Consider the following 269355-nt stretch of genomic DNA (forward strand, 5'->3'; position numbering starts at 1 on the left):
CTGAGGACGTGGCTGCCCCTCAGCGCATCTCAGGGGCCGCCTGTTCACCCAGGCCTTTCCCTTTTTTGAGAACTGGGAGCTTGCTGGCTGGGTCTGTTCCCACCAACAGTGTTCCCGTCCAGGGAGCTTAAAATAGTGCCTCTTGGCTGGGGCTCTGGAGTGAGCAGTGAGGCAGGCATTTGTGCAAATATGGGCCTGGGAGAAAGACTCCTACCCAGGAGGGTGGCGGGTGGGGTGGGCCGCATGGCAGGAGAGCCAAGACCTCCTGTGGAGGATGCATCCTGGCCACAGCCCCCCTCCATCTTGGAGCGGAGGCGCCTCTTAGTCTCCCGCCTCCCCAGACCTTACTGAGCCTACTCGGGCAAGTCTTTAACTGCATCCCCCAGGTCCTCCTGGCTCCAGGGTGGGCCCACTGGAAATGGGGCCATTGCGTTCTTCTGCACATTCTATCCTTGTTCCCACCTCACAACGTCCTCCCCACCTAAGAACATTCCAGAAGCATCCTTAAAGGCCCAAATCAAAATGTGTTTTCACAAGAACGGTGACAACTGCAGCCCCTTTAATCGAACATTTACTTTTGTCAGGCGCTCTGCTAACTGCTTTCACATGCATTATCTCTTTGGAGCCTCACAACGTGCTAGCCAGGCCAAGTTATTTTCTCCACTGTGCTGAAGAAACTAGGGCTCAGAGAAGTCAAGTGACTGTCCCAAGGTCACAGAGCTGTGGCATGGGAGAGGTGATACTCAAAAACTCAGGTCTGTCAATCTCTAGAGTCTGAACCCTTAGTCCTGGACAATCCCTTGTCCTCCAGGTCCCTGCTGCTCTGGCCTTCCATTCTCCATTCCAGCAGTAACACTCCATAGTACAGACAGTGGTTTGCGTCAAGGTGTCTAATATCTTGTGAATGCCTACTAGGCATTCACTAGTTGCCAGGAACATTGCTAGGTGCTGTGCTCACAGCCTGGGAGTTCTCAGATCCCTAGAGGACTCTGGTTTGGGCCTGGGCTCAGTGACCTCCCCAGCACTCACGGTCCGGGTCGTTTGAGGATGTCAGTGTGAGGCTTAGGCAAGCATAGCCCTTTCTCGGTGACAGGTGAGGCATCGCCCCTCCTCTCCTTCCCCCACAGCAGGGGACAGCATGGACAGAAATCAGACAGACTTGCTTTGACTCCGTGACTTTGGGTTCCCTGAGCCTCAGTTTCCCCATTCATAGATGAAGAATAAAATTAGGACCTCACTCCAGGGTGCCTGGGAGAGTTTAATGAGACAGTGCATGTGAAGGACTTAGCACAGTGCCGGCAGTCAACGAGTAGATATTAAGCAGTAGCTGTTATTATTACTCATTGTTCTTTTCTCAAAATTACGATATCTAGCTGACGGTGCCTAGGGCCTAGTACCTGGGAGACGCTCCATGTGCAAGGAATCACTCAGGAAGCAGACAGAGGCGCCCGGCCCCCATCACACCCTCTCACTCTTGGTGGCTGTGCCGTTCCTGCTCTGATGTGAGAGCTGTCCCTGGAGCTGGACCCTAACAGTAGGGTCACTCAGGTGGTCAAGAGCAGGCACGGGACCCATGCCTCACCACCTGGTCCCCTCATTTGCAGCTCCAGGGCCCATTCCAGGGAAAGGGGGGAAGGGCAGCTCAAAGTTCCCTCGGGCTTGCTGCGCTCTGCAGGGCTGTCTGGCTTTCTGGTGGCGCCCCCTGGTGGCGAGAACGGCACTGCTCATGGTGGGCCTGCCAGCGAGGGCTCTGGTGGCTCTGAGTTAGCCAGCCCACTGCCTCTGCCTCTCCAGTGCATCTGCCCCTTCCCTCATTTATGAGTGCTGACGACCCCAGCTTTGCTGTGGGGCAGAAGGCCCTGAAGCCCAAGTTCTTACGCCTCCCCCTCAGGCCTGGGTTGAGTCCTGCAGCGGTCAGCCAGCATGGTGGGCCAGGATTCACACTTAGGACATCCCTGACCACAGATGACCTTCAGTGGTTTCTAGAAACCTAGGCTGTAGGAAAGGACTGCCTTCCAGGCCCGAGATGGCCCAGGAATGGGACACCCAGTCATGGTCACTGGGCCCATCCATGACTCCCCAAGCACCTGTCTGGGTACCCCACAGATCCACCTCCCCACTGGGAGGAGTCTCCCCCCCCCTCCTCTCTGGAGTCCCAGCCTGGCCCGGAGCTGTAGGTGTAAACTTGGGGAAGAACAGTAAGAGTTAGGAGACTAAGGTGTGCTCTACCCAGCCTCTCCCGGCTCTGGCACCAACAGGCCTGTGGGCCTGCATGAGGTCTACCCCTCCTGGGCCTCTGTCTCCTGTGCTAAAGTGGTGGTGGGGTGGGGGAACCAGAAGAGGACGGGTAAGGACTCCTCTAGCTCCCAGACTGGCCCCTTGTTAGGTGTGGATTCCCCGGGGCCTGCATCGTCAGAGCTCTGAGGCTGGGAGCCTAGAATCTGTATGGACAAGCCCTGAAGCTGGAAGCCGGGAAGCTAAGTCCTGACTTGGGGCTACAGAGGCGAGGGTGTGTGTGGGCCAGCAGGTAGGAGAGTGTGGTGGTTTCAGGGGTCCTGGGAAACAGAGGAACCCCCAGGCAGCCAGGTCCCTGCCTTTTAATTTCACATTTTGTGGGTGCCCAAGTGGGGGTGGGGTCCCCCCAGCTGTGTGCCGGTTGGACCCCCCCTTCCAGCAGCAGCAGAGGGGGATCAAGGAGGCTGCCCCATCCCTGGCCTCTCACGCTTGTTCCGAGGACAGTGGTGGTGGGGCTGGGGCTGCCAGGGATGGGAGTGGGGGCCCTTGCTGCCTGAGGAGGTATTTTCAGAGTCCCCCTCCCTCCAGAGTTTCCAGTGATAGAATAGAGGCCTGTCTAGTATTTGACCAAATATGGTGGTATCTCTCGAAGAGCTCCAGCCCCAGCCGGTTTCTCAGTTATGCTGTGGAAACCTGCCCCGGACAGATTAATCTTGTGACATTCGGGAGCTCGTCGCACTCTGTGTTCTCCTCCTCAGCCGATTCCTGTAAATGGCCAGGAGTGGCCCTCAGCAGGACGGTGCCGTCCTAGATGTTTGCTCACAGTGTCCTTCCCTGTCCTCTGTGTGCTCCCTCCCACCCCCCGTCTGCCTCCCTGGGTGGACTGGCTCGCTCCTGTCGTAGGGCTGGGCTGTTCGCTTGAAGTGAGAGACCTCGACCCGCAGGGCTGGTCAGTTCAGCGTGGGATTCCAGGCCTCGTAGACCTTGGGGTCACCCGAGCTCACCACACTGTGGCCAGAGCCAGGAAGCCCAGAGCTCTCTTAGGAGGGTAGGCCCGAGGGGTAAGGAAGGAGAGTTGGCTGAGCAGTGAGAACCGATGCTAATTAGAACAGCTAAGGTTTATAGTAACAATTTTATGATTATTTCATCATAATCGTTTTCATCATTAATAGCTAAGTATTTACTGAGCACTTACTACATGCCAGGTAGCGTGGCAGCTGTTCAACATGGCGTATTTCCTTTACCCCTTTTAACAGCCCCGAGCAGTGGCCACTACGATGACCCTACCATTCTAGAGAGGTAGAAAGGGAGACTCGGAGACATTTCAGGAAGAAAGGGGCCAGGCCACTGTTGATTCCTGGGCATGACTCCCATTTTCCAGAGAAGGAAACCGAGAAGAGTCAAAAGTCACAGACAGCCACACAGGCACAGGCCCCTGGGGTGAAGACCCTCTCCACGGGGTGGGGAGCACTACGTTGGGAAGGCCCGAACAATCAGCCAGAAGTCCCCACGATCTGCAACTCGGCCTGCGTGAGAGCACCCATTCAGAAACATGTCCGCGGCAGGCCGTGAGAGCACCCATTCAGAAACATGTCCGCGGCAGGCCGGAACCCTGCAGAAAATATCCCAAGACAAACAGCATGGGGTGGGGGATAGAACCCTGCACCGGGACCAGGTATGAATCCCAGTTCTGTCATCTCTAACCCATTGCATCATCCCAGACAGGTTCCTTCCTTGCTCTGGCCTCAGTTTCCTTGCCCGAGAACTAAGTGGGTGGGACTCCAACCCCCAAGGTGGGGGGTGCCACGAAACTCACCTGAGGCTGGCTGAGCCCGGGGTGCCTGAGGCTATTTTCCTGGGAGATGGGGCTTATGTCCCGCTCCTGGCCGGCACACTCGAGAACATTTGCTCTCCTGATCAACGGACAGCCCGTCCCTCCTCCGCCCTCACCCCCTCTCCATCCCCAAAGCAAACGAAGCTGATTGTCTTAGCTGGCCCTGTGGGTGCTGGCCGGGTGGCTAGCCGCAGGCCACAGGCGGAGGTGCCACCCGCCAGAGCCCCGCCAGACACACAGGGCATTGTCCCCTCAGTCAACAGCCCCTGGGCACCTCGGCCCGGCTCCTGGCCCGCCCCCATGCCCCTTGCCGCCGCCTGCCCCTGCGCCAGGCCCAGCCAGCTGGGGGCCCGAGGCTCCCAGCTGATGACGAGCCCACCCAGCCACCCCCAGCAGCCCCCTGACGAGCTATAATTGCTTCACTCCATCCTGCTGCTGCCATTCTCTTGGCGGAGGCACCTGGGGTTCCAGGCCGGCGGCAGCTGCAGACCAGCCTCGCGGGGATGGACTGGCCGCACAGCCTGGTACGTGGCGCTTCCCCACCCCACCCCACCCCCACCCCACTTTAGGGCCTGACTGTTTCGTTAACTTCTTTCCTATTGATTAATGGCTGTCTCTGTTTGGCTTGGAATCTGCGGAGGCAACTTCTCTCTCTGCCGTCTCCCCCAGGGTGAGAAAGAAACAGAGACTGGTCTCAGAGCCCGCAGCCATGGCCAACAGCTCGGGCTCCTGACCTGGGCTCAGCTCGTTCACAGTGAGGCCCTTTCAGGCCAAAGCCGTCAGGGGAGACCCTGGCCAGCTCTGTTATCGGGGGTTTTTCCAAAGGGTGTCTGTGTCCTGCCCCCCCACCCCCGCTGGGGTCCTGAGATCCCCTGCTGTGTGACCTTGGGCAAGTCCTTTTTGTTTCTGGCTCCCAGGAAGGTGGACTTTGATTTTGTTCGGTGGGGGGGGGGGGGGCGGTTTCTCTGAGTGGAGAGCCAGAGTTTCAGAACGCCACGTGAGACGCTCAGATGAGAAAATCAGCGGTTAAGGAGACAATTTTCTGCACTGGAATCCAGGACCAAAAGGGAAGAATTTAGCGCCCTGAGTCTCTGGCACCAGGCAACGTGCTGCCAGAAGGGGCTCTGCTGAAACTTGTTTCCCAGGGTCCAGACTTGCTGGGGAGCCTGGGTAGTTCAGGTGTGGGCCCTGCAGGTGGTGACGTGAGTGACTCAGGGCAGGTAGGAGCCTGCTTAGATTCAGAGACCAGATGAAACCCTCTGGAAAGTTCCTCCTTTCTGGTGAGCACCGAGCCCCATTCAAGTTCTGGTCCTTGTCTCCCGGGCCTGCTGAGGAGTCTGGCTTCTGTCAGGCCCCCCGGGGCTTCTGTCGAGCAAGCCAGAGCCTTTCCTGACAATCCCAGTTCTGTGGGAAGAGGGGGACGATGGTCGGTGATGTTGGATGCAGGTGGGTGAGGTGTGGATGGTGGGCTGCAGGCAGAGGGTTGGGCACAAAGGAGGGGAGCATAGGGGTCATGGCGCCCCACAAGGAGCCTCAGCCGGGACCCGCCTGTCTCCCCACCTTCGTCCCCTTCCTTCCTCTGCACCCTCTATTTCAGCCTCATGGTGTCCCGAGCACAGCTCTTCACTGACTCAAACCTCCTTTTACACGGCCCCGCCCCGAGATATTTAGACTCCCTCTGCCCACATCTGCCTCACTCTCATGCTTCAAACCTCACCTACGTGCCTGCTCCCCAGAAAGGCCTTGCAGGGCCAATCCATTGCCACCAGATGAAGCAGGTGGCCCTGACCTCTAGCCACAAGCAGCCCACCTCCTTGTCATCAAAAACAAACCCCAAGAGATTAGGGGATTGTTCCTTGTCCACTGTGTGCTCCCGGTCCCAGACTGGGAGCTACAGACGGGCTGGGGTGAGGATAGCCGTTCACTGACCCAGTCATGGTGGTGAGCCACTATGTGGAAACTGCTGCAATATCTGCCCACACGAAGTCTGTGCTTAGTCGGGATGGACGTATGAAAGAGCCATACCCACACAAACTGTAAATCTACAGTCACACAAGGTGCGTGTGGTGTTGGGAGCCCAAGAAAGTTTACTGAGGCATCCCTAAGGGCATGACACTGGGCTGAAACACAAGGGGTAGGAATATTTAGAAGGTGAGGGGAGGCAGGACTCTGCAGGTAGAAGCTGGTGCAAAGTCCCTGTGGCAGGAAGGAGCATGGTGGGAAAAAGGGTTTCAGAGAAGGCCAGAGAAGACCAGAGCACAGGTGTGAGAAGAGGTCGGGGGCAATCTGAGGAGGCAGAGCTCAGCAGCAGTCAGACCATGTGGCAGAGTCAGGGTGTCGTTACCCTGAGGGTGAACGGTTAAGCTGGAGGGTGACATGATCACATTTGCCTTTCAAACATCTATCCTTGGCCATGGTATGGAGACTGGATTGAAGGAGCCAGGGAGGATGTGGGGAGCCCAGGCAGGAGGCTTTTGAGGGAAGTGAGGATAGTTGCCCAGACAGAGAAGTGGGAGTGTGGGGAGATGTTTAAGAGGTACTACAGGGGGCGCCTGGGTGGCTCAGTGGGTTAAAGCCTCTGCTTTCAGCTCAGGTCATGATCCTAGGGTCCTGGGATCGAGCCCCGCGTCGGGCTCTCGCTCTCTGCTCGGTGGGGAGCCTGCTTCCTCCTCTCTCTCTGCCTGCCTCTCTGCCTACTTGTGATCTCTCTCTGTCGAATAAATAAAATCTTAAAAAAAAAAAAAAGAGGTACTATAGGCAGGAGTTACTGATGACTGTGGTACATACACACGTGTGTGGTACACGTGTCATGGCCTGGCGGGACCAGGCCAGGCATGGCAGGAGAGGGTGGTCCCCACAGAGCCTCTCTTCGCTCTTTCCTTCCTGGGCCTTGAGTCTTGGCCCAGAGTGACACCTGGATCTCCCACCTTTGACATGTGGCCTTCTTCCCCAGCTGCTCCTTCTCACCCTCTCCATCTTCCTGGGGCTGGTCCAGCCCAGGAACCCCAAAGGCAAGAGGAAGGGGCCAGGGCGGCCTGGAACCCTGGCTCCAGGGCCTCACCAGGTGCCACTGGACCTGGTGTCCCAGGCGAAGCCGTATGCCCGCATGGAGGAATACGAGAGGAACCTCAGGGAGATGGTGGCCCAGCTCAGGAACAGCTCTGAGCCGGCCAGAAGGAAGTGTGAGGTCAACCTGCAGCTGTGGCTGTCCAACAAGAGGAGCCTGTCACCCTGGGGCTACAGGTAGGCCGGGCTGGGCAACTGGGGGCGAACTGTACACCCCACTGTCCCCATCACTGTCACACGCAGACCTTGGATTCAGTGACCTGAATGCCTGGTTTGAATCCCAGCTCTGCTTCTCACTGGCTGCGTGGCTTAGGGCAAGCTTAGCCTCTCTGAGCTCCAGGTTCCTCAGTGCAAGTGGTGGTGATACGGGTTTATAGTCATAGGTATTGGGTTTTTTTTTCCATTTTAAAAAATCGAAATACAATTAGCCAACATATAGTTCATCATTCATTTCAGAGGTAGCGCTCAGTGATTCATAGGCTGCACGTAACACCCAGGGCTCGAGACATCACGGGCTGTCCTTAATGCCTGTCACCTGGCTACCCCATCCCCCACCAACTCCCATCCATTGACCCTCAGTTTCTTTCCCATAGTGAAGAGTCGCACCTCATAGGTTTTATAGACTTGTTATTAAATGAGCTATGGAGGCAGAGCCCAGGGATCATGGTTCATGTCTCTGCTAAGGCACCGGCCAGGCTCTCACTTCCTCCCAGTTACAGGTCTTGCGGGCGGCACTGAGTTGCTGTGTCTGCCTGGGTGTCATGTCCGCCTGGCATCTTCCCAGGGCCTCCATCAGAGTCATGTAAGGATGCTCGTGGCCCACTCAACAAGGAAGAGGCCCAGAAAACAATATTTTATATATCTTCTCGTGATTAGGGTGTGTGGTTAGGTTTGTGAGTTAAGACCTGCTATCCCTGCATGATGGGGCCGGTATCTCACCTTAGCTGTAGCTCTCCTTCTAAGCCCAGACCCTGGCATGTAGAAGGGGCCAAATGTAGGTGTGTTGAGTGAATAATGAAGAAATAGACTAATAGACTAACCTGTAAGGGTCCTCACTCACAAATCAGGCCAAATATATATATATTTTTTAAAGATTTATTTGAGACAGAGAGTGTGTGTGCATGAGCAAGGAGAGGGACTGAGGGAGAGGGAAGAGACACTCAAGCAGACTCTGCTGTGGAGCCTAACGTGGGGCTCGATCTCACAACCCTGAGATCATGACCTGAGCCAAAACCAAGAGTCTGATGCTTAACCAACTGAGCCATCCAGGTGCCCCCAGGCCAAATATTTTTTAACTGCACACCTTAGGTCCCGAGACCCAAGAAGGGCATGTTCAATAGAACTTTCTGTGATGGTGGACAATCTAATATGGTAGGCACTAGCTTCATGTAACTGTGGAGCACTTGAGATGTAGCTACTGCAACTGAGGAACTCATTTTGCTTATTTCATTTATTTTATTTAAATATAGTTGACTAATTTTGATTGAGTTAAATTTAAGTAGCCACATGTGGCTAGTGGCTACCGTATCTGGAATATGGCAATCGGGAAGGTCCATTAAAATCCTGCAAAGCTGGGCTTCAAACTTTACTGTGCCCTTGATTTTTTTGCGGGGTGGAGGGAGCTTATAAGAATGCAGGTTCTGACTCAGGAGATCTGTGATAGAGATGAGATTTTGTATTTTTTTTCAAGATTTTATTTATTTATTTGGCACAGAGAGAGCACAAGCAGGAAGAGCGGCAGGCAGAGGGAGAGGGAGAAGCAGACTCTCTGCTGAGCAGGAGCCCAACGTGAGGCTTGATCCCAGGACTCTGGGATCATGACCTGAGCCGATCAACCACTGAGCCACCCAGGCGCCCTGAGATTTTGCATTTCTTTTTTTATTTATTGGACAGAGAGAGAGAGAGAGAGAGATCGCAAGTAGGCAGAGAGGCAGACAGAAGGAGGGGGAAGCAGTTTCCCCACCAAGCAGAGAGCCCGATATGGGGCTCGATCCCAGGACCCTGAGATCACGACCTGGGCCGAAGGCAGAGGGTCAACCCACTGAACCACCCAGATGCCCCGAGATTTTGCATTTCTAATAAGCTCCTGGGTGCTACAGATGTTCCAGGTCCACAGACTCCCTCCCACCCATTTAGCAGATGAGAAAGCTGAGGCACAAGGAAGGCGTGGTCACAAAGCAAGCCCCCATACTGTCAGCTCTACGAGGGAAGCGGTGTGTTGTCCATCAGTGAACACCTCATGTCTAGGACAGAGTCACTCACGTGGTGGGTGTGTGAAAGTAGGTCTTGAATGAAGAGAAATGCAGTCAGCATAGAACCCGGGCCTCCTGACTCCTCTTCTGGTGAGGATTAGATCAATGTTCCTATATCATTTCCTGTGGATGAAATTTCCCAAGAATATAAACACATGATGGGGAGGAGGCATGAGACACAGAAAGCTTTAGCTTCCTTGTGATCCCACAGTACAATCTAGTGCAGAGATGGGCAACTTGGGGATGAGAGAAGGGAACTGGGTGACTGACTGGTGCCCTTGAGTCTGGATAACCTTGGGGCTGGCTTGCCTTCCAAGATCTTCAGTTTTCTCACCCGGAACCCAGAGTTAATCACTGCCCATCCTCCAGCAGAGCACAGTCTTGCTGCAGGGATCAACACCCGGGTTAGGAAAGGTAGGGGTGTCGGGGATGGGTGCCCTGTCCTGAACACCTGCCACTCGGGGCTCTCTCCTGCCTTCCTGCAGCATCAACCATGACCCGAGCCGCATTCCCGCAGACCTGCCGGAGGCGCAATGCCTGTGCCTGGGCTGCGTGAACCCCTTCACCATGCAGGAGGACCGCAGCATGGTGAGCGTGCCCGTGTTCAGCCAGGTGCCCGTGCGCCGCCGCCTCTGCCCGCTGCCGCCCCGCACTGGGCCGTGCCGCCAGCGTGCGGTCATGGAGACCATCGCCGTGGGCTGCACCTGCATCTTCTGAACCGGAGGCTGCGGGGAGCCAGAGACCGCCCTCCTGGTGCTTCCACTCCAAGTGAGGCCCGTGAGCAGTAAACACTGTCTTTCATTAAGCAAGATCTTGGATTTGCTCCTTATGGCTCCGAAGTCGAAACCAGGGTGGGGATGGGAGGCTGCGGGGTGGTAGACTTTAGACCAATGTGAAGGAGGATATCCCATCATCCAGAGTTCTATAGCACTGAGATGGGTTATTTTTAAATTATCACATTCATTTCTACATTGGTCTAAACCTATATAGGAGTGAGTAAGCCCTAGCTTTCCCCAAGTCAGTCAAGGACAATTGCAAACAAGCTCTTAGGAAGCAGTGGGCTCCCAGTTTCTGGTAGGGCCCAGCTAATGCTGAGGCTCTGTGGATACTGTGCAGCAAATTTCAGGTCTGGTTGGACTAAGTGACCTCTAAGGTCTCTTTCAGCTCCAAGATTCTCTGCAGGACAGCCTTAGACCCAGAAAAGAGCAGAGCCTCTGGGTTGCTGAAGAGTGGGGGTTTTTCACCTGGGCCAGCCACCCCCTGAAACTTCCACGTGGACATGGCATTTTTCCCAGCTGGGCTCACTCGCTTTGAGCAAAGGGAGAATCGAGAAGCACCAGTGTAGATCATTCTTTCCTCCAGGAAGAAAGGAGATCTGGCTAGATGGTTTGCTGATCTCAGTGCTTCTCAAACCTTAGCTAGCACCAGAATCATTTGAAGGGCTCCTTAAAACACAGAGTGCTAGGCCCCACATGCTGTGGCCCTCAGTATTTTCCAGGTGGGAGCTGAAACTTGGCTCTTTCTTTCTTTCGTTTTTTTAAAAGATTTTATTTATTTATTTGAGAGAGAGAGAGCACGAGTGGCCTGGAAGGGCAGTGGGAGAAGGAGAAGCAGACTCCCTGCTGAGAAGGAACCACTCCCCACCCCAACTTGGTGAGGTTTGTTCCTAGGACTCCAAGATCATGACCTGGGCAGAAGGCAGATGCTTCACCGACGGAGCCACCAGGCGCCCCAGAAATTTGGCATTTCCAATGCAGTGATTCCCAGATGACACTGATATTGTTTGTCACACTTTGAGAACCACTGATTTTTTTTTCTTTTTTTAAAATTTAAATTCTAGTTAACATACAGTGCAATATTGGCGTCAGGAGTAGAATTTTGTGATTCATCACTTTCATACACACCCAGTGCCCATCATAACAAGTGCTTTCCTTAATGCCCACCACCCTCTTGCCCATCCCCTCCCCTCCATCAACTCTCAGGTGAGAATCATTGGCTTAGATCAAGACACTCTGCTGATCAAAAAGGCACTGGACTGACTTGTTGTAAAGCCCCTGTTTGTTCCTGCCCCCTGGATAACTCCCTGCTCCCCCCATTAGCTCCTTGCAATTCAATCCTCCCCCGACCTCTTAGTCCCCACAGCGAGCCTAAATCAGCTGTTCTAGGGTCTAAAAATACCTTCCCTACCCCCAAGACAGCTGAGGGGCTGAGGCTATTTTCTGAGGGTAAGAATAGCAGGCACTTCAGGGGTAATTTCAATAAGAGGGCCAACAGCCAACATGAGGATACTTTGCTTGGCTCCTCTACCTGCAGTTTTCGCTCTGAATGCTTTCAGAGTCGAATTCATGAAAGGGCAATGATTAGGTATGCGCCTGCCTGGGGTGGTAAGCAACTTACCTTTTTTGGTATTGTTCTAGAGTGGATACTGGTTAAAATTACCCCAGGAAGCTTTGGCCTGGTTCCAGACACATGGAAAATAGACTTCATGTGCCAACCCCCGGCTGATGCCCTCAGCAGCCGTTCCTCCTCCCTGGGTTGGTTCATCGCTGAGGCCCCCACAGCCTGCTCTCTGGGCCTTAGGACATAGCTTTCAAGCCTGGCTGTGGGGAGAGGGCGTGGGAAGAGCTAAGCTGCAGGAAAGTGGCTCTAGTCCTGGGATACCCTGGGTTCCCTGGGGCATAGGGATTGGGCCGGGAAACTCCTCATCTTGGCGGGACAGACTGTCCTACTCCTACCAGGCCATCAGACACACAGACATCCTCAATAAATGCTGGTTAGTTTTATACGGATGCTGCCTTTTCCTCTCTCTGGGCTTCACTATTCTCGTCTATGAAATGAGCAGATGGGATTTAGGATCTTTGGGGTCTTTTCCAATGTTACCATTCTGCAGCTTAGGAACTTGGCCTCGTGAGCCTGGACTAACAGCTGGTCCTTCTCAGCCCCCCTGGTCTAAAGGGTTGCAGCAAATTGCTCAGGACCTTTGGAGGTCCAGGGAAAGCACTGGGTCTATATTGTGCCCAGGAACCTCCTTTGGTTTGAGTCTATGTGTGTTTTATGTTTTGCACTGCCTGGCGAGAAGCCACCCCTTCCATGAGAATAGGAGTCGTATCTGCGTCCTTCAGCGAGGCATCTCCAGCGCTAGCTCTGGGTCCAGTGCTAAACCGGCTGCAGGGCTTGGTGAATGAATGCATGCGTGCACTCACGCATGGAGGCCTCTAGGGGGAGCTCAAGATCTGCCCCAGCTTCTGTTGCTCCTTCAAAGGTGGATCAAGAGCTAAAGGCATTCCTCTCTGCCCCTGCCAATCCTTAGTCGTCCCCAACTCTACCCTCCGCAACCTCCCCTACCTCCAAGTGTTGAAGTTTCACTCAGGTCACCTGCTCTGAGAGTGGAGTCCCTGCGAAGAGTTTTAAATGTCCACCACACCACTCCATGACTATTGCAGACGAGGGTGGCCTCCTTCCTTCCTTGTTTGGCAGATTATAGGGCTCTCTATGTCCCAGCAACTTCTTTCTCTTCTCCCGGAGGGCAGTGGGTCCTTGGGGCTTCCTGTCCTGGTCTGAGAAGGCTAGGCTGGGCCCTGGGGCCAAGGTTTCCTGCTCGTCCCCATGCTCCCTTCTGCTGTCTTCAGGAATCTCTGGATTTTCCTTGCAGGCACAGAGGGGGTGAGATCCAGCTCCCAGGTCGGGGCTTGGGGAAGCGGTCCAGCAAGAAGTGTGGGCATTTTGGCCCGCGTTGGTTCTGAGCTGTTTAGGCCTGTCTACCCAGACAAAGGAAATTCCTGAAGGACGAGACTGCTCTACGGCATTGAGGCCGGGGCGTGGAGCCAAACAAAGCCCCCGCTGAGGCCTGGGGATCAGGTGGAACTGTCCTCATTTGCCTCTTCTGTACGCACAGCCTTAGGAATGCAAGGGAGGGATGGTTATCAGGGACCAGTTTGAAATTGGCCTTGGCTCTCTCTGACCCAATACCAACGCTCATCAAAGACAACATGACAGCCCGCGGCATCTTCATTTTAAACACAAACCATGAACGGATGTCGTTACATATTGATTCCACTGGCCTTGAGGAGAGGCGAGGGCACAGCCCCATCCTGCATGTGGTTGGTCTCTCTAACACCCTTTCCACTTCTCCAGATTGGTAGTTTGGATGAGACCCCACTCTGCTCCGGGAGAGGGACTTGACTGTTCTAAGCCAATTGACTTCATTTCTTCCCCTGTGTCCTGCCGAGCTGACGAGCCGTGTAGCAGAGCAGTAAGCCAATCAGCACGCGGGGTGTTTACTTGGTCACCTCGAATTCTAATTCGGTCAGCCAGGACCACCCCCCCCCCCCCCCCCCCGCTGGCGCAGAGCAGGTCTGAGAGACCTCTTGCCCTGGGCGCTGTTGGCAGCCATCCTTGACCACGAGAGAAGAAATGGGTCTGGCACGGCACAGAGCTGACGCTTGCCCTGTGCCTGGACTCTCATTACCAGTAAGACCTTTCTATTGCTTAGGTCAGCGTAAGGCTGTTTTTTTTTTACTACTACAAGCCAAAGCATTCTCACCGATGTGCCGGCTTTGTAAATCCTATAATAACCGACGGGTAAGTGCTGGGTGCGCTTCAAAGGCATTCTTCACTTCCACCACTATCATCCCAGAGCAGCAAAAACAACTTCGAGGCCAGTTTGGGGGTGCAGGGTATTTTGGTCCACGCTGAATTAAAAAAAATATATTTTTTAAAGATTTTATTTATAATTTATTTATTTATTTATTTTCAAAAGAGTGAGAGAGTATGTGCAGGAACCAGCACACCAGCAAGGGCGGGGGGGGGGCAGAAGGGGAGGGAGAGGGAGGAGGAAAGAATCTCAACAGAGCACATAGAGCACAGAGTCCCGGGCAGGGTGAGATCCCATGACGCTGAGAGCAAGACCTGAGCTGAAACCAAGAGTCAGAGGCTTAACTGACTGAGCCACCCAGGCATTCCTGAATTTAATTATTATTTTTAAAAAATATTTTATTTATTTATTTGACAGAGAGATCACAAGCAGGCAGAGGCAGGCAGAGAGAGAGGAAGGAAAGCAGGCTCCCTGGCGAGCAGAGAGCCCAATGCGGGGCTTGATTCCAGGACCCTGGGATCATGACCTGAGCTGAAGGCAGAGGCTTTAACCCACTGAGCCACCCAGGTGGGTGACCGTGAATTTAATTATTTTTAGGGAGACGCTCCAGATTTAAGCTCCCTGAACTCACCAAGAGACCTTGGGTGAGTAATTTCCTCATGCTGTGCTGTTGTCACCATCTTTACAGAAAGAGGGAAGTTTGCAGGATGACCTTGGGAGCCATTCCTGTTAGGAAAGCACAGTATCAGTGCTGTTTGGCTGTGTCGTGTCCTCACGGTTTCTGGGCCCTCCCCCAGAGCCAGATTAGCAGGTCTGGGTGGGAGCTGGGCATCAGACTCAGCTTCATCTCAGAACTCCTTCTGACACCTTTTCATTCTTTCTTCTGCTGGGGTGAATGTTTGTGGGTAAGGTAGGGCTGCCCTCCCCCATCTGGGAACTTGTATTTTTTTTTTTTTTAAAGAATTTATTTATTTGACAGAGAAAAATCACAAGTAGGCAGAGAGGCAGGCAGAGAGAGAGAGAGGAGGAAGCAGGCTCTCCGCCGAGCAGAGTCTGATGTGGGACTCGATCCCAGGACCCCGAGATCATGACCTGAGCCGAAGGCAGTGGCTTAATCCACCGAGCCACCCAGGAGCCCCGGGAACTTATATTCTTGCAAGAAAGATCCACTGTGTTACTCTTCAACCCTTGCATAACAGACAGAATGGTCAACTCTTCCAGGTGCCAAGGAAAAGCTTTTATCCCCCCATGGCCTGGTGTACTCCCCTTTTCCCCCTTGTTGCCAGGAAGCTCAGAGGTATACTAACAGTTTCACTGAGGTGAATATCTCAGTAACCATCTCTTCCTTGGGTCCTACCACAGTCATCTCTCCTAATACTCAGTGTTGTTAAGAGGCTTGTTGAGAGGTGGTGTCTAGGTACCTAGTACCCTAGTATTTAACTAGGTACCTCATATCTAGCAAGCACACAGGAAATAGGAGCTATTACCATGTCTTATGTTTTCTGGTCTTCTACTTTATTTGTAACCATCTGGTACATGTCTTGGTTTTTATTAAAGATTTAGTTATTCGAGAGAGACGAGGCAAGAGAAAGAAAGAGAGAACAAGCAGGGAGAGGGGCAAGAGAGAATCTTACGCAGACTCCCTGCTGAACACAGAGCCCAGAGCCTGTGTGCTTCCTCCTCTCTCTCTCTGCCTGCCTCTCTGCCTACTTGTGATTTTTCTCTGTCAAATAAATAAATTCTTTAAAAAAAAAAAAATACAAGTTCCCAGATGGGGGAGGGCAGCCCTACCTTACCCACAAACATTCACCCCAGCAGAAGAAAGAATGAAAAGGTGTCAGAAGGAGTTCTGAGATGAAGCAGGGCTTTGATCCCAGGACCCTGAATCATGACCTGAGCCGAAAACAAGAGCCAGCCGCTCAACCAACTGAGCCATCCAGGCACCCCGGTTTCATTGTAGGTGCTGCCTCACATACATTTTGAGAGTAGGCAATGAGAAGCAATAAAGAAATGTGACTCGGCATTCTCTGCCCCTTATTTCCTCCCCAGTCACTCCCATCTTCCCCTTAGGCAACCAAATTAGAAGCAGCTGGAGAGATGGATTTTTATTTCTTCTTAAAAAAAATAAATAAATAAAATGAATACACAGGCTTGAATTTCCTTCCCTCTCTTAGTCTCCCCTTAACAAGAAGCAAATACTGTGAAAGTCCTTAAGAGAGAAAGGCAGAGAGTGGGCTGCAGGGACCAGGCCGGCAGGGGCAGCGGCTTGCCACACGAGGTCTGGTGGCCAGCACAGCCTGCCAGCCTGGGCTGCTGTGGAGGTGAACCATCTTCCGCGGGGGTCGGGCGCTCCCCGGCTCTCCCCGGACCCCTCACAGCTCGGTTTTCACCTTGTGCATCAGGTCCTTTTGGTCGATCTTGTCCAGGTCCTGGTACCAGCGGTTGTAGGCCAGCAGGGCCACGTTCTTGGCAGCCACCGCCATCACCTCCACCGAGCTGGCCGCCCACTCCAGGGCATTGAGGTGGAAGAGCTGGTCGTGGAGGGCGAAGCGTGGGAGGGTGCCGGGGGAGCCATACACGGGGTGGGCCCGCCACTCGGCGGTCTGCACCGAGTAGTAGGAGCGGAAGAGGGTCTTCAGCTGGGACCGGAGGAGGGGCTTGGGGGACTGGACACGCCAGACGGCAGCCTCCTGGGGCTGCTTCCGCCGGAAGTTGGCCGAGATGTTGACCGGACAGATGTTGTCCAGGGCACAGAAGAAGTTGGGGAAGTCTGTGGTGAGGATGCTGGCGAAGGGGAAGAGCTTGGGGTCGGGGAAACCGAAGTAGGAAGAGTTGAGGTAGCCGTGGACCAAGGAGACCACGGTGGGCTGGAAAGAGCCCTGGGCAGCATCGATGGGTGGGTCGAAGCCCTCAAAGGTGATGGAGCTGCTGCTGTTATCCAGGTGCAGGGGCGTGGCGATGACCACTATGTCATAGAAGTCAGACCCGTTGCCCACCTCGTTCTCGTACTCCACATAGTACAAGGGTTTCCCTTCTGGAAGGAGAGATAATAGAGCACAAAAGTCAATTTACTTCTCGCCACTACCCATTGCTGTCCACCTGGGGCCCAGAGTTGAGGGTACGAGGCTTTGGGTGTAGCAGGACCCTCCGGATGCTGGGTCCTGGGCTTTCCACACTGGTGTGGCTGCAGAGGAAGCATTGGACTGGGAGTCAGGAGTCTGGAGCTTTTGCGGCTCAGTCGCTGGAGGGACTGGGGCAAGGCTGAGGCTCAAAGTCAAATGAATGGGGCTGGCTGGAGGGGAGTCTCAGCCTTCTGAGACCCTGACATTAGAATCGGGACGACAGTGCCCTCTGGTGTCACTTGGCAGTGCTGGAGCTTCCCACCGGTTTTTTGGAACCAGTCGGTGGCCTTTCCCAGAGCAGGGTTTAGGGACAGGCTGGTGGAAGCACCCCTGGTCTAGGAAACAGAGTGGCCATGCACGCTGCTCTGCTCACTCACCCGTATTTTGCAGGGTCACAGAGGTCACTGTGGCGTGGATCACGTTGGCCTTGGTGAGCTTCAGCAGGCCGGAGCAAACCAGCTTGTTGCCTCCCTCCACAGACCACAGGCTGCCCTGGGCCCCAGCTAGTGACATGGCTCCTGGGAGGGGGGAGAGTGGCCAGTGGGTTCTCAGAATCACTGGGCTGTGAGGCTGCAGAGTCCAGCACCATCCTACCTGCTGGGCCTCCCCCCGTCAGGCCAAGAATCCCCCAACGCGGGCATGGAGAGACAACATATGCACAAATACAGCAAAATTCACAAGGCTATCAACTGAAAACACGCTCAGTGCCAGGACCATGTATAAAAGATCACAGATGGTAAGATTCTGTTTGTACAGACTGCCCAGAAGTGGCAAATCCCTAGAAGCAGAGTGGATTTATGGTTGCCCAGGGCTAGAAGGCGGCGGGCTGTCCAGGAGGTGATGGCTACAGGTATGTGGGATTCTGGAGGCATTGAGAATACTCTAAAATTGATTGTGATAATGGATGCACAACTCAAATTCACTTTACACCGGTGAATTGGGGGCACCTGGCTGACTCAGTCAGTGGAAGGTGCGACTTGTGGTCTCAGGGTTGTGAGTTCGAGCTCTGCACTGGGTTGTTGGGTATAGGGATTACTTAAAGATAAAATCTTTAAAAATACCAATGGGTCAATTGTGTGGTATATGAATTGTATCTTCAAGGATACACACAAGCTACTGGAAGAGTGAGCAGGAGAGCCTCGCTGAGGGGACACATGGCGGGACCTCATGGCTGGAAGGGAGCCAGCCACGCCAGCAGCAAGAGGGATAGCATCCTGGACACTAGGAAGATGCTTGTCAAATATACACCTTTTCATTCATTTATTCAACAAAAATGGGCTGAGTGCCTCCACGGGTCCAGGCCCTTTTCTAAGGGTTGGGGGTACGTCGGTGAGCAAAGGAGACAGAGCTTCTTGCCCTTGGGAAGCTGACATTCTAGGGGGAAGAGACGAAAGAAGTAAATGATGCCGCCGGGTAGGGGACTGGCACTGCAGGGGGTGGGAGGAGGTGTCCATGGGACTGAAAGCTGGGTGATGGGACAGCGGCAATGAAAAGGAACATTTGCATAAAGACATTTTAGGGAATAAGAGTTTACCATGACTGTGTCTCAGGGAAGAATGTTCCGGGTGGAGGAATGGCTGCCCAGAAGCTCCAAGGTAGGAGTGCATCTGGAATGCAGGAGACATGCAAAGGGGTCCAGAGTGGCTGGGCTGGGGGGAGGGAGCAGGGAGGTGGTGGGACCTGGACCATGGTGGCCTTGCAGGCCACTGGAACGACTCTTGGCTTTTATCTGAAGGCAAGTGGGAGCCCTTATAGACCTTACAACGTAGGTCAACCTAGGTCTGATCTGATGTCTTTGTTTTAAAAGGCTCAACCAGCTGATGTGTTAAGAATAGCCTGCAGGGGATGGGGCTCTCTGCTCAGCAGGGAGCCTGCTTCTCCTCATCTCTCTCTCTGTCTGTCTCTCTGCCTATTTGTGATCTCTCTGTCAAATAAATAAATAAAATCTTAAAAAAAAAAAAAAAAAAGAATAGCCTGCAGGGGGAAGGGGACGAGGGGTGGGGCAGGGGGGCCTGGCAGGAGGCCTGCAGTAATCTGGGTGAGGGGTGCTGAGCTTGGACCATGGAGGAAGCAGTGCTGGGAAGCGGTCAGATTCTGGCTCTAAGTGGAAGGCAAAGCAGATTCCTTTGCTTCCCTTTTTTGTTTCCTTTCCTTCCTCTCCTCTTTCTTTCCCTCCCTCCCTCCCTTTCCTCCTTCCTTCCTTTGCAGATGAGATATGGTAAGTGATGGATATCGTATGTGATGGATATCAGAGAAGGCGCCAGTCCGGGTTTTGGCTGGGGCAATGGAAGGAGCTGTGGAAGACTCTCAGAGAGGCGGGCTTGAGGGGTAGGTCAAGAGCTCAGGTTTGGCCACCTTGGCAAACCCACCAGGCCCACCAGTGGAGACGTAAGGGTAGCACTGGCCACGTGAGTCTGCAGTCCTGAAGGGAGGTCTGGGCTGGAAGGCGTGCTTGGGAGTTGGTGGGTGGAAGTGTGAGTGGTTGAGACGCGGATCAAGGACTGAGCTTGCACCTTCCACGTTAGGAGGCGGGGAGGAGAGAAGGGCCCTGGCCTGAGCTGGAGGGCGGCAGGTTATGTACACGCCCGCTGGCCCCAGCAGGCCAGGTCCTGAAACCAGCCCCAGCAGGAGCGGTGGAAACACACTGGAACTAAGAGCTGAGCTTTGCTTCCACCATCTAGAAATGGGGTGAACATCATTTCCTGGCAGCCTGGAGGGCCCATGCCAGAATCAAAGAGGGTTGAGGCAGGAATGTTGAGGGTTTAGACAGCTGTACTGAGCCTGGTGGGTGTGGGGTTGACACTGGCGGGGGGTGGGGGTGGGGGTGGCAACCCATCCTGGGTGCTGTGGGCCAGGGAAGGGCAGGAGGCAGGCCGAGGGCAGAGGCTCACCAGCGAAGGCAGGCATTGCTGCAGACTGGCCATAGCTGGCCCGCAGGACAGCGGAGACGACATCGTCGATAAAGCGCTGAGTGACGCCCACTTGGAGCAGGGACTCGGCCACGGAGCGCTGGGTCATGTTGACGAAGGCAGACTCCCCCAGCGAGTACAGCAGCTCCTCCACGCCCGAGAAAGCGTAACCATGGGCCTGGTACTTATAGATCCTGGAAGACACGCAGAGCTGGAGCCCGTGTGCCAGCTGACCAGCCAGTCCTGGCTCCCACCACCTGGTTGGCCCAGCAGGGCCACCCTGCCTTTCCACGAGGAGGGTGAGAGAGGAGGCTGGTTTCTTGGCCTGTCTGCTGACGCTGGGCCTCCCCCAACTATAGGGACAGTGCAGGGGGGCAGGGCAAACTGTCTGGAGCCCCACTAGACCTGGTTTCCCCACGGTGCTGCTAAAGGACAATTATGGTGTCTGAACTATCCTGCCTGAGGGTACAGTCCTCTTCTCACCCGCAGGGGACTGCCAGGCAGGGGGCCACAGTCCACCCCCACTGTCACACTGCTCGCTTCAGCAGCATGTGCTCTGCGCTGGCTTCTAGGGCCATGGTGGACCCGGTGGGACTGGCCTCATACACCAGTGTTGTCATGTTTGGTGCTAGCCCAGCCTGGCCTCCCTCCCAGCCTCATCCGACAGGGCTCCCCTGCACCCCAGCGGGCTCCCGTCTCGCCCCTCCACAGCAGCCCCAGTCTCAGGGACTGACTAGCTGATGGAGTTCTGGAGGCATTGGTCTTTGAAATGCTGCCTCTACCTGGGCTGCTTTGTCAACATGCTGAGTCTGGTCATAATGGGACATCCAGATGGAGTTCCTCTCCATGAAAGAAAATCAGCATTGTAGGTTTGAGTAAAATGGACAAGGGGGAAAGACGTCAGAAGGGTAAGGACATTATGTCTGGGGGATTCCTGGTAAGTAACAGGTAGGGATGCCATGAAGGGCATAGGTGTGGAGGTGAGAAGGGGGGCAAAGCACCAGGACCCAGCAAGGAGGCCGGGAGGCCATCCTGAATGTCTGCCTCTGGACCAGGAAGCAAGGAGGCCCCTCAGGGGAGAGCTGGCGTGCCAGGTGGCGAGTGGGTGAACGGTGAGAAGCAGACACAGTGACATCGGACCACTTGTCCTCATCATATGAAGGAGTCGGGGAGGAGGCTAGGGCCCAAGGAGGAGGGAAGTGGTGAAAAAGGAGTTTGTTCTACATGGGAAAACCGGGGGTCAGTTGGGCTTAGAAGGGCACAGCCTGCCGCTGTAAAAGGCCTCTAGATGTGCTTCATTTGGCTTATTTCTAAGATGAATTGGTTACATATACTGAAAAACCAGGAGATTTCACACATCACTCTGGATTTCTGGCATCTTCTAGAAAACCGAAAGACCTAGCCACAGGAGATCGGCATTCCCACAGGGCAGAGTGCTAGCCACCCCCTTCAGACAGGGCCCTGCTCTTCGGGGCAGCCCACTGCCCGCTCTCCTCTCCCACCAGCTGCCTCCACTTCCGCACACGCTGGGGGTGTCCTTGTAGGTGGTGGCGTTTGCAAGCCCCGCCTGGCGTACCTCATGAACTTCTCCATGACCTCCTCCACCCACATCTGCAGCCGCAAAAAGCTGATGCCGTAGTGCCACCAGAGGCGGAAGAGGTTCAGCAGGTACCAGTCTGTCTCCTCCAGCACGAAGTGCTCCCCGCTGAAGATGGCGCTCCTGCCCACCACCTCTCGCCGGTGTCTCAGGCCTGAGGGGACAGGCAGGAGCCCCTCAGGTCCCTCTCAGAGCGCCCCTCACCCCCAGGAGATCTAGCAGTGCCTGAGCGACATTTAGGGTCCTCCTGAAGGATGCAAATGGACTGGCTCTGTTAAAGGGAAGAGCCAGCCACTACGGTCTGCTCCTCTGTGCTGCTTGTTTGGAACAGTCAACACATGCCCAGAGAAGGCTAGTTGATAAAGACGTGAGATTTAAAGTAATGTACCAGTTTACAGTGGTTTTTTTGAACAGGGATGCACTCAGTCACGAGTGCGGGGAATTCAGCTGTCATCCTGGAATGGCCAGGGACTGACTGCTGGCTCTTGGATGGCAAGCCCCAGCTCCAAGACCATCTGGGCAGAGTCCCGGCTCTTTTCAACCATCCACACGCAACAGCCTACAGAGCACCGGGACTTCAGCATCTCGCTTCATCCTTTCTCAGTCTGGGAAGAGGCAGAACAGGTGATAGCAGCCCCCAGTTAAAGATGTAGAAACCGAGGCTTAGCTTCTAGGACCTGCCCCAAGTCACAGGCTTCTGTTTCTTCCCCCCCATTCCTGTCCCTGAGCCACCAAGTTCCCCATTGCGGAGGCCACATTCCTTCGGCATCCTTCCAGAGATTTTCTGCCAACACTCCTAAGGATGGGTATAGCCAGGAGTCACTCCTCCTCCGCCCCCACATACTATCTGCAGCTCTGCATCCTACTGACACGCTGTGTCTCTGCAAGTGCTCTACACTAGGCCTGAAGGACTTCCCCAGTCTGGCTGCTGTGCACTTCAACAGTATTTACTCTCAGATCCCAGTGGGGGGCGGGGGCAGGTGGGATGTTTTCAACCTTCTGCTACCTCCAGCAACGCTGCGATGAGTAACTGTGTGTGTTTGCCACTTAGCTCTCTTTAGTACACCTGGTCCCTTCTGAGAAGCAGAGCTTGTGTTTCAAACAGGACTGTTGCCTGTGGTTTCACTAGTTGCTGCTGGGGTTGAATTCGGCTCTTACTCCTTGTGGGGCCGCAGCAAAGGTGTGGAAACCCTCTGAGCCTTCCTTTCCTCAGGAGACCTAACACCTGCCTTACAGGAGGGTGGCTGGGTAGGGAGGACGGAATGCCTACATCCCACCTGGAAGGATGCCAGGTACCTGGCAAGCACACAGCACATGGAAGACATTATAATTATGGCTACCGAGAGGCAGCAAGTCAAAAGGGAAAGAAACTGGCTTGGGTTCTAATCCCCGCTCTGCAACTAACTCACTGTGTAACCTCAGGCAAGTTCCTTCCCCTCTCTGGTCTCAGATGCTCCATCTGTAAAACGAGGAGATGGGGCTACATGACCCTCTGGCCCTGACCTCCAGGGCCATCTGGGAAAAGCCCAGTGGTTGCCACCAGCCCTGGCAAGACACACGGGGGGTGGGGTGGGGGGAGAGGACTTTGGTGCAACGCACTCACCCAGCTGCTTGACAAAGTCCTGCATGTGCAGGCTCAGGGAGTGGAAGGAGGCGGCCCCGCTCTCGTAGTGCTGCTTGTTGACGGAGATGGTGGCCAGGCGGCCACCCACAGTCCCCTTCTCAAATACGTCGATCTGTACCCGGGGCCCGAAGTGTTGCTGGAGGAAATGGGCTACGGCGGAGCCCCCGATTCCGGCCCCAACCACGGCTGTCAGCAGGCCAGGGCGGCAGAGAGGGGAGAGACAGTGCAGGGGGTGGTAAGGCCGCAGGTCCCACGCTGACACCCCCTGGGAGGTGGTTCCCAGGCCCCTGCATTTCATCTACTTATCACCTCTCAAAAAGGAAATCTGCAGGCTGGTGTTTTAGTAAAGCTATTTGCAGAGAGCAAAGGACAACCTGAAAATTGTCACCTACTGTAACGCTCATTTTATAATGAAAAAGACACGTTAGCAGGAAAGAATCTCAACATTCTGGATGATCATGTAAAGAGAATACAGTTAATTTTATACAAACTCACTACATTGTCCCTATTTTTATTTCATTCTGAATTGGTGAAAACCTGGTCACTGCAGGTACTGTTAGGCAAGATCAGTGTTTGGAAATGACTCCTTAATCCAGGGCTCAGCAAACTATAGCCTGCGGGCCAATTCTAGGCCACAACTGTTTTTGCAAACAGAGTTCTACTGGGACACCCTCCTTCTGGAGCCTACTTATGGCTGCTTTCACACTACGGTGGCAGAGAAGAGTACTTGCCGCAGAGACCCTATGGCCTGCAAAGCCTCAGGTGTTTACTCCCTGGCCCTTTACTGAAGAAGTCCGCCAACCCTTGGTCTAGGGCAACCTACCACCTGACACTTTAATCACTTCTACATTTGCTGTTTGCCAAGACTGGAATGTACCCTGGGACGGGCCTCTCACTACTATGCAGGGCACCCTATGCCGGTTTGGACTCTTGTTCTAAAGTTTCAGCTTTGATGTCTTTGGGGATCTCATCATCTACTGTCTTCACTGTGCCTCCTGCTTTTCTGCTGTTTGTAAACTTGGTTCATAAGCCGTGGGTGCTCTCATCCAAGTCACTGGTAAAATGTTTCACTGGCAATGTGGGCTCTGTGGGTTACCAGGCACCACTGTCCAGACAGCCTAATCTAGACACTCAGACAGTCTGTTTAAATAGAAAAGGAGGTAAATTTGGCGTTGATTTTTCCTTCCCAGACCCCTGTTGGACCCATGACAGACCGCCTAGGTCCTGTCAAGAAGGCAAAGGTCTTTTTGATCTGGCCTCCATTTACTTGGGCACTCCCTGCCCCACCTCCACCTCTCCCCCTTATTTGCCTCGACTTCTTTGGCTGTGGAGCCCATGACTTTGCTCTCTCACACTTGTGTTGTGGCCTATGTTGCTTCCTTTTTTGGGAACGCTGTCGCCTTTTGCCTTGCTGCTTCTAGGGCCACCGCGTGCAATTAAAGTTTTGCTTGCCTCACTCACCTAAGACAAGTCAGGTGTCACTCCCACATATTCCTCCAGCACATGCTCCTTCCCCAGAGCCTTATTCTTGCACACTATCCTTCACTGGTCCATTTAAGGACTGAGAGCAGCTCCCTAGACCCCCCAGACCCTGGCAGGCAGTAAAGCTAAGTATTTGTTGCATCTTGGAAAACAAAACAAAACAAAACAAAAACCAAACACTTCCTCCTTTTCAGTGTTTACAAAGCCATTTCTAAGAGTGCCCTTAACCTTTTTCAACCAGTGTGCTCCCTTCCTGTCTGTGACAGAGCCCCAAGATATCCATTTTTCAGAGGAACTAATATCATGAGGCCTCGAAGCTGCCCACAGGACTCTGGGGAAGCAGAAGAGCTCACCTCATTGAGAAGCAGCGCATTCAATGCCCACAAACCGACACCCACTCCCTGGTCCATGATAAGACACGGTAGGGCCCAAGAGATTCAAGCACGGCTTTTGTCCTCCTGAGCTCAGGCAGGGAGTGGGCAGACAGACTCGAGCACTGCAAGCTATGACAACGTGTGACCCGTGCGACAACAGGGTTCCTGGGAATCCTGAGGAGGAAGCAACGTATTGTGCATGAGCACATGGAGACACAGGCCTCGCAGGGGAAGTAACGTCTGACCAGGGCCCTGGAGGACGATTGGCTTTGCCTGGCAGCAGAAGCACATTCTCCCTGGAGAGAACAGCACGAACAGGGTGGTGTGTGGAACTGTGGGGGTGGGGGTAAAGAGTCCAATGTCACACAGAGGTATTCAGATTTGACCCTGCAGCAGTCTGGGGGTGAAGCCATCCTCACAGGAAAGCTCCACAATCTCATGTGTAGAATCCAAACCACCAAGATGAGGACAATCAGAAAAGCTACCAAGCATCTTGGCATTGCCAAGTGTCCTGCCCCGGGTGACCACTGGGCCAGGTAGGCAGGGACCTGGCAGGCAACCAGCCATGTACTGCTGGAAACAGGAGTGCTGGGAGGAGGCCCTGCCCCTTCCCAGGGGCCAGTGTGAAATGTCTTGCCTGGTTCCCCATTTTTTGGGAGATGAAAGGAGTGCCCTGCCCTTCCAGACAGAGGGTGCCTAACTTCCCCATCCTTCGGAGCCAAAATCCACCTTCTCCCTGAGGTCTTCTCTGTCTGCTCTAGCTCTCAGGATTCTCTCTCCCCTGAAAACCCTAGACTCTCAGTCCCAAACTGATTTCTGGCAGGCTCATCTGTCTTAACCCTTTATGGCCTGAGCTGCAGTTTTGTAATCCAAAGAAGCCTTAGCACTGTACTAGCCCAATAAGTCTGTGGTGCTTTCAAGGGACAGGTTTCCCTGCCAATAAGGGGGCAGAGAGGGCAACTTAGTGGAGTGGGGACTCTGTCCCCCGACAGATGCTAGAAGACTAGCATCTCTGCCTCTGGGAATTTTATATGTGAGGGACTGGAATATCTTTAAGAGCCCTGTCGAGTTAAAATTGACAATTGTCAATAGAAAGAGCAAACAAATATGGAGCTCTCGTCAATGAGATGCAGGAAGAAGTATTTAGCAAATGTCCTGATGCCTGCAGTTTATTTTGAAATGCATTAAGATGTAAGTTGAATTCATGGAGGGAGGGGAAGATAGTTATGTAATAATGCAAGTACAGGAGCAGTTTGCTAAGGGCAGAATCTAGGTGGTGAGTACACAGTTGACCACTGTGTATCCAGTTCTTTCAACTCTGCTGTACATCTGAAAATTTTCTAAATAAAATATTTTAATAAAACCCAAGATGACTGCTGTTAAAAGTTCTCCACTGTCATTCAGCAAATTGATCTCCAGCAGACCTTCCTGCTTTCTCTCTCCTATTCTCTCTGAGGTTTTGGCTTAGATGTTCCTTCTAGGAAGCCCTCCAGAGCCCTCCCGGAGCCTGGAAGATGGACGAAGTGCTCTTCCCATCGGGGTACCTTCTCAGCCTTACCACTGACTTCCCTGTATTGTGCAGTCTCGCCTCCAGACAGGAACTATGGAGCACTGTGCCTGCTTCACAGACGGCCCTCAATAAACCTTTATGAATGACATCACCCAGTCGCGGGCCTCTCTGTCAGCCATCGGGGCACCTGGCAAAGAGCCAGGTCCACCGCAGATGCTCAATGCTCCTGGCCCTTCTGGTGAGATCAGTGGCCAGTTCGGTCCCAAGCCTCTTTTCCGCCCCAGGCAGCCGTCGCCACAAGCCCATGCCGTCCGGCATCAGCACCTTGCCTCCCACCGGTCCCCTTCCTCGCCCAGTCTCAGTCCCTCGCCTCTTCTCCAGCCCGTTCCTCTCCCGAAGACCCCTCCCTCGCCCAGCTTCCTTCCCCTTCCCCCACCCGGTAGCTGCCGGCTACGATCCCTTTTCCCTCACAGCCCTCCCCCGCGCAGCCCCCCACCCCGTCCTTCCCGCACCGATTTTGCTGGGCCGGGCGTCTCCGCCTGTGGCGGCGGCGGCCAGGAGCGCTGCCAGCGCGGCGAGGAGCCGGGCAGCGCGGGCCATGGCGGGCGGCGATCCGGACAGCACGCCGGCGCTCGGCGCTGGCGGGTTGGCGCTGGTCTCGCCGCCCCGCCCCGGCGCCCCACTGGCTGTTCCACCTTCAGCCCGGCGGGCCTCCGCCTCTCATTGGTCGAGCCGCCGTCTCTCTCCAGCACGAGGCGCTCATTAGCTGCATCCCTCTCGGGCAGGCTGGGTCGGTCGAGGCTTCCCCGTCCCGCCTCCTGGACGCGAGTTCTCCATTGGCTGGCTCGTCCTGCCCCCGCGCAGGTGTGCGCGCTCCGGGTGCTCAGCATCAGGACCAGGGCCGCGCCGAGGGGAGATCGACGGGAGAGGCGGGCGTCCTCGGTCCCAGTCCACCCCCTGCGGTTTCCTAGCTCTCTAACGGGTCGTCTCCGTGTCTGCTTCGGTTTCCCTTCTCTCCCGCTCCCTTTCTGGGTGGTTTTGACAGTCACGTGAGATCAGAGACTTGATACCGTCCGGCAGGATCTGCAAGCGCAGCAGATTGCTGACCAAGCGTGTGCAGGCGTGGGGGCGAGGCTCTCCCCTGCGCGCGCGTGGAAGCAAGGCCAGCTGCTTTCGAGACTGTTGTCACCGACGTGTACTTGCAGATTCTACATGCACTTTGTGTCTCTGCCTTCTACTTAACCAAAAGAGAAGGGTTTCATCCAGTCTCTTCTCAGGGAGGAGAGGTAGGAAGGGAAGAGTAAGCTCCCATTTTCACCCTCAGAAAAGAAGAGCAGCTCAGTGCGGTTAGTTCATTACACGGCGAAGGACAGATTCCTCTGGCAGAAAATAAAGCTGGGCATGAGCTTCAGGATAAATAAGGAACACCCATATTTAATTTGGTCAGATGATGGCTAAGAGAAGAAACTGAAAGGATTCAGACGCTAGTAAAAGAGCATGTAGCTGAGATTCCAAGTCAGCTCTGAGTCACAGAAGGGCCAAGCTGGTTGCTAGTAAAGTAGTAGACAAACCATGCATTTCTTATGATCTTAAAAAATAATCTTTTTGGTAATGTTTATGTCAGAATGTAAAACTCCTTAAGTTCATTCCCTTGACTCAAGATAATTCCTTAAATTTTTTTGTTATATAAGCATTCATCAATTACTTTGTGCCAAGTTCTCTTATGCGCTGACTTAATCTGATTCTTGTAGCTTTTTGAAGGGTAAATTGTATTAACTCTAAAATTCCTCCTTTTCTCCCCCCAAACAAAAGGCCTCACATATTTATTACTGAACCAACCCACTAGTGCAGAAGCATAGGAACAGAGAAAAATCATTTTCCCAATAAAACATGTCTATCATTCAGGTAGTGGTAATGTTGACAGTGAAGCTGGGTGACTCTATTAGTTACCTATTGCTGCATAACAAACTACCTCAAAACTTAGTGGCTACAAGTAACAATCATTTACTTTGCCCATAAATCTGGGCTTTGGGCACGGCTCTGTGAGATCAACTCATTTCTGTTCCATATGGTGTTGGATGGGGGCTGTTCCACTAGGGGCTGGAGGATCCAATTTCTAAATGACTCGAGAGGCTGGCAAGATGGTGTTGGCTATCAGTTGAAATCTCAGCTAGGGCCTAGTTCCACTCCACAGGCTGTTTCAGTTTGCTGTCAATTGAAGGCTGAGTTGTTGTAAGGGTGAGCATCCAGAGATAGGATAGTTTGGGTCTGGAAACCAGCAGTCACTTCTACTACATTCTATTGGTCAACCACAAAGTCCAGATTCAAGGAGATTTGGAGCAATGTTTGAAACCTCCACAGCAAACTTGACCATGTGGATGGTCTGAGCGGATAGAAGTAAGAATATACTTCCTAGCACTGGGAATATGGGAAGCAATGGATTGGGGAGCCAGGATATTGAGACAAGATTAGAAGCGTAATGAAATCCAAGGCAGAACTGCTGAAAAGGCTGGCTCCAAAGAGGGAGGCTCCAGGAGGCTGGGTATTTGGCAGCCAGTTAAGCAGATGTATAGACAAAGCCAGGCAGAGCTTGACACGGACTCCCGGAAGCTGAAGATCTGTGTAAGGCCTCATGTCAGTGATCTGGCTGAGAGGATCAGAAGTCCAGGAGTTCAAGTGACGTGACTGAAGCAGACAAGACAACTAGAACGAAGAAACAAGTGTAAGAAAATAAGGCAATGCCAGAGAGGAAGGCAAAAATATAAGTCCAGATCTAAGAAATACGTAAGAATCAGAATGAAGCAAGGCCAAGGAGGTAGGAGAACAGACAAGACTTCAACCCCAAGGCAGGGTGTAGAATGAACATCCATTTGGCTGGGCTGCTGTGAGATCTCAAGCTGAGTGTTGACAAGATGGGTCAGGAGTCAATGAAGTGACAATAATGTCAATATACAGGCAGACAAAAACACTAAACACAGGAACTAGTTATGTCAATTCAGGTTTTATTGAAGTTGATTCTGAATATTCTATTTCATCCTTAGTCTTCCCTATTTGATTTGCTTTAGTGTACAAGAACCTTTCTTCACTTATCAGATCCTTTGCCATGAAAGAGCACCAATTAACTGATCAGTATCAAACTAATTCCCTTATGACAGTGAAGAAAATCTGTGAAAGGTTTGTAGAATCCATGTATTAAAACACCAGGATCCCTTCATCAAGTGAGCCAAAGCTTCCTTACATATCTGCAGGCCTACAACATTTCACTTTACCAACAAGATTAAAGTAATGAAGAGCAGACACAATTTTCTTGCTCCTCCAGTCTGAAAGTGTGGATTTCTTGCATTACAGTTGAAACAACAACAACAACACACACACACAGAAAAAAACCAGAAGCTGGAAGGAAAATAAGTCACTGATAGATTAAATTACAATTTTTTCTTTTTTTTTTTTTAATAGAAGCACCACTTAAACAGTTTTCCCCTATGCCTAGACTTTAGACAGCTATTAAAAACATAGGCAAAATAACATGTATAATAGAAAGTAATAAAAATAAATATTTGAGGGCCTACTGTAGTAGACAATTTACACATTTCATTTAATCCTCACAATATTGTGAGGGAATTATAATCATTGTACAAACAAGGAAGTAGGCTCAGAAGGGTGAAATGACTGGGGCCCCAGATCACACAGGTGACTGGGCTGGGATTTATGTTCAAGTCTATGCCTCCACAGCCTAAGATCTGTTATGCTGCTCTGGCTCTCAAAAGCCTAACTTTTGAGATTCTTATCATTATAGCTCCATCTTCTAAATTTACACTTTTAAGTCTGCATAACTACTAAATAATAAAAACATAAAATTATTCTTAATCTACTTGCTAAAACAGGAGGTTGCAAGGAATATTAGAAGACTCTTCAAGTACTCGAACATTTCATACCTAAAACTATGGTTGTTCTAATTCACTGATGACGACAGTTAGTAATTCAAGTAACACATAGGTAATTGGCTCCTTTTCTTGTTGTCACCATCTGTCAATCTCAAAGGAATGAAGGCAAAAAAAAGACAAATTCCTATTGTGAAATCTGACTGCACATTAAATTTACAGTATGCACTTACTGGAAAGCCCAAAGAGGTTTTGGTTTTAAAATCTTACCACCAGTGTTTCGTTTGCTTCTTAAAAGCACTTTTTTTTTTTTTTTTTTGAGTATCTAATTCTGGTGGAGATGGCAGGGCCCACTGGGGGATGGTTTTATTGATACATATGTGGAGTGTGCTGGAACTATCTATGATGTCTAAGAGGGTAACTTGTAACACTCCACAGAATGGGGTCATAAAATTCCAGTAGAAACGGATCTACTTTATGGATAACTAATTTAAAAAGCCTGAACCTACCTATGCAAGCTGGATGTCTAATAATCTTTGTCCGCTGGGGACACATTTGTATGTTCATTACAGAACTGCTGGATCTTAAATGATTAAAGATAATATCTAGTTGTTCCTTATTCAAGTTCTCACTGAAATGTAGTTTACTAGTTTCAGACATTTTGAGTCCGGTCCTAAAAAAACGTCTTCATGCTTAAGAAGCTGAAAGGGGGGAGATGAGCTCATCACTAAGGCCTCTTCTAACATTAAAATCTCCGTAACTGACCTCCTTTCTAAAGTTCGATTGATAGGTCATTCACTTGCTCCTTTATTGAACAAATCTTTACAGAACACCAGCCATAAGCAAGACTGAAAAAAATAAAAAATAAACATATAAACAAATAAACAGCTAGATGTTAATATATGTAACATAAGGCAGATACAAAAACTGGAAAATAAAGCTTATCAGCATGAGAGGTAGTGATTTGTGAGTACCAAATTAAAAAAAAAAATTCAGCATTAACTAAATGAAATGAGAAATCGTAGGAACCTAACATTTTTGCCCTGAACCCCTGCATAATCTAATAAAGGATGATGGCAAATTTGACAAAGTGGAAGATTTAGGGGCTAGTGGAGAGAAAAGCTGTAGGTAAATTACCTACACAGACTGATTTGGGTCACTAGCTATTGGTGCTGCCTTGGTTTCCCTGAAATGATTATATACCTAGGGAGGCTGAAAATAATTGTAAGGTAACCCAGGAAAGCACAAGGTTTCTTGGTCATATTTGCTTGAAAGGAACCTGGTATCTTGAATTTCTTGATATTCCCTGCCTTCCAAGTCTTGCCTGGGCCTTAATTAGCCCTTGTCAATGAGTGTGAATATACCTGGCGGGGGCTACAAGGACAAAAGATGGCTAAAAGGAAAATAGTAAAAAGGGGAAGTCCTAAAAATCTATGTGTATAAAAACCAACCCAAATGATCTAAATTCATGTAACCTAAAGCTTTATCATCTAAGTACCCAGATGTTGAACCAATCCCTACCATCTCCTTTCCCCATGAAATACAAGATTCCTGTTGTAGGGACCATTAGAAAGAAACATTCAGTTGAAAATACATAAACATATACTCATTTCCACTTTTAAAAAGATTTTCAATTGACAGTCATCAGAGTACCAATTTTAAAATAATTTTCTTAAACATATTTGGACAAAGGCCATAGGATCACTTGTCACATTGTTCAAATGCCCAATGGCAAGACTTCTGATGAGACCAAATAGGTCACATTCATCAGTAGAGTATCTTAGAAATAAAGCCAATATGACTAAATCCAAAACAGATTACATGAAGTACCTCATGTACAATACGAACCTAGTTTAATAAATAAAGGAAACACAGGTGGCTGTACTCTGGGAGAACATTCAGTTCTTCATGGCCCATTCATAGTCTTCTCTGAGACTCCACTGCTACTTCCACCCTGGCAAGTCTAATGGTTCGGCCGTGAAGCTTGTAGCCATCTTGCCTTACTAACGCCACGGTGCCAGGCTGTACCCCAACACCTGCTGGCACATGACAGATGAGTTCATGCTCATGAGGGTCATATTTGTCACCAATGGGTGTCATCTTCTCTAGGCCATGTTTGGCAAATACACTTTTCAGCTTTGCTTCTAAAAGTGATAACCCTCGGAAGATCTTCTCCAAAGTGAGCTTCTGGTCCCCAGACTCTGTTTCTTCAGAAATGTACTTTGTAGTCTTCTCCAAAATGTCTGCCACTTCTACCAAGTCCTTACAGAAACTCTGAATTCCTAGAGAAACCAGACACTTTTATTGTTTGTGAAGAAAAATCACTTTGCTCCTAGGGGAGGAGTATGGGGAATGCCTAGGGGAGTGGCGAGTATACTGGATACCCCAGGAAGTGGGAAGACTGACGCACAGGACCCAGGAATCGTCATCAATGATTACCACCTTAATCCAACTGACAAATCAGGGTTTCTCTTGGAAGGCATATGACTGGGAAGCCTATTAGGAAAAGGGGAAGACGGTTAGAACCTAAGGACTAGGTAAGACTGAATGCAGGATGTCAGAAACCCGTGCTTTAAAAACTGGATCATCAGGTGCCTGGGTGGTTCAGCTGGTTGAGCAACTGCCATCAGCTTAGGTCATGATCCTAAGCTGGGTCCAGGATTGGGTCCCACATTGGGCTCCCTGCTCAGCTGGGGGTCTGCTTCTCCCTCTGACCTTCCCCCTTCTCATGCTTGCTCTCATTCTCCCTCTCTAATAAATACATAAAATCTTAAAAAAAAAAAAAAACGGGATCATTGTTTCTTGTATTTTTATGGCTATTCACTTTTAGTACTGACTTATGTACAGTTTTGAAAATTCTTGTATGTCTTAATTTTGCTAAGACATGCACTCTCAATAGGGATAAGATATTGGTATTTCATGGGGTAGGGGGCAATAATACAGAAGTTAGTTGAGAACACCATGCTAAAGGAGATTCAGGAAGGTTTATTCTTGAGGACTGGTTCAACCGGGGTAGGGAAGTAATATGCTCCATAGAGGAGGTGAGTCTCCAACTGCCTGCTCCAAAGTTACACATATATGTACATACATATACTTGCTGGAGATGGGCCACAAAACTTCTAAAATCTTTTTAGTTTTATGAACTGTTCTAAAAGTAAACTCAATTGTTGAGTAATCTCATTACTCCCAATGTAGCATCTTGATTTTTCTTACAGAAATGTTAAGAATGTCATCATTATAGATATCGATGGTAACAGCAAAGCCCTGGTGGGAACTAGTGAACGATGAAGGACTTTGTTCATCTGATTTTAATCCAGGGACAGTTTTTAAAAAAAAGATTTTATTTATTCATGGGGGGGGGGAGTGCACCCATGAGTGGGATGAGGGACAGAGGGAGAAGGAGAAGCAGACTCCCTGCTAAGCAGGAAGCCTGATGTGGGGTCTGATCCCAGGACCACGGGATCATGACCTGAGCCGAAGTCAGTCACTTAACTGATTCTGGGCACCCCAATCCAAGGACAGTTTTAAGGCTATGCATCAAAATAGGGAGCCACCTTAACTGTATTCAGAGGTAAAAAGGAAGATCATCCACAGGGAGGCAATAAAAGAGATGACAGAGAAGAAATTTCCTAGACTGGCTGCCTAGATTCTGGAAGGAACAACTGACAGAGGTAGGAATTCTATCTTTAACTTCTGGGTGACAGAGTCCATTTATAGCATCTTGAGCAAACAAGTGTAATAGGATTCAAATTAGTCTAATAATAATGTACATAATGGATTTGGGGTGCCAGGGCATGACAGATGGGCAGGAAGAGAAGATATCAGAAGAAACAGAAGAACCAAGTGAAGGAATGCTGGTATAATGTGGGAGAGATCTGGTGTGGGAGAGGAGGTAAAGGAGAAGAAAGAGCAAAACCAGCAGGCATCTCCAGGGAACCAGACCTGGTGTGAACGAAGTTCCACGAGATACCTTGCCCACCTCTACTGGGGATGGTGGCCATAAATATTAATGGCTATTAATGAAATCAGCTGAAAAAGTAGAAAAGATTTGCCTCAGGCTTGAGAAGTATGCTGATTAGATCAAAACTCCACCCAAGAGACAAGAATGTCTCATAAAGATCAACCAGGAGTACTAAAGGCAGATTTTCCTGGCTACTAAAAGAAGACATATACTCCAACAGAATTTTGAAAGCGGCAGGCTTCTGGGCAGACTTGTACATTGCCATGGTACAAAGAACCCTGACTTCTGTCCAGTCAAGTTGTATGAATTTGGGTAAAAAGAAGCTCAGGTTCTCTTGTTTGTATAGTGAGTGGTTCAGTCTCTGATTCTATTCTAATTACTGTTACTTCAATAGGAAGTAGGTGTCTGAGCCATTTCTTGGGAGTGAGGGTGGGGGAGAATCTTTATGACCTGTTTAAGAGTAGATGAGTTACTGAGATAAAACCTTCCCTGGAAGGAGAGTCATCATGCTATATTACATATTAATTAAATAATAAAAGCTTTCTGTTTTTTTTTCTAACCCCATGCTCCCTGACCAATCTTCAATTTTTCAAAGTATTACTGGCCACTAAAAAGAAATGACTCAAGCAAATGACTTAAGTGGCATACTGCTAGACACATTTTGCTTTCTAAATGAATAAATTAAATTATCAAATTATTTTTGAGCTTAGCTAGTATTCTGTTCCTGGGAACCTTATCAATTCTTGAGGGAACTGATATAAGTGATATAACCCATCAAAGTCTGACTTCTAATAAGCCAATTTACCCTGCTCCCCTCAAGCAGGAAAGTCTTTCCCAGGTACCAAGTTGGTTTACTTGCTACACAATTCCTTGTAGCTCAAAGGTTAGCAAACTTTTCCTATTAAGGGCCATATAGTAAATATTTTAGGTTTTGTGAGATGAGGCAAAAATCAAGGATCTTATGCAGGTGATTATTTCTACAAATTTTTATTTTTACTTACTTAATTAATTTAAAGATTTATTTATTTATTTACTTGACAGAGAACACAAGTAGGCAGAGAGGCAGGCAGAGAGAGAGGATGAAGCAGGCTTCCCGTGCTGAGCAGAGTGCCCGATTTGGGGCTCGATCCCAGGACCCTGGGATCATGACCGGGCCAAAGGCAGAGGCTTTAACCCAGTGAGCCATCCAGGCACTCCAATTTCTACAAATTTTTAATAATAAAATTCAGAGCTGTTTATGGACTTACACATAGGCTGTAGTTTGCAAAGCTCTGTCCTGACGGTTGGAAATAAGACATTAAAACTTGGATGAAACATCAGTAATACAATTTGGGGGTCAGTACTTAGCTGATATTGTAGCCCTGAAACATGGTATCTCTAGCACTGAATGCAAAGCAGAAGGCTATGCCAAAGCACTGGGGCTGCACAGGACAGGAATGAAGTGAATTCTATGCACAAAAAGCAGATAAAATCCAGAGAACAGGGACTAGTGTGACATGGGGGAAAGAATAATAGACTGGGGGTCAGGAGCTAACGGATTTACGTCTCTATCTGTCACCAATTAACTTTTTCCAGCTCATTTGTAAAAGAAGACTGGACTACATACAATCCAAGGGCTACTGAAGCCCCTTCATTCTATGTGCAATGAAAGTATAATCCTCTTAACGAAACTGTGAGTAAGGCGAGTAATCACAGATCTGCCTTCTACCCTTCAATCTATTACTAACATTTACATGAAGACATTTGGAACGAGTTGTTGTGTGTTCAGAGAAATATCTGTTAAAGACTTTATTTTTTATTATTTTTTTTAAATGTGTGGACTTCAAATGTATATATATATTTAAGATTTTATTTTTAAGTAATCTCTACACCCAACGTGTGGCTCAAACACTTAACTAGAGATCAAGTTTCATGGTCCACTGACTAAGCCAGCCAGGTGCCCCTGAAAGACTTCAAAGATTGAAAGACCAAGAAGATTATTCAGTCATCAGTGAAAAAACAGATATGATCTAGTACTACTTCCAGAATTACCTGTTCCCATATGGTCCGGGGCTTTGTCTTTGAGTTATTTGCTAACTTATTAAGTTGTAAACACTGTTGGTAATGCAAGTGATTTTTGTCCACAGTAGTGAAAACTGTCTGGTGGAGACACAGTTGATTACTGCACTATGGTTACATACTAGTTTGCTCTACAAAGCAAATTTTAGTATTCCTGATTGCCCATGCGTCTCGCTCTTTGGATTTTCCTCTGAACATCTTAATGATTCACTTGTTTTTTAATGAGTTAAACAGAATTGGCTCCGTAAGCACTAGAATGTTAAGTGTACGTGCTTGAAAAATTAAGTAACAAAAGTTTTGGTCAAAACAAAGGCAAGTATTATTTTAGTAAATAGTTCACTTGGCAACATTCCCAATAAAAATCTCACAAGACATATGGCAAGAGTGCAAGGGCAGAGTAGGATTGGTTTAGGACCTAGATGTGTTTTTTACTATGTTCAGTTTGTAAGGATACTGTCAGTATCCTTAAACTAAAAGGTATTTTTTTTTTTTTTTGAGAGAAAGAGAAAGAGAGAACACACCTGTACAAAAGGAGGGGAGGGGCAGAGGGAAAGAGAGAATCCCAAGCAGGCACCATGCCCAGTGCAGATCCCAACATGGGGCTCAACCTCCCAATGAAGATCATGACCAGATGACCAGAGCCAAAATCAAGAGTCTCATGCTTAACCAAATGAGCCACCCAGATGCCCCAAACTAAAAGGTAGTTTAATTTTTATCATGAATAAATCTCTCACCAAATATCTTGGCATCTTCTACACATCTCTGGGTTCGCCGCCTTATGTTTTCACCATCGGCTACCGCTCTCTGGTATCTCATCTGACACCAAAAGCAAAGTCAAAATGATCAGAAAATACATGCTTGCTAGTGGAAAAGAATTTTTTCTAAAAAGATTTTATTTATTTATTTGAGAAAGAATGAGAGAGAGAGAGAGAGAAAACACTCATGAGAGGGGGAAGGGTCAGAGGGAGAAGGAGACTCCCCGCTGAGCAGGGAGCCCGATGAGACACTGGATGCTGGAACTCCAGGATCATGACCTGAGCTGAAGGCAGTTGCTTAACCAACTGAGCCACCCACATTCCCAAGAAACGTTTTTCCTTACTTTACAAACTTCAACCTTGTGATAGGTGTTTATAAAAAAAAAAAAAAAAAATGAGGAGCTGCAGGAATCTTAGATCAGCTACTAGAAATCCCACATCAAAGCAGGAACCTACTTTGTAGAGCAACCCCGATAGGCTGTCATTTAGCTTCCTACTCTGAAGACTTAACAAGGTGTTTTCAAGCTCATTATCTTGAGAGAAAGCTTCCTTTTTCACAGGCAGCCAATAATGCCACCCTCTTTCTTCCATTGAACTGAACTCCAGGACAACAAACAATAAGTTTTAAAAGTGTGTCTTCTATTCGAAGGCAGTTAGTTTAGCTCCTTTAATCTTTTCCTCTTTCATTCTTATAATCCTTGATTCCTTTAATTGCCTTCACAAGACATGCTTTCCTACCTCCTTACCATTCTGGGTAATCTTGCTTTGGAACTAACTAATTACCGCCCTCAACACGTGTCTGTCAACCCTGGTAGGCAGAGTATGCCAGATGTAGTCTGACTAGCAGAGAACAGTGATAAGAGACACACTCATTCAACAAATATCTACAGAGCTTTTACTACATGCCAGGCCCTGGGCCTCCTCTGAAGCTACCACAACATTAGGTATGTAAGTACTGTGATACCATGTTTTTAACGATGATAGACTACTTTGTCTAATAATACCTAGCAGGAGAGTAGAGATGGGGTGAGAGGTAAAGAGCCCACGAGAGGAAATTTAATTAAAAACAAAACAAAACAAAAAAAAAAAACAGACACAAAAACTGTGTGGATATATCAACCAGAGAGGGGATGTGAGGAACAGACAAAATCTACTCACTGTTAAGTCCTGGACTTCCTTCTCCAGTTTCACAGCTTTAAGCTTTAAGGCTCGTTCTGCAAGAGAGGGCCCAAGCTCATCGGGAGGGTCCTCAGAACTGCAGGCCTCACCAGCAGTTCTCTGAGTGGCAGTGCTGAAAGGACGTGGCCATCCCCTAAGGCGAGAGGGAGGGGGCACATGAAGAAATGCCATCACACAGAGCCAAACTGCTCGCGGTCACAGTAACACCACCAACATTGATAAAATATAAAGTTACTAAGTGTCAGACACCACTGTCAGGTTTTATGTAAATGATCTTTTCATCTCACAGTGTGTGAGAGAAATTATATTATCAATTTTTCTTTTAAAGATTTTATTGATTTATTTGAGACAGAACACGAGTGGTGGGAAGGGGCAGAGGGAGAGGGAGAAGGAGCGGGACGCCAGGACCCTGAGATCATGACCTGACCGGTAGGCAGACACTTAACCACCTGAGCCGCCCAGGCTTCCCTATCATCTCAATTTTATAAATGAGAAAACTGAAGCTCAAGAGAGGCTTATGACTGGCATAAGACCACACAATCAGTATTGTGTTGAATCAGGATACTGAACACAAGGCAGCAGAAATAGCTAGAAGTGGGGACGCAAAAGTCAGCAAGAGAAAACCGAGTTCTTATGCCCAGAACCAGCAGGGCAATATCAGAAGTGGGAAATCAAAACACAAAGCCATATATTTCTGATTCAATCCTTCATTTTACACATGGGGAAAATGAAGCCCAGTAAAGGGACTGTGTCAAACTGGAGTCAGGCCTAGAATTCTAAAGCTTTTTTGACCACAAGCTCCTAAGTTAGGCTCTTATGAAAGAGCACCTGTGTTAAGAGAAATCCTGACTTGAGAACTCACGTCTGTGTAAAATCAAGTCGGTTAAACACTTATAAAACACTATACGTTCCAGGCTATGAACTATAAACAGGTGAATAAAATGGATCTTTGTATTCAAACATGTTTGTAATCCAGAATTTCATACAGCTCAAATGTCTGACGTATAGTTGTTCACAAAGGAAGAACTTTAGAGCAGGGCCTACTTTACAAATCTTGGATTGTAGCAGATCTCACTCCTTCAAGGAAGTTTCCATTACTCTTTCTGGATTCTCATAACTTGAAGTAAAATCAACAAAATCAATCTGTGAGTACAAAAGGTCTTTAAAACAAATAATTTACTCATATGAACCGGCATACATCGAAGAGCAGTCATTGAGGTGACATCCATGCAAAGATTTAAAAGGGGTAAAAAATGTTTGCTTTTTGCAAGGGAGAGGGAACAGTCAGTAGAAAGCTATGGGCAAGATGACTTTTACGTCCTAGACTTTCCAGGCCAGCCCTGAACGCAGTTATTACAATCTGGTTTCAGACTGTAAAAGGTTCCACATTTCTGGTTCACAAAATATGGTCACCATAGATTTGGGGCAAATCACACAGGGTGAAATACCTCCTTCCTCCTCAACGAACAAACTACATTTATTCAACTGAAAGTAGGTCATAATACTCCCAAGGGCCAGTTTAAAGAGAAAACGGCCAAAGCCCAAGTCTGAAGCGGAGAGTTGAGGCTGATCCCTTCAATTCCTTCTGCTCCAGAACTGGAGTGAGGGGAAATTTTATCAGAAGCTAACTTTTTTCTTCTAGTCACTTCCCTACATCACAAACTGCCAAAAAGACTTTTAAGCCCGAAACCCAGAATTCAACAGATTTCAATCTCGCACCCAGGTGCTAGGGTAGGGTGCTAGGTCAAGTGTGTAAAGATAAAAAGGTGGCAAACAGTTTTGCGAGATTCCCGGATTCCCCGCAGCTTAATTTACACTTCAGAAGTCCAACCTTACCCACCCCACAGTTTACTCATTTTTATTCTTTCTGAGGAACACACAGTCAAACATGGAGTCGCCCTGAGGATAATTAACGTTGTTCACTAATTAAAAGAGCCGATTCTAGAGCCCTGAGTTTGGAAAAGTTACTGAACTTTCTTAAACCTCAGTTTTCTCGATTGAACCGGAGAACTACCCATAAAGTTCTACAGTCGGCATGATAAGTGAACAAAAAAAGGTGCCGCAGCCGATGGTGAAGAGCAGCAAATGCAACTTCACAGACTCAGGTGGAAGAGCCGTTTGGAGACCAAGTCGACCGCCCTCCTTTTACCGAGAGGTAAAGTGAAGCCGAGATAATGTGGAAGGAACTGGCCTAGGGTCACACAGGGAGTCGGTGGGGAGAATTCAATGTTAACTGCAGACACCCCAGACGGAGGAAAAGGGGCCCGGAGATGTACATCCCCAATTCAGTCGATGCTCGGGGCTCAAGAGTTCCCACCTCCAAGGAACGTGATCTCGGCTCTTTCTTGGCCTGGCAAGGAAACGCAGCTGTGTGCCTCAGTTTCCTTATCTGTAAAATGGGGCCGTGAGTGCCGAATCGGACAGCTGAGAGGTCTGGTGAGTCATCTCGCGCCTTCCAGCCCACAACCGCCCTTCCAGCTTGCTTGTCTCGCACTACCCTCAACCCGCGACCCGTGGCCTGCCTCGCTCACCTGCCTTCGGACGCGGCACTCGAGGCCAGAAGGCGTTGCACCAGCCGCCGGACCGCCCATACGGACCTCGCGGCCATATTCCCGATCTCCGCGGACCGAGGCAGCGCACGCGCAATTGCTCCAAATGACGAGATGAGCGAGATACCACGCTTCCCGGCAGCCTTCGCGGGCGCTCCCATTCCAGGACCCCGAACCTGTACGCCACACTTCCGGTTGTCCCTGACGCGCGCGGTGCTCGTGCCTATCCGGTGTCCCCGACGAAATGCGACACTTCCGGTCCCCAGCGAGTTGGGTGCGCCGGGCGGGTTCCTGTGTCGGGAGTTAGGCTCCGCGAAATCCGCGGTCACCAGAGGGGATCGCAGCTGTACCCTCAAGTAGGTTACGTGAAATCGTAAACAATAAGTGAATGCAGACGCGACTTACAGTCAAAATATGACCGGTGTTTAACTAGGGCCGCGGTGCCGCGGAAGCCTAGAATACGTTGTGGCCGAGTGTCGGCAGTTTTCCCAGAGGAGACAATTGACAGAGAGCTGAAGAATGAGTAGATGAAAGGAGGAGGAAAGTAGTTCAGGTAGAGGTAAACAGCATCTGCAAAATCCCAGTCAAGCGGGAGAGTGTATTTCGAGTAAGGTGCCGACCTATTGGAGGGAACGGGGGCCGGCAACACAACACAATGAGCGGAACGGGTCCCGCGAGGGGTTTGAAAAAACTTAAAGCCTGACTCCGCCATTACTTTTACCTGCTTTTTTGTTCCAGTTCCCTTGTTTTCTGACTTCGCTATTTTTTTAAAATGTGTGTTTTCTCACTATGTGAGCTCCATTAGGGCAGAGATTAGTCGGTTATTGCCAATGAACGATGGAACAGTTTCCTAATGCAGTACCCCAATTTTTTGCTCCATGAACGTGAGTCTTACTGATTGCAATGCGAACATGTTACAAAACCTTTACATGTTTAACGGGTCGCTTTGACTCCTGCAAAGAGGCAGAGAGACAGGCTGTCGTACTAGTCCACGCAAGGGGAGGACTGTACTCTGTCCTGGGGACCCCTTGAAGATCTTTGTAACACCCTACCTAAAGTAGCTACTATTTTAGGTGTGTCCTGCAATTTCTGTTTCCATATTTGTATTTTGTTTTGTTTTCTTTTTGTTCTCCCAACTAGAGTTTGAGCAAGAGGGTGTCTGTCTTGTTCAGTGGTTATTTCTGACATCTAGTACAGTAGGTAGGTATCCATAGTAGGTTCTCAAAGAATATTTGTTGAATGAATTAATGGTTGATGTCAGTGGAGATAGGATGAAGTGGATGAATTGTAGAGAGATTTAGTGTGGAAATCTGTCAGGAAGTGAGGATAGATTGACGATTGGGGTTGAGGGCACTTGGAATTGCCAGACTAGTTCCTGGATCCTCCCTAAGGTTAAGAAATGGGAAGTGTGTTCTCATCATTCTAAATCTTCACTGTAGCATGGCTTACTTACACTGTAGCTATTTGGGTCAGGTTTTCTCTCTACTTGTCTGTGAGTTCCCTGAGGACAGAGCTGGAGACTTTTGCATCTTTTAATTCTATCCAAGGCCCAGTCCAAATGTGTTGTAACCAACACCTGATGTTTTCTTTTGGCCTCGGGAGAAGAGCAACATGGGTTAAGGAGGGATTATGATCCACTTTTACATATATGAAAAGTGAGGCTCAGAGAGGTTGGTACATCTGCTCAGGGTCCCCCACTGAGGATTCAGGGACACCAGAAATCCCAATAGTCCCAACACTTGGCAGTGTTGGAAAGGATGGAGCTTCAAATCCCCCTAGACCCATGAGTCTATACCTTGAACACAAAACAAACAAGGCATTTTAACAGATGAGGACTGGCATCTATGCTTTAGCCATTTTTTTGCACTTCTCTTAGCTAAATAGCCTATACCAAATGTGCTGCATATGTACATCTTTCATTAGTCTTTTTATGAAGTGCTAGTGTTCTTCTGAATGCTGCAGTGCAAGACGGGTGGTGGGGTAAGATGTGGATGAAATGGAACTTTGGACTAAGAGGAAGGGCGGCTGGCTCCATCACTTACTAACTGTGGGTTGTGTGAGTTACATAACCACTTTGGGTCGTGCAAGTTACATAACCGCCCTGGGCTTCAGTTTCCCAAACTAAAAACTGGGTAATAGAGCCTGTGTCACAGAGTTTTAGGGAAAATGTCTGGGAAAGTGATTAGCAGTTAGCACCAGGACTGGCTATGCAATTTAAAGGGCAAAAGGGAAATGGGATGCCCCTTGTTCAAAAATTACTAAGAGAGTTAATAGCAGAGCCCTAAACCAAGGTCAGGGCCCCACTAATCTTTGTGACTGCACAGGTTGCGTGCCTGTGAACCTTGGCTAACACAGTACCTGATTCGTGGAGTGCTCACTGTACCCCCTCTCCAGGATTCCCAAGGTCTTTCAGTGGGGAAAAATGCTCAACTGCAGAATAACCGCACGAGGAAGAATACACACCGAGGACAGAGTTGGGGTGTTGGCTGTCATTCCAGGATCCACATTTAAAAAAAAGAACATTAACAATGTAGATTATGTGAGCTCCTTTTTCATTGAAGATAAGTGGAATCTGGATGAAAACTGTCAGTTATGGATTAGTTGCTTTTTAGCTTTTTGATGGCTGTGATTATCATATAAACATCATTTCTTCAGTGGAAAGAACACAGGGTTTTTAGTCAGATGTTTCTTATCTAACTAATAATAAGGGCCACTATTGACTGAGCATTTCCTCTTTCTCAGACAGTGCAAGATGCTTCCCCTGTGCTATCTCACTGAATTTCCCCAATAGTCTTGGGGGTGGGGGGAGGAAATGGAACTGTTAACCTGGGTTTTGTAGATAAAGAAAAGAATGAGAGGTCAGGTGACTTTCCCAGACTTAACCAGCTGGGCAGTGGCAGAGGTGAGGCTCAAATCCAACTCTGTCTGGATCCAGGCTCACAGGCCCTAAGTCTCTTCCTCTGCTACGGACCAGCTAGGTGATTTTGGTCAGGCTATTTTCCCTGCTCTGGTCCTCAGCTACCTTAAAGGGTGGTAAAGTTTGGATAAGGCAGAAGTATGTAAAGCCCTAGGTAGGGTAAAGTGTCCAAAGGTTATTGTGTGTGTGTGTGTGTGTGTGTGTGTTTCTCTCTCTGGAGCTAGCCTTTGAGCTCTTAACAGTTAACTGGTTTTATCTTTTTTTGGAAGGAGATATAAAGACCTAAAAAACTAAAAAGTGTCTACAGTGTTGAGAAAGCAGTGAGTGGCAGAGTAAGGAGACTGCCCAAGACTTGAGGTCCTGCTCCCCTATAAAAGTATCAAGTGTTAGTAAAAAGCACTCCCGGCAGAAATGAGCCACCATCCTTTGATTCTCCGTGATAGTTTTCCTTGACAGCAGGTACAGAAGTGCAGACTGGAGAGCCTTTAAGTGCAAACTCAGGATAAAGACATACAGAGCGTCACTTGGTTCTCTAGCCCTAGCTCCTGGAGCCCGAGTGTCAAATGAAATAGGTAAAGGACTTGATTGGCTACAAAAGACCCCACCCTACAATTCCTGCACCATACTGTGGACATTAGGAATCCATGTTCCTGTCACTATCACTGTGGGCTAAAAACAAGTCCCCGGCTGAGCCTCCCCTCGCCTGCTGCATAGCAGACGTCTAATTTGAAAGCACCTCAAATGCAGGGTTCTGGTAGCCGCACCCACCCAGCTCTAAAGCACAGAAGGAATGACTGCAGAATTAGTGTGTTGTCTGTAGCTTTTGTTCACGTTCAAGCAGGCAGGGAGATTCTATTGATTTTTCGGCCTCTTTATGTTGCCCAGAGGTTGTCAGTGATGCCCCACATGAATCCACTTGGCACAAGTGTGATCAGATGATCAAAGCTTGGCTCTTTGTACTGTACTACCTACTGATGCTTCAGCACTGTCTTCCTTTGCCCTATAGCCTGGGAGTGGGATGCTAGAATGGGATGGAATGGCTTATTCACGTGGGCTTTCATTTCTTCAGAAATGAGGGCGAAGACATTTAACAAAACCTTTACAGTGGTGCAGATTTCTGACTCCCTCCATCCCCGTTTTCCACCCTCTGGGAAGTTAAAAGGACGCCCTCCATGTCCTTCCTCCCTTCCATTTCTTCCCTCCCCGTTTCCCCTGTCATCATGCAAATCATGTAAAAGCTGGTCTTCTGGGTGCCCTGGAGAGGCTACTTCCAGTGGGGGCTACTTCCAGTGTCCTGGCATCTCCTTGTGAAAAAAGTGTTTCCAATACAATCTTGTATTTCCTTTGGAATGAAATCTTCCTCCTCCTTCTAGGTCTTCTTCATTTCCCATTCCTGAAGTCCAGAAAGATAAGACAAATCAGGTTGCTGAACATTCTAGTGTGACTTACAGGATAAAAACATTCCACTGCACCCAATTACATAAAGATCTCCACTGGCCAGAGAGCCACGGGTCCTAGTCTCACCCTCCTTCGGTAGCCATGGGTAAGTCCTTTCTGCACTCTGGGGAGTGGGGAGTTTTATGGGGGCTCAAATGTCACAAAGTTTGTCTTTCTCAGACAAGGAAACTGAAGCCAGTCTATGCTTGGCTCTAATGCTGGGGTGGGGTGACTGATGAAAGAAAAGACAAAGCAGTTTGGTAAGGAAGGGTGAACGCAGGCGGCCCACTGGGCTCTCTTGTTTCCCCTGGAGCCATGCAGGACTTCATCTGGGAGGGATACTGAAGTGGCTTTTTTACCCACAAGTGATGGGTAAAGTGGCTTTTTACCCACAAGTGATGCATAGGGTTTTCTGCCAGCTCTGGAGGTGATGGTGTAAACCAGGGTTACATTGGAGGGTTGGAAGAACATTCTTGCTGGGAGGTTTCCCCACTCCCAGCCTGCTGCTCTTCTCACAGTCTTCACCATCTAAACCGCAGTTGCTCAGGGAAACGACTTTGAGTCATCCTTGGTTCCTTTCTCCTTATCCTTTACATCCCCATCAGCAAATCCTTTGGCTCTACCTCCAAAGCCAGCCACTTCAAATCACCCTACTACGCCTTTTTCATCTCTCATCTGGATGACTCCTAACTGGTCTCCCCTGTCTCCATATCAGTTCTCAACATTGTTCCAGAATGGTTTTGTTTTGTTTTGTGTGCTTTTGTTTTTTTAAAGAGAGAGCACGGGTGAGGCAGGGGCAGAGGGAGGGAGAGAATCTTAAGTAGGCTTCATGTCCAGTGTGGAGTCCAATGCAGGGCTCGACCTCACAACCCTGAGATCATGACCCTTAGATCACGACCTGAGCCAAAATCAAGAGTCTGACACTTAATCAAATGAGCCACCCAGGCACCCCCAAAATATCTTTCATTTTTTATTTATTTTATGTTTTATTATTTAAATATTTATTTTTTTATTAAAAATTTTTTTTAAAAAGATTTTGTCAGAGAGAGAGCACAAGCAGTGGGAGCAGCAGGCAGAAGGAGAAATAAGGCTCCCCGCTGAGCAAGGAGCCCATTGCAGGACATGATGCCAGGACTCTGGGATCATGACCTGAGCCAAAGGCAGACGCTTAACCAACTGAGCCACCCAGGTGTTCCCAAAATGGTCTTTTAAAAATGTAATTCATATCCACAAATTTTTTGCTCAAAACTTGCCAATGACTTTCCATTATGTTAGAACAAAATTTACAGTTCTTCCGATGTCCTACAAGGATCAGAGAGAAACAAATTGGCCCACAGGCCCATCTGGCCCCCTGTGTGTTTTCAACTAAGAACGTGTTCATCAAAAACTAATGGTTTTTACATTTCTAAATGTTTGAAAACAAATCAAAAGAATAATAATTTTTGGGGAGCCTGGGTGGCTTAGTCAGTTAAATGTCTGCCTTTGGCTCAGGTCATGATCCCAACCAAGGTCCCGGCATCGAGTCCTGCATCGGCCTCCTTGCTCAGCAGGGAGCCTGCTTCTCCCTCTGCCCGCAGTTGCCCCTGCTTTGACAAATAAATAAATAAAATCTTAAAAAAAAATTTGTTTCTTGACATGTGAAAATTTTATGAAATTCAAATCTCAGTGTCCATAAATAAAGTTTTATTGGGACACAGTCATTCCATCATTTGTTTACAAGTTGTCTACTTTCCTGCTGCAGTGGCAGAGCTGAGTCATTCTGAAAGAAGCTCTGTGGTCCACAAGCTCACAAATATTTACCTTTACAGTTTGCTGATGTCTAGTCTAGGTGATCTAGCCTCTGGCTGTTTACTTCTCTACTCTCATGTCCTTATGCTCGGGTGTTAGTTTTTCAAGTCTACAATTTCTTTTCTCCTTCCTTCCTTCCTTTCTTTCTTCCTTCCTTCTTTCCTTTCAAGATTTTATTTATTCATTTGAGAGAGATAGAGAGAGAGAGCATGAGCAGGGGGGAGGAGCAAGGGGAGAGAGAGAAACAGGTTTCCCGGCTGAGCATGGAGCTTGAAAGAACCCTGGGATCATGACCTGAGCTGAAGGCAGATCCTTCAGCTGAGCCGTCTGAGCCACCCAGGTGCCCCTCATGTCCACAATTTCTTATTCCCAATTCTGCAATCCAGAAAACCCTAAAACCAAATTTTTGAATCAAGCATTTCGGCACAAACACAATTGGTGCAAAACCTGACCTGAGCTGATGTGAGGCTGTTTATAATCTACTCCACATGGTGTGAATATTCATGTGACTTCTTGTAGAATACTTAACATGTTTGCTTTTACAGTGCTTCCTGAGAACTTGCTGGTGTTTTTCATCATACACAGTATATGTACCATATTATCTTTCTAAAATCCTCAAAGTTCTGGAACACAGCTGGCCCTGAGAGGACTAGACTGTGGGCCAGTATCACGGAGCGAGCCTGGGACCTAGAACCGGAAGAGGTGGGGCCAAGAACCTCTCGGTGGAGTTCTGTAGGAAGGGGGCTGCCAGATCTCTGAATTTTGATTTGCTGAGCTATTGCAATACCTTGGCTTTCTGTAGCACCCTTCCTTGGTTGGAGGTTACGATGGATGGGCTTCTCTTCCTCAGCTCAGAAACACAGTTGACAGGGAGAGGTTGCTCTGGGGCGTTGTTCTGGGCTTTATTTGCAGTTTCCTGTTGATGAGGAAAAATAGTTACATAGGTGAGGCCTAATGCTGGCTTCCCACACCTGGCTTGCCCTCCAAAGAATGCAAATAGAAGATGCTGTTAGGCCAGCACCAAACAGGGTGAGGGGAGGAAGGCCCCTTGAGGGCCTTGAAATGAAAGTAATGACCTCTAAATTACGGAGCCCTCATTATGCACCAGGCTTTTGCATGAATTAGCTCATTTAGACTTCCCAAGTCTACGAAGTAGGTACCTTTATTAGTCACCCTGTTTTACAGATAAGCCAAATGGGAAGGTCAAGTCACTGCTCAAGGTCACATAGTTGGTGACCATATTCCTTCTCTTCTACAGTGCCCTCACCCCTTAACTTTTCCAGATAGTTGCGCAGTACATTACTGGATGTAGTTCTTTAAGTGTGGCACATTAACGGCTAAGTCTGCAGGGAATTTAGAGAAGACATCTTCTCTCCAAAGGCCTTCAGAAAGGTTCACGAGTCTTGGGAAGAGCTATCTGGAATGTGAATTTCAGGGCACATTGGTGGGAAGAAGCAGCTGGGATGAGTGAAACCACTTCTAGCTCCTCCTCCAGCCCTCTGTGGGTTTGCCTTTGTTTTCTTAGGCTCTTCATCTGTAAGGTTGGAAAGCCCCAAGGAGAGGAAGCATACGGGCAGAAAAACAGCCTGGCTTGGGGGACATGGGGTGTGGTCTGATCAGGCGGTGGCAACTCAAAACTTATCCGACAAGCTATTTCATCTGTCTGAATCTCCCTGTTCTTTTCTGAAAGCAGGCATTGAGTTTTATTCATTCAGCAAACATTTGTTGCACTCCTATTTTGCGGATTCTGTAGAAGGGCTAAGGTTATAATGATAAAACAGGAATAGTCCATTTTTAATAAAACTATACAACCCAGTGCGGGAGATAGACATTAGACCAGGAAGGACACAAAAATACACACACACACACACACACACACACACACACACACACACGTATACAGAAATTGTGGCTAAGTGCTATGAGAAAGAATAACACATTGGACTCTTCGCAATTTAGATCAGTTGTTCCCAAATAGGGGCGATTTTGCCTTTCCAGGGGACATCTGGCAATTTCTGGAGGCATTTCTGGTTGTCAGGTGGGTATGGAACTACTGGCATCTAGCAGGCAGAAGCTTGCAACGCTGATAAACATCCTACATGTACCTGGAAGTCCCCTATAAAAAGAATTATCGGCCCCAAATATCAGTAGTACTGAGGTTTAGACATTCAGATGGAGATGGAGGTCAGCCAAGTTCTCCCTGAGGAGCTCTCATTCGGGGCGAGAGGATCTACCTTGCAGGGGTGCTTGGAGCCCTGGTGATCATGGCTGTGCAAAGCCCAGAGGACCACCTGGTACACTGAGGACCCTAAGACAGGGCACAAGCACCATGGCTAAGGTCTTCCAGCATTGCGAATCCTGCCTCCCACTTACTTAACTGAGTGACCTGGCGTAAGTCCCTCAGCACCTCTGACCTCCGTTTCCTTGTCCGTCCAGTGGCGCCAACACATCTAGTGTCCTACCTCCTGGGACTACCGTGAAGGTCGGGTAAGATAACAGGAGTTAAAGGCTGTACTGACCTACAGTACAGTTATTGACCTACAACACAGTTATTGTTCAACACACACTTGTTATTCAACATACCGTAGTTACACTTACCAGTAACACAAAGGCTACTTCTAGGACCACATTCAGGATAAAAAGTCAAATGGCAGGGCTTTGGGGGAGACAACAAAGGCCAGAGCTTGCTCTGACGGTCCCCTCCCTAGCAGTGCCAGCTGCTCTTTGGCAGGCTGTCTTCTGGCATGTTCCCGCTCCTCTTTGGGCATCTACTTGCTCATCTGTAAACGACCATCAATTCTACCCACAAAGAGTAACCATGAAGATCTATAGCACATGAGGGGATTTAGAAGCAGCTACCCTGGCCCAGATGGGCGTGGACTCACCCCACTCTTGTTCTTGCTGCTCACGGAGAGCCCCAGCGTCGGGCCCCCTGCCAGGGACTGCTGTAGTCGCTCCTTCACAGCCACAAGCCGCAGCTCCAGGTCGATCCGGCGCTCCTCCTTTGCCCGACACTGAGCTTCCAGGGCAGCCACGGCCTCCTCCAGAGCCTTTAACTTCGTTCCTGTGTCCAGAGACATGGCAGAGAAACAGCTGAGCCTGGCCTGAAGCCTCAGGGAATTCGGCAGGACCTCAGGTTCTAGTCCGTCCCTCTCAGGGGGCTTTTCTAAGCCCTCAGTCCCAATTCAGAGAAGGACTTGGGGCCTGGGATTCCAGCTCCAGGCTGGGTTGTGTCATTTTTACCTGCCCTGTATCTGTTTTCCCACCTTCTGGATCCAGAACCCTGATTTTCCCCTGGGAAACCACCTTTCTCCTCCAATTCCCTTTAGTTTGGATGGAGCTGACCTCACTTTAAGTTCAAGGCGTTGGTACATGACTTAGACCTGGCCCATAATCCTGTCTCCATTTTCTGGTCACAGTGGTTGGTTTTAGAGATTAAAGTTGGTCCAATCAGAGTGAATCCTGAGGCTTCTGTGGGGTCCATTGGGAAGAGAAGTTTTCTCTGCAGGGGTGGTTGAAAGGATTAGGTGAGGGCTAGAGCTGTGCAGCCATTATGCCACCACGAGGGGCAGAGAATGAAGCCAACACAGAGGATGGCAGAAGACAGAATTCTACTTCCTGGTGACATCGTTCCAATTCCTGGAACTTGCTATACCTGATTGCTCAGTTTTCCTATTAAATTTTTTTTTCTTTTCTTTTTTTTAAAGTAAGGTCTAAACCCAATAAGGGCTTGAACTCATGACCCTATGTTCTACTAACTGAGCAAGCCAGGCACCCCTATGTTTTTCTTCTCATTTCTTTTTTTTTTTGGAATTGCTTTTTTCCTTTTTTAAAAAATTTATTTATTTTAGAGAGAGAGGGAGCAGGGGGAGGGGGTAAAGGGAGAGGGAGAGAAGCAGATGCCCTGCTGCACGTGAAGCCCAATGCTAGGCAGAGCTCTGGGCTCAATCTCTTAGCCCTGAAATCAGGACCTGAGCTGAAATTAAGAGTCTAACCCTCAACTGGCTGAGCCATCCCGGTGCCCTCCTTTTCATTTCTAAGCCAATTTGACTTTGGTTTCTCTTACTTGTAACTGAGTTATAATACAGGGTTTTACATCGACCATGGGCTCCTACTGGGATTTTGTTGCTTTTCAATCTAAATGAACAAACCTATATTAGTATCTTTTCATGCACAAGAGGTGTGTTGGGTCTTACCAGGTTTAAAAGTTAGTTTCTTTCTCTCTTTCATTCATTGATTTATTCATTCATTCCTCTATCCAGTAAATACTTATTGGGTGCTAAGCCCTTGCTTTGTACTGGGTGCTGTTCTGGATCCTTGGGATAGATCAGTGAACAAAACAGGCCAAGATCCTTTATCTTATAGAGCTCATATTTGTGTGTGTGTGTGTGTGAGAGAGAGAGAGAGAGAGAGAGAGAGAGAGAGAAACAATAAATAAAAATGATAAACATAATAACTAATCAAATGTTACAAAGTGATGTGCTATATAAAAAAGTTGAGCAGGAAAAGGAAGATAGCCTGTTCCAAACCCTGTTTTGACTCTTAGAAAGTTCTGTATATTGAGACCAAACTGCCTTCTTATGCTTCCCTCCCACAGATTCTGGTTCTTGGCTACACAGAAGAAGCCTTATCTTTTAATCTAGAAGTTCTCTGTTAGGTTCATGGATTCCTAGGCACTCTGTGGGTGAGCTCTGAGGGCACACGAGCCCTGGCTGCTGAAACTGTCCACAACATTGTGAATTGTGGGGTTTTTTTTTCCCCTTGGGAAAAGGATCCATAGGTTCCATTAGATTCTCACAGGGCTGTGTTACCTTGGATGTATTTTATAAAGGACAAGGCCTCTGTTCCTTCAAGCATGTGGGCAAACCTCAAGCTGAAAGTGTGCCAAACTCCAGCTATAGAGAGAACTCAGAGGAAAGAGCAGAAGGTGGGGTGAGAGGAACTCGGAGCAGGCTGGGCCTGCAGAGGTCATGGCCATGGATATTGGAAGAGGATGTCTCTGTTCATCATTCCCAGCACCAGGACCAGTGTCTCACATGGTTGTGTGCTCAGCACTTCTGTGAATGAGTGACTTAATGGGAGGTTCAAAATGATGTCTCTTATTTCCTTGATTCTAAGGCACACTCTGTTTTCCACATTTTAACATTTCTAAAATCAGATTGAATTTTACTACATTAAGTGTACACGTTTTTGTGATGCCTTTTCTTCCCCTTACCCAAGAGCAGTTACTAGAGTGACAGCACTTTAATTACTCAGGAAGGATGATGACAATGAAGTTGAGGAAGAGGAGGAGGAGGAGGAAGATGGGGTGGAGAAGCACACTGTCCTGGAGAAGCAGCTGACCTCTGCCATGGGAAGTGTCAGGGCTGAGCCCGTGCTCCCCTCCCCCCCAACTTGAGTGCCCAGGACACGCCCATGTAGGTACCTGGATTATTCCGGATGGCTTCCTTCAGCTCCCTCTTCTCCTGCCTCAGTGCCATCAGCTCTGTCCGGATTGTCTCCTTCTCTTTTTCCAGCTTCTCTTTTTCTACCAGGTACCTCCGGGCATCTTCCTCAGCTCGGTTCTTGCCGTACTTGTATTGATTGGCACCTGCAGAGATAAAAGGCAGATGAAGGCCCCCCACTTCTGATCTCTTGTAAAAGTACTTGCACGGCCTTAGCGTCTTTCTCAGCCTCAACTTCTCCATCTATAAAATGGGAACACTCAGATCTATATCCTTACTGTATAAATTCTCCAAGGAAACAGGAGCAAAAGGGAGGCAGCAGAGCATGGGGACTAGGAACAAGGGCTTTGGAATGAGGCCGACCAAGGTTTGTATCCTCTCTTACCTTTTGCTGGTTGGGTGACATCGGAACAGTGATTAGTGGTGTTTCTGTGCCTCACCCCAGGCCTTGGTTTCCTCGTTTGTAAAAGCGGACACTGATCAAATTTACCTCTTTAGCATTGTGGTAAGTTTTTGTTTTGTTTTTAAACATTTTATCCATTTACTTGAGAGAGAGAGCACAGAGGGAGAGCAAGAAGGAGAAGCAGGCTCCCCGCTCAGCAGAGAGCTAACACACAGCTGGATCCCAGGATATATAACTCAGGGCCGCAGAGAATCAAGACCTTGGGCTAAACTCAGGCATTGCCCATTTTATTCTTGGAAAATGGGTGGAGGGAGAGAGGAGCCCAGGAATCCATTCCAGGCTCCACATTATGGTGGACGATTATAGATAATTATGGCAAAAATTTATCAAGCTTGTACTATATGCTGGGCCATTTACATGCCTATATGCCATTATATGCACTTAGTCTTCATAAAACTATGCTATGGTTAGCTCTGTTTTGTTGCTGGGGAAACTGAGGCACAGAGAGGTTGGATCTCAACGCTAATGATGGCAGAGCCCAGTTTGAGCCCATGTGTGTCTACTCTGGGCTCCGTGCCATGCATTACTGCTGTGTGGGGGGGGTTGTGCCATAGTCCAGTGTTACAGGGACATTTTTATTTATTTATGTTTTTGTTTCAGACAGTCATTCACAGTCATTTTAAGCTGGTGGGGTGTGGAATTAGGAATGATTCCCTTGGTTTACTGATAATTGGGGTCTTGTCTCTCTAGCTCTTGTAGGGACTGCAATGGCCACCTGGTGACACATGCAAAGATCAAGTCCTGCGTCAACTACCCTGCAGTTCGAGCCTGATCACAGACAAAGCATGGAGGGCACAGAAGGGGACCCATAGTTCCCCCAACCTCCCAGGTACCCAGTGGCATCCCAGGGGAATTTTCTCCCAGATGTTTGGATTTTATAGCCTGGTAAGCTAAAAATAAATGCATAAAACAGCAAAGTGTTGTCAGTGTTATGTTGTATCAGATAAGGACTTTAAAACCCCCAACCACCATCTGTCATTTCCAATATTTTATATCTCTTTTTTATATCACTCAGTATAACATTTCATTTGAGGAAAGAATACATGTTTTGTGCTCTTTGTTGTTGTTTGAATGTTTTATGATTTCTTTAATCTTACGTGGTTATTTCAGTTTACTTTTCCATTTTATTTTATTTTTTTATTTTTATTTTTATTTTTCGGAGAGAGAGTGAGCATGAGCATAAGTGGGGGGTGTGGGCAGAGAGGGAGAGAGAATCATAAGTAGACTCCAGGCTCAGTGCGGAGCCCTACGTGGGGCTTGATCTCGGATCCTGAGAACACAACCTGAACCAAAATCAAGAGTCAGACATTTAACGGACTGAGCCACCCAGGCAACCCTACTTTTCCATTTGAAAATGGGCATTCCATAAAGGCCTGTACTTCCAGTGCCAAAGAGAGCATAGTGTAAGGAATGTGACACAACCACAAAGAAGGGACTTTTCCAAAGTTAGTTAGTAATTTAATGATCAAGTGGGGGAATAGAATGCAGGTCTTCTGACCCCCAGAAAAGATAATCTACATTACTAAAGTGGAGATCTAATAAAGAAAAGTATTTTAAAAATGAATCTTCAAAAAGCAAGGAATAGAACTTGTTCAGGGGCAGGGGGAAGCACTATAAAGCAGTAACTGAAAAGGTTCTTGGAATATGTTGTCCTACAGGAAGCTGGCTGGCTTGTGAATCACACAGGAGCAGAGATTAGTGCTGGAAGTCAAACAGAACTGACCAGAGTCTGGCATACTTAGCCTTTATTGTGCAGTGTGGCAGTCGGGCAAAATTCACGCAGCTCATCTATGGGGTGCTAGGGAGAGTGTGGGCTGGGACACGGAGGTGAGCCGTGCCTTTCAGGGCAGCTGCCCTGAGGGAATTGGGAGGGGTTCCTTTCTCCATATACTCCCCCAGATCAGAATTTGTAAATATTTTTAGACTTCGGAACAGACAGAACTTGAGGATGAATTTTATATGTGTATGTGTGTATTCATATATATGCAACATTGCAGCATAAAAACACATTTGGCCTTACTTAGTGTTAAAATTTTTGAAAATTAGTTGCTGATATTAAGAAGTCAGTAGATTTCCTAGGAAGGCAAGGTTTTTGTTCTTTTTTTTTTTTTTTAATATTTTTTATTTATTTGACAAGACAGAGATCATAAGTAGGCAGAGAGACAGGGAAGCAGGCCTGTGTCAGGCCAAGCAGAGAGCCCAATGTAGGACTTGATCCCAGGACCCTAAGATCATGATCTGAGCCAAAGGCAGTGGCTTAAACCAATGAGCCACCCAGGCACCCAGGTTTCTGTTCTTGAATGATCTTTGAAGCTGGGCTGCCCCACTGCGTGGAAGCCTCTGGCTGGAGCTGAGTAGCAGCGAGCCCTCTAGATGGAGCTTGCGAGCTCCAGATTCCTGCAGTCTTTTTCCCCCGCCCCATCCCCTCTTGCCCGCCCTCTGGAGGCCACTGCCCTCTATCACGTGGCTTGTGCTGTCATTTTTCTTATAGTAGAGTGTTTTCTTAATCTCACTTCGCTCATTAATTCACATGTCCGCTGCCTGGGGGAATCTGATTGGAGATCCCTGACCCCGTGGATGGTTTCATTCCCTTCCTCGCTCCCACCCAAAACTCACTGGAGGCATGGCGCTTGACTTTGACCTGTGGATCCACTCGATGGGACTTCTCGCTGCAGGAGGAGGCATGGCGTTTCACCTGGGTGCCCGCGGGACGCTTGGGCTCCTCGTCCTGGGGGAGATGGAGAAAGGAGGTGAAGAGCAGGTAGGCTCAGAGCCCCCAAAATACCCAGGCAGGGGTATTCTGCTCTGAGTGGAGGGGCTGAGCCCTGCAGGACCTCTGAGATCGTGGCCTTACATTTTTAGACTGGGGCCACACTCAGCAGTTTCTAGATTTCTTCTACTAGTATGTATCACGCGATTGGGTCGAGGGCCGCAGAAGGCACCCCTAAACTGGAATATCTGGTGAGAGGAAAATCTGGAAGACTCAGGGGGCTCTGGGTGAGCATATTTGATTCATCATAGACACTTCTGTCTTCACGTCATTTGGAAGTATCCTTCACATTTTCTGAAATCACTAAATGTAGAGTTCCCAATTAAGATCAGAAGGCCAATGGTGGACGTTATATAACCTAATAAACTGGCTCTGCATTTTTAAAAAGATTTTATTTACTTAAGAGAGAGAGAGAGAGGAGAGTGTGTGAACAGGGCGAGGGCCAAAGGGTGAGGGAAAAGCAGACTCTGCTGAGTGAGGAGCCAGACCTGGGGCTTGATCCCAGGACCCTGAGATCAGGACCTGAGCTAAAGGCAGATGCTTAACTGACTGAGCCATGCAGGCACCACTAAATGAGTTATACATTTGTGCATGTAGAATATTATGGGCACTCAGAATCTGGTCAGAGCTCAGGGAATCTTGAGTGGAATATAATGTAACATAATAATGATATTGATAACAGTAGTACTTTACTCAGTGTGAGACCTTCTGATGTCTATGTGCTGCTAAAGTCTTTCTATACAGTATTTCATTTGGTTCTCACAGTCATCCAACCAGGTAGGTTTTATAGTATTCATCTGAAGCCAGGAAATGAGGATTAGTGAGGTGAAGGCCAAGGTCACCCAGATTCAGCCCCAAATCCAAAGTTCATGCCATCAGGTACTAAGCTGTCTGGCTACTAATCTATGCAGCTGAGAAAGATCTCAGGCTGCATCCGCTGGTTCATCTGAATCTGAAGAAAGACCATATAAGCAGAAGAAGGATGGCTGGAGAACTTTGTAGAAAAGGGAGCCTTAGAGGTGAGAGCTAGGGGTCATCCAGCTGTGTCCAAGGCAGGGGGAATGGCGTGTAGAAATGTCTACTTTCCTTGACAGCTTAATTCCCTCTTTCTCCCCCAGCTGTGAGGCCTGACCCACCCACCAGTGTTTGATCAGAAGGTGGCTATCTTGCTCGCCCATGGGAGGAAAAGACATGGGACACGCTGCCAGAAGCAGTCTGTTCATGTGATGGCTACCAAGGCCTTACTGGCATCTCCTTGATTTAGTGAGCAAATGGGGAGACTGTCCTGGGAGCTGAAGGCCAGACTGTGGATGCCACCAAGTGAAGGTCTTTGGGAGTGGCCACCCAGTTAGTGGCCACCCACCCCCCTCCGCCCGCCCAGGCACCCCTGAGTCAGCAGCATCAGTTCACAGAGCAGTGAGCCGGTGGAGAGCCCAACACCTTGCTTGGACCAGCATAGTGCTTTGTGGTCATCAAATCCTATCTTCTTCCTAAGCTGGGGCTCTTTGCTGTACCACTCTGCCTCCTCTGTCAGAGGATTCCGTACTGAGCCATGATCTATGATAAGAAGGGTCCTCCCTCCCCTTCCAGCAGATGGTTCAATGAGAATTATCTCTGAGTACAGGAAAAAAGAAGTAGTGGCAGAGAGAGAGAAAGAAAGAGAAAGAGCTAATCAGTGGCCTTTGCCACGTTCCCAGCCCTCCCAAGGGAGCGCACCTGTATCTTTTCATAAGGGACATCATCGTACACACGGGGCTCAGGCCACTGATCCTGGCAGGATCTTGCATATCTAGAAAATACGAGGTGTCATGATGATGGCAGTGATGACGACACTTTGTGGCTTACAGAGCTGTCTGTCTACCCTCCTTTGATTCTGTGATGAGCCAGGCAGCTTGGGGCCATTGCTATGCTCAGGGCCTCAGAGGCAGGAGGTGCATGATTCTTGCAGCAACCAAGAGGTGAGTGACTCATCACCTCCATTCCGTAAGTGAGAACTCAGAATTCAAGCTGGCAAGCAGCTGCCCCAAGCTGTTGGTCGTGAGAGTCATGACTTGAACCCGGCTCTTACAGGCCATGTACCAGCCCAGATGGCCAAGGGTGTGAGACCCTGAGGTTCCCAGGCACGAGAGCCGAGCCCTGTCATGACCACAGCCTGGCTTCTCTGCTCTTTTGCTCACTGTCTGCCCAGCACCCACCCCCCCTCCTACCCGGGGCTCCCTCCGTTAGCCAGCTCATGCCTGCCTGCTGGAGGAGGAAGGCACCCCCCTCTGACTTCCCAAGGAAGAAGAGCCCTCCTCAGCTCCTCCTCCCTTCCCTCCCAGCGCCCAGGGCTCTGAGAGGCTGCGGGGGGGGGGGGGGGTGGCTGCGGGGTGCTGGCCCTCACAGGAAGGAGTTGCGCCCAGCACTGACGATGCTGGTTAAGGTCTCCACATCCACGTAGTCATAGTGCAGCGCCTCGGGAGTGACTTTGGAGCCCATCTCCACCAGCAACAGCCCAAGCCATCGGCCCATGTCCTCGGAGCAGTTTGCCTGCGGGAGAGAAGCACCGGCTGATGTTAGGACCTCAGGCTACCTGCTCACTTCAGCCAAACCCGTATTTGTACAGTACCTGCTGTGTAGCCAATACTTAGGGCTCCAACACACATCCAGAAATCCAAGTGGCTTCTACCCCTTCTTTATTCAGGTTTTGGCTCTAATGCCTCCTCCTCAGAGACGCCCTCCCTGACCACCTCTCTAAGACACACACCCTCACTCACAATCCTTAGAGCCTTCATGACCATTTAGATGTGAAAACAGCATTTGGGTGTTTCCTGAATTTTTAAAAAAATATTTATTTTTTTTTACTAGAGGAAACTATTTCTCACATAATCCAATAGAAATTTCTCCCTTATAACTGCCAATTATTTGCAGTTATTTGCAGTACTAGTATACAGGAAAACAGCCAAGAAGTTGCTGGTTAACTGAACCCATAGTTCTAGGTAGTTCTCATTTAAAGAGCATTCTTATAAAATCAACTAGGCACACAAATGCTAGACTTGTATGAGGGAAGCATGCTTCTTCCAGAAAGCTCTGTGTTTAATATAAGAGAAATAAGAGACCTTTATCAACCTATCAAAAGTAAAAGTGAGTGACAGAGGCAATATTTCTCCATATTTAAGAACTGGGTGAGGCAGTGGGTACTGGACAAAGCAAACAAGATCAAGAGGCCAGATTTTCATTCTAGGATCAGAACAAGAGGCTGCTGACACCCTTGGATCCTTGGACCCTTGGACAAAGCACCTGGCTGCCCTGGCCTCAGTTTCCCTGTTTGTAATGTGAGGGGGTAGTTCTTTAATTTTCCTTCCAGGATTTATATTTTAAATCCTAAAAAGCTAAATGAGGGCCATGTGGAGGAGAGGCTCCATGCATGGGTGCAGGACCTCAGAGAGGAGGGTGAGGGCTGCTGGGTAGGAACGGCCATGAATGGGTGGATTGAAATCACGTTTTCATTCGGCCATTTGTTCCACAAATAGTAACTGAGCCCTTAGTATGGGCTGGGCATCATGCTGACTTCTGGTAAAACCGAAAGTATGTAGAACAGGCATGGTTACTGCCTTCCCAGAGCTCAAAGATTTCAACTCAGTATGGAGAACACCTTTCTAAAAATGTAGCTGCTTGACAGGTGGGGAAGGCTGCCTTGAAGGGCAGGGGTTTATCTGAAGCGGCTGGCCACTGGTGGAAAGGTTTTTGGGGGGTTCCGATTCAGATCCAGGTTAGATCAGACTAGATGCCTTTTAGGCTTGGTATTTTAAGACAAGGGAGAGTAAACAAACTTTGGTTCTAGGGTTGCCAGATCTAACTAATAAAAATGCAGAATGCTCTGTTAAATTCAACTTTCAGATAAACAATGCATACTTTTTCAGTATAGGTATATCCCAAATATCGCATGGGATATACTTGCATTAAAACCATTGTCGTTTATATGAAATTCAAATTTAAGTGGGTGTCCTGTTTTTTTTTTTTAAACTGGTAGTCATTCTTGGTCACTTGGCAGCCCGTGGGCTTACTTTCCCTTTTCCTCAGGCCCTGTAATGTCCATTAGCAGGGTCCCCAAGACAAAAGCCCACACTCAGGCCAAAGCTCCTCAGCCAACACTACCAGGAACCCCCTGGATTCTCTCCTCTCACCTCCAAGATGGCAACCTCCTGCCGGTTGCGCAGAATCCTGAAGGCAAATGGATGTCTGGGCCCAAAGCCTGGGGCCACCTCACAGCCGCGGAGAGCAATGGCATTCACGTGGGTCCTTAGGTCTGTGTGATCCTTGTGGAAGTACAAAGTGTTGCATTTCAGGCGGCACCAGCGTTCCTTCCAGCCCTGGTTCACCAACACGTTCAGGTAGCCTGGGAGGGGGAGACCATCGGGGTGACCTCCTGACAGCCCGGCCCTGGGGAAACCCAAGGTGGGGACTATGAAACTGCAGGAGTCTACACCTTAGGGACAAGGGCCTGGCCAACCCTCATTCTCCAGCTGGAAAGAGGCCTTCTGGGTCCTGGGTCAGCTCACTCTGTCTGGGCCTGCGGCCTCTGGCACCCTCTTCTCCCTGAGTTTCATTTCCTTATCTAAAATGGGGACGACCAGCACACTCCTATATTGCTACACAGTCTATTACCACACCCAGCTTGGTGAAAAGGGCAGGAGACTACTGTAGAGGTCAGCGAAAGAAGACACTATCCCTTTTGCCTTTCCTCCTCCCCAAATACTGAACCTGATTAGTGAGGCAGAAAATAATGGGTGATGCTGACACCTGGTGGCAGCAGGCGGGAACAAAAGCATCTCGCCAAGAGAAAGAATTCTAAAATGAGCAAGGCTGATGACCAATGGGTTTAGAATTCACTCTCAACATTTTTAGACTTAAATAATTTTTTCCTACGACATGCCCTGATTCACTGGTTACAAAATAATTCTTTATAGCCATGTGGTTTTATAATATTTTTTCTGGTTTAAGGGAACATTACTACATACCCAAAATACAGAATTTTCTATTGGAGTCCATCCAGTATGCAGAACACTGCATTAACGAGAACAGAATAATGTATCGTCCCTTCTAAGCCATATTAAACTTCCATTGAAGGCATTTATAGCCATGTTTAACTCACACTGATTGCCTCTGTTGGTACTTAAATATTTTTATCCGAGAAATTTCCCTATGAGACTGGGTTGTAACTTACACACCTGGCATGTTATGTGCTGAGAGGAGATAAGAGGCTCTCCTCTCATCACAGTGGAAGAAACTGGGGCCCGCAGATGGGCAGTGACTGGAGCTGAGGTCACAGGGAACGCAGAGAGGAGTCAGGTGACTTCTCCTTTTCCTGAGTGTTAGGGCCTCACCGGAGACAAGTGATGGAAAGGCATGGATTGTTGATGGAGTGGGGGTTGGGTGGGATTCTCTCTTCTGCCCTGGGAGCAAGGTGGAAGAGGCCTAGAGGGTTTTCTTGCTTAGCCCAGGGGCCCACAGCACCAGGGTGTGACTCTCCTCCTGCCGGTGCCCAGGACCCACCGCAGCATGGGACCTCCTCCTCGGAGCAGGGCATCTGTGGGTCGTCAGCCAGCGGCTTCTTCTTGGAGAAGCTGATGATGCGGGTGATCTTGCGGCCGGCAGCCCTGCTCACGGAGCCCTTCAGCTCTGCCAGACTGCTCTTCTTCGCTTTGCCTGTTGCCATGGAGATGGGTGAGGGGAAGGGAGGGAGCCCCACGTCCCAGACCCACCTACCCCAGCCTTCCCCATGGCCCTTTCAGCCTGCACCTGGGGCCTGACAGGTGCTGCAGGTCTGAAGAGGCTAGGTGACCTTCCCCAGATCTCCAGAGCCCTTGGGACCTGCTCTGCACCGTGTCCCCTGGCAAGGCCCTCCCAGCTCTGACATTCTCCAGCCTGAGCCCCCAGAGGCTCCTACCTTGGTCGCAGGCCTCCCTGCGGCCCAGAGTAGAACAGTTGTCACCCATGCCCAGGCTGTCCGAGTCTGAAGTTTGCTTCTCTTGGGACAGTCTCTGGGGAGGAACACAGACAGCCTCTTGTCAGAGGGCACACTCAGAAGTCGCCCTTTGTTGGTTCAATCCCCCCAACCTCTGCACACAATGATCACCTAACAAATGTTTGTCAGCACCTCTCCAGGGTCTGACTCTACTCCAGGTCTGGGGAGGACACGCTGACTTAGGGCAGCTGTGCCTTCAAATCTCTTACTGTCCGTTTGGGGAGCTAGGCACCTTGTTGTAACATGCTGTAATAAGTTCCTAGGATTTCCCATATTCAGTAGGTGACAGGGTCTGGGGAGATATTTAGGTGGGATCCTAATGTCATGCTTAAGTTGGGTTTAGGTGACCTCCGTAGGGACAGACTGTCAGCAAAAGAACCACATTAAAGAGTGTCATCCTTGGCAAGGTGAGACGTGGTTAAGGGAGGAGCTAAGACGACAAGATGTAGAAAAAAGGGATGAGTTGGCGTGTTCAGAATAGTTATGGCCAGACCTGGTGACCGGGAAGTGTGAGTGGTGACAACGGAGGGGTCGTCATATCCCTGACTCGGTAAAGAGGGCAGTGAAGACGCGGACATGCGTCATGATAGCAACTCCACGGCAGCCAAAGCAGCTTTACTTGTCCACCACCTCTGGACCCATCGCTCATCTGTCTGTTTGTTCATTCGCTCATTCAGACAAGGTCAGTTAAGTGCCTACCAGGTACTGTGGAGGTGGTAGGGCAGGGTCAGATGGACCTTGGAGAAGACTCTGTCCCTGGTACCACCTGTTAGTCGCGGGAATGCAGGAACATCCTTTCCTCTCGTTGAAGCTTGGTCTTCTCACTTGAATCACACCCTTTCCCAGGGAGCCAACAGATGGTCTCCTCTCCCACACCTGCGGGCTGTGCTGCCACCTCGCTTTAAAAGCTAAACGGTGCCAGTCAGACTTGGGACAGGCTTAAAATGCCACCAACCCACTTGAACAGTAGAAGAACGGAGCTCTGAGGGCTCTCCACCATTCCTGCCAAGGACTTCCTGGACCAGGCTCAAGGATGCTTTGCTCTAAGCATAACATTTGGGGGCCTGGAGAGATAGGAGAGGCCTTGGGCTCCCCTCAATTTCCAAAGGCTGGAAACATGGCCACTGTCCGAATTGGGATAGATCTGTTAGTATAAATGATCTCCCCTGTAAATTGTGAGACAACGTATGGTTCTATCCGTCCTGCAGCGGTATAGGAATGGCAAGCTTTTCGTCAAGCCAGAGCACAGATACGAAACACACTCTGAACCCACTGGAATGGGCTTCGCATACAGGAGTCCATGGAGACCCACTGCTCCCAATCCCACTCACTTCCAAAATCCCACCCTCAACCTTTGAGCAACCCTCCCCAGGACTCTGAGTGTAGGAAGTGTCCTCTGCACGGGCTCGCCTCCCCGTCCTCCACACACACCTGGGCCTCACCACGGCATGGCCTGCAGGTGTGTGCAGGTGCACACAGGTAGACACTGTCCACATGCACACACGTGCACACTGTCCAGGTTGCGTTCCTTCAGTCCCTACAAATGGCAAGGGCCAAGTGAAGGTAGGGTTGATCTTCCCCAGCCTCTGCCTGGCAGGAGAGTCCTCTACCCGTCCTCTCCCAGTGACTCTCTGTTGACCCCACGCCTTTGCTTCTGCTGCTGCCTTGCAGCCCCTGCCCCTTGGCCCACCTCTGCCCCCATGCAGTCTCACCTGTTCTTCAAAGCTTAATACAGGTGCCATCTTCCCTCCCCCTCCTCCACTGCCCCTCCAGCCAGCATGAACCCCTGTCCCCTTCAGGGCTGCCAGAAAGGTCATGGAAAGGGCCACTCTAATAGGCCAGGGAGCCCCTTTCTGTCTGAGTCCAGCCACACTGGCCACCTTCCATTCTGTGCTTTCCCCCTGCTCCGGGGCCTGCTCCCTTGTCCTCCCCTTCCTTACGAGTTATTCGCCCTCATCAGGAATACCCTCTCTCAGAGAACCTTCCCAGATGCCTGGGACAAAAGCTGACCCCTGACAGTTGCTCCCAGGGTACCTGGTACTTTCCACTCCTAGAGCGCACGCAGCGCCCCCCAGCGGGAGGTGGGGCACGGTGCTTCTGTTGGCATTGCGCCTAGGTGTCCAGCACAACTCCTGGTACTCTAGGCTCAGGAACCACTTGCCAAGCAGAGCTCAGCTCGCCCCTACCCCCTTGAGAGATGGGATGGCAAAGTCATCAAGAGCCAGGGGTCTCGGTATATATTCTTGCTCTCCTTCATACGGATGATGGGACTCGGGGTAAGCCGCTCTGTGTCCCAGCTCCCTCACCTGACAATGGAATTCGTTGAAGAGTCATCATAGGAATAAAAGTAGGTAATACGTGTGAAGCCTACAGGACAATGCCGGCCACACAGTCTTATTCTAGAAACACTAACCTTTATTACATGTGTGTAGGTTTGGGGCTGAGTCCCTTGGTCACCCAGCTACACCTGGCAAAGCGAAGGGGACCAGCACATAGGATTTCCGGCTGCCTGAGCAAGGACCACGTCACTCTGGTCCCAGTGCAGCACACTCTTCTGATGGTTTCCAATTTGCTTTTCATGGCTCCATTCAACGGTGCCCTCCTCCTGTCCTGGAAGGGTTACTTACTCCCTCCTCCGGCTCACACTGTGCCTTGTACACGGGCATTCATTCAGTCCCGCACGCTTTAATTCACGGCTGCTCTCGTGCCAGCTCCACGTGGGGCGCTCACGGCTTGCATGAGGCCGGTGCCTGGCTTCACCACCCACCTGTGGATTCCCTGGGGCAGAGTCTCTGCCGCCCAGCACAGAGGAGACCTGGAGGAGATGGATGTACCTTGTCTAGGTCCAGCTTGCACAGGAGGACGGGGGATCTGGGCACGTCTGTGCCCTCCGTTGCCCCGGCAGGCCTGCTCACCTCTCGGATGACCTGCGGAGAGGGGGCATGACTGTGAGCAGGGGGGCAGGGCTACTGTGGAGGCAGAAGGAAGAACGAAGTCTGTGGTCAGGGCCATCAAGAAGCAGGGATGGGATCCCTGAGCAGAAGGGAGGGGTTGATGTGGCCTCCTGCACATCGGGGTTTGAATAGGCTTTCTCCTGCATCTGCCCCTTGAAAAGAGAAGGGGGCTGGGGAGCAAGAGGCACGGCTTCTAGACTGGGCTCCGTTGCTGATCAGTTGCATGGTCTTGTGAAAGCCACATTCCCCCTGTGGGCCTTGGTTTCCCTGTGTGTCACATGGGGATAATACTATCCTCTGCTTTCGTCCTTGGGGTGCCTGAGGACCGGTGAAATCATGGGTGTAAAGGGCCATGTGACCCAAGACGCCCTGTGCAAGCACAAGAGACGGGCTTCTGGGACGGTGTGGAACCTTGGCAACAGCCTGCAGACCACCGGGCTACCCCCACCGTTTCAAAGACGTGGACGCGGAGACTCCAGGCGCGCGCTCACACCGCAGAAGCACCCAGACCATGAATAATGGCAGCCATCCCTGTTGCTCACCCACCTGCAGTTTTACAGGGATTGCCCTGCTGTATCCCCACAGCGGCCTCAAGGTGCTGAGACGACTGTGATCTCTACGTCACAGACCAGGATAATGGGGCTCTGAGAACTGAAGCCATGGTTGGCTGCCCTGAACCTCTGGGTTAACGACTCCCCCTCCCCCCATATCAGATGTCAACAGTCTCCAGTCCAGGCTTGACTCCAGTCTCAGGCTCCGGTCTAGAGCTCCTTCTTCTGACTCACCCGGCCCTTGGAGGACAGAGGCTCCCCCAGCAGGCAGGTTCTCTCCCTTCCTTCCCCTCCTGAGACAGAGATAAAGAGCACTAAGCCTCCCAAGGCGAGAGCTGGTTATCACAGGAAGGAAGGGAGGATGGCGAGGGAAGGAGGGGTCTGGTTCCTTTGTTCCAGCAGGAAGATCAGAGGAGGAGGGAGAAAGGTGTCAGTGGGGGAGCAGGACAGGGTGCAGGGACACGGCTGGCCCTGGCCGGCTGGAGGTAAGGGACTGGGGAGGGCAGCCCCACCTCTATCACAAGATGATCACTTATCCACTTACTGAGGACTTACTGTCTGGCAGGCACTATATCAAATGGTCTCCAGAATCTTTACAAGAACCATTTTACGGAAGAGGAAACTGAGGCAAGGGTAGGCAAAGTCATTTGCAGAAGGTCACCTAGCCAGTAAGTGCCATTTAGGCCTGAGACCTGAACTCAAGTCTATGCCACCAAAGTCCTCCCTTGTCATCACTGTGCCACCCTGCCTATGGCCTTTGGAGTAGATTTCCTTGGTAGCTCCTAATCTTGCCCCCAGCGACTTGGTCGGGTGACATTTGGCAAGTCACAGAAGATTCCTGGGCCTCAGCTTCCTCACCTGTAGAAGGGGAACGATAACAGTCCCACTGCCAAGAGTAAATGAGGTCAAGTATATAACCCTCTTAGCACAATGCGTGGCACAAGATACGTGCTCAGCACACGGTAACTCACTGCTCTGCAGTCAGAGGCAAGATGTGGAAGCTGGACCACAGCTGGGTGTTACAAGGATACACACTTCACCTGAGACAGGAAGGAATTTTCCTTTTTTATTTTTTTTTAAAGGATTAGCTTATCTAACGATAAAATGTGTTTCCTTTGAAGATATTAAGCTCCCCATTCCAGGAGGCATATTCCAGGCTGGACAAGCCCACAGTAAGGACGTTAGAAAGAGGCTTCAGAGCACTAGAAGGAAGGCAGTACTCCAGCCTGAGGTCTGTCTCCTGGAGATGTCTGAAGCCCACCTCCACAGGTCAGTCGTAGCTGTGCACAGGACTCTGATCGCCCCCCCCCCCAACCCCCAGCAAGGCCTGTTTTTCCAGGCACTGGAGCTCACCTGGCTGAAAGCTAGGCCTGGGGAAGGGGGTGAAGGAAGGGCGGGTGCCATGTACCTTCAGCCACTCCTCGGCTTGCTCCCGGCTCTGCAGGGCCAGCACCAAGACTTCGGTAGCCCCCTGGGAGAAACGCAGCTCGTGCCTCTTGTGCCGGCTGTCCTTGGGCACGTAGGTGACGCTGCAGACATCCAACGCCAGCCTCAGATGCGGCTGCCGGTCCTTGGAGCTTTTGTAACACTGGACAGGAAGAGAAGGGGTCACCCTTCTGGACTGGAGGGCAGGGGAGGGAGATGCCTTCCCGCAAAGGCTTGGGAGAGCTCGACCTATCCCCCCACACCCAGCCCAACTGTGGGCACTGCATGAAGACAGGGGCTGTGGTTATTCACCCCAGAGAAGAGAAGCCTGGAAGGGGGGAGCCTTTGGACACACTTTAGATCTCAAGAGCCAGCGAGGGGCACAGCCATCTATTAGGAAGAGACAGAATTTAGCACAATCCTAGGAAGACCATTCTAGTCTAAAGAACCAGAGAAGAAACAACCTGGCTTGGAAGGGAACCAGCTCCCTGCTACTAATGAGTTACCTAGCAGGAATGCAGCAGAGAGAATCCTAGCAGAGATGGAGTGCTGGGCTTAGGAAGTCAGTTATTTATCAATAATGATTCTCACTTTCCAATTCTTATTATGCAACCAGCATCAAGGTAATCTTGATACCAGGACCTGACAATGACATTACAAAAAGGGAAAATCATAGGCTGATCTCAATAAGGTTGCAAAAGCCCTTAAAAAACCCACCAGCAAATAGAATCCAGACACATACGAAAGCATATTGTATCAAGACCGAATAGGGCTTATTCTAGGATTTCAAGAATGCATCAGCCTTCAAAAACCAACCCTATAATTCATCATATTAATAGAAAATAAGGAGAAAAGCCACATATGTCAATAAAAACAGAAAAGGCATTTGGTAAAATTTTCCACCTGTTTGTAATATAAACTTTTAGCAAAATAGACATATAGAGGGGACTGCCTTAATGTGATAAGGAGCTTCTACAAACCGCCCACAGCAAACATCAGCCTTAATAGTGAATTACTGCAGCTTTCCTTTGAGCTTTGGACTGAGAGAAGGACGCCTGCTCTCACCGCTTCTATTTACATTGTGTTGGAGATGCTAACCAATGCAATATGCCAAGAAGAAAAAATGGCATAAGGAGTGGGAAGAAGTAAGTCATGACCTTTGGAGTGGTTCTGGCCTGGGGTGAGCTTTTCACTGCTCCAGGATGAGAAAAAAAATCATGTTTCAAATGGTTATAGGCTGGACAAGGCTTCTCTATGGATTTGGGGGTAAAGAACTATTAGTTTTTTTTTCTTAAATATCTATATTCCTACTCTGGAATTAAAGGTACATTTTTCTTCTATGAAATTATGGTGATGAGAAAAAAAAATCTAAGAAACCAAGTTCTATAGTAAGTGTTTCACAGGTTCAGTTTTAGAAAAGGCAAAAAAAAAATCTAAGAAAACAAGTTATATAGTAAATGTTTCACGGGTTCAGTTTTAGAAAAGGCAAGCGCATGGAAAAAATGAGAGTGGAAACCTGGATATTAAACTTACCAATGGTTGGCTATTGGTCAATGGGATTTTGGGTGGCTTTAAAAATCATTTCATTACGTTTTTCTCTAGATTTATACATAAACACATTTAGTTGCATAATGAAGACAATAAACATTGTTTTAAACAGATTAAAAATTCATTCCCGGTGAAACAAAAACTTGGCAAAGTCTGTGTCAGGTCTTTGAGTGTGTGTGTGTGTGTGTGTGTGTGTGTGTGTGTGTGTTTTCATTCTGCTCCAGTGGGAGAGCCCTGATCTTAGAAGTACTGAGCCTGTGTGCACAAAGCAAGCCCAGAGGAAAAGGCAGACACACCTGTACACACACACACACACACACACACACACACACAGTCACACACACACGCGCAGTCCATGTGAGGCCTAGAGGCACACTTCCGCGGCCACTCACCAGGAGCTGGTCCTCCTTGATGACGGTCAGCTGCTTGGCCCACTGCCCGAAGCGCTTTTTCCGCAGCAGGAAGGCGCATATCCTGCAGTCCCTCACCAGGTGCATGGAGGCTTCCTCTGAGGGCCACTGGTGTGTGGGCTGCGGCCCTTTGCCTTCCTCCTCCTCCTCATCATAGGACTCGTAGGAGCTGCTCATCGGGTCCGAGTCATTGTCTGCGGGAGCCACAGGAAAGGACCCATTACTGCGTTCTTGCCTGGGAGGCACCGTCTTACCTTTCTGTAGGCGCCCTTGCCCTGGGATTCGGGGACCAGGAGAGGGTGGACATGAAGTGTGATCGTGGTGATCTCTACACCCCTACATGGGCACTGTGTTGTACAGATTTACTGGTGGCTTTGTGACCTCGGTGACTTCTCCGAGTTTCAGTTTTCTTATCAGAGAGACAGTCACGGTCAATGACACTATCTCCCTCATGAGGCTATTAGGATCAGTGACCACAGGGCATTCAGCCCAGTATCTGGCACTCAGTGAGCGCTCCGCTAACATCAGCTACTGTCATACCCCGTCACTGTCATGTCCTTAGTCTCAGGTGACTCTCATAGCACCCAGCAAATGCCTATTTTATACTGAAGGCAACTGGAGGCTCGAAGAGAATAAGACTCATTCAAGGTCAGTCACCAAGGGTCAGGGCAAAAGCTAGATCCAGGGCTCTTGACTCCCATGCCGGTGGTCTTTCCACTGAACCCTGGGATCACTGAGTACAAGGGCTTGGGGCCTCTATGGTGACCCAGAGGGGCTGGTGTGCATGTGCATGCCAACGGTCAGGTCAAGGCCTGTTCTCTGAGGTTAGGGCCATTCTGAACAACTTCCCAGTACTTACAGGAGTTCTTTAGCTCCCCATTCATCCTGGTCGCGGGGTAGCTGCTGTCTGCATCCTCGTAGTAGCCATCCATGATGGAGTGGGCTGGGCTGCAGCCATCTGTGGGGTTGGTGGAAGGAGCGGCACCTTGGAGAAAGACAGGCAGGCTTCAGGGGAAGACTCCAGACACCCTGCCCCTCCTTGGGGAAGATAGAGTACAGCTCCCTTGCCAGGATAAGGGGCCTCCTCTCTGTATGTCATCTGCTCTAGCTCCCCACAAGCTCTCTGTGCTCCTATCACCAGGAGCTGCCCTTTTGGGCCCTGTCACACCTCTAGGGCTGTGTTCATGCTATTCTGTGTGCTCTCTTAGCTTCTGCTAGAGAACTCCTACTCATCCTTCAATACCCAACTCAAAGATCCTTCTTCTGACCTTCTCAGACAAAGAATGGTCAGCATCTCCTCAGTGATCCCACAGCACTGGTGTGTGTGTGTATGTGTGTGTGTGTGTGTGTGTGTGTGTGTCTTGGTCACAGCCCTCTCCCTCTACGTTGCTCTAGCTGTCTGGGCTCAGCACCCCCTCATCTTCTGCCACCTCGGTCCTTCTGCTCCCTTCCTGATACATATGCTCTCTCTTGTGACAGTGATTCTCCCAAACCTTTGTGACTATGGGCAGGAACTGGACTAGAGGAGGTAATGGAAGCGCATACAATAGTGAACACAACAGCTGGAATGTTCCATGGAATGTTCCCAGCACATTCCCACTCAGGGGGGAGCACAGTGCAGGGGAGGGGCTATGTGGCATTGTATTCTGCTCAGATTTACTTGGGGTCTCTTTAAAATGCAGATCCCTGGGCTATCTCCCTAGAGATTCTGATTCACCGGTGGGGACCGAACTGATCAATTGACATTTAAAAAAAACCTACTTAATAAGGGATGCCTCGGTGGCTCAGTTGGTTAAGCAGCTGCCTTCGGCTCAGGTCATGATCCCAGTGTCCTGGGATCGAGTCCCATATCGGGCTCCTTGCTCAGCAGGGAGCCTGCTTCTCCCTCTGCCTCTGCCTGCCATTCTGTCTGCCTATGCTCGCTCTCTCTCCCTCTCTCTCTCTGATAAATAAACAAAATCTTTAAAAAAACCCTACTTATTAGGACATTAAAAATCTGTACAAATAGAAACTATATGGAGCGCCAAGAAATCAGATTTTTTTTTTTAAACAGTTAAGGTTATTTTGATGCAGATGGTCCCTGGGGCACACTCTGAAGATCGGTGGGTTAAAGGCATGTGCTTTGGGTTTGACCAGATTTGAGATGAATCTGTCACCACCATTTATTGGTCATAAAAGTCTCAGTTTCTCTGCATTTCAGGTTCTTCACCTTACAGTAAGGGGAGCAGTTCCCACTTTGGACTAGTGATACAATGCATACAAGCTCTTGGCACAATGCCTGGCACATAAAAAGCGCTAGACAGATGCGAGATGTCATGATTATTACCATTTCCTTTGACTCCTACAATGCAGGGAGGTAGGTATGAGGCCCATTTTACAGATGGGGATGCTGGGGCCATACACCGTTTGCTAGGGACAAAGGCTGCATGAGAACTGAGGTTGTCAGCTTAGGGAATAGATGCACATCCCCTCTTCCAGGAAGACTTCCTTCATGCAGTCCAACTGGCTCTCACACCACACTGTTCTTCAAAGTGCTGCTCTGGGCTCCCGGCCCCTGCCATCCATCTGTTTCCTGAGGACAGCAGCACTCAAATTCCCAGCGACTGGGAGACCTAGTGCTATCTCCCTAGTGATGATCAGAGCCTGCCTTTCCCAGCAGGTCCTCTGCGGCCTCAGATGCCGGCGACATCCTGTGAGATGGAGGGGGGCGGGCGGGGCGCAATGGGAAAGAGGGAGGGGACACGCAGGCAGCACACTTGAACACCTGGCAGGGCTGGTCACTGTGTCAGAGGAAGGATATTCCCCGACAGGCTTGGCACCCTCTCCCTGGTCAAGCTCCCTGGCCCTTCCTGAGGCCCGCCCTTCCCTCCTGCCCCAGGATCCCCGCTGCCCCAGTGGAGAGGAGTGTCAGCTCCTGGGGAAGGTAGAGGAACCTCGCTCAGTGGAGGGCCTTGATCTGAGCTTCAGCACTTTGTCCTCACCTTCCTCTCCTGTCCTCAAGTGGATAAAATAGAACCAAGTCACCTGCTTCGGATCCAAATAGCCGCTTGCAGCAACACAGACTGCAAGACTTTCAAGGCCAAAGAGAACCACTGACGACCTGGTCTAAGCCCACCCTTCCACTTTGTTTTCACTAGTTGATTCATCCTAAAAATAACATGCCACAGTAGCCCCAGGTGGAAAAAAACCAAATATCCACCAACTGACAAAGGACTGAACAACTATCTGTACAATGGAACACGACATGCCCATAGAAAGGAGAGGAGTACCGATTCACGTGGTGATGCGGGTTAACCTCGAAAACAGTATACTAAGGGAAAATAAGCCAGGCACCAGAGGCCACACATTGTACGGTTCTATTTATATAAAAGATTCAAAATTGGCCAATCCACCGAGACAAAAAGCAGATTGGTGGTTGCCAAGGGCTCAGGGGAAAAGGACAATGAGAGTGACTGCTTAATGGGTACTTGCTTTCCTCCCTGAGTGATGAAATGTTTGGGAACGAGGTAGAGCTGATGCTGCCCAACACGGTGAGTGTACTACTAAAGGCACCTGATTGGACACTTTAAAGTAGTTGAAATGGTCCATTTATGTTACGTATATTTTGTTACAATAAAAAAATAGGCCCATGGTGATAAGCACGATCAGTATAAAAGAGGATGAATGGGAAAATATTATGTTCCCTTCCCCCAGGTGTCTATTCATTTCCCACAGGGGAATACTGTTCACGGTTCCTTGCACATCCTAGCAAAATTGCTAAAATGCATGCGTAAGTGCATGCGTACCCCATTCAGGAACAAATGGAATCCTATAATAGGTAGTATTCTGTGTTTGAGGTTTTGATTAATGAAGGTATCTTGGAATTCAGTTCTGATCAGCACAGACAGACCCGTTTCTTTTCTTTTCTTTTTTTTTTTTTTTTGGCAGTTGGGAGTATAATCCACTGTGCTACTGAGTGAGAGTGGAACACCACATAAACATTACATTCTAGAAGTTCAACTACAAATGTTGGGTCATCCAAAAACCGTAGTATAGTTTCTTGGTATGTCTTGTTGGCTTGCTCCATCCCAGCCAGTGGATTGGCTGATCCGCAAAGAAACAGCAATTCGTTTCCGAGCTGGAGGAAACCCATGGAAAGATGACTGTCCGTTGTGGCTGATTTAAGAGATTTTTCAGAGGCCATTTGTACCAGTGCCCTCTAAATTATTTCATTTTATGGTGTTCACCTACCAGTAAAAAAGTAACCATGTAATGTACTTCCATGTATGCATGGGTCCATTATATGTGTGTGGATAGACTGCTTACAGGCTTATGCTATTATTAGATTATAAATGTTAGAACTCCAAAACATTCATATAGAAATTTTAGAAAGGAGTGTTGAGCTAAATGTCAGGAAGGCTTCTCGTCCTTGTTCCTATATCAATTCGTGAATTCCCTGGGGTGCCCACATTCTATTCGGAGACCTTTTGATTTCGGTCACATGCTTTTTTTATCCTCCGAGTTAACTTAATAACTCAATCTGCCCCCAAGACGTGGTGGGGCTGAAGTATGAACCAGCTCATGGGGTACACCAAGGAGGAGCACATAGCGAGCCCCGGCTTCAGTTCTTGGAACTGGGACACAGTGCCCGGCTGCGGACCTCCGTCCCTGCACGATTACATGCATGTTATCCAGCCCCCTTCTTATTTTCAGGATAGGGAAGGGGAATGTCCAAGGCTGGACAGAACTGGGGCTGTAACCAAGTCCCTGATCACTGGGACTAGGCCCACTGGCCTCCTCCCCTTAGAGAGGCTGGGGGCTCAGGCAGCTTTTACCCTGGTTGTATGGAGGACTGGGCAGGTGCTGGGCTTGGAGCTCCAGCCTTGGCAGGACACACGGGAGCTTTAGGAGAGGAGTCCCAGTTTGTGGGGGGTGGGGAGACCAGAAACTTACTGTGGGAGCTGATGTACTCAGGGGACTTGCCTGGTCCCAGGGGTAGGGCCTCTTCATAGTAGTCCTCTGGTGGGGGCCGTTGGGGAAGCGGTGGAGGCAGGTCGGCTGACTGAAGGGGGACAAAGGAGGCAGGTAAGACCAAGAAGGCCAGGAGAGCGGACAGAGTTGGTGGGGTGATGGAGAGGAGGCTGGGGCAGAGAGAGGCGGGAGCCCCAAGGAGGTGGAGGGGGGATGCAGATGTGAAGCAGGAACTTCCGACAGAGGGGCAGAGGGCAGAGGTGGGAACCCTGAGAGGCCACCTGGTCCTCTATTTCTTGTCCGACTCATTTCAGCATCGGGACTTCTTGAGAGATTCTAAAAGTTTAGTGGAAGGTCACACAGATGTCATTAGGCTTTTGATGAAGTAAGCCCATGTGGAATGATAAAAAACCGCCAGAGTTCGGCAGTGCTCTGCAAACATGTCTGCACACCTGTGAGGAAGCACGACAAGCATGTGGAAGACACAATACTCAGTGAGGTGGCACGGCCTCATGGCTAAGAGCTTAGGCCCTGAGGCCAGGGCACCCCCACTTCACCGGGATTAAGCTCTGTAGCTCACAAGTTGTGGGCACTGACATGTGTACTCACGCTAAGCCTTATCTGTAAAATGGGGATACCAACGGTGCCAACCTTGTTCAGTTATTGTGAGCATGAAAAGGACGCAGTGAGGGGTCAACAGTTGGTACCATTGGATGGCGATGAAGATAGTGAGTTATGCAGTCAACGCAGTGTTCAATGTGATTATGAGCCCCTTGCCTTAGTTCCAAGGACGAAGGCAGGGAACCCCAGGTATGACCCAAAACTTTATTTTGCAAGTGAAAAACAGGCTCAGAAAGGGGAGGTGGCTCATCTAAGACCACAGGGCAGCAGGAGGAGGGCAGAGGCCACCAAGCCCTGACCCACAACTTTCCCTACACTCACTCCACATTTATTATGGCAGTCAGAAGTTGGCGGCGGGTGGGTGTCCTCTGTGCCTGAAGGGACAGGGCAGTTCACCACATTATCCCTGCTCAGTGTGGGCGTGGTGAGCACACCATGGGTCACTGAAATGTTCCCACCGCCCGTTTCTCCCCTTAGAACAGGGTCCTGCACAGCCGGGGGGTCCTAGGCATTGGCCGGAGAGCTTTCCTGGCCACTTCAGAGGGACAGAGGGCCGGAGGGTGTGGGAACCCAGGCCATGACTCACGTGTCTCAGAGACGGGCTCTTGGCTGGCTCAGGGCTGGCTCCTTTGCAGGGCTCCCCGTCATCCTCTGGCATGTCCCGGAGGTCGCTCAGGTCACAGTCTACCGAGGGGCAGGCCATGGGGGCAGAGGAAGCCAGGGATGAGCTCAGTAGAATGGGAGGAAGCCTGGACCTGGGGTCTGGAGGCCTCTATCACCTCCTTCGTTAGAAACCCTCGGCAAGCGACCCCATCACTCTGAGACTTGGTCTTCTCCTCTGTAAACTGGTCTCAATAATCCCTTGCCTTGTCTGTCTGCCAAGGTTACCAAGAGGACCAAAAGAGATGGTATCTGGTGTGGTGCTTTGGGGATTTTCAAGAAGTAGGTCATGAAGGCCCTGTGTCTTCCCTCAGTCTCTCCATCCCTGAAACTTTCACCTGACCTGCAACTTTCTCAAAGAGGAATAGTGCTATCTTCCCTTGGGAGGGAGCAGGGCTGGGACACGTCCTGCCCACTGCCCGGCGTGGCTGCTCCCATACCCCCTGGCAGCTCTCCTTCTGCTGGGGGGCAGGGAGGCTCAGCCCAGAGTTCAGGCGGCCACCACCAGCAGCTCTGAGCAGCAGAGCGACAGCGTCTTCTGTGGCCTATGCGTTCCTCCCTATCTTTCTTAAAATCCTGGGGATGACTTCCGGTGACCATAGAGATTCTGACTGGATTTTCAGACCGGGCAGGGCCCAGAGAGGCCAAGGGACTTGCCCACTGTGACTCAGTGCTGCGACGTTAAGAGTCAGACTCCCACCCAATCCGAGGACCCTTCCGGAGACGGGGCCAGGGGGCTTGCACACGCAGGGAGAGGACAACGCCCGGCTGGGATTGGGAGACGGCCGCTTACCGAACTCTTCAAAGAGGGACTCCACGAAGCTGGGCCCAGAGTGGAGGTCTGCTGTGTTCACATACAGGTAGGAGACTTCCTTGGCTGTGAGGAGTGGGAGAGCCCAGCTGCGGTGAGGGGGCTGTGGTCTGCTGCTGCCCACTCTGAGGACGGCCGGGTCCCCCCCTCCCGCCACCGGGACACAAGCCCACTCAGGACTCGGCCCCTTTGACAAAGCATGTGCACAACCTAAATGAGTTCCCTGGTTTTCAAACTTTGTTCTGATTTTTAGCTCTTTCCTGAGCGTCTCCTTCTCCAAAGGAAAGGATGCTCAGAGCACGGTACAGAAAACAGAACATAAGGCTGCTCTGGGGAGGGCCGGGGCAGGGCCAAGCATGGCTGGCAGACCACCGCCCCTCCCACCCTCCCACAGTCCTGTGAGGCCTGCCGATGACATCAGCCTGTTTTGTCCCTGGAGGACAGGCTCAGAGAGTCACCCAGGAGTGATGCCCAGGCCCTCAACCCTCAGACCCCCACAACACTGTATGGGCACACTATGGCTTGTCAGAGTTTACTGAGTGCGGGGCTGACCTGGGGCATTGAGCACAGGCAGGAGTGGGGAGCCCTTGCTGCAGAGCGGACGGTGGGGCAGAGAAGCCATGGGGTTCCTGGAGGGGCATGAGGGAAGCCACAGGGCCGGGTACAGCTCGCGGAGGGGGTGTGTGCAATGTGTGTGCTGTGTGTGAGTGTCGTGCATGAGAGTACATGGGGTACACGAGGTGTACCTGGGTGTGCTGTGTGTCGTATATCGCGTGAGCTGCGTCGGGGAGAGAGTGCTGCTGGTGCGTGTGGGACATGTGTTACGGGACAGCATATTTGCTATGGCTGTCCTGTGTCGGTGAGACTGTGTTGTGCACACGAGTGAGCATGGTGTGTGTGTGAGTGTGTGTGGCAGCTGTGTTGTGTACATGAGCATTAGTGGGTCGAGTTGAGAGGGGTATGAAGAGCCAGGATGGAGAAGGAACAAAGTGGCTGAGGACACCGGTCAGGCCCTGAAAGTGTTTGGTGGCATACTGTGAGGCTTTGGTCCTGGGGAGTTCCTGAAGGTTCTTGAGGAGCTGGGGGCAGAGGGTCGGTGGCTGACCTGGGAGGGGCTGCAGGCTCTGCAGGATGGAGGCCACAGCCATCTTCTTCTCCAGGGCGGTGTCACTGAGGTACTCATGGTCCAGGAGGCTGAGCAGCCCCGTGAGCTCAGGCAGCAGCTGCTCCAGCACTAGAAGGAAGCACGGGGGAGGGAGGCTTGGGGTCAGGATCCCAGCCCTGCCCTCATCCACCAGAGGCCAGGGCAGCCCGGGCCAAAGGCAGGGCGGGTGTGACAGGGAGACCTCAGAAGCCCTCCCACAGCTGTCCCCGGGCTGTCCGCTCACCTCCCGAGGGAGAGCCCTGCTCAGTTAACCATGATGTTCCGCTGCGCCTCCCACTCTCCCTCAGACCTCCTACGGCCTTGGCCTGAGGACACATGCTCCCAGCTTAGGCCTGGTGAGCCCAGGTAAGCTGAATAGAGGCTCTCGGCCTGCCCTTGTCCCAGCATGCCCTCGGCTGTCCAGGCCCAGGTCTCTTTCCTCGCTGCAGCTCGGGGCTCAGTGCAGGTTCCGGGCTGGAGCCCCTGGCCATCCAGGACACAGGCAGGAAGGGAGCCTTCCTGTCCCATCAGTTCATACGCTTCAATCTCTGGAACCTTCTGTTTCCGGTGCCTTGGTGGGAGCCAAACTAAACATTAACCCTTCCCATCCCAGGCCCCAAACCGTTGTCACCAGTCTTTCAGTGCTTTACCAGTGTTTTTCAAACTTCAGGGTATAGAGGAATTACCTGGGGAGCTCATCAAAATGCAGAGGCGGGCTCAGGTCTGGGACAGGACCCGAGATTCTACACTGCCAGCGAGCTCCGGGCTGACGCTGACGTCGCTGGTTGAGACCACACCGAGTGGCAAGTCCCACAGCACACAGTCCTTTAAGACCAGAGCATACCGCAACCATGATGTCATTGATGTGTCCCTGTCCCTAACAGTAACTTGGGACTTGGTTCGCCTTAGACCAGCTTTGTACAGTAGTAGTACTGTCCTGCTTTGTGACTTGCTAGTCACTTGTGCAGAATACTAAAAGCTAAGCGTGTTGAACAATTCTCGTGAGCTGAACTAAGCCTTCCATACTTATAATTGCATTTAAATTTACTATGGAGCATTTTATGGCTCAGAGTGGTTAAGTAACTCCTCCAGGGTCACACAGCCAATGACACTTCATCTGGCCTTAGCTCCCTCCCTTCTAACCATGGCACTAGACTGCCTTGCAGGACTGCATACAACCATACCAACGAGTTTTGAGATCGGTCCCACGAGCACACCTCCTTTTTAGAAGAAGAAACCAAGGCTCAGAGAAGAGCGGTGTCTTGCTTGCAGTCACACAGAGGTCACCGAAGAGCCAGGCCTCTGGCTTATAGTCTCTGGGCTCCCAGCCCCATGGGCTTCTCTCCACCCTGGACCCTCCTAAAGAAATAACCAGACTCCGACTTACAGTTATAGGGTCTGGGTGTGTTAGAGGGGCTATAACCTCGTGAATAACTGCTGGAGCCAATCTGCTGGGTTCAAGTTTAGACTCCATTCATTATGGTGAGACCTGCGAAAGGTACTTAGCCTGTGACTCAGTTTCTTCCTCTATGCAGGAGTAATAATAGCACTTGTCTTAGAGCGTTCCTGGGAAGATAATTAGGTTATGCATGAGGAGTGCCTTGCCCTATAGAGAGGAAATCTCACGCCAACTCAGCTGTTGCCGTTGTCAGTGTTTAGCATGCTGGTCTATGCTGGGTGGGTCTCTAGAGCTGTCTGCTTCCCCAGCAGGCTGGGAGGCTCTAGATAGGGCAGACCGCCCGAGGAATCTCAGCTTCCTCGGCATCTAGTCTGGGGTCTGCTCAGTGCCGGCTCTCCATATGTGTTTCATGAGAGAGAGCATGAGCAGATGACTACGGCCAGGATTTTTAAAAACTAGAATCGTACACACAGATAGTGGCAGTTGTTGGAAAAAATGGGATGTGGCCATCTCTCTGTAGCATTCCGTCATCACCTTAAACCTGCTGGAAAGGAGCTAAGAGCTGATGCTGTCAGCGGCCACTGTGTGAGCTCCTCTCTGCTGCTGGGCACTGAGATAGGGGATGTGACTGCCCTGTCTCATCTGTAAGCAGGTCCTGCTGGGGTACCTTTGTTCCAGAAGAGGACCAAGACCAAGAGAGGCTGCGGGATGGTCACACACGTGATTCCTAGAGCTGTGGAGTCGCACAACGCCAGGGGGCGCCACTTGCTTTGCAGCCCAAGTGCAAGGGACCCAGAGGCCCTGCTCTCTCCACGGCCCCAGCCCTGGCAGTGCCCCCTGAGCAAGGCTTCTGATGGAAAGATTTCCTTCCTCAAAGTAGAAAACCACTTAAAATCAGAACATCTTAGGTAGATTTTAGCTGTGGCAAAGGAAATCTTTACAAATGGAATCACAGACTTCTCGGGCACCTTCAGCAGACACACTGAAAGTCGGTTAACTCAGTTCTAAGATATTGACTGAGCGCTAATTGTGTGCCACTCAGGGGATTGAGAAAATGAGTAAGATTGTTTCAGTGGGTATGCTCCCCTCACACACATACACACACACACACACCCCTAATTACTCATGAGGGAGGCCATGGTAAACACTCCCAGGAAGACACCATGGGGGACTGTGGTAGCTTTCTCATGGCCTGCAGCCATAGTTTCTATTTGAAAATTCATGACTTTTTGGCTTTAGGATTCCTTTGCACGTTAGGAAATTATCACGGCGCCAGAGAACTTTTGTCCTATGTGCCTTACAGTTACCAGTATCAACTGTATTCACAATTAAGGCTGAGGAAATTTTAAACCACAAGAACACACCAGCACATATCCCATTAGCCTTCAGAGCTTCTGTGTCATCACACAACACAACCTCTGGAAAACTCCACAGTAAACCTCGAGAGAATGGGAGTGAAAAAAGGCATATTGGGTCTGAGTATCATAGAAAAGTAGGTTTGACCTTGCGGACTCCCAGGAAGCATCCCCAATCACACCCTTCTGAGAATCGTGGCCCTTCAATGAATGACCTTGGATTGCTAAGTCTTGTCCCTGTGTCCACTCCTCCCTCCCTCTCTCCCCAACTCCCTCCTGCCCTTTCTGCCTCTCATCTCACTCTGGGGTCCCGACGATTTCTTCCTGCTCTTATCAGCCAAAGCTTATGTGCCAAAGCTTAGATTCCTGCTTCTAAAAGCTCTCCTGCTACTAATTTGAGGTTTGTTGCAATCGTTTCCAAAGTAAGAACAATTAGGTTCCGAGTGAGTTCTCTGCACAGAAAGGTGGGGGAGTTTTAATACCTAAACTTTGTTAACGGCTCTTTAAATTCTTTTCCCTGATTGTTAATGGGATTCTTAACATGGGACCCTGACTTCTAAGTGTTCTTGTTGAATGGAGACGTGATCACAAAAGTCCAAATAGAGCAAAGGAGAAGGAGGAAATTGAGTGAACTTGGGAGAAGCCTATGGGCAGTGAGGAGCTGCCCAGGATCTGTGGCAGCTTCTGTAGCCTGAAAGGACCTGGCAGGGAGCAGGTGGCTGAGGGACAGTTCCCCAGCATTTCCAGAGTTGGTTGGTGGAGGGAGCGTGAGCCACAGGCGGCGTCTCAGCCTGCAGCGGGCAAATGGGCGAGAACCCTTCCCCAAGGCAGAGCAGTGACTGTGTGCTGGGCACTTAAGGCTCACCTTCTCATTTCAGCCTCATAAGCTGCACAGGAGGGACGTAGTGTGGGGCTCTGTGCCCCAACGAGGGAGGGAACAGAGGCTCGGAGAATCGAGGCCACGCTGCTAGTAATTGGTAAGGGCAGCCCTGGAGCCCAGGTCTGTCCAACGTCACAGTGTACATCCTGTGCTGGAATCTTCCGTCAGAAAACGTGGGCTCACAGCAGTGGAGGCCAGGCTGGGGCAGGGAAGAGGCAAGTAGCCCCTCAAAACCCTCCTGCTGAGGGCTCTGGGCCATGATTTCATTTGGGTTCCCGACCTGGGGACCATAACCCTTACTGGGGAGCTGAAATTCTTGCTCAGTCCATCTCTTTGCTCTGGGCCTGTTTGTGAACTTCAGAGCCCTCACTCTCGAGATCTCAGAGAAGCAAAACAAGCTTCTCAAATCATCTACCTGGCTTCAACAGCAGGATCTCATCCCAGGGAGCCCCTTATACCTCCTGGGCACAAAAGGGTTTTCAGCGGGTGCTCGGCTCTTCAAAGGCAGTCCCAAGCTCTCCTTCCAAAAACTGGCTTTCAGGGGCAACGACTGTGGCAGTGCCTTCCGTGGCAGCTTCGTCTTTAGTGCCAGAGAACTGAAACCACAGGGATTTAAGTGGTGGCAGAATTGAATGTGGAGAGAAATCGTATGTGCATAGTGCATATGGTGAGGGGTTCTGCCAGGCCTCAAACAGACGGCCAGGACAGCAGCCTCAAATTTTAGCAAGAAGGAGACTCTCCCAGGGGCGTTGCTGGAAAGGCTGATTCTTGGATCTCCTCCCTGGGCTTTCTGGTTCTGCAGACCCTCTACTGAGAACCAAGAAGCTGCATTTTATTTCATTTTATTATCTATTCTTTTTATTTAAAAGATCTTATTTCTTTATTTATCAGAGAGCGAGAAAGCGAGAGCGCAGGCAGAGGGAGTGGGAGGCAGAGGGAAAAGCAGGCTCTCTGCTCAGGATGTGGGACTCGATCCCAGGACTCCGGGATCACGACCTGAGCCCAAGGTAGCCGCTTAACCAGCTGAGCCACCTGGGCGCCCCAGAACCTGCATTTTAATAAGCACTCCAGGTGGTTCCGAGGTTCAACCCATGAAAGCTACTCTGCCAGAAAACCCACACTGCAAGGCACGTTTGTGAACCCAAGGAACATGGGAAGGTGTTTCTCCTTTGCTCCCAAGTTGTCATCAGACCTCACCTTAGAAAAACTGCAAGTCCAGGGTGCCTGGGTAGCTCAGTGGGATAAGCCGCTGCCTTCGGCTCAGGTCATGATCTCCGGGTCCTGGGATCGAGTCCCGCATCGGGCTCTCTGCTCAGCAAGGAGCCTGCTTCCCTCTCTCTCTCTGCCTGCCTCTCTATTTGTGATCTCTCTCTGTCAAATAAATTACTAAAATCTTAAAAAAAAAAAAAAAGAAAGAAAGCCCGCAAGTCCAGGTGGGAACAGGAGCTCCCATAGATTATAACTAGCCAGAGCAGGGAGTCTGGCGGAGAGGAGCACCATGCATGGGCCCTTGCGGTCAGACCGGGCACCCTGCAATTCTCCAGCTACTGCTTCCAAGTGACAGCAAGATGGCACGCTGGGGAGCTCCGCACCCTGGCCTTCTGTCTGTCACCCTGACGGCAAGGCGAGGCCAAGTGCCGACCGATCCCTGCCAAGCGAGGCAGCTGAGTGTGTGCAGTGCTCGGTCTTCGGTGCCTGGAGCCTGCACTCAGTCGGGGCCCTGCTGCCGCGAGGGCTGCTATCTCCTGACCGCCTCTGAACTGTGCTGGCTCCCGAGCACTGCTCAGGTGCTGTCTGGCCACAGATCTGCTGTAGTTGGGTACCAAGCTCCATGAGGACAGGGACCGTGTCTCGGTCACAGTAGCTGTCGGATAAGCATTTTTTAGCCAACGTGGCATTTTGATGACCTAGTCCAACCTTTTCATTTTAAAGACGTGACAAGTGGAGGTCCGAGAGGTTCTTTGACTTAGCTAGGGCACCACAATGAAATGAAAATCAAAGTCCCTAGTGTTAAAGTCACACAAAGCTTGCGACTTGGCGGAGTCATCAAAGAGTGAGCGAGAGCACGGACCGTGCACCATCTGGCCCCTCCTCGCTTGGCTGCTTTCCAGGGGTGGCCCCCCGGGGAAATTTCCTAACTCGTCCAAGCTTCCAGTTCTCTATCTGCAGACCCCGGGGGTCATCACAGTAACTGCTTCACGCAGTCATTGTAAAGATGAAAGGAAGCCACGCACGGGGGCTCAGTGCTCTGGACAGATGCCTGGCCATTCACGTGTGACTTCCAGAGAGTTTCGGGTGCTGGGGCACAAGGGAGGGGAGGAAGGGGGTGTCCGGGGACAAGAGGACACGGGGACTCTGCAAGCCTTGCCACAATGACAGTTCATAGCTCTGAGCCTGACACTGAGCTTAGGGTAGCTGTGGCAGTAGGAAGGGCTGGAGCCCCTTTCCTCAGGGGGCTCCTACCTACCTTAAGAACACCCCCCATTCCAGATGAGGGGACATCTTTCATTTGGAGGGTCCCTAGTCAGGAAGAATCTCCTTCACCAATTCCTAACCGGCCCCCTCCCATCTTCACTCCTGGTCCAGGTCTTGCCTGCTTTCTGAGGACAGACTAGGGCATCAGGACAGCATTATCTTTTGTGTCTAAAGTTTATTTAGAACCACGAATACATTTCATTGATCTTGTTTGGTTTAGCTGAGCCTTAGGGAGGTACAGTGAATTCCAGCGAGGGGGGAAAAAAAACAACAGGAAGAAATGGTTTAATCATTGTTTATAAAACTTCAATCTTTCACTAAGTGGACAGACAGGCTCGGAAACCCAAGATGTGTGATAATTGTTCATTAGGTTTCAAAAAAATTTGCCAAATAAAATCAGGAACTATTTTAAAATATTTAAGATTAGACCACTAAGTGTTTACTTGTTATTGGTGAGTACCCAACTAAGATCAATTTTCTCTCCACTCCTCCACCCTCACCACTTCATTTAAATCAAAATGAGATGGTGCAGAGCAGAAAATAAGCCACAGGCAGAAAGCACTGTTGCTTGCTCTCAGGATTGTACCCCCATGCACTATGAATGAAGTTTTCAATCCAAAGGTCTTTATCATAGCTGGTAAGTGTTCTATGGCAAAGGCTGGAATTATATAGAGATCTCAAAGGTAAAAGAGTCTAATTTCCGAAACAAAAGAGAAGTGAATAATTAACCTTCTGCAAACCACAGGAATAATAACCCCTGTTTTGGCAATGACCTGGCCAGCCTAGTGGGCGCCCTGACTTTTGATCTCATTCCTGGGCAATTTTCAGACTATGGAATTTACAAAAATGCTTGGAAACAGCTTGCAAGTTACAACGCCATTAAATGCAAAGCAGTGGGAGGAAATACAATTTCTCTTTCCCCCATCTCCTTTTTTGACAAGCCTCTCTAGGACAAAGATAACTCATCCTTCTTTGTCTTCAAAGTCAGAGAACATGCAACAAGCATGATTCAAAAATGGAAAACAGGAAAGTTGTCAGTATGTGGTGTTTACAAAGGGCATACCTGTTTTGTTTGTTTACTCAAATTTTCTTTCTCATTTTCCAAACAGCAAAATAACCCAATTTCCAGCTCCTGAGCTGGAGAAGGGACCAATGTGTTACTTTAAAAATTTTTGGTCATGATCTGAGAGATGACTTTCTGTATTCAGTGCTACAATAAGCTAGCACATTCATGAGGTCTGACTCCACTGTGGGGGTGGGGAGGCAAGGCACCCTGAAAAGGCAAGCAGTCTACTTAGCAGGTGTGACTTCAATGTTTGGGTAGGGGGAAGGGAAGGAAGAGAAACCCTTTCCTGTGGACTTCCAGTTCTGCAGGCCTTTCCAGAAAAACTTTCCTCTAGGTTGTGCCTTCATGCTCCTTTCCTCAGCCTCTTAATCCAGGGCCTTTGCATACGCTGTTCCTTCTGCTTGTCAGAACTCCCTTCTCCTGCCAACCAGTGATGCCCTTCTCCACTCTCTGCTCACTCGTGACTGCTTCAGGGAAGTTTCCCCTGTCTTCTCCACCACATCTGTCCCCCTATTTTATAGTATGATAGCATCACTCTCTCTCTGGTATGTGCCATGGTGAAATGTTACATTTAAGTATGCATTTCTTCAATTAACATCAGCTCCCACAACTTGAGCCTGAATGCCTTGAGGGCAGGAATAGCACCAGCTTTTGCTAGTACCTGACACAGAGTACATGCTTAAGTTATTTGTGGAATCAATGAATTCTTGATGCAAACTTAAGAGTTGCTAGTCTAGTAGTTAATGTGATTGAAAAACCGTGTCTTTAATAGTGGGTCGGCATCATAAAAAGATGCTTAAAAAAAGAAAAAAAAAAAAGCAGGTAATAATAGTCCCGGGAGCAGAAGAAAGCAGAGGTTCATTTTCCCACTTGGCTAAACTCCCCAAACCCTATTTGGTTGAGCTTATATCCCTCGTGTGAATACGGCTGCCAACGGATTCAGTGATGCACATTTTGTAGTTGGTGGATTTTAATCCTAACGTAGGAATTGGGAAATAATAATGACTAACATATATTAAGCGACCCAAACTACTTAAGTTCAAGTCCTATCTCCTCCACCCCACCCCCCACGGCCTAGCTGTGCACCTTTGGGACACTTAAATTACTACATGTGTCTCATGTACATCACCAGAGACCTATGAACCTATGTACCTCATCTGTGGGAACGAGCCCTAATGCATGGAAATGTGCCTACTATGGTGCCTGGCACATAGTAGGTTCTCAATAAATGTTGGCTGTTTATGTTACTCTCGCATTGTTATTCTGTGTTACCCTCTGCTTTAAACGATTTACTTGTATTATTCACACAATTTAATTCTTATGATAAGATGGGCTAGCCCCATTTTGCAGGTGTGGGAACTCCAGATTCCAGAGTGGGAAGAACAAGGAGGAGCTCCTCAGGGATGCCCGCCCCAGCGGTCCCTCATGGCAGTACTTCTGGCTGCCCAGCTCTGGGCTAAATGCACACCAAATGCCTACAGAATTCTCCCTGAATTTGTGGGTGCAGACATCTCTCCTTCTCCTGCCCACAGTCTCTTCCAAGTTGCTCCAAATCTACCTATTGGGGGCCACAGGGACACCTCACTTCCTCTGAATTCATAAGCCCTTCTCTTGGAGCCCAGGTGAAGGCCAAATAGTGGGCACAATGGCAGAGGGAACTGCGCTGGTTGGACCAGCATTATTGGTCACTAAAACAAACACTTCCTGTTGTCCCAGAGTGTTTGGGGAAGACCATGGGTCATGTGGGCTGGAAAAGAATGAAAAAGGAGCAGCAGAGAAACCCAGCTGCAAAGCCAATGTCTTGGCGCGGACTGCTTTCCAGGAGTTAAATATAGCCCCTGAGTGAGGGAGGGCCAGGGAGGGTCACCTTGGAAGGCTTTGTGCATGTTCATTACAGCTGGTGCAGGAAACACAATATCCTTTATGCTGAAGAGAATAGTACAGGTTTGACTCCACAAGCCAGAAGCGCAGAATCCTAAGGGAGGGAGGAGGGAAGGAAGAGGGGGAGGACTTGGGGGTTCATATGAGAGAACTGGTTTGGGGCCACGCATCTGCTAGGGAGGAATTTGGGGTAAGTCACTCAACCGTCCGTGCATCCACTTCCGCTCTGTAAGGAGGGGCTCAGGAGGTCCAGGTGTCAGTTCGTGTGAGGAGAGAAAGGGTTTTAAACCGTGGATCATTATTAGGGATGTTAGGGGAGCACTATTCTCTGATCTGTTATTTCAGGAAGACAGGGAGGACAGAGGTCAGGGAGGTCACAGGTTAGTTGGGAAGCAGGTCATAGGGGCCTTTTATGGGACTCTCTTGGTAGGATTCAGGCCAGGGTGACAGGCTCAGGGAACCTCCGAATCTTAAATGGCTTTTCTAGCAGCCGCTCTGCCCAGGCTCCCCCATCCACCAGCAGCACCCTCACTCTGGGCATCTGGTGTCCCAGCCCTGGGCCACCAGGGAAGCCATTTCCAGACAGGAGGGGGTGGGGCAAGCCACTGACTTCCGAGGAAATAGCTTTTGGCTGTGGGACTGGGCTCTCCCAGAATTGTTCCTTTGTCTGCAGATTCCTCCCTGTTTAGCTCACAAAGGAAATGGTTCCAGAAGGAAGTGGAAAACTGTGACCCACACATGCTCGTCCCCTGCACAAGATGGCGGCTGCTTCCGTCCAAGGCAGTCTGCACCATGTCCTTCACCAGAGTGGGGCAGAAGCAGTCCAGAGAGTGGCCCGGGATACCCAATGATAAAAGCAGGTAGTATTTTTTAAGCTGTTAAGTGATGTTCCAGATGTTGTGCTAAGCATTTTGTCTAGATGACCTCACTTAATTCTCATAATGATGCTGTGAGGTAGATATTGTTTTACACCTGACTCGTGAAGCTCAGAGATGCCCAGTCATTTGCCTAAAGGCACACAGCCAGCAGAACCCAGATTCAAACCTAGACTTAACTCTAGAGCATAAGCTCCCAATTGCTGCATTATAAGAGCTTCTGGCCTTCTTCTTCTAACGGGGGTGCTTTACCCCCAAAGCTTGCTAGAACCAGCAGTGAGCGCCTCAGGACTTTCCCCACTGCTGTCCATTCACAGGTTCCGGGCCTGAGGTCTAGATGGAACAGGGCTTTCTGCTTCTGAGAAGTTTGAGTTTGAGGACCCATCCCACCAATACCCTGGGGCAGACACTGAAGACATCTGGGTAAGTGTGTGCAGATAATAATAAAGTTATCCAAGAATGACAGTGAGCATTTATTGAATGCTTCCCACGAGCTGGGCACCGTGCCTGACACTTGATTTCTTTTCTTTTCTTTTTTTTAAATATTTAATTAATTTATTTATTTGACAGAGAGAGAGATCACAAGTAGGCAGTGAGGCAGGCAGAGAGACAGGGAAGCAGGCTCCCCGCGGAGCAGAGAGCCTGATACGGGGCTTGATCCCAGGACCCTGAGACCATGACCTGAGCTGAAGGCAGCAGCCTAACCCACTGAGCCACCCAGGATAGAACTTCAGGGGGCGCCTGGGTGGCTCAGTCCGGCATCCGACTCTTGGTTTCTGCTCGAGTCACGATCTCATGGGTTGTGGGATCAGGCCCCAAATAGAGCCCACCATCAGGCTCTGGGCTTCATGCTGGGTAGAAAGTCTTCTTAAAGATTCTCTCCCTTTCTCCCTTCTCCCATTCATGCATGCTCCCCTGGCCTCTAAAATAAGTAGATAAAATCTTAAAAAAAAAAAAAAAGTAGAACTTCAGGTGGATAAGAATTGAGTTAATCCTGACCCTTGCTTCAGGAGACACTGTCTTCACTCTTTCAGACATTCTCCACTTGTATTTACTTATTTGTTTATATGATCAGTTATTTTTGCTAATGTAGTAAGGACCCACAAATCTGCCATTCAAAGCAAAAGCCGGGGTTCAGATGATATCTTACATCTAACTACGATCCCGTGCTTCTTGGCACTGAAACCCAGCCTAACGGCCATCCTGAATGCTGTTTGTCACACCCTGTTTTCCCTTATATATAGTGCCATTGCAACTAGACATAGCCACAAAAACTTTTTAAAAACCTATAGTTGTTTCTAACTTTATTAAGAGGGCATACAATGCTATAGGTAATCTTTCTGACTTTTTCTTTACTATTATCCTGCCAAGATCCACCCACATCGCTGTCTATCATTGTGGTCACTCATTGTGGTCACTCATTGTGTTCTACGACAGTCCATTACTGGAATAGTCTCTGTGGCCACCACTCTGTGCCTACTATACTTCACCTAATCATTGCAGTAGCTCCAAAGGAGCTCTTCTTATCCCCATTCTACTGACAAGAAACTGAGGCCTAGAGAGACTAATGGAATTTCTGGAGGTCCCACGTGCCAAGTTTGAAACATTCCGGTTTCTCATTCCACCGTGTTTTAGTGTAGAGGAAAAAACACTGGCTCTAGAGCCAAAAGCTCAGGGCTCAAGTCCCAGCTCCACACTTAATGGCTGTGTGACCTTGGACTAGTTGCTGCATGTCTCTGGGCCTCAATTTCCTTAAGATTAAAGAGGAGTGATGGTGGCTGCCCTTCAGTGCTCCACTGAAGCTTTGCAGATCAGTGAAGTGTGATTATTCGTATATATATCATCCGTTCCGCCTCTCCCCCAACGAACCACACAGCCTCTGCAGGACTCAGGAGATGAGTCGGAAGAACCACACAGCCTCTGCAGGACTCAGGAGATGAGTCGGAAGAACAGCGCTCCCATTCAGAAATGCAAAGGATTAGGTTGACAATGAGCTCACAGAAACCTCAGTGTGATAAAAGAACCAGAAAATCATCAGTAAATGCCTCAGGCTGAACTCTTAGGAACATACGCTGTACTTATCTTTGTTATGTTTGATGGTTTGGTTTTTTTTAAGTCACTTTTTACTATGTCTTACCTATTTTCACTATCTGACACCCCACTCCAGCTCTTTGTTCATGGTATTTCCTCTGCATGTCTTGTTCTCCTCTAACTGCTGCCAAATACTGTGTGGTCTGATTTAGTGTCTGCCTCTGGTGTCCAGTGCCCAGCACAGTAAAGGGTACACAGCAGGTGCACTGGGGACAGATTGACCACCCAGAACTCAGAGAAGGACCACGGACTAGGGAGAAGACCAGGTAAATCCTACCTAGGACAACGGTCTCCAAGAGCAGAAGGGCTCATGGAGGGGGTGAGGGAGGCAAAGAGGGGGAGCAAACTTGTCCCCTGGGGGTACCGGGGGCACTGGAGGATAGAGCTGCGCGGTAGCTCAAGACCACACCAACTTAAGGAAATCTGAACTAAGAAGAGAGGCAGATGTCCCTTCCAAGAGGGGCGGAGCCCCAGGGGACAGCTCTTTGGCAGGGAGGTGGAAAAAGTCAGTACATGGGGAGGTGAGACACGGGCACCCAGAGTAACGCCTGGGATTTGCCTTTCCTAGCTTGGAGACCCAATGTAGGAGATGTCACCTTAGTTTTGTCATCTGTGACACAGAGGTCATGAGAGTGCTCCCCTCAGAGGTTGTGGTAAGTGGAAAGGGAGGTCAGCCTAGCCATTCCCTCCCTTCCTCTCTCGCTCCTTCCCTCCCTCCCCTTCCCCTCCTTGACTGCAGAAACCTCCCACTGCCAGCTCTGGAATGGTGCCCACCAGGTGCCCAGGACTCCAGGCTGCAGGGAGTGCAGCCATCCTGGGGCAGGTCCTGGGGGACCCCCAGGCGGATTCCTGTCCCCAGGGCTAGGGCAAGACTCCAAAAAAGTGATGACAGAAGGTCCTGGGGATGGGGGACTTGAATTGCAGAGAGCTCGAGACAAACATGTCTGTTTCCACATCAGATCTACACAACTAATTCTATTTGAAAATGGATAGACTCTGAAGTTTTAAGTTTCTCTGTTCTTAACCAAAACACAGAGGTGAGCTAATGTTTCCCAGTCTGCTGTTTGTGTGCCGCTCCTAACTGGTCACCTCCTTCCAGACTCAACCTTCCCACTGTCACGTGAGCTCACTGCTGCCTCTAACGATTTCCCCCAATGGCAACACTTTCGAGGACCCCCTCCTGCTCACACCTGCCCGATTGACAGCTCCCCAGGGCCCCCGACACCAGTTTCCTCTGTGACATAGATGTGACATAGATGCCCGAAGACCTTCCCATGTGCTCCCTATGGCTAATCCCTGATTCCTCTGTCGTTTCATCCCTTCCCAGGATAGGCAGAATCTAGAGGGAAAACGGCTACAGGGGGAGCTTGGATCCCAACCTCATTCATTAAGAGAAGTGATCATTTACAAACCTGTATTTTAAGTACTAGGCATTATTTTATTATTATTATTTTCTTTAACTAAATGCTTCCTGTGTGCTGAGTGCCTTCCTTGCATGAAGCCAATGACCCCTTAGGGAGACAGGAGATTGTGATCTCCATTTTTAGTTGAGGAAACTGAGACCCTGGGGGATTAAGTGGATGAGGGGAGCTAGGATTCAAACCCTGGGCAACTTGAAACCACAGCCAGTGCATGGAGCTCTCCCATTATGCTGCCTCTGTCATTAGTTACAAATCCCAGCAACCCGGCTTCTCAGGGACTGGCACACGTCCAGCTGGGGACCTGGAGGATAAAGCCCTACTCTATTGAAGGAAGACCTCTACCTGATCTTCTGGGCTGTAGGCACGCCCACCCCGCTGCACACTGAGCGCACTTCTGGGGCTTTCTTCTTTTCACTCTGGCTCTTTCTCTACCTAGATGCTGCCTCCCCAGGGTATCTGAGGTTCCTGGCTAGAAAATGCCCCTTCAATGCTCTGTATTCCCTGATGGACAGGGAATGGGCATGGGAATGGACATGTCACAGGCATGGGGGCCTTGCTGGGAGACTCGGGTACAGGGACTCTGAGCTTCCCCTCCGCCATCCCTCAGAGCTGCACCTGGTTGCTGGCCATGAGGAAACGCGATCTGTCTTTCCGGCTTCCCAGCACACTCCTAGATCAGTTTTCTTCTGGGTTCAAGTGGAGCTAAAAAAAATCCCCCTTGGTTTCATATCAGCTGCATCTGCTCTCAGCAAACCCTTCAACAAGAATGGGCAGGAAGAATAAATATTTATTCTACAAACGAATATATCTGATTCCATCTTCAAAAGAAAGCTGCCGTATAAATTATCATAATTTCTCCATTCTAAGATGGCATCGATTTAAAGATGTTTTATCTGCCTAATAACAGCTTTTGGGAGGAAAAACAGAAAAATGAACTAATTGATATATCAGTTGTGAGACATGTTCTATTTTTTTAAAAAAAAGTGTCTCAGTATCAGTTAAATTTTTTTTTTTTTCTAAATATGGTCCAATTCAATTCTCATTTTATTTTTTTTGGCTCTGGTATTATCAGAAAAAAAAGCTCCCAAGCCTTGCTTAACTACTGTGAGACATGGCAGGTTATCAGCAAGTGTCTTGGCCCCCTTGCAGTGCTGTTTAGCGCTGTGGGCTGCTGGGTCAGTGCGGGTACAGCATGGCCACCCATGCGCTAATGGCAGCTCTGAGGCCCCCAAAGCCAATGGACATGATTTTTTCCCAGCAGAGATTTCATCTGAGCTTGCAGATACCTCACGACCATGCTGGTGGTCCCATGGAAAGCCCGTTGGAGCCCATCATAGAACCTGAGGCAAGACACTGCCCCTTGAACCTCAGTTTCCCCAGATGTAAAACAAGAGTCATAGCGTAAGATAGGTGGTCTTCAAATGTTCTTCTAATGGAGTTATGGGAACTGTGGAGCTTCCTTCAGGGCTGCCTTGGGCGTAGGAGGGCTGGAATGGACTGTACTGTGTTCTCACTCCCACTTCATTCTGAACAGTTCTATTGCTTAACATTTTGTTTGCAGAAGGATTCTGGGACCAAAAGTACTTTGAAAAACATGAGTAAATGGCCTTCTGGGGTCCTTCCAACACTACTCTTGAATACATACTCTTGTATGGTCTAAAGGATAGAGCTTCCTTTCTTAGTCTGGACACCGTCAGAATCCTTCTTAGCACAGTGCTCTGGGTCGATACTCCCAAACTCTTTGTAGTCTAATCCAAGGGTTGGCAAACTTTTTCTATGAAGGACAAAATAGTATGTATTTTAGGCTTTACCGACCACATATGACCTCTGTTACAAGTACTCCACTCTGCTCTTGTAGTGAGAAAGTCATAGACAATGCATAAGGAATGAGTGTGTCTGTGTTCCAATAAAACTTTATTTACAAAAGCTGGTGATGGGCTGGATTTGGCTCGCAGGCCAAGGTGCACAGATCCCTGCCTCATAATACTAATACTTCGACCAGAAAGACGAAGAAACTGAAGCCTATGGAAGGGGTTCTAGGAACTGGGTTTGCTTGGGATCCCTGTCTCCCAGACAGCGGACCTGCTTCCATGACCCCACACGGCTCATGTAGCCGTGACTCTTAGCCCGATTTCAACTACGGGCTACACTTTTGAGGGCATGGTGCCTAGAAAAGACACGTGCCCCACTTCTCTCTCTCAAGAGATCAGTTTTCCCCGAGGCTCTAAGAGGGCTATAAAAAGCCACTGAGCGGGCTGTCGACAAATTCCCCAGAGCTGGAATGACTGCAATGTGGTGCCACATTCTGTCCCCGCTGCGGCCCGACAGCTGCTCCGGGGAGGAGAATCACGCCGGACGGGCTCTGTACCTCCACCCTCATCTGGGGCGAGGCTGGGATTCCCCAAATGGAATTTTAGATGGAGGACAAGTCCTGCCTGGGGCCTCTTTCTTCGTTCCAGGAGGATGAGAGCTTCTTGAATCCTGAACACTAGAACTCTGAGGGCCACAGTGGGAGGAGGGGAAAGGGTAAGAGATAAGATCTTATGCCAGCTGCCCGGCCATATCACTCACTGAAGGAAGGTGCTCCCTTTCTCTCCCCCGGTTCTCAGCACCCTCTCTGCCCCGGCCTTGAAATCCGGACCTAGTAAATCCTTGTAGCTTACCTAGCAAGTCCTCCTTATAACTGACTTGGGGATGACCCTCCAGCATTCAGTGAAAAACTGAGGTTTGGAGGTAGGCAGGGCTGCGTAAATAGAAGGACCTTTCTAAGGCTCAGTTTCTTCATCTTTAAAATGGGGATACTTAAAAATATGTGCAATAAACTTTCAGTTATCTATCAAAAGTAAATTATGGGAAATAACTTTAAAATCCAACAGAGGGCAAAGTTACGATACACATTCTTACTGTGTATCACCCTTGGCAGGTGAGATGGCACTGCTCAAAAAAGGTAAGAATCACAAATATACCAAACATTGTCCACGCGTTCGCACACTGACATGAGCCACGTTCCTTCTTGGGAACACACTTAATGGCCTACTGCAGATCTACATTTTGCCATAAACTTGTTTTTGTTTTTCTTTTTTTAAAGAATTTATTTATTTATTTGACACAGAGAGAGAGATCACAAGCAGGGGGAGCAGCAGAAGGAAAGAGAGAAGCAGGTTCACTACTGAGCAGGGAGCCTGATGTGGGGCTCGATCCCAGGACCCTGGGATTATGACCTGAGCAGAAGACAGACGCTCAACCGACGGAGCCACCCACTCGTCCCTGCTGTAAACTTGTAATACAAAATCATATTCATATTTTTATAATTCACACACATGCCCTAGCTACATGCGGTACAGATAGTCTTAACCATAGCCATAGGCAGCAGTTTGGGATGGAATTTTCCATCCAAATGAAACAATGAAACAAACGACATGTTTGCTGTACAGAAAGGCTAAAATACATCAAACTCGCGGTAGTGCGAGCACGAGAGGACCCCTTGTCAAATGTAGATGCCCCGACTCCCAGTGAATGCTCAGTGGGCTCTTCTACTGAACATTCGTTCTGTGTGAAACACTGGCCACGAGAAGATAAGACCGTCCCAGACCACAGGACTCGCAGATAACTAGAAGGGGCATTTCAGTTAGTGCAATAAAATCTTCTAAAAGCCAAGACTGAGGAGGGCAGCGGTCACCCCAAGTCAGAGAGGAGGTGGAAGGGGATGTGACAGAGATGTTTGCACAATGGGGTGATGCTGAGCTGGTCTCTTTTTGGACGGGGGTGGGGGGACAGCAGAGACATCTTTCTGAGACCCAGTGTTTGCATCTGTCCGATGGGGACTCAGCTGTCCACTCCACAGGGCTTTTACCAGGGTTGAGAGAAACCACAGAAGAGAAACTCAGGCTGCAGGGGTTCGCAGAGAAAGGCGTTTAGTGGTCATTTTTGTCTGAATATCCCTATGACACAGGTTCCTTCTTGTCCATGGCAACCCCCGAGGGTATGACTGTGGAGAGAGAGTGGGTATGGTTACAAGAGGCTGCACAGGCTCTGAACGAAGCCTTCGCCGTGCTCACCATCCCAACACTGTGCTGCAGCGGACACGACCGGTAAATGTAGAAATTCTTCTAAAAGTTTTAAGTGTTGTAAAAATATATGTTCTCGTGTTGCCGAGTGAGTGGCTGAGCCAAGGCGAGGCTGTGGGATCCTGCTTCCATGGCCAGACTCATGTCTACTCTAAACTGTGTGCTGAGCCATTTATTGGAGATGGATCTCCTCGGGCTAGAGCTTACACACCCTGAGAGCCCACAGCAGAGGGCAGGGTGGGGTAGGGAACGAGAGGCCCCGAGGTGAACACTGGCATGCCTAAAAGTCCACTGGGCACAGACTTGTTGTTGTTGGGTGTGGGGGGGTGTATTCAGATTTATTATGGACTACAATAGAAAAATTGCTTGGCGTTTTAAAGATAAAATGAGACATTTCAGAAGACTACTTTGGATAAAAGATCCAGACCCTAGAGTCCCACTTGGCTGAAAAGTACACAAGACTGTGTTTGAGACAGCAGCAGGGAATCCTGGCAGGTGTTTGGGCAGGGTCAAGGGTCATGATAAAAGCAGGTCACTGCTTAAAACAGTGAGCTCATCAGACTCAGCTGGGAGCTGTGCAAACTCACACAAACCCAAGCCTCACTCCAGACCCACTGATCAGATCTCTGGGGGCTTATTTTCAGTGGGCCCCACGGGAGGGGATTCTGATCCCAGCTGGGGTCAGACAAACCGAGAGTGGTCCTCGGGGCAGGCTGGAGAAGGTGAGAGCAGAAACAGGAAGCTCTCATGCAGTGGAGGAGAAGAAGCCATAGACATTTTTCAAGAAGAGTCAACAGGATTTAAGGTCTTCTTGGATGAAGGATGAAAGCAAAGGAAGCAATGAGTAACGATGAAGCCTCCGTTTCTGCGTCCCTAAGGTGAGACTCATTGAAACGGAGAATCCTGGAGTTGAAAGTGGTCATATCCAACTTCTATGTTATAAATTTTGTATTTTTTCATTCATTTACTCAGCATCTCAACAGAGGCTTTTCGAGCATTTACTATGTGCCAAGCATGAACTCCGGGTGCTAGGGAAAGAGCTGTGAACACGGGTAAGAGGGGCCCTGCCCCCACAGAGCTCACGTTCACAGCTAATTCAATCACGACTGATTCTAATTATGAAAATAGCAGCCAAGGAGGAAGGAGGGCCCCTGCCTGGGAGATTGGGATAGATGGCCTTGAGGAAGTCAGGTTTGAGCAGACAGCAAAGGATGAGCAGGACTGAGCAGGCAGAGCTACAAAGCCCAGTGTGTGGAGACCCTGCAGCCAGAGACAGACAGGGCACAAAGCAAGCAGGTGACAGACATGGCAGCATCCTGAGGACCGTCATGGAGATTTTTGTTTATATCTTAAAAACACTGAGAATCCAGTGAGAAGGGCTGAAATGTGATCGGATCTATAGTTTAAATGACTGTCTTTAATGGCATCAGGTCCTCTCCTTTCTGAATTCAATCCTTGAGTGTAATTTATAAGACCCATTAAAAGTTATGATAAAGTGCAGTTTATTCTTTATTAATTTTTTTATTTTTAAAAGACTTTATTTACTTATTTGACAGACAAAGATCACAAGTAGGCAGAGAGGCAGGCAGAGAGAGAGGGGGAAGCAGGCTCCCTGATGAGCAGAGAGCCCAATGTGGGGTTCGATCCCAGGACCCTGAGATCATGACCTGAGCTGAAGGCAGAGGCTTAACCCACTGAGCCACCCAGGTGCCTTGACAAAGTGTGGTTTAAATAAAAGGTGGATACTTTAGGCGGAAGTCCCATTCTCTACAGTTCACAAAGGGGCCATGCCTAGAGAAGTCACTTGAATATTAGGTGACGGCTGTTCTTTTTTTTTTAAGATTTTATTTATTTGTCAGAGAGAGGAAGAGAGAGCGAGCACAGGCAGACAGAATGGCAGGCAGAGGCAGAGGGAGAAGCAGGCTCCCTGCCGAGCAAGGAGCCCGATGTGGCTCTGGGATCATGACCTGAGCTGAAGGCAGCTGCTTAACCAACTGAGCCACCCAGGCGTCCTGGTGATGGCTGTTCTTAGTTTATATGTTACTATGGTCCCCATAGGAAGCATTCCGTGATTCCCTGATCTGTGGCCACTCAGCCTCTGCTTCCTATGTCCCTGGCCAACTTCAGTTCTCGTAGCGGATAATTCTCATTTCTGTGCTTCTCCTAGATAAAGCCCAAACCAGCCTCTCTTTGAGCTCCTGTACAGCCTTCTGGAGGGTGGTTCTATTATCTCTTCTACCGGACTGATCCTGTGTCCCCCTTTCAAATTCAGTCTTGTTCACAAACAGCCCCATTTCCTCCAATATCTCCTCACGTGGTTGTGTTGTTAACAGAAAAAGAGAAACAGGAAAGGTGATCTGATTTGGTGGTGAATAAGAGGAGTTCAAAACCGGGTCACTTGGAGGTTGAGATGACTTCTGGATGGAAATGCACCATAGGCAGGAGGTAAATAATGCAGGATTGGACCCAACTCATGGCTGAAGACGGACCCTGAGCATCACCCGGGAGGAGGTGTGGCTCTCTACACAAGAGAGTATAGGGAGAGAGCTGAGAGTGTGGGGAGGGAGGGGCAAGGGTCTTTAAAGAAGAAAAAGCAAGTGAGCCAGAGGGCAACACGGAGAATAGCAATTCGTGAGCACCTGCCATGGGCCGGGTGCTGGGCACTGTGCAAATAATACCACGGTCCAGTTTCCCAGTTCTGGGTGTCTTTCTTCCAGCTTTGCAGACTGAGGCGACAAGGCTTAGTTGGTTAACTTGCCTGAGGGGTGGAGAAGTCCAGAGGCTGTGAGCACTGATAGCAGTGGGATTGAGGGACAGGAGGAGACGCAAGAGACACTAGGAGGGTTGGAGCAGTGGTTATTTAATGGAGACTTATTTGATTCCAAAATGCATGCTTTCTTCATCTCCACCAAGTAGCAGAATACATTTAGAGGAGTCCATAATGGGTCAATAACACTACAGAGAAGTCCAGGGGATGGGACTCAGATGAAACAACATGGAATGATTTGTGACCCAGAAGAGCAGTCTTTCTGCAGAAGGTGTGATTGGAAGGGAGAGGGCAGGCAGCACACAGGGTGTGGGGGACGGGGCTGGAGGCTGACATGCTGACTGTGTACTTGAGAAGTTTGGCCGGGAAAGGAAGGAGGAAAACACTTAGGGGTAGAGGGCGTGTGTCCATGCGCGCGCGTGGGCAGGGAGTTTAATTTTTTGTTCAGTTGCATGTTTTTTTTTTAGAAGGGTAAGAGAAGTATGAGAAGCGGATGGTATCCAAACACAGGATTGTTTTTCCCAAGCAAAGATCAGAATGGAGTAATGATAGGCTTCTGGCAGAGGTTAGGGAGGGAGGAACTTACTTGGCAGGGTTCTCACCCATGTGAGAAGGGGGGTTTGAAACTGATATTTGAGGGAGAGGCAGAAAAAACCTTGACTACAATGGAGAAGCCAAACACCATGGAGGCTGAGTGGGATAAGGACATGGAAGCAGTGCCCAATGATAGCAGAATCCTCTACATGGAAGAGAGTAAGTTCAAATCTCATGGCCCCATGGGACCACATACACCCATTGCCAAGAGTGGCTGAAATCCAAGCAACTGTATTTGATAAATATAATAGCTATCCCTCCTGAATGTTTCTTAAGAGCTAGCCTACATGTATTACCCTTCCCTATGACACTGCAAATGAAATGAAACTGAAGGTCAGAGAAATTAATTTATCTAACTCATACAAGATCATACAGCTTGAAAGTTGCAGCGCAAACTCAAACCCTTGGGGCATCTGGTTGTTCAGTTGGTAGAGCATGCAACTCTTGATCCCAAGGTCATGAGTTGAAGCCCCACATTGGGCATGGAGCCTACTTAACAAACCAAAACACCTCAAACCCACATTTATCCATTCTCTGAACCATTTCAGCTTTACTGAGTCTCCAGGCTGACAAAGAGGATGTCGCAAAACCTATTTGGATGGAAAAGATGAATATGGTTGAGTATTCCTTTCAGAAGGCCAGTAATGGACAGGAGTAGACAATGAACTTGCATGTCAGGGAAGAGGTATGTCTGAACGGCAATTCATGGCCTTGGTGGTGGAAGTTGGGTGGTGAGTCACCGTGGAGAGCTCATTCTAGGAGCAACTACAGGTTGCTTGGCCCATGAAAGCTGCATAAGGAAGATGTGGCTTTCCTAACATAGATCTCAAAGCTGGACCAACAGAGGAATGATAGTTAGAATGGGTTCTTCTACCATCTCTTGAACAATAAAAATCTCATTTAATGAAAGGCAGAGTTTCCTTGAGTTGCCCAGAAGACAACCTGCTCTCCCAAAGAATACAGACTGCAAAAGAAATTCCCATCTTGGGTTGAATTCAGCTTGATGAAAAAGAACTAGTTGTGAAGTGGAAAGGAAAGGAACCTTGGGGGAAATCAGTGACTTCCACGAGGCAGGCAGATCAGACAACACCTTGGACATTAAGAAGGCATATGACAAAATCAGGAAAATATAAGACCAAAGTCTTCAAAGAGAGAATGACTTGAGAAGACTGGGAAGTTTGCAGAGGCAAACTTACATAAAGAAACAGCCAGTCAGTAGGCAGGAATAAATAGGATAAATAAGGGAAAGTGGAGACATTGGCATGTGTATTAATATTTTATCAGTCACTCAGAGATGTCAGTTGGATGGTGGTGCAATTACTGAAGGTCAGAGATGGATTTTCAAGAGATAAGCAGCACAAAGGAGCTCCAGGACACAGAGTAGGTTATGACACAGGCCCTGTCCTTGATGTGCACAAAACTGTCTAGCTCAGTTCTTAAAACAGAGTAGGGACTCAAAAATCTGTCATCAGAGTCAGACTAGCTTGTGGAAGGACCAAGTGAAGCTTTATAAAGCAATTTTATTATGCAGAGTCTAATGAAAAAAGACTGTAATTACAATAGCATTTATTGAGTGGGTCCAACATGCTAGGCATTGGTTGAAGTATCTTCCATGCATTTAATATTTACAACAACCCCAAGAAATAGCTATTATCAGTATCCATATATATTTTTTTTTAGCCTCCTATGAAGACAGAGAGTTAGTTAATTTGTCCTGTGGAAGGTGGTGTCTATGGACATCAGTCTATGATTCTCTTTGTATGATGTTCATGAATCGGGAATTCCTACTGGAAGAGATTTCATTATAAGCGGTTTCTCTGTTCTGGTGTCCTACAAATCTTGCTCTACTCACAGAAAGACACACATTGTGTTAGTAGAGAAATCCTAATTCCCAGGTTTGTTTTCATTCTCAAGGCGGTTGACTTTGGTGCTGAGCTTTTGTGTTGTCATGGCTGCTGAAGATCTGAGCAGCACAGGTGAGGTGTGGAAGAGGCCCCTGGAGCTGGCAGGAAGACGTGGCATCCAAGCCTTGCTCCAGGGCTTGGGCAGGTCACCTGCCACCGTGGAGGCAATCAGCAGTAAGCTGAAGATCGACTTTGGTTCAAACCTAGCTCTGTCCCTTACACAGCAAGTGATTGGGCAAGTTCATGTCAATGACCCAACCTTGCTGCTCTGGACAGGAGTGTATCCCCCCCTACCCCCCCCCCCCCAAATCCATATGTTGAAGCCCCAACCTTCCAATATGACTGTATTTGGAGACAGGGCCTTTAGGGAGGTAATTAAGGCAAAATGAGATCATAAGGGGTGGGCCTGATAGGACTGATGTCCTTACAGGAGCAGGAAGAGAGATCCACTCCCTGCCTTCCAGAAGCTTCCATCTGGGCAGGGAAGGTAGGCACAAAGCATACAGCACGAGAACTAACTCTTAGAGTAACAGCATAATGAGATAAGAGTTGCAAAGGAGAAGGAGAGTAGGTGGGGAGAGCCTGCAGCATGGGAGAGAGTTCTAGAACATTCTGAGTACTAATAGAGCCCCAGGAAGTCCAGCTTCCTAGCAGTAGTGCTCTGGAGACAGCCTTCTTAAGTGAGGTGTCAGTTACTAAGCATTTAAAGCTAACTGAATTATTGTCACCCTTGGTCAGTCTAAGGACGACATAGTCCTCCCACAATTCTGAGCAGACTAGATAGGGATTTTTGTACTGGGGACCAGACAGGGTGATATGTGACAACTTTCTCTATCTCCGGGGTGGGGGTGGGGGCTCTTTGGTTTAGATGTACCACGTGGGAGGTGGGAAGGGAGGGCTGAGAGACATTAGAGGTGCCTCTTCTCTCTACTTTTCCTCCCTGGTGAGTGTGTATACTCTCTGTAAACCTATCCAGGAGTTGGCTAACAGGTGAGCACTGCTTTTGGGATCACAATCTCTGTCTCCAAAACGCAGATCAGAAGCCCCGCCCATTTCCTGCATGCCCTTCCAAGCATGAAAGGAGGTGTAGCGGTATTTTGTGCTGAGAGCAGGTGGGTGGAAAGGTTTTCCCCAGCATCTTGAACTGGAAGCTGCTGGGGTTTCCTAGAGCCCCTGGGAAGTCCTTAAGACTGGCTGTCCTGTACTGGGAGTGCAGGGAGTGCAGGCCAGCTTATCAGGAAACCTCACGCACTCATCCCTGACCCCAGTGCTCTCCTAACCACTTCCACACCCACCCGGTCACTCTTCCCGCCCCCCACTCCCTGCCTTGGGGGCCTCAGCACAGAAAACAAACAGATGGATGAAAGATGTGAGATTATTAAGGAGGTAGAGGAATTTTCCATTAATAATAACAACAACAATAATAATAATGCTTCTCATGTCGGCACAGCATTGACCAGTTTACCAAGCGCATTCCCTCCTGTGATCGCTCAGCCTGGCAGAGGTGGGTGGCTGGAACCCTGGCGTTCCGATCTCCAGCGTTCGACACTGCCCCCATATCCAAGCAGGCCACTACTTCTTCGCAGACACATGTCTTTGAAGAGTCTAGGCCTTTTCTTGGGCAGGGCACCTCTCAAGGGCTGCTAACTTTTCTCACGTCAATGTACACACACTCTCTCCAATCTCTGAAACTTTTATCAAACACACTCAATTCCTGAAAAAGGGTGGGAGCCAGAAGGGGCCTTGCAGAGACCACAATGTAACTTTGTCACTAGTCCAGAGAGGTAGAAGGATTGGGTGAAGGTCACACAGCCTGGCAAAGGCAGAGCCCGGGCTCAGATACCCACACGCACAGAGGCAGGCTCGCCTGTCCCTGCTCTCAATGCCTTGGGCAGCCTTAAACTCCGGTCTCCAGGGGCGTCTCTTGGTGGGGGGGCACGGTGGGGGGGGGGTTTGGGGAGTGTACCTGCCAACCCCATCTTACCCTTCCAGAGGGGAATGGGGTGGGAGGAGCTCGCTGTCCTCAGGAATCCCGTGGGGGCATTCTCTCCTGGAGTTGACTCTGAGTGTAGGAAACTGGTCTTACACACAGGATGCCACTCCGACCCGGGACGCGAGGGACTTATCTACACCCGTGCTGCCCCGGCGGAAGGAGGCACCTGTCCACTCTGCCCCGGGCCTCCCACCCCCGACCCCGCGCCGGCTCCGACCCCTCCTCCGCCCCCCACCCCTCTACCACCTCCTCCTCCCCTCGGGCCCCTGGATTGCCGTTCTCCTCCCCGCCCCGCGCGGCAGCCAATGCGGCTGCCGCGGCTCCTCTTACCCCGGCCTCGGTCCATGGCGCCGGCGGCGGTCCCCGGGCGCGCCGAGCAGGGCGCAGCTGCTCTGTTGGGGCTGGTAGCGGCCGGCGCTGCGCTCTCCGGTCCGGCCCCGCGGGAGCGCCCTCCGCGCACGTCCCCTCCCCCAGACAGGATGCCCGCCCGGCGCCCCCCCGCCCGCGCGCGCCCGCCCGCGCCCGCCCTCACGCCGCTCCCGGAATAGACCCGGAGCACGCCTCGCCCCCTGGGCGGGGGGCCGGCCGGTGTCCCGGGTCCCGCACAAACCCACGCCACGCCCTGCCTCGCGCACGCCCCCGCGCCCCTCCCGCGGTGGGCCGGGGACCCACTGCCAGGTTCACGCGCTCTCTCTCCGGAGCGGCCCACCCCTGCCCGGCCCGCGCGGTCTTGCGCTCTGCTTGCGCTGGGCTGCGGATGGGGGGGCTTACTGTCGCACCTTCCATCCCATTCCATCCGCAGACTGCCCAGACTGTTAGAACTTGTCCCCCGTCCCTCCACCTCCAGGGGAATCAAAACCTCTCCTTGCAGCTGCCCCTCATTTCCTGACTCTGGGTTTATGGTCTCTACTCGACAGGTCTTGCTTGAGCACTTTCTAGTGCTGATAGTGGACAGGGCGCTAGGCGGGTGCAGCGTCAATAATGGTGTGAGAGAAGAGCGGAATAATAAAGATCTGCAAAAAGGAAGATCGCCAAAGACAAGGACAGAGACGATTAAAAGGTGGGCAGAGCTTGGGATATTTCCAACTTCTGGAACTTTTGTGTATTAACGGTGAAGAAATATCAAAACGGAGGGGTACAGCGGTGTGGAAGTGAATGCGTTCAGCATACTTTTGTATGCTAGTGCAATATAAGTGTGCTTTTCCCCAAAATTATTGGAGCATATAGAATAAATACTGCTGTGGCCAGTGTGGCTGGGCCAGGAGTGGGATTTAAGTTTAAGTGTGTATGAAGAATGTCGACTTCTTTCATCCTATTAGTGTTATCTCTGTGAAAGCAGGTACAACTCATTTACAGACTATATCAAATGTCTAAATTGAAGACCTTTTATAATGTGAAGTCCAAGCCCAGTTGTCCTCCTAGACAACCTTCCTCCCCAAGATGGGCCAAGTCTTCTGTTTTCAGTTTTGATTAGGGAACTCCTTTGACTTAGAACATCCTGGCATTGGGAATGCCTTTGCAGAGGCAGACAGAGGAGGAACAGCTTGGGAAAGAGAATCCTGCAACTTCCTGGCCTGGGTGTCTTTTCTCCATGGCTTTTATGGGCAAGTTGTAATTAATGCTGTCTTCAAAAAATTGTGTGTGTTGTCTGTAGTGTGTATGTGTGAACATGCAGAGAAAATGTGGTGTACTGAAGAAAACAATAGGATTTGAGTCTGAAAACTTGTGTGTGAGGTCTTGCTCTATAAAGTGCGTAAGCCTGGCTTGCTCATTTGTGCTTGGGGAGACCTCTTATTGACCTCGTAGGGCTGTTGAGAGGGCAAATGAAATGATGATACAAACCCACTTTATAAACCATAAATAGCTATAAAAATGTGAGCCATTATTATTTTCCAAGTTCCTCTTTGTTCCTGCCTACTTTTCCAATTTGAAAAGGTCAGTTTAAATTCTAAAGCAGACAACCAACAATTTACAAGTGGATTAAGTTCCCTAAGTTCACTGTTGGAACTCTGAAACCCTTGAAAACAAGGCTGTAAATGGCAGTTAAGTTCCTAGGCCAGCCCATTAATACTTTTAAAAACATAATATTTCACTTGAAAGAATAAAATAATATAAAATATAACAATTGGCAAGAGAGATGGAGTCTGGTAGATTTTTAAAAGAAATTTCAGACACTTTCAAGGACCTTGGAGGTTCCTCAGAGAATTGGGACAGAAAAGTAAAAAGAGATAAGGATAACTTATATGGATCTGTGGAATAATTTATGGAGTAGGATTAACTGAGCTGTGAACTGGAGAAAATGTATAGGTGGAGGAACACAGTTCATGTGCAGTTCTGCTAAGGAGTAAGGAAAAGAATGATCTGTGGAGGTGGTTGGTTCTGGTTTAGATAATTACTCATAATGCCCACTGGGTGGCACTGTTGACTAAGTTGACTACAGCTTGGTTGCAGTCAGGATGATGGAATGAGAAACCCTGTTTTGGGTTCCCCGGGCAAGGAATTACTATATATATATTCCTAAGTGAACTGATGAAACGTGGTGTTGTTTTTATGGTGATGACAGACCCCATTAAATTAAAGGGACAGAGAAAAATATATATATATATTTCTCAAAGAGAAATTACATGAAGTAGGAAGGGGCTCTATCCTCAAGGAATCTACAGTCCTGTAGAGGAGATAAATATGTACAAAATGAATGAGCAACAGATTATTATGTGAAAAGGGCCAGAGGAGAGATAAAGTGCTCTTCAAGTTCATCAAGACAAGGTGAGGACTTCTTGCTTATTATGGAGGCAGCGCTGGATGGCTGATATTTGGGTGAGCCCACAGTGGGGGATTACATGATAGGCAGAGCAAACAGTAGGAGCAGAGCCACAGAGATGGAAGATAGCAGGACGTGCCTGCAAAGCCGTTTGGTTTGTCGTGATTGGGGGGTGTGGGGTGGTAAGTGCCGGTGAAGGACTGGGACGGAGGTTGTAGATGCTCTGTTTCCTCCTTCCCTTCCCATGTCTCTGCATGACTGCGACCCTCAGAGAGGATTTTTTTTCTCTCTGTACTAGATTTGTCTGGTGCTGTCTAAAGCGTTCTGTGTGGAGAGCTCCGGGCTCTGTAAAAAGATATCAAATTTGATCCTGGGAACAATAGCAGGAAGAAAGCTTTCAACTCCCCCATGCTCCCAGTCTTATGAAAACAAATGATACTCCCCAGTCTCATTCTCAGCTTATCAGGTGGAGCTGGGAAGACCTGGGAATGAAAAATTTGGAGGCTAAAGATTCTGCGTCCCAGCAAAAGAAACATACTCTCATCTTCTACCCTGTCACCTTGCCTCTAGGTCTGTTTACACCACGGATACCAAAGTGAATCTTCCACGACTCCAATCAGATTCCCTGTAAAAAGATGTGTTGGCCCCCTCTGCCCTCAGTGTAGAGTCCAAGTTCCTTATTTTGGTGTTCTGGGTGCCTTCTTCACGGACCCCCTTTTTCATTACAGACAAGCAGCTCAGGAGACCCTGGGAAGAGTCAGAAAAACCACAGGTCAGGTGTTCAGACCTGGGTTCTTAAACTGACTCTGTTGCTCTGTGCATCTCAGTTCTTTGGTTGGGTCACCAATGTTTCATTTCCTTCTTGCTTCTCTCCTTGCCTCTTCCTGGTCCCCCAGATTGCAAGCAGCACGAGGGTGGGTGCTGTGTTTTATTTCCCACTAAACCCCTACAGCCTAGTGCAGTTCTCGGCACCTAGTGAGTGATAGTAAGTACTGGCAAGTGAGTCCGTGAGTAATTGCTCAAGGGCTCCTGGGCTTCCTTGAATGCACACGTCCTGGAGGGTGCTTTTGATCCTCTGGGAGTGTTTGTTTGCTCACTTATTTGCAGGGGGAGATGAGATCGCAGTGAGGTGTTCTGCAAGCCCTTGGTCTCTGCGTCCCTGCCTTACTGCGTGCTGCTGGAGGCAGGCAGCCCAGCCCACTGAGCTTCTCCTGGGCCTGGGGCCCCTCTCCCCAGCTCCTTTGTGCAGAGTGAGCCACAGAGCCCCCTGCTCGAGTGTCTGCCCAGGGCTGGTGGCTGGATGAAAACTTCTCTTGTTCCACTCGGCACAATGTTGCCATTATGGCCCCTACCCAGGGAAATGACACATGTCTGCTGGTCCACCCCGGGGCCCCGGAAAGCAGATAGAGATCTGGGTGGTGGCTCTTGCGAGAAAGAGAAGGAGTTTCATGGCTAAAAATCCCTCCTTCTGTCACACTTTCTGGTTCCCGTTCCCTGGAACTGGTTTCCTACCTGTACCCGGGCCACCAGGTTCGGCTTCAGTGGTGAACGGAGCCCAGTGCTCTGGCTATGTTTGGAGGAAAAGAGCTTTTGTTTTTATGCCCAAAGGCTGCGTGAAACCTGTCCCCTCTCTCCGGGTCCTTTCTTAAAAGCAAGAGCTCTCTTGGCTCCGTTTGTGAGGTTCCCATCCTGAAAAGCCTGAAAGGCCAGCCCGGGGACGGGGATGTGTGAGGGGTTGGGGGAGCGCTGGGTCCATGGCCAAGGAGAGCCCTGTTGTGCTTTCAGAAGGGCCAATAGCCAGCTGTGTGGGCCAGTGTGGCCAGCAGGAACATGGGTCGCAAGAGGCCACCCTTTTAAACCTTTCTGGAAAATCCAGAAATCCAGATTTTAGTGTAAAATCTCTTGATTTAAAAAGGTTGGTAATGAATTACAGTTGCTTGAAAACATTGTGAGCTAGCTGGTCTTCATGGTGCCCACAGCTACCTTTGTGGAACCTCGAGGCAGAGTATGGCCTCATGAAGACTTCCAGGGAGTCTGTCCAGCTGGGTGCGTCCACCCCGACGGCCCAAGGTAAGGCCCAGCCCCTAACACTGCCGCAGGGGCTGCCTCTATTCTGAAAGGCTGCCCTGTGTGCCCCATCTTCACATCCATGCTGCAGGATGAGACCAGGCTGCAGAAGTCCAAAGGGAATTTCTGAATCCTAGAAATCCAGAAAAACTTTAGAGCAGAGAGGAACCGGAAATGTTAGCTGAGATGGTCTCTTCGTTGGTCAGTTATGGAAACTACAACCCAAAGTACACAAGGCCCAAGAGGCAGGGCCAGGGGTGGTGCCCAGGACTCCAGACGTGATGTCACGGGAGCCACACTCCTGCCTCCAGAACGTCATTCTCTGCCATTTGTGGGACACACTGGGGAAGAGCAAGATCCAAGACACAATCTTCAACCTCTCTGAACCCTCAATGGCTCATCGAAAAGTTGGGGGCTAACAATAGCTTCCTCATGGGGCTTGTGAACCTGCAGTGCGACCGTGTACGTAACGTGCTTGGCGCCTGGCCTGGCCCAGAGAAGTGTCCTCCAAATTCAGCTCTCACTCTGTTGAGGGAGGGATTTGTTGTACAGTGGCCAAATCATGGGCTTCAGGGTGAGACATCCCTGAGTTCAGGTTCAGGCTTTGCTATGTACAGTTGTGAGACCTTGAGAGAGTTACTTATCTAGAGCTCAATTTCCTCATCTGTAACAGGAGGGTAAAAGAAGTAGCCAGAAGCTTAAATGAGATAAGTCAGGGGCCCAATCCGGTGCCTGCCCCATTGTCAGTGTGAGTTATTCTTGTAATCAACATGGGTTTCCTCTGCAGAGGTGGTCAGATGCTGCTGGAAATCGAGGGGATACGGAAATCACAGCCACATGCCCAGGCTGCCCCCTGCAGGGGGTCTAATGTAAATCAAAACGTTGGAAAAGATAGATTCTGCCAGATTTTTTGCCTTCCCTGCAAGAACACCTCGTATTCTTTTTTTTTTTTTTTAAATTTGTTTGACAGACAGAGATCACAAGTCGGCAGAGAGGCAGGCAGAGAGAGAGGGGGATGCAGGCTCCCCGCTGAGCAGAGAGCCCAATTCGGGGCTCGATCCCAGGACTCTGGGATCATGACCTGAGCTGAAGGCAGAGGCTCTAACCCACTGAGCCACCCAACTACCCCAACACCTTGTATTCTTAAATAGAAGGCTAACAGAGCTTCCAGCTACTGTTACACACAGTAGAATTTTGTGTGTAAATTTTTAAAAAGGTAAACAGTGAGCTATTTTGTTCAAAGGACAAATTGCTCAGGACAGTTTCTCTTGGTCCAGGTGAGTAAAGACCCTGCCTCTGAGTTAGATGGACAATACATTCTTTATCCACAAGAAGGTGTGGGAGACTTCACTCGAGACTCCCCTGTGAGGGTTAATTTCCTCTAGGAGCCGGCGTACTGGTCACAACTGCTCTGGTGGCAAGTGACAGAATCACACCTCAAGCCAGCTTAAACCAAAAAAGGAATTCATTCACTCAGAGGGTAACTGGGGAGCGTAAGGGATGAGGCTGGCAAACAGAGCAGTCTCCACTTTGTCTCCAGCTCCTGACTTGTCCTTCCTCTGCTTCATCTTCACCTTCAGGTGGTCTGTCCCAGTCTGTGGCAGAGGAGGTCACGCTGCTGAAGGCCTGCCTGTCCTTAGAGGGACAGAGTGCGTTGGTGAGTCAGTCCTCTTTTCCTGCAGTTCCAGAACTGGCCAGAGGGGGCACTGTAGTCCGGGTAAACAACCTGATCTAGGAAAGCGACAGATGCCTAGGGGTCAGGAGGCCCCTTGCCTCGCAGTCAGGTACTGAACCTGAAGTACACCATTCCACCCTTACCGTCCTGTGAAGTAAGTCCACCCCGGCACAATGTTGCCATGAACCCTACCCAGGGGTAGGGTTTTTCATTCCTATTTTGCAAGCTGATTTCACGTGGTATATTAGTGTGCTAGGGCTGTCCAAAAAATCCCACAGACTGGAGGAAGGGCAGGGGGGGTGGGGGGAGAGGGGCTTAAACCATGGAAATTTATTTTCTCACAGATCTGGAGGCTGGAAGCCCAAGTTCAAGGTGTCCTCCAAGGCCACCCTCCTGCTGCTTCTTCACATGGGCTTTCCTGTCACCTGGTGTCTCTGTGTGTCCCAATCTCCTGTTCTTATAGGGTTACCAGGCTAGTTGGAGTAGGGGCTGCCCTAGGCACCTCACGTAAAGGCTCTCCTTCTAAATACAGACACATTTTGAGGTACTGAGTGTTAAGGCTTCAACATAGGAATTTTGGGGTGACACAGGGTAGCCCACAACCCACGCACAGTAAATGGGGAGGCTGGGAGTAGCACTCAGGGAGATATGATGTCCCTGCTGAAGCTCATCATGGCACCCACAAAAACAAAGGCTCTACAGCCTGGGGTGGCAGGGAAGGAACTCTATCCAATGAACACTTTTCAAGGTCCGGGGACCTCCTACCTGCCCAACCCCTGGGAAGCAGCCAGCGGTACGAGAGTCTTGGCTGGCTCTCTGAGGTGGGCAGGGGTCAGTCAGACCCTGCTTGATTGTCAAAGTAGCTTGTGGTTTCTTCTCTGTACAGCATCTTCTGATTGTTTTCCCTTCTGCTCCTTAAAGCCCAGTCAGCCTGAAGAAACTGAGGGAATACAAAGCTTCTCCCCTCCCACTTCTGTCAGAGAAATTCCCAAAGTACAGAATTCAGACTCTTGCTGGAAATGTGGGATGGATTTTGGTGTTACACGGGCCACCATATCTGAGGAGTTACCAATTGATTTGCATTTGTGTTAAAAGCGCATCCCGGGTCCTTATAAATCCATACTTTCCCTGATATTGCTTTAAAATAGAGATATCAGGTATGAGTCAATGGAAAGAAAAATATCAGGCAAATAGCCATTAAGACCAGAATCTGATGACAGCTGAGAAGGTTGTGTTTGAGCAACCAAAATTTGGGAAACACTTTTGGTCATGGGCATAGATGTCCCCTTACTTTTGACCTAATTCTTCTGCACACTTGGCCTTAATTTGCCCTGAGGACTAACCGTGTGAGTGTGTGTGTGTGTGTGTGTGTGTGTGAGAGAGAGAGAGAGAGAGAGAGGGAGAGAGACAGCAAGCCTTTACTCTCTCCCGTCTGTGTTCCTTTGCCCACTATCTTGGATCAGGGCAGGTGAAGAGGGTGTGGGTTCCTGGGGTTGGGGATAATGAGAGGCTGGTCCTCGTCTTCATAGCTTCAGGATTTTATTTATTGAAAGTCTCACTCCAGGGCTCTTGCATGGGTTGGCAGCAGCTCTTGGCTCAGTATATAAGTAGGTATTTGTCATTGTGGAGGCAAGATTTTGAGCACCTTGAAGTTTGATGTGAAATGAAGCATTTAATGAAGCAACTTAATTCCACATGGGGTATTCATGGAGTTGGCATGGTTCTGTGAAGTTCATTGCTATGGATTTTAGCAAGAAGGCTTTCCCCTCCTTGAACTCCAAGCCCTTCTTCTCCATGTGTGGCTCTGTTCAGTGGCCAGCAGCAGCTGCTGACCCCTTCCGCAGCTAGCCCCACGTTTCTGCTCCAGGGGCCTGGTGAGGATGACGGGCCCCAGTGCAGGCGAGCTGGCTGCTTGTTCTCCTCTGCTCAGATGCTCAGGGAGCCTGCTTCCGCGGCTGCGAAGAGCGGCCATTGTATTGACTTTAAGCTCTCACATTCTGTGATTTCTGCACTCTCCCCCTTATGTTCTGCTTTATTAATGTGAGGTTGCCCCCCAGTGGTTCAAAAAGGTCATGTGCAGGGCGAAAAGGTTCCCTTCTCCAACTTCAGGAAGGCTGGCTCCAAGGTGTTGGCAACTTGTCCATAAAAGGAGGAGGGTTTAGAGCATCACTTTTCTAACCTCACTATGTGTGTGAATCACCCAGCAGTCTTAGTAAAATACAGATGTGGATCGAGTAAGTCAGGGGTGCGGCCCGAGATTCAGCATTTCTCACAAACTCCCAAGGGGACTCCACGGCAGCTGGTTCGGGATCACAGCCAAAGGAACAAGGCTCAGGGCAATTTTTCCTGCATCTGGGGGGTTAGCAACCACAGTGCAATCCAGACAATGTCCACAAAGCCTGAATGAATGAGAGGCATTCAGTCTCCCTGCATGTTCTGGACCCTGCCTCCCTCCTCACTACTTCTCCTCCCCCCCCACCCCCGACTTAACTGAGCCAACCAGGCTCCCCTCCCCTCCTCCCTTATTCCAGTCTCATTCTCCCCTTCACTCACTCCTCCCTGTCTTCTCTGGAGGATTCAGTTCCTCAAATACACCAAACTCTCACCAACCACAGTGCCTTTGCACATGCTCTCTCTGTGCTCAGAGTGCCCCCACCCGTACTTTTTCCTTCCATACTTTGTTTTCATCCTTCAGTGAGTATGTGAAGCCTGTCCTTTCTGCTCCCCTCTCTGGTGCTCCATTTGTTGTCTGTGCAGCTGTTATCTTTCTGTGTCATCTCCTTTGCTGTTGCTTACCTACAGTCTGCTCCCTCCTCTAGGCCAGAGCTTCATGAGAGCACATACTGCCTTACACCCTGGTGAATCTTCAGTGCTCCTGCCTCCCCCACCAGAGGCTCAGTAAGTATTTGCTGGGTGTGTGTGTAGGCAGGGAGCAAAGGAGCATTCTTTAGTGTCCTTTTGTACATTTGAGCCACCTGGGTGGAGGGGCCATGTTGGGGATAATTCTTAGAAGACTCATATGATGGGAGGTCAGGAAAGGAGATACTTTTAAGCCACATCCCATCTTCAAAGATGTCAGAAGATAAGTGTTTATCTTAGGATAGAAATAGGACATACAGTAGAAATAGAGTAAGTCTCACATTTCTTAGAGTTATGTCCAATGAGTTTGTGAAACTTTGGATTAAACAAAGCTACTATAGAGCTTTGTGGGACATTTTGGCAATGTACATTGTGGGTCTCTAAGGACAGGGACAGTGACTGTGGCAGGGACACTGTGATTCACTTATCCAGAGGCCCTTCCTTGTCTTCCCGTCTCTTTTCTTTCTCTGCACAGCACTTGCCACCCACTATCAAGGCTCAAAATGCCAAATACACAACTTCCCAGCCTTCTGTGCAAGCAAGGGCATGAACCTGTTCTCTAGCTGCGCTGGTACAACCTGAGAAGTCTACTGAGGTCTTCTGAGATAGTTTACTGGTCAAAAGAGACCCATAAAGGGAAATTTCTTTCCTGCATTTTGCTGTGGTGTGAAGACACAATGCCTGGAGCCATGGCACCATTTTTGCAAACATGAGGTGTCCCATCTTGGGACAAAAGCCAAGGATGGGGGAATGGAGAGATATGGAGAGCCTGGGCCCCCAATGGCATCCCTGAACTCCTGAATTGATTAGCCCTGCACTTGGATTCCCAGTTGTGCAGGACAATATGGACTCTCTTTGTTTAATCACTCTTAAGAAGGTGCTCCTTGCAGCTGATAGCATCCTGACTGCTAAGAGGGGCTAAGCTGGTCTCTCTAAGCCCATACAGGCTAGAGTTGGCTTCTGGCTCCATCATGGTAATTATAAGTTCTCCTGAAAGCTGTTTCCTCATCCGTGAGATACAAAGAATTATTCTTATTTCCTCCCTCTTGGTTGTTACAGATGCTGACATGACACGATGGGTGCCAAGTCTTCAGTGGAGAGCTCGGCACACTGTCAGTACTTAGTAGCAAACTACTGTTATTCTGGTGAGTTTCTGGATCACAGCCATATTTGTTGGCATGTCCTCCATGGTCTTGCAGAACCCCGCATTCTGCAGGACACACTCTGGGTGATGCTTACCTTGTCAAATGTTCTTAATTTACAGAAGGAGAAACTGAGGCCAAGAGAGAGCTGCTCCCTAGACTTTTTTATTCTGGAAAATGTGCATGGTTCAGCCTCTTCCCATATCACGCATTTCCACTCATACCAGAAACAACAGAAGGACACGGGTCTGGGTTGGAATTATGTGCTTTTATGGGAAACAAAAATACCCAACAACAATAACAAAAGCCCTTCATCTTGCCAAGTTCTCAACCGGTGATAATGAGGCAGTTTCAATGATTGCGTCTGGCTGGGGACATTTCTAAAGGGTCAGGACAGTTGAAAGACACTGGCCAAAAGGAGAGTTGCAGAGAGGGTTGATGTTTTAAGTGAGAGAATATTAGACCCCCTTCTGACCCCTCACCCTGTCACCCTTTCAAGTTACAGTCTCCTCTCAGTTTACAGAGATCCTTCCTGAACGTCGCTCAAATGCAATCTCTTCCAGAAAGTTCCTTGGTCTGCACCAACTTGCATCTGCTCTCTCGGTAATCCCACAAACACGTTCTCACGCCATCTCCATCACTTCCTGCCTTACGTCCATCACATGCGAGTCCATGTCCGACGACACCCAGTGCTAGCAGGCGTGCCCCCCAGTCCAGATCCCGTGCTGATCATCTCAGTGTCCCCACCTCCCTCCCCCCTTCAGTGCTCAGGATACAGCAGGTGCTCAGCGTCAGCAGGGGCTCAGTGAGGGTTCGCTGGATTGGAGTCAGTTCTCTATTTGCCAGGTCACGACACCAGCCTCTTGAGAGTCATAATGGTTATTTCCACTTCTTCGTCTTCCCTCCGTGACCTCAACATGATCTACATCAAGGCATCTCCAGGGAGGAACAGACCCCACCACACATAGCCAACTGGGGGCCAGGGTTAAAAGGTTTGGGGGAAGGGAGGAGAGAAGTTAAAGTCAAGCTTTCATCGCTGTTCAAGAAGGCCAGAGGGCAGGAAAGGCAGCCGCTGGGGAAATCCAGGGTGGTCATGCGCACTGTTGGCAAATGCTTCATTTTGGAATTCCATAAGCAGCCATTCTTCCAAAGGCTTCCCCTAGGAAACATGGCCAACTTTGCAGTGGGAGCCAATGACTGACTGGTGAGGGACAGCTTCGGTTGCCCTTCTAGCCCAGGGGCCTGCAGATGTAGACCAGGCGGCTTTCTTTGGGACATGGCCTGTATTATGTTTGGAGGGGAGTTAGAGGTTGTCTAGCTGTTCTGTTGGAACTGTGATGGGAAAGTTAGCCCTGTGGTGTGTTGAGTTGTCAGGCACATAGATCGTAGTAAGGCGTAATAATGGGCCTCTCCTCTGAAGGGGGGAAGGGTTAGGAGGTGCTGGGGGCAGTGAGGGTGAGAGGAGGGTTGCAAAAGGTCCTGCAGCTCCAGTTCCAACAGGTGCCCTGCTCCAGCTCCTGTGGCCGGCTCCCACGCCTTCCCTCTCATCTCCACATCGGGGCCAGGCAAAGGGACCAGTTGGAGGTGTTGGAGGGAAGGGAAATGACTTTTCTCCTCCTACCATGTGACTTGGGCAAGGGAGAAGTTAGGGCCAAGGGCAGGAGGAGGAGGACTGAGAAGCTGCAGAGAGGCCCAGGCCCAAACCACTTCGTTTGCTGCTGTAGTGAGTAGATCCAAGGCCCACACAGCTAAGGGCATCACCCCCAGAGAGCACCGAACTCCTAACTGGGGGAGATGGGAGAATTCTTCATGGGCTCTCCATGGTGCTCGGTGACTTTGGGAGATCACTGTGGATCCTCCCGTGGGAGGGCCCCTCTGGGGCCAGTAAGGTGTGGAAACTGCCTGGTCAGCATCCACCCTGGAGACTGGGGAGAGAGCCGAGAAGCAGAGAGAAGAGAGACTTCTTCAGGCACCTCCTTTAGGAAAGAGAGTTGGACCTTGGGGGCCTCAGGTTAGGACAGATGTTTCAGTATAAAAAGGATCCCCAGTAAAAGGATGGGAGTCTCCTCAAATCCCTTCCCGAACCCCAGAGCACTTAGAAAAGAGAAAGTAAGGAGCATAAAAATATCTCGATGACGTGGGCTTGCCTGACAGTACAGAAAAGCAAGTCTCATGGCTGGCAGTGTGTCCCATTACACAAGAGAGGATTATACCGAGCTTCAGTATAGAGATTTTACATGTATCTTTATATAAATGCATATATATTTATAGAGCCTCTGCCTAGAACAGCCGGGCTTGCTTCTTCAGTTCATTCCTCTTCCAGAGGGCCAGCCGGTCAAACTCCGAGATGGTCATGCCGAAGACCTGGTAGAACTCCTCCTGCGACAGGTGGCGCTGAAGAGAAGTGGGAGGGCACAGAGAGGCAACAGCGTGAGGACGACAGGTGGAGACTGGGGGCAGGTGCTGGCAGAAGGGGACCTTGGGTGTTTCCTCTGGCTGTGCCGTGCTTGGCACAGACCCGCGGATGCGTGGGATGAGTAGTTGGTGAATGCGAGACTGTGTGCAAGGATGTTTCCCGGGAGGGGCCTCTGTCGCTGGTCTATGGGGGCCTCCCCTGCCCGGACTTAGGTGGGAATTTGGCTTCACCTAAGTGCCTCTCGATGCATCCTGGCGGACCTCACCGGTCCACATTCTGTGCCCCAGAATATGTATGAATTAATAGGATTCTTCCTAACTTTGGGAGTAAAAGGCGGTGTGGCCACGATTTTAGGGTGTACTTCCTCTTGTTACTATTTTTTACAAATGAGCTGGAAGGTTATTCCTTCCTTTTTCCAGTCAATGAAAAAAAAACCTGCTGTTCCTACTTTCTACCCACTGAAATGTCCTTTCATATCTATCTTACATGAAAACAAATATACCATATAATGAAACATCGTTCTGCCTTCCTTGGCAGGTTTCCCCCCTCCTTTCTGCCTGTTCTTCCTCCTGCCCTTTCAAACAGTCTTTAAGGTTGATACATTGTCAAAAGCTCTCCCAGTTAGAAATATATGGCACCTGAAATGTGGCAAAATGTTAACAATTCGCATTTAGGCCAAGGGTAGAAGGATGTTCATTTCACTCTTCTTGCAACTTTTCTGGAGGTCTAAAATTCTTCAAAATAAAAATTTAAATTCTGTTTGAAGAGAATCCCTGAGATGATCTGTTGGTAGCAATCACGTTAGTTCATTGAATATTGAAGGAGATTCCCTGAGAATTAGGTATATGGCCACACCATAATGAGCCAATTCTCTCACCTGTGTGAACTAATATTTTGGTCACATTTCCGGATCTTGAAGCAAAGGTAACTTTGATACTTTTGATAGATATCCTTGGTTGCTGGAGGCTTTGAGCTGGTTTTTCAATACCTGAGAGCGTTTAATAACACCAGCAATTCCTTGCATTGCTTTTCTGCCATGCCCATGACTGTATGGTTGACCCCATTTTCTCAGTTAAACTTTCCAACCCTTCTGAAAATCGGACATTATTTCTATCTAATTAAAAGATGAGAAAACCGGAGTGCCTGGGTGGCTCAGTGCGTTAAAGCCTCTGCCTTTGACTTAGGTCATGATCTCAGGGTCCTGGGATCGAGCCCCACATGGGGCTCTCTGCTCAGCAGAGGGCTTGCTTCCCCCTCACTCTATGCCTGCCTCTCTGCCTATTTGTAATCTCTGTCAAATAAATAAATAAAATCCTTAAAAATAAAAGATGAGAAAACCAAAAGTCAAAGAGTTAAAATGACTAACTTAACCAAGAGGGAGGGAGGGAAGAAAGGGGCCTGGGTGAGTAGCAGAGCTGAGACCAAAGGCCAGGCCTTCGGCTTGCAAACACAGTGCACTCTGTTTGCCCCCTTGGCCAATCCCATTAAAAATTCATAAGTAAATCTTTCTATTATGAAAAATTTCAAAAATACTCAAAGAGGAGAAAATAGCACAGTGTATGTTCACCCATGCCCATTACCCAGATTCAATAGTTACCAAGAGTCTGTCACATTTCCTTCACCTTTTGTATTTTGCTGAAGTATTTCAAAGCACACTTTAGACATTGTGTGGATTCCTGCCTCTCTAGTGTCCTACATGTCTCCCCCAGAGATAGCAGACCTTACTGGATATTTTCTTAGGTAGCCATGAGGGCATGAGCAAACTTAAAAACAACTGAACAATCATTCCTCACAATTACCTAATACCTGCTCATAATAAAATGCCTTTCATTGTCTCAAAAATGTCTTTTTATGATTTGGCTGTTTGAATAAGGCTTCAAACAGCATCTACATATCACATTTGGTTGTTGGACCCCTTCAGCCCCTGCCAGGCCAGACAGTGCCTTCCTTCATTCACGCTGTGGCCGTGTCTGTATTTGTCTCGCTTGCTCTCAAGCGAGGGCTGAGAAATGCTGTGGACACGGGCAAGTTCTGTTCTCAGCTCCTTCCACCGTAAAGACTGAGGGGGACTGTCAGTTAGTCTCATCTGTTCTTTTTTTATTGGAGGGTGATGGGGTTACTATTGATTCTCTAGGTCATTTTCTCTGCTGTGCCCAAAAATCTTTTTCATGAGTTTTGTTGCCAAGGAATGGCTGACTCAACCTTTGGATGGTGTCCTCACCCTGGAGGAGGCCGGGGCACTTCTGCTCTCCCTCTGTGAAGGGCCACCTGGATCCTCCTTTCTCTTGTGAGTTTAAAGCACCCAATGCCAGCACTTTCCCTTTGACATTCTACACAGACTTGAAAGCATAAAGGTGAAGTACACAGGCTTTAAAGCCAGGCAAATATGGGTGTGTGACCTTGGATAAGTTACTTTACCCCACTGAGCCTCGATTTCCCCTTCCGGAAAGTGGGAGCATCCTAGCACCTACCTCCTGGATACATCGAGGGTGAATGAGATAGTGCGGGTCATGGACAATGGCCCAGATTCGGGAAGCACTCAGAGGCTGTTCACTCTCATCCCTGTAACGATCTTATGTATCTGTCCCATGGTGGAGTCTGGTCCTCATTTCCTTTGATTTCATTTCCCCCCTCAACCTCTTCCCTGTGCTCACTGACCCAGCCACACTCACCACTTGCTAGGGCCTTCACAGTGGCTGTTCCCTCTGCCTGGGGTGCTCTTCCTCCTTATATAAGCATGGCTAGCTCCCTTTCCTATTTTGAGTCTTTGTTTGGTCAGGCAGGGAGATCTGCTCTGACCACCTGATTTGACACGGCCACTTACCTCTCCATCTAACCTCCAATTCTCTGCTCTCCTTTTACTTCTCCCCTCAGCCCTACTAGGTTCCATGTTCTAGAAGATTTGTGTCATTTGGGGTCTGTCTTCTTAAGTGAGAAGGCACCTTACTTTATTCGCTGATGTTCTGCAAGCACCTAGAACAGGACCTGGTCTATATAACAGGCTTCTAATCCATATCTTTTGGGTGAAGGCAATCTACACTCTTAGCTCCCTGAGGAGCTCTTCAGTCCCGTCCTTGAGCAGTGTTTGTAGGCGTGTGGTCTCAGCTCAGGCTCCCTGTTAGATATCCCTGGGAGCTTCTGAAAAATACCAGTCAGTGCCTGAGCTCCTTCCCCAGATTGCAGTTTCACTGGTCTAGGCTGAGGCGCAGTACTGGTATTTTTAGGAGGCTTCTGATTCTTAGGGGATGTTACCCTTCCCTGGCCAGAGCTTCTGAGAGTCCTGGAGGATGTAAGAGGGCGATTGGTCCTCCAGGATCAAACAACCAGGTTTCCATCCCTCAATGCAGGTTCCACTGAGCTGCCCTGGGAGCTGTCCCCTTCAGCACCGGCAGCTTCTTGCTGCTAGACGGTGAGGGAGACCCTTGTTATAAATGTGGGGATAATCACCCACTTGCTAGGCTGCTAACCCAGCATGCTAGACCTGGAAGGACTCACAGAGCTTCCTGGCTTGCTTACATTCCCTTCCCTCAGCCCCAACCCTTTATTCTGGACAAATTCTTAGCAGCCAGGTGAACGGTGGTTGATATGCTCATCCCAAGGGGTGCTGAACCTCCTCTCTTAGAAACCTGCATTCAACTTAACATTTTCCAGTACTTCCCCTGGTTCAGGCCTCATGGTAGAGGACTGACCATCTTTGTCACACAGAGGAAGTGGATAGCCCAGTGATCTGATACAAAGGAAGGACAAGAGGTGCTTGATCTCCACTCCCAAGACAGGGCTGAGCGAGGCTGGAGGAGGGGTGAGGGACGCTTCCTGGGAAGAAGGTCTGGGGGGCTCTGGGACACAGGCATCTCTGCAGGGGGGCCCTGAGGAATGAGGAGGCTGGCAAGTTGGGAAGGGTCTTCTAAGAGAGGGACAGGCAGGGAGAGGCACGGTAGAAAGGGCAGAGTGTGCTCTAGGATCAGGGGCCCAGGGCCTGGAACGCCAGGCCAAGTGGAGCGGACTGCTGGAAAGCCCCATGCCATGTTCAGCCCTCCCTCTGTGCTTGATTGATGCTGTCCTGCTCATCATGATGCTCTCCTTCCCCTCTCCACCCCAAACCTGCTCCTTCGAAGTCTGTGCACTCAGGAGACCACAAGACTCTGTACCAAGGGCTCTGTGGCTAGTGTCTCATTTACTTCACTGGCAGCTTGAAGGAACACAACTGCCCCTCTCCACAGAGGAAAGAATTACGGTTTGGAGAGGTTGTTACTGGGCTCAGCTGACTGCCTAGGGATGGCAGGACCAGGGCTGGACTGGGCTCTGCTGTGAGATTATCTTATGCTTTTATCTTGTATACAGTGCTGACTACCCCATGATCCCCACAAGGAGCACCAGCTTTCTGTACCATCCTGCAGGAAACCAGGGCTATGTTTTTCTTATCCACCAGCCTGCAGGCCCCCATGGGCAGGGACCAAAACCAGCTCTTGTCTTATGTCTATAGATGCATCAGGTAGGACAGGACATAGCTGTGCGCCACAGACGCTAATTGAATTGAGAAGGCAGCACAGCAATGTTTAGTCTTAGGCTAAAGACACCAGGTTGGCATCTCTGCTCTTTTCCACAAGCTACATGACCTTAAAGCTCTTCATTCTGCTGGACCTCCCGAGCTGGGTTACATCAGGTAACTTCTAGAATCCCTTCAAACCCAAAGGTTCCTGCTGAGTTTTCTAGACTCACCTCTAAACGCGTCCGGTCCACATCCTTGGGCAGCCGATTTCTTCCTCTCGTGGTCACCAGCAGCAGTTCATAAGGGTAGATCTGAGGAGAGAGGATGGGGTGGGGGTGGGGCACCAGGCTGGCTGAAGGCGGTGGGCTGGTCCCTCCAGCCACATTTTGTGTCTGGGCATCCTCCCTTCCCCAGAGAGGGCCAGAAATGAAAGTCTGAAGGAAGGGCTGTGTCTGTTCTCCTTGGGGTTGCCTGGCGACCTCAAGGCACCCTCTCTCCAAAGGGAAAACCCGAGTCCCGTAATACTGCCAGGAATGAGCTTGGTGGTATCTGACATTAACGTGGCATAAGGCCTCATAATTGTAAATGTCTAATGTCTGATGACTGGCACGCCTCCAGAAAGTCTATGAGGCCCACTGGGAATTGTCTGATTTTAGTGGGCAAGAAAGATAGGGCAGAATTCAGGGAAAGGAGGCCAAAGAGGGGCTGGAAATGCTGGCCTGAAGAGAAACCTTGAGGTTATTTATTTGATATCCCTTCCCTGAGTAGATAGTGCTGACATCTTCCTGCTGGGTCCCAGTGTAGCAGCATCTGTGGTGGGACCCCCAGTGTCTCTGTGTCTCCTTTACCTTGTACTCTGCAGAGAGAAAAGAGAGACACACAAAATGGAAATACATTGGCTTTTTGCATTGCATCACAACACTAGTCTTGGTCTTAGAGGTTCCTTGTCAAATTCACCCTGAATCAAGCCTTGCAGGAGCACAGCGGATGGCTGGAGAGAGGGGTTGGACTGAGCCAGATACAGGGTTTTAGAACAAAAATGACTTTTGAGGTAATTAGAATAGAAATAAGAAGGCTCTGAGATTGTGAAGCACTTGGGCAAGGTCTTCCATCCTCCGGAGGAGTCCCCCCGTGTTTTGATGTAAGCTTGTCCTCCTGCCTGAGCCTGCTTGTAGGAGCTGGCGGGGAGGCCGGCAGGGGAGTGTCACTGGCAGAGAGCATGAAGCTCATGGAACGTTTGCCGGGAACAATGTGCATTTGGCTCTGAGTGTTTCCCTCCACCCGGGGCTGGCAGGCAACTCTAGCTCGGCAGTACGACTCTGCAATGGCTCTGGGAACCCAGATGGGACAGATGGCCTGGAGATCACCCAAGGCCAGGGACTCGAGAGGATGAGGGAAGAGGGGGGGAAAAGGGAGGGAATGGGAAGTGAAAGGGAGTGTGGGAACTCGGGGGGTTTGGACGGAGCCCAGCATGGGGGCCAGAATCTGTAGTGACTATTGGTGGAAGGTCAAGCCACAGTTATGAGCAGGGCGCCCAAAGCTGCTGCGAGTCCCAGGAGAGGCTGGCGCTCACCTCGCATGCCCCAGTTGACGGCGTTCATGCTGTCATAATGGAAGAGGTCTGCGCTGGGTGTCTGCAGGGGAGACAGAGCCAGGGCTGGCCTGAGCAAGCTCACAGCTGCCTCCCTGAAGCACTCCCCTACCTCCCGTATATGGCCCCGGGATGGATGGGACGTGGTCCTGCTCAGAGCAGCCTCGGTCTCAAGTCAGAGTGAACTTACTCGCGGCCACATCCCTGGTGCCTAGGGCTGGCACGCATTTGGGACTCAATAAATAGTCATTTCTTGGTGAACTACATTTCATGCTTTCTTTTGCTACTCTAGTACCACTTTTCCTATGAAAACTGCCCTGGCAGCTCCATTTAAAATCACAAGGGCCACCTGGGTGGCTAAGTGGGTTAAGCATCTGCCTTTGGCTCAGGTCATGATGTCAGGGTCCTGGGATCGAGCCCTGCATCAGGCTCTCTGCTCAACATGGAGCCTGTTTCTTCCTCTCCCTCTGCCCCTCCTCCCTGCTCGTGCACGCTCTCACTCCAATAAATAAATAAAATCTTTAAAAATAAATAAATAAATAAAATTTTAAGTTGCCCCCTGCCCAAAACTGCCAATCCTTATCCTGCTTTCTTTCTTTTTTCTTTCCTTAGCACATTATTATCTTCTACAGTCTCTCTAGTGTGACTCGCATACTATTTACTACCTCCTTTTTGTTTCTCTCTACAAGAATAGAAGCTCCAAGGGGCAGGGGTCACTGATGTATTCCAAGTACCCGGAGTATATGAAAGCTTTCAACAAATATCTGTTGCATGAGCCAAAGTCATGTCTAGGCTCTGAGCGTGTGGAGCTAATGCCGGCATTGCCAACATCTTGGGAGCGACGTCTCAGCACAGCCTCTCTTACCCTGTGCAGCCCGTTCCTTCGGTAGGCAGGCAGGGAGGCGGATTTGGAGATGAGGGGGTCTGAAAAGAAATAGCCAAACAATTCCCAGGAGTCCCAAGCCAGGGGTCCCTTTCCCGGAGGCCGTCCAGGTGCACATGGCCAGTACTGTTCCCCGACTCTGTGGGAAGGTAGAAGGGGCAGAGGCCACAGGCTCTTCCCCCTGCTCTACAAACAACTGACCATCTCAGGGATGCCTCGCTGGGGCAGAACTCCAGGCCCGCCCAAAGCCCATGCCTACAGTCTCCTGGCCTCACCCTGCACATATCTATGGTCCTGTGATGAACCCCTGTGTCCTGGCCACAGGTGGCTCGACAAAGGCCCTGGATTTGGAGTTGGTCTCAGAGCCCAAACAGGCAGACTGTCAGGTGGGTGGAAGAGACACATGTTCTTTCTCTCTGGGATCTATTGGGTATGGCAACCCTGGCTCCAGGGCCAAAGATGGAGGCCCAGATCTGACAAACACAATGGAGTGGACCATATGAGATCAGGACTGTGTTGGGACATCTCAGCTACAGGGGACCTGCAACCAGCTCGGCTCTGGCTGTCACAGGACGTGAGAGGCTGAAGGTAGGGCAGGCGGAACGTACCGCTGTCAGCAAGGTAGTGGGATCGAGGGGCTGCAAGAGAAAAAAGCCAGAGATCAGCTTTCAGGGGGACAGATGGACATGGTGGAAAGTTCATGGGGACAAACAGACCTGGCTCCCATTGCTGGACTACCCTAGCTGGTGGAGAGGAGGAGCCTCCTTCACTACCACCTTTCTCACTGGTCAGTTTCCAGTTGCCGCACCTGTACTGCATCCTCTCTCCCCTGCCTCGAGCACCTGGTGCAAAGCAAGTAGGTGCTCTCTGGTATTTGCTATACAGATGCCATTGAACAGAACTGGACTTTGAGCTGCCTTGGTGCACTGCACAGAGCCCAGAGCCAGGGACTGAAAACAGCATGCCTCAGTGGTCAAACAGGGAAACAGGCTCATCAATTTAGCCTGGCTCTGCCATAACTTCTATACATAACTTAATCATGATTTGGTTTTTCTCATAGTAAAACGGAGAGGGATGGTGTCTCCTTTATAGGGTTATTGGGAAGAATATAAGACACATAACACCATGAGGTATCAGCACAGTGTTCGACAACATACAAAACCTTCAATGAAACTGGCTTTGTTGTCTTTACCATCACCATCATCTTCCGTCTCAGCTCAAGTCAAGATGCAGTACAGTAAAGAGGGAAATGCTTATGGCCTTGGAGTCCCTCTGACTTGGACCTGATCCTGGCTCTGTCATTTACCAGATTTTGACCTCGGACAAGTAGTAAACTCCGGTCTCTCCTCTATAAAGTGGGTGATAATAATCCCTCTACTTGCCAGTCTTTGTGAGGACCAAGAGTAATAAGGATTATCTATCTCATGGAGTTGAGATAGGATTTCCCAGCAGGACTGACTCTCACCGGTTTAAGAAAAGGAGGGAAGCATGTGTTTGTCCAGAAACAGGGAGACATTTACAAATGAGAGGATCTCTGGGAAGAGTTCTTGTACCAAGCTTCTGCTTGTTTACTTCCTGTGATGTGGGGCTCACTACCTCAAGAGCCAGTCCCTTATATCTTTGAGCCATTCAGACAATTAGAAGACATTTTCCTTTGCACCAAACCTGACTTCAAGTCACAGCTTTCAGATGCCCCAAAGAAACAAGTGCCTGCTCTTGGCAGAATATGGTCTTACTTAGTGCCCCATATAGTGCCTCACCAAGTCCATATGCTAGACCCAAGCAAGGCCATAGGAGTTCAGACTCTTTGAGGGAGTTGAGAGGAAGTGCCCCCAGCCCGGCAGACTTCCAGGGTGGAGCTTACAGCCATTGAGGGACATCTCATAGCCAGCCGTGTGCAGGGCCTCCCGGCTGCTGGTGGAGCTCCGGGGTGGGGTCCAGGGATCCGCGTAGGAGCTGGACCGGGCCTTCATTTCCTCCTTCAGAATGAGGCGGCCGATTCCGCTCTGGAGCTGGACATGCGGGAGGAACAAGAGGAAGTGGGAAGGAAGCAGAGAACCTGAAACAGAACAGGCTAAGGACAAAGGCTGGGTGGCCAGATTCCGGGGAACCTCTGTCATTCTTGCCTTCCCAGCGTCCCTCCCTCCCTACGGCCTCACAGCTTCCTTTGGGACTTCGCCTCTCTTCCACAAGTGGTCCTGTGGGCTGGGGAGGGGAGGTGGGTCTGGTGGAGGGCACCCAAAGCCTGAGTGGCTCATGGCAGGTGGGCAGAAGGTTCCAGCAGTGCCTGGGGGGGTCTTCCTTGGGACTCTAGCTGTTGTTCCTAGCACACATCTTTTTAAAAACATTTTTTATTGAAGTGAAATTCACATCAGATACAATTAACCACTTTGGACTAAACACTTCAGTTGCATTTGGTGCAAACACCATCTCTGTCTAGTTCCAAACAGTTTTAAGCCACCCGCCCCCCCCAAATTAACCCTGGACCCAGTAAACTGTCATTCCCTCTCTCCCTCCCCTCCCAGGCCCTGGTAGTCACCAGTCTATGTCTGGCTCTGTGGCTTTGCCTATTCTGTGCATGCATCTCATATAAATGGAATCATCCCATATGTGGTCTTTTGTGTCTGACTTCTCTCCCTCAACATAATGTCTTCAAGGTTTGTCCACATTGTGGCCTGTACCCATCCTTCATTCCTTTTTATGTCTGGCTAACAGTCCATTATACGGATGTACTGCATTTTGCGTCTCCATTTGTGGGCGGATGGACATTTAAGCGCTTCCCCCTTTTGGCCCGTGTGACTAGTGCCTCTGGGGAGATCAAGGACATGTGCTTGTTTGAGGCCTGGTTTTCAGTTCTTCCAGGTAAATCCCCAGGAGGGCAATGGCTGGGTCATAGGGTAGTTCTGTGTTTAACTTTCTGAGGACCCTCCAAACCATACCACTTTCCACTCCTAACCAGCAGTGCACGAAAGCTGCCGGCAGCCACTTGCCAGCATGGAGAGCCTGCGTGAGGCCAACGAAGCAGTGAGCCAGCCCAGGAGAAGAGAGAGACAGCTTTCCTAAGGCAGTTTGCTGAGCAGCTGGATCCAGCCATACCTGAAACTCCTCCTACTGTTTGACTTTCTGGTTATGCAAAGCTACATGTTTCTTTTTTCTACCGTAAGTGGGTTTGAATTTGGTTTCAGTCACCAGCAAGTGATCATCAGACCCTCATCTCGTCCAGGTGAAGCTTGCTTACCTTGTGCATGCTGCGGTCAAAGTCCTCCTCCTCTCCTCCAGATGAGAACCTTCTGGCTCGGGCCGCTGCCAAAGGACAGCTAGGATCAGCTCCTGTTTGTGCTCCTCATTCAGCCTGCCCCCGATAGAGGGCACAGAGGGACGCCGAGCCTCTACAGGTGGGGGCTTCCCTTCTAGCCGAGTGGCCCTGAACGAGTGTACTTTGGGGAACCACCCCTCTGCCTGGGTCGCCTGTATGGAGGGGCCCAGCAGCCCTTCCCATTCTTGGGTGTGAGGAGCAGGTGAAACTGATTGCCCCAACATGGCTCATGAGTTTCGATGTTGGGCCTCTGGCTGCTGCTGGTGGGATAGAGACGTCCTCTTTTTGTCCTAGGTAAGACAGAAGCCTAGATGGGCTGGAGCTCATCTTGCCATGACTGGGGCAGGGCCAGGCTGAGAAAGGAGCCACCCCAGGGACAGACTGTCTACCTCGGGGGTAGCTGTGCTTGTGTCTTAGCTCCTTTTCCCAATGCAGACTCTTCTGAGGGCAAGGAAGGGACCATCTCTGAGCTCCTGTGAAGATTTGCTCAGAATGAACATTCATTTAGGACGGGTTTTGTGCTGAATCAAAAAGGAGCTTGATGGAAATGCACTCCCAGTGCTTGAAAGAAACAGCTCGAGATGCCCAACTGGGTGGGATGGCCTCCCAAGGACCATGAAGACCCCAGCAGGGTGTCTAAGAAAGTCTTCCATTCATACAAACTGCCTTTTCTATCTTCCAAACCGCTTTCCACCCCATGGCCAAAGTGAGGTCTTAAACCCCCACACCTGACCCTCTCACCTTCAGTGGCTTCCTACTATTCAGGAGAGAGACCCAAATCCTTGCTTTAGGGCACGAAGCCTCGTGGGATCTGGCCCCTTATCCCTCACCTGCTTCCCCCTCTCTCTGGCCCCCTGTTAAGCTGACAGTCTTTCCTTCCTCCAGGGGAAGCTGCCCTCCCACCTGGGGGCTTTGCAGGTGTGATTCTGTCCTCTGCTGGCCCACCTCTGCACCACTCTTCCTGGGACAGCTGAGTCTCTACTTTGAGAAGCTTTCGGCACATTGCAGGCTAGACAGCACGCCCCTGCCATTGTCCCCCACCTCTCGTGCGTCACCTCCTTCCTGCACCTTACCTCCCTCTCCAGCCGGAACCTAGATCTCCTCCACAAGGGCAGGGACCTGGTCTATTTTGCTTTCGAGTGATTCCCTAGAGCCCAAGGCTGGCCCTCAGTACATGTTTGCTAAATGAATGAATAAATCAATGATCGTGGAAGGAGGGGGCTGCCGTCCTAACCCTGTGTCCCTGGCGTGGGTGACAAGGCTCGGGTCCAGGCCCCTCTGTGGGGCACATTACCTTTGGGGGACCCATGGTAGGTCCAGTACTCGGACTCTGCAGCATAGTAGGGGTCCGGGGAGTAGGCCGGACTGTACTTGGAGGCCTGGCTGACGTCTTCACTCGTTTTGCTCTTGGTTGCTATTGACAGATCACCTGCAAAGGAAACAAGGGAAGAGCTTCAGGGAAGCAGAGTGTCCTAGAAAAGCGTGCTGAACCCTGTTTAACTGTCCCGGCCAGGCTGTGGCGCAGGGGGGTGAGGACACTTTGGGGCCTCAGAGCATCAGGACACAGAGCATCAGGGCTGGAAAAGCCCCGAGGCCCAGCCCCCCATGTTACAGCTGGACTCTGGTTGCCAGAGAGGGGTAGGGGCTTGCTGAAGCCCACACAGCAAGTAGACGAGACTTGAATGAGACCCCAGCTCAGGGCTCCTGCTACCACATCCCATGGACTCCCAGGTCTGTTCCCAATGAACATTAGGGCCATGGCTCCTCTAAGTAAGATGGGATGGGTCCCAGGTGATCCTGGGCCCTTACCTTCCTCAGCCTCTAAAAGCCTGCCTCGTCTGGGATTTGAGCAGTACCTAGGGTGGAAACTGCCAAGGAGAGCCATGTGGCCTCTCAACTTTCTCCTCACACTGAAATGCCAGACCTTGCCTAGGGAGACAATACGTCCCAAAGAAAGGAGCATTGGACAGGGAATCAGCAGTGCTGGGTTCTGGCCCCTGCTCTGCCACTGAACTTGGTTGTAACACTGGACACATCCCACCCTTCTCGGCCTCAGTTTCCTTATCTGTAAGTGTCTGAACCGGCCTGCTGGATCTGGTGCCACCCAGCTTCAAGCTTCCACCACATGGACCATCAGGCCTAGTGCAGACACAATCTTGACAGGGCAGCGACTTTAGCCCTGCCCAAAGCCAGGCAAGAGGATGACTAGGGCTGAGAGAGGGCTGGGGAAACAAGCAGGCCCCTGACGTTTCTCAGGAGAGAAGTGACAGTCCCACACCCTGTACTGCCAGAGCAGCAGAGGGGTCTGGGTTTGGCCCTTTGCCAGCTCCTGCCTCTGCACCCTTCCCCTGCAGCACTGGCTTCCAAAACTTCTAGAGCTTGCAGATTCTCTTAGACCGGGGTCTTGGGTGGTTCTGCCCACCCCAATGGATGCCATTCAGCCTTTTCATGTGCCCACTGATCCATGCAGTCTACCCCCACTCCAAACTTGTCCTGAGCCTGCTCCGGTGCTGCCCCTCAGAGCCCATCTGGAGAATTCACACACATTCCTGAGGCGTAGCAGACCTGGGGGGTTTCTCCGGGACAAATTGGCTTTGTCAGGGTCAGTACCTTTCTGTGACCCCTCGGAGTGCATGGCTTGTACCCCACAGCCACACAGAGATATGCATGTGCTCACAGACTCACCTGGAGCCCAGCCTGGGCCCCTCTGAAACTGAGGACGTTTGTCTAAATTGTCAGGTCTTAAGCCAGAGCCATCATTTATATTGGTAGAACTCCCCCCCCGAATCAGCTCAGTGAGCTCAGATCCCAGTCCTGGACTGTTTCCACCCGTGTTTCTGTGCTTCTCCCATTGTGTGCTCCCCTTGGTTGCCCAGGTAACCTGCAGGGAGGGCAACACAGGGTAGCCCCCGCCTCTCTGCATCCCAGAGGCAAGGGGTGTGCTTTGTCTGCTGAGGCTCAGTAAGTGCCTTTGCAAGAAGGAACCAGGGGTCTTGGTGCTGCCTGACTTGGTGCTTCTCATATGGAGTGCAGGTAGGAATCATGAATGAGGCCAGTTCCTGTGTAGATTCCTAGCTCACACTCCCAGTATTTCTAATATGAAAGTCTAGGGCAGAGCAGGGGCCAGGGCACCTGCTTTTTAAGTCTCTCAGGTACAGGGGGTCGATAGACCATTCTCGACGAAACATTGAATGAATGAATGGAAGAATGAAGGCACCCTTATCGAAGCCCCACTCCTTTCTTATCCATGTCTCCTTCCCAAGCCTTCATTTATTCTCAGGACACTGTGACTGAGAATAGCTTAAAGCAGCGGTTTCCAAGCCGGGGCGGGCTTTGGAATCACACGGAGAAACTGTTACAAACACAAAATTGCGATTCAGTAGGTCTGGGCTGGGGCGCAGGAACCTGTACGCATCCCACATGATTCCAACGACCATCAAAGTTTGAGCAGCCACGCCTGGGAGTGCTCCCAGTGGTCCGCGCATTTGACACGTGTTGCTCTGCACCTGGAAATTAGGACACCAGACAGCAGGGAAGGGCAGTTGGAAAGGAGGTGGGGAAACATTTAGGGGACACGAGGCCTTCCTTGCTCCTTTGAAGTGACACCAAACGCCTCTCCAGTGTCACCTCAAGTGATTGGGGCAGAGCCCCCAAGAGAGACATAATTGCAGCCTTGCAGGCGTCCCTCTTGGTGACCCCAGCTGACCATCCGCACAGGTGGCTAATGGCCCCGCCCCCTGTCTGGCCACGCCCTCTCTGCCCAGACCGTACCATGCCGTTTGTAGATCGGGGGTTTCCGGTAGATGTTACTTTCTCCAGCTGCCAGGCAGGCAAGGAATTGACGATGGGGAGGAGACAGAGAGGAACAGAGAGAGAGAGAGAGAGAGAAGAGGAAGGAGACAGGAGTTGGTCAGCTGATCTCAGAAAGAGAGGCTGTCCCCATCTTTCCCGAGGGTCCACTATTTTCCTTGGTGGACACGCTCTTCCAAAACTCAACTTCCCACCTCAACACGTGAGGTTCTAAGAAAGGTGAGGGGAGAGGAATGGATGGCTTCTAACTGTGATGAGGAAGGGACTCGGGCGTGAATGGTGGGCATGCATGCACGAGGAGGTGCGCGCTCAGCAGGACCCCATGCACGAAGGTGCCCCCTGCTTCCACCCAGCAGCCACGCCTCATTCCACATGGAAGTCCCCAGAATGCTGCAGCCGCCCATTCCGCATGATCCGCCGCCCCCTCCCTCAAAAACAGACAGGATGGGACCTTTCTGGGGCAGTTGAGAAAGGTACGGATGAAACAGCAGGATGCGATCCTGGGGAAAAGTGAGTGGGGAGTGAAATTCTGAGCTCAGAGTTGGAAGACCAGGTTCCAGACCCAGCTCTAGTGAACTCAGGGTGAGACCTTGTCCAGACCATCTACAGTGTCACTGAGCTCCTGCCTTTCCCTTCTCTCCTATCACCAGCCCTCCTGCTCACCACTTCCAGCCATGCTGGATTGCTACCAGCTCAGTGTTCCAGGGCCTTTGCCCTTGATATGCCCTCTGTCCAGGATGTTTTCCCAGGATCTTCACATGGCTGGCTCCTTCTCATCTTTCCGCCTCAATGTCACCTCCTCCAAGAAGCCCTTCCTGACCACCCTGCCTAGCCCAGCCTCCCCACCCCAATCACTCTATCACATGCCTTGTTTTGTTATATTTACTGCCCACATCATTTACCTGAAATTACCCTTTTACTTGTTTGTGCACTCATTTATTAACTTTCTCCCCATGTGTAAACACCATGAAGGCAGGGATCTGGGCTAGTCTGAGCACATTTGCAGCCTCAGGACCCAGAACAGTGCTGGGCTATACAGAGAGAACAGAAAGCCTCAGGGAATTTAAGGAACTGGCCCAAGGTCGCAGGCTTCCAAGTGGGGGAATGGGGATTTTGTCCCAAGAGTTTTGATGCAAAAGTACGTGACTTTCAGCATGGTTACTGCTGCGTCCCATCAAGGCTTTCAGACATTCAAGGCCCTTCTCTGGCTGCTTCCTGGCAGGCTTGGTCAGGGCTGGCTGTGTCAAGTGGGTAGACTAAAGCCCATGGGCGTGGGGACCGAGGGGAGGGTTAGTGTGGGAGACTGGTTAGGGAGGGTCCCAGGAACTGGCTTCTCCTCGCTGCCGGTGCCGGCACCCGGCGACCCCATTTAGCATGCACCCATGCCGGGAATTGCGGGCTGACAGCCTACCTGGGATGTGAAAGTGCTTGGGAGCCTGGTAAGAGGTCGGAGTGGAGGACCTCACATCTAACTGGCTATGGTATGGAGAGCTCCGGCCACTCTCGGGCCCTGGAGCGCGCAGGCAGTGGTCCCCAGAGAGAACAGAGGCACAGAGAAAACAGGCATTACCGCGGTGGCAGTTAAGGCAGCAGTGACGTGATGACAGCAGGGATGGCAGGGAGGGGCTGTGCTCTCATGCACCATGTCTGCGGATACAAGCTCGACCTTCTTTTTTGGCCTCACCCCAAAAGTCAGTGCTCGTGGGCCATAAGCGTTTACTCCACTGGGCTTCAGGAAGGTGCCTTTGGACCCCTTGGCTCCCCTACCCCCTTCAATTGCTTCTTTCCTCCACCCAAACACCTGCTTCACCCCTGACCTCCATGTGGCTGTGGAGGACCTGACCAAATGGGCTAAGGCTGGGCCTGTGCCCAGTCCTCCAGCCCTTTGGATGGGACAGACCAAGGGACAAGGACAGAGGAGGCTTCTTCCAGCCAGGGCTGCTGGGCTGTCCGCCACTCTCCTCTCCTGGCTGCTTACCGCCCACCTTCCTGCTGCTTCTCAACTCCAGGTGCCCCTTCTCTCCCCCGGCCAGGGGCATGTCAGTTAGGCCTGGCTGGTCATCTGGGTGGTCACCGGCCTCCAAAGGGCCGAGCTGTGATGGAGATCCTGGGGGAAGCCCTGGGCTGTCTCTGCTGTGGGCAACAGCCAGCCACTGCATGGTCCCCCTGATTCCTCTTGTTCCTTTGGGGGCTTCCCCCTTCCTTACCGGAGCGGTAGTAGTGGTGAGGCGAGCGGGAAAAGGTGGGGGACATGCCCTGCCGGCTGTAGGTGGGAGAGTCGATGTATCCTGGGCTGGAGGCCCTTCTCTGTCGGAGGTCCAGGTTCTCGTAGATGTCCTGGGAGAGGAAGTCGGCCATGAGCCAGGCCGGCAATTAAGCAAGCCTGTGGCCCAAGTGTCTAGCAGGCAGGTGGGGCAGTGATGTGGAATCCAGGATTCAGGGGGGCTGAGGATCCAAAATTCATGGTGCTGCCTTTCCGAATACCAAGGCCCCCTCCCTGGGTTACACACATAGCCCGAGGAAAGCTGCAGACAAGTTTTGGGGCCTTCGCCCATCACTCCGAGTCTCTTGAATAGAACCCGTGGGTCAAGGATTCCAGGAGCGCCAGGGAGGATCCCTTTGGGTAGAAAAGGCACTTCCTCTACCGTTTATGTTACAGCTACTTCCTCCAGGTTATGCTCCTAATTCTGCTGTCTGTGACCTGGTCAGGAGCACCCTGGGGTGCTGGGTGGGAGCAGTGAAACTGGGTGTCTGCTCGGTCTGCCTAAAGGGACCCAAGTATAGAAAAGCCCTCCCCAAACTAACCCAGTTACCTGGGAGTAGGGAGATAATGTTCCCAGCGACTTAAGAAGCGAAGAGTTGGAAGGCCATCGTGAAAGGAGCAGAGGAGAGAGAGGAGGGAGAGAGGAAGAGGGGTTAGGCAGCCGAGCGGAGATGGGCCAGCAGCTGCTTGGGGCCTCCCTCCCCAGACAGCAGTCGCGCTGAGCGTGCTGGAACACCAGCAGTGCTGACACGTAGCAGGGAGACCTGAAATCACACCCTTCATGTACCAATGGGAAACCGAGGCCCAGAGAGGGAACGGGGTGTCTTGGGGACTCTTGGGTACAATGTGGTGGGGTCTCCACTTGGACCCAAGATTATCTATCACAAACTCATATCTATCACAAACCCATTTCGTGATCCTGTCCTGTCTACCAGTTCGTGACTACTCTGTGGTTCATGAGGACAACGTGCAGGGCTGGGGACACAAAGGTTGGGCCAACCAAGGTCTGGGCTGCTGCCTTCCACGTGGGAGTTGGGCCAGTGGGCGGTGTGGTGGGCTGGAGGTGGAGCAACCCGTCTGCAGAGGGCAGTGGCTGCTCAGCCCCCCATGTTAACCCCACTCTTTCCGTTTCCAAGACAAGTGAGAAATGCAGGTTCTTATGTGAAATCTCTGCATGTTTAAATGTTGGCAACTAATTTACAGTTTTGAAAGAAAAGATAGTGAAACAAAACAAATCTGGGAGTTGGCTTTGGCCTGTGGGCCCACTGTGCCATTTCTGGCTTCAGGGACATCAGTCTCTAGCTGGTCCCCCCTCCCTGGTCTATTTCAGGGGCCAGAGCCCCGAGACTCTCAGCCTTGGGCTCTCCAACCAAGAGAATGCTAACTCCTTTAGAAAGGAAGGGGACAGCAGTGGAGTGGGGAAAAGAACCCAGGTCCCTGCTCCCCAGGCCAGGGCTCCTCTCTCATCAATCTCTGCTCCGGGGCCCTGAATGGGGTGAGGACTCACCTGTGATATAGCCTGCCAGGACCTTCAGGGTAATGGTCACCTGCCTTCTCCAAAGAACACTTTCCTTGTCCATCAATCACGTAGTTCTTTCAAAAGGTGGCTTTTGACAACTCAGAAGAACTCAGAACTGCTGAGTTCTTAAAAAGCATCTCTTGCTTTGAGCATAGGGGCTTAAGGCCAGGTGCAAAACCCAGAGAACCTACGCACCAGGGATTATAAACCTAAGTGGCCACTGAGCCTGTCAGGGATGAAAGCCGTGGGCCACGTATAAAATTACTCCACTAGGAGACAAACAGTAATTCAAGGGATAAGCAGTCACAGGTTTGTGGCTTCAATGCTGGGGTTCTCGGGGTGGTGGCAACTAGGGAGAAATGGGGAGCCCATTTCCTGCCTATAGGGGGCGCTCTTCCCCCCACTCCAAATAATGGAAAGACACCTGCTCTGATTTTTTAAGAAAAGCCAGATTTTTGGATGAAATCACTCGATTTTTAAATGATGACTCTAACTTCCTGTTTAAAAGAGTGCAGGGGCTGACACTGTGGAGGCCAAAGTGTGTGTGATGGAGTGATGGGGACCGTGTGGGCCTTCTCTCCTCCAACCGCCCCGGAGAGAGGGGCGAGACGCCATACCTCTCCATAGCCACATCTCTCCAGCATCTCGTCGGACGTGTATCTGGAATGAGGCTCGTAGGAAATGAGGTCGGGGCGTTGTACCTCGTAGATGGACTTAACCTTGGGGAGAGCTGCCAGGTCTTTGTAATTAAGGATCTCATTATCCACTTTAGCCTGGGGAGGAGGAGAGGTACAGGAAAGAGGCAGAGAGATAAGAGGGAAAGGAGAGGAAACAAAAACCAGGCACAGGGGAAACAAGCTTCTCCAGTTTCCACTAAAAACAGAATATTAGGATGGAAGAGGCACAGAATATTAGAACCCGGCAGGTCTTAGAGGCCCTCCCTTCCAAGGGGGCTCACACTGGTTGAGTGCATTTTATGTGTGAGATCCTACACTTCGCAGGAATTATCTCCTCCAAGTGTCCTGATGGCTCTGGTGAGGTCCGTGTCAATGTTATTACTGTTTTCCAGGTGAAGCTCAGACGGTTCTGGGCTTGGTGCCCCTTAGCCAGTAGGTCTGAATCTGTCTGAACCTACCCAGCCTTGGTAGGGACTGCCTTCCGAACCCATGCGGGGAGGACATCCTCACTCACAGCTCCTTGAAGGTGATGGTGAAGACAGAGAGTGAAACCTGAGCTCATGTTTGGTGAGCACTTATGATGAGCCAGACTCTGAAGTCCCTGGTAGGGCTTAACTCCCTTAGCTCATACAGCTCACAGTGCCACTAGCAGGCACTAATACCATTTTCTTTTCTGAATAAGGAAACAGGCACAGAGAAGTCAATGAACTTGCCCATGGTTACATAACTAATAAGTAGCAAAATCAGAATTCAAGCCCAGCCCGTCTAGCCTTAGGACTTGCTTTCCCAGCTGCCTCTGTTGGCTTTACAGGGTGGGGAGCTCACTGTCTACAGCTGGCAGAGGGCTGCCCTCAGAAAGCAGACCCTATATCAAACTGAGACAAGCCTCTAGCTGTTACCTGACCTTGGCTGAGCCCAGTCCTCTAGAATAGCATGGATTAAGAGACAGTTTCCCTTGCATGGGGCAGACCACTTCTCAGGGCTCCCGAAGCCCTGTCCTTTCCATGTCGGCACCCTACAGCTGCTCCTGCTGTGCCTGGCTTCTGCTGTGGTCAGCCAGGATCTGTCCCCACTGCTGTGACTTTCAAGATCTTGATGTGAAAGAAATTGAGAGGCCACTAGACAGAGACTCCAAGGCCAACTGTATTTATCCAAATAACATTCTTCCGGTGCCTGGGGGCTCAGGTGAGTCTCAAGTCCAAAACTACTGTAGAGAGAGTAACTTTCATAAAGCCCTTACAAGCATTGCTATTCGAAACATATTCCAAGGTCCTTCCACCATTCTGTCCCTGTCCCAGCCCCCTGTTGTTTAGATACTGTGATGCTCATTCTCCGTTGCTCCTAGATCCACCATCCATTCCTCCTCTCCCTGATTTGGGCTCTGAGGCCCCATGGACTGCTTCAGAGGCTCCCTGGCTTTCTGCTGGGCTGGGCCAGTGGGGAGCACCTGCATACTGGGAGTGATAGAGAGAGACAATGTCCCCTTACACTGTCCTGCCGTCAGCAGCCACGGTGGGCATAGCTCCCATCCGGGGCTGCCTTTCACAGCTCCGGCTTTCACTGGACATTCTCTTTAGGCCTAGGGTGGTGACAGCTCCTGCTTTTGTAGACTCTGGATGCCACAAGATGTCTTGTGGGTCCCCTAACCCTACCTACACCTCTGTAAGTGGTCGCCTCACAAAACCATCTTCAGTAAAACCCTTAGAAGGGTGCTATCTCATTTCTGCCAGAGCCTGCCCGGGTTAGACATCATGTCTGTGCCAATTTGGGGGTGTGTGGGTCAAGGGAGCTTTATTAGGATGGTTCCCTTGCTGCCTTTTGTCGTGGGATGTTAGATCTTGACCTTGAGAGCTCTTAGCATCTTGCAAACTTGTCTTGACCCATCAATAGTCATCTCAGGCGCTTCAGTCCAAACCTCTCAAATACTATATTTATATTTCCTCTTATAGCCACTGTGTTCATGGGGTTGTAAATGAGCCTCAGGTTTGGAGGCATAATGACTGGACAGAGGCTTCCTGACATAATTAGGCAGGCAGGAAGGAAGAGAACACGTGGAACTGGTTGAGGTCAGACCTCCCGAAGATGGTTCTAGCCATCAGTGGGGGGTGGGGCAAAGTCTGAGAGACCTGCCCCCCACCCCATTCACTGATGATTCTATTTTAACACCAAACCTCAGCATTTATGAAAATCAGACACACACACACACACACACACACACACACTCTCTCTCTTTGCTTGTTATTGCGTGCCCCGAAAGTGGTCGGTTGGTTTCTTCCCTAAGTTGGGAAGCCACCTTTAGAATGGTTTGATTTAAAATACGGCCCCCGTGACCTGTGGGGTCATTCCCCAGAGCGGCTGAAGGTGAGGCGTTATAACAGGCAAGAAAGGAGAGTATGAGAGGGGAGACGCATGCCTCTGCCCGCATGCGCGGGTCGCTGAGCTTGGTGTGCGAGCCCCAGATGGATGGCCCAGTGGCAGGTGTGCCCGGCTGCCCTTGTTCGTCTCTATGGAGCTGATCTTAGAGACCTGCCATATCTATCTATCTATCTATCTGTCATCATCTATCTATATCTCCCAAGTTTGCATATCCTAGTAACTCTCCTGGAGACACGATCAGTTTGTTAATAACCTTCTCCACTGTGTAGACCCTGAAATCTAGCTCATTAATCCTGCTGTGTCTGGCCCCATTCATAGCACCGGGTCGGGAGGGGGAGCGATAATCATCTGTCTTGTTCTGGACAGGAATCTTTAATGAGGACGGCCTGTGATCAAAGAGATTTTCTTCTGTGGGAGCCGCAAGGCAGTATTGACCACATGGAAGTTGCTGTCAGTGATAACTCTTATGTCTGATTTTCATTTGAACAGAGGAAGAAAGGAAAGGAAACAGCTCCATTAGTGAGCATTATCCAGGGATCAAGGAGGAAACTAGATGTGGATTTGGGGTAAAATAATAATGGAGCGATGGTGGCCAGGGCCCACCCAGAGCTGGCTGGTTTGGGGACTGTATCTAAAACTTTTAATCAGGAGCCGTCTTCCTGCTCTAGACCATTCTTCTCCCTCCATCCTCTCTCCCCAGCTTTGGTCTTCTTGGCCCTTCCAACTTAGGGGCTTGGGGAAGGCTGGAACAGTCCACAGTCAGATGGCCCATCTCCTTGGCTCGTCTCTGTTCTCTCTGGCCCTGCCTCCCTCACCTGCTTTAAGTTACTTCTGTTTCTCTGTCAGGTCTGAACTTAAATGTTTCTTCCTCTTTTTCCAGGTGGCCCTAGATGGCCTGTCCTTCTGTCCCTCTGTCCCTCTGCAGCATCATTAGAGCACCCTGTACTTTTCCTTCCTAGCACATACCAGAACTGCGACTGCTTCTCCTTGGGGTTATATATTCAAGGTCATGAGGATGGGCATCAGGTTGGTGCGGTTCACCACGGTTTTCCAGCACAGAAGCCAGAATTTAGCCCAGAGGAGACACTTAGCACACATTTGTTGAATGAATGAATGAATGAATGATTGAATGGATGAATGATATAGCCAAAGGACCTCTGACATCATCTACCTCCACTCTTGTCCTTTCTTCCATGTCTCTGCAATGATGAGTGTCTCTGTTTCAGTGTCTCTGAGGATAGGGGGTACAGATGCCTGCTTGTGCTTGCCTCCTTATCACACAGCCATATCTCCCCCTACTCCCCACTCTGCATACCACTCTGACCCCAGATTTTTGTCCCACTCTTAGCTCACTTAAGCAGTGGGGAAGGAGGCCCACTGTGGTGGTTTTAGAGCTCACCAAAGGCTCTTCTGTCTTTGACTTTCCTGTGCTCCAGCTGAAGTTGACCTTATCCCCCATAACACTGTGTTTACTAGGCTCTGTGCTCCATGCTGGCAAGGCCCTCCCTGTGCCCCGCTGTGTCTCGGGACCTAGATCAGAGTCTCTAGCACATGACAGGTGCACACGAGATGTTAGTTGGATGAAAACCTGACAGCTGAATTCGGCTATCCTTAGAAACTCTTTAGATTACCAGACCTGCGGATAACAAAGACCTCTGGGGGGCTGAAAAGCGATACGTACGCAGATGACTCGGTTGGGTGACCCAATGCTGGATCCGGGGGGTGAGATGGAAGTTTCGGACGTCCGCCTATGCTGTGGGAGAGATGATATAGAAGGAGTGAGAAGCCTCATCTCCCACCAGTGGGGAGGGGAGGACGGGCAGGGAGGAAGAAGCCTGCTCTTTAGGGAACAGCAACAACGCGGTTAAATACACTTGCCAGCTTTCTGTACTTTCTCTTTATTTTCTGCCTTTGTAATCAATGTCTGAGTGTGCATGAAATGGGAAATGTGCAGGACTTCAGGCTGCTGGACAGAATTTGGATTTGTGTTTTTTTTTTTAAACATATTTGTAATTGACCTTTTAGGTAAGTATTTATTCATAAAACTTTTCATTTGGGGTTATCCTGCCAATATTGTATTTACTTTAACTGAATAAAATTGGTTGGGACTCATTCCTTAGGAGTTTGTTTATGTGAAATGTACAAGCACGTTCAACTTCCTGTAATTTGCAGAAAGTACTGATTCTTCACAGTGTATCCATTGCAAACTGACATCAGCCTTAGTGATAAGCTTAAAAAAATCTTTCCCTGAACAAAGACAATGAGGTGTTAATGGCTCCCTCGGCAGAAGGAGGGGCTATGATGTAGTCACTACATCAAATACTAATGATGTACTGTATGGGGATGAACATAACATAAAAAAATTATGGAATAATCATTAAAAATTAAAAAACAAACAAACAAACAAAAACAGATGGGGAACTAAGAGTCCCTAGTGAATGAACTATGTGATTTCAGAGATCCCAGATTCGAGATCTGTAACATGAAGGGGCTGGTCTGAGGGACTGCAACATTGCCTGCCAGATGTCTCAGGCCACAGTTTAGAATGGAAGCATTCTACCTGGGGCTTTACAGCAGCGTCTCCCAAACTGCCTCCTGAACGGGTGGTGACTCTGGCAAGATGAATTTAGGGGCACCATTTGATGATAGTGAGTTGCAGAATGGGAGAGTAAAATGTAAAATTGTATTTCATTCATCTCCCGCACATCAAGGAGGAGGTCTTAACTTAGTGCTGATGTATTTCAGCAACTGTCTCCACTGTTGTTCATTTCCCTTTTTTTTTTTTTTTTTTAAACAAAGAGAGTAGAGGCAACACCATCCAGCTGGAATTTCTAAGATTTGTTTTTAAAAAACATTTTATTTTCATGGGAGGTATTTTATGGTTACCTTCTATTTAGAGTAAGTAATACTGGGTTTCCACTTGGCGATATCAAGATTTACATTAAAATAAGCTCCTTTAAGTGAAGAGTGGTGGGTTGATTTCAGTCTGTAATGATACAGGTGGTGCACGGATGTAGCAAAAGCATCGGGGTTAAAGAAAGATAACGGAATTTGAGAAATGCCACCAAAAAGGTAGGAAGGAAATTGAGGAAGGAAAGGGCAGTTAGGTCTTTTTACATCTTAAATGGAGAGGATTTGGAAGAAACAGGGGGAAAAAACATACGGCTGAGACCCAATTATACATCAATTATACATCTATTGATGTATAATTTGCACATCTATTGATGTGCAAAAAGTGCAAAAGGTAGAGGCACTTCTGATGTCATCAAGTGCCTGTCCCCCAGCATGCACCCGGCTTTCTGCCCCACAGCATCAAGGACTCAGGAGCTGGGTTCCTCCCTACGGTCCTTGGATCAAGAACCCCAAATTCACAGGACTTCCTGGGACTAGTCAGAGCACAGTAATTCAGAGGGACATAGGACCGCAGGTGGCCTGGCGTGTGCCTGGGGACACTGGCTGTGTTTCTGCCTGCTGCGTTACTATGGGCAAACCACCACCCTTGTTAGACTGTGACTTTCATACCAGCAAAGAGAACATACAATGTCTTGTGCCGTCTGATCCCAGGGTTAAAGGAAGCAAATCAGACAGTGGCTGTGAAGATGCTTTACAAACTGTCAGTTCCCACTGTCAACTCTATTCTTTTTTTTTTTTTTTAAAGATTTTATTTATTTATTTGACAGAGAGAGATCACAAGTAGGCAGAGAGGCAGGCAGAGAGAGAGAGAGAGAGAGAGAGGAGGAAACAGGCTCCCTGCTGAGCAGAGAGCCCGATGCGGAACTCGATTCCAGGACCCTGAGATCATGACCTGAGCCCAAGGCAGCGGCTTAACCCACTGAGCCCCCCAGGCGCCCTGTCAACTCTATTCTTCCTAATACATGACCTGAGGCTGGGGAAAACCCCCAGCACGTCTCCACGCTGGCTTCAACAAGGCCACCGTCATGATGAGCAACGCTAAGTCGAAGGCCTGGCCCCAGAAATGCTAAAACCTCACAATTTGACAGTTTTCAAAGTGCTCTCACATCCCATGTCTTTATCCTCTCAAATGCGCCATGAGGCAGGCGTTCCCATGAAGGAAATCTAGTGATATAGGCATGCATCTGGGAGGGTGCGTATTAAGGAAAGACCCCCTCTAAAGTACAGTGCCCCCAACCAGAGGCAGGAAGTGTGGTCTGGTATTTCTACCAGCTTGCTTACCTTTAACTTCTTCTCTGCCCGGGCTGCCTGTTTGCAGATGGGGTGCCAAACCTCAGAACCTAAGGGGACCAACAAAATAACAAAGGTTCAGACCTTTCACCCCTTGAGTTCTCTTGCCACCCCTCACCTCCCTTTATTTTGTTGGCAGCACACCTCCCCTACGCAGCAGGCAGGAGGACCCCCTGGGGAACCAGGCTCTTTGCAGCTCCATCGATCAGCCACTCCCACTCTTTCCACCTGTCCAAATCCTACCCATGCCTCAAGGTCCAGGTCTCACACAGCATCTTCTTGCAAACTTTCTTACCTGCCAGCTGGGACTGACTTCTCTCTTCGTTTCGGTCCATAGTTCCTGGAATCTTTCCTAACACACACGACCTCAAATCACAGTGGCCTGTGCATTCAGGGCCCTAACTAAATTAGAAGCGCTTCCGGGCAGGGATGAGTTTTATTCATTGCTGGCCCTCCTGCAGCAGGCAGCATGGGATCTGGCTCTCGGCAGAGGCCCCATCCATGTTTGCAGGGTGAAAGGGTGAGTGCATGATTGGCAGTGAGTGACACACAGCAGGTGCTCAGTGAATACTCGTTGAATGAATGAATGGCAGTGGAGGTGAAATAAAGCGCCGACCATGGTGACCTCCAACCTTCCTTTGTCTTCAAAGACGTCGGACAGGGTCTGAGAGCTATCGCCGGAAGTGGGGGGGTGGGGCCGTGACACGGAGTTGGCTTTGGAGGATGGCTGCTAATTCCTAAGAGGCCCCAGACTCTGCAAATTTAGTATATTGCAAATGCCTGCATTTTATTGTGTGGGGGGCTGTCCAGTTGGCCAGCCGCAAACTCGAGAGGCCAATTTGGAAAGGCATGAACAACAGGTGGCTTGTCACATGTTGAGAAGAAGCCCCAAATATTACACATTCCCCAAAGAAGAAACAGGTGTCGTGGATTAGAAGGAAAAGTAGGAACATATTATCCCTCTGGTGCCATTGCTCTTATCACCAGCCCAGAAAGGAAGGGGGCCAGCAAATAGCTGGATTCCTGGGCACCCAGATGGCATTTGTTTGTCTGACTTTGTTTTTAGGATACGCTTTCCATTATGGTTTGTTGCCTGGAACCCCCAGGACTGGAATGCTGGCCAAGCGACAGGCGGGTGGTGTGAAGTTGAAAAATTAGCCCCCCAAATGGAGAGAGGATAGGCCTGAGGTAAGGATCCTGGGATCTTGTTTCTCAGCCTGGATTCTTGTCTCTGCTTGGCTCCTAACACGTTCTCTCTTTCCTTCCGGTTTCTTCATCGGAATATAACAATGAGGTGAGATTTGGATGGTGCTGGAGATTGTTTTCATCTCCAAGCTTTTCATTCTAGGCCCAGTTTGTCATTTATGAGATAGATCAGGATCTTTCAGTTTCGTTTGCTGATTTTTCTTGTGGGTTCTTAGTAATTCAATAGCCGTTTAATTCTTGCTAACATAAGGTGCAATGGCTCCTGGAGCCCAGTAGAGGGACTCCGGGTCTGTGGCTCAACCAAGCCTGGTCATCACAGGGTGTGTCTGCTTGCCAGTGGTGGGTGGGGATGCTTGCTTTGGGGAGTTATTCAAGAGAGCATTTCCGGTCCCGGGATACTGTGGAATCCACTAGGAGCTGTTTACCCCTGGGGCTCCGGCAGGAAGCCTATGTCACAGGTCACTGCAGGAAATGGGTGAGGGGGATACGGATGTCTCAGAAGGTGGTGAGATGAAGGGAAAGAGGCATATGAAGGGAAAAGGTCGGGCAGAAGTCCTTAAGGGGGGGGCAATGATGAGTTAAGAGAGGAGGTTAGACTCAATGGTCTCTCCACGTCGCTCACATAATCTGTTCTGAAATAGAGCTGAGCCACAAATGACTTCAGTATTCATCTCATAGGAAAGCTGGTTTATAGAAGAAGTGAAAGGGGAGAATCAAAAGGGAGAAAGGAAATATTAGAGATGGAAAGGAATCAGAAGTTTGGGAGTTGGCGAGATAGCATCTAAAGAGGGAAGATATTTGTTGGTTGTGAGCAACAGACTTAGGTAAATTACAGTAAGAAAAGTGATCTGTTCATGAAGACCCCTAGGAAGTGGTTGTTGGCTGAGCTCAATGACGTGATACAGACAGAAAGACAGCATCCTGAGTGAAGAAGGCCATTACTCTCTTCCATGGGCTTTCTCCCCAGGGCTTAAAACAGCACCTGGCTCATGTGTGTTTCATAAAGACATAAATGAATGACTGGTTGGATTCCACCTCTCTATTTTATTTTATTATTATTATTATTTTAGTATTTTATTTATTAATTTGAGAGAGAGAGAGAGAGAGTCTCAGGCAGACTCTGCACTAGCATGGAGCCTGATGTGGGGCTTGATCTCACGACCATGAGATCATGACCCAAGCTGAAACCGAGTCAGATGCTTAACTGAGCCACTCAGGTGCCCCCACCTCTGTGTTTTAAAATGAGACACAGGAAGAAAGGCACCCCGAAGATGATGGTAACCAGGACAGAGAGGGGACCCAAAATTAGGCCATAAGGCAGGGTCTTCCTTGTGGAGAAGAGAAGACTTAGCAGAATGGTGGAAAAGAGTTTTGAGTATTTTAATGCCTCTCTGAGGGAAGAGCAATGAACTTGTTCTGCACGTCTTGTAACGTAGAAGTTTCAGGGAAAGAAAATCCATTGTCTGAGGACTGAATGGGTCCATTCTGAGTGTGAGTTCCCTGTCCCTAGAAGTATGTAAGTACACATTGGGTGGGTACATGCTCAGCAAGGATATTATAGAGGAGACATATAATGAGGTAGTTACCCTAGTGGATGTTTACTTTCCCTCCCATCCCTTGGGGAGTCTGTGTTTTCATCTTCACAGATTTCTCTGTATAGAAAAAATGAATTATTTGCTCCTATCCAGTGAAGTAGACTGGAATGTAAGTTCTACCAGGAGCGGGATTCACATCTGTCTTATCTGTAGATACAGCTGCAGGGACTGCAGAGTCTCATTAAATACTCATGGAGTGAATTAATAAAACAAAAGAAACATATTATTCTGTTTTAGGCCAGTTAAGTTCTCCAAACTGGGCTCCAAGATTTAGACAAACAGTACAATTTAGACTCTGATTTGACAGCTACAATTCCAGAGTGAGTTTCTATCAGAATACTCACTAGACTGGGGTTTGCCCAAGAGGGAGCTGTGGCCCAGTTGTCCAGAAGCCTGGTAAAATGCAGATTCCTGGGCTCCCGGGAGGCCCCTGAAGTCAGCTCCTGGGGGTGGGGCCTGATAATCTGTGACAAGCTCCCCAGGAATTTAGGATTCCAGAGTGGAGAACCATAGGGCTGAGTACTCCTTGACACTCCAACTCTGTTCCTTTGGAATGTGATGGGATAAAGAACCAGTTGTATAAGACAGAGGAATGTCTTGACTTGTAGGAAGTTAACACCTTTTGCTGGTTAGACTCCTGGTTCCATGAGTCATACCCTTGTCCTCAGACACTGTCCCAGACAGTACAGGTCCTGCGGTTCAAACCTCGTGTAGAAGTTACGGAGTGGAGGGATTAGCTATTTCCTTGTGAGCTGACTCAGAGGCCAAGATTGGAATCTCCAAAGCTGTCCCTCGGCCGATGGTAAGGCTCTTCCTAATCCCCAGAACAGGAAACATCAGCCTTGTCTCTCCAACCGGTGATGGCACACCCCACATTTGGGTTATTCTTTTGGGTTACTTAATGTTTGGGAACCCACCTGTCTCTCCGCGGGACATTGAAATGCAATTTGCCAAACTTCTTTTTTTTTTTTTTTCCCTGCATTAGTGGAGATTTTAAGGCCCAAGCCAGACCTGGTCCCATAGTCTTCCAGACCACCCAGTCAGGCTTATGAACAGAGCAGTGAAGGAACCCAGCTCACCCAAAGGTTCTATCTGCCCAGCACAGCATTTTTTTGTTTTTCGGTATCTGAATGCTTTTCGACCTGGCAGGTGGTCAGTGACCCTCCCTGCTGTCTGCCTCCTGGCACTTCTCTTCCATTTCAGTAGGCGGTTAGATTTTCAAGCCCGGATCCAAGCCAGGATGTACTCTCACAGCAGCTTTCTTCCCCTGACTTCTCTTGACCGTTGCAGGATGAGGTTTCTCAAAGTTCTGCTTGTATGTCAGCGGGACAACCTCTGTGACTCAGACTGGCTCTTTTTTTTTTTTTTAATTTTTTAATTTTTAAAATAAATATATAATGTATTTTTATCCCCAGGGGTACAGGTCTGTGAATCACCAGGTTTACACATTTCACAGCACTCACCATATGGAATGGCTCTTTTAAAATCCCTGTCTGGACACACAGACATGCTGTATCCACACAGTGGAATAGCATTCAGCCATAAAAAGGAAGGAAACACTGATACGTGTGACAACACGGATGGATTTAGAAAAAATGCTGTGCTAAGTGAAAGAAGCCAGACATAAAAGCCTATGTATTGTAGGATTCCGTCTACATGAAATTGCTCAAATAGGTAAACTATAGAGACAGATGGCACATTCGTAGTTGCCAGGCTCTAGCGGGAGGGGGAATGGGAAGTGTTCAGTGGGTATGCGTTTCCTTTTGGGGTAAAAATGTTTTGTAACTAGATAGAGGAGGTCGTTGTACAGCCTTGTCAATATCCTAAAAGCTACTGAACTGTACACTGTAAAATGGTTACTTTTATGATACATGAATTTTACCTCGAACCTGAAAATCTCCACTCCCTGCCCCCAGCAGGTGGATGGCTTCTGTAGACCACAGGATACTTGACTCTTCACTTATTACTGAAGGGTCCCAAACTCCGCAATAGGGAGACGAGTGAGCCTTTCTGTCAAATCTGACTCACAATAACAGCCCAAGTATAATCTTGGGCCCTGGTAAGTCTTTACCGTGTATTGGGCAATCTATGCCTTGTTTGTCATAATATTCTTCTGGGGTCTGAAGGCCAGTTATGTCACTGCTTACCTGCCTCGTCTAGAGCAAGCCAGTTACTTCTCTGTGCCTCAGTCTCCCCACTGATAAAATGGGAATGATAACACTATCTGCCTGTCTGTTGTGAGCTTTAGTGAGTTCATGTTCCTAGAGCACATAGCACAAGGTCTGGTAGCGTGGGTACCATGCAAGTGTTAGCTGTTGTAATTACCATCATCTACCCTCCCCTACCAAAAATCCCTCTTTGCCAGGATCCAGTGTGGGGAAGGGGAAAGGAGTACCGGAGACACCTGAGGGCAGGGTGTGTAGAGTTCACTCTTCTACTCTGGGGAACCTTGGCCCCGGGGGACTGAGGGGCCTGCCGCAAGCACAGGGCTGGCTGTGTGGGTGGAGTTGGTGAACAGAAGCCGGGCTTGGCTGCCAGCACACCCCTCGGGGAGCCTGGGCTTGGGCCCAGGGACGAGGGCAGCTCAGGAGACATGCAAAAGCCTCATTTGCCTCGCGCTGAGAGGATCAAGTGGGCTTGATGCTTAATAAAGAGGTGGAGGGAGAAAGTGCTCAGCTCCCAGGAAGCTGGTTAGCATGCCGGCTAGGAGGCGGGATGAAGGAAGGAGTGTGGCAGCACCCAGGTGCAGAGGCTCCCGGGAAATACTAACTGCTGATCACGAGCGCGAGGCCGGCAATTGCACTGCAAGGAGTGCTTACTACGGGTCACCCACTAAGCTTCCTTATTGTTAGTATTATAACTAACATTGAGAAAGCGCCTATGCCAGGCCTTACGCTACATACCTTAGAACAGTGGTACTTAAGTCAAGGCCCACCAAGATAATTAACGTTTACTGACCATACAGGCTAAGTCGTACGCTAAGCATTATTACTAAGGACGGTAATGTTGACGATAGCCAGCATTTTTGAGCGCATGCGTCACGGGGCGTGGCCATTTCTACATTCCCGGATGTTTACATGAGCTCAGATGGGCGGACCTGGGAGGGCCAGGCTCAGTGCGAAGCCTTCCTCCTGCAGTTGGCTCACTTAATCCCACAGCCTGGCGAGGTGGGCCTAATGCTATCCCTGTTTTCAGATGGGGACATTGGGGTGTCTCGCTCTGTCCAGCATGGTGTCCTCGCCCTGACCTGGGTAGGCACATATGACCAACTCAGGCTCCACAGAGTCTCTCTGGGACTTCTGTGCTGAACTTGGCATGGAATACTGCCCCTCTGGGGTCACGGAGCCCTCCTTCCCTGACACCGAGGCAGCCGGTGCAGGGCTGGACACTGGGTGGTCGCGCGCTGAAGGAAGCAAGGAGCAGAACCACCTGCTGACCCCTCTGGGCTCCTAAACCCCATCGTGCTGCTTCTAGATGTTTCTCAGTTCTGTGGGATGATCAATCCCCTTTTACCTAATGTTGTTTCTGCCACCTAAAAAGTCCAGACTAATAAAATTTCTCATTGAGTGAAAACCCGAGTATCTGACAAGTTCTTGACTTGCCCAGCGGGCAATTTTGTTTCTCAGGAAATAGAGGAAGCCGCCAGGGAAATTGCTACTCAGGACCTAATTCTGACCAACACGGACAAATTGGCTGGAGAAGTAGATGTGACATGTAACTCTCGAGAAAATAGCCACATCGTCTCGAGTTTGAGGTTACCGGAGAGAAGAAGCAAGTTGCAAACAGACTTTAAAATATCAACTTCAAACTACTACGCTATAATATTTTCTATAGGCTGCAAGATGTTTGGTAACCCTAAAAGTCTAAAAAAAAAAAAAAATCGCAGCTCATCCAAAATGAAAATGTAGTCTATTTCAAGTGAAATAGGCTTAGTAGATTCAGACGTTAGGAGGTATCAATTTAGTACAGTAACAGGATATGTTTGAAGAGTCTAAAATTATGTAGCAGGATTGGGGAAACATGAGATTTAAAGTTTTGAAGCATTACTCCTACAAGCTAAGCTGTCAGTAGAGAGATCCAATTTAAAGTAACAATGCTAAACTACTAGCTTATAGCAACCAATAGTACGTTGGTGCCTTTTAAAGTGTGGTTTGATGAGACACGTAGATATGACCGAGGGCTGGTGTTCTCCAAAGCCATAATAATGGGAGGCACCTGCCCTGAACATCTGTTTGCTCCATGCACCTCTTTTAAGGTACTTGTCAGAGGAAAAAGAAGCCCTCCTATATGTCAGTGGCATCCCCAGCTGTGCCAGAAATATACACACCTCCTGGTGCCAGAACCTTCTATCATCTGAACTAAAAAAAAAAGTGATCTGAAATAGACTACCTTATAGAAGAGAAGGTTTTGGGGTAATTACCAAAGCAAGCATTCAGGGTTCTGTTTTGGATTTGCGTTAACACAGAACTGGGACTCGTGACTTGATGTTGGGCCCTGGACAGCTCTGAAAATTTGAGAAAAGCTACAGACCCTCTCCTTCAAGAATATACCTACATGCAAACTTCAGCAAGCAACTTCTAAGAGATTCATTGGATTCAGAAGGCCAACTACAAACTACAGGTTAATAATTCTGAAAATGGGGGCTCCTGGGCAGCTCAGTCAATTTAGGGTCTGACTTCAGCTCAGGTCGTGATCTCGGGGTCTTGGGATTGAGCCCCGAGTTTGAGTTTGGGAGAGTCTGCTTGTTCCTCTTCCTCTCCTTCTCCCTCTGTCCCTCCCTCTGCTCGTTCTCTCTCTCTCTCAAATAAATAAATAAATAAAATCTTTAAAAAGAAAAGGATTCTGAAAAGAAATGGGAGAAAGTGCCTTAAACAAAGCCTAGGAAGATAGGCCAGCTAACCTTGGCCCAGGGACGTAACCTCTCTAACCTTCTTCTTCTTTACATGGGGGATATTCATGGCTCTTAACTCACAGGGCTGTTGGGAGGATACAACAGGAGACTGCATTTAAAACTTGTAATACGGTGCTTGGCACATACTAAGTACTCCACCAGTATCAGCTGATGGGCCATTATTATTATTAGCAGGACCTACAATTTGTTACATTTCATCCTTTAGCAGAGCCAGGTTTGTCAGGATTTCCTGCCTGTGTAGTTCACTATGCGAATGATAACAGAGACCCGTTTAAAACTCCGCAGCCGAGCTCCTGGGTTCCCAGCGTCCTTCTCTCTCAGACCCTCAGAGCAGGGGTGTATGCAGCGTAGAAAGACGGACAGGAACAAAGTCTATCTCTCCTTTTCCCCTGGTCCAGATGTTTTTAGAATAAAGCCAGATTCTATCTGATGAGCCACATTTTGGGTTTAGAAAAACTCCCGCCAACCCAGCAGCTGTAAGCTTTGTGATTTTGGTGTGTTTTGCCTGAACCTGTAGCATCTTGGCTATTATTCCGCTGCACGAAATCAATGACGTGATTTCCTGGTGAAACCCAAATGAAGGGTTTGGACAACAAACAGTTTAGAAATCTGGCATCTTTACAGAAGCAGTTAAAAGACTGAATGCACAACAAAACTTAAAACAAATAGAAGAAAACGTGCTTTGGTTTCCAGGGGGACCCCAGAAGTTCTCCCCTCAACAGACGTCAGCCTTCTCCCAATTAGAGCTCATCAGAAAGCCATCACACCGTAATTAAAACACAAACAAACTGACCGGAAGAACCTCCCGAGGCCCGCTGCCAATGCCTCGTTGTGTGCCGCTCCAGAACTGACGAGACTGGGTTTTTAAACTTTGCAACCTTCCTAATGCTCGCTTGCTTGCTCTATGTTTCTGTCTCGTATGTTGCTTCTGCATGGGGCACTTTGCACTTTTGCATTCAGTCTCTGATATTCATGAGGGCCTTGTGGAGCACACCTGCTCTCTGTAGGCGGGTGGTGGGGGGGGTGGAGCCTGCCTCAGTTTCTCTACCACAGGATGCTTCCTCCCACAGCGGGCCTTTGCACCTGCTGCTCCCCCCGCCTCCACCATCGTTCCTCCCCTCTTCACCCTCCCACCTCCTACTCATTTCCAAGATCTTGGCTTGAAATTTCCCCTCTTCAGCAGAGCCTTCTCTGACCTCCCAAACTAGATCAGGAGCCTTCTAAGCACACTCCCATGGCTCCCAAACTTTCCCTTCTCTGCATTTATCACAGCTGGTCGTTATATCTATGCTTCTATTTGATTGAAGTCAGACTCCCCTCCTGAGAACACACTCCGCCGAGGAAGCAGGCACTGCTGCTTTGCTCATATCTGAGCTCCCAGCACATCACAGAGAGCCTGGCACATAGCATGGCCCCGGTTTGAATGTATGAACGAGGGAGAACAATTATTCTTATTTTGCAGGTGAGGGAAGAGACCCAGAGAAGCAAGTCATTTCTCAAGGTCACAGCCCATCTGCAGACGTGTTGGTCCTTGAACCCAGGACTCCCAGCTCTCTTCACTTCTGTGCTGTCTATGCGGAGAGTTTTCTTGCCATTTCTGGGGAATATCATTCTGAGGGCTAGTTACCCCTCCCACAGCCAAGACAATCAGAGGCCGGGCTCTCAGGGGTAGCAGAACCTCCAGGTGGCAGCATCCCCTAAGACTCCCACAGCCAGAGTCAGCATGACTCCAGCATGGGAAGGCCTGGCCCCCCTCACTGTACAATCACACAGCATCCCTTGAGGCAGGTCCTTGAACGCCCTGCAATTACTCCCACTCTCCTAGGAGCCAGGAGGGTAGGAATGGAGATAATTAAGGAGGAGGGTGACAGGCCCTTCTTCATCACCAAAAATATCTCCCACCTCCCGCAGGCCTCTCTCTCTCGTAGGTTTGATTGCACATTCTCTCAAATGATCACCAAACTGTTCCCCTCATCACTTAACCCTTTCAGCATTCTGTGACGTTCTGGCCAGAAGCAAGGCTTGGAGATTCTGGATACACGAGGACGTGAGCTCCGTGAGGGCAGTGAACTTATCAGACCTGCTCGCTGCTACATCTCCAGTTGTTAAGGGAGCACTGGGCACACACAGGCAGTGCTCAATAGATATTTACTGAATGAATGAAAGAACTAAGAACTTTCCATGTGTCACAAACCTACCATATGTTATAGGGACTGTTATTAGCCTATTTTACAGGCTAGGTAACTGAGGTTCAGTGTGAAGAGACCTGCCCAAGGTCAAAAACTTGGTAAGCAGTGCAGCCAGCCATTCAATGGGGAGATCAGGATTGGGAATTCGGGCAGGTAGAAAAAGATGTTGATGATTCTAGAGATGTGAGTGAGAGAGCAGTTCCAACACTAGGAAATGTGCTTACCAGGAAAGGGGGAGAGGAACACCATGCAAAGAATTTCCAAACTAAGTGCACAGTCCAGATTCCTGGTGGTCGGGGTGCACAAAGACATCATGCAGGATTCTGAGACTCAAGGGGACTCCCCGCACGTAACCCAGTGTCCTGCAGCAGGAAGCACTAGGGATCACCACTGATGGAAGAGGAAGGCCCAGTCCTTGTTGGGACCTAAGTAGCAGGCAGAGCCTGGGTCCCAGGAGGTGAGGTGGGAAGAGCCCCCGGGAGGGGCATCATAAAGCCAGTCTGCCCCTACATGCTCTACACTCCTCTGCGCCTCATAGCTCCTATCTATACAACGAGGGCTGTTCGACTAGTCTAGAGTGACCTCTGGGGCCTTCCATCTGTGCTACCTCTCTGACTGTACATATAAGTAGGTAGTTGTAAGCTCATAGCATCTTAGAAATGGACACCTCGTCCAACCCAACCAAGAATTCCTGCTCCAGCATTCCCAGTAGAAGATATGAGATTCTCTTGACTATCTTTGGGCCAGAGGTTCTCAACCGAGAACAATTTTGCCTCCCCAGGGCAGATGTCTGGGATATTTTGGGTTGTCACAACCGGAAGGAGTATGTTGTTGGGATTGAGCGAGTAGAGGTCAGGTGTGCCTCTAAACACCGTGCATGGCCTAGGACAGTCCCTACGCCAAAGACTTTACTGGCCCAAAGTGTCAACAGTGCAAAGGTTGAGAAACCCTGTTCTAGGCAAAGCATGCACTGCCTAGCGTGACAGGAAGACACACGCTCTGTGACTGCTTCCCTGGCCTTAGTCCTGCTTTGAGGGGAAATGTGGAGGAAGGGCTCTCCTAGCCCACGCATTAGCCAACAATGATCCCCTGTAGAGTGAGGACTTAGTGGGGTCCATGTCAGGAGCAAACAGTCTCCTGGAGAAGGCTCCAGGAGCAAACAGACTCCACCGGAAGCTGAAGGGACCAGGAAGGAGGGAGTGTGTAAGTTGTGGGCGGGGTCGGGGGCACCAGAGGGGGTCGTGAAGTCCAGAGTGACCCACCTCAGCCTAGAATGGCAGGACTTCCAGAGGAGGGTGGGAGACTGGAGTGAGCCAGCAGGCAGGAGAACAAAGCGCAGCAGTGAGGATGAGGATGCAGCCTGGAATGAGCTCCCTGTCTGCCTCTGCCCCCCACTGGGCCTCACCCCCCCCGCCCCCGCTATGGCCCCCACACCTGTGCTTTCTTTACCTGCCTTAGAGCCTGGCAGATTCTGTCCCCTCACGGGGCGATTCTTAGCTCCATATCCTTTGGGTCCCAGCTCCTGGCCCTTCCTCAGGGCATCTTCCCCAACGCCCACTCCACACATTAGGGCTCTCAGAGTCCCGTACCTCCCCTCTTCATGAAGCTTATCGCCATGGTCAGTTATCTGTGGGATTCCTGACTGTGGCCCCTTCTGCTGCAAGGGGCTGGGGCTGGAACTCGCTAGGGGCCCTGGGGCAGAGCCCGCGCACGGTAGCGTCTCAGGAAATGGTTGCTGAGTGGACAGAGAAGCACTTGCAGGTGGGCTCTCGCAGCCGACGTGTTGGGTTTATTCAGGGCTAGAAGTGGAAAGGCAGTCTAAGACCTCGGTGAGAGGGTACCTACAGTGGTGGGCAGCGAGGGGCCCTGAAGACAGGGATCCGCCGAGAACACTACGAGATTCTGGGAGGATGGACCGGGCCGAGGCTGGAGCAGAAAACAGAGCCTGGGGACTAACAGGCCGACTTGCAAGAAGCCTGGGGCCAGAGGGCTAGGCCTTGGGAGGGGGCAGAGGGGGACCAGTCCCTCTTTACTTCTTGGAGACTGCTGGTTCCTTTCCATTCCTTTTGGTGTACCCCGAGAGTCTGCGGGAAGCCCCAGGCAGTCTGCTGTGGTGCTCTGCGTTGTGCGGGGCGGGAGAGGGAGGTGGGGGGGAGAGGCCGTGATGCTGCAGATGTCCCACAACACAGCCATCTTTGTGGGGTTCTCTGACCCTTCAGCCTGGTTCTGCTCCCGCTCCCGCCCCCCGGGTGGAGCCAGGAGAGTCTGCTCAGAGCACAGTCCCGGGAAGCAGGCCAGCTGAGCAGCGGGTGGAGGCGCACAGGGACGGAAGGCAGATTACATGTCACTTCACATTAGCCACAAGGGCAACTCTCCCAAACCGCCCAGAGTGGGGCGAATTAATTGCAGTCTTGAGGACAAGCCAAAAACAAAGATAACACCGAAATGAAGGAGATGGTCTCTCCTTTACAAACGTGGCTGGACAGGGATGGCTTCCAGAAGGTCTGGTTTTCTTACCTGTGAGGTACATCTCCTCGCCTTCCGTGAACATCTGGTGGCAGCGGACACACCGGGCACACGTAGGGTGGTAGTGCTTCCCTCCTGCCTATGGAGATCGAGAGAGGAAAGAGGAGGTCAGAGCTGGGCTGCTGTCCACAGGGCAGGTCGGATTTGAACATCTCCTAGGCACATTAGCATTGTTGGTGCCTTTGTGACTCTAAGGTTGGTTGGGAGTCTACCCAGAGGAGCCCAGAACCATCTAAACACCCACCCAGGAAGCTTGGTGATTCTATGCGTGGGACCCCGAGGGTAGTTCAGGGGACTTCCCCGGACACCCGCACTTCTATTTTGGCAGTGGAAGGACCCCTTGGAGTCCACTGGTCCCACCTCCTCATTTCTAGATGAGGAAACAATCTTGTTTGGAGGACATCTCATTACTTCCCCAAGAATGGGGCCCTTATCACTGGCTGTACCTGAGTGACTCTGAGTGGTACAGGGACCTGGGACCTACATTGGATCAATGAAGAACAGGACCTCTTTTCAATCCTCTTTCAATGCTTCCACTTTTTAAAAAATTGAATTTACTTAGGCAATCTCGACACCCAACATGGGGCTTGGATTCACAACCCTGAGATCAAGTCATATGCTTTTCTAACCCAGTCAGCGGAATCGAGAGTACCAGTTGGTGCTACTGTATCTTTAACATTTGTCGGAAACTTACTAACCTACCTTTCTCAGAATGAGAATAGGTTTGAGGCTTGGCACCTCCATAAGCAGTAGAATCCAGTTAGAGCTGTGTGAGTGTGTGTGGGTGTGGGTGTATGTGTGTGTGAGAGAGAGAGAGAGAGAGAATAGAGGATATATATATACATATATATTATATATATATTTATTTTGGTTACTGGCACTATAGGAAGCGATCTTGGTTTTCCTATTGCATGTTTGTTTGTTTATTTATTTATTATTTGTAAGTGAGCCAACTTAAAGCCAATGAAAATATTAGGTAAGGAAGTATTAGGTAAGGTCCATAGACATGGCAAAACTTCTGAGAGTGGCACATGAAGGACAGGCTTTTAGGGCTCAGTGGACAAATAATGGGCCCCACAAAGGCAGGACCTGCTGACACTGAGGCTCCAGGCCTGTGACGGCTGCACCCCAGTGTCTCTGCCCCATCCCCCAGCTCACCCCAGTCTTGTTTTGGTGAGCCCCCTTGACTATCCCCACTTTCCTTTCCTCCAACTACTTTATTAAAAAAAATTTTTTTTAAGATTTTATTTATCCATTTGACAGACAGAGATCACAAGTAGGCAGAGAGGCAGGCAGAGGGAGAGGAGGAAGCAGGCTCCCTGCTGAGCAGAGAGCCCGATGCAGGGCTCGATCCCAGGACCCCGGGATCATGACCTGAGCGGAAGGCAGAGGCTCAACCCACTGAGCCACCCAGGCGCTCCCCTCCAACCATAGCAGTGCAAATTCTTCTATGGGGGAAGAAAGAGCCTCAGAGAAGGTTACATCTCTAGGTGTCACTGGAAACTGGTAGCAATACTGGCCCCAGGGGCGCCTGGGTGGCTCAGTGGGTTAAAGCCTCTGCCTTTGACTCAGGTCATGATCCCAGGGTCCTGGGATCAAGCTCCGCATCGGGCTCTCTGCTCAGCAGGGAACCTGCTCCCTCCTCTCTCTCTGCCTGCCTCTCTGCCTACTTGTGATCTCTGTCTGTCAAATAAATAAATAAAATCTTAAAAAAAAAAATACTGGCCCCAGGAAGAGAGGTCATGGAGGTGGGGGTGTTGGGGTGCAGGTCCCCCGTGTAGCACTCGCTTCTATGCTGACTGTTCTGATACTACAATCCAAGCCCAGAGGACTTGGCATGTAGGGGTCCTTCAGTGGTGGTTCCAGACTCTTCATATGGAGGAATTCAGCTCAGCGATGGGGTGGGAAGGCGGGGCCTGTTTTGAAGGTACACCTGACCCTTGTACAGCATGGATTTGAACTGCATAGGTCCATTTACAGGTGACTATATTTTTCTATAAATACAGCATTGTAATTGTACTTTCTTTTCCTTATGATTTTCTTAATAGCATTTTCTTCTCCCTAGCTTACTTTATTTTAAGAATACTGTATACCACACATACCTCACACAAATACGGGCTAATCGATGTTATGTGATGGGTGAGGTTTCCAGTCAACAGTAGGCTATTAGTAGTTAAGTTTTTGGAGAGTCAAAAGGCTACGTGGGTTTTCAGCTGTGTGGGGTCAGTGCTCCTAACCCCATGTTGTTTAAGAGTCAAGTGTATATTCTGCATGTTAGGGGAAGGTTAATTTGGGGGGGGGGGATATGCCTGCAGAAAATTAATGGATATTGGAAAATTGTTATAGGCCCCTTCCCAGTCTGGTGGGATGCTAATGGGTTCCTTTTCCAGTTCAAAAATTATAATTGAATAACGCCAAAGGCTTATTTCTGAATCTTTTTTGAGGGGGTGGTGGATGGGTAGGTCTGGGCTTCTCTATTCTGAAAAATACTTGATTTATTCTAAAAACTTAGCAAGAATGAAGAAAGGGCAGATTTTTCAAAAAGGAAAAAAAAAAATCTCCAGTGTTCCTTATTTGCTCTGGTTTGTGTGGCTTCCAGCAACGATGAAATGCCCTTATCATCACCAAAGCAAACTGTGTTCAAACTTTGGGAGGAGCCTGCTATTTTCCCAAGCTGGTATGTCATGGGACTGAACCTCTCCTACCATGACAAGGACAATCGGTTTAATTAGTAGCCTCTTCCTACTTTGTGTCTCTTTTTCATTTCAATTATAGACCTGTTTTCCAGGGAGGCAACAGCGCCTTGGCAAAACTGAGCTTGGCATCTTCCTCAATGTCGCGCCCCATCACTCCACCCAGGCCGAGAGACGCTGTGCACTATCACAGTGACAACTTGGAAGCAAGTTGGGAGGGAGGCTGCCAGACCAGCTGGCACCAGATTAAGGGAAACCAAGTCAGTGAGGTTAAGATGGGACAATCTATTAAGAAACAGAAATCAAGAAAATAGTGCAGAAAAACGGGGCATATCGGAGAGGCTGAGAATCAGAGCAAGGTCAGGAGAGGCTGTTCTGGGCAGTCTGGCTCTCCTTGGAGAGGACACAAACAAGAAAGGAGGGAGTGTGACTGTCATTCAGCGTGTTGAGCTCTGTCACTGAGGAAGGGCTGGTGGGGTGGTCTAGGGAGGAAATGGGAAAGGGGAAATGAAATTTCCTTACGTACTGTTGTGTCTCTACAAATGCCCTGGACCCTGTAGTGGGCAAGTGTTTTTTGCCTGGCCAATATTCTTTCCTCTTCTTCCAGAAACAACACCAGGGTTTACCCAGGTGGTCCTACATATTCCCCACATCAGTCCATGTGGTTAAGCAGGGCTGACCCCACCAATAAGTATATTCCAATTCTATGGTCACAGCTATTGGTTTGGCAATTCCTCTGAGATTGTCCAGTCCCAAGCTGAGCTATGAGAAAAGAGAAGCTCTCCTTCCCCTGGAGATGCTGTCTGATAGGCTTATATCCTAAAGCAGCTGGTGTCCAGCTCTCCCATCATGAAGGACAGCCTTCCTGAGAATAAAACCAACACAGGATGAAGTGGAGCCAGGATGGCAGGATACTCCAAATGCATTCATCTGAGGCCTGGATTCAGCTGGGCCTGAAGCAAGCCCTCCATCTGGGTGTTTTATTATGGGAGCTGATAAATTTCTGTTTTGGCTTGAGCCATTTCAGTATAATTTCTGCACTTGCAACCAAAAAGGTTCTGACTACCTATAAAGATACTCCTGTATGTGTCCTTTACTCTCACATGACTACCCTACTCACAAGACATCTGACACTAGATGTGTGTTGGGGTCTGAATTTCCACACTAAGCAATTCTCTGAGACATCAACTGGGTGTCCTACAGCTTACTTCAGTTCTGAAACTATTTACCTGGAAAGATCGTCAGAACCCACAGGTTAAGCCCTCAGTCTCACAAGGCTGCCTCTTCAGATGCCAACCCAAGTCCCAGGTTGTCAGACCCAGGTTGCTTCTGACCAACTGGCTATAAATTGGGGTCCCCATGCCCCCCAAGCTGGGTTCAATAATTCACTAGAATAGCTCATGGAACTCAGGGAAACACATTTACCTACAATAAAGGTTAGAGATGAGCATCCAGCTGGAGGAGATTCGTAGGACAAGGTGTGTGGGAAGAGGCTCGGAGCTTCCATGTCCCCTCCTGACCCACCACTCTCCTAGAACCTCCACAGGTTCCGCCACCCGGAAGCTCTCCAGACCCCATCCTTTGGGGACTGCTACGGAGGCTTCATCACATAGGCATGATCCTCCTTTACCTCAGGCTCCAGCCCCTCCCCCTGCCCCTCCTGGAAGATGGGAGATGGGGCTGGAAGTTCCAAGCTTCCAATCATGGCTTGGTCTTCCTGGTGACCAGCTCCCATCTTGAATCTCTCCAGGACCCCATCCAGCCACCTCATTCACAAAAGACACTCCTATCACCACCCACCCAGGAAATTCCAGGAGATTTAGGAACTCTGCCTCAGGAACCAGGGTCAAAGACTAATTTTAAAACAATAGATGCTCCTAGTGCTCTTAACACTTAGGAAATTGCAGAGATTTTAGGAGCGCTGTGCCACGAACTGGGGACAGAGACCAATAGCTTTACTTTCTATTATTTCACACTAACATATCCATGAGAAGTTGAATGACAGTAGAATTTGACAGGATAGAGAAAGACTCTAAGTCTCAGAGAAAGTGACTTGCTTCCGGTTTCATGGCTAGAAGTGGTGAAATTGGAATCCAAACCTGTTTCATTCCAACCATGTATCTCATGACATCATGGAACCTCAAAGACCAACTCCTGAGTGGCTGAGAGCTGTGGGCACGTGTCATGGGATATAGGAATCTCAAGTTCTAGATTTTTAGTTTTTGCTTTACCAGAAACGCTGTGTATGACCTTGGAATAACATCACAGGTCTTAGGGCTCACTTTTCTCATCTGTAAAACGAGGAGGGTTAACTAGCTGATAGCTAAAAGTCTCTTCCAGCGCTAAGGAAAAAAAAATCAATAAGTCCACGATGCTAATGGAGCCTCATACAAATGGAATCAATCAAAAGCTGGTTACAACAGTAGCCCGAGAGGAGGCTCCCATGATGCTAAACCCAATAACATGAGGGAGAGGACAGCCACTGCAGACATAGTTTCAAAGCCACCTGGAAATGCCACGATGAATTCTCATCTGGAGCCCTGCATGTAATCCAGATTTCCTCCTTTTCCAAAGAAGAGTCTGCTTTGGGGCGCCTGGGTGGCTCAGTCTGTTGGGCATCTGCCTTGGGCTCAGGTCATGATCCCAGAGTCCCAGGATCAAGTTCCACCAAGTCCTGCCTGGGGCTCCCTGCTCAGCAGGGAGCTGCTCATTTTCTCTCTCTTTCTCTCAAATAAATAAAATCTTTAAAAAAAGTCTTCTTTTATGACCTCTCATCCCATAGACCCTTTACCCCCACTACGGTGTAGATGCCTCTGCAGACTTGAAACTTTCTGGAAGGCCTCCCCCCTTCCTGGCTTTTCCTCAGCCCACATAGACCTCACCTGCTCCACAGAATCTGGCCAAGGCTGGTGGACCTTGCCCTCCTTTCTGAAGCACTTGTGGCCTGGCCCCCATTCTCACCCCACAGCCCTGACTGCTCTTCCTCTTTCTCTGACAACCCCTCGGCTTCCTTGTGCCACCTGTTCCCCAGGGTGGCTTCAGCTCACTCCTCCCTCCCTTCCTCTCTGTTTCCCTCTCAATCCTGGGTGACTCCCCTGGTGCTGCCACTTCCTCAAATCCTAGCCTGAGATTATGCCATCCACGCCTGAGCTGTGTTCCTGAGCTCTGCTGCTCCACATTTCTGACCGCCTTCTCGAAGGCTTCCTGGAATTTCAATCACAACTTGTCTCCGATGGAACTCGATGTTTCTGTCCAGATCAGCTCCTTTCCTGGCCGCCCCCAGTTCCCCAGGGGGCAGCACCAGGCTTCCTCCCATCCAGGCTTGATGTTCTGGTACAACTTTTGACTTCTTTTCCTTCAAACCCCATGTCTACTTGGTGGCCCCAGAGCAAAGCTGTGGGAATCCCACTGCCATCACGCGGGAGGCAGGTGAGTTCTCTGTCTGCTGCCACTACAGGTCTCCAGTCCTGCCCGCGGCGTCATGGCCTCCTCGCCGGTCTCCCACTTCCGGGTTCTTTCCTCCGAAGGTAACCTCTGTCTATCACACCATCCCCCTCTGAGGAGCAGCTCTGAGTGGGTCACTCATGCTCAGTCTTTCCACACACTCTGTTGCCCAGTGAATTCCAAACAAACTCCTCACCCTGGAATGGGGCCCTGGGAAACCGGGGCCAACACCTTAGCTGTGCTCCTGTAGCTTGCTTTCTCCTCCACTCCGCACTCCTACTGCTCCCTGGGAAGCTTTCATGGTTTATCAGCTCTGTGCCTTTATCTTATTCAGAATCTCTACAATCTTTTTTGTTTTTGTTTTAAAGATTTTATTTATTTTATTTGACAGATAGAGATCACAAGTAGGCAGAGAGGCAGGCAGAGAGAGAGGAGGAAGCAGGCTCCCTGCTGAGCAGAGAGCCCGACGCAGGGCTCGATCCTAGGACCCTGGGATCATGACCTGAGCCGAAGGCAGAGGCTTTAACACACTGAGCCACCCAGGCACCCCGGAATCCCTACAATCTTAACACCGTTGCTCCTCGGTTGAAAACTCTCCAATACCTTTTCATTGCACTTACTACAAAATCCAACTCCTAAACGGCTGCAAAGCCCTATGGGGTAAGCCCCGTGTGCTAGACCAACCTTCCTGAGCCTCAGTTTACATAATTCAGCCACACTGGCTTTTTTCTCTGTTCCCTGAAGGGGTCAAGTTCTATTCTTTTCCTAGCGCATCACCAGACAGTCTCCTTCTCGTCCTTGGGGCTCAGCTTCAGTGCATCTCCTGGGCAACTCCTTCCCTGGTTGCGACACTCTCTCCTGCTGGGCCCAGAGGTGACTGCAGAATCCTTCTCAACACAGGGCTTACTGCAGGTGACCGCCATCAACTGGCCAGCTGTAACATGATTGATGAGCCCCCCCACAAGAGCTGTCCCAGTCTGCCGTCCCCCAGCCACCGCCAGAAGGGAACACTGAGGCCTGGAGAGGCAAAGACACCGTGAACCTGAGCATGAGTTAGCCCTTGAGTCAATATCCGACCCCAATTGTTCCTGCTCTTAGGCTATTGTTTGTCTGTTGTATCAAACTCTTTCCTGTTTTTAATTCCTCAAGATAGGTGGTCCCAAAGCATAGGAAGCTTTCTGGACCCACAGGGTGTGGAAGGAAGGCCCGGAAGGGCAGCAGACAGGGGTCCAGGGCAGGGGCTCAGCTGCGCGTCTCCTGTTAAAGGCAGAGTGAGCTGGTCATCAGAGGCAGGGGACAGCTGTTGTCATGGCAATGGACCAGCTAAGGAGCCAACCGCTAGACAAGCTCGTTCTTAGATCAGCACCTTACCAAATGCTTAAAACTTAAAAATGGCTTCCACCCTTTAGCAGGGCTGGGAAGAAAACCACAATTGTCCCTCTGTGGTGATCTATTTGGGTCTGAGTCCAGAGACGACACTGATAGTCCCAGCACAGCATTTTTGGATCCAGGAATAATTTTGTCCAGCTTCTCATTTTGGGGGTGCCCAGAGAGGCAAAATTATCTCCTCAAGTCAGGGAGTAAACTCAGCTGAGGTCATGGCAGCGGGGGTGGGGTAGGCTACTGAAGGAGGCGTCCTCAGTGATGACCTTTTGGAGTCATAGGCCATCCCGCACAAACACCTTCCCAGTTACTTGAACCCACTCACCTCCAAGACCCTGCCGCTGATGTACCGGTCACAAGTCTCGCATTTGATGCCAAACTGGGAATGGTAGTCGGACTCGCAGTACGGAACGCCATCCCTGCGAGAGGAAATGCACACAGGGAGAGGAGGCTGGGGGGGTGGTCCATGGGGGGTGTCACAGGCAAGTTCCTGGACCTGCAGCCAGTGATGACTGGATCGAGATTAGAAAAACTGGGGGAGCTTGTTAAAAATGCAAACTCCCCAGATACCCCTCAGATCTATGGAATCAGAACCCTTGGGAGGGGGGCCCAGGAATCTGCCTTCTAGAAGGCAGAAGAAGATCTAGAAGATCTAGAAGACTAGACGATCTCTCTTCTAGTCCCCTTCTATTTCTCTCCCATAAGTTCTCCACATCCACTTTCTTCTCTTTATCTCCAAGGACTCTTTTTAAAATGCATTGTAAAAATGGATGATGTTTTATTTTATTTAGAATAGGTAGTATTTGCATTTGGCACCTTATAAAGACATAAAGGGAGAAGTCTTCTCCCTCTTCCCAGCCCCTTCCAGGAGGTCATCGATGGGGTCAAATTTTGGGCATAGCCTTCAGGGCTCCTCACCTGATAAAAAAAATTTTGCCTGTAGTGAATCATCTGACTGCTCCGGGTCAGGAGATAAGAGGAACCTACCCTAACCCCTTCCCATGTGCTTATCAAGCAGTAATAAGATTATTGTGAGTCATTCTTACACTGCCCCCTGCTACTAACAGCCACTGACGTGGATGGTCAGGTGTATGGCGGGCCCTCGGATGAGGTTTTACATAGATTATTTCATTGAATCGTCACGGCCCTGGGAGGTCAGAACTATCCCTCTCCCTCTATCGTGTTGATGAGAAAACTCAACTCAGAGGACCTAAAGCTGGATTCAAACCCAGGCACTCTGTTCCCCCCCTCCCCCGCCCCCAGGTGGTCATATGGCCTGAAGGACACGGCTGCCATATGCCCCGGGGCTCAGGCTCAGGGCCCGGCCTGTCATGACCACACACCAAATGGCTGCCAGAAGAACCCCCGTGATGGCAGAGAGGGGCCTTCAAGGTGGACGTGGAGGTCGCTGGGGGCATCAGACAGCTCACCCCAGCTCTGGGCCCTGCCTGACTCTAAGGACCGGATCTGACGACACGGTTCTGTGGTGCTAACGCGTCCGTGAAGAGAGAGGGACGCTTCCCCCACTTTTGGGTGTAACAGAACTGGCTGACTCAGAGACGCCCGAAGGACAGACATGTCCTTGTTTCATCTCTACGTTGTTACCATGATGGGATTGCTGGAGGCCACCCCGAGAGGCAGGGAGCGTGTGTTCTCCTGAAGGAGAGGGCTCTGCAAAGGCCAGTGGTCAGACTGTTGTTTGAAGGCCCCCGAGACAAGCCTCCTCCCACCCCTGCCAATCCTCTGCCCTCCGTGGGTGTGGGAGGGTGACTCGGCTCAGGGAGAAAGTCATTGGTCAGGAGGTGGGTACAATGAGCCAGCAAAATTTGTGTATGCATGCCAATCCTGCCTTGTTTGGACCCGGGGTCAGGAGACCTTGGGGAATTTGAAATAGCCCTGATTCTAAAAAGACGGAGGTGGTCCAATTCGTATTCACTAGACACTTATAAGGCTGCTGTCTCAGCCTTGGCACCACCTTTTAAGGTAGGTCTTCCTATCCCTGTTTTTATAAATGAGGAAACAGACTCCAAAGGGTTAAGTCCCTTGCCAAGATCACCCAGGCCGGGCTGCTAAACCAGGCATCAAACCCGGAGGCGGTGTCTCTCCGGTGCCTGCCACCGCGCCAGCAGCCAGATGAGGAGCCCAGCGCCAGGCTGCAGAGGCCTTAGGAGTGCTGGGCCTTCTTGAGAGGAGCTCTGCATGAACCCCACACCTCTGGCTGAGGCTCACAGACTCAAGGACTCCAGGCCGGAGACTCAGTAAGGGCACTTCTTACTTGGCAGGCACGGAGCGAGATGCCAACCTCCTCCTAGCATGGCCTTCAAAGCTCTCGGTGCCGTGACCTCAGCTCCCCTCTGCAGCCTGGGACCATGGTGCACCTGCGCACACGTTGGAGCTCCGGGCAGACACAATGGGTGTGTCAGGCACCAGCCCGCCCTTGCCCAGGCTGGGCATTCCGCCTACAAGCTTTCCTTCTGTGTGTTTTCAAATCTTACCCTCATTTTCAAGGTCTGGCTCAAAGAATGCTGTCTTCCATGAAGCTCTCCCAGATTCCAGATTTCACTCCTTGCTAGTTAGAAGTGCTCCTTTCTTTCTCAGAATAATCAGAGACTGTCACTTGGACCTCTGACCCAGACAGTGCTGTCTGGCAGTGTCCCCTTTCTGCCCATAGCCTCTCCTGGTTTTCCCTTCCACTCACAGTTACTGTGAGTCACAGAGGGCTACTCTCTGGCTCTAGGAGTCATGTCCTCCTGGCCAGTGATTGGTCAGGAATGGGAGTATGGCCACATCAGGGACAACCATGGGACTCTTGCTAGGGTCCTTGGGAAAGGAGCCTCCGTCTCTCTGCTGGGCTTGCTACGCTGGTAGAATGAAACCCTGAGATGCCGGTGATCCTCTTTAATACCCTTGGGAGAGGGCTTATTGAGAATAAATCCAACACAGAGGAAGGGAGAGCTGAGGGCGGGTAGGAGGGGGGAGAGAGAGAGAGAGACCGCCGTAGTGCCAGTAACATCTTTAAGCCCCTAAATTCAGCTGTGCTGGAAGTTAGCAGGCCTCTGGCCTTCCCATTTCTGAGCCAATAAACTCATTTTTGCTTAAGTGGGTTTGAACTGGGTTTTCTGTTGCTTATAATCCAAAGGGTCTAAAAGAACAAAACTCTTGAGCTCCCCATCACCTAAGTCCTGGTGCCGTAATTTTTTGATGTATCTAGTTTATCTCCCTTGTTAGACAATAGCTCTCCTGACGGAGAAACCCAGACACGCTACGGTTTTACGTGCTTGCCCTATCCTGGCAGTGGGTCAGCCCGCACCCCAGCAGTGTCTGGCTCAGACAACATCAGCGCTGTGAGGGGCTGTGGCCATCAACTTCTTTCCGGTGCCTGATTTTGGGAATGTGGTTATTAGAGTCTGGAGGTAAGGGGGTGGGGCGGGGCTCCTACTGTGGGACCCAGTGCGGCCCCTGGGGGTGGGGTCCTCTCTGCTGATAGCTTTCCATGTCCCCAGTATCTCATCTCAATTCAATTCATTCAACAACTGTATTGTTGGCCAGGGGATGGGCATTGCGCTAAAGGCAACAGCAGTAAAAAAGACACACCCCGCCTAGGCGAGGATGACATTAAATATCATCACAGAGCAAGTTACTTACTTCCTCAAGCCTCTGCTTTTATCGTTTTTAAAATGGGGGCAGACGCCTCATGGGGGGAGTTGTGGGGTTTAATGTGATAACCCTTCCACGGCCATTAGCATATCCTTTGTACGTCATAAAACCTTGGTGAACGGTAGCTAGGGTTATCGTCATTGTCAGAAGTTAACATGGATGAGAGTATGATTGCAAATGGTGTGAGCCTGCGTGAAGGGAACAGACCCCGGGAAGGCTGGGGTTGGGGGAGCGGAGGCAGCGGGGACCGTAGGAGATCTCTGGGGAAGCGGATGGCTGCAGACAGAGACCAGAGGGAGGGGAGGAGCGAACACGGCAAGAAGAGCATCTCAGGGAGAGGAAGCGGCGTGGAAGGGCCCGCAGGCTGGAGAGCTGTTCTTTGTGGCTGTGGGAGTGTGGTGGCTGGAGGCCAAGTGGAAGGAGGTGGCCCGGGAGATCCAGGTGAAGGTCCCCTGGGGCAGGCCGGTGGAATGCAGGGGTCCTGGAAGCCAGGCAGGGATGGGGGAGGGGGAGACACCCACTTGCTGATGTACTCCCCGGTAAGGATCACGCTGCAGGTCTGGCACTTGAAGCAGCTGACGTGCCATTGCTTGTCCAGCGCCAGGAGTGACTGGCCATGCTTGATCTCCTCCTTGCACCCAGCGCAGTCTGCAAAGACAAGGGGACGCCACTGAGAAGAACATCCCAGGGCCCCTGATCTCTGCTGTCCTCTCAGTCCCGGGGATGGAAACCCTTCCCTGAAAATTGGCCTTCCCATAGCGGCTCCCAGCTTGGCCCGGGCACCTGCCCGAGCTCTACCAGGTGGAAGCAAGGACCCCGGAGCCCGGGCTGCCGGACAGGAGGACTGGATGTGAGGGAGAAAGAAAGACATGCTAGGATTCCTCCAGAAAGCTCTCTGTCATCCTGGCCGCTCTTCATCCCTCACAGACAGACCCTGTCCCGCGTCTGGCCTGCCCTCAAACAGCTAACTAAGTGCACTACTGTTTGTGGCCTGGGCACCGGTTGCATCAGCAGCACCTGGGAGCCTGCAGACCTACTGAAGGTCTCCAAGCAGAGTCAAGTCGAGCAGCACAGCTGCAGGGGATAAGCTCAGTATCTAATTTTTTCCTGCTCTTGGACCGGATGCTCCATGACAAGGACCCTGTCTGTGTATTGTGCGTAAATGCACTCCCTGTGCTGTGCTCAACACATAGTAGGAGCTGGATGAGCATGAAGGAGAGGACCTTGTAGGCCCAGGAGGACAGAGTTTCCTGTGCCTGCCCCTCCCCCAACATGCTTATAGTATGCGGAACATTCCCCTCGCCAAGGGTTAGAGTCTGGTAAGACTGACCCCAACCAGGGGCTGTTCTCACTCCCCATCCTCATCACCCTGGAACGCGCGCCAGGGCCCCAGAACGTGGCGGCTGGCCCTCTGCCTGTTGCTCAAGCCCTGTCTGCGGGGGCAGGAAAGGGAGTCAGCATCCAAGGTGCTTGGGAGATGCTGGGAATGCAGGCCCACTCTGGAGGGGGTAAGGGTCATGGGACAAAGTTTACCAGAGGACGAGCCTCTCTATTGGCACCACCAGACAGATGCGTACTTCGGAGCGGTGTGGGGAAGAGAAACTGCAGATCAAGTTGGGAGAGGCTGGCCAGAAGCCCTCATGTCCAGCTGGGAGCCAGGCCTGGGAGAGAAGATGAAGGGGCCTATCGAGGAAGGGGGTGTGCCCAGCTGACGGCGGGGAGGGTCTGAGCCCCACTGAAGTGCTTGGAGGAGGCAGCTCCCACGGTTCCCGCCCCTTGGCTCCCTAGCCTTTCTTTCTTTTCTTAAAAAACACTTTATTATTTATTTGACAGACAGAGAAAGGGCACAAGTAGGCAGAGCAACAGGCAGAGGGAGAGGGAGAAGCAGGCTCTCCCACGCAGGGTTTGATCCTAGGACCCTGGGATCATGACCCAGGCTAAAGGTAGTGGTTTAACCACTGAGCCACCCAGGCACCCCTCCCTAGCACCTTTTGAACATCCCTTAGCACAGGCTGGGCGGGAGGGGCTCCCATTGCAAAATGCTTCGATCCCCAGGCCTTCAGATGGGGGCTGGGAGAACAGCTTTGGGATTTCTTTTCCTTCCTCACTCCTCCGGAAAAAGTCTACCCAACTGCATCCCAATAATCGCAGCTTTTAGAATGTAATCGTTTAGAGATTATCAGGCACCCCCTCTCCTTTTATAGACATGACTCGTGCATGCTCAGCACCGAAGAACTTGAGGGCTCAGGGGTCAAGGACTGAACCCTGCATACTGAACCTGTGTCCAGGGCCTCCTTGATAGACTTAGATAATTCCACAGGGGCACAGTGTTCACAGAACCCTTAGTCACAGTCCCACCTAATGCAGGAACCTACAGCATTCTTGACAGGCGGGCACCGTCCTCTGCTTAACCGCCTCCAGGGGTAGGAAGCTCACCCCCTATGGAGGAAGCTTCCTTTGTCTTTGGACAGACAAAATAGTCACAAGTGCATTCTTTATTTTTTTTCATTTTCATTTTTAAAAATATGTATACTATAAAGGCTTACTCTTTTTTGTTTTGTTTTGTAACTCCGTTTTTAATTTCCTATTTGACTTTTTTTTTTTAACTGAAGTGTCGCTGACATACACTATTACATCAGTCTCAGGCATATGATAGTGACTCCAAAACTCTACACCTTACACTGTACTCAGCATAAGGGTAGCTCCCATCTGCCCCCAGATACCACTGTTACCGTGTCACTGGCCACGTTCCCCATGTTGTGCCTTTCATCCCCATCACCTACCCATCGCATAACTGGAAGCCTGTGCCTCCCACTCCCCTTCACCCATTTTTGCCCATCCCTCCTCCCCTTCACCTCTGGCAACCATCAGTCTGTTCTCTGTATTTGTGGGCCTGTTTCTGTTTTTTTTTTTTTTTTTTTTTGGTTTGTTTGTTCATTTATTTTGTTTTTGAGATTCTGCATATATGGGAAATCATGCAGTATTTTTCTCTCTCTGTCTGACTTATTTCACTTAGCATAATTCCTGACTGAGTAATATTCCAGTGTATATATCTGCCACATCTTTATCCATTCATCAATTGATAGGTATTTGGGTCATTTCAATATCTTGGCTATTGTAAACAATACTGCAATAAACATACGGGTGCCTATGTCTTTTTAAATTAGGATTTTTGTTTTCTTTGGGAAAATGCCCAACAGTGGAATTACTGGATTATATGACATATCTATTTTTTTAAATATTTTATTTATTTATTTGACAGACAGAGATCACAAGTAGGCAGAGAGGCAGGCAGAGGGAGAGAGAGGGGGAAGCAGGCTCCCCACTGAGCAGAGAGCCCAATGCGGGGCTCGATCCCAGGACCCTGGGATCTTGACCGGAGCCAAAGGCAGAGGCTTTAACCCACCGAGCCACCCAGGTGCCCCTATTTTTAGGTTTTTTTTTTTAGGAACCTTCATACTGTTTCCCACACGAGCTGCACCAATCCACATCCTCACCAACACTTGTCATTTCTTGTCCTGACTGCCCTTTTTTTTTTTTTTTTTTAGAGAGAGAGAGAGAGTGAGAGAGAGCATGTGTGGGTGTGGGGGAGGGTTAGAGGGAAAGGGAGAGAGAATCCCAAGCAAGTTCCATGCTGGGTATGGGATTTGAGCTCACAGCCCTGAAATCATGGCTTGAGCTGAAAAGAAGAGCCAGACCTTAACTGACAGAGCCACGCAGGGGCCCCGTGACTGCCTTCTTTATATGGAGCTGAGACCTGACTCTTTGTGATGTCCCTTATTTTATGCAATAAGAACTACCTCCTTTGCCTCCTGACATCGCCTTCAAATATTTAGAGACAACTGCAGTTTCTCTCTTCTCCCTCCTTCCTTACACCTCACTTTTCCTTGCTTGATGGGGTCATTCTCCCACCAACTTCATTGTTGACTCCATGCTTGGTGTATTAGAGCCAACAACACAAAGCCCCGCCTCTCCAATAGATCTCATTTGAATACGCATCCTATGTGGCCGCATTCTAGTCCCGAGTCCCATCTCCTTAAGTTGCTGTGATGTGTCTGCAATGGACGTGATACCTTGAGTCAAAATTCAGGAGGCCGCGCGGGGGCATGGTTAGAGGCTGGGCCAGGAGGACAGAGTGAATGGTGAGAGGCGGCGTGAGGGCACAAGCCCAGCCCCCTCACGGACTGGTTGTGTGACCTCAAAGCCCCGGCTTCCTCATCTGACCGGCTCCCTTACCGCACTGGTGTGAAGATGTGCTACTTTCAGGCCTGTAAGGACTCAACACGCGAGCTCGACGAATGGTCGCTGTCATCCTTACTTCATGTTCTTATGTTTCTGACCCATATTCTGTGCTCGGTCCTGTCTCTGGTCTGAGGCCAGGAGAATTTTCCTGTTGCCGGAAAGGCCTGTGGATTCCCTGAGGATTCTGGGATGCCTCCTCTAGGTGGTTTTCCTTTTCATGTTATACCTTGGGTCCTCAGATTGATCAAGACCCTTTTCTCCTTCTTTTTCCTCCTCCTCTGAGCCTTGACCCCCGGTGGAGCTTCAGGCGCCAGTCTGGAGCCCGTGAGTCTGGTACAACAAACAGGCACAGTCAGGAGAGCGACCCCCTGCCCCGAGGTGGTTGCTGTGCAGCCAGCTGTCCGCTCCTCGTATGCTCCTCTCTCTTCCAAGATTACAACCTTCAGCTGGCAGAAAGTGTGAGTCCACCACCTGTTCCCCCAAGTCCCTCAGTCTCCTGAGGTCTCTAGAGACTGCAGGCAGTCATTTTTAGCTTTTCTTGACTGTGTCATACATTCTATCTAGATCAACGAAAACGAGTGGGTTTTGTGAGTCATAGCAAGTCAAAGCATTCCTTGCTTTAGATAACGAGTCCAGGAAGACATGACCCTTCCCTGTTAGCCAGTCATATCTCTGGTACAGGGTGTGAAGGGAAGAGGCCCCATGGCCAGAATGCCTGGTCCCACATTCCGGTTTCATTACTTACTATTTGTGTGACTCTGGGAAAGTCATTTACACTCTTTGGGTCTCAGTTTTCTCATCTATAAAACAATTACTTTTCTCTCCCTCATCGAAGTATAATGAGATATTATTGTATAGACATTATGTACAGAAAACTTAATGCATTGCCTGACAATAGTAATAGTCAATCAGTGTTAGCAGTGGTGATGATGGTGATGGTGGTATTGGTGGTGGTGGTGGTGGTAATGGCAGTGACAGATGTGATGGTGATGGTGGTGGTGGTGGTGACACCATGGAGGATAGTGAGGAAACACTTAATTTTATAAAAAGTTATTTTTTCTCTTGATTGTGATGGTAGTGTTGGTGTTGAGAGTGATGGTGATGGTGGTGATGGTGGTGGTGGTGATGGTGGTGACAGTTGTGATGGTGATGGTGGTGGTGATAGTGACAGTTGTGATGGTGATGGTGACAGTGGTGATGGTTCATAGTGATGGTGATTACAGTTGTGATGATGATGGTGGTGGTGATGATGACAGTTGTGATGGTAGTGGTGGTGATGATGGTGACAGCTGTGATGGTAATGGTGGTGTTGGTGGTGATGGTGACAATTATGATGGTGGTGTTGGTGGTGATGGTGGTGACAGTTGTGATGGTGGTGGTGGTGATGGGGATGGTGGTAGTGGTGGTGACAGTTGTGATGTTGATGGTGGTGTTGGTAATGATGGTGATGACAGTGGTGATGTTGATGGTTGTGGTGGTGGTGACAACTGTGATGGTAGTGTTGGTGTTGGGAGCGATGGTGGTGACATTGGTGATGGTGACAGTGGTGATGGTGGTGGTGGTGACAGTTGTGACCGTGAAGCTGATGTTGTTCCCACTGTTGATTCCTCTTAGTGAGGATGGTGAGGAAACACTTATTTTTATAAAAAGTTATTTTTTTCTCTTGATAGTTCCCGAGTCTTCTTCTTGATCTATTTTGAGTAGATGACTGCTCCTGCTGTTCCAGAACGTCTTTATTCACCCTCCAGGAGTGAAAGGTCACACCCCTATAGATAAAAATACATCAGGTTTTTTCTTCCTCTTTTTTTCTTTTTCCATGATACATTCTTCATCTCAGTCCTCTTTTGAATCTGGTTTTGGTTCCGTCTCTCCTTTGGGAACTCAGCACACCTCCCAGCAACCTCTCTAGTTATCTTTAACATGGACAGTGACCACCTTTCGGGAGAAAACACTCCCATGAAACATAATCCCCATAGATCCACAGTTTGCAGTCTTTGCTTTGTGAGTAACAAGATGAGCCACGATCCCGGGCCCTCCACCTGGAGACTGCTTATATGCATACTTGCTTCTCATTATTCACTCTTCTTCACCTTCCTCTGTTTTTGGACTTGCAGAATTATGGTGGAGATATTTAGCACCTCTCCTCAAGGACACGCTCGCATACAGGATTCCCATACTCAGCCAAGGAACTGTCCTACCTCTCCGAGGTCCCTGATGCGTGTAGTAACGCAGCACGAGCCAAGAGAAGTAACAGATTCAGGAATCGTACTCTCTCTTTGGTGTGCTTTCCAGATTAAATCTCCAAGTCCACAGCATCCTCACTTTATATTCAGAGAACATATTACACACCACGGCGTATGCTAGTCTGGCTCCTGGATACTAACACATTTGCTTTCCACAGAGCTGGGTAAACGGAGCCCCAGCAAGGCTCACGCTCCCGGCCCCAGCCTGCCTCTCTCTACTGCCTCACACGCCATCCTGCTGGTCTCTGGGGGCCTTCACAGCATCAGTCACAGGGCCGTGGCCCCGCATCCCAGCCCTCCAGCCCTGCTGTCATCCTGCACTAGGCTTTCAAGGAATCACGAAGGAGAACAGTGTGTGCACTCAGGCACCTTGAGATGGGAACCTGCTCAGACCAGCAAAGTCTTCTTGAATGTCACCAAAGACACCGAAGGAAGTGTTCTGTGCATTTTGCAAGCAGATCTGATTAGATTGGGAGGAAGGAATGGCGAAGGAGGAAGCCTTCCCATCGTCTTTCTCCCTAGCTTCCCACGGCAGGCTCCGATGGAGCCCCTTGGGGCCCAGCCCTGCTGACTCAGGGTGTTCTGTCTCAGCCCCTTGGAAGGATGCAGCCCTGGCCTGCTGACTCTCTCGGTGCCCGCGCCCGCATGCAGGCAGCTAATGGACTTTCATTGATTTTGCTGTGGGGCCGGTTGGGCTGTCATGTAATGGGAAAGAACCCCTGAGCCCAGTGTGGCTTGCGGCAAGCCCCGGGAGCCAGGGTCTTGTGTGGGTGGCACCTGCTGTCAGCAGCCTATCGAGGGCATCTGGGACCAGTGATTTAGACATCTTACCACTAGACACACTTGAGTGGAATGGATGTTCCACGAATTCAAATGACTGTTCCGAAGTGCACTCCTGAGCCTCAGTTTCCCCCCAAATCTACAGTTTGGTGATGAAATATAATATTCACTCTGGTGTTATAGATGTTCGCTTCATCTCTAAACACTGGTTCTCAGTCTTAGGAGCAGCAAATGCATCACCCAGGAAGCTTATTAAGAATGCAGACTTCTAGGTTCCTTTCTTAGAAGTCCAAAGTGCGGGGGTGGGGGTTGCCTGGGTGGCTCAGTGGGTTAAGGTCTGTCTTCAGTTCAGGTCATGATCTCAGAGGCCTGGGGGTGAGCCCCACATCAGGTTCCCTGCTGAGCAGGGAGTCTGCTTTTCTCTCTGCCCCTCCCTGCCCCCCTGCCCTGGCTCATGCTCTCTCTCTCTCTCTCTTGCTTGCTCTCTGTCAAGTAAATAAATAAAATCTTAAAAAAAAGAGTAAAGAAAATTTAAAAAAAGAAGTCCAAAGTGGGCCTAAAAATTTGTATGTTTAGCATTATGCAGTGAAGGTTTCCCTGGGACACTTTCTAAGAGACACTAGCCCATCCCTTGTGGTTTGCTCCCATATTTCTCCTTTTTAAGATGTGTCTGTGTATTTATAGTGGCATTTATAGAAATTGAGAATCCTTGGTGGCTTCTTCAGCCCTGTTTGGGTGCCCTGAGGAACACAGATCCAGAAGGAAGATGAGATGGGGAGCCTAGCTCATCCCAGAAGAGCCCCACCCAAGCGGCCAAGCATGGTACAGGCTGTCACTGTTTCTAGTCAACAGCCTGCTTTCCCTGCATTTCTGCTTAAGGAAGCTGGTGAGTCTGGGCTGAATGCCAACTGGGTCAGGCTTCAGGAGTCCTCCAGTGTGGAAACCTCCCCCACTTCCCTCCAGGCCTGCAGGAACGGATGCCGGAGCCGGGACAGGGAGCCCTAGGACGCATGGCCCGCAGACACGGAGGTGCCTGGGGGGAGCACTCACGGCTTGGTCCACGGATCTTGATGGGCTTACTGCTGGTCATGGACTGGGAGCATGTCTGACACACGCATTCCTTCCCGCTGAAGGTCACCTTGTCTCCAATAGGGAAAGGCTTCCTGCAAGGGAGATAGAAGAGAAATTCAACACCTCTTCTTTTGAGGGATTCCATGTCTATTGGTGAGCTGACAGAAGATGGATTCGAAGCTCGCTGGCACCACACGCAGCCTGCCTTCTATTAGACAAGGTAAATTCAAGTGCTGTTCACAGTGCCAGACTGGCTGAATCAACTCAGTTGGGACCACGACTGGAACTGGAGGCCCACTTGGACCACTGGTATGACGAACACCAGGCCAATCGTGACACTTAGTGAAGTTCACATTTCTCATCTGTGAACGAATTGGTTAATAATTCCTCCCAGAGTTGCCCCTTCTTCCCAGAAAGACTTTTCCCATCCCAACCTCCTCTATGCCCCAATATCAAGAAGAACTCATTCAACTCTTAAATTTACCAAAATGTCTTCCTTTCACTGGCCAGGACCTTTAGAAAGCCACCAATAACCTCTTCCTCTCCTCTGCCATTGTGCAGTTTGGGTTTCAGAGTTCAGAGGTCTCAAACTTGTCCGTGTCCTGCCTCCCTAACAAAGATGAACTGTACATCGAGTCCCGGGCAGCATCGAGTCCATTGTTCAGGGGCACTCACACATGAAGTCTGGGAGAGCCCATTACACAGACTCTGAGGGCAGCCTCGGACATAGGCTTCCGGGGGCTCCCATGCCTTTGTATTTGCAACATGGGGCATGGGAGGGAGTGCTGGGGTGAGTTGGGGGAGCTGGGTTCTCATCGAGGCCCAGACACTGACTTCTGGTAAAGGACACAGCATGATGCTGGGGGAGGCACTGCCTCTGTGTGGGGCTTGACAGAAACTTCACTCTAAACTGTCTGGACCTGGGACACCTGGGTGGCTCAGTTGGTTAAGCAACTGCGTTTGGTTCAGGTCATGATCTCGGGGTCCTGGGATTGAGTCCTACATCGGGCTCCCTGCTCAGTGGGGAGCCTCTTTCTCCTTCCTCTCTCTCTCTGTCTGTCAAATAACTAAATAAATTCCTCAAGAAAACCAAAACCAAAAGAAAAAAAACCCCAACATATGGACCTTACTGTGCTAGCCTTGAGTGGGTCTGGGATTCTGGGACCCAGCACCCAGGTTTTAGGAGATAGATGAGTGAATGGATTCCACTGGGTGATTTTATTTTCTTGTACACTGTGTCATTAGTCTCAGCAGGAACCCTAACTAGAAACTAACAGGTAGTTATTTTATGGGGAGAATAATCCATAAATTCCTTTCCTAATTAAAAAAAGCACACATTTATTCCAAACCACGTTTCTACATATGACTTAATCAGAACAGTCCATTAAATTTTAATGCATTTGTGGGCAAGGCTGAGGCCTCCTTTATTTTTTGCATCTCCTTAATGCAGTGCTTGGCACACGGTGGACCCTTCACATATGTCTGCTGAGGTAACAAGGAACCGGGGCCCAGGGCATGAGGGGGAGGGAAGGGTGAACTTCCCATCGCCTACCAGCTTGCCTGAGAGGCTAGATGGTTGTCATATAATGACAAGAACAGCAAAAGCAGACACAATTACATCCCCGTTACTGAGCTACAGTCTTTGCAAATACCATCTCATCATTTTTCAAGAAAAGCCAACAATGCGGCAGTGGTTTTGATGCCCGTTTTACTGATGAAAATGCTGAGGCTTACAGAGAGGGCATCACTTGTCAGGGTCATGGGGGAAGGCTACAAACATATCTCTACACTACATGTGGCAGAGGGGGTAGGAGCTGGCCCAGTTGCCCCATTTCCAGAATGGGTTCAGGGTACTTGGTAGTTCCTCTGAGGACTTCCGAAGGGAAATGGGAGGCTGAGGGCGGGGGCTCAGGTCCTCGCTCTGTCTGGATCTCTAGGCAAACTAGTGTTTCGCAGGAGATCACCTTTGACAGACGGGATTCGGCTGCTGTCACATCATTCTGCCCAGGACAGTCTAGAAATCCAACTGTCCAGCATCTAGCCCTGGGAGCCCCCAGATCGCCACGGGGCCCAGGTGGAGGGGCCGGCCTCCCCCACCTGCTCACCTGCACAAGCTGCACACGAAGCACTTGGGGTGGTAGGTGCGACCCAGGGCGGAGATGACCTCGCCGGTGATGAAGTCCCTACAGCTGTCGCAGCGGGTGCCGTAGAGCTGCTGGTAGTCCTGGGTGCAGATGTACTCCTGGTTCTTGAAGAAGAAGCCCGACTGGGCCAGGCCGCAGCCACATACTGCGGGGCACAAGGAGAAGATCGAGGGCAGGGTGAGTCCAGGGAAGGTTGACCAGCATGAGGTTCTCGCAGGGGACAAGGCTGGCATGTGACTTGGTCATAAGTGGCCCCAAAATGGTGGCACATAGGACCTTGTGGGGGCTAGTGTTCCTTAAAGTGTGTCCTGAAGACCCTTTGCATTGGAAGCAACCACAGGCTCCCTAAGATGCTGATGCCTGGGCCTGAATCAGACCCCCTGGGGGCAAGGCCCCAGGGATTTGCATTTTGGTGCACTCCCCAGCTGATTCAGATGAGACCACTGACGTCATACCCCCCTCTCATGCATGGATGGAAGTTTAGGGCTGCGTGGCCCACACAAGGCCATACTATCTCATGAATTGGATAAGATCAGTAAAAATGTCCCTGCGTACTTTCCCTGTGTATGATTCTGTGCAAGGTGAAGACAATTTAGGATGGCAATGGGATGAATGGTTGGAAATTTATAATCTGCTCTCACCATAGACATAAAGAGTTGGTCTGTTCCAAGGCAAGAATGATAAAACGCAATCCCTGAACCATGAAGAGCTAACAGTATACGCCCAAAGACGACCTTATAGAACATACATCATGGACAACAGGCCATGGGCTGGAGCGGGTAGCAAGTGCCAGGAGTGGGGAGGAAAAGGGAGCAAAGTTGTGGGGGAGGGATCATGGTAGGCTTCTTGGAGGAGGCGGCACTTAAGTTGAACCCTGAAGGTGGAAAATGAGCTAAAGCATACAAGCAGGAAGTTGCAAGTGATATCTGTGTGGTGGTGTGGTATTTTTAGGGTGTGAAGGGCAGTAATAACAGGAAGACATTGACAGGCCAGTTGGAGGAGAGCCTGAGTCCAGCTTAAGAAGTTTAGGCTTTGTGGGATATTGAGGAGCCATGGATGGTTTTTCTCCTAGTTTTTTAAAACCTTAAAAAAATATTTTGAAACTCTCTGACATAAACAAAAGAAGAGAGAAGGTTATAATGATGTCCCATCACTCAGTTGCAAAAATGACCAATTGCATTGCTAGCTTTTGCACAGACAGACAACGTATGTCACCAGGTCTTATGGGATATCCTTGCGGACAATACAAAGATGCACAGGGCCGATAACAGAGGAGTAGGTAGAGGTAGTTATAGGTGCTTTAACGACCGAATCATGTGGGACTCCCTACCTCCAAAGGACTTAGAAACGTGGGAAGTGAGATTTCCCTCCAAGGGTTAAGTTACAAAATCCACACCTAATGGGAAAGACAGAAAGAGGCAAAGTTTCTTCCAAGAGATCAAATGGCTCTTAGGGCCACCAGTACTGCTGAATGTATTGATCTGGCTAAAGCAGGGGTGGCAACCCAGAAGAGGCTGACCAGCCATCAAGGGAAGGCCATTGGGGAGCCCATTCCAACCCTTTGACCAGCCCCCTTGTTCTGAGTCTGTATTCACTATGTGACTTACAGTTTGACTTACTAGGTAGATTTTTGGGAGAGAAGAAGCTGGTCAGGGCAATGCAAACTACTATAACAGAGAATGACATCTCTCCATCAATAAAAGGGCACTCTGATCGTATACATTGGTTTCCTGAGGTCTTGGTGAGCATGGATCAGCTTTCTGAGGCATGATCAATGGTGTGGAAACCAATAAGATAAGAATTCCAAGCCTGTAATTGTGGGGACCTGGCTTGGATTGGGTGAGGCTATCCCAGCAAATACTGTCTCCTTGCTCATAGGGAAACTTGTCATGCAAAAGCAGTCAGTTTAAAGAGAGACACATGGCACAAGTGTGTGTTCACCTTGCAGGCCAGAGGCAGGCTTATGGGGCCAGGATGAGTGAGCCAGAGGGCAGCCCCAGAGGTCACAGCATTGGGGGGACCGTGTAGCACAGTGGGAGTCATGATAGTCTGTGAACTGGACCAACCTGGGCTCTGGGTTTGTCACTGCCGCTAACTCTCTGGCTGACAATGAACTTGGTCCCTGTTCACATGCATGTATAATGAAGAAGGTGGATTAAAAAGTGACCTGAGCTTTTCTTCTGACACCAGCATGCCATGAGTCTAGGAGAAGCATTGCTCCTTTCGGGGTCTACCAGGGGCCTAAACATTTTAAACTCAGTACGAGGTGGGGCTGGCAGGCCCTGGAGCCCACCCTTCCCTGCAGAGAAGCAGGGCCTATTCGCACAGGGGGTGGTGGTGGTTGATGGCGTGAGGGTTGATCTTCTACCAGGCTTCATGAAAATTCATCACAGCAAACAATGCCTCAAGAGCAGGCCAGGCCAGAGTACAGGGCGTTCTGGGGCGTGCAGGTGGCAGATCGATTGACTTCACGGCTGTGGAATTAGTGAGGTCATGGCCTATGACCTCATTGGAAACAGCTCCTGTTTTTTTCCTTCTTTTCTCCCCTTTGTTTCCCCCTCCTGCTCCACCCCCAGAGCCACCTCTCCCAGTGGACAAACCCAGGAGGTGGTAAGAAAACTTGGAACAATCGGTTCCTTCATTTCCCCCAAGGAGCTGCAGGAGGAAGTTTTTGGTAGAAAGGATGTAAAGGTTGATAAGAATCTCAGGGGGTTCCTGGAAATACAGTGGGGAGCACGGGGATGGAAGGCAAGCTGGACAGCACGACAGATGTGTCTGAGGCTGAGCAGAGCCTGACATCCAAATAACAGGAAAGGCCTTGGAGAGGGTCCGCAGCATGCAACTGCTGCGGAAGTTAACACACTCAGGGCAGACGTTATTCTGTGAATCAAAAAAGTGAAGTCTATTAACGAGAAAAAAAAATAAAAAGCAGATCAATGGGTTTGACAGTGGGACAGAATATGAGAAGTTAGAATCACTTTGAGAAAATCTAGAATGAGTGCTCATTGTTAAAAGATGCCCAGAAAGAGACCTTGCCCACAGTCATAGTGCATTTCAGGGGAAAATGGACTGACTGTGTTGCGGGTCACTGGACCGGGGTCCATGTTTCTGTTCTACCACTCAGGTGCCGTGTGGCTTTGAAAAGGTTACCTTACCTCTTTCAAGCTCAGCTGCCTCATTTGTGAAATGAAGAAGAAACTGAGAACGCACGGAGACCCGTGAGTACACGGGTTTCCCATAGGATTCTGTTGGTTTTCAACTTTGCAAACGAGACGGAGTTTTCAAAACCCAAGCTTTAGAAGGGTTCCTGAGGGCAATCTATTTAACATTTAAATGTTTAAATGTGAACTACATTATACATACAGAAAAAGGAGTAAATATACAAACACGGTTTAAAGAAGAAGAAGAATAAAATACACTCCCAGCTACCCGCTTCCCACTTGATGAAACAGAACATTCCCGGTGCCTCGGAAGCCTGTTTGCATCTCCCGAAAGCATTCCCTTCCCCATGTTGTCCCTAACTGTTGTTTGTTATTCTCTTGCTTTTCTTTCTACTTTAACCACCTCTGATGTATCCACAAATAATGCCTTGTTTAGTTTTGCCTTTTTTGAACTTTATGTTCATGGACCCCCCTCTGCATTTATTCTTCCGCGCTTGATTCGTACTTTCAGGATGATGTGCTGGAGATGCGTCCAGGTCGACGCCCGTAACTGGGTTTTTCTGCTGTATCCTATGGTCTGTATCACAAGCGATCTACTCCACTGCCGAAGGACATTTGAGCTGTTTGCAATTTTTTTTTCTTTTATGGAAATGCTGCTTTGGGCATTCTTGTACCTGTGAGGTGAAGCCTCGTAGTTTTCCAAAGAGTTTTTCCCATTTGCTTTCCCACCAGCAGTTTCCACCGATCCATATCACCATTGGAAGCTGATAATATATGCGTTGACATAGTGGCTGTAAAATGTCATCTTATTGTGATTTTATGTAATTAATTAATTAATTTTTAAAAACACACTCTTTCTTTTCTCCCTCCCCTCCCCTCCCCTTCCCTTTCCTTTTCTTCTTTTCTTTCTCTCTCTCTCTCCCTCCTTTCCTTCCTTCCAAGTGGGAGCACACTTGTGTGCATGTGCACAAGCAGGGTGCCAGGGGGCGAGGGTAGGGAAAGAGGGAGAGGGAAAGAGAGAAACCCAAGCAGCCTCCATGCCTAGTGCGAGCCCTACTTGGGGCTCAATCTCACGACTCTGAGACCATGACCCAAGCTGAAATCAAGAGTCAGCCGCTCAACTGACTGAGTCACCCAGGCTCCCCATCTTATTGTGATTTTAAATTTCACTTCCCTGCTTATTAATGAAATTGAGAATCTTCTTATATGTTTATGGGCCATTTGTGTTTTCAGGGTTCATCTATGCAGATGTATTGCTACAAAATATTCCACTGTATTTTATTTATCTGTTCATTGGTTGATGGATATTTGATTTGTTTCCAATTTTTGACTTGATGAATAATAGTGCCATGAACAGTCATGCACAAGTGTTTGCGTGGACATATGTTTTCATTTCTCTTAAGCATACATCTTATGACTTTGAAATTGTTAAGTCATAGGATTACTTTACCTTGAACTCCTAGAGGAACTGCAAGACGGTTTTCCACAGCAGCTGTGCACTTTGCATTCCCACCCGCAGCGGGTGAGGGTTCCAATTTCTCCACATTCTTGACAACACTTGCCGGATTCTGTCTTTTTGAAGATGGCCGATCTTGTGGGTATGACATGTGTCTCCTTGTGGTTTGATGTGCATTCTCAGATGGCTAATGATATCGAGCATTTTTCCCATGTGTTTGCTGGATGTGTGTAGAACTTCTTTGGAGAAAAGTCTCTTTGGATCCTTTGCCCATTTCGAAATCGGATTATTTGTAAGTTGTAAGAATATTTTATATAGTTTAGATACAAGTTCTTTACCAGATGTATGTTTTGCAAATTTCCTTGCCCATTCAGTGGGTTGCCTTTTTACATTCTTGATGGTATATTTGAAGCACAGAGAAGTGTTTAATTTTGATGACACCTAATTCATCTATTTTTCTTCTGTTGTTTGTACTTCTGGTATCCACGCCAAGAAGTCTTTGACTAACTCAAGGTCACAAAGACTTACTCTTGTATTTTCTCCTGAGAGTTTTATAGTTTCTGCTCTTACAGGTAGGTTTTTTGACTTATTTTGAGCTAATTATTATGTATGGTGTGAGGAAGGAGTCCAACTTCATGTTTTTTGGTTGTTTTTTTGCATATGTATGTTCAGTTTTCCTAGCACCATTTGTTGAAGACTCTTCTTTCCCCATAGAATTGTCTTGGTAGCTTTGCTGACAATCACCTGACCATAAACCTAAGGGTTGATTTCTGCTCTCTCAATTCTATTGATCTATATGTCTATTCATGTGCTAATACCATATTGTCTTATCTACTGTAGCTTTGTAGTAAGTTTTGAAAATGGGAAGTTTGAGTCCTCCAGCTTTGTTCTTTTTTTTTTTTTTTTCCCCAGAAATGTTTTGGCTATTCTATGTCCTCTGCAATTCCATATTAATCTCACAATCAGCTTGTCAATTTCTTCAAGGAAGTCAGCTGGGATTTTTATGGGCATTGTATTCGCTATGAACAGAATATTATTCTGCCCCAGATTTGTATTTTGAAGCCCTAACTCCCAGTGTCATGGTATTTGTGTAGGAGCCTTGAAGAGATACTTAGGTTTAGATGAGGTTATAAGGGTGGGACCCTTATTATGAGATTAGTGCCCTTTTTAGAAGAGACACCAGCCAGCTTGCCATCTCTCTCTCTCTCTCTCTTTCTGACATGTGAGAGCACAGAAAGAAGATGGCTATCTGCAAGCCAAGAAGGGAGCTCTCACCAGAACCCAACCATGCTGGCACCTTGATCTTGGACTTCCGGCCTCTGGAACTGTGACAAGATAAATTTCTGTTTAAGCCACTCAACTTATAGTATTTTACTGTGGAAACCTGAGCTGAGTAAGAGAGCATCAGATCTGTGGGTTAGTCTGAAGAATACTGCCATCTTGACAATATTAAGACTTCCGATCCATGAACACGAGATTTCATTTATTTAGATCTTCTTTAATATTTCTTTTCAGAGTATAAATTTTATACTTTTGTTAAATTTATTCCTATGTATTTTATTTTTGATGCTATTACAAATAAATCATTTCTAATTTTATTTTCAGATCATTCATTGTAAATGTATAGAAATTCAATTGATATTTCACCCCCAAACCCTGATGAACTTAGTTGTTATTTCTAATAGCTTTTTAGTGCATTCCTTAGGATTTGCTATTTATGAGATCATGTCATGTGCATATAGAAATAACTTTCCTCTTACTTTTTCAATCTGGATGTCTTTTACTTCATTTTCTTGTGTAACTGACCCAATAGAAGCCTATGGTACAGAGTTGAATGGGAGTATTAAGAGCAAACATCCTTTTGCTACTTTTGACTTTACAGGAAGGCAGGCAGGCAGGCAGTCTTTCACCATTAAATATGATGTTAGCTATAGGTTTGTTTGGTTCTTGAGAAATATTTTTGCTGAACACATAATTCTAAATTTACAGTTATTTCTTTTAGTATATACAGCTATTACCCCACTCGTCTCTGGCTTCCTTGTTGCTACTAACATGTCAGCGGTCAATCTACTTACCATTCATAGGCAGATGATCTATTTCTTCTCTCTGGCTGTTCTTAAAATTGTCTTTTGTCTTTGGTGATCTGTGGTTTCACTCTGATGATGTATATAAGTGGAGTTCTTTTATATTTTTCTACTGGGATTTATTAAGTTTCTGGATCCAGTGATTTGTGTCTTTGAGTGGTTCTAGAACATTCACAGCTGTCATGTCTCCAAATATCCTCCCACTCATGTATTCAATTACATATCTCTAGAACTCTGATTGAATATATGTCAAACCTTTCCACTATTTTCTCCATGCATAAATTTCTCTTTTATTTTTACCTCCTTCTTATATTTCTGAACCAAATGTATATATCTATTTCTTGGCTAAATCCTACAGTTCATTAATTCTTTCTTCAGTAACATCTAATCTGCTATATAATCCATACACTGACTTTTAAATTTCAAATATTATTTATTTTTATTTCTAAAATTTTGTTTATTTTTCAAATCTGCTGTGCTACTTGCTATAATGTTTCTGTTCTTGTTCTTTTTTTAAAATGGCTCTTCTTATTTATTTAAATGTATTGTATGTAGTCATTATATAATGTCAGAAAATGCGAACTTATGAAGTCTTTGAGGTTCTGATTCTTCTCTTCTTTGTTTTTGTGGCGTTCTACCCCCAGTATGATTTGTGTGTTTTTGACTGTGAGTTACTCATCTGGCTAATAATATTACCTGTGGGAGTTCTTTGAGTCCTGGAGTAAAGCTGAATTCCTCCAAAGAGGAATATCACTTGTTTCTGCCATTTGCCAAGTATAAGATGACTTTCTTTTAAATTCTGTTTCACCTTTTTAAATATTTATGCCAAATATATAACATGAATATAGAACGTGAATCCATGTTAAGGGTGGATTATGGGTAGACATTTTGATACAAGTTTTATTCTGCTCTACCCAGTGCCAAAGTTGGTACAGAAAAGGTTCCTTGCTGTCTCCTCCTCCAGTTTATTTCTCACCCATCCATACATTGAAAGTAAGATTTTCATAGGGGAAAATCTCAGCTTTACTCAGAGGTCTCCTATTAGATTCCTACTTAGACCAGGCTCTAGCCTCTACTTCCTATGTCTCCATCATCTATGCAGCCATCAAGGCAAAAGCTCAAGGTTGCCAAGGTTGAGCATAAACCATCAGGATTAAATCTTGCGCTGGCAGGCACACGAGGATATCTGCTTTTACTTTTGTTTTTTTTACCTCTGCAGGTTCTTTCATTTCATGTCAGCACAGTAGTGCATGGTAAAAGAACTGTAAGAAATAGTCATAGAGATTTTAACTTTTTCAAATGAAGCTATTTAAGGTAACTATAACTGTTACTGCTGGAAAAAAAAATCTTTCATTTCTTTCACTTCTAAGCAAGTTGACATTGAAAACAGTCAGAAAAGTAAATCTATTTTTTTTCCCTTAAAATCTCCGTGAAAAGATGTTTTCCAACCTCCTTGTGGTTGATTGTCAAAATGTCCAAATTCTTCCTTTCTCTGTATTCACACCCTTGAAGTCTGCAAATCCTCCCACCAAGGGCAAAGTTTATTTCTCCATGATCTTGAACCTGGGTCGGCCCCTTGACTCATTTTGGCCAATGGGACATTGGCAGGTATGACATAAGCTGAGGCTTAAAAAGGTCTTGCTTTCCGAAGCTTGCTCCCTGGTTATGCTTGGAACTCTGAGACCACCATGCAAATGAGTCCAAGCCAGGCTACTGGAGGATGAGAAGCCAGATGCAGACACTCAGGCTGACAGCCTGCAAACCACTGCCAGCTGACCCAGCAATAGCATCATGATGAGGCGAGTGGAGACAAGGAGAGCCAACTTAGCCAGGGAGAGCTGCCCTGCCAACCCAGAGAATCATGAGCTAAACAAAAAATTACCTAAAACTATTAAATTTTGGTCTAAGCAAAGGGTAACTAATAGACTTTCTTAAGAATATGATCATACAGTCCTAGCTCAGGCCTCCTTAGAACAATTTTACTGTTTTTACCCTTTGTCCTGCCCCAGCTTCTGGGGATGTAGAAATGGTCACTCGCCAGGACACTTTTGCAAGTCAGCTTACACTAAAGGGGTGTGCCAAGCCTCAATCTGGAATTCAAATCACATCAATTAAAATATATTCCATATATGCTTCCACTAAAAACATTAGGACATATGAATATGTCATTTATTTGCTCAATGCAGAGTCTATTGAGATCCTGAGAAAGAAATCCAGAATTTTTCTCAGTGGCAGGGGAAGTCAATCTCAGACACATAAGACGGAGGTTGGAAACAGTTATTAAAATGAAAAGATCTGAGGTTTCAATTGATCTTAAATCCAATATATGTTAATGCCATGAAGCAACTCCTCCGGAGGTCAATTCAGCATCAATCGTATTAACCGAAACAGTGTCCCTACTCTGTCTGCCAGACTTTGAGAACCGTGGTCTGTTCTGGGCACCATGCTTTAAGAATGACAGTGACAGACCAGAATGGATCAAGGAAGAAGACTCCAAGATGATACAAGTTGGAATCATTTCAGATGAAGCTCAAGGTGAGGACCCACAGGGTCATCAGGGCCAGGGAGACTTGGCTGCAAATACGTGAGCGCCAGCCCCAGGGAACAGCACACATGAAGGACTCATCACACTTCGTGAGAACAAATCTAGAAACTGCAGGTGCAAGTTTCTGGTTTGGGCTCAAACATTTCCCAAACCCACGGGGCCATCCAACCTCAAAATGGCTGCTCTGGGGAAGAGAAAGCCTGGATGAGGAGTTCAAGGTGGACACTGGAGAGGCATCTGTCAGGGACCACGGCGGAGGGACGGTTGCCCTGCCCAGGCCAGAGGGCTCCCGGGCTCTTTCAGCAGAGTCCTACTTTCTTCTTGCTGCTAGTTATCCCGCTTGTTTAGGAACTTGTAGTTTTTAAGAGGTAACCCGACATCCATCTGCTCCCAAATTACAGACCTCAGTGAAGTCATAATGTACCTTCTCCCCTGTTTGAGGACTGGTCATAGAAGAGGGGCTCATCTCAGAGCCCCACTCTTTCATTCACTCTCAAATTGGTTTAGAGGCACGAGCCAGGAGTCTTTCCAGATGTTTAGGTAAAACTTGCAGGATTGCCTTTTTCCTTCTGGGTCAGCACTGCCATTCTGAGGTCTCCAGCTTCCCTCCCTCCCCCACGTCTAGAATTTTCCCTCCCACTTCCCTCCATACTGCCCAAGGGAGAATTCTCATAAAGGCTCAAGGAGAGTTTCTCTAGGGCTATAGAAGTAGCTTAACTGCCTGTGTTTTTTCTGTCTCCTCCGTGCATGTCCTGCCATCTGACAAGGGAGCTGGGAGCCTGGGCTTCCTACCTTGGCAGGTGAAGCATCTGATGTGAAAGTGGTTGTTGTGGACACGGACCACTTCTCCTTTGCAGGTGTCTCCACAGCGGTAGCACTGGATGACATTGGAGCTGCCTCGGGGATTGTAAGGATTCTGTTGATAAGGAACTGTAGGAAGAAACAAAGAGATCACTTTCCAGAAGGCTTGTCTCCTTTACAAACTCTGTTACAAGACATTATCATAATCCTAACTGGGAGAAAAAGCAGAACACGTGCAGGTAATTAGCCAAGTACCTTCAATACATCAGCAGGTCACATATGCCAAGCTAAGTCATCATGGAGATGTGAGTCCATGAATCTCCTTAAGCAGGCAAAGACTTATGAGTGAGCATAAGCTTTCCTTGCCATAATAGAGGTCAAATTTATAGAAGAACCAAAGTAAAGTACTAAAGTAAAGTAAAGAAGAACTAAAAGTAAAGTAAAAGAAGTAGAGTATTTCAAGGTAAATGATTCAGAAATAACAGTTCTTGGGTGATTCTGGATCAAAACCAGGACTTCTCAAGAGAATTTCTTCTCAAGGTGCCAGACTTCTCAGGTCCCAGACTTCTCAAGAGAATTTGGTTCTTGCAGTTGACACGGGTCTCAAAGAAAGGGGCGACTGACCCTACCTCCAACGGGCTTGGAGCAAAGCAAGTGACATTCCCCTCTCTGGGCCTCTAGTTTTGACATCTATAAAATGAGGGTGGTCAATGGTAGTATGGGTTTTGTACAAAGGAGGCATAAAGGGGTGGCACTCTATTTGGAAGGAGGTTGGTGAGAGGACTCATCTGAGTGGCACTTTCCATAACACTGAGAAAATGTCAAAAGTATATAATTAAGAAAAAAATCTGGTAGAGATTATGAAGGGCCTACGGTCATGGAGGTTGGGCACTTGACGATACTGAATAGAGCTACTACCTTATAGATCTATGATCTTGCCCAGACTCTCCATGGCCATGTTTCCAGAACTCCTGTCCCTGAGATATACTTTGCTCTAAAATCTGGCCTCTGGTATTTAATATTAGTAGGCACCTGCTTAGAATAAAAAAATTCAGGGTTGGGAGGGATACTGCCAGCTCTCAGGTCCAACCTCATTATGTATAAGCTACTAAGATAACTTTGCCAATGAGGAACCAGATCTTCTCTCTTGTAAGAAGTCCCTGGGGAGATCGGGAGAGATCTTCTCAATTCCTCAATTCTCCAAGTTGCAGCAACAGTCCCAAATCTTTTGCTCATACTCTATTAGGAGAAAGCTCACTCTTGTCCTGACTATAAAGATGACCACCTGATTGGAGGGGGATTGATGTTTACCATTTAGACATGCAGGCTTACTACCTAAATTTTGAACAAGCTTATTATAAATTAATCTGGACTCACATGAACCTTGAACTGCAAAGGAATTTACAAAATACTTGCTTCAGGGCTTCTTGACCTTGTGTGGTCATGGTTAATGGGTGTTCACTGAAATTTGAATCATTTATTCTAGGCACAAGGAAGGATGGCACATGGTGTCTTGCTTGGCAATGAAAAGTGAGTGGGAATCATGTGTGTCATTTTCAACCGGAGCCAGCCAGTTTGTGATCTGCCATATTGCCTTTTCCATAACCCAGCAACCAGGGATATCCCAGATGGTGTGCCGGGTGCATCAGCTCAGATCCCTGATTGAGCCCTAGAGTGCAGATCCAAGACTAACCCAGGACGAACATCTATGGTGATCAGGGAGTAATTTTTGTTGTCATGACCTTGTTACTACAGCGTATCTGGATGGATATGCCTGGGATCTAATATTTCTAATTAAATATAAAATTTGGTATTATGTGCATTATGCTACAGCTCTCTTCAGATTCTCAAAGATGGCCTCCAAAACTGATCTTAGCTGCCTTCCTCCTTTTAAAGACAAGTAACAGGAAAGCAGGATTTCCTTTTTTATCTTTCTTTCTTTTTTTTTTTTAAAGGATTTTATTTATTTGGGAGAGAGAGAGAGATTGAGAGAACGAGTGGGATGAGGGGCAGAGGGAGAAGCAGGATATGGAACTTGATCCCAAGACCCTGAGATCATGACTTGAGCCGAAGGCAGACACTTAACTGACTGGGCCACCCAGGCACCATGGACTTTCCACTTACAGGTCTCCCAAATCCCCCTTGTGCTATAGGGCAAGAAGCTGGTTACTGAGCCCTGAAAGTGTTGCATCTGACAACTTTGCTGTCTGAGGCGGGAGAATAATATCCTTCTCAGAATCTTTGTCTCAAGGAGTCCCTGCCCCTTATTCAACTTTTCTGCTGTCTTAAATTTAAGACAAAATGTAGTGAGTTAGCTAGTTAACTAAATCATTAATTAACTCACTAAATGGGTTAATACACACGAAGCATTTAAAAAAGTGCATGAAGTGTTCCACAAATGTTCACTGGTACCATGACCGTCATACCTGCCCCACAGTTGGGAGCAATCCTTCCCCACCCCCAGAAGGTCCATAACCATTCATCCCATCTCCCCTTCTTCTTTCTTTGCTTTGTGCACACCACCCCTGGAAAATATTTCACTCTCCTCTCTTCCACCAGTTCGCGAGAAAGGTATCTGAACAGTGTGCCTCAACAGTTGTTGAGGGAAACAAAACTGTGAGTCTGAAAATCAAGTAAGAACTAACAGGATAATCATCACCGACAGCAATGAGAAGTCTGAAAAGTACCCAAAAGCCCCCCCACAGAATCACTGCCCGAATTCTCATTTACCTTTTCTAATTTAACCTGCCTTATTGCTTGAGAACCAACTTCCACGATCAATTAGATTTTCCCCTGATTTGATTTTCTGGGGGAAATTGACTTGGGATCATGGTTTTCAGTCAAGACTCAGTCTTTTTTTTTTTTTTTTTCAGAAGATTTTATTTATTTATTTGACAGACAGAAATCACAAGTAGGCAGAGAGGCAGGGGGAGAAGCAGGTTCCCCCCTGAGCAGAGAGCCCGACTCGGGGTTTGATCTCAGGATCCTGGGATCATGGCCTGAGCTGAAGGCAGAGGCTTAATCCACTGAGCCACCCAGATGCCCCAAGACTCAGTCTTTGACCCACTCAGATAAAAAGATGTAAAATCTGGGGGAGGGGACAGATTAGGAAAATGGGTTTTCTGGGCGCAGAGTTAGTGATGACCCCCCCACCCCTAACTCTGATGCTTTCCTCAGGATGAGGGTGCTCTTTTGGTGCTGCTGACTATGGCTGGAAACCCACAAGCGTCTGATGTTTGTAAATCGTCCCACAAATAGAAATGCAGGCCTCATTTGTGTGAGTTCTTCCAGATTGCTGATGTAAACTGTGATTATAAAAGGGCAGCAGTGTAGCAAGATTCGAGTTTACAGACGTGTGAAGATTTTCCTTTTCTAGATAGTGCCAACAGGAGCTCTAGGGGTCAGGGGAAGTTAGGCTGAGCTGTGCCATATCAGCTCTTGCCCTGAAAGCTACCTCATCCCCAACAGGATCTTGTATCTTTGGGTAATTAAGTCAATGACATAATCAAACCATACTCTGTGTGTGTGGAAGGTGCCATTTCTTCCCACCAATCTCTACCCACACTCCCCCAAAGCACTGGATTTTTATTGCTGATTTTCTGCTGGTTATTTCCACGAATTTTGATCTCAGAAAGAACTAGAAGCTAGTCACATGATTTATAACATTTGTCTTATGTACTAATGTCTAATTCCAGATTGACTTGTACTTGTATTTTGAACTACCTGTCCTTGACAGCAACATTTTAGAGAAGACATGAACCTCAAAGGACATTAGCTCGGATGACTTGTGAAATAATCCATGAAGTTATAAAGTTTAGAGACCTGGATCATGGGATATGTTTCTAAAACATGGCCAGGAAAGGGCACATAGGAGGGACATTGGCAATGTCCAGTCTGTAAGGAGTGCTGTCCAACAGATATCTGAGTACAGAAATGTTCAATATTTACACTGTCCAAAATAATAATTACTAGCCCTATGTGGCTGCTGAACATTTGAAAAATGGCTAGTGTGACTGAGGGACTGAATTTTTAATTTTATCTCATTTTAATTAATATAAATTTACATTTAAGTAGCCACATGTGGCTAGTGGTACCATTACTGGACATTTCAACTTTATAAATCCATAAAGAGAAAACCCGGCACTGAGACTGGGCAAAGAAGAAATGAACTCTGCTGGAATCCTACTTAAATAAAAATAACATGTGCAAATTAATTCGGGTATACCACCTCAGACTTAAATTATTCCTTTTCATCCTTGAAGAGTTTTAAAGTTGTACTCAAAAGCAGCTTGCAATCTGAACCAATTACACACACATTCACCCATCCTGAATTTGACCTAGAAACAAAAGATTCCGAGCAATGCGATAAATATTAATTTTTTAAAAAGTCACAATTTTTCAGGTACTGCGAGACTGAACAATCTTAATTTTTCCAAGACTAGAAGCAAAGAGGTCAGTTGGCAATGTCTGTCAGTATACTTTCTTAAGACAGAAAATCAGCCCAGTCAGCACCTTTGAGATGAAAAATGAAGGGTTGGTTGCAATTGCACTAATGGGTATTTACCCCAAAGATACAGATGCAGTGAAAAGAAGGGTCATCTGAACCCCAATATTCATAGCAGCAATGGCCACAGTCACCAAACTGGAAAGAACCAAGATGCCCTTCAACGGACAAATGGATGAAGAAGATGTGGTCCATATATACAATGGAATATTATGCCTCCATCAGAAAGCATGAATACCCAACTTTTGTATCAACATGGACGGGACTGGAAGAGATTATGCTGAGTGAAATAAGTCAAGCAGAGAGAGTCAATTATCATAGGGTTTCGCTTACTTGTGGAGCGTAAGGAATAACACGGAGGACATTGGGAGAAGGACAGGAAAAGTGAATTGGGGGAAATCAGAGGGGGAGATGAACCATGAGAGTCTGTGGACTCTGAGAAACAAACTGAGGGTTTTCGAGGGGAGGAGGGGGGTGTTAGGTGAGCCTGGTGGTGGGTATTATGGAGGACTCATATTGCATGGAGCACTGGGTGTGGTGCAGAAACAATGAATCTTGGAACACTGAAAAAATAAAATTAAAAAAATAAAAATAAAAATGTTATTTGTGCAGGTTAAAAAAAAGGAAAGTGAAGGGTCTGAAATAGACACCCAGCAGACCTTTAGTTCTAAGAGAAAATACAACTTAATTCCACAACTAAATTTGCAAGTAAAGCTCTTCCCAAGTGTGACAGAGATAATTTAAAAGTGTGGGAGCACAGCCACAAATTAGAAGGGGAGGGGCAGCTGGCCTCCCGGTAAGTTAAAGAGAGCGCGTGAGTCAGAGGAGCTAGAAGTAAGCTCGACACCCAATTCCCGCACCCGCTTTCCTCCTCCTCTCCGGGGGGCTGTTGTTCCTGTCTCAGGAGTTTCTCATCCACGAGCCCCAGGCGGCCTGAGTTCCGGTTCTCTCTCCGCTGTTACCTGCTTTGACCATCTTGGACGCACCCTCCCTCTGTAGTCACTGAGGAGATGGGACAAAATGATTTACGAAATCCCCTCCAATTAAAAGCTGGTTCTGGCTCTGTGTGTCCTTCTCTGTGCCTCTTCCGCCCTCCACACACTCCCTTCTCTCCATTAACCGGTCTCACTCTTCAACTCCCCAGCGCTGCCATTAGATTACTCTCTTTTAAGAGCCGGTCACGCCATGCTTCCCCTCTCACAGACAACGTGACCTAAGTTATGCTCCCCTCACCGATGTGGTGCCTGCACGGTTGGTCCTTCCCCCTCTGAGAGTGGCCTGACCTTGTAGAAAGAGACGTGCCTCCATTCTAATCGCATCATCTTTAAACTCGTCTTTAGGAGGTAGAAGCACCTATGGTGTCCTGGGGCGTAATTAAAAGAGTGACAAAGCTGTCTTGGAGACAACAAAACCACTGTGAAAAATGGCTGGAAGTGTAATAGAAACAGTGCGGCTTCTGCCTGAACAGTGCAACATCAAGTAGAGAGAATCAACCAACTCCAAAATGAGCTCACAACCGCCCCGGGCCCCGGGAAGCAGCCGGGCGCCGCAGCTGTCACACGTCGGCAACTCACGGCTTCATTAGGGCCCAAAGTACCCAGAGTGTGTTCACAGGTATTTCCTAAGCACGGAGGAGGAGACCCGACTGTGGATCCAGGCATTTCACTGGTAGAAAGCAGTCTGCCTGACAGGTTAGGGTGGGGTCTGTGGATAATAGTCTCGTCCTTTACAACATGACCTTGAGTTTGGTTTTGGAGTTGAACCAGGGCCTGCAGCCCTGATCCCGTCTCCTGGGAAAAGGCGGCAGTGACAGGGGATCCCTGCGTTGATAAGCACCGGGTGCAGGGGTTCGGGGTGCGGATGCTGGAGTCAGGGGGCTGAGTTGGTATTCTAGCTCTGCTGCCTGCCGGCTGTGTGACCTTGAACAAGTTAAGTGCATGATGACGCCTGTCTCAGTTTGCTCATCTCTAGAGTGGGAACAACTCAGGTCAGCTGTGAGTATTAAATCGCATCAGTTACATAAAAGTGCTTGGGACACTGCTTGGGCTTAACGAATGTAAGCAAAAATTAATATTAAAGGCTCTCTGAAGTCATGCACCCCCACCTCAACTCAGTGCAGGAATTCTTTCTGAATTGCCCCTTGCCACTTGCCCCGGGTTTGGCTCAAATATTGTCAAATCCGTTTTGGGGCCAGCCCAACTTGGGCAAAGGTTTTCTGGTTGTCCCTCCCTGCTGCCGCTCAGGAAGAGAAGCCCCAGCTGCAGCCGGTTCCCCCCCTTAAAGCAACCTCTTCTTTCTGCCCCCATCCCTGAGCTTTCTGTTGATGGGTTTCTGTGGGCTGCAGAGGTGGGTGGCTGACACGCTTTTGATGTATCCTGCTGAGGAATGTGTGAATTGGGTGTTTCCTGTTGTGGGAAACAGAGGCTATGATCTATGTTTTCCTGGGGCGGTGTATTTTGGGCACATCTGCTGTTTCCAGGGGGATGTGTTGGCGTGTCAGTTGTGTGTGCATACTTAGAAGAGATGGGTGATTTGTTTTCTGAAAACTCTGCTAGGGAGACCGTGAGAGCTGCTTTTGGTAACCCCTAAGGGCCCCGCATGTATCATCTCATTGTGTCATGACATCTATGTTCATCGTGCGAATCCCTGGAACCCATCAGAGCTCCCTGGGCTGGGAGGTCACCTAATACAGAGATTGTGAGCCTCGTGAGGGCAGGGACCATGGTGTCCTGTCTGCACTGTCCGTGCCAGGTCTGTAAAGGCTCCGTAACTACTTGATGGGTAAATACAATAGCGAGTAAGATGAGTCCCATGGTTTCATTTAGCAAATGAGAAGGCTGAGGCCCGGAGGGAGATGGAGAGAACTTAGGCGTGCCGCGTGTCAGTGTCTGAGGGTGTGTGTTCTAGGATAACAGGATAAAAGAGAGCGCAACCTGCAGCGTGGGTAGGGGAGGGAGTTCACAGTAGAATATGGTTCCATCAATCTGGAGTCATGCTGAGGCTTAGCATTAGCCTAGGTGGGCTGGGAGTGGGGGTGGGGCGTCCGAGGTCCAAGATGCAGAAGGATGAGGAGGGAGCTCGGAATGAAGCCATGCACGAAGAAACAGCAGGGTCGAATGCCCACGGAAAGGTCCGGAAGGTTAAGAGAGCGTATTTGCGGAGTGAGTACTCTGTCAGGAACTGGGCTCAGCAGTGTACATATGCTGTCTCATTGAGTTCTCATAATTCGGGGAGGGGGGTGATATTATTTTACAGATGGGGAAACGGAGACCCAAAGAGCTGAGGTCACTTACCCACAGCCATATCATTAGTAAATGGCAGAAGGACCTGAACTTAGGCAGCTCTCACCACGAAGCCCATCTGCCGGCCACGCAGAAGGGCCAAGAGGGGTTCCCTCTGGGGAGGGAATGGGCTTGGGGGAGGCTACGAGGGATCTACTATCCCTCCCCAGTAATAATCCATCCATTACCTGGCTGACTTAAGATAGGTACATAAATTCCACACAGGTTGAGGAATGATGTTTGTGGGGTACAGACCAGGAAACTGGGCGCAGTGACTGAGCGTCTGTGGATGAAGGAGCCGTGATGGCTGCCCCCAGGACGAGGGGATGGCCACCTGGAACCACTTCTGTGGCTCAGGACGGACGGCCTGGCAGGTGTGTGTGTGGGGCTCCCCGGAGGGGCAGCTCAGCAGGTGCTGGCAGCTGGCGCCGGGCAGAGGTGGAGCCCTCTGGGGATCCCCGGGTTCCTGCCCAGGTGGCCTGGCTTGGCCACACTTTCCGGTGTCAGCAGGTCAGGAACGTCAGTAACACAGCCTGTGACCCCAAGACGCTCTTGTCAAACCTTCGCCGCCACAGAAACCCTTTCCCAGCCTCTCTCTCTGCCAGACTCGGCAGCGTGCTCCGCGGTCAGGGAGTGCGGCTGGCAGCAGGGCTCGAGCAGACAGACTTGCTAGACCCAGCCGGGCCCCTTAGCACAGCCAGGGCCCTGGAGGGGCAGGGAGGGGCGAGGCCTGACCCGCAGCTGCGGCTGGAAGTTATTCTTCCTGTGAGAGTGTGGTGCCTCACTGAAATGGGAACAGCATACTTGTTATTGATTTGGTGAATTCAGAAAGCTGGCCCATATCCAGAGTCAAAGAATTAGGTTTCCCCTTATTTCTATGTTCATCTTGTGATTGTAAAAAAAGAAAAAAAAAAAAAGATAAGAAAAAAAAGAAGAGACTTCTGATTGAAGTCAATAAAACACTGTACGATTAAAAACAAAACAAAATGAGAAAAGCCCTCAATTCTATAAGTCAGCGTGGTTCCTCTTTCAAGATAAGCAGAAACTAAGTGGCAGGCAGTCTGCACCTCCATTCCCCTCTTCACCGGGGGGTCTGGTCCAGGGCTCAGCCCAGCGGGGGCAGCACGGGCCTCTTTTCTAAGGACTCAAATAGATCTGTGTTCTCATTTCGTTCCCTGAGATTCTCTTCCCCACCTCTGGGCCAGGGAATCATGTTTTGTTAGCTGGGGGTAAAGGAGCCCTTTCTGCCCTATCTAATTTATACTTTCTCTAGAATATTTAGCTTTGTAATGGATCCTTCCTGTTTGGAGGGCACAGACTTGAAACTCAAAAGCCAGGAAGCGACCTCTTTTTGTCTCTGCCTTCTGCTGCCCATCCTGGCCCTGAGGCCTCCCTCCCTGAATAGAGGGGGAAGGATGAAGACGGGCGGCTGAAGGAAATACCAGTTAATATTTCAAGAATATCATCTCGCTACACTGGGGCCATGAGTTTTGAAAATCTAATCTAGAGACCTCGGTATGAATGACTGAGGGTCTGTTGAGCCCTGACGGAGAAGGGGAAACTCCCTAGTGAATCTGGCATTTTTCCCACTGGGGTTGCCTCCTGTCAGCAAACACCAAGTCTCTTGCCACACTGCTGACTCTCTTCCTCACTACCTTTACCAAGTCCCCAGTCAGGGACACTGAGGGGCTATAAGAGGAGCCCAACACGAACACAAATTGGGCAATTACTTTTGTGCCCTGCCCCTTGGGCTTCATACCTCCCAACTCACTGAATTCTCTCAGCCCCAGGAGACAGATACCATGGGATCCCTCTTCTATCTATGGGCAATCTGAGGCCCAGGGAGGTTCCTTAATTTGCCTGAAGTCCCACCACATGTCAAGGTTGGAGCTAGGGTTGAGGCAGGCACCGTAGATCTAGAAGAGATTTGATTTTCCCTCCCAGGGGGTATTTCCAGCTGGGCCTCCTTCTGCCCTGTGTATCCTGAGGGAAAGAGGGGGACCTGCCCAAGCATCGCCAGCAGCAGCATGGGGCTGCCTTGCACTGGGGCCTTGACACACCTTTTCCAGCATCTCTACAGCTTTTTGGGAACACAATTTAGGTTTCCTCTGAGGTCCTGGATGCCATGTTGGAAGTAGAGGGACTCCAGGAAGCCAGTGATGGTCTGTGCTCTGAGTGACTCCGTCCCTTGGCCTGTGAGCCGGAGGTTTGAACACTTATACAATATTTGCTTCCCAAGGCTGGCAGGCCATCAGGCTCTGAGACACCATTGAGAAATGCAAGAAGCATCAGCTGTCACCCCGGCTCCCCTTGACTTATGGGTTTTTAGCGGAAGACACACAGAAAACATCTCATCTAGAGGTTTCTTTTTCGTTTTCCTTTTTGGTTTTTTTGGAAGCTTCAAACGTTTCCTTGAAATGCTGAAATGGCCTCCAGGTTGTACAGATTCCATCGTAAACCATGCACAGAATGCAAACATCCGGTCACCTGGTGGGCATTCGGGGACAGCCGCCAGACCAACGGATGCTTGCACTGCATGGGTCTCCCAGACACGCTTTCCTTGGGCAGCCTGGTGTTTGTTCCTGAGCCTTCCAGAACACCATGGTTCCTACTTCTTCCTTTCTGCCTCACCCCTGGCCAACTGCTCTCCCTCACAGCCAGGCACCTGAAGGCATGGGTGTCATGGTCCCCACCTGGGGCCCATAAAGCTTCTATAATTGAAGAGGTGGAGGGCCTGACACAGACCTACTTATGACCCTCTCTTTCCAAGCTGGCCCCCAGCTACCTCTCCCACACAAGCACACCTTTACAGCCCTGAGGTGCAGAGAGGGGCCGAACCTGCTCAGCGTCCCCACCATGCTGGCCACACCAGGACCAGGAGGGAAATGCTCTGGCTTCAGATCGGATTGGGCAGGTTGCCTAAGAGGACGCCAGAATGACGGCCAAGTGACACAAGTTAGGGAACTCTCAAAGTCATTCCAAGCAGCCTCAGCACTCAGAGGGCAGACGTTCCCCAGAGATCCCTCTTTGGTGTCCAGAGTGCTTGTTCCATTGCTCCATGTTCTATAGGGATCTCCTGGATGACCTTTGCCCTGTCCATTCACCTGCAGGCATGACTGCTCCAAGAGCACCCCCCCCAACCCGAAATCAGCGCTATCAGTCAGGTCCTCCTCTCCCCAGGCTGACGGGATGGCTCACATCCTATCACTGTGTCCCATCTCCTCCCTCCCTCCTTCTGTCTTGCTCTCTCCCTCTTTCCTTTTCCCTTTCTCCCCTCCTTTCCCTCCTCTGTCCTACCAGGATTTCTGTTAACCTGGGCTCTTCCCTGAGAGAGGGAGGTGGGAGTCCTCAGGCAGGACACACCCCATTCCTGAGTCACTGTTTTCCTACCTACAAAGGAAAAGGCTTGCATTCTTGGATCTCTCACTTTGCTTTCAGATCCAATAATCTATGCATACTAAACAAGGTTGCAACACAAAATGCCTTCAGGGGCCAGGCAGGTAATGTTAGTATAATCAATCCAAGGGGACAAAACTAAGGAGGCTGGCTCACCTAAAGGAAGAAGAAGCTGCTGGGCCCCAGGGCATTTCTGTCCTGCAAAGGCACGTTAAGGTCCCCAAAAGGCTTGTCTGTGGGAGCATATTCTACCCGTGGGCCACCAGTTTGGGATTTCTGCATCCAGACAGATAGATGACCACAAAGTCATGTCCAATTACCATCTGAGAAGTCACTTGCTCACCATATGCCTGTAGGATCTGGAAGAATAGAATATTCCTAAAATGAGGTCTTGCAGAGCCCCAGGCTGGATAAAGGAGCACCACAGAACCCTGTCACTCTCAACGTCTCTGTGACATTACTCAGGGACAGGCAAAGGTTTTCAAGGTTTTTTTGACCATGAATCACTAGGCGAAATTAATTTTGCAGAATGACCCAGGACACTAATAGTGAAACAAAAGTTTCCCAGACAAAACTTCTTTTTAGTAGGCATGATGTGTCCTGATATTTTTTCTATTTCTATTCTCTTTAATAGCTCATGCCATTTCATTAAAAAATGTTGTCTGCAACCCAATAATACGTATAAGATCAAAAGGGGAAAGAATGATAAAGATCCTTCTAGGTTTGCCCTGCCCCATACAGTAGTCATTCTTTATATGTGGCTATTCAAATTAAAATTAAGTAAAATTAAAAATCCCATGTCTCAATCTCACTAGCCACATTTCAAGACCTCGACGGCCAGCATGTGGCAAGTGGCAATTATACTGGATAGCGCAGAAATAAAACATTTTCATTAGTGCAGAAAACTCTATTAGACATCCTCATCTACAAAAAGCCTCACAGTTTTGCCACTGAGGAGACCAAGGCCCACGGCCCTTCAGAGAGATGCATTTGAAATTGTGGATGAAAGGGTTGGGGCCAAATGGTTGTAGCCTCCTAGATGTCTGCCAATGTCACAAGAGGAATTAGGATGAAGAGTGGCCCCTCATGACAAGACCCACAACTCAAAGGCCACATCCTTCAGTCTACACCCAAGGTTGTGGATCAGAACCTTAAGCCTCACAGAAAAACAAAAGCAAATTTTCACTGCCATCCATGAAATTTATGGAGTGGGTTCTGGGAACTGGAGAGAGAACCAGTTATGGAACCTGTCAAATCTGGGCTCAAATCCATATTTTCTCTCATAGGCTGTATGAGATTGAGCTGAATGCCATGTCACTGGCCTTAGCTTCCCGATCTGTAAAATGGGAATAATATATTTGCCTTTTAGAAATTCTGCATGGGACAGAAGTGGTGTACACATAGTGCTTTTCTTTACTTTTTCACGTTTTATTTATTTATTTGAGAGAGGCAGAGCATAAGCGGGGGAGAGGGAAAGGGAGAAGCAGACTCCCCTCTGAGCACAAAGCCTGATGCAGGGCTCCATCCCAGGATGCTGGGATCATCACCTGAGCTAAAGGCAGATGCTTAACCGACTGAACCACCCAGGTGCCCCGATATAATGCCTTTCTTCAAGGAAGTGCTTTTTGCCCCATCACCTGCAACGTTGCAAGTGCTAAGCCTGAGCCTGTTGTAATGACATGATCATGATAATGGTAGCAGCAGTAATGATAACAAAATGAAGCTAACTATTGTGGCAATGTAAGACTAAACTAAATACACCTCCCACTCCAAAGGAAATTCCAGGATGGAGGAGGGAAGGTTTTTTTTTAATTACCTTTTTAATGTTCCACCCAGTCCTGGGACTAGTAAGTGCTCCATTCATACTTGCCAAATGAATGAATAGTGGTAACACATAGTCCCTAAGTGCTACAGTCTCAGGGAGAGTTTGGTAAGAGAATCAGAGAGGTCCAAAAACGGAGTAACATTTTTAAGAATTCTTTTTTTTTTTTTTTTAGAGATTCATTTATGAGAGAGAGAGAGAGAAAAAAACACTAGTGGGGGGAGGGGCAGAGGGAGAGGGAGAGAGAATTCACAAGCAGACTCCCCACTGAGTGCAGTGCCCAAGGTGGCGCTCCATCCCGGGACCCTGAGATTATGACCTGAGTGGAAATCAAGAGTCCCTGCCTCAACCGACTGAGCCACCCAGGCACGAGCGAATTATCTCTAATGGAAAAGGGGAGGAGAACAAAGAACACAACTGGAGGAGACACCATTTTGTATTTGCCCGTAGGCTGTCAACACATGGTACCTGGGATGAAGTCAAGAAGTGAGACAAAACCAAGAAGGAGAATAAAAAGACTAACAGATAATTAGGAGGGAAGATGAAGACTACACTTCCTCTGGAGAGAAAAGATTTTATAGAAATAAAGATCTCCCCCCACCCCAAAATCAACAGGCAACAGCTGCTTTTTGCCTTCAGGAAATAAACCATTGTTCCCAGGTTGAAAACTGAACCTGTTTCATCTGGGGGATGAGGGGGAAATGTTTGCTTTCAGTGTGTATCAGCAAGTAGTTCTCAATTATCATTTGGCCCGTGGAGAGTGCCCTGCAAACAGATTTTTCCATCCGTAAGTGTAGTGGACATCTGTTGTTTTGCCTGCTCAGCATCTGCTCAGCTTCTTCTGGCAACACAACTTCTTTTTCCTGTGGGGCACGCGCTCGGTGGAGTTCCGGTGGGCTGACCCTCTTCCAACGCGGGTTCGGAAAGCAGCCTGGGACTGGCCAATCAGAGGACCCCTATTCTCTTCCACATGCTTGGCAGGCACGTGACCATGTCATCTCTGGGGTTTTTCTACAGGAGCTCTTGGAGGAGCCATCTGGGTGGATACGGTGGGAGGAGGTGGTCTGGGGCTCCTGCTGCCATCTTGCCCATCTTGGCCACCCCCCCCCCCCCATGTTGGGAGAGCCTACTAGAGATGGAAAAAGAGAATGAACAGGTGCTGAACTCATCACTTGTGTCTGTGGCTCCATATGGGCCTGAAGTCACTGGCATTTTTGAACTTCCAAATTATATGAACAAATATAGCACAGTCCCTTTCTAAAAAAAATATGAGTTAGTTTGAGTTGTAGTTTTGTCACTTTTAGTTGACTACTTTATGTCTTAATTAATCACAGTTTTCCTTTTAAATCATAATCTGTTATCAATTTAAGTTAAACACATTCCAGGACCATTTCATGCTGGACCTCATGGATCTAACACGACTCACAGCATCTAGCTGAAGACACAAGGACAGATGAGATGGACAGGTCCCTCTCCTCATGTGACACACTCCAGCCTGGAAAATGGCAGGCAAAGTGCTCCAAGAGAGGAAGAGGAGTCTGTTGCTGGCTCCATAGCCATACCTCTCTTTGTCTGCTAACAGAACTTTTCTCTCCTGGAGGAAACCTGCTTCTGTTTACCTTCCCTGAGCAGCCATGTCTTCCAGTCTTCACCTGGGGAGGGAATCTTGATTGGGGAAACAGATTCTTTTCCCAACTGACTGGCTTAGGCAAAGGCATGTGATATACTCCTTGCCAAGGAGACACAAAGGGAGGACAGGTAGAAGGGAAGGGTTGTCTTTGCTCTTCTCTGCCTTTGGAGGTTTTTGTTCACTTTGGATGCTGGAACCACAGCCCTGCTGCCCATGATGGATTCTGAGGGATTCTGGAATTGTAAAGAATCCAGGTGCTTGAGGATGATGCTGAGCCTCCAAATCAACCTGCCTTGGTTCAGCTCCTCGTTGGCTTTTCTAGTCTACGAAATAGACATGGCTACACTCTTTAAGCTACTTTTAGATAGGGCACTGTCACTTATTGCTGTGGACACTGTGGAGCCAAGAGGGCTATACTACGGAGCATCCAAGCAGTCAGGAAAAAATTTCTGGAGCCACTCTGGAGGTGAAAAAGTTAACCGAGCAGAGGTGGGGTGAGACAAGGTGGTTGTAGAGTGGAAGTCAGTGGTGGAAGTGAAATGGGAACAAATTTCATCATGGTGGTGCTTTTTACTGTCTGAGTGTTTCTCAAAGTGATCAGCTGACCACCTGCTTCAGAGTCACCGGGGGAGGGGTTGTTATGGATTGTCAAAATGCAGATTCCTGGGCTTTCCCCCATACCTGCTGAATCAGACTTTACATTTTAAAACAAGCTCCTCTGAAGAGTCTTTCCTTCATGAAAGGCTGAGAACCCTTGGGTTAATGACTAGAAGACACATGTACTCTCTGGCATCAAGATGAGAATTTTAGAAATCTTGATATCTGATAGTAGTGCATATCAAAAGTGTTGTCACAGATGACTTGATGCCAATATCCTTCTGAGCATTACAAAGTATATTTTCTCCGATGTGTTTGCCAATCTTCACAAATGTTTAAGTCATCTGGCAATGAAATAATGTCCTAATACAAGTAGATTAAACATTCATTTAATTTACTCAGCCCCTTTCTTTTCTCAAGTTGTCATTTCTTTTAGGAAGAGCTGTTTCTGGTCTGTGATTAGAGCCACCCCCCACCAGGCAGAGATGAACTGTGGTGGTTGTGTGGGCAGAGACATGAGCAAAGGGGTTTCCTCTCTCTCCCAGTGTGTTCTGAGGAATGCACTTTGGGGTCTCAGAGCCAGCTTCAGATGGTGTCATTTGTTGAAACCTGACTCTATTCTTCCACATGATGAACCCTGAAATTCGTGGGTTTGTTGAAACTCACATGGTCCATCCATTATCAAGGCATAGAAATAGAGCCCTTACTGAGCTCCCCACTTTAGCCTTTTCTCTCCATCTCTACCAGCCCCATCCTAGCCATAAACTTCTCTCACCTAGACGACCTCCGTGACCTTCCTACCACACATCTTTTCTCGATCTCAAGGAGGGGCCATTCCCCGATCCCCCTGACCCTACCCACTGGTAGTCATTTCAGCATCTTGACATCTTATCTCATGTTTTTGTTTTTAGTAGCATAGTTTGGACCAGAACTCAGGACTTCTGGTGCCACATTTAGTGCTCATACTACGGTAGCAGGATCTGCTGCACCAGAAGAAAAGGATCTGAACTTAGAGGAGAATGGATTGGGTGGAATGAAATGGAAATGGGCAGCACAGGCAGGAGAGTCAAGCTGACCAGGGGGGCAATAGGGGGTGTAGTCAACCAGACCGGAGCAGCTCACAGAGAGAGCACAGTCCATTCGGATCTCGTGAGCAGCCACTCAAAGGTCAGGAGCCAACAGATTCCTGCTGAACTTGAGCTAATTGGAACTTGCAATCTAAGGGTTCTTGCAGATACAGTCCTAAGAAGGGGATTAAAATTTTGCACCACTGTAGTGCAAAAGCAAGCCAGAGACAACAGGTAAATGAATGGGCATGGCCGTGTTCCAATAATACTTTATTTACAAAGATACGCAGTGGGCCAGAGCTCACTTTTGAGCCCTCATTTGCCCAGCCCTGCTATATAGAATCGTTCAGCGGGCTAGCAGAAGTGTGTGTGTCTGTGCTCAGTGTCCTGATGCCGCCCATTGTTCTAGGCCAGCTCAGAGGCGCTCTGGCTGGGTCTTAGACTAGATGATTTAAAAGATCCCTACCCACTATGAGATTCAAGGCTCATTTGGCCTGATTTTACCTCAAGGATAGAGAGGTAGAATCTCCACCTCCAATTCAAGCTATGTTTGGAATGGAAATTATCCTCCAACAAAATGCCTCCAATCGTAACTGCCAGTTCTATAACTGAGCATATGTTGGTGGAAGCTTCAATTCAAAGCGAGCCAGTTAAAATGCAAGGAAGGGACAGCTAGCAGATCTTTCCAGTTAGAGTCCAGGCTGTTAATTACTTTTGTAAAAGAAATACATAAACATGCAGATGGCAATTGTAGTAAATACGATCATCTACATATAAATATAAAAATCCAACCCACTCCTCAAGGCCTATCTCGTATGCAACATACTTTTAGAACTATTTCCAGATTCTCCCCTCACTCTCCTCTAAATATGAGCTCTCTTCTTTAAAAACTCATGGCATGTACTTTTTATGACTAAGCAGTGGTTCTCAAACTTGAGCCTGCATCAGAATCCCTAAATGTCTTGTCAAAACAGATTGCTGGGCCCCACCCCCAGGATTTTCTATTGAATAGGTCTGGGCTGGGGGCTGAGAATTTGCATTTCTAACAAGATCTCCCCGTGATGCTCCTGCTACTGATGTGGGGAGAACCACGGACCCAGACCATGTTCTACCCTATAACCACGTCACTTTTGTGCTTGCTTTATTTCCCCCAGCAGCTTTGAAATTACTTGAGGAGAAATGCTACAGTCTGGAGGATTCTTGTGGGTCCCCTGGACAAACGTTTAGACAGACCCATGGAATGAGATGAGGAGTTACGTTTCTGGTCAGGACGAACTTGACAGCTGTTTCCTACAACAGGTATTTCTGGAACCCACAAAAGAAGCAAATGCAACAGACTGGCTCCCAAGGAGTAACCTGTAGCCAGTACAGGAAATTTCTGTGGCTAAACCACGCTGTAACAGAAATCACAACATGGTCAAGTTCAATATTCTGGTGGAAGACCAAAACCCAAATGGAATCCATCAAGTGGTTATACAACTCTTCTTATACACAATGTGGTTACTGGGTGTGTGTGGGAGGCCCTGGGAGGGGGGCACACAATGACAAATACTAGAAACACTAAAGTTTTTCTCAGTAGCCTTTATAAGGAATCCCAAAATAAAAGTACATTGGGTATCAGAATGTGGCTGTATCTGAAGTCAGGGACTTTAAAGAAATGATGAAGTTAAAAATGACATTATCAATGTGACTCTCATCTAATATGACTTGGTGTCCTTATAAGAAGAGGAGATCAGGACGTAAGCATGCCTAAGAGAAGTCTGAGTGAAGACACAGGGAGAAGACTGTCATCGATAAGCCAAGGAGAGAGGTCTCGGAAGAAACTAACCTTGATGACCCCTCGATCTCAGACTTCCAGCCTCCAGAACTATCATAAAATAATTTCTTCTGTTTAAGCCACTCACGTGTAGTGTTTTGTTATGGTAGCCCTAGAAAAGTAATTCAGGCTCCAAAGCAAGCAGTATTTTAGATAGTCTAAAGGGTATAAAAGCTGTCAGAGAATCAAGACCATGTAATGCCCTGGGAGAAGAAGATGCCTTGCACCATCTGAGCCCTAACATCTCTTGCCTGGAGGATGCTAGTAGGTCTAGACTGGACCTTTCCCTGACTCACTCTCTACTCAGGAACCACAGTGATGTTTTCAAAATGCAAATCTGGCGATGTTTAACCTTGACTCCCATCACCACCCATGGCATTTAAAGCCATTCAGTGGTTTCACTTGGCTGTTGGGATAAAGCCAGGCTCCTTGCCATGATCTGCAAGGCCCTGTGTGGCCTGGTCCCTGCCAGCTTTCCATCTTACCCCAGACCCCTCGCCCCCTCCACCCTGGCTGGCTTTCCTTTTCCTCAAATGCATCCTGCTCTCTCTCCACACCAGACTTTCCAGTTGGAGACGGACATGCCAGGGGGCATTTCCACATTCAAACGGGTGGCAGGTCCTGGAAAAATGCGTCTGGAGGCAGATGGCTTCCAGCAGGAAGAAGTCTTCACTACTCTTGCCCCACTGCCCTCGTCAGCCTAGTCACCAGCAGAAATTGTCCAAAGAGCAGCTGAAAAGTGTCAGAACTTGAAGCGAGGGTGCAGTAAAAGGTGAGGCCTACAGAGATGGACACAGGATGTCCTTCCCAAACTAGACCCGGGCGTCACCACTCACCTGGGAATTGTAAAAGGAGCTGAAGGGTGAAATTCTGGGCCTGTTGGCCAAAACAAGTCACCTGCTTTCATGGGCATGATGAAAGCGCTCTTTCTTTTTGGTCTGGCTTGCCCACTGTCCTTCCAGACACAAAGAGAAGAGCAAAGCTTCTATCCTGTGCTCACTGTCCTGTGTCCTCTTTTTATCATCACTTAATTACAGAGACTGTGCTTTCTGAATGAGAGACCGAAATGCACGGTTGGATGCGTGGTCTAACAATGGGATGAAATATTTCCAATGAGGACAGTTGTACATAAGGACACTAGACCCACAATGGACTGACTCTTTTTACCCTGCCCCATTTACCTATAACCCAAATAAAGCTCGATTTGCCTTGTGCTCAACTGCTGTGCAGAATTGTATTAAATTTTAATGATGAAAAGAAACATGGCCAGCAACCAAAAGTAACAACAATAATAATAAAAAAAAAAGCCAAAGACTAGCTAAGGAAGAAGCTAGCAAAACAGAGGCTAACTCAAAGGCTTTCTCATTCGCTGCTTCATTTGATAGTCACCCAACATGGGAGTTAGGAGAGGCGAGGGTCATGTAGCCTGTTTTATGGATGAAAAACTTGAGGCTTAGGGAACTGGAGAGATGTGCCCAGACTTCTACACATGCCTTCTGACCCTAGTCCAGTGAGGTTTCTTTTCTGTGTTTGTGCCCAGGAGCACGCGCACGCACACACACACACACTGCTAGATTCCCTTCCCGCCTTTTGCGTCTTATAATACTTTTTAAAAAATTTCCTGGCATTAATGTCAGCAAAAATGATGATCATCAATATAAGTTCAAGAAATCCTAGAGATTCATTCACATTTGGTTCTCAAACCCCAGTTAAATGTGTTGCTCAGACAAGAAGGAGCAAACATCAATGAAACATACAAGCATTTTCACTCTCTCAGCCTCTCTAAGCTAGATTAATGCTTTAAGGGAAAAAAAAAATCCTACCAGACTACCTCTCTTCTAGCCAAAAAGCCATTCTGTCCCCAGTCGACTCCAGGAACCCTGGTACAATAATTAACATGTGGGCCAGAGGCCCAAACTCATTGGCACAGGACAGATTCTCAGATGAGAAACAGAGAAGCCCCAAATCCCACTCACATAAAGGGCTTATTGACATTATCTGTTGAAAAGAATACAGATTTCAAGGGACTTAGGCAGAGAGAAAGTAGAATTTTGGCTACAGAGAAAGTAGGTGGGGGGCAGAGGGAGGACTTCTTCTCGATTTCAAAATGCCTACATTTTTAGCAGAGCTTTCTCTATGTTCATACACTCACGTGGACTTTGTAACTGGCTAACAAGCATTTCCCCATAGCACTGATATCACAGAAGCCAAAATAATCTGGGCCAGCCAATGCATTCCAGTTGTAAAACAGAAGGTCGCAGAGAGTTTCTACAGACAGATTAGCTATGCGTGATGCTCAGGTGCCCTGGGCTTGGGGGGTGTCCCGCTCAGCTTGGGGCTAAATCCAGGAAGAGAGATGGTCTCAGTAACAGCAATGGCATTCTGATCTGGAAAACTGAAAGAAGATAGTGGTTCGATTATTAGTGGGAGAGAGAGCGAGGGGATTAGGCCTAAAAGACCCAGGAGAAAAACCAGAGGTCTGAAAAGTGCCAAAAAAGGAGATGGACACAGGCATTCATTCCATTTTCTCCTGGTCCCTGTGCTGAGTGTGGGATGCAGAGGACACACTCCACGTTGTCCTCTTAGAGTTGGAGGACAATCCCTGCATGTTGGATGATTAGCTTATTTGTGTTCAGATTCTTCTGAACACAAGGTGCGTGCAGAACCCTGAGTTGTAGCACAACAGATGGACTATAAAGCATAACTAAGAAGAGAGGCTGTCTCAGCCTTCCTAAGGACAAGATGTCCTAAGGTTTCCTCGAGTTCTTTGACACAGAAAGCTTTTCCCACATGAGCACACTACAGTGACACTAGCATTATTCTGGTGTCACTCTTCTGGCACCCACCAAGCCCCAGGGAAGAGCTGGCTCCAAGTCCCAAGTCAGCACAAACAGATTTTAAAGTCCGCACACTAAAGCTCATGTTTGTTGGTATAGTCATTTATTTGGCAACAAGTTTGTGTCATCTTCTGTGGATGGGTAATTTCTACGTGCTAAGGACTCGGGATACATCAGTGAATAAAACCAGTATGTTTCCTATTCATCGGGAGTTCACAAACTCCCCAAGTTTGTATGTGAAAGATATGGGAAAGTTTGTATGGGAAAGATAGATGGTAAGTAAATAAACAAATAACTACAAAGTAGGACAAGTAGAATGAATGAAATGAGTACAGCGTGGGGATACATAATACATTTCTGATGATGCTGCAAGGAAGACAGCCATGGAAGACCAGGGAGAAGAACCATGTGGGTAGAGAAGCAGCATGTGCAAAGGTCCTGAGGCTGGAAAACACAAGGCAAGTTCAAGGGGGCAAGTGTAGCTAGAACATCAGGGCCAGGGAAAGGGCTACATGAGAGAAGGCTCTTAAAATACACAATTAAAAGATTTCCAAACATTTCCCAGAAGTTATTATAGTTGAAACAGCTCTTTGAAGTAAGCGAGCCTGATAGGATGGGTCCACTGAATTGATGAGGACACTAGCAGATATCACAGAGTTAGTGGGAGACCCGAGATTTGGCATCAGTTTTTCTGTTCCTAAGCTTAGGAATCTTTTAGAAGGTCTCCTCTTGCTATCTATATACTTATATGTATAAGTTGTATTTATGTAATTATATATTTACATATATAATAAGTATTATACACCTATATATTTATATACCTATTTGTATTTATATCTATTTATTTATAACCTATATATTTATATACCTATTATATACTCATATATACCTATTACATACTCATATTTATTTATATCTGAATAAAATATATATGCATATATAGAAAATTGGGTATGAATTATAAATAATGAAATATGTGGATCTTAAAAACAGTGAGTTTTGACAAACGTAGAAACCTGTGTAAACAGCATCTCAATCAAGATAGGGTGGTTTCTACCACCTCTGATAATCTGTAATCAGTCACTCTTCCCTCAACCAGAGGCAAACCCTATTATAATTTCTACCCACACAGATTAGTTTTGCAGGTTCTTGAAGTTCATATAATGGAATCCTACAGTATGTGCTCTTTTATGCCTGGCTACCTTTTCTCGGCTTTTGACTAAGGCTTCTGAGATTCATTCGTGCTGAGGCCTGTACCACTTGTTGGTTTTTTTTTTTTTTTTTTTCACTTTTTTTGGTGTGTAGTACTCCACTGTGTAAAATGTAACACAATTTGCTTATCTATTTGCCTGTAGATGAGCATTTGGGTTGTTTTCAGCTCTGGGATGGTACGAATCAAGCTGCCAGGAACATTCCTGCACAAACCTCTCTGCAGATACATGTCTTCCTCTCTCACCCATAAATACCCAGGGGGTGGAGGTGCTGAATGGTAGGTAGGCGTAGGTTGGGTTTTTATGAAAGTCACAGTTTTCCCCAGTTCTAGTTTCTATTCCCACCAATAAGGTATGAGGAATTTTAGCCATTTTAGTGGGTGTCAATTGGTGGTTTTAATTTGCAGTTCCCTGATGAGTAATGATGTCGAACATGTTTTGTGTGCTGACTGACCATGTGTATATGCTCTTTTGTGAAGAGTCTGTTAGAATTGCTTGCCCATTTTGGCTGCTTTCACTGCTCTAAGAAGTTATTGCCTACCTCAAGGTCATAAAATATTCCCCTCTATTTTCTTCTGGAAGCTGTAAAGTTTTGGCATTCAATTTATTTAGGTCCCTGACCTATTACAGATGAATGTTTGTGTATTGACGAGTGATGGACAAGTTTGTCAAATATGAGGATTCCTTTACTTTTATTTATTTTTTTAATTTTTAAAAAGATTTTATTTATTTGAGAGAGAGAGAGGGAGTGAGCAAGCATGATGGGGGAGGGGCAGAGGGAGAAGATGGTGTCCTGCTGAGCAGGGACCCGGATGTGATGCTGAGCTGGATCCCAGGACCTTGGGATCATGACCTGAATCGAAGGCAGACGCTCAACCAACGGAGCCACCCAGGTGCCCCTCCTTTACTTTTATTTTAGTTTTACTTTTTGTCATGGCATGCCTCGCATGAAGTGCACAGATGTTGAGTGTAAAACTCAAAAGTTTTTCACATACGTGACCATCCGCGTATGCATCCAGACGCTTAACCGACCGAGCCACCCAGGAGCCCAGAGGACTTGTTCTTAATATCAGAAATATTTGCTAGCCTCTCTGTATCAGTCTTATAGTTAAGTAATAGTTACGGTTGCTTTTTGCCATATTGAATTTTCTCAAACACATGCACTTGGCGGACTGCTATGCATTCGAGGCTGAGAGCACACGTGGGTTTACAAGCCCTGGCATGATTTCTCTGGCTCCCCACTGGTCTGTGGCATGTAGTTAGGGAGCAAATATACTATATACCCTACTGACAAATGGCTCCTGTCCTCAAGGAACTTATAATCTAAGAAGAGAGCTAGGAAATGCGCATAAATAAACCACGTGGACCTAGAGCAAATGACCTTAAGGACGTTTTAAATCAAGGGCCGGGGGCTTCAGATGAGGGAGTAACATCACTTCAAGAGTACATGAGAGGAAGGGGGAATGGAAAAGTCTTGTAGCCTAAAGATGACTAGGATTTTGACAGATGGGAATAATTGTAGGGGGTAACTGCCAATGGGAAGAATAGTTAAAAAAGAGGTGCCTTAGTTAGGATCCTTTTGGTTGTAATTTACGGAAACCCAGCTAAAATTACTTTGAGCAAAAAATAAATGTGTTGGTTCTTGTGAGGACGGGGTCTGTGAGGGGGAATGGTAGGTAGTCTCTGGCTTTAGGTCTTGACTAGATTCAGGGCCTTTGCTACAGGGTCAGAGCTATGACTTTCTTTATTTTTCAGACAGCTTCTTAATTCCACATATTGGACAAGAAGGGCCACTGGAATCCCTAGACCCTCCCAGAATCTCCTCAGCTGCACAACCTCAATGAAATGACCACTTCTCCTTCCCAACATCGCCTTATTCAATTTCAGGGAATACTCTGGTTGGCTTCTCTTGGGTCTCATATCAGGAACTCATGATACCAATCCTTGTGGCTAAAGTAGATGAGAACTCTGGCCAACCAGTCTAGGTCATGGGCGATCATTTGGGGGAGATGCAGAACCCCACACGCGACAGTCTCTTAGTACTACGTGGTATTGGTGGGAAAGAATCAGAGAAGGGATGATAATTGAGCAGACCATCAGCTGCTGTATTTCATTACAAGGGAACTTGGGCTTTGAGTAGGAAATGTGAATGGGGAGCAAAGCAGGAGGGGACTCTGCTTTAGACATGAAGCAAGGACATGGAACATCACCCGGTTGTCTTGCCCCAGTGTCATTCTCTGCAGCCCAAGAGCCATTACTGAGCGGATCCCAGAGCAGCCTGGGCAGCCTGATGTTTAGTGGCCCATAGAGAAGAGTGTGAATGATGGGTGTGCTGTCTATGCAGGGAGTATGAAGACTGAAGACAGCTGCGTACAGGCCTTTCTGTGTCTATCTTTCCAGTGCATCTTGTCTGTCATACTTGGAGTAAATTCCTCTTGGAATTAAAAGGATGAACTAACTGAGGATTAGGCATTTCTGTGTCATCGTTTTGGAGAGCAATGTCAAAGCTGGAAGAGACAGTAGAGGTCATGTAGCATTGGGGGCAGCAAACTCTGGCTCATGGGTCAGATCCTTCTCCATCTTTATTTTTGTAAACCAGTTTTGACTGGGCTGAAGCCTTGTCCATTTGTTGACACACTGTCTGGGACTCCTTTCAGGCTGCAGAGACTGTGGGACCTACAAAGCTCCAAATCTTTTACCACCCAGCCCTTTACAGAAGAAGTGTCAACCCCTGGTCTAGTAGGACATGCTCCTTACTCAGTCAGGATTATCCTCTACAACATTAATTTTATTTCTGACTCATGCCTAAGATGAAAAGAGACAATCCACGGACAGTTTAGAATGTAGTCTGACGTACAAGAACGTACTCCTTAAATGTCAGCTAAACAGAATGATGGGATATCAATATATACTTCCGTTCCCCTTTCCCAATGGAATGACCAAGAGGTGACTGTGTTGTAACAACACAATTAATTATGTGTTGATTAATTTCTTATTTAAAGGGAGTTTCTCTAACACAGTCAATGTATTTGTATTTCATTACTATACTGTTATTAACCACTGCTGGGTGTTCTCATGAGCCAGGCCCTGCATTCAGCATCACACATCCATTCCCTCACTCAGTGCTTCCCCAATATTCCCATCTTTAACCCACTGAGCCACCCAGGCGCCCCCCCCTTTTAAAAAGATGTTATTTATTTATTTGACAGACAGAGATCACAAGTAGGCAGAGAGGCAGTCAGAGAGAGGAGGAAGCAGGCTCCTTGCTGAGCAGAGAGTCCGATGTGGAGCTCTATCCCCGGACCCTAGGATCATGACCTGAGCCAAAGGCAGAGGCTTTAACCCACTGCCCAATATTCACATCTTGAGAGAAAAAAAATGCTACTTTGGAGATAAAGCAAGGCACTGAAACCTGCACAGCTAGTGAGTGGCCAGGCTGGAATTTGAACCCAGGCTGTCTGACTCCACAGCTCAAGGGTTTATCGAACACACTATCTAGGCAGCTCGATTTGGTTAGTAACCTTGTTTTCAAAGTATCAGTTCACAGTCCCAGAAATCAGAATCAGATAACATGTCCGCCTGTGGGTATAAGAACAGTAACGTAGCGCAGGCTATAGAACCGGTGCCACCCTCCCTGCTCCCCGCACCTCCCCTCCCTGCCACTCCCACCGCACCACTGCCCTTAATCTGTCTCCCACTGTCCTTGGACTCTCCCATCCATCAGGTATGTGTTGCCAGGGAGATCGTCCTAAATAATGCACGGCTCTGGTCGGATCACTGCTTGGCTCAAAACCTCTCACAGCTTCTCAGTGGCCATAGACTGTAACAAACACCTTCCAGAACGGCTTTTAAAACTCTCCAAGATCTGATCCTCACCAACGGCCCAGCCATATTTCCTCACTGGCCACCTAGTCACGCTCTATAGAGTACAGACCAACTGGACATCCTGATATTTCCCGGAATACTCTGCATTTGTTTATTTCACCCTCACTCTAGCCAAGGGCTCAGGACGCAGGCGTTGTGCAACGCGGACTGTGGAATCTTGCTGGAGAAGGACTGAGTAAGCCCATCTGGGATGCCCCAGCTTTCTCTTATGATCTGCCTAACGAAAGTTTATTCACATCTCAAGGTCCTCTCTACAAAGAAGGTCCCAGGTCTTCCAGAGGAATTTGGCCTGGCTTCCCTTTCACTCCTTCCCTCTCAACACTCATGGGCTTCTCCAGCATTTTAGCCACATCTCATGTCCACTCCTCAGCCACACCAGAAGGAGGCAATCTGGGGTCACGTTCTCTGTCCGGTGTGACTCTGGTCCTACGGCACCTGGTCCACTGCCAAATCCAAAGCACGGATTTGTGTCATGGTCCCAGTGAAGGGGACAGCAGTGCTGGGACATCGAACAGGAGACGGACTGTGATGTTCATCAGTGTAAAATGAGGAAAAAAGGTGAAAAGAAGGGAGCAGGAAGGAGTGAAAGGAGCTCAGAGTCTCATGGACATGGTTTTGAACTTCTGCCTGAAGCTTCCTGCTCGTATGAGGGTGGCCAGATGACTTCGCCTTTGAACCTCAGTGCCCTTTCATGCAAAATGGAGTATTAAATATTCCTCGTTAAATCCACCCATTCACATATACATTCAAGGTCCCATTACTTTTTTTTTTTTAAATTACAGTGTAGCTGACATACACTGTTACATCAGTCTCAGGCGTACAATAGCGACTCAACAACTCTATGCCTTACACTGTACGCATGCAGCACGAGGGTAGCTCCCATCTGTCCCCACACACCGCTGTTACCGTGTCATTGACCATGTTCCCCATGCTGTGCCTTTCATCCCCGTCACCTACCCATCGCATAACGGGAAGCCTGCGCCTCCCACTCCCCTTCACCCACTTCGCTCATCCCCCAAACCCCCTCCTTTCTGGGAACCAGCAGAGGTATCTGTGGGGTTGTTTCTGCTTTTTCAATGTTTGTTTGTCTTTGTTTTTTCAATGTTGTTTGTTTTTGTTTTTTAGATTCCACAGATAAGTGAAACCACATGGCATTTATCTTTCTCTGTCTGACTTGTTTCATTTAACATAATACTCTTTACGTTGATCCATGTTGTTGCAAATGACAAGATCACATTCTTTTTTATGACTGAGCAATACGCCATCATATATAGAGATGTGTGTGTGTGTGTGTGTGTGTGTATGCCATATCTTCATTATCCATTTATCTATCAGTGGACACTTAGTTTGCTTCCACATCTTGGCTATTATAAAGCATGCTTCAATACACATAGGGACTCATGGATCTTTTCAAATTGGTGTTTTTGTTTTCTTTGGAATTACTGGATCAGATGATATTTCTATTTTTAACTGTTGAGGGACCGCCACACTGTTTTCCGCAGTGGCTGCCCCTATCCACATTCCCACCAACAGTGCATGAGTGTTCCTTTTCCTTCACATCCTCGCCAACACTTGCTATCTCCTATCTTTTTGATCCTAGCCATTCTGAGAAGGGAGAGGTGATAGATCATGGTGGCTTTCATTTGCCTTTCCCAGATGATAAGAAGTGTTGACTAACTTTGTGGCCAATGACCTAGTCCTGGAGCCTTAGTTTCCTCCTTTAGAAAATGAGGGTACTATTACTACCTATCTCCCACAACCTTCATGAAGATTAAGTGAGCTTGTGTCTGCAAAGAACTTAACACTGTGTCTGGTACATAGTAAATGCTCAACAAACGTGAGCCGTTTTAAGCCTTCGTCCCTCTGGGTCAAGCACTGTGATGAGTTTGGAGGACTGGGCAGTGAATGAAACAGACAAGCTTGTCATATGGTCATCATGTGGTTTACAGTCAAAAGACAGTAAGAGACAGAAACAAAGGAAACGTGCTCACAGATGAAGCAATTACTGACTGTGGTAAGTTCCATGGAGGATGGCGAGAGCCAACATAACACAGGGACCTGTCTTAGGTACAGAATACAGGGAAGGCTCAGGGAGGACTGTTGCAAGGATTAACTAAATTGTATATATAAAAGATTTGCACTCAGGCTGTATCTGGAAAAGAACATATCTTGATTAAGAAGGAGATTAAAAAAGTGGTCAGGGGCTAAGAAATCTCTGATGGGCATTGGGCTTCTTTTTGTTCCTGAAATGCTGCCTCCCTAGGTCCCTTCTCCCCATGTATGATGGGTCCAGGCTCTGTCTCTGTCCCTTTGAAGGAGGGATTTTTCTTCAATTGAGGTGCTTGCCCCATATAATCCTGGCATCACAGACGATTCTCCTTCCAGAATAACTCATGCTGACCGTAAAAATATCTAATTTTACGGTTGCCTTAGATCATCCTTGCATGGGCAGAGTCCGGATCCCTGGGCTGTTTCCCCAGATTTCAAAGAGCAGGAGAAGACCTCGGGCTGCCTCTTCCCCTACAGGCTGAGAGCAGCTTGCTGCGGGAAGATTCTCACTTGGTGGAGTGTGCTTCAGGTGCTTAAAATAGATCAACTGTGTCATTAGACAGACTATCGCAAAGCACTTGTTTCATTGGCCCTGCTGGTGCTGGTGAGGGCAAGAGATAACAGCCCATGGAGAAAGACCTGCGCTTTGCACAAAATTAAGCAGATGCGAGGAAGAAGGTCTGGAAGTGATACAGGCAGGAGAGAGTGGAATTCTGCCAAGAGAGGGGGTGGGGATGGTTGCGGGAGCACACAGCCATAACCACAGCACCAGGAGCAATGGGAACTGCCAAGTACAGTCTGTCTAGACCCCTTGTCTGGCTGGTGATAAACATAGAAAAGAAGCTAGATACTTCCGGGCGGCAGGGCACATCCCAGCAGCGCTGTGTGAAATTGTCAAGGGGTCATACTCTTTAGGGGACACAAAACCAATGTGTGGGGCTGACTCTTGCATCATCTCCCTACTACTCCTTTAATGCCCTTTCTCTACTATTCTGGCTGCCCTTTCCTGGGCACGCTCCAGGGTGCCTGAATGCCACACTTTAGATGCAGCTTCAGCAGGGTTCTGAGAAGCGATGTTATGACCTTGCCTGTCCACGCAACCTAGAATTACATTGTCCAGCAACCCGCATCGCTCCATTGCTTCCTACTGAACTTGAGACCAACGTGTCCCCTCCCCCAACCTTCTACTCCAGTGGCCGCCATGCCTGGTGTCATGAACAAAGGGAAGTAATGGGAACAGAGGAGTGGTAGAGGTCCAGTTGGGACATGGGGGTGACCAGAGGTGGACACAGACTGAACACAAAAGCGTGAAGGAGACGAGGACTACTTTCTAATGACTACCTTCAGTGACTCTTCTAGCCATCAACTGGGACCATTAGAGTTGAAGTCATTTTTCTCTTTTTTTCTTTTAGGGAGAATGGGTTGGATTTGAAATACCCTGGGATATCCAAGTGGGCAACTTAACAGATGGTCAGAAAGATGAACCTAGAGCTCAGTAGAGAGACCTTTATCATAAAGACAAAGAGAGCAGGTTTTTCGTCCAAATGGATTAATCAAATACCTTCTGAGCACTTACAGTGGGCTAGGCAATGTGCTTTGCTTTTTGTGAATTATCTGCCTCTCTATTTCTTCCAGAGGAATGAAGAAAAATCTTCTCCCAGCTGTGGAAATTAAGTTGACATTATCCACTCACTCGTACCTATCTTTCCCAAGGAGGAGAACCTCATACTGATAGAGGAGAAATCTTGAAGAGCCAAATGGGATCAATGCTGTCTGGGGTCAAGTTCAGTGATTACCTTTCATGAATCACTCCTTAGCTGGGATACACCGACCTTTCCAACCCAGAGCTAATGCCGCTGACCAGTTGTCCTCAAATGGGCCAGGTGTGCCCCATAGGTCAGAACAATCCCTGGAACAGTTCAGCCTGGCACAGTAGCTTCCTTTGGTCTAGAAAAAGTAACCCTGGGCTGGGATCAGTTATCCAGAATTGCCTTCCTTTGGTCTATGCCCCACCCCCTACAACTAGGTTCCCCTGGAAACAAAACTGACCTCTAGGAGACGGGGGCAGGCATGTTTGCCCAACTGTATCAGACAGGATATGATATCACCCTTCTGGGAACGGGTCAGCTGGGGAAATCCTTATTTATGCAGCAGGATTCTGCTCACTTCAAGAGGACTTTTGTAGCATGGCGCTGTTAATCAGTGGCTAAGTCTAGATAGAACTTTCTCCAGTAAAAACGAGCAGATAACGTTGCAGTTTCTGCATCTCGGGGTAAACACTCTTCCCCATGTTTGACGTTATATTGATCATCTACTAGACTGGGGGTTAAAAATTAAAATGCCTCCAGCAGCAAGGGAACATAAAAATACAAAGCTGTCCTTGTGCAGTTTACGAGGACAGTGTTGCAAGTGGGCAGCCTGGAGACCAGCACATGCCCCACGGAAAGCGGGCAGTCCTAGTGCTGTCGTCATGCAGGAAAACGGGAGCTGGGATGCAAAATCTTCCCTGCCCCACCCCCACTTTTTAAGATCATTTATTTATTTATTTATGAGAGAGAGAGAGAGAGAGAAAGAGAGAGAGAGAGATGAGCAGGGGTCCCGGCAGAGGGAGAGGGGGAAGCAGACTCCCCGCTGAGCAGGGAGTTCCCAAGGCAGGGCTCCACCCCAGGACCCTGAGATCATGACCTGAGCTGAAGGCACATGCTTAAAGACTGGGCCACCCAGGTTACCCCCACTGTCCAGCTTTTTAAGAGAAGCTAGAAATTCTCATTTTTATATCTCAATTTCCCCATTTCTCACTGTTGGCTAAAAATTCAAATTGACTGAAAACCTCATATAGGGCAAATAAAACCTGTCCTATTATGCTAGTCACCAGGTGGCCCATCTTTCAGGGCCTGTGTGACCCACAAAGGCAAGAGCCCCACTGTCTTTTAGATTTACTGCCATGTCCCCAGCATCCCACCTGGTGCAGAGTTGGTGGTCAGTAAATATTTGTTGAGTGAATAAATGAGCAATCCAATTCTTATTCCCCATGTTGGACATTCCCAGGAACGAGGTCAATTGAAAACCAATACCATGACTATAAATTCTGTTACACCACCGAGATGCTACAGTTGTGCATAATGACCTGGAGAGGGGGTGGAGTGGGAGTTGCGTTTGCTGCAGACAGACGGAGTGTGGAATACTAAGTTGCCCTGGTCTTCCCTTTTGGGGACCGCCTACGTGTGAGCGTTATGGCTCCGGTTCTCAAGGAGAGGCTCCATTCCCGCTGGTCAGAAGTCAGCCTCCTCCATGAGCCCTGGGGAGTGGATGATATTCAGGGGAAACCCACCCAAAGAAAAATCTTCTTAATGAGTCATTTAAGTAACAAACACTGCATTATGGATTGTGTTCCTATGTTGGACTCCTTACCCCCCAGTTCCCCAGAATGTGACTTGTCTGGAGATACTGGTCTTTATAAAGGTAAGCAAGTTACAGTGAGGTCATTAGAATGGGCCCCAATCCAACGTTACTGGTGTCCTTATCAAAAGGGGAAATTTGGACACAGAGACAGACAGAAGGAAGGACACAGGTAGAAGACGGCCATTCACAACCAAGGACAGAGGCTAGAAAAGATTGTTTCCAAGGCCCTCAGAAGGACCCCACCCTGCCAACACCCTGATTTTGGACTTTCAGCCTCCAGAACTGGGAGACAATACACTTCTGTCGTTTAAGCCCCCCAATCTGTGCTGCTTTGTTATGGCAGCTCTAGCAAACTGATACACGCTGTTTTTATTTGTTTTATAAACATTTGCATGGCCCGGCGGCTTGTAAAGCAATTCAGAGCTATTAGCTCACGTATTCTTTCCAATGGCTCTGTGAGACAGGAACTATCATGAGCTGCCCTGTGATCAGAGGAGGAAGTGATGTACAGAGAAGGTAAGCGACTTGCTCAAGGACACACAGCCAGTAAAGGGTAAGTTCCAGTCTGTACCCGTGAGGACTAAAGGAGAAAGATTTCACTGGCGAAATATTCAAAAAGTCAGAGGTGCTTCCACACTTTGGGTTGTTTTCTGTTCTAGTACAATGGTATCCGGCCACTGTTGGGGGTCCGCCAGGGGCTGACCATTCACCACGCCAGATGTTATCTCAGCAAGATAAAGCCTTTGCCAGATAGGAAAGCTGGAGGTCAGAATTGGTATCACTTCCTTTGTGCACTACAAATACTCTTGAAATCACATTGTGATTTTCAGAGCTGTGTTATACTCATTTTGGATTTTTTTTTTTTACAGATTTTTATTCATTTATTTGAGAGAGAGAGATTGAGACAATGCGTGGGAGGAGAGGCAAAAAGGAGAAGCAGACTCCCTGTGGAGCAGGGAGCCCTCTGTGGGTCTCCATCCTAGAACCTTGGGATTATGACCTAAGCCAAAGGCAGATGCTTAACTGACCCAGCCACCCCGGCACCCTCATTTCGGATGGTTTTAAAATTGTTCCTTACGTTATTCCTCAACCCTGCTCCTAGCCTCCAAGATTCATTTGTCGACAACTGCTTCATTCATTTGAGAAGCATGGTTTAAAAAAAAAAAAAAAGCAAAACTCCACCCTTATAAAGCATATAATCATCTCTATTTTATCTGAATTTTGCAAATGTAAAATTGCTTTAGAGGGCAGCCTACCAAGTTAGTGTTTGTAGTGGATCCTTCTTGTAAAGAACTCTGGGAGTTCCTGGCCTGGCAGAGGATGGTCATCTCGCTCCTTACGTTGGGTGTCTTCAATTCTGAGCTCCCATGCGTCTCCACACCCACTCTACTGCCTTCTGTACTCTGCACTGTGAGAGGCTGAATATTATGGGCCCATCAACTGCACTCCCTGCCCTCTGGTCCCTGGTTGGATTGGGCCAATGGGGAGCATAGTAGGAGATGGAGGAAGAGAGGAGAGGGCGGTCAGGCAGTTCCCAGCTTCTTGTTTGTTTCTCTACAGCCTTCTCACACACTCGCATAGACTCTTTCTATTTAACTCTATTTAACTTTAACTTCTATTTAACCTTCAAACTGCCCATGTGTTCCCTTCCAGGACCCTAACTAATAGACACCTTCCCTCCTCTTTAATTATATTATAATCTCCTCTATAATCCAACAGCTTTGAGGCCATGCAGATTTTATTTTCTAAAAGCTCTTTCCCCTGACTTTTATTCTTACCACCACCAAAATCCTGGCCCTCAGAACTTTTCTGAACTAGGGTGATTGCCTCTCAGCTAGGATCCTAACTTCCCGTCTTGCACTTTTCAACCCATGCCCTATACAACACCAGGTTAATAATCTTCCCAGAGGTTTCCTTCAGGAAGCTATGGCTTTCCTATGAACAGGACCTAGTGCTAGCTACCACAGCAGCAAAACATGCTCATTTTCCACCAGAGGGTTTGGTTCTTCCAATCCTGTCATTCCAGAACTTTGCTCCGTGGCCAATTCAACTTCAGATTCGACTCCATCCCCCAGGACCCGAGGCCAGCGAGCCTCTCACGTTACTTCTCTCAACCTCTTGACAACCCTGCTCTTTGGCATTACTGTTCGCCTCCTATACATGATAAAGTTCAGGTTCAACGACGTAAGCTGTCTGGTCTGAGATCACAGAGTCCACCACAGATCCTGCATTTGAAGTCAGGAATCCATACCCCCGAGTGCTGGTTCTTACAGCCCCAGGATGGTGTCTGCTTATCTCATGACATGGGCGCTAGGAATCTTCGATGCTCTTTTTAGCAAAACAGTCCGCTCCAAAACTGTAACCTTTCCATGACAGAGACCAAGGAAAGGATCAGAGGACAGGAACTGCCAATGAGCTAAAGGAGGATGGTTCTTGGCCTAACTGTGTATGGTGCTCATGAGGCCCCCCAACCTGGAGCATGGGCTGCTGTTCAGCTCTGGGCCTCTGAAAGCCACAGCGTACCTCAGGGGGACGCCCCGCTGGCTGCAGGGCTGGTAAGGGCAGTCCGCCACGTCGGTACCACCACCTGACTCCATCCTCCCCGGAATTACCCCTTCTTTCAAATTCCTGCTCTGCAGTGTACAGGAGCTCAGCTAGATTTTGGAGGAAGAGATTCGGAAGACACTAGACGTGCATTGAGAGATCGCTAACAGAGCCCTAAGGTCCCCCGGTGTTACCATCTGAGCCACGCGTGTCTCATTTATGAATAAAAACAGTTCACATACGTGTACAAAGCATTTTCTCCTGATCCCACTTAATCCTCAAAAACCTTCTGGTAGCCTCGATTCATGACCGCGGTGTGACATCAGAGAGGCTGAGGGACCTGCTGGCTGACGACACGGAGCCCACGACAACCACCACAATGACCACGGTAGTGACAAGAACGGCCTGACCGCCATCGCTGATACGAGGCCCGCGAACGGCTCAGGCCCCACACTCTGGCCGTGTTAATGCCGTGTTACTATTTCCCTCCATCCCACATGAGGTATGTCCTATCATCTCCACTTTGCAGGCGAGACAACCATGGTGAAGACCACACAGCTAAGACGCGAAACACTAGGACCAGAACCTGGGACCAGCTGAGCCCAGAGCCTGAGCTCTGTCAGCTCTCACCCGCTGCCCCAAGCCCTTGGCCTCGAACTCCTCTTGCCCAGATGAAGTGATCAGCCCTTCGTTCTCATCCCACTTTAACCTCACTTCAGTGGGGCCATCCGAACCAGCGATCAGGAATGCTGACGCACGCTGTCAAAATGCAACGTGTCCAAACACCTCTCATAAGCCCCAAGCTAACCGCATGGCTTGAAGACGTTAGTGAATGTTATTAGCTACAAGGTATCCCCCATGAAACTGGAGCAGTCATGCCATCTCCCAGGGTCAGGGTAGCAGTTGGGGAGATCATACAGGTGCGATGCTGGGCACAGGGACCGGTAGAGGGTGAGGACCCAAAACATGGAAGGGAGAGAAAAACTGGGTAAGACTATCTCTTAGGTTCAGTTTCAGGCACAAGGGTTAAGTAAGGATTTTACATTCCAAAGGGGAGAGCATTTTTGTTGACATCGGGTCACCTCAAGGGCTTCTGCCAATGCCTAGTGCCTGTAACCTTATGACCTTGGCTTCACTCATGTGAAGTCTGATTTCTCTTCTCTACTAGCAGACTCTCAGGGCTGGGAGCGGCCGCAGGGATGATGGAACCCCTCCCCCGAGCCCTGAGCTGGAGTGGCCAAAGTGTTCCCTGGGGTAGCCCTTAGAGAAGCACTTTTTTTTTTTTTTTTAATTTTAATTTTTTTTTTTTTATAGAGAGGCACTTCTTACAGGGCCCTCAGTGGCTGCCCAAGTCATTCTACTCTGTTTATTTTCCACTACTCCTAGAAAATAAACACACTTTCCCTATTTAGAAAAAGTATATGAAGCTGGTATCACATTTTTGTTAGTCCTCAGCATTCAACTCTATTGGTTGTTATTTCTTAAAAAAAAAAAAAAAAAGTAAAAGCTGTTTCCTTTTTTCAGGAATATTCAGTGTTGCTAATGGGACAAGAGAAAAGGGCAGAGGGCCAGCGGCTTGGGAACTTAATTCTAAGTTTCTTGAAAAATAGATGAGCCGTCTTTCTCTCCTATCATTTGATGAGAAAGGACTCCCATAAATATGTCTTTCCCCTGGCGACAGTGAGAGACAGTGACAGACAGCTCACATCTTTACTTCTCTGAAAACAGTCAGAGGCAAACATGTCGCCCACTTGGGTGACCAGGTCTACGGAATTTGGCTTTTTTCTGGAGCCTGGTATGAAGCCAAAGCACCGTTCCTGACTGTCAAAACCAAGAGGCAAAATTCTCTGGCTGGAAGAGGCAGGGGGAGTTCAGCCGTCCTTGCTCAGCAGAGCTATGCAATACACAAAGGAAGACAGCAGAGAGATGAGTCATACAAATACATAGTAAATAAATATATTTCATTTCCATCTCCCTGGCTTTTGCTTTGTTTTCCTCTCCTCCATGCCAACAGCCTTGAAATGGAGGGAGGCTGGAGAAACAGTGGCTTTGGTCTGGACACAGCCTCAGAAGGGGCTGATTTTTCTGGCCTTGCTTTTCAGCTCCAGCTTTTTAAGAAGAAACTTACAGATTTAGATCCAGCCGTTCTCATTTTACAGATCAGCAATCTGGGATCCAGAGAGGAGAGTGATGGGAAAGTCACAGACCCAGGGAACAGAATGTTCCTAGGGTTCTCTGCTTCAACCATCTCACCTGCTACTGAAAGGACCCAGACCAGCTGAGCTGACGAGGAGGCCGGGAGTGGGGGGCGGGGTGGGGGAAGACTTGAACCCAGACCTCCTCTCCAGGGTGGTGGTCACAGTGGGTGCCCATGGTCCAAGGGACTACACTGAAGAGAAACGAATGGGGCCTCCTTGTATTTTTGCCTGCATTTCTCAGCAGCTAAGGCCCAGCCTAGCAGCAAAATGTCTGGTCCTGTCTCTGCACAACAGTTGCTGCCTCTGGCCTGTTAGCGATCTTGGCCAAAGGGCTTGTCCCTCTCCTCTCTTCTCAGGATGGCTACACAGCCTGTAGGTGTGTGGAGAAATCAGCCCCAGGCCCATGGGGCTGCAGGCATGAGATCAGGATATTTCACAATCTCTAGACCCAAAGGTGGCTTCCTGATGATTTGTTTATCAAACTGCTCGCTTCCAGCCCACTGCCTGCCCACACCCACCCACCACCAGCCCCGGGCTGGCCTGCCTCCTCCTCCCTGCTTCAGGACAAGCCAGGCTGTCCACGGCTTTCCAGCTGTGTGCAGGGAGGTCTCCTCAGAGCCCCTACAGTCAGACAATGGCCACGTTCGTTAGTGCTTCCTAGGCCTTCCCAGGCATTGCTAGAAGGAGACAAGCAGCCTTCCCTGCAGAGGCAAGTGTTGCTGCCAATAAAACATGAGCAAAATTGTCATGAAAAGCCGGACCCCCCCCCCCCATCCCTCTTCTGAGGAGCACAGAAAGGACCAAGAAGGAGTCTGGAGGCCATGTGTCCACCCCGATGCCAGGCTTCCTTCCTCCTTCCAGGCAGCCCCAGCGCAGGCTCCTGCACCTCCCGCCCCCACCCTGTTCCCATGGCAAAGGAGAGGAGGACCCACTTACTGCTCGTGTTCATGGTGATGCCTTTGCACTGGGTCTTTCATTCGATACGGAGGACCCGGTTGCTTTTTAAATCTTGCGATCTTCCGACCTCACTCATCACCTGGGGGGCGAAAAGGCAGTCCAGTGCCAGCTCTGTATCCTCAGGTGCTCTCTCTCCCTCTGCCGTCCCCTCGGCAGTCTGGGCTGCAGCCACCGGCCTTGAAGGCAAGTGGACTAACAGGCGCAGGTGAGAGCAGGGAGAAGGCGGCGGCGGCGGGAGGACACGCGCGCCGGGTCCCGCGGCCCCTCGGACCCCGGTGCCCGGCAGAAGCGGGGCTGGCAGCGCCGGCCCAAGCGCACCCCCGACTACTCCAGCCCCGCGGCTCCGGAGCCCAAAGGGGGTGTGGACCACGGGGAGGCAGGGCGGGGGCAGCGCGTCCCCGCCCGGCCTCGGGAGCAGCCACCGCCCCCGGGACCCACCTCTCGGCCGGCGTCGGGAGCCAGAGGCCCCTGCCTGGGCCCCTGCGACCGGCTCATGAATCCTGGTCCTCGTCTGGAGTCTCGAATTCCAAGGCGAGCAAAGCGAAATAGGAGAGCTCGACATCCATGATGCGGGCTCGCGGGGTGGCAGCGCGGGGGGCGCGGCCGCTCGCTGCCGCCACCTGCTGGACGCGCCGGCGCGTGGCCAGGCCCCGCCCCGCCGGGCTTCTCCCGGGGTCCTGGGGTGTGATGGCGGGACGGAGGGGTCCCTTGTGCCCAGGGGCCGTCCAGGGGGTGCTCGAGCGCTGCTTTCCCCTCCCTCGGTGCTGGGGTCTCTGGGCTAAACAGTTTTAGGTAGATAAAGCCGTCAGCGGGAGGGCCTGTGAGGGAAGGATGGGCTTTGCAGGAAGCCAATTCTCTCTTCCAACTCCACTTTTGAACAGGGCCCTTGTACTCTGGTCTTGAGCAGGTCATTGCTGTCTCTGCCTCATTTTCCTCATGTGTCTAAGGTGGCAGCTGGACCGAGTGGGTGAGACATTAGGGGTTCCTTTAGCATCCTCACTTGAATCCTTACCTCCCTCTTTATACCCCTTATCATTGCTTCACTGGGGACAATCGTTTCTCATTTCCCTAACCAGTTAGAACGCTGGCTCAGTGAAAGTATGGGTCTCGTTAGTAGGGTTCACCACAGGGCCCCCCATACCTAGAACAGTGCCTTGCACACAGTAGGTATCAATAAACAATTGCTGATAGAATGCCCCTGGTCTTCTGTGGATTTAGTATCGTGTTGCCCTCAGAGTGGAAAGTCTAGGAATCCCCACCTTGAGCTATTTCCCCAACTGAGGCAAAGGCTGGTGTATGGCCTCATGACTCACCCTCACTGGTTCATCCAGTTTTCGTCCGGCTGACTGACTCTTGTCCAAAGTATTATTATTTTTGTAATTAGTTCTTGTAGGTGTGTATTACAGAAACCTATATTCTGATCTTTTGGTCACGATGAATTCAATGGGGTGGGGCTCCTGACTACTTATCCTCTCTCCTTCGGAACCTAATTCACGGTCACAGAAGCATGACTTCTGAGTATAGCAACCCAAGACCGAGAGACTCCATGATCCCTGTCCTTAGAATGACTCTGGTTTGAGCACGCGTAGAATCAAAATGTTGTGAACGCTCCCACCCTTGACGTCCGGACAGGGAAACAGTTGGTCACAGAGGCCCAGCTGCCTGCCTTTGGACACACCGTGTGTCGTGGCAGATATGAGAGTGACTCAGTGCACAGGTGGTATGGTAGGGCCATGGCAGGTAACCACCTTCTTAAAAACAGGGAAAGAATATCTTATAGGTAAATACAATGTTTCTGCCTTATACAGGGTTCAAAAAATAGCTATGGCTCATGACCCCTAAATGTGACAGGCTTCAGGAATCCTCTGATACAGGGGAGGGTCACTGGTTCTGAAACACATTTTGATAGCTTGTTAGGGTTTTTTGTTTTTTTTTTTTGTGGATCAGGAATAACCTTCACCTCCTCACAGTGGGCGTTGAAGTTTTGTTTCTGTTTCAAGGGAGATGACTGCAGAAGGTAGATTCCCAGGCTCTTGGTTTTCTTGCTCTGCATTTTTTTTCTTAAACATTTTATTTATTTATTTGACATAGAGTGAGAGAGAGAGAGCACACATGAGCAGGGGGAGCAGCAGCAGAGAGAGAGGGAGAAGCAGACTCCCCGCTGAGCAGGAAGCCCAATGCGGGGCTCAATTCCAGGACCCTGGGATCATGACCTGAACAGAAGGAAGATGCTTAACCGACTGAGCCACCCAGGAGCCCTTGCTCTGCCTTTAAATAAGTATCCCAGGTGATTCAGAGACCACTTCGGCTACTGAAAAAGGCAGGGGCCTAGAACAGCTTTGTAAGTGATTAACAAATGATCTCTTTAAATTTACATTTTCTCTTTACATTTTCAGATTGGGATTTCTTACTCAATTCCTACATTTCATGTAACTTGCTAGGTTCTAATGCTTAGAAAGAGATATTTCTTTTTCTGGGAGAAAGCTCAAGTAAGTTAAATGGGTAAAAGAAATAGGGCTGTTGGATGAACATTTTTAAGCTCACCCAAAACCTCAGTGTTCAGAATTTTTCAGATTACAGGACATAGTCCAATAAAAACATAAAATTCATTCATTAATTCATTCACTCAGTAATCATTTATGAGGGTCTACTTTGGGCTAGGTCCTGTGCTGGCAGCTGGGGATACAACAGGACAGACAAGGACCTGCTCTCCTGGAGTGTAACTCCTACTTGGGGAAGGAGTGGTAGACAAGAATTGAGTTAGCAAAACATGAATTAGGGAAACCCAGTGGTGGCTTGGTTAAGATCCCAGAAGCTATTTGCAGCCTGGCTGGTTTTCAGTCTCAGCTCCATCAGTTAGTGTCTGTGTGACCTTGGGTGAGATACTCTATGAGCCTCAAATTCTTCATCTGTAGAATGGGTATAATATGGTACCTGCCTCATGGATTATTGTGTGTATTAAAATACTTAGTGTAAGGCTTAGCAAAAGAAGATGGTGTGTGCAGATTGTTAATATCATCCCTCACTTACACCTACCCTCAGAGACAGTCTTGTCATTTTCTATTTATGTAAATCTGGTGGGTTTTTCCGTAGGGTGATGGCCATAAAAATATGTCTCAGAATTTTCCAACTGCAGCTAGCTTAACAGATAGCTTCTTCTCATCTAAGGTTCTTTGTAATAATATCTACAGCTTGATGCTGATGAATTCAGCTCTTGGGAGAGAACTTTGGTCCACTCTAAAAGCCCCAAATTACATCTTTTGGGAAAATTATCTTATTTTCCCTGCATAATTATAAAGATAGGAAGAAAATAGTTAAAAGGAGCTAAAAAAACTATACCCATGAGGATGTCCACAACAATTGGAGGCAGCCAGGAAAGACGCAGAAGGAAGCTGGGGGTGGGATGTTCGGTGGAACTGGCTGTGAAAGTCATCAGGAAAGCAGAATCTTGGCTCTGTCCTTGCAAGAGAATGAAGCTGAAAACCGCAGAGCGGAGGGTCCCTTTGTTTGGAAGTTTGTTTTGAACTTTGAGACTCCAGAAGGGAGATAAACACGTCTCACTCGGAAACAGGCAAATGCTCCTGGGTGTTGGAAAACCAGGTGGGAAAACCATTGGGAGACAGATTTTCCATCTTCTTCAAGGGGTGAATGGGCTGCCTCCCTTATGCTTCTCTTCGGCTCCAAGAGCCCCCTAGTCTCCTGACTTCCGGTCCCGGACGGGGGTGCTTTCTAGCTCTTGTCTCCATTTTCTGACCCTCTCAGTGCTCTCCCTGACTAACCCAGCCTTAGTCTCCCCGGCTTTTCCTCCCAGTTGCCTTCCTCTCCAGCCCATCCAGCTGCATCCCATTTTTCTTGCTTCTGCGGGAGCCTGTCCCACGCCACCCCACTCCTGTGCCCCCCGGCCCATTCAGGAATACCCCCTGACTCGCCTTCATCTGGGCACAAAATCCTTCTGGCCTCTGAGGTGTGGCAATGGTGGGAAGAGGCACTTGTGATCCAATGGCTTCTGCTTGCCATCCCTCGACTATTTGAGTATCTCACCAGGAGTGAGTACTTTTATTTTTATTTTTGAAAAATAGTATGTAATTGTTAACAACGTAAGACAGACCTACATGTGGTAGCAGGGAAAGACATTCATGGCATGTGGTTAAATCAGAAAATTGCAGAAAAATATAATCAGTATTTTTTTGGGGGGTAATGTACATATGTATCATATAATATAGAGACCATATAGAATATACATATCATATAAAATAGTTAAATCAAAGTGGGAGAGAGATAGAGATACCACATATACATGTATCTGTAATGCTTACGAAAAAGACCTGGGAAGATAAACTCTTAATTATCAGGCTCTTGGATCAAAGTAAAGTTTTGGATTATGTAGTTTTAACAAAATCACTTGGGCAAGTGTAAACTTTTGGGCACACATTTATTTGAGGAAGAACTGAGGTATTCTTCTGTTTTCTAGTTCATTCATTCATTCATTTATTCTACAACTTTGAATGCAGTGTCTATCCATGCCAGGAGCTTTGCCTGCCAGAAACACAAGGGAGGAGACAATACATAAATAAACACACAGACCTAGGATTACGGTGTAAAGCAAGCAAAGAAAGGGCAGTAATTGACACAAAATGAGGGGTGTCTCTCTCAACAGTTGACATTTGAGCTCAGCTGAAGAAGGAACAACCATCCTGATTTGGCATAGGGCCTTGGGGAAGGAGAGGGTACAGAACTAAGTGGCAAAAGAGAGAACCACAGGTCCAAGGGGAGGCAGAACCCGATGCAGATGATGAGTCTAAAGGCTTCTTTGTGGAAGAGCTGAGTGGGGGTGCCGGTGGTCAAGACCACATTCTAGATGAAGGAACCTGCGATGGGAAAGCCCTCCTCGCCTGGGAAGAGAGGGATCCTGCTTACAATCCTGACATAGTGGGGTGTGAAGAAGCCTGAGACAGTGGGATAAAATGGTCTGGACTAGAGTCCTAGCTCTAGTCTTCATTGCAGTGTGACCTCAGACAAGTGACATAAGCTGTCTCGGGCATAGGTTCTTTGCATGTAAAGCGGGGGTCATAGTAATGGCTAGCTTACTGTTCATATCAGGGGCGGTGACAGGTGGAAGGGCTTACCCTGTGTCAGACATCTAGTGTTGCTCATATACTTGGCTATTGTTTGCCTTGGAAGAACCTGACCAACTTGGAGGTGCCTGTCTGGGCCCGCGTTGCCACATCTAGAAATGGAGGATTGGACCAGGAGAGTCCGGCCGTACCTTTCACTCTAGCGTTCTTGGATCTCAGCGTCTGGGTGTGCTGTGGTTGGAGTCTGGCAGAAGATCTGACCATGTTCCCGGCTGAGGTAGAGACCTTTGATCCCCCAGGGGTTCCACTAGAGTTTGTGCAGAGCCCCCAGCCCTGAGCAAAGAACAGACTTCCCACCAGGAAATGGTGCTTTGCATGGTGCTCCCTGACTCCATGTTTGTGCCCCTTACCTCCCTGGGGCGCGGGGTGGGGGTGTCCCAAACGGGTGGAATTGGCAGGAGATAGGCCTGTTTTTCTGGACCAAACAGGTTGGTGATGGAGCCATGCTTTTCTTCTTGTTCCTTACATTGTTTTGTACAGAAATGTTTTTAAAAAAAAATCAAAGCAGTTCCCGAGGTCTTTGGGAAGCTTCTGGGGCGGGGGGTGGGGGGAGGAACAAAGGAACTGGCTTCGAGATCAGAGTGTTGGGGGCTGCTGTGTTGACTGCAGGGAGCCCAGGGCCCATGGTCGCACCACAGGGTTCTGCTGAGGCCTCGCACTCACATCCGACCACAGCCCGAGCCTCCTTCCTGATGGGCACCTGCCAGCAGAAGCCAGGAGCTGGGGTGGGGCCAGCACTGGTTGGGAGTCTGGGAGACCCAGGAGCTGGACTCAGTCCTGCTGTTTGTTCCCTTGGTCAAGCTTCCCTGGGCTCAGTTTTCTTATTGGAATTTAAAAGGGAGGTCAGCAAGTCTTCTAACCTACTCAACGTAAGAGACCTTGCCTTACTCATTACTCACCAATCATCTCTCTTCTGCCTACAGTTCTGCCTCGCAGCGCCCTCCCTGCTGTGCCTTCCTCGAACAGCCAGTCATTTCTTCAGGATTCCCTCAAGCCCTGTCTTCTCCTGGAAGCCCTCCTCTGAGCTCCTCGAGCACTGACCGCCCAGGCCAGTCAGTATCTTCTGCCCACCCCTCCATTGGGCCCCCTGCACAGAAGGAGTCCCTGGCCTTGCAGTGAGATTGTCCATCTTGGAACTTTGCACAGGCTGTTCCCTACACCTGCTTTGCTCTGCCCCTGTTACTTTGCAAAGCTGGAAACTCCTCTCCCTCTAGGTCTTCACTTAATTGTTACCTCCCTAGAGAAGCCTTGCATGACCAGCTAGCTAAAGTATCCCGAGAGAATCTTTAATTAATGGGTGGAGTGAAAGCCTCTCAGACGACACGGACTTACTCATCTCAGAGTTCAGTTGAATTAACTCCCATGCGCTCCTACCCTGAGCTGGCTCGCTTCCCTTGTTATTCACTTGGCTCTTTAAGACCTAACTTCTATCTCTGGATATGAGCTTCCAGTATATCCTTTAGGATCTGCTGTGGGCGCACCTCTTTCATAGGTATTAAAAATTACGAGTGGGTCTTCGTGGTGGGGCAACGGGAACGTCCAGAGCTGTCCTGCGCAAGAGAAAAGCATCAGCAATCGGAGGACACGAGTTTCGGGTTTGCCCTCACTTCCTCGCTACGTGACCTTGGGCGACCAATTAATTCTTGTTGCCTGAATCTACTCTGCTATTCAGTCAGGAGTAACAGTTGCCTTTAAACATTATTCTAATACATATTATAACTGTCCCTGTCCTGTGTCTACCTCAGGGTTGTTCTGGGAATGCAGTGAAAAACGGTGTGCTTTGTGAACGAAAGTCTATGCAAAGTAGGTGGTGATTATTTTTCCCTCATCTCATTTCAAATGAGCCATTCAAGCTCAGTTATTTACACAGAATTTGTAGGAGGTAATCTCCTGTCCCTCGATCCCCAGGAAGGCCATGGTAAATAAAGGGCGAGCAGAAGGCTGTGGTATGGATGTGCTCGTCATTTCCCTGGGAACACCATTAATAGACATTGCTCTTCTTGGCATGGCATTGCAATCCACACACCTCCTGCAAACACCTGGTGACCCCTGAAATGGCAGCAAACCTCTGTTTGAGAGAGAATCCCACCGTGGACTCTTGGGCATCCAGTGTTTTAGGTTGTCCTGCTGCGTTAGCATTGGAGCTTATTGAAGAGAAGTCCCTCCCACGGAGCCCCAGTGGGGGCAGTAACGGTAGGGCAGTAACGGTAAAACAAGGTCTGGGGGAGGGGGCTGTCTAGGGGATCACCAGATGCTTAGAAATTCCCATGACCCATTCTGCTTGCATTTGAAAATTGCATCTAAGGGGCACCTGGGTGGCTCAGTGGGTTAAGCCGCTGCCTTCGGCTCAGGTCATGGTCCCAGGGTCCTTGGGTCGAGCCCCGCATTGGGCTCTCTGCTCAGCAGGGAGCCTGCTTCCTCCTCTCTCTCTCTGCCTGCCTCTCTGCCTGCTTGTCATCTCTCTCTGTCAAATAAATAAATAAAAAATCTTAAAAAAAAAAAAAGAAAGAAAGAAAGAAAATTGCATCTAAGAGTGAAGGCCTCCTTCCGCCATTCAGGAATCCTCACAAGGCGGGTGGAGACGTTGCATTGCCCTGGGATTGTATTTGTAATGGGAAGAGAATCAGAAAGTGTAAATGACACTGCAGGGAGTGTGAACAGGGGCCTGCCATCCTAAGGAATAGGAGGCAGCAATTAGCAAAATGGGGTGGGTGCCGATGATGTCATAACCTGCAGAGCTGCGGAGACCTAGTGTCTGGTGGGAGCCCGGGCAAGCTGCAGACCCGCACGTACTCTGCGCCACACGTGATGACAACAAACACTTAGAACGTCCGCTGTCTTCCCTAGGAGTAAATTTAAGGGCGTTAGATGTGGTCTGGAATAATGATAGTATTTAACTCTGGGTGGGAGAGACATGGGCTGCTGACAGATGGCCAGGATTGGGGGAGAGGTGTCCTAGGGGGACCATGTTTCATTTCATATTTTTAAAATAAGGGAAGTGGGGGTACCTGCGGGGCTCCCTTGGTTGGGCAACTGCCTTCGGCTCGGATCATGTTTCCGGTGTCCTGGGATCGAGCCCCACATCTGGCTCCTCGCTCTTTGGGGAACTTGCCTCTCCCTCTACCTGCTACTCTGCCTGCTTGTGCTCTCTCTTTCTTTTTGTCAAATAAAGAGATAAAAATTCTTTAAAAAAATAAAATAAGGGAAATGTATTCATGAGTTCTTGTGTGATTAGAAATTAATAATAGTGATTTAACAATTTAGCCTTAGGCTCTCTTGAGCCCCTTCTCCGGGCTGTCTGGTTCATGACTAATTAAACGTGTCTGAGTCACGGTGCCTAACGGTGAAGGAAGGTTCACTTTCCTTCTCTGTGCTGGCCGGTCCGGGGGGCTCCTTTGGCCTTTGGAAGCCTGTCCCATGCCAGGTGCTGAGTGTGAGCAGAGTGTGGTCAGGTTCCTCCTGTAACTGACCTGTAATGTGACTCAACATGACAGAAAAGGTTTGTGCCATATAGTCGACATAGACCCATAAAAATTGTAAGCCTGGAGCCTCCAGTCTGAATCTCAGTCCTGCTTCCACCACCCAGCGTCCTTGGGCAAGTGCTTGCAGTGCAGCAGGCTCTGACCTCTCTCTCCTACCACCTCCTCCTTGTTCCTTCTGTTCTAGACACACTGACCTCCTGTCTGCTCACTCTGCCTCCCTCGCTTGCCTCTGGTGTTTGTGGTTGCTGTTTCTTTCCATCAGAGCCCTCTTCCCTCTGACTTTCACAAGCCTGGTTACGTCTCAGGAGTCAGATCTCCTCTCCAGTGATGCTGCCTCGTAGACGGTTCTTCTGAGTTGTGCCCTCCCTGTCAGTCCTTCTCCACCAATCCATGCTATTTTACTTCTCTGAGAGCAGGAAACACCACCAGAATTATGTTGTCTAACTGATTTGTGCACTCTTATGAACTGTGTGGTTCCCTGGAAGGCAGGTGCTTGGGGAGCGGGCACCCGCCCTATCCTTCTCTGGAGCCCAAGAACCGCGAATGGCACCTGGCATATAGTAAGTGCTCAGTAAAAAGCATGTGAATGAATGTATGACTTTTGCAAGCCCAGTGAAAACAGTGCACCGGGAGAAGAAGGATTCCAAGGTTCCTTCCAGTCCCTTCCAGTCAAGAGTCAAGTCATTGAGTAAGGCAGGAGTGGCTGAAGGAACAGACCCCATGGGTCTTCTTCTCAAGTCAGCTGCTGCAAGCCTGAAAGTGTGAGGCCTTTTCCTTAACACCCAGATGGTTTAATTTGCTCATCTAGAAGACAAGAGATTGGACTACATGCTTCTTTCTGGCTCCAAGCTTTTACTATGCTATAAAATATAGATGGTTTGGGTTCACAGGCTCAAATCAAGATATATGCTTGAATACACTTTCTTTAATATGCCTTTAATATCAGTTTGTGTCCCTCCCCCCATTTTCCTTTTTCATAAAAAATGGAATGTCATGTGTGTGGTACTGTGGTCTCTGGTGAGAAGTAATCCCGAGCCCTTGATGTAAAATTCATTATTGAATCGAAGTCTGTAGCTTTCTCTCCTCATTTGTTTCTTCACTCTCCAAGTAATTTTGAGCTTTGACATCTTTGTTAATGTCCTTTGGCCTTTTAGCAGAATGAGAATGTGGTGTGTCTAGCCATTGGGCTGTATTCTGAACATGGCCACGTGGGCATGCAGAAGAGTAGGGAATGTTTGTGCCAGAGCCCCTCATTCAGGCATGTGGAATGGGAGCTGAGGAGGCTGAGCTCCTGACTTTCCATGCAGCAGAAAGGAGCTGGGTCAGCTTGGTCTCTAGGGCCCGGTTCTGATTTTAGTGCAGTGTCTCTCCTTCTGTTTGGAGAAGTAACTGAGCAGATGCCCTTGATTTGGAGGCAAGAGGCCAAAAGCACGATAAAGACTCCTTTTATGGAGAGGTGCCTGGGTGCCTGGTGCTATGCTCATTTAACTTTAATTCTTCCAAGTGCCCTGTGATGTAGGAATCGTTATCACCTCCATTTTTTAAATGGAGAAACTGAGGCATAGAGAGGGTAGATCAAATGTCTAAGCTCATGAAGGGGAGCTAAGATTTGCACCTGGGCCGTCTGATTCTAGAAGCCTCTGTCTTTCCTACTGCCAGTGCTGTCCGCACACAGTATGGGATCCTGGAGTACCTGTCTGGCTCTGCCAAGAGAAGGTGCAGCTAATAATAGTAATCCCTAACAGTCAAGTCTCTCATCAAGATTGAAAAAGTAGCAGTCAACATCAGAGTTCTGAAAAAAGATTATGTTATAAGCAGGTCAGGTATCATTCGTTGCTTCAAGAAGTATACAAGGGCTTAGTGTATGCAAGGAGAATGTATATACTCTGCTATCCCAAATAGAGACCCTTCTATAGAGACCCCTGCCCTCATGAGTCTTTTGGTCGTTTGACAACTGAGGGAGTTAAAGCTGAGAGATTTTGTGTAACTTGTCCATTCTATCCAGCTTGTCTGTGGCAGAACTGGAATGCAAGCCAACCCGGGACCCCACAGGAACTCAACTTCCTGGTGTAATAGAGAGCAAGACCTCAAAGGTCCGATTATGAAAGGCCGCCTGTGATCTTTTTCTTTCCCTGAATCTGTGGCAGAATTCAAGGCATCCTTCAAGAAGTTGCCAAAGATAAGGATCAGTATGAGTGGATTGTATAGGGCTGGGTTTCTTGACCCATTGATATTTGGGCTGGATAATTCTTGGTAGTAGGGACTGTCCTGCATTGGAGGATGTTCAACAGCCTCTCTGACCTCTGACCCCCCAAGAATGTAGTAGCCGGTTGCTACAACCAAAAATGTCTCCTGATATTACCAAACAGTGTCAGGAGGCAAATTGCCCCTGGTGGAGAAGAACCATGGGAACCGAGGGACAATAAAACAAAAATTCTTTCTTGGCTTTAAGTCAATGCAGTGTTGCCTTCATGGGACTCGCATCATGTCACAGGACCGAACCTCAAAATCTCATAGTGGTGAAGGTAATCCTTAGGGTGACTTGGGAGCCTGGAGCTATGATAGGTTTCTTCAGGTGAAGCTGAGGTTAATTGATGGACTTGGTCTAAGAGTCATGTATGAGTGAAACCTGTCTTTAAGCACTAGAATTAAGCAAGACAAAACAAAACAAAACAAAACACTGGAATTACTCTCAGTGGGGAGAGATGCTCACACAGTGAAAGGCAGGGAACTGGGGTTGGGAGCTCCTGTGCTCCCATCTCATGCTAACTGGCGAGAGAGGAAGGGCAGTGGGTGACTGGGGCTCTGACCTTACAACTTACAGTGTGGTCCGTAGACCAGCAGCCATCGATCCCAGCTAGATCCCCGATCTAGCTTGCTAGAAAATGCAGACACTTGGGGCCTCCTTCAGTCCTACAGAATCAGAATCTGCATTTTATTAAGATCCTCAAGTGGCTTGGTGGCATATTCATGTTTGAGAAATAATAGGCTCTGGTATTAAGATACACTTTAAGAACTGAGAAGACCTCCCCTCTCCATGTAAAAGGTCCTCTCGCTCTCACTTTTGCTGTTGGTGCATCAGCGTGTGTGGATGATAAGTCTGTTTTGCTGGTTTGCATGACTGCTATAGGAAAGTGGTTTTGGGTAGGTTAGAAGCATCGAGACTTTAGTATTCAGCAGAACTGATGAAGATGGACGTGAGGTTTGTGCTGTGGGATGTATGTGTGTGTGTGTTTCTGGTTTACGCTCTCTTATAAGTTTTAAGTGATGAAGCCACTGTGTGTGTATTTCCTGTCACACGCATCCCCACCCCCATATGTGAGAAAGCGAGTCTCTGCCAACTATTAGGAATCAGACCTCAGAGAAACCAGCGGATATTTTCCTCGCGTACACGAAGTGGGCTTCACAGGCACGGAGCGAGCACGGAAGGAGTCGATGACTTTGGATGAGCTCTATAAGCAAGGACCTCCTGTATGATCATGGGCCGTTAGTTGTGGTCACTGTACCTGCAAAGAATAAAAAAGCTCACCGCGGATGGTCCCAGGAGCGCAGACACTCTGTCTGTGCTGCCCCCTGCTGGTTAAGGCGCCTTACACGCGCCGCACTTAGCATGAAATTCTCTTCTCCCCACACCTTCTTCTTTTGTTTATTTCTGTATTTACGCCTTTATAATTACAAATTCACAAGTGAATTACTGTTGTTAAAAATTTCAAGTAACAGAGTCATTAAAAAAAGAGATAGAGCGCTTTCCTTCCCGTTCCCCCTCCCTACTGGGCTACAGGAGGGCGGGCTGTGGTGTGGTGGCTCTGCTCCCCTTGCTAACGCCCTTACCCAGCAAAGGTCCCAGGGCACAGAGAGGGCACTTGGAGCATCTGTGGAGTGAATAAAGGGACAGCCACTGTCAGGTTGATGTGCTCCTTTCCTACACATTCAAAAGTCCTAGAGATAGTCTACTTTTGTACATATATGGGTTCACACTGTAGGCAGGTGTCTTTACTTTTTGCTCGTAGTATACCTTGGGGATCTTCCCGTGGCTGATATCTGGACACACACCACTGACTAAATACACCGCCGTTGTGTGACGGATCCCATATGGATGGTGTCGAAGTTCCTTCTGTTTTGCACTATGTCCAGCCGTGCTGCTTGCCCAGGCCTCTTGCCCAGATACAGGTGTCCCCAGGAAAGACACCTGACATGGACCGCTGGTGGCGGTCCTTCCCATGCCTTTCACTGGGTCCGAAGACTGCAAACCTGAATCTCCCTGAAACACAAGCTTGGCGAGTGTCCGTCCTGGGCTCATGTCCTGCGCTTGGCCAAAACACTCACACGCGTGCACACACACACACACACATACACACACACCATCCTATCCCAGCCTGCTCACTAGGGAGCCTAATTTTAAAACCTGAGCTGGTGAGTGTTAGCATATCCTATGGAAGCACACTGAACTGAGGGTCCTGAGGTCTGAGTTCTAATATAGGCTTTGCCAAAAAATTACCTAAAAGTGTTGAAGAGATGATCCATTCTTTCTGAGCCTCAGTTTCTTCCTCCTTAAACTGGGTTGGGAGGAGAATGACTAGGAGTGGACACTTGCACGGCCAGCCTTCCAGGGTGAGGCTTCGGTCGCCCGCCCTTGACCCCAGGTTGGATGTGGGAGCCAAGAAATAGGACACTGACATGTTGAAAGAACGTCAGCTGCTCCCGGATGAGGTCAGAGCCGGCCCCTGGTGACCTCTACCCGGTCAGCAGGTCAGCAGCCCCACCTTCCCCGGAGCTGCGGCCGCCAGTTCCTCCCCTGCTCCTTGGCAAGGGCATGATTTGCATCTGTGCAGAGGGAAGCCTGGAGAACACCAACCCCACGCGTGGCTTGGTAATCGGCTATCTTCTGAGGGCTACCCGGCCACAGACTCTGCTTGGCTCTTCTTGCCAGAGTGACAAGCACTAACGAGAGTGGTAAGGACGAAGCCCTGCAGTCCCACTGCCCAGGCTGGAACCCCGACCCCTGCTGTGCCTTATCAGCTGGGTCACCTGGGGCCACTGACTCAGACTCCTGTTTCCTTGTCTTTAAACTGGGGATAATGTTAATATAGCTTTGATGGAGTGTTGTAAGGATTCAAAGAAAGTTCTTTTTATTTTTTTCCCTTTGCTTTTTTCTTTGTTGACAGAACATTAATTCCAGCGAATTCATATAACATAAAAAGCCCATATATTTTCTCATCATGAAAATATAAAATCTGAAATAAAAGGTTAGTTATAAAACCCCAAAAGCTGGCATCAGAGGCTGGAGTAGAAAGTGGGTGGGGAGGTAAGAAACTCTTGGACGAGGGCTGTAGGTGAGTCTCCAAAAGGGACCTATTTGCCAGGTGGGTCTTTGCTAGAGCTGGTAATGCTTCCTCTGAAAGCTCCCCAGGAGCACAGATCTCGGTCTGTGCTCTATTCACTTCTCTATCCCTAGTGCCTTCAAGAGCACCTACACCACAAAGTAGGTATTTATAAGTATGTGTTCGTATTTAAATCTCACAGTTCCTATATTCTTTTATCTTTTATTACTTTCGTTTCCAGCTTTATTGAGATATAATTGACATATAACTTTGTATGAGTTCTAGGTGCACAACATAATGATGTGTTATATGTATATATTGCAAAATGATTACCATAATAAGCTTAGTTAACATCCATCGGCTCAGGTAGTTAAATATTTTCTTTCTTGTGATGAAAAGTTTTAAGATCTACTCTCTTGGCAACTTTTGAATGTACAATAGATTGTTGCTAATTATAGTCACCATGCTGTGTGTCATTTCCCAAGGACTTACTTATCTTGTAACTGGAAGAATGTATTGTTTGAACACCTTCACCCGTTTCTCCTACACCCCTCCTCCTGCCTCTGGCAACCACCAATTTGTTCTCTGTTTCTATGAATTTGGTTTTTGTAGATTCCACACATAGGTGACATTGTGCAGTATTTGTCTTTCTTTGAGTGACCATTTGCAACAAATGTTGCTGCAAATGGCAGGATAACCTTCTTCTTCTTCTTCTTCTTCTTCTTCTTTTTTTTTTTTTTAAAGATTTTATTTATTTATTTGACAGAGAGAGAGAGACAACAAGTAAGCAGAGAGGCAGGCAGAGAGAGACTGCGGGAGGCAGGTTCCCTGCCAAATAGATAGCCCAATGTGGGGCTCGATCCCAGGACCCTGAGACCATGACCCTAGCCGAAGGCAGGGGCTGAACCCACTGAGCCACCCAGGCGCCCCAGGATATCCTTCTTTTTTAATGGCTAAATATTATTCCATTAAAAAATAGATATTTAAATATATACATTAGCTAATACAGTTATTTATATATATCTCACATATGTATCTTACATTTTCTTTATATATATTTATGCCTCACGTTTTCTTTATCCAGTCATCTGCCCATGGACACTGAAGTTGTTTCCACGTCTTTGCTCTTGTAAATAATTCTGCAGTGAACATGGGGTGTAGATCTCTCTCTAAGGAGGGATTTCATTTACTTCAGGTAAATACCCAGAAGCGGAATTGCTGGATCATATTGCTGGTAGTTCTATTTTTAATTTGTTGAGAAACTTGCATACTGTTTTCCGTAGTGGCTGTACCAATTTACATTCCCACCAACAGTGCCCACGAGCTTCCTTTTCTATACATCCTTGCCAACACTTGTTATCTCTTATCTTTTTGCTAACAGCCATTCTAACAGGTGTGAGGTGATATCTCATTGTGGTTTTGGATTTGTGTTAATCTCATGATTAGTGTTGTTGAGGACCTTTTCATGTACCTGTTGGCCAAATGTCTGTCTTTGGAAAAATGTCTGTTCTGTTCCTTTGCTGATTTTTTAATCAGAATCTTGTTTTTGTGTGTGTGTGTGTGTGTGTGTGTGTGTGTGTGTGTGTGTGTTTGCTATTGAGTTGTATGAGGTTTTTAAAAAATATATTTTGGATAATAACCCTTTATCAGATACATGATTTGCAAATATTTTCTCCCATTCCATTAATTGCCTTTTCATTTTATTGGTGGTGACTTTTTTCCCCTTCGAATGCATAATTACTGCTCAATACGTGTTTTTATTATTAATGTTCAGAACAGAGCATAACACCTAGACCAAAGAGGTGGTCCAGAAATGTTTGATGAGTATATGACAGTTGCATGAATGAGCTGGAAATGAGGAGCCACATTTTAGCTCTATTTCTACCTTTGACTTCATCTACCACCAAGCTTACAGCTCCTCCTGACTATCGGCCTTCCCCAAACCTGCCTCTAATTTCCTATCCTAGCATTTTTTCCGTGGAGCTTTTTCTCCATCTGGAAAGCTCTTTTCATTTACTTCTGCTGTCAAAATTCCATCCTTCAAGAGGCAAACGACATGCCACCTCCTCTGTGAAGCTTTCTCTGTTTCTCTATTTTGTAGTGTTTCTTCCTTCTCATATTTGCAACATATTTCATCGTTGATGATTCCCAAATTTATATTTTTGGTCCAAATCTTCCTTATGAGCTCTAAATTAGTGTCTTCAAGTGTCTACTCAGTATCTTCATCTGGATGTCTAATAGACTCAAATGTAATCTGTCCACCCCTCAGCCCCCCACCCATGCAGCTATGCAGGCTCTCCCATCTCAGTTAAAGGCAACCCGATCTTTCTAGGTGCCCAGGACAAAACATTAGTCATCTTGATGCGTGCCTTTCTCTTACATCCTACTCTTAGTCCATCTGGAAATCTTTTTAGATCTTCTCGGAAATATCCAAAATTGGAACACTTCTCACCACCTCCACTGTTACCACCACGGTCCCAATTGGGGCCAGTGGACTCCACCCCTGCCCTCCCCTCACGCACAATCCATTTTTACAGAGCAGCCACAGTGAGTCTTAGTAAAATATAGGCCAAACCATCAGTCTCCTGCTAAAGATCCCACAGGAGCCCCACGTTTCACTTAAAGCAAAAGCCAACATTCTTGAAACAGCCTATCAGGCTTTACAAAACCACACATCTCTCTGACATCCTCTCCCACTGCTCTTTCGGTCCTGGACATTCTCCTCTTGTCCCTCCCAGATTCATTCTTCAGCCTTTTCTATCCTACTCTCTTCTCCAGGAGACTGGTTCCAGGAATCTCCGAACTTTCTCAATGGTCTTTGGCTTGTAGTCTGGTCAGTCGATGGCAGGTGCTGGTTTGCCATGGGGAGATGGGAGCTGAGAGAGGTTGTTATTTATCCCTCTGTTTCCCTCCCTCCTAAGCCTGGTCGTGGCCATGACTCTGTTCTTTATCAAAGACCCCATCTATTAGCCCTCTCCTACAGCCTGCCTTCTCCAGGCTCCAGGAATCCTGCTCTCTGCTGGCCCCTTCTGGCTGAGGAGTGCTATTGCTAACTCTCAAGGACCTGACCTTGCAGGTTTACCTTACCTCTGTCCATAGCTTCTTACTTAGTCTTTATACTTAACACTCTTCAGTTACTCCTATTAAGGTGCTCTTTGCTTCCTGCCTAATATTGAATGATCTCTTACCTGGCCTAAAGTTTAAGCAACACTTTTGGGATATTGTGATTTATAAGAAAAACATATAATTGTCATTAAGATGATCAAAATATATTTCTCATATATATTTGGTCTTCGTGTGGTGTTCACAACTCTCCAAACTCTTGGAACTTCCTTGGTGATGAAAGTGATAAAGATGTCTCTTTTATGTTAATAAGGTGGCTTTTGAAACGAACCTAAGGATGGGTTGCCAGGAGAACCAAACATGTAATTAGACAATTGGAACTTTTAAAAAAAATATTTAATTTATTTATTTGACACATACAGAGAGAGAGAGAGAGAGAGAGAGAGCGCACAGGCACGGGGAGTGGCAGAGGGAAAAACAAGGAGTAGGGAGCCCAATACAGCACTCGATCCCAGGACTCTGGAATCATGACCTGAGCCAAAGGCAGACGCTTATCTGAACGAGCCATCCAAGTGCCCCTAGATGACTGAACTTTCAGTCCCACCTCTGACCTCTGGGGAGGGGAGAAGGCCTGGAGGTTGAATCAATTGCCAAAGGCCAATGATTTAATCAGTCATGACTATGTAATGAAACTTCCATAAAAATGCAAGAGAACAGGGCTGGGAGAGCTTCCGGTTTGGTGGATGCCTGGAGATTTGTAAGAATGATGTACCTGGAGAGGTCATGGAAGTTCTGTGCCTTCCCCATACCTTTTCCTATGCATCTCTTCCATCTGGATGTCCCTAAGTTATATCCTTTCATAATAAACTAGCAGTCTAGTAAGGAAAATGTTTTTCTGCATTCTATGAGCCATTCTAGCAAATTAGTCAAATTCAAGGAGGAAATTTGGGGAACTTCTGATTTATAGCCTGGTGGTCAGAGCAAAGGTAATAACCTGGGTTTGCAACTGGCATCTGAAGTTGGTGTGTGTGGGGTGCAGTCTTGCAGAACTGAAACCTTAACCTATAGAATCTGATGCTGTTTCTGAGTAAACAGTATCTGAATTGAGTTGAATTCTTGGGCACCCTGATGGTGTCTGAGAATTGCTCATTGGGGGTGTGGGAAGCGCCACTCCTCCCATGTTGGAATTTGTATGAAAACAAATTTTACTTTCCATCCTGGTCTTCCTCTAGCATGCTAGGCACACTCTTGCCCTAGGGTCTTTGCATTGGTTCTTCCCTTTTCTTGGTATATTCTTCTGGATGTCCATGGATCCCTCCCTCTTGTCTTCAAATCTTTGCTCAGTTGTCACCTTTTCAGGGATCGTGTTTCTTTGTTCTAATAAAACTGTAGTCCTTCTACCCTGGCATTTAGTCCTTTTAAAAAAATAATGCTTATCATATAACTCATGATGTTATTTATTTATTTTTCACTTATTTATTGTGATTTTCACTATCTTTATCCTCTCACTAGATTATAAGATCCTTGAGGGCAAAGGTTTCATCTGTTTTCACTGATAAATATCCACTATTAGAATAATGTCTGGCATATGGTAGATGATAAGTGTTTGTTGAATGAGTAAATGTTTGAATATATTCCGCTTTGTTTTCAATGGGTCCCTCCATGAACTATATAACCCAAGTGCTTATCTCATTACTCCAACTAAATAGTGCATTCTCCAAGAGGAATAATTAGCATTTATACCTGAGATTGCAAGGCAGAAACCCTTAGGCTGGACTTAGCCTACAGGCAAGTTTACTTAAAGTATTGGTGCACACCATGTTTCAAGTACTATTTTGATTTATCTTTCCAACATTAAGATATGGGGGATATTTCACTTGAAGATGCGGATTCCTGGTTTCTATGCAAAAACAGAAGTTCTGGTCATATTTTACATCATGTTTCTCATTCTTTAACAGCTGAGCAGGGCCTTTCCCCTTAGACTGGAAATGTCCTCTCCTATGCCTTCAGGGCTATACCTCTTCCTAGTGTTTCCTTGACCTCTTCTAAAGCTGGTGTCATTCAGCAGCTCCACTAAGCTCTTGTAAACAAAGAAGTCTGCAGCCTCTTGTAGTCAAGTATATACCAGGGAGACAATAAATGTTTGATAATGATGATGTACTAATGATGATGTAGAAAGGAGTAAAATTTCCATTTCATCTACTCTTTTCTTTGACAACTTCTCTTCATTTACTTGTTCTATCAATTAGTGTTGATGCCTCCAAATATAATTATGGATATGTCTTTTTCTTTCTTTCTTTTTTTTTTTAGTTACATCACTTCGCTTTATGTATTCTCAAATTCTATTATTAAGTGCATACATATTTTTGATTGTGTCACTCCTAAAGGTCAAGGCCTGAGGAACTGAAGGACACTGAGGACATGATCAACCAACTTGTGGTTGATGAGCTTAAAGGTGCTATCTGTCAACCTGACTTAATTAACATATATAGAACCTGATGGCAAAGTTAAAAAAAAAAAAAAAAAAGCAAAATAAGCATTCTTATCAGATATACATGGGAACATTTACTAAGGTAATTTATATTCTGGGCCAGAAAACTAATCTCTTACAAATTTATAAGAACTTAAATAATACAAAACATGTTCTTTGATAATAATAAGATTAAACTATAAGTGAGTAAAAGAAAGATATAGCAAAAAGCTCTAAATAATTAGAAATTTAAAAAATACACTTCTAAATAACCCATGGATCAAAGAAGGAACCATGAAGGAAATTCTAATGTATTTTAAGTTAAACAAATGGAAACACAACATATTAAAAAAAATGTGATGTAGCTAAAAGAAATGCTTAAGAAATTATAAAAGGAAAGCAGGTTAAACACAAAGGAAGCCAAAGGAAGGAAACAACAGAAATCAATGAAGTAAAAAATAGAAAAACAATAGAGAAAAGTCAATGGAACCATAATTTATAAATTTCTAGCAGTCTAATCAAGGAAAAAGAAGAGAGAATATGCTAGTTAGCAACATCATAAATGAAAGAAAGGACTTTATTATAGATCCTACAGAAATTAAAAGGTTAGTGACAGAATATTATGACCAACTTCATGTTGATGAACTTGAGAACTTACATGAAGTGGAAAAATTGCCTGAAAGACCGAAATTTCCAAAGCTCACTCAAGAGGAAACAAATAGGGATGCATGGGTGGTGCAGTCAGTTAAGCAGCCGACTCTTGATTTCAGCTCAGGTCATGGGCTCAGGGTCCTGGGATCCAGCCCTGCTTCGGGCTCTGTGTTCAGCGGGGAGTCTGCTTGAGGAATCTCTCTCTCTCCCTCTGCCCCTCCCCAACTTGTGCTCTTGCATGCACATCCTCTCTTTTTCTCTCTTGAATCTTAAAAAAAAAAAAAACAAAAAAAACCCAACAACAAAAAAAAAAAACCCAACAAAAAAACCCCAAAGAAATATAGGCTGAGTAGTGCTATATGTATTTAAAAAATTAAATTTGTAGCTATAAGATTTCCAAAGAAGAAAACTCCTAGGCCATGTAAATTTGGTGGTGAATTTTGGCAAATACTAAAGGAAGAAATAATACCATTCTAGAGAAATTTTTCCAAAAAAAAAATTGGAAGAGGGTAGAATATTTTCCAATTTATTTATGAAGCCAATATTAACCTGACACCAAAATCAGACAAAGACATTACATGAAAAGAAATCTAAATCCCAAATATACCTCATGGACAGAGATGCAAAAGTCCTCGGCAACATGTTAGCAAATCAAATCCAGCAACTTATTAAAAGGCTAACAATGAACAAGTGGGGGATGCAAGGTTGGTTCAACATCTGAAAATCAATCAATGTAATTTACCATATCAGCAGATGAGAAAAGAAAAATAACTATTTCAATGATGCAGATGAAGTATTTTAGCAAAATTCAACACCCATTCATCATAAAATCTCTAAAGAAACAAGAAGCTATGAAACAGAAATCTGTTCACAACATCCCTTTGCTGAAAACCCTATACCATTTCTATTGTTCCTGTCCCCTATAACTCAAGTACTTTGCCAGCTTCCTACACCAGCATTCACTCATTCATTCAAGATCTCTCAGTATCTACTGTGTGGGAGTCGCTGGGGGACACAGCAGTGGGCAAAATAATAAAAATTCTCTACCTTCACGGAGCTTACATTCTAGCAGGTTAATGCGGCTCTTCCTGGCTCCTCGCACAGTGCTCAGTGGCCTTTCATTCCCTCACACTTGTCGTTTCCCTCCAGGCACAGGACCTCTAAGGGATATGCTGGTCCCTCTGGAATTCTTTTCCTTCCCTCCTTTTTTTTTTTTTTTTTAAAGATTTTACTTACTTATTTTAAAGGGTGGAGCACAAGCAAGGGGAAAGGGCGGAGGGAGAGATTTGCAGGCTCTCCACTGAGCAGGGAGCCTGATGGACGTGGGGCTTGATCCCAGGACCTTGGGATCATGACCTGATCCAAAGGCTGATGCTTAACAGACTGAACCACCCAGGCGCCCCTCCCTCCCATCTTTGTCTGTGTAACTTTTAATTATTGTTCAGATGTTAGTTGGAGTCCCTTCTGTGGGGAAGTCCTCCCTGATACCCTTGCCTAGATGCCTCCTCTTTTATATACTCTTACTGTGCCTTCCTTCCCCCTCATTATAGCCCTTATTATATAATTATTTATGAGACACTCTGACCTCTAGGTTTCCGATGGATTACGGGTTCTGTGAAGGCAGGAGCTCTGTTTTCACTTACTAGCGCCCAGTACAGAGTAGGTGCTCATTCAATATTGTTTAAAAGCCTGAACTTGTGCCAAAACTTCATTCAACTTTTTATTCAACTTTGGCCTGGAATGGGATAAGAACTGGTCTAAGAATGTACTCAGGAAATAGCATCCAAGATGTGGAGAAAGGGGAATCCTGATTCATGGTGGTGGGAATGTACACTGGTGCAGTCACCGTGGGAAACTGTGGAGTTTCCTCAAAATATTAAAACTAGAAATACTATGTGGTCTAGAAATTCCACTGCTGGATACTTCCCCAAAGAAAAGGAACACAAAACACCGATTTAAAAAGATATGCACCCCTATGTTGCTTGCAGCATTATTTACAATGGCCAGGATATGGAATCAGCTTTTGCCCATCGATCGATAAATGGGTACAGAAGTGGTATTTACATACAACGGAATATTATTCATCCATAGAAAGGATGAAATCTTCTCATTTCTGACAATATGAATGAACTTGGATTGTATGATGCTAAGTGAAATAAGTCAGACAGAGAAAGACAAATACCATATGATTTCACTGATCCGTGGAATCTAAAAGGTAAAACAAATGAACACACATATAAACATACACCATAGAAACAGCTCTTAAATACAGAGAATGAACTGGTGGTGGCCAGGGGGCGTAGGGGATAGCAAAATAGATGAAGGGGATTAAGAGGTATAAACTTCCAGAAGAAGTCAGAGGGATGAAAAGTACAGCATAAGAAATATGTCAATAATATTTAATAACCTTATACGGTGACAGACGGTATCTACGCTTACCCTGGTGAGCACTGCAAAATGTATAAAATGGTTGAGTCTTTACGTTGTATCCTTGAAACAAACATAACATTGTATATCAACTACACATCAATTAAAAAAAAAAAGAAAGAAAGAAAGCCGCGCCCAAGGAAGCATTAAGCAATTTATTAGTGGTCTTTAAATTAGTCATCCACCTGTCTAACCTTGTTTGGATTCAGCGCGTACTTTTTCCGCTTCCTTTGTGAGATCTCACGGGAGGCTTCTGAAGTTCAGCTCCTACGTCAGCTGCATTCCTCTGCTCTTCTGACTTATCCACAAGGCAAATGAGGCTCGTTTTGTGCAAGTAGATTTGCACATGCTCTTCCCAGACGGGGATGCTCCATCTCTAAGGTGCTGGGCTCCGTCCGGGCCATTTCCCAGATCCCTTCGGACCAAAGCTTTGGGAGGAGAGGTGGGGCCCCCCACACTCACCAGTGAGGAGTCGCTCCCGGTGCTGCTGGGGTTCACAGCCCCACCTTCACTCAGAGAGCCCAGGGAGGTGTGCCCAGAGAGACGCTGGGTGGGGTTGGCTTTCTCATTGGCAGGCGAGTCAGTGTGGGCCCAGTCAGTCCGGGGGGAACGAGAACAGCAGCCTGGATGTCTGGGATGGTCTCTGCCCTCCTCCCCGACCCTGGCCTCCCCCCCATGAACCTGTGTATCTCAGTCCTAGAATGTGAGGAATGTGCCAGAGCCTGATAGGCCTGAAGCGATCTGCAGAGAGGCAGGGAGGAGCGCTGCTCCTCAGTCAGAGGCCTGAGATGGTAAGGACTCTGGGTCCTGAGGGCTGGGCTGCCCCTCTCCTCCTCCTTGGGCCTCTTGCAGCAGCCGGATCTCAAAGGCTCCATTGTGCACTGAGCTGGCTTTGGGTCCCTCCCGTGTCTGCTAGGCGGTTGGAGAAGAGGCACTGTTAGAAAAGTGCCCCCACCAGCCTGTTCAAGCTCATGTCCCTTGGTCTCTCACCCCTGAAGGATGGTGTAGACACAGACAGTTGTTTCTGCCTCCCAGGAAGCAGTCTGTCCTCTGTCCGTTGGCTTTTACTATTTTTTTTCTTTTTTTCTTAAAGATTTTATTTATTTGACAGACAGATCACAAGTAGGCAGAGAGGCAGGCAGAGAGAGAGAGGGGGAGGCAGGCTCCCCCCTGAGCAGAGAGGCCGATGCTGGGCTCCATCTCAGGACCAAGGGATTATGACACGAGCCGAAGCGAGAAGCTTCAACTCACTGAGCCACCCAAGCACCCCTGTTTGTTTGTTTGTTTGTTTTCAAATAAGCAGCTGTGTAGTTTTATTGGTCTTCTCGATTTTTTCCCAGTTTTACTGAGATATAATTGACATACAGCATTGTAGAAGATGAAGATATATAACACAAGGATTTGACTTATTATCAAATCACAATAAATTTAAATTAAATGTCTATGTGTTTGTTCAGTTTCTGTGATTCCTGCCCTTCCTTATCTTTACTATTTTCTTTCCTCCTTCGCCTTCCTTGTTTTGTTGTGTTGCTTAAATAACTGATTTGAAACTGTCTTCTATTCTCATATAAGCATGTAATGTTCTGAAGTTCCTTTTAAGTACTGCTTTTGCTGTATCCCCCAAATTTTCATAGGTTGACTTCATTGCAAACTATTTTTTAATTTCCCTTGTGATTTCTCCCTCATCCCTTGAGTTATTTAGGAGTGTTTTGTTTAATTTGCACATATCTGGGGATTTTGCTGATATTTCTCTTTTATTGGTTTCCAATTCAATTCCTTTGTGTTCAGAGAACATTCTTGAATGATTTCAATTTTTAAAATTTCTTGACATTTGTTTTTTTGTCTCAGAATATGTTCTTCTTGGTGAATGTTCTGTCTGAGCTTGAAAAGACTGTCTTTTCCAATTTTTGGGGGGAGGGGCATTGTTATATAAGTGTCAATTGGACCAAGTTGATCAAAAGTATTGTTCAAGTCTTCTGTATGCTTACTGATTTTTGGTGGTGGTGGTAGTTTTTTTTTTTTTTTTTTAAGATTTCATTTTTATGTAATCTCTGTACTTAACGTGGGGCTCAAACTCACAACCTGGAGATCAAGAGTCACACACCCTACTGACTGACCCACTCAAGTGCCCCAGTACATATACTTTTTTTTTTTCTTTTTAAGCAGGCCTCATACCCAGCATGGAGTCTAATGCAGGGCCCAACTAATGTCCCTGAGATCAAGACCTGAGCTGAGATCAAGAGTCAGATGCTTAAATGACTGAGCAATCGAATGTCCCAACTTTGAAGACTGATATGTTTTTAAAATAAATTAACCCCTTTATTCATGTTCCCTGGTCATGTTCCTTGTTTTGAAATTCACTTTAATTGATATGAGGCATTTCCTTTGATTGTCTTTTTTTTTTTTTTGATGTGTTTTAGTATTTTTTTAATTGGTGTTTGAATGGCATTTATATTTTTATCCTCTTATTTTTAACCTAGTTTGTCTTTATATTTATATATTTGGTTCCCTTTATCCACTCTGGCAATCTCTGAATTTTAAATGGAGCATTTAGGCCATTTTCATTTAATGTAATTATTATTTGTTTGGGTCTACTTGTTATTGTTGTTGTTAATATTTAGAGAGAGAGAGAGCACATGTATACACCCATAAGCATTTGGGGGAGGGGCAGAAAGAGAATCTTTTTTTTTTTTTTTTTTAAAGATTTTATTTGTTTATTTGACAGAGATCCCAAGTAGGCAGAGAGGCAGACAGAGAGAAAGGAAGGGAAGCAGGCTCCCTGCTGAGCAGAGAGCCCGATGTGGGGCTCAATCCCAGGACCCTGGGATCATGACCTGAGCAGAAGGCAGAGGCTTTAACCCACTGAGCCACCCAGGTGCCCCAGGGAGAGAGAATCTTAAACAGGCTCCACACTCAGCACAGAGCCCAAATCAGGATTTGATCTCAAGACCCTGAGATCATGACCTAAGTGGAAATCAAGAGTTGATGCTTAACTGAATGAGTCACCCAGATGCCCCAATTATTATTTCTTTGGTTCCATCTGTTCTTTGTTCCTTTTTCCTTTTTTCCCACCTTCTTTTGGTTTGACTATTTTTTAATGATTATATTTAACATTAGGTATACTTCTAAAAATTTTAAAACACACCTTAGCAAATTTAAGAGAATCATACAATTTCTGCTGCCACACTACCATCAAATTAATCTAAAAATTAATAATAGAAAGATAACTGAAAAATCCCAGCATATGTGGAGATTAAACAACACAATTTTAAATAATACATGGATTATAGAAGAAATCTCAAGAGAAATTCAAGAGAAATTTAAAAAATATTTTGAACTCAATGAAATTGAAATCATAACTTATCAAAATTTGTGGGATGCAGTGAATGCAGGATTAGAGAGAAATTTATAACACTGAATGTTTAAAAAAAAAAAGGAAAGACTAAAATTGATATCTAAGTTTCCACTTTAGGAAACTAGAAAAAGAAGAGCAAATAAAATCCAAAGTAAGTAGAGGAAAAGGAATAATAATAATTAGAGCTGAGATCAGTGAAATGGAAAACAGGAGGTCAATAGAGAAAAAACAATGAAACCAAACACTGGCCTTTGAAAAGATCATTAAACAAATAAAAAGTAAAATAGATGAAAAAAAGAAGGAGGACACAAATCACTAATGTCAGAAATGAAAAGGGGTCATTTTTACAGATCCCATGGAAATTAAAGGATAATAAAGGAATACCATGAATAACACTATGCCCACAAATCTGATAATGCAGACAAAATGGACCAATTCCTTGAAATGAACAATCTGTCCAAAGTCACACAAGAAGAAATAGATGATTCAAATAGGACCATATCTATTAAAGAAATTGAAGCAATAATTAAGAACCTTCCAAAACAGCAAGAACCAGACCCAGATGAGTTCATGGGTGAATTGTACCAGATGTTTAGGTTAGAAATTATACCAAAGCTCTAAAATCTTTTAGAAGATAGAAGCAGAGGAAATACCTCCTAATTCAATCTATGATGCCAGCATTACCTCAATACCCAAACCGTACAAAAACAGGCCAATATCTTACATGGGCATAGATGCAGAAGTTCTCAACAAAATATTAACAAATTGAATCAAAATAGTATAGAAAGATATTTTTATCATGACCAACTGCGATTTATCCCAGATATGCAAACAGATTTAATATTCAAAATCAATTAATGTAATCTATCCTATAGAAAAATCACATGATCATGTGAATAGATGCAGAAAACACATTTAATAAAATCTAACACTCATGCATGAGAAAAACTCTTAGTAAGCTAAGAATAGAGGGAAACTGCCTCAGCTTGATAAAAACTACACGAAACCTACAGCTAACATCATACTTAACTGTGAGAAACTCAAGACTTTCCTTCTAAGATCAGGTACAAGGTAAGCATACCACTTACTCACAATTCTGTTTCAACATTATACTGGAAGTCTTTGCTAATGAGTAAGGCAAGAAAAGGAAACCAAAAGTATACAGGTTGGGAAGGAATACTTAAAACTGTCATTCATCACCAATATATAATAAGTGATTATATCAAGGTTGTAAGATACAAGGTTAACATATAAAGTCAATTGCTTTTCTAAATACTAACAGTAAACAAATGGAATTCGAATTAAAAACACAATACCGTTTACATTAGCACCCACCAGAAGGAAATACTTGAGTTTAAATTTAACAAAATATGTACAAGTTCTTTATGAGGAAATGTGATAAATGAAATCATTTATCTGACTCTGATAAATGAAATCAAAGAAGAACTACATAAATGGAGATATATTCCGTGTTCATGAATAGGAAGACTCAATATTGTTAAGCTGTTCAGCTGTTCTTCCTAGTTTGATCTATAGATTCAATGCGATCTCAATTAAAATCCCAGCAAGTTATTTTATGGATATTGATAAACTGATTCTAAAACTTTTTGAAGAGTCAAATGACTCAGAATAGCTGACAAAATATAAAAAGAGAAGAACAAAATTGGAGGACTAATGTTACCTGATTTCAAGACTTACTATAAAGCTTCAGTAATCAAGACAGTGTGGAATTGGCAAAAGACAAATAGATTAATGGAGCAGAATAGAAAGCCCAGGAAATAGACTTGTATAAATATAGTCAACTGTACTTTGATAAAGGGGTAAAGGCAAAAGAATGGAACAAAGATAGTCTTCTCAACAAATGGTGCTGGAATAACTAGACACCTAGACCTGTGTCTGGTATAGACACAGACCTTACACCCTTCCTAATAATTAATCAAAATGGATGACAACCCTAAGTGTAAAACATGAAACTATAAAACTCCTAGATGATAACATACGAGAAAGCCTAGATGACCTTGGGTATAGTGATGCCTTCTTAGATACTACACCAAAGACATGATCCATGGAAGAAATAATTGATAAACTGGACTATATTAAAGTTAAAAACAAAATGAAACAACTGATTTTGGGAAAGACAATGTCAAGAGAATGAGAAGACAAGCCACAGACTGGGAGAACACATTTGCAAAGAATGTATCTGATAAAGGTCTGGTGTCCAAAATACGCAAAGAACTATTAAAACTCAACAATAAGAAAACAGCCCAATTAAAGAATAGGCCAAAGACCTTAACAGACACCTCACCAAATAAGGCATGCAGAAGAAAACAGGCATATGAAAAGATGTTCTTCATCATTTGTCATTAGGGAAATGCAAATTAATACCACTACATATGTAGTAGAATGACTAACATCTAGAACACTACCACCACCAAATGCTGGTGTGGAGGAACAGGAAATCTCATTCATTGTTAGTGGAAATGCAAATGGTACCAACAATTTGGAATACAGTTTAGTGGCTTCTTAGAAAACTAAATATACTCTTATCATAAGATCCAGTAATTGTACCTCTTGGTGTAAAGGTAGTTGGTCTAGGTAGTTGAAATTTTGTGTTCCAGTAAAAAATTGCACATAGCTGTTTATAATAGGTTTATAATTGCCAAAAGTTGGAAGCAACCAAGATGTTCCTCAGTAGGTAAAAGGATAAATAAATAGTGGCTCATCCAGACAAGAGAATATTGTTCAATGCTAAAAAGAAATAAGTTATCAAGCCATAGAAATATTAAGGAAACTTAAGTGCGTATCACTAAGTGAAAGAAGTCACTCTGAAAAGTCTATGTACTGTATGATTCCAACTATATGACACTCTGGAAAAGGCGAAACTATGGAGACAGTGAAATGATCTGTGGTTATGGAGGAGGAGGGTTGTGATGAATAAGCAGAACACAGAGGATTTTTAAAACAGTGAAAATATTTTATATGATGTTATATTGATGGCTCTGTGTCATTATACATTGTTGAAAGCCATAACATATCCAACACCAAGAATGAGTTCTGGGGCACCTGGATGGCTCAGTGGGTTAAGCTTCTGCCTTTGGCTTGGGTCATGATCTCAGGGTCCTGGGATTGAGCCCTGCATCGGGCTCTCTGCTAAGTAGGGAGCCTGCTTCTGCCTGCCTCTCTCCTTACTTGTGATCTCACTTTCTTTGTCAAATAAATAATAAGATATTTTAAAAGAGAGAATTAATCCTAAAACTATGACTTAGGGTGATTATGCTGTGTCAGTGTGGGTTCATCCTTGGTAAGAATTGTACCATTCTGGTTGAGTCATGTTAACAACAGAGGCCATGCATGTGGGGGTGGGTAGTGGGTATATTGGAAATCTCTGTGTCATCTTCTCAACTTTGTTGTAAACCTGAAACTCTTCCAAAAAGTTTTTAAAAAATCAACAGAGCCTCATGGACATGGAAGACGATATCAAAAGGTGTAACACTATAGACTCCCTGCATAACTGGACTCCTCAAATAAGAGGAGAGAGAGAATGGGGCAGAAATCTTCTCAAAGGTATAAATTCAAGAAGCTCCACAAGATAAATTAGAATAAAACTATATCTAGTCATATTATAGTAAAAGCATTACAAACCTAAGGTAAAATGAAAATATTGAAAGAGCTAGGGGAAAAGACACAGGACATACGGGGGAATATGACAAACTCTACTTTGACCAAACTTGAGTCAAGCTCCTCTGAGTCTTCTTTCTGATTAGGTTCCAACCTTAGGCTCTGTCCTTGGTCCACCTACCTAGTCTAGGGTTAAGAAGAATCCTGCTGATTGGCTAACAGACACATGAGAAAATGTTCCTCATCACTAGCCATCAGGGAAATTAAAATCAAAACCACACTGAGATACCATCCTACACCAGATAGAATGCCAAAAATTAACAAGGCAAGAAGCAACAAATGTTGGTGAGGCTGTGGAGAAAGGGGAACCCTTTTACACTGTTGGTGGGAATGTAAGTTGGTGCAGCCAGTTTGGAAGACAGTGTGAAGATCCCTCAAAAAATTAAAAATAGAGCTACCTTATGACCCTGCAATTGCACTACTTGGTATCTACCCCAAAGATACAGATGTAGTGAAAAGAAGCGCCATCTGTACTCCAATGTTCATAGCAGCAATGGACACAGTCGCCAAACTGTGTCGAAAGAGCCAAGATGCCCTTCAACGGACAAATAGATAAAGAAGATATGGTCCATATATACAATGGAATAATATGCCTCCATCAGAAAGGATGAATACCTAGCTTTTGTATCAACATGGATGGAACTGGAGGAGATTATGCTGAGTGAAATAAATCAAGCAGAGAAAGTCAATTATCATATGGTTGCCCTTACTTGTGGTACATAAGGAATAATATGAAGATGTTAGGAAAAGAAAGGGAAAAGTGAAGGGAGGGGAATCGGAACCATGAAAGGCTGCGGATTCCAAGAAACAAACAGGGTTTTATAGGAGAGGGTGGAGGGGGATGGGTGAGCCCAGTGATGGGTCTTAAGGAAGGCACATATTGCATGGAGCACTGGGTGTTATACATAAACAATTCCTGGAACACTATATAAAAAACTAATCATGTACTGTTTGGTAACTAACATAACATAATCATAATAATAATAATAAAAAGAAGAATCCTGCTGTGTCAGTTTAGCAAAAATTTTTTACTTAGCATCTGATCGTCTGATCAAATTCCTTATCTACCCTCAATATCTTATCACTCTGGCTTGCCTTCAGCAAGAACTCTGTTGAGCAAGCTTAGCGAGAATCCTATTCCTGATGTTTTGTCTCAGTAATTTTCCACTTACTTCCCCCATCCTACCACTTGGCTGTAAGTTTTCACTTTTCTTTGTTGTATTTGGGATTGAGGCTGACCTCTCTTCCCTACTGCAAAACCCCATTATAATAGCCCCTTCTTGAATAGACCATTTCTTATCATGTTTAACAAGTGTCATGAATACTTTTTCATTACAAAATAATTCCAAAGACATCTGACTTCTCATCACAAACCATGGGGGCCAGAACCCTGTAAAACAACACTCTGAATCATAGGGAGTGATTGTCAGAACTAAAGAAAAAGTTGAGACCTAACGAATACTCTTCATGAGATATACACTTTAAACATAAAAACAGATTAAAAGCAAATGGATTGGAAAAGATATGTAAATCGTAAGCAGCAACAAGGCTGGATTGGCCGTGGTAATGAAAAGATATGTCATCATTACTGTGTGGGCACAGTAATAGATCCTTGAAGTCCAAAGAAGCAATTGGGAGAATTCAAGGGAGGAATAGAAATTCTACATTCACAGTTGGTGGTCTTAACACCCTTAGTAATGAAAAGAACAACAACAACAAAAATCTCACACAATTGAAAGAACACAAAAAAATCAGTAAAAGGAAAGGTCATCCGAAAAACAATCATCTTGACATAATCAATGTTTAGAGAACACTTTATCTTACCACCATAGATTTTTTTTTCCTCCTGCACTTGGTACTTTATAGAGAAAGACAAAATGTGTGGAAGAATATGACCCATACTCAAACTCATACTTCATCTGCATACAGTCTAGACACCACAACCAAATACATCATTGTAATTAATTTTGGCTATGACATTTACTTGTTTATAAATCTTCCATCACTTACCATTGCCTACAAGGTTAATTTAAATCTCTTCAGGCTGACATGAGAAATGCAGCCCAATCTGCCTGCCATGTTCCACCCCCTACCATCATGACTCATGATACTCCCATATAATTTTTTTTTGGCCGTAGCTCATATGGACTCTGTACTATCTGCTAAGCGTACATTGCGTATTTGACTACCAAGTCTTCATCCATTTCTTTCCCACTACTTTTGATACCCTTTGTCATGTTTTCACCTGGGATCATCTACATCTCCCAAGGTTCAGACTGCCTCAAAGGTATTTGGGGGCCATGTGAGAACGTCATGTGTTTCCATCAGTTCGCCAGCTGTATGACTTAGGACACATTGATTTCTCTGCCTATGCCTCAGTTTTCTCATTTGTAAAATGTGTATAATATTAATACTTGCCCAATAGGACTGTCATGAATCTATATGAGCTAATGTGTGAGACCCTTAGTGTGGTTCCTGGCCCAGTGTGTATGTGTATGACCAATACGTGCTAGTTCTTATTTTGTGGTTATTATTGGTGGTAACTTGAGAGACCATCCTAATTGGATGGTGGGACAGGTGTCAGATTTTATAATTTTCTTATGAGCTTTTGCATCTCGGACAGCATTTCCTTAGCATAATCTCCAAGCTGGCTGTTGCTTGAGAGTTTAGAAACATACCCACAGCTCTCTTTGCAGAAATGAGTTGGATCTAACCAGGTCTAATTTCATCAAGTCTTTTTTGTGATAAAATGGATTGTCTATACTGGCCCTCCAATATCTTATACCCCTCCCTGAACTTCAGTAAGTTAGTACCACTCAATTAATTTATTACATTTTAGCCGGCTTAGTTGTAGAGGCTCCACTCTCGCCATGAACATTGCCCCCTGTACTGCAGTGGTGGCGTGAGAACTTCTCATTTTTACAGTGTCTTCTGTTGGCTTCTCCACCTGGTCACCTGTGGCATCCCATCCCCAGAGACTGCACATTGCCTAAGGAAAGGGAGGGTGAGCCAGGAGATGGGGAGAGGTGGAAGAAGGAGGGGACAGGGAAACTGGCTCATTCCCCCACCCAAACATGCTCTAGATCACAGACCTCCCCAAAACACAGCAATAAGAGAAAAAGCCCACAAACCACATGACCACAAAGCCGCAGCCAGGGTGTAGAGGTTCTGGGAATCATCCTGTGGGCTATGCAGGTGGTCTGACCACTGGGTGTCACTGTTAGTCTGCGTTCCTTTGATTTCGTGTCTGGTTTCTGGCATTTGCTGGTCTCCTTCCACTTCCCACAGGCTCCCTCCCTGTGCTGGTCTATCTCCCTGAGCAACTTTACTGACTGCATAGACAGTTCACTGAGAGTGAAATGACCCAGAAGTGGATTTCTGATCTGCACATGGGAAACTAGTCTGTCACAGAAGCAAGCAGTAACTAGTTTTACAATAAGGAAGTGAACTCTAAAAACACAGAACTATCTCATTGATTTTATCATTTATTGCTATTCTTTCCTCCTTTATATAGTATTTGTTTTTTATCTTATTAATCTATAGTTCTTATACTTTTCTTTAGTTCTTTCATTCAATAAAATTGAACATTTAGATGAAGTAGAAATTAAACCCAGAAAGAAGGATTAGGAGGAAAGACCTGAACACATAAAGCCTTTAAAGAAATAGAAATCATATTTAACAAGACGTGTTATTTTTACTTACCCTCTTTAGAACTTGGTGGGCATTTTCAATCTGAAGATTCATGTCTTCAATTCTGGAATATTCTCCATCATTTTCCTTGTGAATACTGACTCATGAGTCCCTCCTGTGGAAGTTTTAGTAGATTATGCTGGACATCTCATTCTATCTTCCATCTTTCTTGGTTAATTCTTCCATTTACTTGTTTCCCCATGCTATATTCTGAGTGGTTTCTGCAGATCTGTGCTCGGGTTCATGAATTTTTTCCTCTGCTATGCTGAACCTTTTGTTTGACTTATCCAGTGAGTCCTTAATTGAAGGGCCTTTGTTTTTTGTTTCCAGGAGTTGAATTTTGCTATTTATCAAATCTGTCTCTTTCCCTTTCATAATAGTCTATTCTTTCATTATGGTTCCTAAGTTTAAACCTAAGTTTAAAATATTTATATATTTATATATAATATTTAAGTAGGCCATGCCCAGTGTGGAGTCCAACATAGGGCTTGAACTCATAACCCTGAGATTGAGATCTGAGCCAAGATCAAGAGTCAGACATTTAACCAACTGAGCCATCTGTGTGCCCCAGTTTAAAAATCTTTTAAATTGCTTTGACCTGCTAATTCTTTCATTTCCAACTCTATTATTTCCCATTCTTGCAATGCTGATATATGGGCTGGCTGCATTTGCTGGTTTTCTGTCTCAGCAGTTAATTTCCTTGTGTGATTTGTATCTCTCTGTGATCTATGGTTGACCCTTGAACAATGCAGGGGTTAAGAATGCTGACCCATTGCACAGTTGAAAATCTGTGTGTAACTTTTATATTCCCCAAACTTAACTATTAATTCCTACTATTGACCAGAACCCTTAATGATAACATAAACAGTTGATTAACCCATATTTTGTATGTTTTATGTATTATATACTGTATTCTTACAATAAAGTAAGCTTGAGAAAAAAAAATGTAGTTAAGACAATCATCAGGAAGGAGAAATGGTAACCCTAGGAAAGAGCGGGTCTCCTGCTAGGAGAAGGAGCCCTGAGGAAGCATTTATGACCTTCTACAATGAAGTAAAACGAATAGAGAAGAGAGACTTGGTTCTAACATCCAAAAATCAGCTTGAAAGACTGACCTGTTCTGGCTCCTCTAACTTCACTTTGAACCCATTTGAGGTTCTTCAGATGGATCCTGAAGTGACAGATGAAGGAATAAAAAAGAAGTTTCGACAGAGTTCCATATTAGTGTATCTTGACTGGAATCAAGATGATGTTGACAGCACAAAAGTCTTTTGAGGCTGTGGACAAAGCTTACAAGTTGCTCCTGGGTCAGGAACCAAAGAAAAGGGCTGTGGATCTCATTCAAGCAGTAAAAGAATACACAAATCACACAGTGAGAGTGAAAGAATCAATGAAGGACGAAGGAAACCCCACGAAGGTGGGGTAGGATTATTCTGAGTTGTTCAAACAAGCAGTAGATAAGAACAGATCAGGGGCGCCTGCCTTTTGGCTCAGGTCACAATTCCAAGGACCTGGGATTGAACCTCTGACAGGCTCCCTGCTCAGTGGAGAGTCTGCTTCTCCCTCTCCCTCTGCCCCTCCCCTCCGTGCGTGCACGCACATGGGTGCTCTCTCTGTCTCAAATAAATGAATAAAATCTTAAAAAAAAAAAAAAAAAAGAACAGACCATAAAACTCTTTGCTGACCTGGAAACTAAAAGGAAAGAGAAGTCAAAGAGATGCATGAAAGGAAGCAACAAAGGGAAAAAGAGATAGAAACTGGAGAAGAAGCCAAATGAGAAAGGGAGTGGCAGAAAAACTTTGGGGGAAAGTCGAGATGATCGTGTGGGCAGCTGGTGAACCTTCCAAGCATATCCAAAGGCATAGAAAGAGAAGAACTGACCCTTCCTGAGACCACCGAAAGTAGAAATGAAGCAGCGTGAACCACAGAACCTTCCCCCAACTGTCTCCCTCCTGCTTTGAAGGACTCGTGCTTTCTTCCTATTTCCACCCCAACATAGAGTAGTCTTTGCTTTTTAATTAGTCCACTTGTTTTCAATACAATTTAATAGAGATCAGAGTAAGTTCTTTGCACACTGAAATGAGGAGTTCGGCTTAAAAAAATAACTTTCCCCCACTCCTACCCTTGGACCAGCCACCACGATTGCTTGCCTTCCCTTCCTGCAGCCTAAAATGTACCATTTTGTACTTCACTGAATTGTGATGGTTAGAAATGTCATGTACAGCTTGTGAAAATCAACCAATTAAATGTTTTGAGTTAAAAAAAAAAGAAAAAGAGAAGGGGGCACCTGGGTGGCTCAGTGGGTTAAGCCTCTCTGCCTTTGGCTCAGGTCATGATCTCAGGGTCCTGGGTTCGAGCCCCGCATCGGGCTCTCTGCTCAGCAGGGAGCCTGTTCCCTTTCCCCAGCCCTCCCGCCTGCCTCTCTGACTACTTGTGATCTCTGTCAAATAAATAAATAAAATCTTTAAAAAGAAAAAAAAAAAAAAAAGAGAGAAGGGTGCCTGGGGGGCTCAGATGGTTAAGCATCTGCCTCTGGCTTAGGTCATGATCCCGGCATCTTGGGATTGAGTCCCACATTGGACTCCTTGCTCAGTGAGGAGTCTGCTTCTTCCTCTGCCTCTCTGTCTCTGTCTCTCATGAATAAATAAATAAATAATCTTTAAAAAAGAGAAAATCATAAGGAAGAGAAAATACATTTACAGTACTCTATTTATCAAAAATACACTTAAGTGTACCCATGCAGTTCAAACTTGTGTTATTCAAGGGTCAACCATACTCTGAGCTATTCTTTAACATTAAAAAAAATTGGGTTTCTCATGAACCCTACACTGTGGAAGAGTAGTTTTTGTGATTGTGTCTGTTGTCTCTCTAGAGAATTAACATCCAGGGGCTAGTTTTTGCCTTTGACTGGCATACCTAGAGCCTTTAGGGTAAATTCAGATCTCATACCTTCTCAAGGAGCTGGACTGGGTTTTGATTTTTCCACACAAGTCCTCAGGCAGATGCATAGCTCCTCTGGGGTGTCCTTGGAAGGTGGAAGGAAGTTTTCAAATCCCTTTTTGATGGAATAGCAACACTTCCAGACTTCAGGCTGTATGCAGGGAGCAACCTTCCAGCTCTGCTGCTTGACCTAATCCCAAAGTCATCTCTAGGAAGGAGGAAGGGGAATTAGAATTCCAGCCCTAGCTCCGACTCATCTGACTGAGAACCCCCCAGGGTTCCCATGGAATCTGCTCCCATTTATTCATAGGCCTTCAATTTCTATGCTTGTTTCTGGATCCTAAGGATTTCCCTTTCTTTCCTTAAAAGTAAGTATGTATTTTTTTTTTTAAAGTACTGACTTTCCTTAAAAGTATGTATTAAAATATTTATCTTTGTCACATTTTTATCCTTCCTTGACCTTTAGTAACTCAGATTATCTTCTGGTTTTCTTTCCTTCTTCTTTTATTTTTTTCTTCCCCAGTAGAACAATCTAGGTTATTTATTTAAGCCATCTCCTGCCATAAGCAATGGGATGGAAGCTCAGTGTGTGGGTCATAACTTGATACAAGTGAGGAAGTGAGCTTAAGGTCCCGTATACTTTACTGGTCCGTGGGCAGAGTAATGGTCCTAACCAGTGCTGTGGTCCCCACTGGGTAGTGGTCTGGGTTCTCCTTATTCATCTCCTCATAGCCAGTCAGAAGTGGATTCTCATGAGGGTTAAGGATAAAGAGTCTGATTACCATCTCCCCAGAGAAAGAGCTTGGCTCTCCTATGGAGAAAGGGTAAGTGACGCACTGGGGTCTTTCCTGCTCTCCGTGATGTGACTTCAGGAAGACGTTCAGCACGCTCACCCCCATGCTGGAGAGTGTCACAGTGTAGGTGAGGGCCTTCTCCTGTGAGCTGACTCCTCCTCGCCATGACTACCTGAGACACAGGAGCCCTAGCTGTGCCCTGGACTGACCTAGCAGCCCAGAAAGTTGGGACCCAGCTGCCGCTGCAATTTTCTACTTCCATCTCCCAGTTTTCTTATCAGAGGTCTTCAAACAGGGTCATGTGAGCTGTGGGGCGAGCAGGATGAGCTGCGGGGATTTCCTCACTCTGAACCCTGCCCTCTACCCTGCTTCCAACAGGGAAGCTCTTCTTGTGACGTACTCTATAGCAACCAAGCTGTGTGACCCTGGCAAGTATTTCATCCTTGTGTACCTCTGTTTCTTCATCTGTAAAAAAGGAACAATTACAGTGCTGACTTGCTGGACAGTTGTGGGAACAAATGCACTCCATGCCTGGTTCAAAATAAGCATGCAGTAAGTGAACTTTGTTGTTACTTATTGAGCTCCAAGTTATATCTCTTCTAAAAAAAAAAAAAAAGATTCGAATCTAAAAGAAAAGTCTTTTCAGATAGATGGGGCTTTAAAAGCTAGATAGATATGTTCTAGACTGGGTCTTTCCTAAAAGAACTTCTAGTTCAAAATTTCTTTATTTCTATGCTAACTCTACCAGCAGGAAAGCTAATTTGAGCCCAGCTTGGCTAGCAAAGTTACTTTTAGCCAAGCTTGGCTTGTGCCTAGCAGGGCGGGCATAAAGATCTCTATTGTTTATGATAATTTTCTTCCAGCCCCCTGACATTCCTTCAACCCCACTTCCCATCCCATAGTAATTCTTTCTTTCCTTAATGTTGCACAATGAACTTGTTGTAACAGCTGTATAAGCTTCCTTCTGACTTGAGTCAGCCTTGCTTTATGGTTTGTCAATGTTGTGTCACCCGTCCCTTGATTTTTTGCTGAAATTGCCGAAGGATAAAGAAATTGCACCTAATGGACCTTTTCTAACCTTTGCATATATGGTAACCTTTTCTCTATTTCTTATGAAAGTGGGGGCCATGTAGTCTCAAAAAGATAGGGTTAGGGAAAGGGCTTTGTTCTGTTTTCTAAGAGAAAGTGCTAGCGGGAGGGACATTTTCATTCTGACTTCAACCTACTCGGCAAATGTTCCGATGAGCTGGTGACAGTGCTACTTACTTGTGAGCATAATTATATTATGAATCAATGAGATGATGAGTCAGGATTCAGCCATGAAGAGTGAGGGTTGATGGTCTTCTACCACCTCCCATTGTGAAGGGTAAGAAGTCACAGGTCTGAGGCCTTGCAGTGACTCCCCCTTTTCTCCCCACCCTCCTTGAGCCTTAATTCAGGTGCAAGAAATGCTAGCATTTTCAGTGATGATGTGAGATGTTCTCTTCAGGTTTTAGAAAATGACAGAAAATTGGAGAGTGGGCCTGCTTCTCTGTAGGTTGCCCATATTGATATAACATCTGCTACCAGCTGATTGTATGTTTCTAGTATCTTCTGAAGGCCAAGCTCCTCTAGATCAACAGGATCTTTTTAACTGTAAGTAGGGTTGTTCTAGTCCTATCTATGAATTTGGAGATATGGTCACAATTTAGTCGAAAACGTGGATAATAGTTGTTTGGTATAATTGGTATAAAAAAAACCAGGGTTACATAGAGCATGTTGTTTTATACTTAGTGGAAGCAGGGTGAATAGGAAGCCAGGCCTGACCAACCTCTTAACTCTACTGAGGTTTGAGGATATAATGTGGTTGAGGGATCCCTCAGAAATGGAAGACTTGAATTACTTTAGCTCGGTTAGAGGGGTTGGTGACCACCTTAGCTTACCCTGGAGGGTCAGAAGGAAAATGTGGGCTCTTTTATCCCAGGCCTTTTGAGGGCCAAAATTTGACACTTACTTCAGAAGGCCAAAAACTGCCTCATTATCAAAATGAGCCAATTTCATTAGTTAAAGGCAATGCTCTGTTTCCATTACTGTGAGTTAATTATACAGTGTGAGGTAGGGATCCAGCTTCATTCTTTTGCAATTCTCCCAGCACCATTTGTTGAAAGACTATTTTTTTCCTCCATTGATTTGGTACCCTTGTGGAAAATCAGTTGATGTGGGCTCAATTCTATTAAAATGATCTACCCTTATATTAGTACTTTACTGTCTTGATTACCATTGCTCTACAGTAACTTTTGAGATCAAGAAGCATAAAATTGAGAACTTTGCCTTTTGTCTTCAAGACTGTTTTTGCCATTCTGAGTTCCTAAGTCTCTATATGAATTTTAGTGTCAGCTAAAATTCAGTGTCAATTTCCAGTGAAGAAGCTGCTGGGATTTTGATAGAGATTATGTTGAATCTATAGATTAATTTGGGGAGTCCTGCCATCTTAACAAAATTAAGTCTTCCAGATTCATGAACATAGATGTTTTTCCTTCACTGAGATCTTTAATTTCTTTCAATGATGTTTTGTAGCTTCCAGAGTATAAGTTTTGTACTTGAGTTTTCTTCAAATGTAAAAGGTGGTGGCTGGACAAGTGGATGGAGAAATCAGGGGTTTCCCAAGCCTGTGATGTTATATCCTGGCATTTTCTGCACTTTACCTGTCCCCCTTCCACTTCTGTTGCTAATTAATTTGTTGCTTATTTGTTATCTTTCTCCTCCAATGAAATGTTAGCTCCATGAAAGAAGTTACCCTGTCTGTTGACTCTACCACTGGGCTACTCTCCCCACCCCAACCTAGATCCCAACCTAGTGCCTGCCCATAGCTTGTGCTTAATCAAACTCTTTTGAATGAAATCCTCAGGTCATCTTCAGGATTTCTTCCACTCTTCCTACTCCGGGTTTCTACAAATGTACATTGTATTATTGTTTGCCAGATGAAAGATTAGGAATACTCAGTGGTGTCCTAGTCAAGAGCCCAGCTCTGGATTCAGTCCACTGAGTTCTGAATCCTGACTCTACCACTTGCCAACTATGCAACTTTTGGAAATCTACTTGGCTTCCTAGACCCTCAAGTTCTTCATCTTTAGATGGAGATAATGACAGGACCTGCCCCTCTGGGTGGTTGTGTGTGTTAAATGAGTAAATCCTTTAAAATACTCATGTGGTGCAACTGTATGAAGTTGTCCATGTATGTTAACTTGCATTATCATTATTCACATATACCTACCCATGTGACAAGCCCGTCGTCTCTCTTTTCATGCAGGCCTGCTGGACCTTCCTACAGTTTGTTTCTGTCAGCCTTTTCCTGCCTGGGAATGTTCGAAGAGCTCTGTTGTCCTGTGGATTGCAGGGCGTGGTCCTTCTCGGCCAATTACAAGGATGCTAAATGAAGCTGGTCTTTGTCCCCAGTTTCCCTCTCCTTGCTGAGAAGCACTCATGTAGGGACCTGGCTGAGGAGAGCAGGCCAGGCCTCCTTCTCAGTCTCCAACCCTTCTCTTGCAAATGCAATAGGCATTTCATCCTGCCTCTTCCTTTCACAGGCTTATGAGGATCTGAATGAAAGGGATTTCAAAGCAGCCTAACTTCATAGAGGAAGGCAACCTGGTCTTGAATTCTTTCCCTTTATTCCAGGATGAGATGAATTTCCCTCTCTTTGACCAAATGTTTCCCCCAGTTTTGTGGACTCAGTTTAAAGAAACACAAGCCATGCTTCCCAGTGCTTCAAATTAACAAAATGGTTTCAGGGATCTTTCTAGTTTTCTCTTCACAGCCGCTATGGAAAACCCTTATGTCAGGAGTTCCTTTCCCATTTGACAGCTGATGAACACCACCCTCAATCCACCACAAAGCCTCTCAGTGCCCGCTGAGGCAGGCACAGCATCAGGCTTGGATGTGGGGCCCCTCACCTTGGTCTAGACTCTTTTTCACCTTGCTCAGCTGGATGCTGATAGATCAGGCTTTTAGGGGAGACCATTGAACTGTGGGCCATCTAAAAGCCCCGAATAATTGCTATTAAGAAAACAATCTTTTCCTTGCATCATTATGAGGATGTGAAGAAAGGGGTTAATAGGAATAAAAATCTACCCCCATGAGGATGTTCACAACAATTGGACCAGGAAGGTGCAGGAGGAAGGCCTGGGGCTCTGCTGGGAAAATCATCAGAGGAGGAGTATCTTGGCTCTCTCTTCTCAGGGAATGGACTTGAGATCTGGGGAAGCAGAGGATCCCTTTGTTTGGAATTTTGTTTTGAACCTTGTTTAGATTCCAGGAAGCAAGGCTAACAGCTCTCATCCAGAAATAGGAAAATGTTAACCATCCACATGGCTAATTCATTGGGGCTCACTTGTTCTGACTTTGTGGAGGGAAAGAGGAGCCCTTTCTGGGACAGCTTTGTCCATGCCCGTTGCTGGGGCTGCCCTCCTGAAGCCTCTCTTTCCCACAGGAGTTCCCATCTTTCTAACTTGTGACTCCAGCCACGAGTCAAGCGAAACAGGCCAGGTCAGAATTGTCATTTTCACAATGGGGGCTAAGTTCAGGCCAAGAGTCAAGCAGGAGCCCATTAAGATATATGATAATATATATAAGATGATCCTCTAGGGGAATAAACGTATTATATATATAAACCATGTGTATTGAATCCACGTATATATAATTTTACCTGCAGAGATGGGATCAGACATGTGTTGTCTAGAATGCAGAACCAGACTTCAGAAGGATACTGCAAATTGCCTGTGGTTGCCTTCGGGGAGAGGACCGGGCTTTGGTTAGGAGCCAAGAGGTTTGAAAATGGACTCACCTTTTTATTCAATATGCAGTCTGAACTTTTGCACACATACATGACTGTGCCTGTGATGACACCGTTTTAAACTGAGTACCTGACCTTCCTGCAGGACATCACTCCTTGCCACGCCCTGCATGGGCTCCTCTTCCTCCTCCACCGCTACAGACATGATCTCTGAATTTCCCCTTGGCAGCTCCCACCTTTTGGTTCACCCGCTCCCCCAAATCGTCCAAGCTGCTGGACGGTCTCCTTAGGACTTTGTGACTTGGTCTGTCTGATCTCCTATCTCTGTCCGTCCCCCTGGGCCTCCTCATTGAGCCTGACTCCAAGGTGGCCTGTTTCAGTCACCATCTCACCGGTGCCCGGATTCTCGCATGCTAGTGCCCCCTTACACCCTTGCTTTGCCAGCTCTGAACTATTGTGTGCTGTCCCTGCTCCATTTTGAGGCTCCTGGAAGAGAGACATAAAACCCCATGACTGGATGCCAGCAACCCACCCATTCTTTTCTGGTAAGTTTCTTATTATGCTTACCCCCCTGTGGACCCCCTTGTTCTCCTTCTCCCTGGTTACATTGTGGCCTTCGCCCATGACCTGCTCCAAACACACACCTCACTCCTCCATACTCTTGACGCCTCACCACACGTCCCACTTCAGAGGAACCCTACCTCCAAGACAGGCTCTGCGCCCACCCTCAAGGCCGTCCCAATTTCCCTCCTTCTGGACTCTTCCACATCAGTGTTCTTCTCTCTGCATCTCTATTCCTCTCTAGTTCATACTGGTGTGACACAGAGCTCTATTCCGGGCTTTGCTTGATTTAATAGTCTCTTTCCCCCAATGCCTGAGGAAACAGAAGGCATGCGTGGTGAAGTTTGTGGAGTCTGGAGCGCCACCTATCATGACTGGCCCACTCCTTCCCCTGTTGCTGGAAGCTTTCAAGGTCGACAGCTCTCAGCCGATCCCTCTCTGGGGCTCACCTCGAACAGAAGAGCACCATCTCCAGTCCATGTTCCCCCGGGGGGCAGCTGCCCTCAATGACTGGCCATTACGAGGGTGTAGCCAGTTCAGTGACTGGTTGTTAATCAGGAGCCCTTGGCCCAGGATGACTCTGCAGGACCCACCGACCCCTGAGCTCCCTATGGGAAGCAGCTGGGGACTCTTTTGAGTCTTCTGTTATCCATACCGCCACCCCTAGGGATCCTGTGAGCACAATTCCAGAAGCTTCCTACCTGCCAGTCTTCCCCTCAGGGTCTGCTTCTTGGGAATGGACCACAAGGCTTTTCAGGATTGGGGGAATAATCTTGAACAGGGGTGGGAAAGATCAGTATTCAGATTGATTTCATCTGCTTGGAACATAGAGGTCAGGCTCAGAAAATTAAGAAAAAAGAACTAAGAGCTCTCTTAATTTTTTTTAGTTTGTTCATTCATTCGTTCTTCCTTCCTTCATATAAGAGGGCCTATTCTATGTCAGGCACTGTGTCGCAGCATGGTGGAAATAGGGCAGCAGAAATGTGAGGGGGAGATTATAAATGAACACCCAGACTTAGAACTATTAGTTCTTTTTTCAAGTAGATGCCTGGCCATATCTCTCACAACTTGTATTTGTACAACTGAGTTTTTTTTTTTTTTAAGCTACCAATCCAAAAGTTTACACTGATCCAAGGAGCTTAATTAATCTCGTAGTTCCAAATGTCAGAAGTCTGAAGTGGGTCTCACTGGGCTAAAATCAATGTGTAGGCAGGGCTGTGTTTCTCTTGGAAGTTCTAGAGGAGAATCCATTCTGCACCTCTTCTGGCTTTTAGAGGCTTCCCACACTCCTTGCCTTGTGGCCCCACGTTCAGTCTAAAACCAACATTGTAGCAACATCTTCAGATTGCTTTCTCTGTTTCTGACCTCCAGCTTCTATTTCTCTTGTCCTGTTTTCTTCTGACTCTGACCTTCCCACTGTCCTTGCGGTCACATCTAGATGATCCAAACAATGTTCCTTTCTCAAGTTCCTTCACTTAATCCTATCATCAAAGTCCCTTGAGCTGGGTAAGGTAACATATTCACAGGGTCTGGGGGTACAGACATCTTTGGGGAGCATTATTCTGCCTGTCATGCCGGATAATTAATATCCATATTAAAGTTTGAGAAGCACTGGTCCATTGTATTTGAATGGTTTTCCTTTCCTACTTTCCCTACATGTTCACATATTGTTGAAACCTTTTTAAATTAAGAGCATGTATGATAAACCTGTTTTTCTCATTTGCTTGAACTCTGTACATATGTAGTTCTGTGGAGGTTAAGACAATTCTGATCTTTATTGCTAGACAGATGTTGCTGGAGGGAGGGGCTGGGGGCTGGGATGCTGTGTATATGTGTCTGGTTATTTACTCCTGGCTGTCTTAAGTGGTGAAGCCTACTGTGTATACTGATGCTGGCTGAAATGTTTGAGAAAGCTATTTCTGTCAATTACTAGCAGTAAGACCTTGGAGAAGTCACATGACTGCTCTCACACAACTCTTTCATCACTTACAAAATGGTGGGTCATTAACATCAGTAACTCATGTTACTGATACAAGTGTGAGGATATAGTAAGATGGAAGATTGCATCAACAAGGAACTCTTGAATGATTATGTCTTTTTTTTTTTTTTTTTTTTTGTTATTTGTGGATGCTGAACCTTGACAATGAGAGGGACTCTCTCACCTCACATTCTTTCCTTTCTTTCTTTCTTTCTTTTTTAAATCTGTTTTTTTAAAGATCTACTTATTCATCTGAGGGAGAGAGAGAACATAGTGGGGAGGGAAAGAGGGGGAGGGAAAGAGAGAATCTCAAGCAGACTCTATGTTGAGCATGGAATCCAACTTGGGGCTCAGTCCCATGACCCTGAGATCATGACCTGAGCTGAAACCAAGAGTCCATGGCCCAAGTGACTGGGCCACCCAGCTGCCCCCTCACATTTTTTTCTTTGAGAGAGCCAGAGTCCCTGCATGTGGTCCCCCCTTATGGTTAAGGCTTTTAACTAACTTTGCTGTAGATCGGGGGTTCCTGGGTGGCTCAGTTGGCTAAGTGTCTGCCTTCAGCTCAGGTCATGATTCTAGGGTCCTGGCATCAAGTCCCACATGGGGTTCCTTGCTCAATGGGGAGCCTGCTTTTCCCTCTGCCTGCCACTCCCCCTCCTTGTGCATCCTTGCTCTCTCTCTCTCTGATAAATAAATAAATAAAAATTTTTAAAGGAAAAAAAAAAAAGTTTGGCTTAGATCAGAAGATTAAGAAAAGGAGAGCTAGATGGACATTAAGACCCCCTGAAGTCTACACCTGGGCCTGTCCTTCATCTGTGTAAAAGAAACCCCTGGGGCATTATTTGCTGAAATCTGGATGCACATTAGAATTACATGGAATGGGTCTAATCGGTGTTTCTGTTTCACTGGGCCTCGGTAAGATCTAGGAACCTGAATCTTGATAAATCTCTCCAAGTGGATAGAATGTGATCTCTATCTCCTGACTCCCGTAGGCTAATGTAAGCTTGGGATCCATTAGCAGAAGAACAATACATGAAACAAAGGAGGGGATAGTGCCTCAGAGCTGTGTACAGAACACACAGTTTTGCTGCACAGTAGGATGGAGATCTGGGGACCCCACTGCCAGAGGAACTTGAACAAAGTCATCACTGGAACAAGACCTGAATGGGTGGGGACACAAAATGACTTTACGTAAGGAAAGCCCAGGAGGGCAAATGGTTCACTTTCCCAAGGTCACCCAGTGAAATTTATCAATGAAAACACCTGCAAAAGAGACATATATTTCCTTTTGCCTGAAATTGATTTACTAAATCACAAAAACCCAATACCATAGTGATGAAAACAGTTGGGTATACAGATTCATTTTTCTTTCCTAACTAAACGGCTTGCAGAACTTGTGTCTGTCAAAAACAATGGCCAGTCAAGAAGTAAGGAAAGAAATGCAGCTAGGGTGGCTAGGCTGGTTGCCTTTGCCTGAGGTAGTGAAAGGAATCTTCCTGATTATCTGAGGAGAGGAAGACCTGGTTTTACTTGGACGCATTTCCTTGTAGGCTTTCTGATAGGAACTGAGATTTTGTCTCTGTTGTGGCTGATAGGTACATTCTACTCACCAATGATGTCCCTTCTTCCTCAGGGTCCAGACGCATGAACAACATTCCAAAGACTGATATAACAGTCATCACACACACACACACACACACACACACACACACACACACAAGATTTGCACAAGTGAAAAACCAACACCTATAAACACCTTTTAAATCCTTACAATTGTTTTGTGAGACAGAACTTTTTTTGTGATCTCGCCCTGACTGTCGTCATTCTTTTTTGCAAAGGAGACTCCATACCAAACAGCATACAACTTGGAAATGGCAGAGCCAGGATTTGAACTTCAGTCTTCTGGCCACAAATTTAATGCCCAAACTGACCTCTGAGTGGTAACAGCACAGGAGTGTGGAGTTTCCTGGGGCTATTCTAAGAAACTGCCTGAAATTGGGGGGGGGGGAGGCTTCAAACAACAGAAATATATTGTCTCATGTCTATTGGGGGCTGGATCCCAACTCAAGGTGTCTGCATGACTCTGCTCCCTTTGAAAGCATCAGGGAGAAGCCTCCCTTGCTTCTTCCTGACTTCCGGTGGTTTGCTGGCAATCCCAGCACTCCTTGGCTTGTGGATGTGTAACTCTACTGCCCTCATTGTTTCTAGGGCTTTTGCTTCTGTGTTTGTGTCCTTAGAGAGCTTTCTTTTTATAAGGACACCAGTTATTTTGGATGAGGGGCCCTCCCCACTCCAGTATGACCCCAACTTAAATAATTATATCCTCAACAATCCTATTTTCAAATAAAGTCACATTCTGGGGGTTAAGTCCTCCACATATCATTTTTGGAGGGGACAGAATTCCACCCATGACATTGTCTTCCAGCTTTCCCCTTGAGTTATAGTTCTACAGTGCATATTTTATTATCACAACTAGATTGTGAACTTCCCAGGGAAGAAAATTCAATTTTATTTCCAAAGAGTCCAGCTGGCTGCTCTTGGGCTGGATCTGGACTATAGGCATGTTTGTCTGCTCTGAAATATTGACCTACACAGTGCTGTGGGAGATTTTCTGAATTAGTCTGTGAGCATTCATTTTTTAATTCTTATTGTTCTTACTGAAGTATAATTAACATACAGTAAAATATTAGTTTCCAGTGAAAAACATACTGATTCCACAGTACTATACAATGCTCAAAATGGCGGATGCTTCATGAATGTGCATGTCTTCCTTGCATAGAAGCCATGTTGGTCTCTGTATTGTTCCAATTTTAGTGTATGTGCTGCTGAAGAGAGACTAGTCTATGACCATTAAAAAGTTTGGGAGCTTCACATGCAAATCTTGATGTTAGGTTTCCATGACAAACCAGAATGTCTGGCTACTTATCAGAGCAACATGGCACCATAGTCTTCAGTGCCTGAAGCCTAGCAGGGGCTTCTTAGTTGGGGCAGTGACCTTCTTGTACCACAGATATATTTAAACCCGACTGATTCTGCTTCTCTGCAGAAGAGTCTCAGTTTACACATTCTTCACTCAGAAATATGTCTAATATCTAAGCCCCTTTTACGACGTCCACTGCTGTCACTCTGGTGCAGGCCATCATTATCTCTCAACTGACCTAGCCTCCCAGGCACCTCCAACCTATTTTCCAAGTAGCAGCAAGGGTGACCCTTTAAAGCCATAAGTCTATTTATGATAAAACTTTACTTAGTAACCTCCATTGTCTTCCATCCCACTCACAGGAGAAGCTGAAGTCCTTAGATGGCCTTCAAGGTCTTATGCAATCTGGCCTACGGTTGCTTTCTCCAACCACATCTCTATTCCATGCCCTGCCGCATAGCCTCCAACCACACATGCTTTTCCTTTCACTTGCCACCCATGGTCCAGCCTCAGAATCTTGGAACCTGCTGCTCTCTCTGCAAGGAAAGCCCTTTGTGCAGGCTAATCCATCTGAGTTACCCATATGTAAGACAGCACTAGTTTTCTTGCATCTCAAGAGAAGCAATGACTTTATCCAGAATGAACTTGCCACAAATGTGTGTCTCAGCCAACTGCCTCAGGGTGTCATCAGGGACAGATGGGCTTCTTTTCATTGGTCTTGGTCACGTGCAATTTTGGCCTATGTTGCTGCACCTGTGTAAGAACGGTGTGTAGGCTACTCAAGGAGAAATGATGTGAGTATTGGTCATCATGTGCACATTAAACCATGCTTTCTCTTCATTGTCTGATTCTCATGAACCTCCCAAAATTTTGAGTGACTATTTTCTCAAGAAACTCTTGCTCTTTTATCTTAAGTCTGAGAAAACATCCTAAAACACTGCTTTGTGAGGGAAAAGGCATGAGGCATTATGGGAAGTAGATGTTTTAGGCAGATGTGCGCAGAACAAACATCCTTCACATGATCCCCATGTGATCGGAGAGAACCTGTCTGTCCTTCCCCCAAGCCCCCGCCCCAGCCCACCTCTCCTGGGTCT

At 47.9% G+C, this 269355-nt stretch overlaps 5 protein-coding genes and 3 long non-coding RNA genes across 12 annotated transcripts; 4 read left to right on the forward strand and 4 right to left on the reverse strand.

Annotated features, from left to right (window-relative positions):
• Positions 1–4394: 4394 nt before the first annotated feature.
• IL17B (interleukin 17B) lies at positions 4395–10196 on the forward strand. Of its 2 annotated transcripts, none has more exons than XM_082725867.1 (3): positions 4395–4593; positions 7023–7312; positions 9873–10196. In XM_082725867.1, exons 1-3 carry the CDS (start codon positions 4573–4575, stop codon positions 10102–10104), a joined length of 543 nt encoding a protein of 180 aa, XP_082581993.1. In that variant the 5' UTR covers positions 4395–4572; the 3' UTR covers positions 10105–10196. The 2 variants fall into 2 exon arrangements, with proteins under 2 accessions (XP_082581993.1, XP_082581994.1); XM_082725868.1 differs by lacking the exon at positions 4395–4593 and adding an exon at positions 5343–5515.
• A 5875-nt stretch (positions 10197–16071) lies between these two features.
• PCYOX1L (prenylcysteine oxidase 1 like) lies at positions 16072–27267 on the reverse strand. Of its 3 annotated transcripts, XM_082726295.1 has the most exons (7): positions 27112–27264; positions 23213–23419; positions 23019–23068; positions 21589–22214; positions 19995–20206; positions 17481–17621; positions 16072–17015 (listed from the first exon to the last, which is right to left on the reverse strand). In XM_082726295.1, exons 4-7 carry the CDS (start codon positions 21621–21623, stop codon positions 16354–16356), a joined length of 1050 nt encoding a protein of 349 aa, XP_082582421.1. In that variant the 5' UTR covers positions 21624–22214; positions 23019–23068; positions 23213–23419; positions 27112–27264; the 3' UTR covers positions 16072–16353. The 3 variants fall into 3 exon arrangements, with proteins under 3 accessions (XP_082582421.1, XP_082582419.1, XP_082582420.1); XM_082726293.1 differs by lacking the exon at positions 23019–23068 and having other exon boundaries at positions 21589–21763; positions 27112–27267; XM_082726294.1 differs by lacking the exons at positions 23019–23068; positions 27112–27264 and adding an exon at positions 24695–24817 and having other exon boundaries at positions 21589–21763.
• A 2314-nt stretch (positions 27268–29581) lies between these two features.
• On the reverse strand, positions 29582–41198 carry GRPEL2 (GrpE like 2, mitochondrial). Its single transcript, XM_082726296.1, has 4 exons — positions 40965–41198; positions 38413–38566; positions 37234–37315; positions 29582–32762 (listed from the first exon to the last, which is right to left on the reverse strand). Exons 1-4 carry the CDS (start codon positions 41141–41143, stop codon positions 32398–32400), a joined length of 780 nt encoding a protein of 259 aa, XP_082582422.1. The 5' UTR covers positions 41144–41198; the 3' UTR covers positions 29582–32397.
• Positions 41199–44758: 3560 nt separating this feature from the next.
• On the reverse strand, positions 44759–102099 carry AFAP1L1 (actin filament associated protein 1 like 1). 2 transcript variants are annotated; one of them, XM_082726289.1, is made up of 19 exons: positions 101981–102099; positions 76844–76972; positions 75721–75804; positions 74854–74951; positions 73629–73737; positions 69556–69681; positions 68679–68890; positions 66722–66901; positions 64643–64735; positions 61731–61824; positions 61337–61489; positions 59968–60179; positions 58185–58330; positions 57518–57590; positions 55648–55759; positions 52550–52714; positions 50010–50188; positions 47912–48040; positions 44759–45292 (listed from the first exon to the last, which is right to left on the reverse strand). In XM_082726289.1, the coding sequence occupies exons 1-19, from the start codon at positions 101994–101996 to the stop codon at positions 45269–45271; spliced, it is 2334 nt and encodes a 777-aa protein (XP_082582415.1). In that variant the 5' UTR covers positions 101997–102099; the 3' UTR covers positions 44759–45268. The 2 variants fall into 2 exon arrangements, with proteins under 2 accessions (XP_082582415.1, XP_082582414.1); XM_082726288.1 differs by lacking the exon at positions 101981–102099 and adding an exon at positions 77127–77385.
• Positions 45273–53948, forward strand: LOC309862437. Its single transcript, XR_014310517.1, has 2 exons — positions 45273–45442; positions 53722–53948. It is a non-coding gene; the product is annotated as an uncharacterized lncRNA (long non-coding RNA).
• A 468-nt stretch (positions 102100–102567) lies between the features above and the next one.
• Positions 102568–113250, forward strand: LOC309861434. The gene is made up of 5 exons (XR_014309940.1): positions 102568–102710; positions 106391–106481; positions 108059–108135; positions 112072–112157; positions 112277–113250. It is a non-coding gene; the product is annotated as an uncharacterized lncRNA (long non-coding RNA).
• On the reverse strand, positions 112404–221435 carry ABLIM3 (actin binding LIM protein family member 3). Its single transcript, XM_082724332.1, is given in 24 exon segments — positions 112404–114548; positions 119290–119370; positions 119908–119915; positions 120633–120693; positions 121516–121574; positions 122142–122171; positions 123398–123545; positions 124772–124836; positions 126144–126278; positions 128621–128668; positions 130071–130169; positions 130867–130996; positions 131473–131502; positions 133059–133214; positions 137176–137247; positions 139689–139747; positions 152117–152204; positions 159971–160064; positions 163824–163950; positions 171618–171730; positions 173744–173927; positions 183821–183958; positions 221005–221032; positions 221034–221435. Coding segments are annotated over 24 exon segments (2079 nt in total). The 5' UTR covers positions 221046–221435; the 3' UTR covers positions 112404–114434.
• LOC309861436 lies at positions 175148–183910 on the forward strand. The gene is made up of 2 exons (XR_014309942.1): positions 175148–177000; positions 182896–183910. It is a non-coding gene; the product is annotated as an uncharacterized lncRNA (long non-coding RNA).
• Positions 221436–269355: the final 47920 nt, after the last annotated feature.

This window comes from Mustela nivalis (assembly GCF_964662115.1).
Source record: "Mustela nivalis genome assembly, chromosome: 3".
Lineage (NCBI taxonomy): Eukaryota > Metazoa > Chordata > Mammalia > Carnivora > Mustelidae > Mustela > Mustela nivalis.

What these genes read in the sequence shown, in the direction of transcription:
- PCYOX1L (XM_082726293.1), bottom strand. Translation starts at nt 27,199, where the DNA reads ATGGCCCGCGCTGCCCGGCTCCTCGCCGCGCTGGCAGCGCTCCTGGCC. An exon ending in CGCCCGGCCCAGCAAAATCG is followed by an intron (nt 23,420 to 27,111) that starts GTGCGGGAAGGA and finishes GCCTGCTGACAG; the next exon opens with CCGTGGTTGGGGCCGGAATC. An exon ending in GTCATGGAGAAGTTCATGAG is followed by an intron (nt 20,207 to 21,588) that starts GTACGCCAGGCG and finishes CGTGTCTTCCAG; the next exon opens with GATCTATAAGTACCAGGCCC.
- AFAP1L1 (XM_082726288.1), bottom strand. Translation starts at nt 77,220, where the DNA reads ATGTGTCCTCAGGCCAAGGCCGTAGGAGGTCTGAGGGAGAGTGGGAGG. An exon ending in TCCCTTATGAAAAGATACAG is followed by an intron (nt 55,760 to 57,517) that starts GTGCGCTCCCTT and finishes CATCTCCCCCAG; the next exon opens with GACGAGGAGCCCAAGCGTCC. An exon ending in AGCCATCCGGAATAATCCAG is followed by an intron (nt 50,189 to 52,549) that starts GTACCTACATGG and finishes CTCTGGACACAG; the next exon opens with GAACGAAGTTAAAGGCTCTG.
- IL17B (XM_082725867.1), top strand. Translation starts at nt 4,573, where the DNA reads ATGGACTGGCCGCACAGCCTG. An exon ending in TGGACTGGCCGCACAGCCTG is followed by an intron (nt 4,594 to 7,022) that starts GTACGTGGCGCT and finishes CTTCTTCCCCAG; the next exon opens with CTGCTCCTTCTCACCCTCTC. An exon ending in CTGTCACCCTGGGGCTACAG is followed by an intron (nt 7,313 to 9,872) that starts GTAGGCCGGGCT and finishes GCCTTCCTGCAG; the next exon opens with CATCAACCATGACCCGAGCC.
- GRPEL2 (XM_082726296.1), bottom strand. Translation starts at nt 41,143, where the DNA reads ATGGGAGCGCCCGCGAAGGCTGCCGGGAAGCGTGGTATCTCGCTCATC. An exon ending in AGTGCCGCGTCCGAAGGCAG is followed by an intron (nt 38,567 to 40,964) that starts GTGAGCGAGGCA and finishes CTCTCGCCTTAG; the next exon opens with GGGATGGCCACGTCCTTTCA. An exon ending in AGAAGATGCCAAGATATTTG is followed by an intron (nt 32,763 to 37,233) that starts GTGAGAGATTTA and finishes TGGTTTCTCTAG; the next exon opens with GAATTCAGAGTTTCTGTAAG.